The 243,793-nt window shown below is 40.3% G+C and overlaps 2 protein-coding genes and 1 pseudogene across 16 annotated transcripts; all 3 read right to left on the reverse strand.

Annotated features, from left to right (window-relative positions):
• Nucleotides 1–45,116: 45,116 nt before the first annotated feature.
• Nucleotides 45,117–237,518, reverse strand: adgrb1a (adhesion G protein-coupled receptor B1a). Of its 15 annotated transcripts, XM_085176681.1 has the most exons (33): nucleotides 236,917–237,518; nucleotides 189,069–189,972; nucleotides 143,308–143,466; nucleotides 142,496–142,600; nucleotides 140,318–140,485; nucleotides 139,767–139,931; nucleotides 138,218–138,382; nucleotides 136,941–137,105; nucleotides 136,716–136,817; nucleotides 136,498–136,604; nucleotides 136,073–136,267; nucleotides 133,335–133,403; nucleotides 129,500–129,608; nucleotides 117,078–117,221; nucleotides 110,613–110,688; nucleotides 107,510–107,612; nucleotides 107,374–107,417; nucleotides 94,193–94,319; nucleotides 82,564–82,667; nucleotides 77,291–77,393; nucleotides 76,929–77,079; nucleotides 76,531–76,600; nucleotides 76,214–76,280; nucleotides 72,834–72,919; nucleotides 69,787–69,846; nucleotides 63,716–63,814; nucleotides 57,483–57,654; nucleotides 56,165–56,260; nucleotides 55,373–55,412; nucleotides 52,859–53,520; nucleotides 50,833–50,868; nucleotides 50,534–50,692; nucleotides 45,117–45,734 (listed from the first exon to the last, which is right to left on the reverse strand). In XM_085176681.1, the coding sequence occupies exons 2-33, from the start codon at nucleotides 189,802–189,804 to the stop codon at nucleotides 45,540–45,542; spliced, it is 4,839 nt and encodes a 1,612-aa protein (XP_085032807.1). In that variant the 5' UTR covers nucleotides 189,805–189,972; nucleotides 236,917–237,518; the 3' UTR covers nucleotides 45,117–45,539. The 15 variants fall into 15 exon arrangements, with proteins under 15 accessions (XP_085032807.1, XP_085032799.1, XP_085032798.1 ...); XM_085176673.1 differs by lacking the exon at nucleotides 63,716–63,814; XM_085176672.1 differs by lacking the exon at nucleotides 63,716–63,814 and having other exon boundaries at nucleotides 139,767–139,946.
• Nucleotides 117,228–129,417, reverse strand: LOC146507538 (uncharacterized; annotated as a pseudogene).
• Nucleotides 175,509–189,062, reverse strand: LOC146507539 (uncharacterized). The gene is made up of 2 exons (XM_085177959.1): nucleotides 179,898–189,062; nucleotides 175,509–175,596 (listed from the first exon to the last, which is right to left on the reverse strand). The coding sequence occupies exons 1-2, from the start codon at nucleotides 180,614–180,616 to the stop codon at nucleotides 175,509–175,511; spliced, it is 807 nt and encodes a 268-aa protein (XP_085034085.1). The 5' UTR covers nucleotides 180,617–189,062.
• Nucleotides 237,519–243,793: the final 6,275 nt, after the last annotated feature.

Here is a 243,793-nt window from a genome sequence, read left to right on the forward strand (position 1 = left end):
CAAAGGTTTCGTTAGCAGAGTGAAAGCGATACACCCAGATGTTATTGTTACGCACTGTTTTCTGCACCGTGAGGCGCTTGTTGCCAAAACTTTACCAGCAGACCTAGCTCCTGTGTTGGATGATGTTGTGCGCATGGTAAAAACATGAAAAGAAAAGAAAACTAAAAACAGAAAGAGATGTTGAGGAAGAGCTTTGTGTATTCCTTTATTCAATTCCTGCCAGAATATCATCTTTGTGTTCATCTAGACAGGCCCAGGTTTCACACTGAGTGAGTATAAAAAAACTGAGAGACTAACTTGGCATTATATGTATCGTGTTTCCCGGACTACAAAGCGCACCTGAATATTAGCCGCACAAGCTAAAATCAGGGGAAAATCCTGTTTTGTACATACATTAGCCACACCTGACTAAAAGCCGCAGGTGTTTCAATGTTGACTTATCATATGTAAGAGAATATGCACAAAGGGAATTGTCAGGAAAGAGATGGCTGTTTGGAGACACATCACTTTTATTAATATTTTGAAAAACAAGTTATGGGTACATATTTGCATAACTTTTTAGGTATATGTACAAGTACCGGTAATTACAAGTACGAAACATGTACTGTGCTTCATAAATGAGTAACAAATGTAGTACATAACAATAATCTACAGCACACCAGAAAAATAGATTCGGACTACCTTTTAGGCTCAGGTGCAGTGACACGGCTTTAACAAGAAGAAATGTCAGTCATTCACCACCATCTTCCTGTGCACTAAAACCACCAAAGTCCTCTTCTCCAGTGTCGGATAAGAACAGGCTCAGGATGGCTACGTCATCCACTCTCCGCTTCTTTCCTTCATTGTCACTTTCAAAACCAAACAAATCCTCGTTGTCAGTGTCAGAGTCGAACACCCTCAGAAGGGCCGTGGCGGTGTCCTCCTCTCCATCATGCAGCAGTCCAGCCCTTCAAAATCCGTTGGTGATCATGGATGTTTTTATACTTTTCCACGCTGTCAGATTCCACTGGTGGAGTTGAGCATAACTTGTTTTTCGCAAGTTTATCGCCGCTTAACATCCACGCCTCTTGCTGAACGCGTAGTGCTCCTTTGAAGTTTGTTTTTCGCGCTACTTGTATGGCACTATGTGGCCTGGCGGATGGACATGTGACCAAGATACCACTCTTGAACCCCGACGTCTGATCACATGCCCTTGCCAGGCAACGTAGTGGCGTACAACAGCGGAACAAACAAAACAAATCATGGACAATCCATAGAAAAGCCGCACCTGACTAAAAGCCGCAGGGTTCAAAGCTTGTGCAAAAAGTAGCGGCTTATAGCCCGACAATTACGGTACTGTATTAGGCTACAATGTTTCATTTTGGAGCAGGTTTGGTTGGTGGTGTGCCACAAGATATTTTTAATCTATAAAATGTGCCACGAGTCAAAAAAGGTTGAAAAACACTGCTCTAAACTGTGAGTGAAGTTTTAAGATACCCCATTTTTCTGTCACAAACTATACTTTTAATATTGTTTTAGCTGAGAATGTAAGTGGCATAGTCTTCACATGTCTGGTCAGGTTGTCAACATAGAACATGTTTGCAAAAGTGCTCCGATGTTTTCGGAGATGTCGCTAGCTCTGCTAACAGTCAGCTGACAGAGTGCAGCAAGCTCACAGCCCCGGTGTTCCAGGTTAACTGATTGTTTTAGTTTAACAGATTTGATTTCATAGATTTGTTTACACATTCAACTCTGTGTTCCACATGTTGCACCCGCAGATTCTCATTTTCACTGAACGTCATCTCTTTCTGTTAGTGTGTCATCATGCAGTTTGCTGAGGACCTCAGCAAAAATGGTCGCCATCCTCTCCATCTCCTACAAATCCATACAAGCATCAATATTATCTCAAGATGACAATAGAATTATTTTCCTCACGGCACCACAGATCAATTCAAGGGACCCTCAGTTTACTTGCATACATCCTGCTCACCTGTCTGCTGTTTAACACCTGCTGCTGATTCAGGAAACACGCCCACGTGCATCGTTTGCAGTGGTGCCGAAACCCAGGCTTGGGGCACGAGAGAGCACGAGACTCTTGCACTTTTCAGTACACTTCTTTATTGCAGCTGTCGACTTACATACGCAGCTGCAGCTTTTCGGCTGCAGCCTACACACATCAGCAACAACAACAGGAACTAGTTCATTCTGTTTTAAGGCAGCAAGGCGTGATTGGTGATGCTGCTCAGGTGCGTCTGCCTCCCCCGCAGCCGCGCCGCAGACCACACCCCGCCACAGCTCTGCAGTCAAAAACAGGCTCACTGCAGCCACTAAGAGTGAATAGTATTAAACTCTCACTAGATTATATATTTTTCATCTCTGTTCACAAGTTTCTGGATTTCCTTTTTTTTATATAAGACTAAGACTGAACTTTATTTTTCCACGTTTGAAAATGTTCACATTCTGTTTAACTTGTTGCTTTTTTGAAGAAGTGGTGCAGACTAATGAAGCCGTCTAGTGACAAAAGTTACAAAAATTATACAATATACTTTTTATGTTTGTACAATATACCTTTCACGTTTGAACAATATAATATTTATATTGTACGAACGTGATAATTATGTATATTGTAATAACGTGATAGTATATTGTACAAACATTAAAAGTATATTGTTAGAACAATATACTTTTCATGTTATAACGTGATAAAGCTCTATTTTTCTTTTGCCTGGGTGGCAGCTCTACGCTTCCGTATCCGAGGCTTTTCAATGTGGCCTCACAAACTTATCACGACTACAACCATGAAAAGAGTTGGATGGACATTGCTGCTCAATCACAGCTGTCTGGTCAATGTTTTTCATTAGTAATTTAGCAAAGTTGATGGTGTGTGTGTGTGTCTGTGTAAGTAAAAGACGGAGAGAGAGAGAGCGAGGGACAGATTTTGGGCATGATAAGCTTCATGTTATGGACGCACAGTTTGAGCACTCAGGTCGCTTCAGAGTATCAGGCCCTCCCTTGAGACCTATGAACTTCTAACCCCTGAGATTCAATTGTACAGTTTGAGCAGGAGCGGAATAACGTGACTGAAAAAAATCGTACAGTGTTTGCCCAGCTTAATGCAGACTGTTTAAACTAAACAAGCTGCTGTTTCACATAACAAACCCTGTCACCCGCAGTATTGCCTTCTGTTTTAACAGTTAAAGCAGTAGAGACGAGCTGTTTGCATGTGCATTGAACTCTAGCGTCATTAACCAGGCTAGCTGTTAGCTTATAGCTCACGCTAGCTAACCAGCGAGCAGTAAACAGGACAGCCGAAGCTGCACAAAACACCCACAAACTTATCTCACTACAACGTAGCGCCGAAAATATGACTCGCAGCTCGGGCTCGACACAGCTGCTGTAACATAAGACTGACATCCAGCTAACCACAGCTAAAAAGATATTTAGAGAAAACTTACCGTTTCCTCAGGTCACACGAGTTGAGTTGTTTCACGCTGAAAAGTTGGTTTGTTTTCGCTCTCACTGAAGACACCGACACTGAAGACATAGCTGTTCTTTTGTACTGCTTTTAAGCGAAACATTCTTTGTATGTGAGGAAAATGCTGTTCATCCTCTTCAGCTCTAGCGTAGACTCTGCCATGTTTTCATGTTTCTTCTTTCCATGTGTCCGCTACTTTGAAACGCTTGGGCTGCTCTGCCCGCCACAGTTTCAAACTGGTCATGTGACTGCATGGCCACATCTCATTGGTAAAAACGTTACCAGAAACTCCACTGGCGGCATGTTATCTAATGTGTTAAACTAATTTTTTTTTTTTTTTTAAAGTAACAAGTCGAATTTTGCAAATGTAGCGGAGTAAAAGTACCGTTTCTTCTTCACAAATGTACTCAAGTAAAAGTAAAAAGTATCGTTTTTTTCAAAAACTTACTCAAGTAAATGTAACGGAGTAAATGTAACTCGTTACTACCCACCTCTGCCAATTTCTAAGAAAAAAGATAATGTACACAACTATAGTAACTACAGAGGGATACATTTAATGAGCCATACCGTGGGGATATGGAGAGGAGTTGATGAAGCTAGGTTAAGAGAGGTGATGATCAGTGAGCAACAGCATGGCTTCATGCAGCAAAAGAGCACTACAGATGCAATGTTTGCTTTAAGAGTGTTGATGGAGAAGTCAAAATGAGTTGCATTGCATCTTTATGGACCTAGAGAACATATATGCTAATGAGCTAAAGAAATACGGTACTGCAAGACCAATACAAAGAAAGGATTTTCAGAAATCTTGGCCAACTGAAAAGTATGAGCATGTACAGCACTCAATACTTAGTTGGGGCTCCTTTTGCCTGAATTACTGCAGCAATGCAGTGTGGCATGGATTCAATCAGTCTGTGGCACTGCTCAGGTGTTATGAGAGCCCAGGATACACTGATAGTGGACTTCAGCTCTTCTGCATTGTTGGATCTGGCATATCACATCTTCCTCTTCACAATACCCCATGGATTTTCTAGGGGGTTAAGGTCAGGCGAGTTTGCTGGCCAATTAAGAACAGGGATACCATGGTCCTTAAACCAGGTACTGGTAGCTTTGGCACTGTGTGCAGGTGCCAAGTCCTGTTGGAAAATGAAATCTGCATCTCCATAAAGTTGGTCAGCAGCAGGAAGCATGAAGTGCTCTAATACATCCTGGTATACAGCTGTGTTGACCTTGGACCTCAGAAAACACAGCAGAGCAACACCAGCAGATGACATGGCACCCCAAACCATCACTGACTGTGGATACTTTACACTCTCTCTTTCTCCAGACTCTGGGACCCTAATTTCCAAAGGAAATGCAGAATTTACTTTCATCAGAAAACACAACTTTGGACCACTCAGCGACCACTCAGCAGCAGTCCAGTCCTTTTTGTCTTTAGCCCAGGCGAGAAGCTTCTGACGCTGTCTGTTGTTCAAGAATGCCTTGACACAAGGAATGCGACAGCTGAAACCCATGTCTTGCAAACGCCTTTGTCATGGTCTGCAGTGGGTGGCTGGAATTTCCATAGGGCTCCTGAACCTACCTGGGATCCGCCCCTGGGCAGGGCCAGCTCCTGCACACCTGGAGCCTATTGCAGGCAATCAAGCCAGAGGGATTTAAGCCACACATTGATGTTCATTCACTGCCAGTTCGTCATCAACACATGTTGGTAACAGGCCTTATACTTCAAGTTCTTGCTGTGATTTATCTTGTTAACCAGACTCTCTTGTGCTGCAGTTGCTGTTTTCACCTTGGCTCACGCTCCACCTCCAGACTCAGGATACCAAGCAATCATTTTGAAAATCCCTCTGTGCCTCACCTGCCTGCCCTCCTGCCATCACACTCCATCTGAAGCCCCGGATCTCAGGTCAGCCTTTCTACGCCACTCAGCCCTCCCTGGATTCTCTTAATGGGGGTGGGGGGTGGCTGTAGCTCAGGTGGTAGAGCAGGTCATCTACTGATCGGAAGGTTGGTGGTTCGATTCCTGGCTTCCCTAGTCTGCATGCCAAATATCCTTGGGCAAGATACTAACCCCAAATTGCTCTCCGATGCATCCATCGGAGTATGAATGTGTGTGAATGTTATCTAGAAAGCACCTAGAGAAATGTGCTTGTGCGAATGGGTGTGAATGGGTGAATGCACAAGTTATGTAAAGCGCTTTGAGTGCTCAGAAGAGTAGAAAAGCGCTATATAAGAACCAGTCCATTTACCATCTTACCCCCCTCTCAACACTCCATGTCCCCTACTGCAAGTAAGAATTGCTACCCTTACAACTTGCCACTTCAGAGCTGCCTCCACTACCTCCCTAACTCCACTGTCTTCTCTCTTCAGTGTGACTGTTCCCTGCTCAGCTCCACTCTGCATCCCGTTCCCTCGCCCTAGCCACGTTTCCCAGGCCACGCCTCGTCAAACTCCACGTCTTATTGTTTTTTTTGTCTTTGCTACGTTTTTTTGCACTACGCCTAATAAATTGTCACATCATCTGCTGTCTCAGCTCTGGGTTTCTGCACCTGAGTCCTTTTCAGTACAGGCCACTCGGCCCTCGTGACAGCCTTTGCATAGTGGTTCTTGAAGCACTGACTCCAGCTGCAGTCCACTCTTTGTGAATCGACCCCACATTTTTGAATGGGTTTTTTTCACAATCTTCTCCAGAGTGCAGTTATCCTTATTGCTTGTACACTTTTTTTCTACCACATCTTTTCCTTCCCTTTGCCTTTCTATTAATGTGCTTGGACACAGAGCTCTGTGAACAGCCCGCCTCTTTTGCAATGAACTTTTGTGTCTTGCCCTCCTTGTGCAAGGTGTCAATGGTCATCTTTTGGACAACTGTCAAGTCAGCAGTCTTCTCCGAGATTGTGTAGCCTACAGAACTAGACTGAGAGACCATTTAAAGGCCTTTGCAGGTGAGTTAATCAGTTGATTCAATGTTGAACCTTTTCACAATATTCTAATTTTCTGAGACACTGAATTTGGGGTTTTCATTAGTTGCCAGTTATAATCATCAAAATTAAAAGAAATAAACTATTGTATGCATTATACAACTTTCACTTTTTGAATGAAATTAGTGAAATAAATCAACTTTTTGATGATATTCTAATTATATGACCAGCACCTGTACAATTGACTGGCAATCTGTCCCATGATCAGATAAAGCATGTTTCCTCATTATTCCATGAAGAATTAAGCAAATAAAAGCTTAGTAGCTGATTAAAAAGGGTGATCTTGTATTTGGTAGCTGTTACCTAGAACAGATATTTAATATCTTTGATATAAAATATTAAATGATATGATCGTGGCTCAAGAGTTGGGAGTTTGTCTTGTAATCGGAAGGTTGTCGGTTCGAGCCCCGGCTTGGACAGTCTTGGCCATTGTGTCCTTGGGCAAGACACTTCACCCGTTGCCTACTGGTGGTGGTCAGAGGGTCCGGTGGCGCCAGTGTCTGGCAGCCTCGCCTCTGTCAGTGCGCCCCAGGGTGGCTGTGGCTACAATGTAGCTTGCCATCACCAGTGTGTGAATGTGTGTGTGAATGGGTGGATGACTGGATGTGTAAAGTGCTTTGGGGTCCTTAGGAACTAGAAAAGCACTATACAAATACAGGCCATTTACCATATTTTTAATAGCCAAGTCCTGATCAGCCCAACAGGCCATGCTGTTCACTTATTAGACACAAAGCTGAAAGCTGAAATAAATTTTATGAATTAAACTTTATAAATAATGACCTCAACAGCATTTTCTGTAGTAGTAGTAGTGGCCATGTCCACACTAATACGTTTTCGTTTGAAAACACATCTTCGCTCCGTTTTGGCCTTCCATCCACACTGAGACGGCGTTTTCAGTCAAGGAAAACAGAGCGTTTTGAAAACTCTCTCCAAAGTGGATACATTTGAAAAGGCTGTTTTCGCGTCGTAGTGTGGACAGCGAACCCGGAGCCTTTTCAAAAACGATGACACATTTTAGTCATGTGATGCAGTCATGTGACCAATTAAACTAAGATAGCAGAGGGCATTATACAGCAGCAGTTTTGTTTGCTCTCAAATTCAACAGCCCTATTAAAGATTATTATCAGTTTGTACATGCTCCAGATAACTTTTCTTCAAGTTCTTTAATTCTCACTCGCTTTTGCAACTTTGTACTTTTGTGTTACTCGCAGCAACAACTCCACCTCGTTGTTAGTCCATTTAAAAAAACTCAATGCTTTTCCTCAACATTTTGTCGTAATGTTTCAAAGAGCCGGAAAGTAAATAAACGGCAGACAGAAATGAGGCAGGCCTTGCGTTTCACGCATGCGCAGTACTGAAACATAAGCGTTTTCAGACATTTCAATGTGGACGCACAACTCTGTGAAAACAACTGAAAACGATAGTATGAACGTGGATAAATTTGAAAACGGCGTTTTCAAATTTATCCGGGCTAGTCCGGGCTAGTGTAGCCTTTGGGAATAAGTAGCACTGGTAAGACTGTGAACAACTGCAAAAGAGGGTTATTTTAATAGGCTATTGAAGGCTGAGGCCTCTAGGGAGTACTAGTTGGGCTGTAACTTTTAGTTTTGCAAATGAGAGTAAGAGGACAACATATGCCAATATGTGTCTGTGTTTTGCTGTAGTGTTTGTGCAAAGTTTTCCCCTGCTTGAATTTCCATTAGAAGTCCCGTCTAATCGGTTTGCAGCTGGCGTTGCTCATAACTGCAGAACATGGGGCTTATAAAGTGGAAGCTGCAAAAACAGATGTCCTCATGAATTAGTGAGGCACCCATGAAAAATTAACAGACGACCTAGGACATAAAGCCAGGGGGCTTATGCTCATTTAATTCTCCCTTCAACATGCAATATGCTGCCTCCAGTCATTGTTTTCACTCTGTCCACATCCAGCTGCAGCAGGCCTGTTTTTAGATGTGATAAATTAATAATGACGGAAACATGTCTGTCAAATAACAACAGACTCTGGAATAACAGCCTCTATCAAGCTCACTGTTGAAAAGTGGTTTTGCTAGTACATATGGCATACACTGCAGTATCGCCTCATGCAATACATGATTTTGTAAGTTTGCCCACTAACAAACTAATGATCAGTCTATAATTTTACTGCTCGGTTTATTTAAACAATGAGAAACAGATCAATAACCAAAAAATCCAGAAAAATGCATTTCAAAAAAGGTTATCAATTAATTCACATTTTCATGAATGAAATAAGCAAGATTTCTGGCTCCCACGGGTATTTTGTACAGATATCGAGCTGACATTGGGAGCCTCCTCAACTCGTCACCTGTTCTATGGACAGTTACCTGCTGTCCATAGCGGTAATCAATCTATCCAGATGCCAAACTCTGGATAGATTTATAGACTCTATTAATCCCACACTGGGGAATGTCATTTGTTACAGCAGCAAAAGGATCAAAAAGAAAAAAATAAATTAGAAGTATATTAGAAAAATAGATAAAGAACACAGTGGATCTAACAATCTACAACTCAAGGAGCTGCTCAAGGCCTCCACAGTCTTGCGCAGGGGCTGAGAGGTGTTGTTCATAACGGACATCCTTAAGATCCTCCTCTACCCACCCTCTTTATCAGTAAATTAAGCCGTTTCTATCCTGCTCCAGCAGACAACTGCATAAAAGATTGCAGAAGTCATCACCATGTCAAAAAAGGTCCTCTGTAATGTCCTGCACACCCCCAAAGACCTCAGCATGCCCAGCGGATGAAGATGACTTTGGCCCTTCTTCTACAGAGCATGAGTGTTTTCTGACCAGTCCAGTTTACTGTTAAGGTAAATAACCAGGGATTTGTACCTGTCCACGACTTTGGACAGGTACTGTGTGATGGGTATTAATTTTCTCCAGACGTCAACCACCATCTCCCACTTCTTACTGTTGTTGATGTGCAGGTTGACTTCACACCAGAAGAGGAAGCCAGTGATGATTTTCCTATACTTTAAATCTTTCCCCTCAGATACACGTCCAACAATGGCTGTATCATCAGAGAACTTCTGGAGGTTATAGTGAGGTTGAATCGGGAGTCTGATGTTTGTAAAGAAGAAGGGAGAGAGCCCCTGTTTACACCATCAGACTTCTGGCTTTCCAACACACTTTTAGTCTGGCTGCAGAAATTCTCTCTAATTCAGTGATGCTACTGGTTAAAAAGCTCTAGATTGAAGTCAACCTACCATGTCGCCATTAGGATGCTGAATGTACTCTGAGTTTGTGTTTTTCAACACAAAACTGAACAACGCAGTTATTAAAGGTTTGACAAACTCTGATTGAACTTGATCCCCACCAAGTTTACGGAGTCTGCCACTCCCATCCTTCACTTAAAGGATTAAAGCTATTCACAAGAATCAGGCTTTATTCATGGTTCTTTGTAACAATGATTTGAACATTTTTTAATTTTAATTACTTTTAAGGGACACGTTGGCTTGGTCTTTGATTCTCCAATGTGATAATTTACCAGTATAATAATTGGTTTAAGTGCTGAATTTGGTGCTGATTCTTAAATTGGATGAAGTTTTGCTTCGATACTACTTCCTTTTCTTTTTTTGCTATTTGTTAAAAACAAACAAATGAAAATTGAAATGGAGTCTTTTGCCCCTGAAAAAAGAATTTCAAAGTTTTCAAATAAAGCCTTTTTTGTCACACTCTTGTTACATTTTAGTTATTTATTGTAGTAATATAAGTAAGTAATTACTTACTTAAGCAAAACAAGAATAAACAATAACCTTTTGCTTTATCTCCTAAATGCAGTTGGCTGTTATCATCTATCTAGTTTAGTGTAATTAGATGCACTTTTTGATTATAACACAACTTGCTTTCAATAAACAATGTATTCAAAAGTCTAAAACAACGCAGCAGAATATACAAAGCATATACTATTTTAGTTTTTCTGTGGTTGTTGTGTGTCCTTGGCAAATGCCCATTCAGAGGGTTAACATCTGTGCTGGCATTTTCATATAAAAGCAGGTATTGTAATAAACCAAAGAAGCCCGAATACCTTGTGTGAATGGGTTTATGTACAATTTCTAAAAAAACAAAACAAAAAAAACAAAACAACATTTTTGAAAAGTAGGCACCTTAATTTCACTGTGGTTATTTACCATCATTTTAGAGCTATAACAAAAACAAGATTTCCACATAATTTTTGTTCCCAATTGAGTCAGATGTGATCAGAGCCCATATTTTCCATGTTTCTGTTGAAACAATGGAGGTAGGTCATCTCTGTGTGTTACCTCATGCTCGCTTTTGGTGTAATGACACACTTAAAAAAAACAACAGATTTTCAGAATTTGCTGTTCCAGGACTGTATGCCTGGCTGCCAGCTGGCTGGAAGTATAATTTCAGTTTGACAGAGGAGACAAACTGACACTTTGAGTGAAAGAAAACAATGTTGTAGTTTTTTAGGGACAAAGATGTTATGTTAGCAAGTGACTCCCTGCTGTGGAAACTGCTGAATACATTTTAGTTAGAGTGTATTTACAGTGTTATTTACAAATGACTCTTTTACTGTGGGGGCGCTATCCTTTCTTTTTGTGTGTGCTTTCTTTTTGCCTTATCTCTGTTTGTTTATTATGTTGTGGCCAACCTTTACATGGAGGAAGTGGAAAGAAAGGCTCTTGTCTTTTTTAAAGGGAGAGTACCCAGCCACTGGTACAGATATGTAGACGACACCTGGGTCAAAATCAAAAGACAAGAAGTGGAATCCTTCACAGCACACATTAACGCTGTGGATAAAAACATCAAGTTCACCAGGGAAGACGCAAATGACAACTGTTTGCCTTTCCTGGACTGCGCTGTGTACATTGAAGAGAATGGCAACCTCAACATTGAGGTTTACCGGAAGCCCACACACACGGACCAGTACCTCCTCTTTGACTCCCATCACCCTCTGGAACACAAACTTGGGGTAATCAGGACCCTACACCACCGGGCAGAACATGTTCCCTCTAAGCTTGAAGTTTTCCCTTCAAGCTTAGAGGAAACATGTCCTGCCCGAACACACACATGTAAAGGAAGCACTTAAAACATGTGGTTATCCTAATTGGGCTTTTATAAAGTCAGCAAAGATGCACAGAAAAGAAGATCAGACACCAGCTAGGGAGGATAAGAAAGACAGACGCAACAAACTCAGGAGAGTTTTCTCTGAGCACAACATCCCAGTGTACTTCAGACCCAGCAACACACTCAGACAGAAACTGGTTCACCCGAAAAACAAAACTCCTAAACACAAACTTAACAGTGTGGTGTATGCCGTACAGTGCAGCGAGGAATGCCCAGACCTCTACATCGGAGAGACCAAACAGCCACTTCACAAGCGCATGGCACAACATAGAAGAGCCACCTCCACAGGACAAGACTCAGCAGTTCATCTGCATCTGAAGGACAAAGGTCACTCTTTCGAGGATGACACATTTTGGACAGAGAGGACAGATGGTTTGAATGAGGAATGAAAGAAGCCATTTACGCCCACTGTCAGCGACCATCTTTGAACAGAGGCGACACCAACTGTCTGCCATCTATAATCCAGTTTTGAGATCCCCTCCCAGATGCCTTAACGCCCACTCACATCCTGGGCCATCTGACCTCAGGAAATCACATGATAGGGTGGGGCCAGGTTTCACAATGAGCTCACCCAAAACCCTGGCTGATTGTGACCCACACCCGCTTTCACACCTTGGCTCATGTGATTAGGTAGAGGATCATCAGGGGGTCCTTTGTCCCTCTTTGAGGGGAAACTCCCAGTGAGTTTAAATCTGGGACTCTCCACCATTTGACCCTTAGAACTGAAGACGCTTCTTGGATGAGAGGTCAAACGTGTTCAAGCAACTCAAAGAAGTTCTTTCCAAGCTCCTTATTATGATTAGCATTTCAGTTTAGGAAAATAGTTTAGTAAATTTACCACCAAAACAAGTGAGAACAAATCAAACAAAAAGCTGAACAGAACTGGAAACCTTAGGTTCCTCTGAGGTCCTTGTAATGATAAAAGAAAAAAATGTACTAAAAGAGCTCCTGCGTCACTCCAGCTACTGTGTTATTAATCAGGATTATCTGACTCATATCCAGTCCAAGGCCTCCCATCCCAAATTGGTGTGATTGCACCTGAGGGTGGTGATCAAGGATGAAGATGGACTTGCACCATAAACCAAATGAAAAAATGTAATTAGCTAAACAGTTGGAAGGGACCAGTCTTTTTTATCTTGAATGAAGATAAGGATATGGCGAGTGTGCACGCACAACAGTCTGAGAAAATCAAGATTATTTGTTAATCATTAGTTAACCTGAAGGTGCTGGTGCCTTCATTTCCACCACTGCTTATTGCTGCACAGAGAGGGCTGCAGACTGTATATTTAAATTAAGACCATTATCATCTCCAATGCGTAACATACCACTGATTTGTCATGCACTATAACACAGTGTCTTCCAAAGTGATTCAACATCTGAAAGTGAACAGATTTAACACACATAATACTTTGTTAATTTGATTTTTGTGTCACATGTAGAGATTAATTCCGATCCGATCTCATGTCTCAGAACGCGTAACATGTTCTCATCCCAACGCGTAAGATACTGACCACTGTGACAAATCATTGGTATGTTTTTAGATTACATTGCAGCTGACACCTACAAACTATGCGTGAACAGAAGAGTCACGTGCATCAAAAAATAAAGAGTTCTGTGTGCAGTACGTTAGTAAATTCATTTACGAATTCATTTTGTAATTTCTTCATTTATTTTGACATTACTATAGTCAGTGTTGGGGAGTAACGGAATACATGTACCGTCGTTACGTATTTAAAATACAAAATATGAGTATTTTGTTACAGTTACCGTTTAAAAAAGATGTATTCAGAATACAGTTACTTTGTTGAAATAAAGGGATTACACGGCGGTCTTTTCCAATTTCATATGTTAGGCTATGCCCTCTCTATTTCTGGTAATTCCAGGAGCCCGACACGAACCCGACGTATTAGCCAGAGGTCCCTTTATTACGGTTCAGAGCCGCGGACCTGTTTTATATACGCGCAGAATAGTTTTCTATACGAGATCGCTGCAAAAAGTGCAGCCTTACATAATGTCCACCCTATTGTTACTCATTTTATATTAAGACTTAAAAATCTAGTTGGTGTTGGTATGGCGAGTATCCTTCAGTAATAGTAATAAATCACACAGCAATAGTACATTAATGTAGTTGTAAAAAGCATGATAATATATTAAGTAATCCAAAGTATTCAGAATACGTAGTCTCATTAAGTAACGTAACGGAATACGTTACAAACTAGATTTTGGGGCATGTATTCTGTAATCTGTGGTGGAATAAATTTTAAAAGTAACCTTCCCAACACTGACTATAGTCATTTATTATTTAGTAATGAAATATATAAAAAAAAAATCTCAATAGAAACCTAATTAAAAAAAAACATTGTTGAATTTCAAATTTAAAAAAGTATTTTCAATATCTTTTCTAAAATACAGTTCAACAAAAAAAATATAAGTAAATGGATCAAAAATGTATTTCTTAAAAATTATAATTCCACTCTTCATTTTCAAATCCATTGCCTTACTGCATTCCTTTTTCTTGTTAGCTCTCAGATTAGCTATAATATTATCAAATATATTAACTTTGAGATTAACTGTTTGATTAGCTATCCCATGTAGCATTTCTATGACTGCATGTAGTCCTGCTTTTTTAAGATCTAGCTTACTACCATTTTGGGGGTTAGAGTATTGGTAAATACTGCCCATAGGTTTGAATGTGAGTGTGAAATGCTGTCTGTGTCTACATGTTAGCTCTGCGACACACTGGCAACCTGTACAGGATGTACCCTGGCTCTCACCCTAAGACAGCTGGGATAGGCTCCACCCCCCTGCGAACTGAATTTGATAAGCGGAAGAGAATGGATGGATAGAAAGCTCAAACTGTAAGAACCAGCACTGAGCCCCATAACATTTATACACAGTGTCAGAGCAATACCTGCAATCCACACCCTTTAAAATCATGATTAAAATGCTGCCATAAACACATCAGCCTAGATGTTACTATACTACATAATTTCTAATACTTGAGTTAAAAGATTTGAAACAGGATGATTACCATGATAGCTGATATCATTCCTGATACTGCTGCCCTCTGCCAAGCCAACGAGTAGAGATGATACTACACACAAGCGTCACACCACATCTGGCATATATTGTTCTATTTTGTACAGTACACTGTTGAAAATTATAAACTATATAACACATTTATTTTTACTTAGCAGTAGTTTATCAATATATGTAAGTGACTGTCAGTGAATCTAACCAGGAGAAAACTGGAAAATACCAGATTTTCTGAGCAATTACCAATTCAATAAAACTTTATTGATCCTGAAGGTTGACCCTGAAGGAAATTGGGTTAAGGCTGCCGACCTTTGCCAGCACCATCTTACCCTTCTGACCATACATACATTGCACAAACATCACATGGGGAAGACAGGTCAGATAGGTATAACAATGGAAAATGCACAACATGAGGAAAGATAAGGAGAAAAAAATAACTCCCCCCTAACTGAGCTCCAACAGGGAGATCAGTTAGAGAACAGAAAAAAAACACCTCTGAACATAGCTCATGAAAAAAAAACTCTTAATACACCAAAGAAACACATTACAAGCAACAGGGGTGGGTAAAGTGTGAGAATCAGCCAATGTAGACAGCACATCCGGGCCTGCAGCATAAGCGCTCGTCTCCTTGATCCACCATCAGCATCGGAGGGGAATAAGCGTTGAAGGCGTTTGGAGGGGGAGGGGGGATGAGTGTACATCTGCATGTGTATATATGTCTGTGTGCGTGTGTGTGTATGTGTCCAGAGTTCAGCTGAGACAGTGTCCTTCGCCATGCCAGGCTAAGTAAACAGTCTTCCAGCCAACCCAGGTGGCCTTGCATAGAATGGGAAGAACAGTCTAAACACAGTCGTTATCAGGGAGTTTTTGTTCAGCTCCAGCCTTGAGACCGCAGCTGGCGCCGAAGGGGTATCCGCATGAATTGATGGTGGTTTTTACTTTAGTGCGAACAACTCATATGAATTTCAAAGCTGTTCTAACAGTCCAACACTGGTCTCTCAATCTCCCGTTGGAGAGCCGTAAGTTTCTCCATGATGCTATCAAACTTACGCTCCGTGATGTTGTCATTCTTGTGCTCCACGAGCCGATTCTGAGAACTCACGACTGCAGTGAGCTTCTCCAAGATGTGATCCAATTTGCGCTCAGAGGTCTTATTCTGAGTGTTCACGGCAGCCGTAAACTTCTCCAAGATCTTATCCATGCTACACTCAATGAGCCCATTTGAGAACTCACGCCTCGTCCCATTGTTTCAATCCCATCGGGCAGCCTTGTGGGGGTTTGAACAGCCGGTTCCGCTTTCTCAATTCTTCGATAAGTCAGGGCCAAGCCAGCTCCGATCAGCAAGAACCCTGTTATCATGGTTCAGAATAGGTCGCTATCTTCAGCACTCAGGCTCACCCGAGCCCAGACTTCTCGTTGAGAAAAGGGTGTCAATTGCATTCAGGGACCAGTCGATCAAATCCATAATTCCTCTTTTAGGTTTTAGAGAACAGACTGTGAGAGAGTGTTCCAGGGAAAAGTAATACAAAAAACACGAGACTAGACAAGGACATGAGGCTAAACAGGGAAGATAAGGGAGGAGAGGAGAAAAGTGCGACCGCCTTCATCAAGAGCAAGAGCAAAGTTCAAGAACAAGAGCAAAGAAGAGAGTAGCTCAAAGAGTGGAAATTTAAAGAAATGGTGAGCTTGGAAGGCCACTCCCTAAATAAGTAAATTCCTGAGTGCATTTGTCTTTGGCTGTGTTCCTGTCTGTTTGTCGATGGCTTAACCTCCCAGGGGTGTTTGTTGCCTATTTTACATTTATTTGCCCATGCCCTAAGAGTTTATTGTCTTTAAGTGCACAGTTTGTCTGCAGTTTGAAGCTGCATCTCCCCTGGTTTTTGAACGTTTTTGACTATACCAGCAATAGCTTGAAAATTTACACAACAAAATCAGTCATCACCAGCCAGGAGGCTATTGAGATATTTGTGCAAATAAGAAAGGGAGGAAATAATAGGCCATATATAATAGCTAAATAATAAGTTGACATTTGAAAAATCTAAATAGTAAGGAAGAGAAAAGGTGTAATCGAAATTTATGAATATCACTGGGAAAGCGAACTGAGTTGATCCTGAGACCTTACTGAAAAGCAGTCAGTTGGATCAAAGGATGTGTACATGTAAGCCTTAAGCATTTATAAGCAACTGAGCTCATAGAAAAAAGAAAACTTGCTAAATATCAGACTCACCTATCACCTCACTAATTCGCTATAAACACAAACTGAGCCACTAATAAGTGTGGCTAGGATCTAGAGATCTATGAGTATGCAAATATAAATATGACTGGAGGTTAGATAACAATGACCATATTTTAAAGTAGTTTTGATAGGTAAAGCTATAAACTGGAAAGAAAATAAACTAAGTCTGATGGTGATAACAGACACTTATAAAATAAACAGATTGGGTGTGTTTGTGAATAAAATATGCCAAGAGGCAGGTTATGAAATAACAATATAATTCTGAAATGATAAGTTACACACAATAAAGTAAACATATATAAACTAGACAAGTAACCAATTAAATTGAAAATAACATAACGTAATATCTGCATTGAAGAAGGAAGTAGCAGTGAAAGTGAAAGAATCGGACACTATAGAACACTATAGTGAGGAGGGAGCATTAGAAACTCAAAGAATAAGAACATGTGTTTTGTTAGACAACATAAAACATTGAAAACATATAAAAGCTCGTACGAAGGCCATAGGATACACAACTGATCAACTTGAAACTTTGGCAAATAATTATTTAAGAGAAGTACAAGAAGACATAGATGCAGTCTAGCCCTCCTACCATCCTTGGGGTCAATTTGACCCCATTCAATGTCTATCATTCAAAAAATGATAAAACTTAAGTTTTTGTTTTTTTTTGGCTTTATATTTCATCACATTTCCTAATTTAATGTGGAAAAGTGATTAAACATAAAATTTTACAGAAGACTTTTTTTCAATGAGCTGTACACATTTTCCATACATCGGTGTTCCTCTGGGGTCATATTGACCCCAAGTTGTTTTAGCTATGTAAAGCATATCTGTCTGTCTGTGTGACCTAAAATCTTTACCTGCAGGTGCAGAGATGGTCCTTTGAAGTTAATACAAGAAAAAAGGGTGGGGGAAACATTCCATTGAGAAAGTCTTGATGCATGCTCAATTATCCAGGTAAGTAAATCCCATAAGGTTGAATCTGTTCATCTGGACATCGCGTTTTCAGTGGGAGAAACGTTTCATCACTCATCCAAGTGACTTATTCAGTCTCAGCAGACTGCAGGTTTCTGCAACTTTATAAACAGTACATTTGCACAATGACTGAAACTAGCCCACTGAAGTGGGTTTCGGTGGGCTTCAGGGAGGGGTGGACAACCTGGAGAAGGTCAAAAAGCAAAGGGTCTAGGTTGGCAAAAATCAACAGGATTCATTCTCAAGGGCACTGATGTGCACCCAAAATTTTAAAAAAAAAAACATGGATGAAAGATTCTGAAGATTCACAAAATCTAAAATTGAAACTTTGACATGATGTTGGTGCTTGAGAAAAGGCCGTGTTGTGGCGACCCACTAGAGGGCTCCTCTTACACCCAAGCTAGGAGGAAGGGTTCTGCTGTGTTTGGGCGCAATATGCTCAGTTCATGTTTGGAGGTGAATAAAGTTGGAGTGAAAAACTAGAGCTGTGTCCGAATTCAGGGAAAGGATGCTTAAAATGCCATATTTGGATGCAATGATGTCACTGTGATGCGACGAAAGGTGTCCGAATTCAAAGAGCACTCAAAATGTGGCGACAAATGCGTCCTACCTCTCCGTGAATTTGAGGGTTAGTTGTGTCTGAATTCAGGGGAAGGATGCGCCAATGCCATATTTGGAGGCAATGACATCACGGCGACGCGACGAAGGCTGTCCAAATTCAAAGAGTACTCAAAATGTGGCGACAAATGCGTCCTACTTTGCCCCGAATTTTAAGGATGGGTCATGTCACTACCCGATCCGTACCGGAAACCTGATCGTAGACATTGAGGGCTAGCAGGAGGGGCTATGCGCTTACCTGCTGCTCTCTGGCAGGTAGCTCCATGCCCTCCTGGGTTTTAAATGCACCTTAGAACACACATGCATCAACACTACATATGAGCGGGCGGAGGGAGGTTTGGAGTCTTCACACACACCGTTCTCTGCGGCCTGCTGGAGCGGGGGGGCTAGGAGGAGAAGTTGGCCATCCGACAGGGGTTTTGAGTGTGGGACCTCCCTGCTGCTGCGGAGTCGGGGCGGTCTGCATCTCCCCACTCCAGGGAAAAGGGTTACACCACCTGGGTCTGGGTGCAGTTTCCCCCTCCAGGGGCAAGGGTACGCTTGGGGAGTGTGATTGTGTGTATAGTGTCTCTCTATGTCTGCCTCCACGTTGGGTGAGTGTTGAGTAATTGCATATGAGAGCATGAGGGTGGGAATGGATGTTTGTATCTGTGTGTGCCTGTTTGTCTGTGTCCATATGTCAGGTCGGGTATCAGACGCTACCTCTCTGTGGACATCCAAGGTATGGAGGCCTATCTCCCCCACCACTTCCCCTACCAGTGGCAGACGCCCTCCTTGGTGGCTGCTTATCGGGGCCTGGAGCCTGGGGCTCGCTCGGGCCACTTCGGGGGTGGGGCGCCCTCGGCCTCTTGACCTGGGGCTCGGTCACTCTGGCACAGCTGGCTGCCGGCGGATCTCACGGGCACGTCACTGCAACCCCTCCTGGCTTCTGCTCCGCGGCTGCTGAGTGACCCCTCATCTGGGACTCTCGTCAGCTCTTTCTGAGATAGTGGCGCAGCTGCCCCTCTGTTGGTCTTCCTTGGTCTCTTGTGTTCTGAGGGCCTCTGGATGTCTGGAGTTTTGATCTCCTCCATACCTGCTTCATGCCCTGGAGGACGGGGCTGTGGCTCCCCCACACCCTCTAGCAGATCATTACATGAAGGAACCTTTAAAAACTAGCGTGTTCATGCTCACAGGTGTACACACGGGTGCTCACACACACAAACTACACCCTTTTTGGCTCCTACCTCAAACCACACTGTGCGCTGTCGATCTTACGTGCTGCACAATAATGTTTAATATTTAGTATTTACAGTTATATTCCAATATATCATCGTAATGTTGTTTATTGTATTGCTCTCGTTTTCTTCTGCTTGTTTTCTTTTTTCATTCTCAACAGGTGAAATTAAAAAAGTATCTACTGTTATCTATTATTAGCTAGTTTATTGTGATGGTGTTGTTTTTATTGTGTTGCTCTTTTGTTGTTTGTTTTCTCTTCTGGTTGTTTATCTCCATACAGGTGATCCAGGTGTTTTGTTTGTTTTTCTTTTTTTTCTTCCCCCCTTTCTCATCATCTCTTCTCCCTTCTATTTTTCTTTCTCTCCCTCTCTTTCCTTCATTCTTTCTCCCTGTCCTATCCCCCAGTCATGTCTGTCCCGTCTTTAAAAAACGAAAATAAAATAAATACATAATTATAATAAAGGTCAGTCGAATGGACCAATATGGCAAGGCCATGATGATCCACTTGGTAAAGTAAATCCACTTGGCATCTTCCTTGGCCTTCAGACAACAATTCTGATGGCTAAAGATCCAAACGGGACAGGCAAAAAAATAAATAAAGGAAACCTGATCGGTACCACGCATGTGCGAAAGGTGTCTACTTCCAGTCGAATCATTTTACGATAGTTTACAACACGTACCTTCCCCACGTAACCCCCCTTGGTTACAAAGACGAGGCACTGTGTGTGTGTTATGTGAGTGTGTGTGTGTGTGTGTGTGTTAGACCTCCTGCTGACCAAAGGGTCGTAAACGCAGGAAGCTTGCATCAAAAGCACAAGGATGATAAAAGACTACAGCCCTACAGCCCCCCACCTAGAACCTCGAGAATCTGGGGAGGGGAGGACAGAAAGAATTCCTTTCACAGAATTAAAACAATGTACAAATGGCAAACATAAAAATTACAATATTTAACAACTCACCCTGACATTTCCCTCCTGTTTGTCATTTTTATGCCTCAAATTATTCCTATGTAGTACATTGTAGCCATGCACCTCATGCTTGACATTTTCAGCGCAGGCGTCATTTATACACAGGCTTCTGTCATGTCAGTAATTTCAGTCATGTCATATTGTTGCAAAAGTACATAATTAACAAATGTATTGGAAATCATCTTAGTCAGCAATTAAATGTTTTGCTTGTTTAACTCCCAGCTTCAACCTGTATCCTAGAAAACAAAGTCTTAAAGTTAAAACAACCTCACATTTGCAACCAACTGCAGCTCGTAAGTGTAATAAAGTATTCAGCATCACAGAGACAAGTATCATTGCAGGTTTATTCTAAACTCATTAAACTCCTACTTTTTCCCATAATTTGTTCCACATCATTGAACATCTCAATGTCATTCCACATTGTAATCAGTGACTTCCCTTAAGTTTGTCACTCACCATGAGCCCAAATAGTGGTCAGATAATGAGCCCCATGTAACTATTCTGTAACCACTGCACATCTGTTCAATTGTCACTTGTCTGTCTGCTGGATCCTTTAGCACTCTTAAGAAAAAACAAACATTAGCCAAACACACGGTTCATCCTGGTCAGATGTCGGCCATCCAGATTCCAGAGGAGCTGTGAAAAGTCATAAAGTTAACACTCGCTGTGGAAAAGTAACAATTGTCTCATCACAGTATGTCTCAAACTGTATTAATTTCTCCCCTGTAATTTTCACATTTTCTCCAACATTCTCTCAACAACACTGTAATTTCATCATCAACATATAGCCTGTTTCCTTCACACAAAATCTCAGTAATCCTGTGGTAGAAAAACATCATTAAGTTGTGTCCTGCTGTAAATCACATGATCAAATCACATGATTAACTATCTGCTGTAAAAAGAAATGTAAATGTTAGCGCTGCGCAGGTGTATACACTCTTTCTCACAGTGACCTCTGTGAGCAACATAAGGTAGTGAATAACACTCCGATGGTAAATTCACAGACACAAGAAATTTTAAACTAAAAAGGTTAAATTTGCAGAGGTCACATAGTCATGTGACCCAAGTTTCCTCCTGTGGTCTCCTTCTGCTCCTGCAACAGAGACACACACAGAGATACATCCACACCTTTGTCAGGTGGGGGTTAACTTCACACAATGGTGTTAAGTCAGTCAGTCTTGTCAGCTTCCCCATTTATTTTAAAATTCTCACTCAGTGATTCTTTGCAGATTGTGGAAATTATCGTCGCATTCGTTTCCACGCTCAGCAAATTGACGTCATTTCAAAAAGAAAAATAATTTAGACTGGATTTCCTCGTTGAATCCTTTTGGACGGGAACTTGTTTCCTAATTGTCCCAAATAAGTGGCTTTCTCCTGAGCCCATTTTAATTTTGGAGAAGCTCACTTTGCAACAGTATTCTCGACGACGCTTCGGTTCTAATCGTGCAGATCTGCTTAAACAGAGATCATTAAATAAAACTTTCAGTGCACCATGAAAGTAACAAAATAAAAGGAAATAAAGAAAATAAAGGAAAGGAAAGGAAAGAAAGGCCTTGTTTAAGTCATGACACGTGTTTTTCATGCCAGGGGGATAAATCGTAACAACCCAATTGGCAGGCTCAACTTAATAACAAAAGACAAATCAACAGCCAGTTTAATCTCAAACATTCATCCAATCAGCCATACACACAACATACAGCATAACCCTGTTGTCTTAGCACATGATAAGTTTCTTCTCATGTAACTAAATGTGTGCCATGTTAAAACTTCTTCACACACCAGAAACTCACAATCAGCTCACTCATTTAAAACCTCTCATCAGCATTCTGTTTTTCTCCTCTATGATGTAACCATCTGTCCTCCTATAATATTCAGTCCACTAGTCTATGTATCACTTTCATCTCACTAGTGACTTGGACAAGATGACAAACAGAATCTCATGCTTAAGGTGCTGTCTGGTCTTCATGAGTATCATTTATGTGTATGTGCATGTAGGGTTAGTATGATTAATGCATTTTCTGTATGTTTTTGTGTTCCTCTCTCATCACACTTTCATCACACTTTCCCATCTCATCACTTCTTAAAACATCACACATCTCTCTCTGTTTTTTTTTAAATATATATTGTGTCAGGGATGGATATGTGGTTGTAACGTTTGTGTTCACTAACTTTACTTTCTGTTTCCTGCCCTGCCTAGTCTGTCTTAGACTCGATGCTGCTCCTAATGCCTCTCCGTACTCAGCCTTTAATTTCTCCTCCACCTCTGCATCTGCTCTCTCACACTCTTCTCTGCCTGTCTTTCTGCTAACATTCTTGCTCTTTCTAATGCTTTTCTACGGTGTTGTTCTAAAGTAGTTGCAGTGGATTGAGCTGTGGTTTTATCCTCAGGTTTCACAACTACTGCTTGCAATATTGCTCTTTTAACATTCTGTGCTTCTCTTCTCTTTTGAGCCTGCTCCAGCCACAACTTAACAACTGCTAACTGCAATTCCTTCCTCTGCTTCACTTTCCCTGTTTTACCTGCTACACTTACAACTATTCTTTCTACAAGCACTTTACTCTTAACTTCCACTAATGTCCATTCAAATCCATATTTTTCACGCCAACAACCTACATACTGCGTGCTGCCCGGTAAAAATTTCTCCATAAATTTTACATCCCCTTCTAAGGCAGACTTACACATTTTATTCCCCATTATGACAATTCTTTTAAGTTTGCGGCAGGTAACACCTTACCCCAAAAATCCAGGCTCAACTCACCCTGACAGGCCAGTTTATGTCAGACACGTAGCGGCCTTTAAGGTGTCGCGGATAAATACAACCACATAAAATGATCTGACCAAGACAAAAACTGTGGTATTTTGTAAATATAATAATAAATGTGAATGTACTGTGTAATTGTGTAACTTAATTAGCAGCGTCCTCCTGAAAATCCGCTAACATTGAGAGTAACATCCTCTGCCGCTTAATTCTCTCTGGCTGCTATGGTAACGTGTAAATATTTCTTTCAAAATAAGACATACAACTACAACAAGGGAAAAGACCCAGGGAAACCGAGTTAACGATAAAAACCATGGGTTAACCATAAATTTCACACCGGAGCCTCAACTCTCATGGCCCGGTACCAAACGACTCATGGACCGCTGCTGTACAGAACCTGTGATGTCCAGACGGTGTTCCTCTGGTGTTCTGCTGTGAAAGCTTTTGGATTTAGGGATTAACATAGTTGCCATGGTTTCCTTTCTTCTCTTATTTGTTGTGTGTGATCAGGACAATTCTGGAGAAGATGGGCCTGCAGGGGAAAGTGACCCCCTTGCAGGCCAGGAGACATGGGATAACTTTAAAAAAATACAAAGTACGTATGTGTGTTATCAAGAAGATAATTCTTAAGAACACAAGTTAATAAATGTGCAATTACTAAGAGTTGTTGTGGTGTTTTTATTTGCCTGCTGTCATTTTTGATTTCCTCTGCCTTTAGGATTACAAGTATCCAGGCTCAGGAGAGGGAGTCAGTGGGAAGCCCACTGCTGCTACTTGGACCTGGTTTGCCCTCATGGATGAGGTGATAGGATAGATGCTTGATACTTGATGTTTCCTTGATTCCCTTTCATACTCCCGCACCAGTTGAAGGGTGTTCCTCCCAAAATGTACGGCAATATGTCTGTGAAGGTTCTCAGTCATCCAGGTCATCGTAGTCAAAGGAGTTTGCAAAGAAAAGCGTCTGGACTTCTTTAAGTTACTTGAAGACGTTTCACCTCTCATCCGAGAAGCTTCTTCAGTTCTAAGGTCAAATGGTGGGGATCATCAAATTCACCAGGGAAGACACAAAGGACGACTGTTTGCCTTTCCTGGACTGCGCTGTGCACATTGAAGAGAATGGCAACCTCAACATCGAAGTTTACCGGAAGCCCACACACACGGACCAGTACCTCCTGTTTGACTCCCATCACCCTCTGGAACACAAACTTGGAGTAATTAGGACCCTACACCACTGGGCAGAACATGTTCCCTCTAAGCCTGAAGGGAAAAAGAAGGAACACACACATGTAAAGGAAGCACTCAAAACATGCGGCTATCCTAAATGGGCGTTCTTAAAGTCAGCAAAGAGGCACAGAAAAGAAGATCAGACACCAGCGAGGGAGGATAAGAAGGACAGACACAACAAAATTGTCATCCCCTATGTAGCCGGTGTATCAGAAAAACTCAGGAGAGTTTTCTCCAAGCAAGACATCCCGGTGCATTTCAGACCTAGCAACACACTCAGACAAAAACTGGTTCACCCGAAAGACAAAACGCCAAAACACAGACTTAACAATGTGGTGTATGCCGTACAGTGCAGCGAGGAATGCCCAGACCTCTACATTGGAGAGACCAAACAGCCACTTCACAAGCGCATGGCACAACACAGAAGAGCCACCTCCACAGGACAAGATTCAGCTGTCCATCTGCATCTTAAGGATAAAGGTCACTCTTTCGAGGATGCCAATGTTCACATTTTGGACAGAGAGGACAGATGGTTTGAAAGAGGAGTGAAAGAAGCCATCTATGTCCACTGTGAGCGACCATCTTTGAACAGAGGCGGTGGTTTACGACACCAACCCTCTGCCATCTATAATCCAGTTTTGAGATCCCTTCCCAGACGCCTTAACGCCCACTCACATCCTGGGCCATCTGACCTCAGGAATTCGCATGATAAGGTGGGGCCAGGTTTCACAATGAACTCACCCAAAACTATTGTATATATAAAACCCCCTTTCTTTTTTTTTTTTTTTTTTTTTTTTCTTTTTCGCCTGTCCCATTTGGTTCTTTAGCCATCAGAATTGTTGTCTGAAGACCAACAAGGATACCCAATGGATTTATTTTGCCAAATGGATCATCATGGCATTGCCGTATTGGTCCATTTGATCGACCTTTGTTTTTATTATTTATTTTATTTTCAGTTGTTACAGACGGGACAGACATGAGTGAGGGATAGGAAAGGGAGAAAGAAAGAGGAAGGAAAAGAAAAACAGAAGGGGAGAGGGACAGTGAGAAAAGGGGGGAAGAAAAAATATCTCCGGGATCACCTGTTGAGAGAAAAAGAATAGAAAACAAGCAAAAAAAACAAAACAAAGCAACATACTATACACAACACCATCGCATTAATCTAGCTAAGTGTAAACAGCAGTAAATACTAAATATTGAATGTTGTTGTGCAGCACGCAGGACAGACAGCGCACAATGTGCTTTGAAGTAGCAGCCAAGAAAGGTGTGATTTAAGTCTGCGAACAGTGAACACCCATGTGCACACCTGTGTGGATCGGCGCGCTTGTATTCAAATGGTTTCCCCATGTAATGGTCTGCTAGAGGATGTAGAGAGCCATAGCCCCGTCCCCCAGGGCATGAAGCAGGCATGGAGGAGATCCAGGCCCCAGACATCCAGAGGCCCCAGAGTGCAAGAGCCCAAGGAGGACCACCGGAGGGGCATCCGTGCCACCTTCATGGGAAGGGCTGAGGATCCCCAGACGAGGGGTCACCCAGTAGCCACCGGGCAGAAGCTAGAGGGGGCTGCACCGGCGTGCCCGCCGGCTCCGCCGGCAGCCAGCTGTGCCAGAGTGAACCGAGCCGCAGGCACAGAGGCCGGAGGCCCGAGGGCCCCCCGCGCCCCGGAAGAGGCCTGACCGAGCAGCAGGCGCCAGGCCCCGCCAAGTAGCCACCGGGAGTGAGCTGGCACATGACCTGAGCGCCCAGCCCCAGACACCAAGAACCAACAATGCACCGACCCCTGAGGGCATCAGTCACCGGCAGGGAGTGTGGTGAGGGGAGATAGGCCTCCACACTTTGGAGGGCCTGGGAGTTCCCAGAGAGGTGGAGTCTAAGACCCGACCTGACATATAGACACAGACAAACAGGCACACACAGACACAGACATGCATTCCCACCCTCATGCACACATATACAAACACTCAGCACTCACCCAACGTAGGAATAAACGTAAATGGACATGTACACACAATCACACTCCCCAAACATACTCTATACCCCGGGTCCAGGTATCCTCACCCCCAGAGATGGAAACGGCACCCAGACGCAAGAGATGTTACCCTTCCCTCCGGGGTGGAGGCAAGCAGACCGCCCCAGGCTCCGCAGCAGCAGGGAGGCCAATCAGACAGCCAGCATCTCTTCCCAGCCCCCCCGCCCCGATGGCTAGCAGAGAACGGGGGTGTGTTAAGACCCCATACCTCCCTCCTCCCGCTCAAGTGTAGTGTTGCTGCGTGTTGCTCTAAAGTGTATTTAAAACAAGGGAGAGCATGGTGCTGCTGCCAGAGAGCAGCAGTTGTTAGCACGGCCCCTCCCGAGAACCCTCAATGTCTACATGCATTTAAAATTGAGAGGTGGGCACCGGCGCCAGAGGTAGGTTTGAATACACAGACCGTCTACTGGACGCCGTTAACGTGCCCACCCTCAAGGCCCTATATATATATATATATATATATATATATATATATATATATATATATATATGTGTGTGTGTGTGTGTGTGTTATGAGAGTGTAAGTAATGTGGATGTCTAAGTTGTGAGATAAAATTGAGGCACAGGTGGCCAGAAGAGGACAGAGGGGGGGGGGGGAATGTCTCCCCTGCACCCTGGTGACACACCCGCACCCCAAAGCCCTACCTGTGTGGGTGGGTGTGGTGGAGCGGGAAGAGGGAGGCAGCCGGGGATGGGGAGGAAAAGAAGGGAGGGGAGGGTGTCCCTCCCTAGGGCCAGCTCCCCCGCTGACCCCAATATGCACCCCCGTCCTCTGGTATCCACCAAGGCAAGGGAGCCCAGGCCCATCCAGACCGGGGCCTACGGCAGCAGCACCGCCAAGCCCCACAGGACCCGGGGCAGCCCACCCCACCCCACCGCAGAGGAAACTGTACCCACCCCAACATTCAATCATCTCCCAGACTACACAAGACACAGACACCCAGGTTAAGTTTATTCTCCATCTCTCCTATGTCTCTCCCCCACCTGCAGAGTGGACTCCTGCAAAGATGGAACAACCTCCCTGCCAGTTCAAGAGCCCCCCGGTTAGGCCGATGCACAAGAGGCCCCCTGCGCCAGGGCTGAGCCCCCGTGCACCCACCCGCCCACAACCTCGGCGACACACCGACGAGGACCGAAGCCCCCAAGGCCCAGCCAGAGCCCCAGCACGGAGGCGAAGCACCCCCGAACCCCAAACCCCCACGCCCGCCCCGGATCCACTCAGGGGCAGCCAGGCCACCAGGCCAGTATCCTACGTCCGCCAGCACAGACCATCCTCCAGCCCCGCTGCACGCGGCCACGAGGAGAACAACCTCTGAGAGCGACCAGAGCCACTAACCAGGTTATGAACACAACCCCCGGGTTAAGCCCTCCAGGGATAACGTCTCTAGGGGTCCTCCAGGTGCCCTAAGCCCATCCCAACCTCCACATCAACCACAATAGCCAAGGCGGGACCAAACCACGACCCCCTACCCCCGCTAGGTGATGGAGCCGATCAAAGGAGCCCAGAGGGATTGATCTAATGTGGTGGCAGAGGCTATATCGAGACTAATGTGATCTATTAGATAGTTTCTATATTGGCTAGAATTAAGATTATTTTTATTTTTCCAGTTCATGAGGACCGTTTTCTTGGCGATGCATAGGGCAATAAAAACCATGTGGACTGTATTAATTTCTGTAGTGACATCATCCAAATTTCCCAACAAGCATACTAAAGGGGAGGTTGGAATTTTACATTTCAGACACTTTGATAAGTCCTCACATATCTCGTGCCAAAACTTCTGCACTGGTGGACAGAACCAAAGAGCGTGGATGTAACTGTCTGGTGTATTGCCTTGACCTTCGCTTAAATCTGTTACAGGTTTAAGCGAACTTAAAACACCTGAGTTTCCTAATGTGTTTGCAGCTTGTTATAATTCTAGACAAAGAGGAGTAGCAATTTTAATACATAAAAATGTTAATTTTACAGTACTCGATACAGTTATAGATCCAGAGGGTAGATTTCTAATTATTAAACTATCAATATTGAACAAAAAACTATGTATTGTAAGTATATATGGTCCAAATGTTGATGAACCCTCATTCTTCCACGGATTTTTTAGTGCACTCTCTGAACACCTTGATTGCACACTCATTCTTGGAGGCGACCTCAACCTTGGACTAAATGAAGAAATGGATAGGCTCAACACAACAGGAACTCAGCGCAATTGGCAATCCACAAATATAATCAAACAGTATATGAGCGACTATGGCCTTTGCGATGCATGGCGCTCCCTTCACCCCAACAGTAAGGAATATACTTTCTTCTCACATGTTCATCACTCCTACTCTCGTCTGGATTATTTTTTGGTCAGCAGCTCACTGCTGAGTGACATTTCAGACACTGAGATTCACCCTATAGCTGTCAGCGATCATGCTCCTGTATCTTTAACACTAATACACAAGAATAATACTACGCCAAGTAAAAACTGGAGATTTAACACATCACTACTTAAAGATGAAGACTTTATTAAATATTTTAAAAAGGAATGGACTTCATATTTAGACTTTAATGACAATCCCGGAACATCTGCTTCTGTTCTATGGGAAGCAGGAAAAGCTGTGATGAGAGGTAAAATAATTTCTTTCTCATCACACAAAAAGAAAGAAGAAAACAAAAATATTCAGGAATTAGAAAAAACCATCAAATCCTTAGAAGAAGCCTACGCGTTCCACCAAGATCAAGAAATAATGAACAAAATATGCAAAACAAAACTAGAATTAAATGAAATTATTAATAGAAAAACACAATTCCTTGTACAAAGACTTCGCTTGCAGAATTTTGAACACAGTAACAAATCAGGTCGATTTCTAGCAAACCAGTTAAAAATAAATAAAGAAAAAACAACTATATGTGCTACTAAAGATTTATCGGGGAACACAATATATGACCCTGGAAGAATAAACAAGATTTTTAGGGATTTCTATGAAACTTTATATTCACCACAAATAAACCCGTCTAAAAATGAAATTGATTTGTTTCTTGACAACGTAACTCTTCCAAAATTACTAGACAGTCAAGCAATGGCACTGGATTCGCCACTGACGCCAGGTGAACTCCAGGAAGCCCTGATAAGTATGCCCAATAATAAGGCTCCAGGTCCAGACGGCTTTCCTGCAGAATTCTACAAAGAATTCTGGACAATTTTGGCACCAGTATTCCATGGAATGTTGCAGGAAATCAAGAAAAATGGCAGACTACCACCAAATATGAATTCTGCTAACATTAGTCTCCTGCTAAAACCAGGAAAAGACCCTTTATTTCCCTCAAGTTATCGTCCAATATCCCTTATAAATGTAGACCTTAAAATAATCTGCAAAGCTCTCTCAAAGAGATTAGAGAAAATAACCCCCCTCTTAATTCATCCTGACCAAACTGGTTTCATAAAAGGTCGGCACTCCTCAACAAACACTCGTAGATTACTTAATTTAATAGACTACTCATACAATAAAAACATTGAAACCATAATATTATCTCTAGATGCAGAAAAAGCATTTGACAGAGTTAACTGGAAATTGTTATTTGCAACTTTACACAAATTTGGTTTTGGAAACTCTTTCATAAACTGGCTAAGAATATTATACAATTCCCCAACAGCTCGTATCAGAACAAATGACCAGACATCCTCCAGCTTTTGTCTCCTGAGGGGCACCAGACAGGGATGCCCACTCTCCCCTTCACTTTTTGCAATTTTTATCGAACCTCTAGCAGCAGCACTTAGACAGGCTACAACAATTAAGGGCATAAAATGTAATAACGTAGAACATAAAATCAGTCTCTATGCGGATGATGTGTTGCTTTTTCTGCAAAACTCACAAATCAACCTCTCTGAGGTAATTACTCTAATAAACTGGTTTTCAAGAGTTTCAGATTATTCAATTAACTGGCCAAAATCTACAGTTCTTCCCATTAACTGCTCCTTCCATAATTCATCTTCTGCCCCACTACAATCTGGAAATATTAAATATTTAGGTATTAATGTTTCTCCTAAGCTTTCAGACTTAATTAAATTAAACCACATCCCACTTCTAAAGAAAGTAGAAGGCGATCTGACTAGATGGAAATCTCTACCCATATCACTCATGGGAAGGGTCGCCACTATAAAAATGATGATCTTGCCAAAAATAAATTACTTATTTTTAATGATCCCTAACAAACCATCACAAGATTGGTTCAGATCTATGGATTCACATATTTCTAAATTCCTTTGGAAAGATAAACCCCCGCGCATCAGCTTAAAAACGCTACAAAGAACCAAGGATAGAGGAGGATTAGATCTGCCTAATTTTCACCAATACTTCTTAGCCAACAGGCTTCAGTTCATCTCAGAATGGTTAAAATGTACCCTCTTAGATGAGCCCTGGCTAGATGTTGAACAGGCACTATGCAATGATCTAGAGATTTCAGACCTACCATTTATTAGCTCAAACATCAAAAGACATGAATGCTTTAAAAGCATCAACATCAGCTTTTCTCTGACAGCATGGTGGGAGTTTCTAAAAATAACGGAGTCTTCATTAATCCCATGCAAACGTACACCTATCTGGAATAACCCTGACATATTACAAAACAATAATATGATTAATTTCCCAGAATTGAGTTGTAAAGGAATTAAATACTTAGAACATATATTAGAGGGAACAGAATTTATTCCATTTGACAGACTAGTTACACAATATGGGATCAACAAGAAAAGATTTTTAGAATATCAACAAATTAAATCCATAGTAAAAAAGAAATTTAACCTCAGTCAAGTTGAATTACAAACACCACCAAGTGTGGTTCAATTTCTTACTCTTAAATCCCCCAAACTATTATCTAAAATATACAGAACACTTTCTAAAATAGATGAATCAATATCCCTTCCTATTGCAAAGTGGGAAGCAGATTTATCAGTCAGCTTAGACCAAAACGTCTGGTCTCAGATTTGCTTAAAAACCTTTAAATTGATTAAAAATCCCAATCTGCAATTAATACAATACAAAATACTGCATAGAGTGCACTATACAGGTCATCGAATGTTTAAGATGGGCTTTACATCCGCCAACCCCCTTTCTAAACCATGTTCACCGAAGTCTATTTACCAACATACATAAAGACATTACACGTATTACACACGGAAACATTGGAAATCAGTTTTGGCAGACGAACACTTTTTTGGCACAACGCTGGCAATAATTCAATTATCCGTGTAATTAGCTAAGTAATTCCTAAATGTGTGTAGATTAAAGGAAATTATTTTACCTGGATATGATTGTCTCTGATGATCCTAAGGTACAAACGTGCAGGCGACGACGATAAGGTTTTTCTAGCTCCTCGAGAATTAAAATTGTCCAAACAATGGAGCGACATTTTTGGGTCCATTTTAATGTTTCGCGCTGTGGCGATAGCGACCGGAAAAACACGCAAATAAGGGCGGAGTTGAAGGCTAGGAGGCTGTCCACAGCCCATCTGTTATATTGGATACTCATTGTTTGTTCAATAAAGTTTCTATGGAGAAAAAAAAGGGGCCGTGTGTCCTTATGAGCACAGCAAAAAGCTCCTGTGTCGTGTGTCACATGCCTCCATAGTGTCATCACCAAAAATTAATAGGGTTCATCCACCTGTCATCATTAATGTTGTCAGTAATTTTGAAAAGATTTGAATCCAAACTTTTCAAGATACATTTATTCCAAATTAATAGTTTGGCCTGATGGTGGCACTAGAGTTCCAATTTATGTATTCAATAAATAAGCAAAGTGCCTGTCACAAACATTTGGTCAACAATCGTATGTAAGCCATTTTCTGGAGGCAAACATCCCTTGGGGTGTAAAATGTGTTAGTAATATTTGAGGACAATAGGAGGGCTAGGAAAGAGCAATAACAGGGCACTGGGTGCCAAGAACCCTTCCTCTAGTGTTGGAGAATGAGATCAGCTAAAACTACAGTGCTACACTACTACTGTCCAGTGTATGAGTAACTACTGGAAAGAAAATCAAGAAGAAGACGTAAACAAAAAGCATCCGATCAACAAATTGACCCAACTGCAACTGCACCTGTTTTACAACCTAGACATGTGCATGTGAAGTAGTATGATAATGCCCGTCAACCACCTCATGGGAGAAGCTGACAACATGGAGGATGGAGAGGACATCAGTGCAGAAAAATCAATAGTCACATGTTTGTTTTTAATTAATTTACACCCCAGAAATTTGATGTAAAGAGATATATTATTTTGCCAACCAACATCATCTGGCTATTCCAGACGATAACCATCAAAAATTATGTTTGACAGAAATGGAGACTAATGGAACAAATCCCTAATCAGCCCATGTTAAAACAACAATGGCCAATGTGGAGTCCACAGTTAAGTGCTCAGGTAGGTAAAGCTAAGCACTTGCCCATGTTAATCTGCAGCTGCATTTGGTCTATGTATGATGAAATTATACATGATTATACATATACTCATATACTCATAAATAATTATTCATTGACTGTGACTTCTATTACAGATATTTACGGTAAATGATTAAATATTCAAATTATATCTTGAGGAACATTGTTCTGAAAATGTTCCTGTTTTTTTTTTTTCTTTTGTGTGTTTTTTTTACACAGCATCTCAGTTTTTTTTTATTTGGCTTCTGACCTCAACACATTCTTTCCTTTAACAATAAGGATACTTAGACACAATGGCAGATGCCCATCCTATACCTTTTGAGAGTACATTTGAAATACAAGTGTTTTAAGAATTTTTGTAGTATTTCCAATGACCATGTTGGCAGTGTTGAATGGTTCACAGAGCACTTAATGCCCTTTTGGAAAAACCATTTAGCAGAAGGACCGTACTACCTGCGTGAACGTTCAGGTTGGCAAACTCTGCAGCTGCTGGTCATCAGCATCCTGCTCTTCCTCCTCCATCATCAGTGATTGCGGAAACCTGTCAGATCAAGAGATCACCGGAATGTTATCAGAGTGTCAGTCCATTAATGCCCATTGTTTGGTCTTTGTAGGCTGAAACACTAGCAGAGGTTAATGCCTGTTGATAGTCTAATTAACAACGTGGAGTTGATGTGTCTGGATGTATACTAATGATGTTACAGGCCACTTCTTCCTCACACTAAATACCCACACCACTGAAAGCGATTCAGGCAAAAACTGAGTCTCTGAAGTGAAGGAAATCATAGTGAAGTCATTGCAGCTCAAACAGTTATTACACCATGAGTCAGAAGTTCACAGGCAGTAAGAGAAGATGTGGGTGTGCTTGACACAACTGTCATCACAGACATTACTGTTTCAAACAAAGCACTGCAAAATCTCTAAAGGTCAAACACCCTTCATTTCACAGCAGAGTCCAGCATTAATAGTTGGTGAAAAGATGATCAGTGTGTCAAATAAAAAAGTTGAGATGACATAATTTAATCATGATTCAAGATTATCTGAAAGCTGCATGGGAGTACTGACCAAAGTATTGATGTAAAGTAAAGTGTTTTGTGTTTTGTTACACAGTTTCGATTATTTGAAAATTGTATTTTGAAACACAGACGCAGGTGATCGCAAAGGTTGGTGTTTCTGGGCGGGATTCATCACATGTTCCCGTCCTTGACTGTGCACACCTGTCTTGAAGTGCCACCTGTTCCTGATCACCTGGTTGACAAAGACATTAGTTAAGGCAATGGCTGAGGCTCAATCTTCAGTGGGTTGTTGAACTGAAGCAGTTAGCAAAAGCATGGCATCATTTCTGTTGCATCTGTGTGGACTACCTGACCCTGTTTGTTTGTGCACAGGTATTTGGAATCCTGTGTGGTGAGTCTGATCCCGAGTTGGTGATTGTGAGCACTGTACATACTGGACACGTTGGACCCCCTTTCCCTTGGTGCACCTTTCCCTTGCACATTTTTGCATGGTTGTAAATACTTTATCACTGTAAATAAATGCATTGAACGGTTCTTTCTAGTTTGCGCTTGAGTCTTCTTGTCCATTAATCTTGACACTCTTCTGTTGCAGAGGCAGTTCCTTTCTCTTTTCCCACCTCTGCTGCCAGCGCACCTGGACTCACCTGTTGGTAATCAATATAAAGCACCTTGAGGCACTTGCTGTAGTGATCTTACACTATATAAATAAAACTAAGTTGAAAATAAAGTCCAAAAATGCTTTCAACTTGCCTTGAACTGCAGATGGAAATTACCCTGTATGGCTAAATCTGTATAATGAATTATGTGCTTTGTCCTTTTTTAAATAAACATTGTTCTTTGTGCATTCCTTGTACAAGGAATGCACATGTACATGCAACTCAGCCATGAGCAGGTACACCACGTAAAATCACAGAAGGTCAGCAGATGCTGGGGCACATAGTGTGCAGAGTGAATGGCTAGAATTCAATCTTATTTATATAGTGCCAATTGTGTGTGTTTAATCCTACTGTTCTGTCACCATGTAACCGTGTTCTGTTTAAATAGATTTTCCCTGAGAAAGTTGCTCTTTAGTGCCTCCTTCTGGCATGACCTGGTGTAACGTGCGCAAATCTGTCTCTGTTCTATGATGTCTCCCTTAAGATGGTCTTTAAGGGCATTGTCGGTATGTAATTCTGTTCCATCCTTACTAATGAACAAAATCTACTTGAAGAAATGTGATTGCAGTGTTTGCTTAATAGAAATGTTTGTAAAGAGAGGATTCGCTAACGCTTTTGGCTAAACAAGTCATTTGTACTGTTATTGTGTATTTGTCATCTATGATTTCTAAGAGCATTTCATGTTGTTTCACAGTTTTACCCTACTTCAACTGGCCTAAGTGAAGGGAGTGAAGTCAAACCCTCTTGTCTGCGTGGTCATTTTGAAGAGGAGTTTAGTCTGAATGTCGACTCTAGCAAGGCGTTACAGGCAGAGGACATTACACTTACTTCTTGGGGCTTAAAACACCATCACTAACACGTCACAGAGAGAAATGCAAATTCAATTCAATTCAATTCAATTCAATTCAATTCAATTTTATTTATATAGCGCCAAATCACAACAAAAGTCGCCTCAAGGCGCTTCATAGATACAGAGAAAAACCCAACAATCATATGACCCCCTATGAGCAAGCACTTTGGCGACAGTGGGACAGAAAAACTCCCTTTTAACAGGAAGAAACCTCCGGCAGAACCAGGCTCAGGGAGGGGCGGGGCCATCTGCTGCAACCGGTTGGGGTGAGAGAAGGAAGACAGGATAAAGACATGCTGTGGAAGAGAGACAGAGGTTAATAACAGATATGATTCAATGCAGAGAGGTCTGTTAATACATAGTGAGTGAGAAAGGTGACTGGAAAGGAAAAACTCAATGCATCATGGGAATCCCCTGGCAGCCTACGTCTATTGCAGCATAACTAAGGGAGGATTCAGGGTCACCTGGTCCAGCCCTAACTACAGTGGGGCAAAAAAGTATTTAGTCAGCCACCGATTGTGCAAGTTCCCCCACTTAAAATGATGACAGAGGTCAGTAATTTGCACCAGAGGTACACTTCAACTGTGAGAGACAGAATGTGAAAAAAAAATCCATGAATTCACATGGTAGGATTTGTAAAGAATTTATTCGTAAATCAGGGTGGAAAATAAGTATTTGGTCAATAACAAAAATACAACTCAATACTTTGTAACATAACCTTTGTTGGCAATAACAGAGGTCAAACGTTTACTATAGGTCTTTACCAGGTTTGCACACACAGTAGCTGGTATTTTGGCCCATTCCTCCATGCAGATCTTCTCAAGAGCAGTGATGTTTTGGGGCTGTCGCCGAGCAACACGGACTTTCAACTCCCGCCACAGATTTTCTATGGGGTTGAGGTCTGGAGACTGGCTAGGCCACTCCAGGACTTTCAAATGCTTCTCACGGAGCCACTCCTTTGTTGCCCGGGCGGTGTGTTTTGGATCATTGTCATGTTGGAAGACCCAGCCTCGTTTCATCTTCAAAGTTCTCACTGATGGAAGGAGGTTTTGGCTCAAAATCTCACGATACTTGGCCCCATTCATTCTGTCCTTAACACGGATCAGTCGTCCTGTCCCCTTGGCAGAAAAACAGCCCCATAGCATGATGTTTCCACCCCCATGCTTCACAGTAGGTATGGTGTTCTTGGGATGCAACTCAGTATTCTTCTTCCTCCAAACACGACGAGTTGAGTTTATACCAAAAAGTTCTACTTTGGTTTCATCTAGAGATGGACCGATCCGATATTACGTATCGGTATCGGTCCGATACTGACCCAAATTCCTGGATCGGATATCGGCAAGAAATAAAAAATGTAATCCGATCCATTAAATATCAAAAAAGCACCTCACAAAACTTGCTACACGGCGTAACCCGGCTCATAACCGTAGCACGTTGGAGCAGTGTGCCCACATGATAGAGCGGCTGTGTGCTACCAAACCAGCATTTCATCTACAAGGAAGTTTTCCCAGAGAGAAGTAAAGCAAGTGTGTAAGTTCATCTCTGAATGTTTGTAAAGCATTCCAGCGTTAAGCTTAACAACCGATATATGGAGCGACTGCCTCTCTCTCTCTCTCCTGCTCCTACTTCAAACGTGAAACTGATCAATGATCAGCTGATCGGCTTTTCTGTCGCTAGTCCGTCTCTCTTGTTTGTTTTTGGAACACTTCTCACCAGAAAGAGGAAACCAGCGGCTGAACAACAGCAGCACTATTAAGCTTGATAAGCTGTTGTTAGAATTTATTTAATATTACTTTCTACACCAGGATCTTTTTCTACGTAGCTGACGGCTGGTAACTGTGCAGGGGCGGATCTAGCAAAGTTTAGCCAGGGGGGCCGATAGGGCATGAACAGGGAAAAGGGGGCACAAAGACATTTCTTTCTTATTCTCATTTAAAATGTCGAGCTTTTAATAAATAATTATCTGACCCAAAGTTTTAATCTGATGTAAAATATATATATAAGTCCATTACTGTATATAGTAACTGTTAAGTCTAACATACCCTAGTAAGCTAGTACTTTTTCCTTTGGGAAGGTACCATCTGTGCAGTCTGCAATTTTGTTGAAGAAAGATGTTGAATCTATTTAATTATTCTTGAAAAATAATTTATTTCTTTGCATTTTCCTCCCTGCATCAAATTAAATTTGATTACATTGATTAAGCATCATGAGGTGGGGGGTGGGGGTGGTTCCCTATTTTTTTTTTGCTGGGAGTTTGCAACCCTATTAGTTAGGTTGCTTAATATTTCTGCTAAGTTCTCTTTAAAATACCAGAATAGGAAGGATGGAGCAGGTTTAAGTTTATTAGATTAGTATTGCTGAACTATGAAATATTTTGGGCGCAGTGTATTTTTTACATACAGGTATAACAGAATAGCTTTAGTGTTGTTATTTATTTAAACTTGAGTATAAACTTATACAAAATGCAGCAAGATATTAAAAAAACGTTTTATTGATTAAAAAACACACTATATCGGATTCATATCGGTATCGGCAGATATCCAAATTTATGATATCGGTATCGGTATCGGACATAAAAAAGTGGTATTGTGCCATCTCTAGTTTCATCTGACCACATGACATTCTCCCAATCCTCTGCTGTATCATCCATGTGCTCTCTGGCAAACTTCAGACGGGCCTGGACATGCACTGGCTTCAGCAGCGGAACACGTCTGGCACTGCGGGATTTGATTCCCTGCCGTTGTAGTGTGTTACTGATGGTGACCTTTGTTACTTTGGTCCCAGCTCTCTGCAGGTCATTCACCAGGTCCCCCCGTGTGGTTCTGGGATCTTTGCTCACCGTTCTCATGATCATTTTGACCCCACGGGATGAGATCTTGCGTGGAGCCCCAGATCGAGGGAGATTATCAGTGGTCTTGTATGTCTTCCATTTTCTGATGATTGCTCCCACAGTTGATTTTTTCACACCAAGCTGCTTGCCTATTGTAGATTCACTCTTCCCAGTCTGGTGCAGGTCTACAATTCTTTTCCTGGTGTCCTTCGAAAGCTCTTTGGTCTTGGCCATGGCGGAGTTTGGAGTCTGACTGGTTGAGGCTGTGGACAGGTGTCTTTTATACAGATGATGAGGTCAAACAGGTGCCATTCATACAAGTAACGAGTGGGGGACAGAAAAGCTTCTTACAGAAGACGTTACAGGTCTGTGAGAGCCAGGGATTTTCCTTGTTTGAGGTGACCAAATACTTATTTTCCACCCTGATTTACGAATAAATTCTTTACAAATCCTACCATGTGAATTCATGGATTTTTTTTTCACATTCTGTCTCTCACAGTTGAAGTGTACCTCTGGTGCAAATTACTGACCTCTGTCATCATTTTAAGTGGGGGAACTTGCACAATCGGTGGCTGACTAAATACTTTTTTGCCCCACTGTATATGCTTTAGCAAAAAGGAAAGTTTGAAGCCTAATCTTAAAAGTAGAGATAGTGTCTGTCTCCTGAATCCAAACTGGAAGCTGGTTCCACAGAAGAGGGGCCTGAAAACTGAAGGCTCTGCCTCCCATTCTACTTTTAAATACTCTAGGAACAACAAACAGAGCGAGAGCGAAGTGCTCTAATAGGGTGATATGGTACTACAAGGTCATTAAGATAAGATGGGGCCTGATTATTTAAGACCTTGTATGTGAGTAGCAGGATTTTGAATTCAATTCTGGATTTAACAGGAAGCCAATGAAGGGAAGCCAAAACAGGAGAAATATGCTCTCTCTTTCTAGTCCCTGTCAGGACTCTTGCTGCAGCATTTTGGATTAGCTGAAGGCTTTTCAGTGAGTTTTTTGGACATCCTGATAATAATGAATTGCAGTAGTCCAGCCTGGAAGTAATAAATGCATGAACTAGTTTTTCAGCGTCACTCTGAGATAGGATATTTCTAATTTTAGAGATGTTGCGCAAATGGAAGAACGCAGTCTTACATATTTGTTTAATATGTGCATCGAAGGACATATCCTGGTCAAAAATGACTCCAAGGTTCCTCACAGTGTTACTGGAGGCCAAGGTAATGCCATCCAGAGTAAGAATCTGGTTAGATACCATATTTCTAAGCTTTTCAGCGCCGAGTACAATAACCTCAGTTTTATCTGAGTTAAGAAGCAGAAAGTTAGCGGCCATCCAGGTCTTTATGTCTTTAAGACATTGCTGCAGTTTAACTATTTGGTGTGTGTTATCTGGCTTCATGGGCAGATAGAGCTGGGTGTCATCTGCATAGCAGTGAAAATGTATGCTATGTCTTCTAATGATACTGCCTAGGGGAAGCATGTATAGTGTAAACAGAATTGGTCCTAGCACTGAACCCTGTGGAACTCCATAATTAACCTCAGTGTGTGAAGAGGACTCTCCATTTACATGCACAAATTGTAGTCTATTAGATAGATATGATACAAACCACTGCAGTGCAGTACCTGTAATACCTACAGCATGTTCTAATTGCTCTAATAGGATATTATGGTCAACAGTATCGAATGCTGCACTAAGGTCTAGCAGGACAAGCACAGAGATGAGTCCACTGTCAGAGGCCATAAGTAGCTCATTTGTAACCTTCACTAAAGCTGTTTCTGTGCTGTGATGAACTCTGAAACCTGACTGAAACTCTTCAAATAAACCAATTCTGCAGGAGTAATGCAGTGCAGCTTGCGTTTTCTGCCTTAACTAGCTCACAGCGTTCAGTCCATGTCTTAAGGTAAGTATGAGCAGGAATGTGTATATGGACACATACAGAGGAGCTAAGTGATTAACAAAAAAAAAGTCTTTGAAGAGTTTAACGGAATCATAGTTAGGATGTTTAAGTAAACAGGCGAATATGACTGCATCACATGCTAAACTTAGAGGAACTCTCTGAAAACACTATAAAAATTAGAAATGACATGACACGAAATGGGAAGTTATTCTGGATTGCATATATTGTTTACTGTGTCCTTTCTACATTCTAAGCTGCACATTAGCTGCACTATACACTTTATAAGACATGACAGGCAGCACACCACAGTGTTCAGGAACACACCCATCTTGACTCCCCATGCAAACACACAGCCTCTGCAAATTTTGTGTTACAGCAGCCATAAAATGATATGTCACTGCAATAATCATGACCAATGCCACAGTTATGTCATCCCAATGCTGCAGTCATGATCACAGCTACAGCATGTTTTAACCTGTGTCAGTCATCTGAGTAACAAGCTTCATTCGGTACAGTAGCTACATGTAGAATAACAATGCTGTGAAAAATTGTTCATCCCCGTCCAGGTTTATAGTTTTTTACATATTTGTCACTCTATTTTTCACATCAGCAAACACATTATAATATTAGACAAAGATAACCCAAGTGAATACAAAATGAATAACATTTTTTAAATTTTTATTGTATTATACCAGCATTATACATATGATCTAATATTACACGTTGTATAAATAACAGCATTGAAGTGGCACTTATCCAGCCCCATACCATCAGAGATGTAGGCTTAAGTTACTACTGAGAGCAAGCTGGATGGTCCCTCTCCTTTTTAGTCAGAGGATATGCCCGAGGGTCAGTCAGTATTGATTTTCAGCCCTGTTTCTCCAGCACAGAGATGTCCTCTGTTTCCCAGAATCTGCTGATGATTATATAATGCAGATGATGAGCTATTTAACGTCTTGGGAATTTTATGTGCAGGAACACTGTTCTGAAAAAGTTACACAATTTCAAAATGCAGGAACCTGTGCCCATTTTTATTTTTGAGAAACTCAGCCTCCCTAAGAATATATATTTTTTATGCACAATCATGTTAATCTGACCTGAAAAATGTTTTTCCAGCCATTTCTTTTAAATATCACCTTGTTTTCCAACCTTTTGTTGCCCCATACGAATTTTTTTCAAACATGTTACTGCAATTCATAACACTTGACAAATAACCACTAATTACCCATATGGAAAGGATATATATAAATCTTATAAAGTTTGTGTCTGTCTGTGTGAAAACTTGTATGAAAAGCATACAAGACTGAAAACAGATATAAGATCCCTAGAAAAATTATGTAAATTAAACTTGTATGTTTTGGATACTTACTAAAACAATATATGAAAGTAATGAGAAAGTGGCCACTTTCATGAGTAAATCATATAAGCCTTATATGATTCACTATATGAAGTACGCCACATCTGATTCAAGTCTTTTAGAAGTTTTTTCTATTTCTTTTCCATATGGGTAAGTTTTTTGCCTGAATTAGCACTTTTTAACACATTTCTTTGTGATTTTAATTATTACTTGCCCAACTTAACAAATGCTGTGCTTTGATAAAGAAAAAACATATTCTGGTGATACCTGATTAGCTGAGTGATTAGGCGATGTTTCTGCAAGACATTATTTCACTACTACAGTATATACAACTAGCGAACATGTGGCAATATTACACAGTGGTATAAGGTAACATGAAAGGCCAAAAAAACTCTAGCTTACAAACTAACGTTTCACAAAATTGGCCTAAGGATAATTTCAAGTGTTGACTGTAAAACTGGCTAATTGCATACTGGCCACATCAGATAGCCACATCGCAGCACAGAGAGACATCTAATTGTCAAAGCTGGGTTGCAGTAGTGCAGATCACCCACAAAAAGTTCAACAAGGACACATTACAAGGTGTAAAAATAGCTTAAAAACTTCATATAGAACAAGACTGAATTTCCTGTGCTATTTTATTTTTTCTTAAATGTATCTTAAAGTAAATTTTTCTGAAGCCATCTTATGTCCCTGCTATAAGCTTGTGTACTAAAAGTGAACACACTGCATTTTCTTTGTAAAAAGAAGATGTTACAATGCTCACACAAACTGGTTTATATAGTATCAGTAAACGTGCAAATGAATCAACAATTCTAAAGAACTATTCGTTTTTTTTACTTGTACAGAACAAACAAATGTTTGTGAAGTTTGTTTTTATGCAATGTCTAAAAAAACGCATACAAAAATATTTTAAGGGAGTCTTGAGTGATTAATGAATGACTAATGAGTGGTAAGCTCAAAACAATACTCAGATGGAGAAGGTGTTAAAATACAATAAAGAAAACTTTATGAACATTCCTTGAGTTGAATAACTATCAATACTGCTACTATTCATAAAATTATTGTTACATCATATTGTCATCGATTTATCTTCTTCCGCTTATCCGGGGCTGGGTCGCGGGTGCAGCAGCCTAAGCAGAGAAGCCCAGACCTCCCTCTCCCCTGTCACCTCCTCCATCTTGTTTCGGAGAACACCCAGGCCAGCTGAGAGATGATCTCTAGCGTGTCCTGGGTCTGCCCCAGGGCCTTCTCCCAGTGGGACATGTCAGAAAACCTCACAAAGGACGCGGATACTACGATACCCACCCAAGCCCACAGTTTCTCACCAAGGGCAACACCAGACTGTGACAGAGTCCAGCCCCTCTCCAGGAGACTGGCACCATAGCCCAGTCAATGCACAGAATAGCAGTGCATTGATTCACTGCTATTCCCTATTCACTGCTCTCTTACTGTCTTACTCCTCTCCTGCACCCTCTTATTCTGTTGCATATCTTTTTTTAAATCTTTAGCTTGTCTATATTTTTCTACAACTACTTTTAAGTATTTGCTTTACAGGAATCACTTTTGATTTGTCATTTGTTTAGTTTAAATGTAAAGTTTAATATACAGTATGTGGCTCTCCTCAGCTCAGGAGGTAGAGCAGCTCCTCTACTAATCAGAAGGTTGGTGGTTCAGTCACCGTCTGCTCCTCTCTGTATCCCAAATATCCTGGGACAACATAGTTCACAACATAGTTCCTCTCCGATGCATCCATCAGAGTGTGAATGTCAGGGATGCCTCATTTAACTTAAGGGCTTTCTGAGTGCTCAGGTAGGGTAGAATAGCACTATGTAAGAACCAGTCCATTTACAATATCCATGCCACATTGTCAGTTCAGGTTTTATTTTCTGAATCAAACCAAGTGTTTTGCCCACACCTACACAAATTCAACATATAATGGCATCTTAGTACCACAGAAAATGGGAAACTAATGAACGCTGTGCAGGACTAAAACTGAAGTTTCAAGTTTGATGAGTAAATTGACTTACACCAAAACAAAAACAGCAAAACTTTCACCTTTGAAAGCGGGAATAATTTCACTTTAAGTTGATGGACTCAGATCAATAGCCATTAAAAATAGAAATGCATTTCTGTACAAATTGACATCCAAGAACACAAATAGATTAAATGTTGTATTTCACAAATGCTCACGAGAGACTGTTGGCAAAACAATAACAAAAACAAATCATTTTGTAAGATCACATGATGTATTATGATGAATGACTGTGTAAGAAAATAAGCAGACTTGTGTTATTTTATTATATAGATATGCTTTTATTAGAAATAAGACACATTCATTTTGTGCTCTGAAAACTGTACATTAACAAAAAGGCGACCCCAGTAAAATAAAAACAGGAGTGAGGGGAGATGGGAGGAGAGTGTGTGTGTGTGTGTGTATGTGCCAGGGTGGGGCGCAAATCAGAGGTCGGAGGAAGCAGGAGCTCAGAGGTCGGCAGTCAGGGTTTTTTTGACAAATACAGATCTGAGGGAGTGACCGGCGGTGATATCAAAACACACACTGTTACACTGTGATACAGAACACTCGTATAGTCCAATACCCTGAAAGGACAGGGGGAGGGGAAGGAAGGACTGGTATCAGAATAATCATGTTCATATTTATAATAATGATGACAACTATCCCCAAGCACAGTAAGAAAGATATTTATAGGCTAAAATCCATTCTGTAGAACTCTGTTGAAATAATTACAATGCTGTACATCAGGACTCCAAATGAGCCTTGTGCTTTCTCTGTGTGCAACCACCATCCTTTATATTACTCTACCTTGTACGTGTCATTATCTGTAATCATCATAACATATATATCGATAGATCTATGGGTTTACTCATCTTCCATTTTTTCAGTGCGCGCACACACACACATATACACACACAGTAATACCTTTTTTCCCTTAGCATCATGTTTGCATTAACTGTATCAAGCCTGCTTGTACATCAAGAAACTGACCCAACGAGCTCGTGTTTGCTGTACTCCTTTTGGACGTCCATGTTGTCCCTCTTTTAGGCGGCATTGAGGTTGAAAAGTGAACAGAGCGCAACGTCTGCCGGCATGCGCTCCACCATCTCTGAGGTGTCCGTCGATGAGAAGGCAACTTTCCATTTTGGCTCAACGTGATGTTTTTGATTTCTTTTTCTCACTCTCCCACGTTTTTTCCCTTGTCGCTGCAGGGCCAGCCTTGGCCTACTATCGTGAGGGGTGGGATAAGGCGTTAGAGATTGTTGGGGAACAGGGAGCGGCACTGAGGGGCACATATGGGTGTATGTTTGGCAGTCTGCCTCCTCAAATGCCGTGTGAATTTTTTCTTCCCAAGTCTTATGTTGAAAAAGAGAGAAATTCAGAGGCATGTTGAGCTGCATACAACATCAGAATTTGGTCAGGAATAAAGAGAGCAGAACAGCAATGCAACAATACTCTCAACAGTGAAAATAAAGAGACATAATCATGATTATTACATCGTAACCATTTAATACAGGGGTAAACATCGCGTGATTACCTTTGCTATGCTGTTTATTACATGACTTAATGATGCACATATAGCAGCTTCGTCTGCTACTTTGGCAATCTGTCTCCAGTGTAAGCCTGCAGATCATATACAGGAAGATGACCAGTAATTGGTGACTTCAAAAACATCAAATGAAACAGAGAATGGGACACCGTTATCTCATTCTCTCTTTAATTCGTTAACTTGATTTTCTGTAATCGTGACTCTTTTCCTTGCCCTCCTTGCCCCCTCACGGTCTTGGCTACATCCACCCTTTGAATAGAAGTACACAGTAGGGCAGTATGTGTGTCGTGTGTCTGCTTGGTTGTCTGAGAGCTCTGGAGCAAAAGTGGAATTGTGTAGTGTGAGCCAGAATCTGGGTCACACCTCTGTCTGCAGGTCCATGATCTCCTGGCCCACAAGAGGAATGGTTGCACTGGTCTTCTCCCACTCTACTGCCTGCAGCTCAAGAGGGGAGGCCGCCACTGTCTCCAGGTCCTTCCGCACCCAGGACGGGGGTGAGTTGGTCTTACGGATGCCTTCCCACGCCCTCTTGCTCGGGGTCTGCTGTTTGTCCTGAGGGGAAACGGACATAAGAAAAAAGTTGGTTTGTCTCATCTCTTAGAAACGCTGATGTACTTTAGCTTTTTTGGGGGCTCTTCCTCACCTTTTTCAGTCAATTTATTATACCCTTACAGAATCAGTCTAGCATTTCAAATTGTTAACGTTCAACCGGTCACCAGAGACCCATCTAGGGTTACTGGCAGAGTTATACAAACTTGGGTGTCCAAACTCCCTTCCCACCCACCCACCAGGGTGACGACAACACCCAATGTGCATTTGTAGGTAAAACCTTCAAACTCACAATTTTGTAAGCTGAACATCATAAACTGTAATAATTGTTATTTAAAGTGTACAACAAAGTTCTCAAATTTTACATGCAGATGGGTGACAAAGAAAAAACACAATATCAAGTCTCGTTAGGCCACTATACAGTGATAAAAACCACATGCTCTTTACTTCTGACCTCTAGTTGAAGTGTGGAACGCGAGTTCTTTAAAGCATATACTCTCATTTGGTGTTTGGATAACAATAATGGAGAGTGCTGTTTAACTTGGGTTGGGATATTTATTTTCTTTGTTAGTCAAGGCTTTGTGCTTCAACCGTGTGAGTGCTCATATAAAACAGTAATTGAAGCATTGTTTGGCTCGTCTTCCACTCAAATTGAACTGATTGATGCCCACCTACTTCAGACAGATCATGGAGAGATATAAAGAAAAAAATTATCACTGGATTCAAGTAAGGCAAGACAGCAAAGCTGTTGTAGATCAATAAGTTATTACTATATTAACAGCAGCCTATCATATTGTGCTGCCATTTGTTCTAATGTGATGGATGGACATCGGAGCCGTTCCATAATCTGTGTTTGATTTACTGAAATTCAGCATCATATAGACTTGGCAGCAAATCAAGAACAAACAGAATATTTAACCTATATATTTTCTGCATTACTTATTTACATACAGTCTGCACTGCTGTAACTGTACTGCACTGCTTTGTTTGTTAAAGTACAACGTATACTTCATTGAGTTTGCATGTATTCTCTCTGAGAATCAACTAATAAAAGGAATCAATACAGAAACATCACCGCTTGCTTACAAAGCCATGAGCAAATATTATGTGCATAAGTTGCCATAGTCATTTATAAAAGAAATTTATGACATGAAAACTCTTACATGTGTCATAGTACGTTACTCTGGTAACTTAAGGTCAGAGTATATGATTCACATCAATGGCATGCTATTCTAACCATTCAGTAGGTTTACTGAATGGTTTGAATGATGAAACACTGTTCAGTGAGTTATTCTGGAAGAGACCCCTCCCACCAGGACAGAAAGAAATGTTTCATCATATGATAAAGGAGACTACTCAGGACAAGTGTGTATTGACTTGGTCCCCTCTATCAGGACAAGTGCACCCAAATCCACCCCACAGCATAACAGACCTAACAGATGTTGATGCTTCAAATTGTTCTTAGAATTTGCCACACACCTATAGTTTATTAGTTGGAAATAATTCTGAGAGAGTCATTTGTAAACAAACTGTAAATGCCAGAGTCCTCATGTGAGCCTTCACTGTCAAAGGGGTCAGTCGATACAGTACACAAACAGAATCTGTCAATTCTGTTTATGTGGGAAGTTATGAGACAGAATTACCTCTGTGCTTGATTCCAGTGGCAAACTTGCCCCTCATAGTTTCATTCTTTATGCAAAGCTAAGCTAATCACCTCTCAGCTCCAGCATCAATGTGAGACAATGCCACATGAGAGTTCTTATCCAAACTTCATTAGCAGAAGCAAATATATTATTCGCCTACTTCCCAAAACAATACCTATACTTATAACTCTAATGACCACAGAATGGACATAGATTGTTGATTCAATCTATACTGAGTAGATGCAAAATGTTTAATTACAGTTGTGTTCAAAAGTTATTATGGTCATGATTATCATGGTAAATTAGGACTTTTAATGATTTCTCTTAACTGTTCTTTTTCAGGGTGGAATGACTATACAGCACACATTTTTTAATGACTTTAAAAAAACCAAAAATTTGATGTTTCAAAAGCATAAATATAGGTCAAATATATACATAAACACCCACTAATATTTAATTAAATGTCCATTAGCAAGTTCCACCTCGACCAGATGATTTGGTAGCCATCAACTAGCTTTTGGCATAATTCTGATATTTCTTGGAAGAACTGGTAGAGTTATTTAAATCAGGGGTGTCAAACTCATTTTACATTGCGGCCCACACTGGAAAACGCTGCTGTGACAAAGAAAGAAATCTGTCAGCATGACTCTTTTGACTTAAATTCTAAGAAATAAATGTGCAAAATTATGGAAAAAAAATCTGGTAGCTCATTGCCCAGACTGTCCAGCTTTTTGTTTGTTTTAACTGTTCAGGTTGTAAAAAATCTGAATGACCATCAAGGAGGTTTTCATCTGTAGGAAAAACTGCAGTTAAAAGTCCAAAATTTCTTCTTGTGCTTGTTTGTGGTGAGTAGCAGGTCAAACAAGTTAAGAATTATAAATTGAGTCAGGCCTGTGAGACTATGAAGAACACACATGAGGTTTAAGGCCTGGACAAGTCTGAAACCTTTTGACTTCCACACTGCAAAATGGCTGAAAATAAAAACAGGTTTCACTTTTATAAATTCTGTACTCAGCTTTGCAGTCTTGTTTTGTCTCTGGAACATCTGCACCCCATCCTTCTTTCACATAATGGTATGATCCCGGTCTGTCTTTGCATGAGATTGGCCGCATGGTGTGCGGCCCTCCCCTGCCTTGTATGGATCTCAGCAGGGCTGAAGATTGGACTTTCACATAAAGATGAGCCACTAAAAACTGATATATGAAATTATATTGCAGACTGGATCCCGAGCCAGATATTGCTCCGGGCTATAGGTTTGACACCCCTAATTTAATTTTGATGGCTTTACTGAACCTGGCTTTTAAGCCTAGTCCACAAATTTCCAATAAGGTTCATGTTTTGACGCTTTGGGAAGGCCATTAGCCAAGCTTAAGGTTAGCCTGCTTTAAAAATGGAGAATGGGAGGTAGTCGTCCTTCTTCATTATTCAATTCAAAATGCAATATACCAGTACCACTGTAAGCACTATGCTACCATCACCATGCTTGACAGTTTTACAATCGTCTGATCAAATTTACTCTTCCAAACATTAAGACCATCAAAAAGGCAGTCGCTACCCTTTCTATCACAGCTCATGCTTTACTGAAGCAAGAACGATGGTCAGGGCCATGGGACAGTCATACAATTCCTAAAAAAATAAACAGCCTCTGTGGGAAGCATTTTATTACACAATCAAGGTTGTGATGGCTGGGTCAACTTTATTATCAGTTAAAGAATTGAAACCCATTTAACCGAAATTCAACATGTTGTGACTAAAATCTGATGTGTCGCTATCTGCTGCAGCAACAAGTGGCATTGTTGTCTAAATGTGTCAGCTCGTTATCCATAAAAACGGGGCATTTATTATCAACCATACATGCAACAATTAGGGATGCTCCTAGCACCATATTTCCAAGCTTATCAGAAGTTTACAAGTAACATTACACCCAGAGTGTGGCCTTATGAAAGGAGCCAGCTGAAGCCGACCTTTCTTTTCTTATGTTCTCATGCCTGTGGGTGCACAATATTTAAGACAAGCTAAAGTATCAAAGTACTTTAAACAAATCATCTGTCCCATTTAAATGTTTCACATCTTTGCATTAGTATGGAGGGAGGCGGGGGTTTCCAGGGTTGCATGCAGATCCTGCACCACCATTCTACATATTTTTTTTGTTATTTTCAGAATCTATATATAAGCTACATTTACTACCAGAACTTTGATGTGGTACCTACATTTCAGTTTCATAGCATCAATTTCAATTTTATAATTCTATTTCTGTCACAAATATTTACATATGAAACTGACTGCTTGGAAAGAGATGCTGCATCTAAAATTGCATACATACTAAAATTCAGTATTTTGTTTGCATGGACATCTACAACTTTTATGAGCATAAATGGTATACTTCAAACAGGAACATGTCTCTTCCTTAGCGACTGCCTTGGCCAAGCAGCAAAAACAGAAAACACCAAAGAATTTTCAGCTAGTAGAAGAAGGATTCATTGAAACGCTGCTATCTAGGTAGCTCGGTGCAACCTTTGGTGTTATAATTTCATGTTATTGTTGATAAATTGTCTTTACTGCATAAGTCCTTGGTATATGCAGTCAGAGACTCAACAAATTGCAAATTCCACAGGTAAGAAGAAAATTAGTGTCAAATCCTGTGTCATTTTTTGTCAAGTGAACTAATTGCTGCACTCATTAGTTTAAACTCATGCACAACACAATTAAGCACGTTGTTCACACAGTGTACGACATAGATATGTATCTCAGAGGTATCTGAATTGGGCAATATTATGTGTATCCGGTTTGGTTTGTAGTTGGAGATTATATGGCCATACACAAATAATGCCTATGCATAAGTTAACACTGTAACAGGGGTGCGCAGTGAATTTTACCAAGGGTCCATCCACATGAGAAACCAATACAGAATTCAGTACAGCACATTAATCATTTGACCTCTTTTTACGCTTATTGGAGTGGCCCTCCCAGTTTCTCATGTGGCTCCTTTGGGAAAATTAATAGCACACCCCTGCAATAGAAAAAGATGACAATTTTGAAAACGGCTGCACTTACAAATCAACAAGCAAGTGTGGTAATTTTTGCTAATTATAGAAGGAAAGGGGAACATTAGATATTAGGGAGGGAAGGGGCAGAACAGAATAAATTTAAACTCTTTACACTCATGTTGGTCTTGTCGCTGCTGGCAGAGGACACACTCCATCTTTTGGCAGCTTTGGCGTCAACAGGTGGAGATTCTCTATCCTTGTCTGCACTGTGAATCTTCCTGTTCAGGTCCTGAAACATGTCCTGGTGGCGTTTCCGGGTGTGCATTATTTTCTACACAGGGACATTGCACGTTATGTACAAAGTAAACAGCACAGGTGACCATCACTCCTACTTTAAAAATAAATGTATGCAAAAATGTTGTGCTTTGAAGTCTAAACAGCTCTGTAGGAATCAAAGAGACTGAAAATTACCTCAAAGTCAAGCTCTGCATAGCGTGATTTTCGTCTCTGGAGGGAGATGAGACAGAGAGATTAAAGATGTGTCTTGATATTGTGTGTTTTTTGAGTAGCAAGTGTTTCTCGGCAGTTTTTACTGCGTATGTGAACATGAGGTAGTTAGTAAAGGGCGTCTCTGGGACTCAGAGAAGAGCAGTGAGTCATGAGGGAGGAAACGAGGTTTGCTACTGGTCATTTTGATCCTGCTGGCACAAGTTTGCAGTAAACAGATTGTGACCGAATGACCTTTCGGTGCTCAGTCACAGAGTGGTAAAGGAAGACCTGACCTTCAGGCTGCCTGGTTGCCGTGGCAGCTCGCACCAAATTATAGAAGTGTGTTTTACCCCCAAGTGAAAAGACACCAGCAAGCAGAAGCCTGACTGCTCTGTGGCGATCTTATCCCGCCACTTCTGTCTGCAGTAGGAGCTCTATGAAAACTAACCTTTTCAAAGATGCCGCCATCACACGGGTGACAAAATGTTGAGATACTTCTTGTGATGTGAATTGGAAATTATAATGGCACTGACAGATATGTGGGATGGTGCATCTCTGTTGAGACCTAATTAATGTTGTTTTTTTTATTAGTCCACCAAGACAAGAAGAATCAATGCTGGCCATCTGTTTGCAAGCAAAATTACTCAAAAACTACACAGCCCAATTTCATTGAAGCTGAAGTGGTGAAGCTCAGGGAAAAGGACAACTTGTTTTCTGTTGAATTGTGAGATGCAGCTGAAGGACTACACAGACCAGTGTTCCTCTTCTGTTTGTCGGCAACACATTTTACTGAAGAGCTGGAATCCAGAGAGCCTTCTGACCTCCTTTCTTATGTGGATGAGGATCCCTTTGTTTAAATTTTGGGAGAATGTACTGTCTGAGTTTTAGCTTCGTCTCAAAAAAAGATAAACCAAAAACTACCAGCCCGAAACTTGGACTATAGAGAACAACGTATACAAACAAGTTTTTCTGCAGCCAAGTTTTTCTTTAAATTCAAAATCTTCCTTTTTTGCCCCTAGGCGATCCTCCTAACTCGACCACTCGAGCATCACTGATGCTGTAGTGGTCATACATCACCACATGTGGCACGCACCATGCCACGTAAATAATTCCAGAAAGCAAATACAAAAAATGTCACTGGTTTCCCAATTTTTCTATATGAATGGCTGCAGACCATGCAAAATAACATAGTAGTGTAGCAGTCAGAATGTTTGGCGTCATTCGCTAATAGGAAAAAGCTACAGCACCTTTAGAGTTTGATAGCCCTTTAGTGAGAAAGTTATAATAAATCAATGTGATAAAAATGAAAGTGACATTCACCACAGTGATGCAACCCTAAATTCTCAAACAGGCAATAAGAAGAACATTGAGACTTGTGAATTATAATATCACACATGATAAATTCTGCATGACGTCCATTTCCACATCACTAAACCCATCAAAGCAACAACAAAGTCATGTACCCACCACCCTGCTGTTTGAGAAGCACTCTCAATAATTCATTCCAAATGTGTTTTTATGCTCTTTCTCTACAACTGTTTACAAAAAGTCCCCATGTCCTGGGGCTGTTTCACATTACAACCCTTCCAGAAAAGAAAGGGATTTTTGTGTATGAGCTACAGAACTCGAAGGCCTTGCAGAGTTGTATTGACAGAAACCTAGCAGTGGTAGACGAGATGGCAAATGCTTTGCTTGAAAAGAAGAGAGTGGTTTGTCTGTTGTTATTCTGATGGGAATACTGAGAAAATAGCAAAATTGTTTGATTGTTAAATTCATATTATCGAAACTATCAATACCAAATCATATTAGCAGATTAGCAAACTCACTCAAATATGTGAGCATTCACCAAATAATCATAATAAAATGCCAGTCTCTGATACAGCCTACATCTGGTTGTTCATTTGAGAATTTATGATAAGCACAAAACACAACTCAGCATGCATGTATTATGTTAAATATGAAGTATGAGGCTGATAATTCAATAGATTAAGAGGTTTTTCCATCTTACCTCCAGCGAGCTCATGGACAGTGTGGAGACAGTCTCACTCTTGGACACCACTCCAGAATTTCCAGACTCTCCTCCGTCACACATGTTGTTGGCCACCTTGGAGTCTCTGGGCATATTCTGCAGGTTGTGCACAGGTGAGTCTCTGTCAGAGCATGACACACTGACCTGGTCAGCAGGCAGGCTTTTCAGCCCAAAGCCAGGCACTGGCTCTCCACTGACAGGGTTAGCCAGGTGGATGAGCCTGGTCTGAGGCAGCTGCTCAATGCTGATGTTATACTTGGCTGCCTGCTCCTCTTTCCCCTTGGACGGTTTCAGGGTGCCCGTGTTGTTTGTCGGCAGAATGACATATCCCGGGCCTTTGCCAGCCCCCTCAGAGCTGCTGCCTTCACCGTTCCCTCGAGGCAGATCTCCATCCAGCTGCTTGAAGAGTTCGCCATCGCAGATGTAGATGGATTTGGCACCCGGCAGCTCGGTACTGATTCCTTTTGTGGCGCCTTTCTCCCTCCGCATCGTCAAAGTGTGGCTCGTATAGTCGGCCACATTCTGGAGGTGAACCTTGGCCATGCTGGCCGGCATGGTGTTAAAATTAGAACCTTTTTGAAGAGTGAGGGTCCCAGAGGAGGCCTTCTCCTCCCCCTGGAGGGATGAGCGCTTCATGGTGCCTAAAGAGACCAGAAAGAGAGAAAAGCTGTGTGAGATGCAATTTCTCTACCTGGGAATCCCGGGAAGAAACCAGCAGCGGAATGTGTGTAAATAATAAACACATTACTTTTGCACTGTGTGAAACAATTATTAAATCACTGAAATTATAAGATTCTTCCCTCTACGTCTGACAACCAATACAATCCTGGATGAGTCTCTTATTTTACTGCTGGACTGCATTTCAGAGCAACACACCTTGCTCTGGTTGAGCACCTGAACCTGATCTCTAACTGCTGCAGGCTGTGATCACAGTGGGTGATCACAGCCTGAGCAAAGAGAAAAAACAAAACAAACAAACAAAAAAAAAAAACTCCAGTGCTGACAGATTCTCTCTGGGGAAGCAGAAAATCATATCCCGGCCAGCCCCCTAGCTGGTAGGAAAAATACAAGATGGAAGGACAAGGTTAGCAACTAATAAACTTCCAAACTAAGAGTGATGGGATTTTTTCAATTGTGGATGACACTAAAGACAAAAGAAAGAATAATGCTACACTGACTTGTAAATGGACTGGTTCTTACATAGAGCTTTTAAACTCCACGAGCACTCAAAGTGCTTTACACAGCCATTCAAACAACTTTTTTCTATACTCTTCTATCTAACATTTGTACACATTCATACTCCAACGGATGCATCGGAGAGAAACTTGGGGTCAGTATCTTGCCCAAGGACATTTGGCGTGCAGACTGGAGCAGAAGGGGATCGAGTACTGTTGATGACTTGTCAAAAATACCTGTGTTGCCTGTCTGCATAAAGTCCTGGCCTGTGACTTCAGTTTTGCCTTCATTACTACATTGAATAACTGCTAAACACATCCAGAAATCCTGGAGCGAGAGAACTGGAGTGAAGAAAGTCAAACAAAGCCTCACAGTATAGTATTTTTTCTCCACGTGAGGACATACAAGTGCTTGCAGTTCTTTCAATATGCTCTTGTCATCTAAAAGGTATTGCTTTAGTGCACAAAGAACCTCCAGACCTCTGTGTCGCTTTCCGGTGTAAAGTCCTGGAATTTCTTCACTAGATTTTCATTGAAAAATGCTTCCTGCAGCAAAAGGTTGTAACCAGTTTTGACATGAGTAACGTAACATTCAGCTGGGTACGGCATGACCTTGTGGCCCAAGCTTTTTCACAATAACAGCATTTGGCATATGGCAGCAAACATATCCTGCACCAGGTCGAGGCTGCTGAACAACATCAGACAATGCTCCGTACTAAACATCCCCTGATCGTTTTCTGCCATTCCTGCTCCCTCTTGACAAACAATAAACATCTCTCCTTTCTCTCTGCTCTTTTCTGTCTTCCTTTGCTTGCGCCTGTCTGCTTCTGAATAGCTTTTCTCTTCCAGACACTTTTCTTGATATCTTGTCTCAAGAGGTAATCAGATTTTCACTCCCAGTGGATTTTAGAGCATCAACCAGTATCTGATGCAGCGCTGTTGGGAGGGACTTAATTACACAGCATCAGTGTAGGAGAGGCTCAGACAGCCATATTTATCTGCATATAACTGCTCAGCACACATTCATCCCACTCCCGTCAGCCTGGGATGAACGGAGTTAGGCAGCAGTGATGTGCTGCATCTCTTGTCAAAACAGCTCCTTGGTGTAGGGAGGCTGCTGTGATGTTGACTGTACGGCACAAGCGCAAAAATGAGAGGGAACACGGCTCACATCTGTTCCAACAACAACGAGGAATTTGACGCAGTCAAAATACAGAGAAGGAGGCACAAAGAGACATCTGTAGCATCTGAGAAACAGTCCCCAAAGTCACATCAAATGCAAACACACAAACTCAAACACGCTCAACCTGGAGCTTACCTGATCTGCAAGCCATATCCACATCTTTCTCAAAGTCAGTCTGAGGACAGAAAACAATAAATATTAGATTAAGTGTGGAGACGTGGGAAAAATATCATATGGGGGGATTTTAAGCCTTTATTTGGCGACTGCAGTGAAGACAGGAAATGGGGAAAAGACACCAGGCAAATGGTCCAGCCTGCATCAATCAATGGAATACCTGCTCAGGGCACATGCACACTAACTTTTAGCTATCAAGTCAATGTGATGGTATATTTTTAAAGCAAAGGCAGATAAACATTGAGAAAATGAAGACTAATCAACAAAACTTAGATTCATTAATAATCAGTTTTATTATATATATTTTTATTTGGATACAAGCTGAAGAGAAAAAGCTTTGGGTTTTGTAGAATTTCTTCTTGTAAGTCACTCTGACCTCTTCCTAAATTGTTTCATTCTAATCATGATTCTAACACGATGCCATTTCCTAAACAATGCTTTGACTTCATTATTTTTAATAAATTTCTATTAGGTTAGTTATCTTGAGGGGTTTTTATAAATATTTTCAAGATCAGAATTTAAGAAAAAATATATATGTATATTTTCCATAAAATTAAACGTATGCTTTAGATGAGAAGATCAGAATTTGGAGGACACAGGTCTTGAACCTTTTCAAGCTGCTTTAAAGTCAAAATTTCAACAATGGAGCAAAAAGTGCGTACCCCTTTTTGCGCTTTATTATTCCATAGAGTTAGTTATTTTAAATATTCTCTCACATCATATCAAATTTCTCCAAATTTTAGCTCTTCATACCATTAGCTGAGCATGGCCATTCTGAAATGAACCTCCTGAATCTCCATTGGCGTCTTCCTGTCGGTCCACCACACGACACTTCACTGCCTCCTGAACCTGAGGCAAATCACCAGGGCATAGATCACGATCTTAATACAGACACAGTAATAGGACATACAGTCCTGTGCAAAAGTTTTAAGGAGGTGTGGAAAAAAAATGCTGTAAACAAAGAATGCTTTCAGAAATATAAATGATTGTTTATTGGCTCCAAATGTATTCTGCAGCAGGATGACGACCCCAAACACACAGCCAAAGTCATTAAGAACTATCTTCAGCATGAAGAAGAACAAGAAGTACTGGAAGCGATGGTACGGCAGACAGAGCCGTGATCTCAAGATCATGGAGTGTGTCTGGGATTACATGAAGAGACAGAAGGAAGTGAGGAAGCCTGCATCCACAGAACATCTGTGCTTAGTTCTCCAAGATGTTTGGAATAACCACCAGCTGAGTTCCTTCAAAAACTGTGTGCAAGTGTGCCTAGAAGAAGTCACCCCAAATATCAATTTGATTTAGATTTCTCTCTTGTTCACTCTCTGCATTCTGTTGATTGATGAAATCAAATGATTAACACTTCTATTTTTGAAAGCATTGTGTGATAACATCATTTTTTCTCACCTGCCTAAAACTTTTGTCTTTTAAACATATACAGTACTGTGCAGAGGCTTTTAATGAATAAAGACGACAGGCTAGAGCGGATCTGACTCCACATTGGCTTAAGTGGGGTCAGTTTAGGATTCCCAGATAATAAAGTATACATCATACAGTTTGTCACATTTCAGCTATCAAACACTCTTTGATAAACTCTCCGTGAGAGATGCCTTACAGGTTTTTCATTTTGTGGGAAATGACAATATAACTTACCTGCTTTTATTATGAAAGGGATAATTTTTTACACATTTCATACGTACGTTTGTATAAAAGCGAATGACGCTTTACTCTAAATGAGTCGAAACCAACATTTATGAGTCCATGTCTTGTTAAATAATCTAAATTCATCTTTCGGGGCTAGCATGGTCACATCTCTTAAATGTTCACTATCCGATGGCAAAATTTAAGTCAATGAGACTCAAGCAGACCCTAGTGGACTTGGAAAGTATCACCACGCCTGACTGAGATGACATCCAGAATTGTATAATATGGTAGCTTGCTGTAGCTCAACATATTAAAATAACACATCACCCACTACAGTGTTAGAAGTCAGCAAAGAATCTCAGCTGGAAGTGCTAGACAGGACGCACAGCTATAAACAAAACAATAGGGTAGCGTTCCTATAATATACCTCTCTGCGAAGGATGCAGTGAACCATGACAATGACAAAGCCTTCCAGTGAATCAAACACAGCAAAAAGGATCTGGAAGAGCGCAGAACGCCGGTCGGTGATGGCCAGGACAGCTGACATCCACGTGAGAGCCAAGAGTGGCAATACCACACAGGAGCTCCACAGTGACGCCCTACAGAATGGGAGGGGAACTGTAGTCAAGAACAGTACAACCCAAACTTTGTGAAGGCAGGACTACAGTGATTCCTAGCCATTGCATTCTAAGATAGTTAGAATTATTAGCTGATTTTATATTCAATGCCCTATAAAACACACACACACACACACACGCGCGCACACACACACACACACACACGCACACACAAGGTTAAACTGATTTCTTTTGCTCAACTGGACCTGTTCACCCTGTTAGCATAGTGTTAGCCTACAACTCTAAACATGCACTAATACAGAACATCAAACAAATAATTATGTTACCAACGCAAACAAAAACATACATCCATTATTTGCTGATATATATGTTTTTAACTCACATATATTACATGCATGTATGTTTAAGATGATTCAGTCAAACCATAAAGGATCTAGTGCCACAGGAAAGAGAGGGAGGGAGGTGAGCAGTGGGGAAAAAAACAAGTGTAATGAGGCTGAAACAGAATGCAGACAAACAGAAGAGGCAGAGCAGAGGAGGACAGACACAGAAAGAGAGAGAGAGTCTGAAGAAGTGTTATCCCCTGACTCTTTCCATTTTTCTAATGCAAATACTGATAATAAACTAGCACAATAACTACCGGGAACGACTGTACCCGCAATGAATGTGGTGAAACAGTCTTTCATTCAGATCCTCCAAATGAAGATAATTAGCAGGCTAACTTTTAATTACAAACTATCCCAGAGGTGGAAAAAAAAGCACTGAAGACTAAGTCAAACTAAACTAAACGTCTGCTCCAAGTTGCAATTCACACCCACTTTCTCTTTGCTCTCTTTTTAAATTATTTTTAAGCTGTTGTCAACAATGCTTCATATATTGTAGATCTTTCACATTCAATTGATATCCAGAGACTGAGCTTACAGTAAACATTACTGAATAAAATGAATAAAAAATATTTTCAACTTGTTCTGATATTGATTACTGATGTGTGTGAGACTTATTTTAAATAGACGTATTAACATGTATTTAAAAAAAATACCTGATTTCGCTGCAGTTAATACCACTAGCTAATCTCTCCCATAGCCACCTGGTAGATCTGGTTAGGGTGTAATATTTACACCTTTGGCATACCAAATGTCCTATAACAGAAAAACTAGAGCAAAAATGTGTGATTTGAAAGATTAACTCTTCTAGCTTGCGAAACTATGTTTTATTAGCATGTGGCTGAAATGCAACTAAGTAGGTTTTTTTTCTGACAGATTTTTACTTTTACACCCTACATTTTAAACAAATATCTACACCCCACATAGCAAGGAGGTCTGGCCCGGATCTGGTATCAAGCTGGCACTGCTGGCTGACTTCTGGCATGACAAGACATATGTCATCCAGATATGGGCCAGGCCTGGCATAGATGGCACTGTCTATGTGATGTGATGGCATGCAATATCTGGCTCGATTGCGGTTTGGTTTATGTGGCCATGCCCATAGAAAACAGGTCTGGCCCGGATCTGGCATCAAGATGGTACTTCTGACTGACCGCTGTCATGGCAGGGTGTATGTCAACCAGATGTGGGCCAGGTCTGGCAATGATGGCACTATTTATGTTCCTATTTTCCTATTTTAGCTAGAAGACCCAAATGCGATGTTGCAATACTATACTGCTATGGTAGCCAACGTTTCAAATGCAGGTTTGATAGGTTTGTGAGTGTACACTTTATCCAAAACCTAGTGACGGTTTACTCATCTTTGCCAGTGGGTAGCTGTAGCTCAGGAGGTAGAGCAGGTCACCTTCTGATCGCAAGCTTAGTGGTTTGATCCCTGGCTCCTCCAGTTTGCATGTCAAGAGTGTGAATGTGTATGAATGTAATTAGGAAGCACTCAGTTTAGAGAAAGTGTGGGATTGGGTGAATGTGGCATGTTTTGTCATGTTACTTTTGCACTATTATGTTCCAGCATATATTGTCATTACATGGCTTGATTAAGGTACACATTAGGCTGACATCTGGGGCCAGAACTGAAACTGTTCTGGGCCAGCACACGGCCAGCAGTGTGTCTACAACTGGCCCTTGGCTCCACACAACTTACACATGGCCCACATACCGCAAAGAATGACGGCCCTTTGGTGGCCACACATGGGCCAGCACAGGACCACCAGTATGTCTGCAACTGGCCTTGTGCTGGCCCATGTGTGGGCCACCTCTGGCAAACCAAATCTGGGCCACCAAAGGGCCATCATTCTTTTTGGTAAGCGGGCCATGTGTAAGCACATTGTGTGGGCGAGATCCAGGCCATACCAATTTTGCTATGTGGGACTTTCCACTCCTTACAGTTTCAAAACAGTATTATTGTACAGTCAACCTTACAATGTAAAGTGCCTTGAAACAACTGTTGTGATTTGCTGCTGCATAAATAAAATACTTTTGCTTTAACGCATTTGAAAGTAAAATGTTGTGGCAGGTAACTCCAAATTCAACGTTTCTATTAGCTGAACAAACATCAGATAAAAAACCAGCTGTTTGTGTGCAGTTTATCTCACAGTGTGTTGCTAGCTAAAGGTCCACCTGCTGTATTTCATAGGGAGAGAAAAGAAAGAGAGCTAAGAGGTTAGATGTAAAAGTAGAGACTGCTCCGTTGCATTTGACAAACTGGAAATTTAAAGCTTACATGTAAGTCCTCGTGTTTTTAAACCAAATACTGGGCCTGTACATGTGACAATATGTTTTTTTCACATTGTGAGACATGCTGCAAAACAAGTGTCACTGTTTCATTTAAAGGTTGCATGAAAGTCCTTAGTTTGCTGTACTGTGATGGGTTTAGAACAGCTGATCACAGCCTGTACATTAAGAGTTATGATTCTTCTTTATGCTGAACCATTTCAACATCCCCCATTTGCTGAATCCCACTTTAACCTCCTCCCTACTCACTTCCTGTTTAATGTAAGCAACGGAAAACAGCGATTTTTTATTTCCTTTCTTTTTCTCTGCTCATGTTCTGCTTAACAAATTCAAGATGAGAATATTTATTAGAATTTTAATTCTAATAAATATTCAGGCTAATATAAAGTTTGTATTCCCATCTACTTATATTATTTTATTATTACATTAACATAGTACAAGGTTCAGTTAGCTTTGCTAACAGCTAGTAGAAACATCATCCAAAGAGCTACTTTTTACTTTCTTACTTCAGAGTACACTTCAGAGCTGGAACGTTTTCACTTTTACTAGACTAAGAAATTGAACCAGTACTTCAACGTTACTGAAGTTTTATTTTTTAACACTGGTATCTGTACTTCTACTTAAGTGTCTGTACCTTTGCCACCTTTGACCTCTACCCTTAAATGGTGTGCCAGTGACAAACAAAATAACATTCAAGGCAGATGCACATTTCCTCCAAGTCATGACTAATCAATTCATTTTTACACAATCACTACAAATCATGACCAAGAGTGGAATCAAGTCTCTGGTAATTTTCATTATTTACCACATATCTAAATTCTCACTAGCCACACAGTGGGTTTATTTAAAATGTTCAGTATGATCATTTTATCTCAGGATAAAATATTCCCTATTTGTCAAATGTTTTTTTGGTCAACCATTCATATTTTCTACACTTGATATTTTGCAAAATGAAACCTGGCATCCATATTTAGAACGTAGAAAACAAAAACAAAGTACAATGATGGGAAACCCATAAATAACTGAAAAAGCATAGCTAATTTCCACCTCTGGTAATAACCTGGGCTTTGTTAAAAGCATATCACACGTTTCTTTTGTCCCATTGTGCGGAGACTTTTCCACCCTGCGAGCAGTAAACCCCTGTGCATCATCACTGTACCACGTCAGTGTCCGCACAAAGGCGCTTTACACTTTAAAAGAGTTCTTCTTCCCCACTGTCACCAATTGCTTGCTCAGAGCAAATACATAATATTTTAAATATTACTAATGATGTGATTTTGCATTCTATAAAATAACTATGCTATTGTGTTAATATATTTATAGACTATAAACTATCAGCTTTACTTAAGACCTAATGCTTACTTTTTTCTCTACAACAATCCAATGATAATTTACACACAGAAGTTATGAGACATTTGGTGACCAAGCAGCTGTCATTTGTAATATCCTGAAAGCAAACACTGTTTGCCTCAATGGCAGCTTTACACAATGCTGGTAATAATAATAATAATAACCAGCTCAAGCAGGTAGTCACCTGGAATAATTTTCAGTTAGCATGGAATATTTTGGTCAAACGTTAATGGACAAATTCCTGCACCTGTGATTACAGCCCAGGCCCGAGTTTAAGTAAAGCATCTCAAAATCAGCACAGAGGCAAAAATACACATCTGGGCACTATAAGAACTTTCTGATCAAGAAAATGAAGTGCTGCATTTAATCGCCTACTAGGGCTGGGCAATATGGCCTAAAATTCATATCGCAATATAATTTGAAGCATGTGCTGTAATGATATATATATCGATATATTATTTTCTTCTGTATAATGTATTTTCCACACTATAAGGCACACTTAAAATCCTTTAATTTTCTCAAAAATCGAGAGTGTGCCTTATGTATGAATTCTGGTTGTGCTTACTGACCTCGAACCGATTTGGGCGTGCAGAAATTTGTTAAAAAAATGTTTTTAGGGACAAATGCAATCGCATAGCAGGATGCTATACACGGGCCAAACTTCAGTCAGGAGAACAACTGAGATTATTCATCCACAATACGAGGTTAGTTATTAATATATTCCAACAACATGGGAATAGAGCAGCTGTGATAGAATACAGCATTAATGAATCAATGTTACGGAAGTGAAGGAAGCGCAGTTTTTGGCTTTCCCCATATTTCAAAAGTGCTTCATCTCTTTGCTATGACTGTCGCCCGCCATAATTTGCAGATTATAATGGTTTTAGCCGCTGCGATGCTTTCAACCAAAACAGGCGCAGCTTAACGACATCATCAACATGCGCTATCGCGATATAGTCAAAATCTCTATCGTTGGCCAAATTTATATCATTTCTATCGTATATCGTTTATATCGCCCACCCCTATCACCTGCCCTCCAAATTGACAACCCAAGCCCAACAGAAATTTTTAGGAGTAGAATAAAGCAAAACCAGCCAATAACTGCTCAGCATAGAAGCTGGAAGTACGCACTGTCTTTTAGACTACAGGAAATGCGAATGGAGCTGGTTGAGGGAGTAAAAAATGTCCTCGTTAGCTTTGTTTAAAGTTTAGGCGGACGACTTTGTTTCAAAATCAGAATAGGCAGGTCTGTGCAAATGTATAATAATAGTTCAGTGCAAATCCCACCAGAGTACTGAACACATGCTATTTTGTAATATAATGTCTCTGTCCCAATAACTAGCTGCTCAAACCTTCTCTGGGCAGCAAACCATTTAGAAGAAAGTTTGCTTAAACTTGAAGAACAAAACGGGTGGCCCTGAGGTCCAGTATAACATAGATGAGGATTGTGTTGAACTGTAAATGTAGCAGTGTCCAAGAAATGTAGAATATAGAGCAGTAAATGAGCAAAATGGGTTTACCTTAAGCCTGTGGCTATTGGTCGTATTTCTGGATTTTAGAAAAGTGTAACAGACATACTGCAAAAAAAGAGGACAACTACCTTCCCTTTTTCTAATCAGATTCTATCAGCACAGTCTCTAAAAGCAGAAAACTATTGCCCAGGCAATAGTTACATAATGGTCAACCTAAGAACTTACAGATGACAGCAAGGCTCATCCGCCCACCCACACAGACAGACAATAAATATAAGTATATGCTAATACCTCTTCAATATCTGCTTCTTTATCTCCTATTAGACAAACACACAAACACACTTTCTCATTCTCATTCAATCGATCACATGTGCAAAACTATTTACATGGGTACAGCTAACACAAGTTTGCTTTGAATAAGAGCACATAACCCTCAAAAACAAAATCCTCCCTGCTAGTGCACGAGGGAGAAAAAAATGACAGAAGGATAAAGGACAGAGAACCAATCAAGTGAGGGAGAAGAAGGCAGGTAGAGGAGAGAACAGAGGTAAGAGGAGTTAAGGAAAAATAATTAGCAGGACTAACATGGCGTTACTGGTAGCTGTGGTGGAAACGTCAGCCGAAGAGATAACTCCGCACTTGGCACATTTGAGCGTCATATTGTACAGTGGCACTGTCATCTGACTGCAAAGTCAAATTAACACGCTGTAACATACACAAACAGATACAGATGCACCTGCACACAGACTCGCACAGATGCACGTGAGCACACATACAGCCACGCACGCACAGTGAGTCACAGTGTTCTCGCACAGTGTTCTCGCACAGTCTCTCTCTCAGGGCTATTGTACAGTTGTTGGATGGTTTTGGGTTTACCCGTGTTTGGCTGAGGGGCAGGGGAGGTGGGGCAAAGATTGCTCAATTATTGAGCATTTCCTATTAAACATAATGTCTGATTTTCCTCACAAATAACCAGTCGGTGGCCTGAAGGAGTTGGCGCTCACTGGCACGCTCTTATTGTAATCCATAAAGCTTCAGTCAAATGCCCGATCCTGAACAGGACTGACATCACTGCCGCTCAGACCATGATCACGTGCTGGTTTTGTGCTTGGTTTTGAGTAAACGCCAAGCCTGTATGCAAAGATGCTCTCTCTCTCTCTCTCCCTCTCTCACACACACGCACAGACACACTCAAACGCACCTGGCTCCATACAATCCCTGATACAATGCATTCAGTATATAACAATGATTTAAGTCAACAAAAAGCTGTCTCTGTTCTCGTGGCAACCCAGCCAAAATCAGAGCTACAAAGTCATGTCTATTTCACATTTTTACATAGTGACATTTTCTTCAAAGTCTTTTATCTGAGACTGTCTGAAAATATCTCTAATGGTGTTCTCACTCAGCAATTTGCTGAGATATTAGCATATCCTAACTTTAAGTATCATGTAAGCTTACATTTGGCACGAATGCCATGGTAATTTGGGGCATTTAATGATTTCTTTGAGATGTTCTTTTTCCTGGGTGGAATGATTTGTACAGCATAGATGTTTAATATTTGAAAAATACAGAACTGGATGCACAAATATATACATACACCCAACTAGTATCTGATTAAATGTTCTTTAACAAGTTGCACCTTGTATTTAGAAATACCAAATCCAGTTCTAAGATTTCAAGTCTTACACATGTATGTTGACCATTTCCATCAAGTTGGAGGAAACCTGTTCAGGGCTAGGCTTAAAAACACATCACTTTGCGCACATGGATTTCATAACAGAATGCATGAAACAGCGTTGATGTAAAATGTTATCATTTAGTTACTGAAGGTGATAACCTAAATGGTTTGGTGGTGAATGTTAGAGGTTTTGATGTTCGCCAAAGTCTTTGTCTGTCTGCAGGTTTTGTCAAACACAAAACTCTTGTTTTTGACTCAAATGTTTGGCCTCTAGACTGTCAGTGTCAAGTAAAGAAATGATTGTGTATACAGGGCTCTGAAACCAAAACCAAATGTTTACCATTGATTTTCTGGATCATTGAAGCATTGCTTGTCTTACATTTCCATTACAGCAAGTAGATATTTCTCAGTGGGCCTCCACATTGTTTGTGCCAGAGTTATTCTCAAAAGTATCAAATGGACCAGTGGTGGTCAAACGTGATGTTTGGGTGGATTTGTTTTAATTAGTTCACTTAAAGCTAGGGATGGGAATCGAGAACTGGTCCTTGTTCCCAGTAGTCAAATGCCTGCCTATTGATCCCGTTTATCAGTTCTTTGGCTGATTTCAGTGTCAAAGGAACAAAATAGCGACGCAGTCTAGAGCATGGATATGGACATTTATTTTTATTGCACAAAAGGACGAAATGGTAAAGTGGAAAACTGCATCCAACTGCATTATGCTGCTAACACAGCTTCGGTTGCCTTGATGCATGCTCAATCATCCAGGTAAGAAATTCCCCAAAAAGTCGATTCTGTTCATCTGGACGTAGCGTTTTAAGCGGGAGAAACGTTTCATCACTCATCAAGTGACTTCTTCAGTCACTTCTTTGAAAGCATCTGCACAGACAGCATGCTAATGCTAAGCTAGCCGAGAACCCCAGCAGCCTAACATCAACTGGTAACAAGCAGCCAGACTGCAGCCTCCTTTTCTACCTGTTCATGTTTCTAATCATAAAATCTGAATCACTAGTGACCGCTTTTTTATGCTGGTTGTCATCTTTGCTTTGTGCGGTCAGCTTTGTATTCTACTAACAGAAAGATCTTAGGCTACGATCACACTGCAGGTCTTAATGCTCAATACCGATTTTTTGATCAAATCCAATTTTTTTGTCTGCTTGTTCACACTACAAATAAAATGCGACAGCAAACGCGCTCTAGTGTGAACGCTCAAAGCGGCCCGCATGCGCAAAAGAAGACGTCACACACAACACGCTCTGTTTAGACCCAGAGCAAACAGTATTGTTTGACTGATGGCCCTTAATATAAAGACTTCGGATTTTACGTTTCCCAATTTGTGTTATTTACATAATAATGTAAATAACCTAATAATGATCCTTATTGCTGTTTTAGAGAGGAGCGGTGCTTCAAAGGATAGTTGCAGATTTCTGTCAGAATCTGCAGATTATACAGAACAAATAAAATGTTCACGTTGTCTTCCCAACAGTTTCACTGACATCTACACGGGATGGCCAGGAAGCATTCACGATGTCTTTGCGGGCGCTTCTCTGGCGCTGATAATTAGCGTCTGTCTTGTGCCAGTGACGTAAAAGACGGATTTAATGCGACATGACCGTTCAAACAGCAGTCGCTTTCTAAAACATCGGATATGTATCGGATTCAGTACCACATATGAAAGTGACCCAGATCGGATTTGAAAATATCAGATTTGTGCTGTTCACACTGTCACACCATGATCGGATATGGGTCGCATAGGGTCAAAAAAATCGGATTTGATGCGCTTTTGCCTGCAGTGTGAACGTAGCCTTAGAGATGCGTGTCCTTATTAGGGATTTGTGCATGGGGTTGTAGCCTCGGATTTATATTGTTAAACGGTGATTATTCAATTCAATTCAATTCAATTTTATTTATATAGCGCCAAATCACAACAAATGTCGCCTCAAGGCGCTTCATTATTATGATTGTGAGACCGTATGTTTCAGCTATTTACTAACATGAAAGCAATGTAACGCGTAGTATAACACATTACATTATTTTCATGAGAGTAATTAAGTAACGTACTGCATTCCTTTGAGGAAAGTGTTCTGTGCAACATTGAGTAACGACAACAACACTGGTAACAATAAAGCAGAGAAACAGCATACATGCACAAACCTTTGACCCGAAGCATGCAATTAATTTATTAAAAAATAAAAGTTTTTTTTATTGCTGCTTAACCATGGTGTTGAGTCTCGTAAGTGAATCAATCTGTGATATCGATAATGGAATCGGACTCACTAAAATCGTATCGATTCCCATCCCTACTTAAAGATTTTGACTCTCTACATGTATTTCTATAATTTTGCACTCAAAAAGTAAGCAAACAAATAAACAAAACAAATTTAGATGATTTGCAGGTGTGATCACCATGAAAATACATCGCTTTGCTTTCGTCCCAGAATTCTTCTGTTTCTCCCACCGCTGCTGTTGCTAGACAAAGACTGACTACAATGCTTGCAATATTGACAAGTAATAACAAACTAATCTGTTGCCATATGGCCTTCTGCTAAACAACAATTAGAGCAGAGGAGCTGAGGGAATCGATTTTTGTAGCCTATGGATGCCAGGATTAAAAATCACATAATGGAAGAAATTCAATTTCAAGTTAAAGGGCAATACAGGCACTAAATGTACACTGCAGGCAGTGATATTAAAAAGCAATCAACACTTTGTGAAATACACCATTTCCCTGGTCTTAAGGATTGAGAGGCAAAAGGTGGCCATTTGGCAGGTGGGGTGACATGCAGTAAGCTCAGTAAATAAATAATGTGCAGCTCACAGACAAATATTACATTAATCAGGTGGAAGGTAATCCTTTGGTCAAACATAAACCTGTCTATAGACTTTATAAGATTTCAGAGCAAATGGTAAGCTCTCAAAGCTAAATGTTCGATTAACCCTCTATTACAACCTGTAAATATACGGCCTGATGACTGAAACCATTTAGTGTTCGTTAAGGAGGAAAGGAGCTCTAGCACTGATTTGATTTGGCCTTTCTTGTCTGTTGTAATTTTCTAATTGAATTACCCTTTAATTTTCAGGGGAAAGTGGCGAGGCCTATCTGACGTTCAGGCTGACCTGTTTGGTGGGGACCCTGCTGTGCAATTAATCATTCTACATATTTAATTAACTTCATTAAACATGTTTTGGATTGGATGCTTGAGAAGAGTCATGTGATGGAAATGAGATTAGAACATTAGACATCCTTCTTTACTATTTTGTTCTACTCTACCAAGCAAAGAACTACAAATTTCAGAGTCACAGAATGAAAAGTTCACAAAGTAAATCATCTGGCAATGTATGATTTGACATCTACACTGGACACAGCCTTGAATAAAGCAGTCCCTATAGACTCTATGCTAAAATATTCAACCACTTTTATAACCTGGTAATAAAGAGGTGAAAAAGACTTTCTTTCTTGATCTCTGTAAACACTTTGGCCCCGAGTTCATTGTCTCAGTCATATTTGTATAATACAAAATAAAAAATGATGGAAAAAGGAAGTTTAGCCATGCTATTGCTCATTAGCTAACAACCTGTCACTCACAAGCGATTAGCCAATGAACAAGCAATTTCAGTCAGGCCTGCAACTTCTCATAATATCAAGTTTCTTTCATACCAAGATGGCAAAATTAGAAATGTTTATCTTGAAACTCTAAAATGCAAGTTCAGAACACAGCCACACATAAGGTCACACTAGCTACGTCCATCTTTTCTCCAAAAATTTAAAATAGATAGAAAAAACCCAAAATAATTTACCTGTTAAGTAACAAACTTTTATGAATAAATGATGTGACATTTTTGATTGTCCAATCCAGTTCTGGTCAATATAGCTATTCTTAAAAAAATAACACATAAAGCCAATTTTTTAAGAAGATGGAGCCCTTACAATTAGTGCCACCTCTTGTCATGTAAGTATTTGGGTTACATGAAGACTGTTATTGTGGTTCAAGATACTCACGGTAAGTTACAAATATAATAGATTAGTACTTCAATTTCAACAGGGTAGAGTTTTCTCGAATTGAACACTTAATTTTGTCAACATCTGCAAAACTGTTACAGCACTAAACACCACAACATGTCTACTGTCAATGCCCGCCAACAGACGTGGTTCTCATCTCTGATGATCTACAACCACTGAGGGAGAGAAGCGTAACACTGCCGTATTTCTTGTGCACATCATGTAGCCATACTTGTCTGACTGTATTTATGCACTCAAGTAAAGTGCAAGTATGGAAGCACACAATATGAGCCATGTCTTGGAGCATGCTGATGAAAGCTCAATAGCAAAGCAAGCAAGACTAAAATTAAAATGACTCATTCCAAGGTCAAAAACGTCTGTGCTATCAAGTTTAATTCAAACATGAAATAATAACATAAATTTCTTCTACTTCTGTGATTTTGTTAGGCCACAACTAAATAGCTTAGCAAAATAGCCTGAGCGATCACTCTGAACAGATGTTACCAGATATTCATTTCTGACATTTATATTCCCAATTAAGTTCTAATAAATTCAAGACACAATCTCACCAGTTCATGCTGTCAGTCAGGCTATGCGTTCCGCCATCGGTTACGGAATACAAAAACAGAGATAAAATCCTGACAACCCTTTTAACTTGGTACACACACACATTCTCATACTATTCAAGCATACAGAAAAGATTAATATTACCGCTATGCATTTAGCACGAGTTATTGGAAAAAAGACATTTTCTATAAAAAGCATTACAGAAACTGTCAGACTCTAAGGCACTGTGTTATTCTACCCGGCTAATGGGAGGCAGGATCAATTGGAAAATCAATAGTGAGGTGAATAGGCAGGAAATAATAGTAAGCCAATCAGAGGAGCTTGCTAGAGGATTCTGCGGGTTTGGCAATTGATAGGGCTGGTAAACCATACACTACAGAGAGGGTGGAATGGGCAGTTATTTATTTTTTTTACCCAATCACCGATGACAAGGGAGGGGGCTTCTGAGACTGATGTGTCCCTGATTGGAGAGCCCTGAGTGAGAGAGAGGGGATTCTGTGCAAACTCAAACATGACATTTCAGACAGAATAAAAACAAGTACAGTTGAACAGAGAGATCATTGAAGAAAGCAAACATGTTTTTCAGAGAGAGAAATAAAATAACATCTGAATGCACCAACATGGCCAATGGGGACAGAACAGCCTGCGAGGTAAAGGGCAGCAGGGCACATGTCTGCTCTGTGCTCTGACCAATTTTTAGAAGCCACACCATCAGTCTACTGACATTTGCCGTCACTACCTACCTAGGCAAATATACTTTTTAAGTATTCATATCTTTTAAAGAAACTAAATTGTAACATTTATGTATATAACAAGATTTTTCTAAGCAGGTTTTCTGGGTTGTGGCTCTGATGCACTAAGAAACAGTCTAACATCCTGAAAAGCATGCTTATTTGCTTTAGACTGGATATAAAAGAAAGACATATTCTCTTGGTCAGAGAAACATTGCCAATGCTAAAGTACGTTAAACCTATGTTTCTGTATGTAGCTTCAGTCTTCACTATCCAGCAGGTAGTGTCAAAGGTATTACGCCCATCTATCAGATGCAGCCTATTTTGTCAATTGACAAACCAATAGTCAGGTGATGGGACTGATATAATGCATGAATTAAAAGCAGCATTAAACATGTTAGACAACTGTACAAATGCGCCTTCCAGCAACTCCAAAGCTATCATATTAACACACCGTGTCCAGCTGGACACAAAACTAGTTTGCAGTGTTTTGAAAAAGTATTTTCCTCATTTCTGATTTCTTAGTTTTTGACACCTAAATATGTCACAAATGGAGGAAACTGCAGGGAACCTTGCCATGAGTGCCTGGCCTACAAAAATTACTGTGAGAGTGATCAAGCACTCATCCTGGAGCCCAGAACAACATCTGAAGAACTGCAGGCCTCTCTTAAGGTCAGTGCTGATGACCGGACAAAATTTTGTTTGATCATCTGAAACATGTAAGTATGACAAATATGCAGAAAAGAAACCCCTTCAAAACCAGGAAGATGGCACATATTTTCTTTCACAGCACTGTAAACCCAAGAGTTGAGTGGTGTTTGCTGAAATAAGAGTTCAAATGCATTCCAAAACCCACAGTAACTGCTATACACACTCAGCCAAGTAACGGTTAAGAAACACAAAATCTCATCCAGTGCCCATCATTCAAATTTGCACTGAAGTTTGACCTCGTCCTCTGCCTTTTGTTTGTCCTTATTAGCTGTAAGTCCACAGTCAAGTCTAATTTATATAAGTCTTCTAATTTGCATTTGAAGTTTTAGCCAGTAGCCCTGCGCCTTCCCTCCAGTATTCTTCATTGCAACATTGTAAGACATAGTGGGCTGTGTCACATCATTGAATACACATCAAATAAACGTGATACTGATGTGACAGACCATGAACCAGTTAAGGTCCAGTTACCAGAACTGGTCCATGCGAAGACGATCTCTGACACATGACACAAACAACTGTGAAGTTGCTGGAAGGTGTATTGCCCCCAGATTCCCAGAATTCCCATCCTTATGTTGGCAGTCCACACACCTAAGGTTTCTCAACAATTGCTAAAGTATATTTCCCAAAATGCTGCACTGTGTCTTTATGAACAATATCAGATGCATTTATCTGCTTATTCTACTAATTCTAATAATAATAATATTAATAAAAAATACTATATCTACTTCAAGTTATTGTAAATTTAAAATACATTTATGGTTTATTACTACTAGGTTTCATATCTTTTGCTTTGGCCAAGGGGTTTATGAGTAATGATAACAATATACACATAAAGTGTGAATGAAACACGTCTCATTGTATTTTTCCCGAAGCAAAATAAAATGAGACCAGTTTTCCATGAATTTTTCTGGCAGCTGGAAAACTCCCATGAATTGTTGGAAACTGCCACTGAGTTTGAAATCTGGCAATTGAGAAGCTTGGCATTTCACTTCATCCCTGTAAATAAAAAGCTATATCTATGCTAATCATGATAGCAGGGTGCAACCACTGCTCTATTTGAAGTTATTCTATTAAGTTCTAAGGAGATAAAATTCAATATTATGATTTCCATGTATTGTTTTATTGGGTTCATTCAATTAAATTCAATTTTATTTATATAGCGCCAAATCACAACAAAAGTCGCCTCAACGCGCTTCATAGATACAGAGAAAAACCCAACAATCATATGACCCCCTATGAACAAGCACTTTGGCGACAGTGGGAAGGAAAAACTCCCTTTTAACAGGAAGAAACCTCCGGCAGAACCAGGCTCAGGGAGGGGCGGCCATCTGCTGCGACCGGTTGGGGTGAGAGAAGGAAGACAGTGACTTGAATTGTCTTCACTGTTCACATTTCCATTCTTTCCAAAACTTTGATTAAAATGCCATTATCACAAACAGAAATTGTGGCCAGAGCTAGAAATACAACCCCAGTCGTAATAAGCCAGCTTTCCCTTTACAGTGAGGTCTCGCTGCTTAAAGGCCCTGCTTCCCTTTACCAGAAACAACCAAACGGGTGAAAAAAAGACATGGATGGGTTTATAGAACTTCACATTAAGAGCAACACCTGCAAAGAAAGAGCAGCTGGAGGAAAATGTGACACATTTGAAACTTAAAAGGAAAGCAATGAAATGAGACATCATCTTGCTCAGTCTGTGCAGGACCAATAACCAGACAGCCTCCACATTTTATTTGTCTTCTGTCTGCAGTCTCACGTGACTCACACATGTGTGAAAACAAACAGTATATTTTCTTTTGCTTGTTCATTTAACATAATTTCAGCCAGATTTCTGAATCTTCTTTTTATTTCATCTTCTTCGGATTAAAAATGTTGTTCTCTTCAACCAATTTGCCAATGACATAATGGCCCGGGACAATTTCAGACTAGAATCTGATAACTGCACCGGTCTCAGCCACTACCTAGAGCAATGAGGCTGGTTATAGGTCACTGTGTAAAATGGATGTGTGGTATAAGGCATACCCCGCCCTCTCCTTTAGTTTCATATCAGTAATTCCGTCTTTGGACACCAGTTTGTTAAAAACGAGAATCCCAATAACCATGTTAACCTGCCGAAGAGAAGAGGTACAAGATTAAAGCACAGCAAAGACACTTTCATTACTTTCACTGCATGCAGCACTGCTCTGGTGATGGCAGTAATGGAAAGCAATGGTGGTGATGTTCATCATAATGAGACGATGGCAGCAGTATGCATATAAATTAGTCACATCGCACATTAGCTGTACTTACTGTAGGTTTAGCAGTGCAAATACTAAATGGTACCAGGCCAAATATTAGTGTCACAAAATGAAGAATGAACGTTAAAAGAAAACTAACACAGACATTATTTTTAATTGAAATGGTACGCTAAGAAAAATACATAAAATGTGAGCTCTGCAAAATCAAAGGTGGTGGTTTTTTAATTCATACAGTCTTACTGCCTTGAACATTCGCCCTCTATAAAACTCTCTGGTACAATCCACTCCGATAGTGTTCCGGCGTGTCTGCATATTGCAGAAGTAGCTCTTTATTAGAGAAGCAGCTTGTGGAAAATAAGGACACCCAAACAAGCTTACTTGTGGTGAGGAGAGGCAAATTGGGAAGTGAATCGCCGAAACTGTAGCTAATAGATTTGATTATCAAAACAAGGACGGTGTCACTGCAGTGCACTTTCTGCTGAAGTTTGTCTGTGATTTGATTCTGGTTTGGGCCAAACACTACAGGGGGGTTAATATAGGTCAGTACAACAACAGCTGTGAGAAGCTGGAAGTTTAACATCTTATACGAATTCTACATATATACCTGATATAGCATATGAATATGATTATTAAAACTGCTATTTCTGATGCTAGTAAAACTTGGCTAATTACAGTGAACTTTTCCACATTTTGTCACATTACAGCCACAAACAAGAATCAATTTTATTGGAATTCCACATGAAAGACCAACACAAAGTGGTGTACATGTGAGAAGTGGAACAAAAATCATACATGATTCCAAACATTTTTTACAAATAAATAACTGAAAAGTGGGTTGTGCGTAATTATTCAGCCCCCTGAGTCAATACTTTGTGGAACCAGCTTTTGCTGCAATTACAGCTGCCAGTCTTTTAGGGTCTGTCTCTACCAGCTTTGCTGGAGAGACTGAAATTCTTGCCCATTCTTCTTTGTAAAACAGCTCCAGCTCAGTCAGATTAGATGGACAGCGTTTGTGAACAGCAGTTTTCAGATCTTGCCACAGATTCTCGATTGGATTTAGACACCAGACAGGTCAGGGATAAAGTTATTGAGAAATTTAAAGCAGGCTTAGGCTACAAGAAGATTTCCCAAGCCTTGAACATCCCACGGAGCACTGTTCAAGCCATCATTCAGAAATGGAAGGAGTATGGCACAACTGTAAACCTACCAAGACAAGGCCGTCCACCTAAACTCACAGGCCGAACAAGGAGAGCGCTGATCAGAAATGCAGCCAAGAGGCCCATGGTGACTCTGGACGAGCTGCAGAGATCTACAGCTCAGGTGGGGGAATCTGTCCACAGGACAACTATTAGTCGTGCACTGCACAAAGTTGGCCTTTATGGAAGAGTGGCAAGAAGAAAACCATTGTTACAGAAAACCATAAGACGTCCCGTTTGCAGTTTGCCACAAGCCATGTGGGGGACACAGCAAACATGTGGAAGAAGCTGCTCTGGTCAGATGAGACCAAAATGCAAAACGCTATGTGTGGTGGAAAACTAACACTGCACATGACTCTGAACACACCATCCCCACTGTCAAATATGGTGGTGGCAGCATCATGCTCTGGGGGTGCTTCTCTTCAGCAGGGACAGGGAAGCTGGTCAGAGTTGATGGGAAGATGGATGGAGCCAAATACAGGGCAATCTTGGAAGAAAACCTCTTGGAGTCTGCAAAAGACTTGAGACTGGGGCGGAGGTTCACCTTCCAGCAGGACAATGACCCTAAACTTAAAGCCAGGGCAACAATGGGATGGTTTAAAACCAAACATATCCATGTGTTAGAACGGCCCAGTCAAAGTCCAGATCTAAATCCAAGAGAATCTGTGGCAAGATCTGAAAACTGCTGTTCACAAACGCTGTCCATCTAATCTGACTGAGCTGGAGCTGTTTTGCAAAGAAGAATGGGCAAAGATTTCAGTCTCACCCAGATTTTACTGGAATTACCTGTAAATTATTATTGTTCTAATGATAAATGTGTATGTGCTGTAAACTAGAAAAAGGCTATTAAGTTAGGTGGCAGTATTTAGAAAACCATGAATGAAGTAAAGGGAATGATAAAAGGAAAAGGTGGAGAAGAACATACTGTGAATATGGACAAAGAAAAATTATGAGAGTAACAGAGGAGGTAAATGACGAAGTAGGAAAGAAAGAAAGAAAAGACAGCAGGAAGCATAAATAACATGAGGTAAAAATATAGAAAGCAGGAAAGGCAAGAAGCAAATGAGGCATAGACAATGAAGCAGAATAAAATTAATAGGAAAATTAATAAACATCAGAGATTATTATGGCAAATAAACAGCCTAGAAAAAAGAAGAGGTAGAAAAGAGACAAATCAATACAAGGAAAAAAAATCCAGGAGGATTAAAGGTGGAAAACAAGAAGATGAAAAAGGGATGAAAAGAAAAAAGGGATAAAAACTTCATGGAAATATGACAAATGTCAAGGGAGTAAAGAAGGAAGTAAGATAAGAATGGAAGGTAGCAAAAGACAACAAAGAAGACAGGAACTAAAGAGGATGGATTAAAGGCAGGAAAGTGCCTCGGATGACACAGAGGAGGAAAGAAAGACTAAAGAGAAAATAAAGACGTGGGGCAGAAAAAGATGAAAAGGAAGCACATTGACAGGGAAATGGAAGAAAAAAAGGAGGGAAGGAAAAAAGGTAAATAATATTAGGGAAGAGCAGGAAAAGGAGGAGGAAGTAAGCATGATAAGAGGAGACAGAAAAAATGAAAGATCAGGGAAAGGGAATATCCAATTGTGCAATGTTTTCAATGTTTTATTTTATGTTACACTGAGATTCCAGCACTAGTCATTGTCCAAAGGTCTAAATGGTGATGTATAGTAATGCTTAAACGCAATAATAATATTATAATATTATTGTCCTGGGTCAATATTTCAATTTTAATTCTGAGTTTCTTTTAATCCTGCACTTTTATCATCTGTTTACAGCACCAGTACCAAGACTGTTAGAATGATTAAAATGTATAGCAACTACTATAATGACTACTAGGTTTAATAAATCATTAAGCAGATACACACATGAAATTGGCACATGATGGGAGCTATAGCTACAGGTTAAACTAATGCACTGAATACAAACATAGACTAAAAAGGGGAGAAGAAATACCAAGACTACGGCTGCAGCAGGTCCCACAAATGCATAGAGAAGACCTCCTTCCAGAGACAGCCAGCAGCTACAAGAAAGAAGCAGGAAAACATGGAGGTTGAGAGAGGGAATTAATGTGGGAGAGATTTGAAGAGAAAGTGCAGGAACGTGAAGGGTTTGAATGAGGTGAAAAAGAAGTGAATGATCGATGAGACAGGAAAAAAGAGAGAGGTCAATAACACAGAGCAAACAAACCTTCAGCCATGTGCAATACTCTGCCATTAATAGTTAAAGAAGAGGTAGCATACAATGACAGATCTATAGGACAACTTGCTTACTAGCTCGATGTTCCATAACCCTTTGCCTTGGTGAATCCCACTGAGATCGCCACTACTAGAGCAGGGAGACCTGGGAGGAAATAAAAATGGACTTTAACATAGAGATTATGAGGTAGATGACAAGACACATATAAGGAAGAAAAGAATAAACAGGTAATGAAAGGTAAAACAGCAGGAAGGAAGGCATAAAGTAGGCAAGAAAAGGACAGTAACCTGGAAGAGTAAGAAAAAAAAGATATAGGAGGAACTGATGTGAACAATGAGGGAAAAAGGGAAAGGGGATAAAAAAGAAGAGAAGAACAAAGCAGGAAGCAAATAAGGAAGAAAAACAGGATGAAGAAGGTGAATAAGCACAAGAAGAAAGAAAGTAAATAAAATTGGTGAGAGAGAAAGCCCACCCCAGCCGAGACACAGGAAACGCTTGCGTATGATGCGATTCCTGAGGCGGCCTGTCACTGCCATGTAGGACTGCCATGCCTCTGTCAGAACCCAGCAGAATGAAGACAAGAAGAAGAAATGAAGCAACGCAGCAATCAGGGTGCATAAGATCTGAAACAACAGGTGAAGACAGGAAACAAGTATGAAGAGACTTTATTCATTAATACATACTCTGGCAAAGAACATGACTGCAGTTATATGAGTGACTCTCACTCATATGGCTGCATACAGTAGAATGTAATTTAAAACCTGTCTTGTCATTACACTACCTTTAATTGGCCCCACTGGCTACTACCATTCACTAGGAAAGAGTTTGGCTTACCTTATTCCGTGTCTGCGTCTGTCCAATGAGAATAAGAGCATTGGACGAGATAATGGAGAGGCAGAAGTTAATAAGGATGACTGAACGCTCAGACCGGATGTACCTGCAGGAGGATGAAAGAGACACCTATGAGTGAAACTAGCAGTCAGACCTACGGAAAAGATCAGGGCATCAACTTCAAGGCTTTCTCCAGATGCTGTGGTATTTTCCTACCACAGCACCAAATACTAATTCAGGATGTTCAATAGTGCCAGTTTATTAACATCTTTGGATTGTGGGAGGAAACACATGCAGACAGAGAGAGAGCAGACAAACTCCACACAGAAGAAACACAGCTGACTAGCAGGACTCGAACCCAGATACTCTCACTGAGACATAACAGTGCTAGCCCGAAATCTGTTACAGTGTCACTGTATTGTTCCAACAACAGAACATATTAAGAGGGATGCAAAGATTCTACACATATAATGGTAAATGGACTGGTTCTTATATAGCGCTTTTCTACTCTGTCCGAGCACTCAAAGCGCTTTATACAGCTAATTCATTCACCCAATCACACCCATTCACACAAGCACTTCTAACCTCAAGTGCTAAATATCTAACATTCATACACATTCACACTCCGATGGATGCATCGGAGAGCAACATGGGGTTAGTATCTTGCCCAAGGATATTTGGCATGCAGACTGGAGCAGCCTGGGATTGAACCACCGACCTTCTGGTTAGTGGCTGATCCGCTCTGCCACCTGAGCTACAGCCACCCCACATATAGTGATCTTCAAAATAACAATCTGGTACCAAGTGCAAAGACTTTTTTTCGTATATTCTGTTTTTAGCTGCCCTTTTTATCCCCTGGGGGACACAAGTAAGTAATAATAATTCTGAAATATATATCAGGTGTTAATACATATCTGTCACTGATATGTAAATGATGTTTTATTTGCTCATATACTGATAACAGTCAATAAGGCCAATATCAGCCGATACCAATATTGAGGTAATATGTCAGTGCATCTCTAACTCTTACGTAAGAGGCGATTCTTAATGCTGACTTTTTCAAACCAAGTTTGAAGCAAACTGTAAAACTCTCCTCAGCGTATGACTGAAGGCCTATTTGACAGAGTTTGTTCAAATTATCTTTAATTATTATTTAATTTTATTATTATTTTTAGCGTGCACGCATGAAACGTTTTTCATACTATAATAGGATATTTCAGCAGTGTAAAACCAGTCTGACATATACATACATACATATACAGTGGGGCAAAAAAGTATTTAGTCAGCCACCGATTGTGCAAGTTCCCCCACTTAAAATGATGACAGAGGTCAGTAATTTGCACCAGAGGTACACTTCAACTGTGAGAGACAGAATGTGAAAAAAAAATCCATGAATTCACATGGTAGGATTTGTAAAGAATTTATTCGTAAATCAGGGTGGAAAATAAGTATTTGGTCAATAACAAAAATACAACTCAATACTTTGTAACATAACCTTTGTTGGCAATAACAGAGGTCAAACGTTTACTATAGGTCTTTACCAGGTTTGCACACACAGTAGCTGGTATTTTGGCCCATTCCTCCATGCAGATCTTCTCAAGAGCAGTGATGTTTTGGGGCTGTCGCCGAGCAACACGGACTTTCAACTCCCGCCACAGATTTTCTATGGGGTTGAGGTCTGGAGACTGGCTAGGCCACTCCAGGACTTTCAAATGCTTCTTACGGAGCCACTCCTTTGTTGCCCGGGCGGTGTGTTTTGGATCATTGTCATGTTGGAAGACCCAGCCTCGTTTCGTCTTCAAAGTTCTCACTGATGGAAGGAGGTTTTGGCTCAAAATCTCACGATACTTGGCCCCATTCATTCTGTCCTTAACACGGATCAGTCGTCCTGTCCCCTTGGCAGAAAAACAGCCCCATAGCATGATGTTTCCACCCCCATGCTTCACAGTAGGTATGGTGTTCTTGGGATGCAACTCAGTATTCTTCTTCCTCCAAACACGACAAGTTGAGTTTATACCAAAAAGTTCTACTTTGGTTTCATCTGACCACATGACATTCTCCCAATCCTCTGCTGTATCATCCATGTGCTCTCTGGCAAACTTCAGACGGGCCTGGACATGCACTGGCTTCAGCAGCGGAACACGTCTGGCACTGCGGGATTTGATTCCCTGCCGTTGTAGTGTGTTACTGATGGTGACCTTTGTTACTTTGGTCCCAGCTCTCTGCAGGTCATTCACCAGGTCCCCCCGTGTGGTTCTGGGATCTTTGCTCACCGTTCTCATGATCATTTTGACCCCACGGGATGAGATCTTGCATGGAGCCCCAGATCGAGGGAGATTATCAGTGGTCTTGTATGTCTTCCATTTTCTGATGATTGCTCCCACAGTTGATTTTTTCACACCAAGCTGCTTGCCTATTGTAGATTCAGTCTTCCCAGTCTGGTGCAGGTCTACAATTCTTTTCCTGGTGTCCTTCGAAAGCTCTTTGGTCTTGGCCATGGCGGAGTTTGGAGTCTGACTGGTTGAGGCTGTGGACAGGTGTCTTTTATACAGATGATGAGGTCAAACAGGTGCCATTCATACAGGTAACGAGTGGGGGACAGAAAAGCTTCTTACAGAAGACGTTACAGGCCTGTGAGAGCCAGGGATTTTCCTTGTTTGAGGTGACCAAATACTTATTTTCCACCCTGATTTACGAATAAATTCTTTACAAATCCTACCATGTGAATTCATGGATTTTTTTTCACATTCTGTCTCTCACAGTTGAAGTGTACCTCTGGTGCAAATTACTGACCTCTGTCATCATTTTAAGTGGGGGAACTTGCACAATCGGTGGCTGACTAAATACTTTTTTGCCCCACTGTATATATATATATATGTATATGTATGTGTGTGTGTATACATATAGTGTATATTTTGGGTTAAATTCATTCTACAATTGACATTAATTTTCCAGAATACACTGAACATGCTTTTTGTGCAAGATTCACTGAGGTAAGAAAACTTTTATTTTTCATGCTGCATACAGTAGAATGTCATTTAAAACCAGTCTTGTCATTACACTACCTGTAATTGGCCCAACTGGTAATCAGCATGCGAAATAGGTTGCAAAGAGGTATACACAGTGCTTCACTGAAAAAGGGTGCTTTAGTTGCTAACAGATTGCCATGGTTACCTGTCCTTTGCTTGGAAGACTCTGACTTGTCTGCAAACATTCACAAACTACTCATCGAGCGGTAGCGGAAAGAAAGAGAGCAAAAAGTGCGATGCAAACCAAAAATAGTTGGGTTTTTTTGTTCAGCTGTAGTCAAAACAATCGCAGAGCAGAGAGGTGTTTGGTGCAGCAGCCTCTGGTTTCACTTGCATACAGTCAGCCTCCAGCAAAAAAATGACCAGCTGCTTGGAGAATACACTTTTTCCCTAGAGGACTTCAAAAAGTCAGTATGGATAAAAAAAAAAAAACTAGAATTTGGTGTTATATCACATTTCAGCTAATTAGTCCTTAGTACATGATAGCAAAGCTCTCGTTTTTTCAGTTTCTAAACTTCAAAAGGGGAAAACTAGAACTCTTTGTTGTTCTATACCTCCACCAACTGGTTCAGGTACAGTTTACATCCATTTCTGTCCAGACTCATAGATCAAGAGACTTAAGGATTTGATAGGATGGCACCATTACTCTCCCCATTCAGTATCTAAACAAATGTGAAATATAGGCTCGGATTTAATGAGACGCTCTCTTTAGGCTTGGGTATCGTCAACCTGATTCAATGTGATCCCCGATTTCGCTTCGATTCAATTTAATTCAATTTTGTATTTTCAATTTAATAATATTATAATTATGATCATTTATCAGTACATATCCATATTTTTATATCTAAGTATAAAAAACAAAACCGACACTTGTGAGACTTCATCAGAGGTTTAAACATCACAGCAGATGCTTTTGTGTCAAAGTAACAGAGGATGAAACAGAAAAATATGAAGGAAATTTTCTTGGCCTGGCTTTTTATAGCAGATAACCGCCTTAAAAATATTCTGCAGTAGATCAAAAACTGAAAAAAACCCCCATTAAACGACATATGAACATGCTGCTGAGGTGAAGCAGAGCAAAGTTCAAGAGGTTTTAATTACACAGCAACGTGTTTTGCAGTTTGGCATAATTTATAAAAGTTTAAATTTCTTCTGAATAGCAGCAATTAGGTTTTCTTGCGGGAAGACAAGAAAAAGACTGTGGGCGATAACACTGTACACTATGGTAGTTTGGTGCTTAGTAAGCAAGCAATTAATAGCGATAGAGATAGAAAATAGAGATTCTTGATGGTAAACTGGTCTTGAAGTATACTGAGAGAAAGAGCTGTGAAACAAGAGTGATTTTATTATTATTTATTAAGTAAGAGGGCACTTTTTTACTATGCCTTCCAAACGTGAAGCGTAGTTTTGGTCTTCTTTTGTTGCTGATTCAGTGAATTTTGGTTGGAGATTGATGAAAAACCTGCAGCTTCAGAATCTGTGAGATGATGGCATGTCCGCGTATGTGCCGTGGATCTCGTTTGGTGTTTACATGTTTGAGCGGAATCCGTGTACCTGCTATTTTGGCTTTTTGGTGGTTGTTGAAATAGTTTTGTGAGCTTTACGCTGGGATTCTGGAGTTTCTGACATAATACATTTATATTTAAAAACCAAATCAGGATTTAATGAATGGATATTGCATTATTCAAACTAAAATAAATTTGAATCAGGAAAAAGCCACCCCTAGTTCTCACGACTCATCGAGTGATGCTACTAACCTGCCAATCGGTGGCATGCAGTCTGACGACGTCACATTTTAGGACGTGCTCGGATTGCTTTGAACCCTGGGCGAGCAGGTACTAAAAAATACCTGGTATCAGGTGCTATGACCTGATGGAAAACTCTGAAAACTGTGGCGATCCAAGTACAGTAGTTGCTAATGGAAAAGGTACTGTCGGTACAGCTTTGGAAAGTAGAAGATTTTACATTCTCAATCTACACTGTTACATTAGATTTTTGCTCCACTGCTTATTTAAGAGCTTTTAATGATTTTGTAGGCTTTTTAATAAAATGAAACACAATCTTTGAAAATCTTAAAACCAGCAGAAAGCATGCTTTTAGTAGCACTGTCCTTTTGTCCTTGATAGATTTAAGTCAGATGGTTCGTATCCTCCCACCTGATGAGCTGCTAGTCTGTTGTTAACACTTCCTCCTCACATTAATCACAGCCCTGTGCTAATATTTTTAATGCAAGCTGTAATATCTCACCTCCAGACAGACACATAGATGATGATGAGTAGCAGCAATGTCAGTGAAGACACTCCACAGCCTACAATCAGTGTCACAGACGGGAGTTGTGTCTTATCCATGTTCTGCAAATAAAAGGAAGGAGGACAGAAAAGAAAAATGTGAAATACAATCAAGATCTATTCCACTTTATCTGATAAAGTGAAAGGTGAATAATGAAAAAACCCATTGCTGCAAACAAAGTCCGAGGGACTCGTCAGTGGGGTCTTGCAGATCCGTTGTGTGCACAGAATTTGACAAGAGCTGACAGCAGAAAAGAAAAATCCATGTTGGCTTGATTTGTTGAGTTTTCACCTCCTAACTGGGTCATCCATGGTTCAAATTCAGTGGAGTCCCTTTTCCTGTTGTTAGGTAAATGTGTAAGCCAATACATTAAAGAGCCACTATCTATATTAAATTTATATGTAATATGGATGGATTCAGTTTTTATCATTAGTAACTTTAGCTAATAAAGCACCAGCACACAAAAAAACATTAAACTAGGACTGTGCGATATGAAGAAATATATCGGATGACGAAAATAAAACATCTACCGTTTAATATTATGTGCTATTATTTGTTTGGTGGTGTCACAAAATCCACTGTTTATGGAAATATTTTTTCATCATTTCAGAGAATACCAGCATGACCAGTGAAGGTGAGGTAGAACCAGGCAGCTTGAAACAGAAAGACCAGTCAAAACAAACTGAGGACCTTATTCCTAAACGAGGGGCTACCTCTGTAGCATGGATCTGGTTTGGTTATGAAAAGTCTGACATAGACAAGAAAACTTTACTATGCAAACTATGCCGCAAACAGGTCCCCACAACAGACTCCAACACAACAAACCTCTTCTACCATCTACGCAAGAATCACGTGAAAGAGTATGGAGAGAGTTTACGGATGAGGAGCAAAAAAGAGCGCTGATAATAATCCTGAGACTCAAACATTAGAACCGGCTTTTCCCCGCACCACGCCGTGTAATAAATACTCATATATAGTTTCATGCATCAGTCAAAACACTCGACTCCAGGTACACGAGGCCCAGCTGAAAACACTTCACACAAGTCAAGTTGCCTGAGATTCACAGAATTTACAGAAAATGCTCTATTTTGTGATTTATATTGTTATCAGGATGAGATTTTGGTCACATCGCACCGCCCTACTTTGAGCCTGGTTCAATGGCTGCACAGGATAAGATTAGTAGAGGTGTAGAGTAGGTAGTTACTAGAGGTGTAAAGGTTAGCAGGATGTCTCTCTCTCTCTCTCTCTCTCTCTTTCTCTCTCACTCGCTCTCTCTCTCTCTCTCACACACACACACACGTAGAGATTCTGAAAGTATGCTCCTGCTTCTTTTCTGCTTTCAGTTTGACAGTAAGGTGACTTCAAGGTGATTTAGGAAGAAACCACAATACTTCCAATCAGCAGAAATGCACACACACCACCCACACACACACACGGACAATGTATGCATACAAAGTCAATTTCCATATTGAACAGACAAATTAAAATAAAGGAAAATGAAGACGTGGCACCTTCGCGATTTTCATTCCCAAAACCTTGTCCGCCACTGTCTTGGTCACCATAGCAACCATGTAACCATGTACCATCTGCAGCAGCTGTATAGAAATAACTAGGTTTAGAACTATGTGTCTAAACCTCTAGTGTTCTTATTTCATATCACGTATGTTTTAATACAGGAACAATAATTACATATACCTTTTAACTGAGTTTAGCAAATGTATGATCCACATTTCACTTTTATTCATTTTTATGTATACACTTTTAACCATTGACAAGGGCTAAAGAGCTATGTGAAAACATCTACAGAGCTAACAAACAAACAATTCATCACAGAAAATGAAAACCAACAAAAATGGCTATGGCGAGTCAGAGTCGACCAAACATCTATCGGAAACAGTTATTTTATTTGTGCGTGCCGGGGCCAAAGTAAAACCTTGTAAAAGAAGCATCGTCTCCACCAGGGGTAAGTTGTTTCACAAGTTATGTCTGTGTGAGGCATGTCAGGCAATCTGTTGTTGACTCGGCTTTCACTGCTCTGAGTTCAATTATGATCTGTGCTTTGTATGGAAACACAGCTAGCATTAGCAAGTACATGAGGTTCAGTGACAATGCCTGGTCTAATAAAACAAGCAAGTTGACCAGGTTCAGACTTAGCAGCAGATCTATGAGATCTATGGATGCAGTTTTCCACTTCACTATTTATCTTGTCCTATCCATGCTCTAGACTGCGCTGCTATTTTCCTCCTCTGACATGTGAACCAAAATCAGTTGATTCTACTGAAAGTGCAAGAACCAATAAGCGGGACTGATAGGCAGGCAGATTAACAATTCCAAGGAATTGGACTACTGGGAACTAGTTTTCTGCAAAACCGGTTCTCTATCCCCTTCCCTAGTTGTAAGCCAAAATGCTTTGGCCTGATCAAAGCACATCAGGCGATAAGGTTAGCCCATTACAGTAATATCTATAGCAGGGGTGAGGGAAGTTTTCCTTGGAGTGTATTTAATCTACTGGGCAATCGTGGCTCAAGAGTTGGGAGTTCGCTTTGTAATTGGAAGGTTGCCGGTTCGAGCCCCGGCTTGGACAGTCTCGGTCGTTGTGTCCTTGGGCAAGACACTTCACCTGTTGCCTACTGGTGGTGGTCAGAGGGCCCGGTGGCGCCAGTGTCCGGCAGCCTCGCCTCTGTCAGTGCGCCCCAGGGTGGCTGTGGTTACATTGTAGCTTACCATCACCAGTGTGTGAATGTGTGCGTGAATGGGTGGATGACTGGATATGTAAAGCGCTTTGGGGTCCTTAGGGACTAGTAAAGCGCTATATAAATACAGGCCATTTACCATTACCATTTACTGCTAATACCACAGCAGAATAGACAGTTCTCAACATGTGAGCTGGTTCTCAGGATACACCAAGATATGTAAGTTGTGGTTTACATATTCGCTTGGCAAGTTAAAGTTTTGTGGTTTGATTGGAGCTAGACCCCCTAAGCCTTTTATGGCTGTGTCGGCAAGTGCATCCGATGTAACTCCACTCTGACAAATAAGAGGAGCTACCATCAGTGGCAATCCCTTGTGACAAGGGAGGAGCTGAAATTTTTTTTTAGAACTGGCTCCACAAAAAAACCAATATGACGTATCACTAAAGAGTGTAGGATTCTCATTTCAGGAAACATAAATGTCAATCTAACAGGACTGCATTGTTGAGAGAGATCAAACTGGACCAAAGCAATTGGGAGACACAGCAAGATTACCATCATTAAAGCCAAGAAGTTCAGTTAAAAACAAAAGACATTTTAATGACATTTCCCACTGAAATGCGCCTATATTTAGTCGGTATAAACCAAAAGCTCTGGGAAGAAGAGACATTTACAGCAAAGAGTCAATACACACCGACGTTATTATGATTGCACTAAAATTCCAAATTTGATTCAACAGAAATGAAGTGAAACAATTGTACACCCATTTCGTCATGGTAGGCGGTCTCTTCAGTGAATATGCAGGGGAATGCGTTTTAATAACAGATACAAAGTTATTTGCTGGAGTAATCATCCAAACCTAATGTGGCTGGATCAGTAGCTGGAACAGCTCATCGCTAATGCTGTGCTGTGTTCGGGTGAAGAAGATTAAGGTGAGACGAGGGTGCAGTAGTAGCAGTGTAAAAAGGCTTTGCAGTTGCTCACAGATGGAGGATGGCTGGACCTGAGGGGACCGGGACGCGAGGGGTTTCCGACCCCATCACATTTACCCCCACCCCTCTAGCAGAAGATAATTGGCTGAGTTTATAGCCTGTCTTGTCTCCAGGTTTGATGTGTGTGCCGGGGCCAAGTTAATTAAATCCCTCTGATTAATCTGCACTGCAGTGAGTTCCTTCTCTAAAAGCAAAGTGGGAGAAAAAAAGATTACAAGTGCAGTGAAACAGAAAGGCGTCTGCTGAGACAGACAAACTTTTTAGTTCTTCCTCAGCTAACGACAGAACTTGCCTCGTACCGAAGCTCACACAGAGTCCAGATGAGAGCATTCCTGTCCACAAGAAAATGGCCAGACCACATAATTCCACATGAGCAGACTTTAAACACACCACTGACAAGTATGCAAAAAGCTATTTCACTGCACTGCACACATGCTACTTTATCTTCATGCTGGAAATAGATAATAAACCTGCACATACTTGGCTAGAAAACCAATCACAAAGAAGTGGCTTAGTCAAAAAACTGAAAACACATAAGGTTTCTCTTTCACCGATCATAAGATCATTTGCTTTCCATTTATTTATTTTTATGTTTTCATATGACCACAAGACATCTTGATGTGCAAATCAGAGTACAGCTATGACTCCCATAACTGTAGTTCCACTTGATAGATAAGACATCAACAGATGCTGCCTCTCTAACAGCCTACAATCCCGCAGACCTCAGACTATCTACCTATTTGTTACTCCTACAATGGGCTAATTGGCGTGAGGCTTGTCACTGCGACTAGAGGCCGGGCTTATAGCATCCAGTTGATACCAGCACAAGCACATTCATTCATCCTCTCTCCCTACACTGCACACGGGTCTACCAATGGTAGCACACTGGGTTCAGAGGGCTTTGCCTTTGACTGCAGTGCATTTTTTCCCTGTTTTTCCTTCTAAAAGTCTGCAGTGAAGCTGGACTGAGCAAAACGGACACGAGAGGTGGCAGCTAGAGAGTAAATGATGTAGTAAGCAGAGGGAGAGAGGCAGAACTACAATGTGATGCGACATCAGAGAATGAAAAATGGTGGGATGAAATGACTGAGGGGTAGAGAAGAAAGAGATGGAAGTATGGGAGGAGCAAGGGGGGGCAGAGGGAAAAAAAGAGGTTGGGGTATTTGTCATGCTGAGGCTGTAGAAGGCTAGCTGCAGACAGAGGCTGGGCCATTTAGAAGCTGCTATGTGTTGCATCAGGAATAATTTGAATGGCGGCTGTGGCTGTCTCGCAAAATAATAGAACATAGGGAAAAAGGGAAAAAAGAAGGGCATGAGAAACGAAAAAAAGCTGAAATTTCTGGAAAAAGCACAAGCGGGAATTTAGCTTTCCTTAGGAGACACAATGCTTTCCGGTAACAACAGAATTCAAACAGCCTGTCATCTGCACAGGTGGTGGCAGGCTGCAGGGAGGCTGCAGCACGTTGAAGATACGCCAATATTAGTTTACTGGTAATTATTAGCTTAATTCATTATGTCACACATGTGAACAGAGCAAAACTAAAGGCCAAATTAGCATTAGACAGCAACAGGGGAAATGTACCAACAGGAGAAGAAAGCTCTTTAGGTGATCTACTTTATATTTGCCGATTAATGAACACAGACAAAGCCAATAATGAGCAACATGGTCCATAATACTAAGAGCAGTACAAATGATCAAATCGCAAACAGAGTGTAAGTCATCTACTACCAACACAACCACAACATGTTCCTTGTATTGTGACAAACATAATACGAACATAAAGCTTTATCCTCTCTCAGGAAACAGTATAGCAGTTCAGACCATCCTGTAGTACAACTGGAAGTGTGGAACACCCCAGCTGACTAGGGATGGGTACCAGTATCCGGTGCCATTATGGCACTGGTTCTGACATAAACCGTAGTAACCAGACCGAAAAGCAGCGCACATTTCGGTGCTTTATTTTTTTTTCCCTGAGATGTCATACACTTTGTATTCTAGCCAATCATTTTACCTTTGCAAGGATAGTAGGCGGGCCCAGGTACGTACGTTCTTTTAGAGCAGAGCTACAGATTAAAAGTGCCCAAGGCAAAGCGGTCAAAAGTCTGGCTGTACTTCACAGCAAAAGATGCAAACTCAGCAGCCTGCAGCCTCGAATCTGACGACAAACCTGGCGATGCACAGCGTTTTTTTAAAAGCCGAGAAATGCACCGATATAGCAACATTCCCCAAGAACCCAAAGAGTAGAGTCCTGGCCCCTAGCCCTGCCAGTGTAGCAGAAATGATGACGGGTGATGATGGCAGCAGCCGTTCTTCTCTGCCTAAGTAGCTTAATGTTGTTCGTGTGTAATTTACGTTGAGTAGGCTAACCACGTTATTAAATTTATGCATGTAAGGTGAACTAGCAAACACCGTTGTAGTTACATGCGGTTGTCTTCTTGTTTGATGGCAGATACTCCCTTCACTCTGGCCAAAAAGGCCAAAATTACCGAAGAAAAAGTGGAAAACAGTTAAACATGAGAGGTTTTTGGATAAAGTTTGTGTCTTTTCCATTGTTTAACCACTTCTTCCAGCCAAGAGTGATGCCATATATGCCCTATAGCTGCAGAAAAGGCTAACATTGTTATCGTTTTACAAAAAAACAGCAGAACATGAGAGGTCTTTGAACAAAGTTTGTGTTCTCCATTTTTTAAGCACCGGTTCAAGCACCGTTTAAGCACCAGCACCGTTTCAAAAGTACCGGTTTAGCACCGGTATTGGATAAAACCTAAACGATACCCATCCTTACAGCTGACATACGGTGAGAGACAACCACATACTCTCAATTGACCTAACAAGCATGTCTGAACCCACAGGAAATACAGAAAGCACACAAAATCCCTACCTGCTAGGAACCCAGCTAGCAGGTAAAAACCAAGAACTTTCCAGCTATGAGGCAACAATGATAACTCTGGCACCATTGCGCCTCCCTTCAAGTTTGCAAATGGGACATCTGCAGATACAGGGACTGGAGAGAAGACTGGGAAAAGTTGAAAAAAGAAGCCACAATTATAGGTGAACGTATCATTAACGAGCTATTTAACCTGTCTTTGGTAGGCTTTAAAAAAAAAAACACACCAGCAGCAACCCAGGGGAAACACTATGCACTAGGGTTGGGCGATTGGACGAATATATCGACTATCAACAATAGCCAGCACGATAGCCTATCGCCGATAGTTTTTACAAGGGCAATTTAATTATTTATTTGCCCATGAATAAGTTTGCTATTAATGATGGAGCTAATAGAAGCAGTCAACAGGAAAAATATATGTATAATGCTCGCATTATACATCTGCACAAGTGACACACCGCTTTGGTTACATCCTTAGGTTTACCCCTTTCATCTGGTTTAAAGCCAAAGAAATCCCAAATTGGCGACTCTATTAGGGCTGCCACAAACAATTATTTTTTTTGGTAGTCGACTAGTCACTGATTATTTTTGCGATTAGTCAACTAATCAGATCATGCGTCCATTGGACTATATAACTATCATTAGCTTACAGCTTTAAGTGTTTAAGGTATGTGCTAACTAAAAACCAAGACAAGATATTAGTTTATAAAATTTTAATGAAATTTGCAGATTGTTTCGGCAGAGTTTAATAAACTCAGCTGTCTGCTCCTTGCTATCTAAAATATAACAGGACACCGGAGTATATTCTCGAGCATCTCACACTTCTGATAATCAGCTGTCTGCTTGACGTTTATTCAGCTGTGTAAAAACTATAACTTTAATCTCAGCCAAACCGATTTACTCAGGAACAAATAAAATACTGAAAAAAGCCAAACAATAACATTTTTAAGTTATCTAAGTGACTTATATATCATGTTTAACCTGAGTAGCGAAAGACGGTGGTGGGTTTGAAAACGATTTGCCGGGAGTCCGGTGTTCTCACTGGCTCTAGTGAGCCTTGAACCCCAGCGAGCTATCGAGCTAGTGGCTAACAGACGTCTCAGAAAACGTCGGAGCACTTTTGAAAATAAGTGGTGTCTTGATAAACTGAGCAGATATTTGAAATTTACACAGCTACATTATTGCCTGAAAATATCTTAAACGTGTGTTTTGCCAGCATTTTATCAGCTTATTAAAGGGAGCAACATTTAGCAGTGCAAACTAGCAGTGTAACTCTGAAGAGTTACTGTCATTGATCACGGACTGCTTAATTGAAAGAGTGAATCTATTGCTTTAAGGTGCCAGAAGAAGCAGCAGCAGAATTATAGAGCAATAATAGCTTTATACCAAATGTAAACACAAAAGTAGTTGTAGTAGTTTCCTGTGAATTTATTACATATTAATTATTAAATATTGCAACTTATTAGTAACTAACGCTACATGACTGCTTAACACTTAAAGTAAATTATATATGAAAAGTAAATTATCTTTATCTGGTAACTTTTCAGGAGAGTGCGCAATATACAATATCATACTGTATAATAGGGTGGAGTGTTTTAACTAGCTGCTTATAGCCCTCCTTTACCGGCATGCATCAGTGATTTCCATCCACTGTTTGCACTTCCTGTCATACGCAAGGCAACTAGTGAGTACTTCAGTGATGCTTAGCTGAGATATTTGTTTAGTTTTGGGCCACACATCATCAGCTGCGTTTATTTCATTCTTGCATTTGACTGAATTGTCAGAGATGTTTGTTGTTTCCACCTTTAAGAACTGTTCTTATTTTGAAAAGCACTATGCTTGATTGGAAGTTGCTGAAGTAGCTCCATTTTCAGATGCTAGATTGTCATCAAAAGCTCCCCAACGTTTCCGAGCTTGCCTCGTGGTTGTCGCTGCACGATGTCGTTGCAGCACTGATATCCAGAAATGTAAGTTTTGTAAGTTTTACATCACATAATAATTATACCTGTGTTATAACAGACAATATTATATGGCATAGCACTGAGAAAAGTGTTAAAAGATGACCTATAAATCCAGAGACAGAAAGCTAATATCTACAGTACATGTGGTAGCATTGTAGTTTAATGGCTTGAGTTAAGAAACTTGCCTCACTACTAGAGCCATGTCATATGTGAAATGGAGTTAAGATCGACACTGAGAGCGAGGCTCTCTGCAGATGGCCGTCAGCTTTCAAATTTATGTGTCCACAAAATTCTCAGGATTTTACAGGCTTTTAGTTTTTAATGCACCAACTACCCATGTGCCATTCAAGCAAACAAGCAAAGAACTAGAACAAGAATGACTACCAGTCCACAGCCATCATAATTCAAGGTATAAATGAAGGACTAAAGCAATGACCTCAGATTCTCAGTGTCATTACTATTCTTCACCCCTATAATTTCTGCCTGCTGATGCCACTAAGGGAAAAAATAAAACAACAAAATGATTAACTGTCTTTGCCTCGCTGATTTGAAAAGAAATATGTTGGGGTAAAGAACTGTCTATTGGCTAAAAGGAGAGCTCTTGGCCCAATTTCTAATTATAGCTGTAATTGTTTAGTAACTAACAGTTAATTATTTGAAAAAATATTACCAGATTAATCATAAAAATCTCCAGCTGAATATTTATGCATAAAAGATGAATTTCAATTACCTCTCCTATACACCGTTGAAAACATTTAAACAGGGTGTGCTATTTTTACGTACGCAAACACAGGGAGATTATTTTATCTATAAAAAGTTAAAAAGACATAACTATCTCACAAATTTAACAAATTTTCTCACATTTTTATATATATTTTATATTATTCAGAGATAGCACATTTCTAATGACAAAGTAGCAAATTCTCAAATTTGATAAGTTGGACAGTGAATATTTGGCATGTTGATCAACTAAATGTTTTAAATTATTAACTGATTTTTAAACTATTTGGCCTTTTTTCAGGACTAAATTAATAAAATGGAAGCTCATTTTTACAATGTGTTTAATTCAGATAATACATATTAAACAGCAATTTTTTACATGTCTCCACAGACACACTTGGATGTCAAAAAAACAATCGACTCTTAAGGCCTTTCTGTTGTTCTACTGTTTCTTCCTAAGCAAGACGGTTTGCTCCATACTTGCACTGTGCCCAGTGTGTCAGCTTGTAGCTTATCAAGGTGTGACCTCCTGCTTTCTCCTCCTCTCCTCCCTCAGCCAAGGTCCTGTCCAGATAACTGAACGGCTCATCTGGAGGTGGAGAGGAGCGAATAGATTGTCCTCATTTTTGATCCCTGTACTGATCAAGTTACAATATAACATGAATCATTAAGCCTACAAAATAAGAAAAGCAATTTCATCATATTATATTAAAATATAGCAGTGTCAAACATTTCTACTGAACACAAAGGATTCAACTGATTTAAAAGACATTATCAAAAACTTGCGATTTAATGGATGTTCCAGTGTGAAAATTCTACCTGGTCAACAACACCGTGCATCTCTATCATTACTGGACTGGCTGTGATGCATCAGAAAAATGCAGTCAATGTCTAAGTACCAAAAACTGGACTTCTTCCATTGGATACATGACCCTTGCATCAAAAGTCCTGGCATCAAGGGTCAGTCCTTGTAAAAGAAATGGTTTCCCTTTTCACAACAGCTCTATAAAAGATAGGTTTTAATTACTCATCCATATAGATACCAGTAAGATAAGATACCAGTAAGGTGTAAAGTCACTAGGACTCTCCTGCTTATTCTCGCCTTTGAACTACACGTCTCAAGCAGTGCTTAATTATTAGTCTGTTAGTTAGCAAGTATCCATGCCCAATCATGCCCAGTGGGCACCACTACTTTTTCAAAATCTCTTTCACACATGAACCAAGTCCCAAACCAAGGTACCTACCAATATGACTTTTGTTTACTATTACAATTTTAAATATCAATAAGCTATGATAAACTAACCACAACCACACTCAGCACCTTTCATCCCAGCTCTTCCCAGTTCAATCAAAACCTGAATTAACTTATACGTGGTGGCTGCGTTATAGCCAGTCTGGGTTTTTTTTTCAGCTCTTCCCCTTGGCTTAGCCTCTTTCTCTAAGTCGTTCAGGCAGCATGACGGGCAGCCTGCTGCCTCCTGTATCTTTAAGAAAGCCTCCGTGCCCATGTTGTTACCAGGGCAACTAGTGAACAAACTGCTTCTGAGGCAATTTCCAGTCTAATAATAACTAATCGGTCTAAATGAAAAATTGCCACAAAGACACAGCCCTGTGCCCACAGAAACTGGGCCACGTTTGAGTCACTGGGATTCGGCTGTGATTTCTACAGACACATAGCTGACTGCTGAGCCCAGCTGCAGCCACAATGGAAGGGCATTGTGTTCTGTGTCCTGCTTTACCTCCAAGTCTGGGTAAAATGTGTCCTGCTGCTTGTTGTTGTAGTACAGATTATGGAATTGCCATGCAGCACCTTCTCCACTGGGCCTGTGATAACCATGGAGACACAACTGACAGGCTATTATGGGAAAATATGCTAATGTGAACACCAATTGTTGGCGTTTACCTAAAATAAGAAAATTAAGGAGGGGTGTGGAATTTGAGGGGCATGCAGTTATGATCATCAGCTCTAACATGATTTGAAATCCTACTTATGGTGTCATGTGTGTGAATATCTGAGAGCAGAGACCACAGGTTAGCACGGTGCTGCTCCTCCGCTTGGAAGAGATAAACAGCCACATAAGTAAAGACACCCCCTAAATAAAATCCGTTTTTTGGCAAGCCTTTAATAACCTTTTGCAGCATGGCTTTGGCATGTCGAGACATAGAAAAGGAAGGAGGGGGAAAGAGGGAGGATCTGTTGATATGTAATGACAATGACGCCCTTTAGAGAGAGAGAGAGAAAAAAAGAAACAGCTGATGCATTCTCAAAGAACCCCACAAAAACACATCCCGTCTCCGATACCTTTATGGAAGTCATGGGAGGTTGTCGGACTTACCATTTCGGGATTTAGCCGTGCTAAAATGGCGAAGGTGGACAGTCTGTCACAAGAGCATTTGGTTCTGAATGAGTCGACAAGCACGGTTTTGCAGCCCCTGGCAGACCAGGATCCCAGCAGAGAGGAGCTGCACGAGAGAAACACGCGCGCGCGCACACACACGTACACAGAGAGAGAGAGACACACACACACAAGCACAAAGAGAAAAGCGATGCGGTGAATATAAGAGAGCCCCGGCAAATTAAAGAAAGCAAAGAAAAAAGAAAAAACGGCGGTTCAAATCCCACCGCGTTATCCCGGCTCTTTAATCCACTTTACATCTCTGCCGCTGCAGCAGGCACGCGCACACAGCGGACTGGAGGCGACGATGAGGCGCTACAAGGCGGCGTGCTGCAGCTCTCAGCCCGCACACATTACAGAAACACACTGCCAACACTCACATCTGAACCACTCGGGATCATTATCATTATTATTATCGTTGTCATTATTATTATCATTAGTATTATTAAAAATAATAATATTAATAGTGACGTGTTGTTTCAAGTGAGCTAAATATTAGCCATTACAATATTGTGCTATATGTACTATGCACAATGTATATACAGTAGAGTTCTTTATTTAATGTAAATTTTTTTATCATAATGTTAAAATTCCCATGCATGCCTCATATAAAAAAGAGGCAGCAAATTATGCAATTTCTGATGGGAAACTGGTGCATGCTGGGAAAGCAGCGCTGCAAACATGGACACATTGCGTGTTGATCAAGATCTGTTAATTAATACAGCGATCAGTGCCCTATGACGGTGGATCAGTGGCAAGTTTGGAAACAACTGGAATTATTTTAATACCTAATGTGAAATACGTTTGTATTAAGTTATATTGCGGCTCATTCCTGTCTACAGTGAATGCCTGCTGCGTTAATGGTTTTTTTTCTTTTTTCTGGCCCTATTGTTGAACGATAATCCAATTTGAAAGCCTGTTATTAAAAAGTACACCAAAGCATGAGCAGAAAGCAGTGCCACTATCATGGAAATCTGGCCCAGTGATCAATACCACTGCATCTTTTCTCCCAGTAACATTAATGAGTCACAGCTGTTCACAGTTGACAGCGGATCAAAGCAGAAAGAAAAAGAAAGAAAGAAAACTGACCACTACATGTATATCAGTTACACCTGCTTATTTCCTGCCATGGCTGTTCAGAATGCCTGCTGTGGAAAAGGGCCAGTAAAGTAGTAGCGACAAAGTATTTTAATGTGAAATAGCTGATATAAAGTACACTGGGCACACCAAGAGTAATTTTTTTACACTAGCATAAAAACAGAAATGTATATGTTATTTTATTATACTGCAAAAATATGCAGAGTGGCATTGGTATAAATGTTGGGAATAAATTTATTCTAAATGTGAACTTAAAATATATCAGTTATTTTTTTAGCAGCTTGTTTGTGTGTTGCTCTGCCATCCTTTTTAATCCTGTAATGGTTCTTGGGTTGCTCAGCAGTATGGTTTGGGTCACAATTCACAATTTGAAGCACCAAGCCTGAGAGTCACATTAGCAGTAAAAGTTAGGGACTTTTATCCAACAGCAACCATAAAATGGCCATGGCATAATGTTACCTGCACCTTGTTTGACAGAATATATGGTATGCTTCAGATCATGAGCTGTTCCTCTCCCCCATATTTTTCTCCTCCTATCATTCTGTTACAAATAATTCTTGGTTTAATATATAAGAGATTTGCTCTTCAGAGCTCTTTTAGATGTTTTGAGGTGAAGTCTAATATGCACCTCTGTATTTACATTCCTGAAAGGATGAAAGTGTCTTAACTAAATACTTTGATGACACACTTACCTCTTCAAGAGTGGACTTGACTTGGTTAAATGTTGTGGGAGGGGTTATTTTAACTTGGAAAGAATTCTGTGATCATCCACTTTAGTTTTCTCGTGTCTGGGCCTTTTAGTGTTGCTGAGTTGGCCAGTTAATTCCATCTTTTTAAGACTGTATCAGATTATTGATTTGTTGACATCTAAAGTTTCTTCTACTGCAAACACTGTTTCTAACGGTTATTCTCTTGGTTCTGTATGATGCCACAGGGAAGGATAGGGCAACACGTTCTCACTCGTGTTGGATAGGGAGGCACACAAGCTCCACCCACTTATTTTTCATTTTGAACATGCTAGTAGTGTCAAAAGGCTGATGTTTTGCTGGTCAAATCAAAGCAGTATGACACACTCTAGCTTCACGGTTTCATAATTTGACATCTCTGGTAATTAGATAGCAAAACTCCATCTGACCAGGCTCCTGACAAAGCCCAGCCTTATGTTACTCTGCTTCAGTGCACACAGAAATTTAGACACAGTCAAACTGATGAAAAAGCAGCTGAATGTTAAGAATGATGAACGGAAACCAAGCACCAAACTACAGCTGTTAATTGGCAGAAAATAAATTGAGACCAATATCAATAATTATTGATCGTTTAAGTTATTTTTCTTTTCTTTTTTTACCTCTTAACATTCCATGTAGCATTTCTGTAAAGAAAGGCCAAAATCCCTCCTGAAAACCTGGTGACCAACTACAAGAAACATCTTACTGCTGCACTTGCCAACTAAGTCATGTTTTCCTTGAGGATTAAATACTAATTTCACTCAATAGCATACAAATCAATTTAGAACTTACATGTAATGTGTTTTTTTTATTTTACTTTGAGTTGATATTCTTTCCCCAATGAAATCAAAGTACCATAAATATTAGAAACTGTTCATTTCTTTGTATTTAAATTTTAAAATTTAAAGTGAATGTCCTCATATGTGGATGTCATTTTTATCAGAAACAAAGATCAGGTAAAAAAAATAAAATCAGGTAATTCTTTGTTTTTACATTCATCAGGTCCCAATCAGCCCAAATATCAAAGAAAAATAATAAATGCACGCCATGAAAGAGTTCGTGTCTTGGGAGGTTAAAGCTGGATTTTAAAAAATAAGTGTTTTAAGTTACAGTTATTAGAGCACAAGTAGCACCATTTTGTGTGAGTACAGAATATGATATCACTGGGTTGGTTAGTGGCAACTAAATGGCAAACAAGGAAGTTGATATTAAACAGGAGTTTGTGGGGATCACTTTGGTGTTGCAGCAAAAAGTTTTTATGTTAAAAACTGAGGAAAGATTGTTCAGTTTCACTTTTTTTCTCCCAATCAAAAAGTGGTTCTTCAGTGTTGCCTAGCTCCTCTGAAAGGGGAAAAGCCACTAGTTAGCAGTAATGTTTTTGTTTGCAGAGAACTTTATAAATGGGGACCGTGTAGAGGAGAGTGTTTGAGTCAGGTTCACTGGTGGTTCACCAGGATGATTAGCTGACTGTCACTGTCCCCCGTGTTTGTTTTCTTTCCTTGTCAGATCCGGTGTACAGACAGAGGCACAATAAGGCACAATAGCTGGCACAGCATGTGTCCACAAAATGTGATCAGGACTACTTTCAATGTGTGACTTAACACCCAGTTATATAATAAATGTATTTTTTCCTGAGAAGATGCTGATGGATGTTGATTGTGCTTAGGTAAATTGTGGTTTAATGTGATAACCTGTTAATTTGTTGCATTGCTTAGGAAAAGATGGTCTTAATCGCAGTATAACTGGGAGTTAAATTAGTCCTAAATAATGCTGATCTCATCTTTTCGACACATGTTCTGACAGATGATTGCGTAGCTGAAAAGTTCCCATAGATATAAGTTGCTTATCCCTCATACTGAAACTGGGTTTTTGTCACTTGGTGGTAGCTCTCCCTTTCCTTGTGAAATAGAATTCCCAAAACCATGGCTTCTGTTGTGTGTACAAGCTTATGTAGACTCAATCTGAATGTACTGTGCTTCTATGGTTGCTATTACTCCTTTAGGCCAGAGATGCCACTGTGAAACAGGCAAATGAGGAGGTTAGAGAAGAAGTGGAAGAGTGTGATGTAATCACTTTAACATTAAAGTGTGCCTAACAACGACCCATTGTGTTTATATACAAACACAACACCTTCCTCATTCAGTAATAATGAAAACAAACATACAATTGTGAGGCAAACCAAATGTTATCATCATCATCATCATCATATTTTCACTGTTTGTCATGTACCCCCACGTGCATTCAGCTGCATTCAGTAGAACTAAAATAACCCTTACACTAGACCTAATTACTGCAACCCTTAAATACTTGCAACACCATTAGGTCTGGTGTTCAGGCACCTACTTTAGGGCATAAATAAAGTAATATTATTCGTCATGTAGACATTTTAAAAATGTAGCTATTTGCTGAACTGTCCAGAACCAAATTTTGCTCCTCCATAGATCATCCTTGTAAAAACACACTATATTTTCTTAATGCTGGCATTCACCTTACTATCCATGTGGCCAGTTCTTGGCAGAGGACACTGTTCCATGCAGGGCTGCTGGACCAGCACCTAAATTATCCAATTAGACAGTGGGGGCAAAACTGTCCGCAGGCCATGGTGTGGCTCACAGAAAGACTTAATCACATCATCTGCACAAAGAAACTGCACTCATTCCTAATATATTGGATTTCTGTTAGCAGTTATGTGCTAATGTCAGCACTGAGTCACCTCCTGAAGCTAACACATAAACAAACAAATACACACACACACACACACACACACACACACACACTTTCTCTCTCTCTCTCTTTCACACTCTCATTTGTCCTTTCACTTTATTTGAATTTATTCAGCATACCTATTTGCCTTACAATAACAGACACACTGTAAGCCACAAATGTCTGCGAGAGAGTTTATTTCTGATTTTAAACATCTCTCTTTAACTGTGCGCATTTAGCATGTGGCCAAAATGCAGCCTTGTTTCTCTCTCTTTTTTTTGTGGAATATTTATTGTACAGTTGACTCATTAAAGAAAGACAAATCTGTGATTGTCACAGATACCAGATCTCAGTCCATACTAGATTCCATTTCATTCTATGCAAAATTAAGCTGTTCTGGAGGCTAATGTGCGAGCAACACAAGACAGTAGATGAATGAGGGTTTCCAAAGTTGTGTACAACCTGGAAACAATTTGCTTGTCATGGATCACTTTGAAGGTGCCAGCTGGTCATTCGCAGACATTCCTGGCTCCAGTTCAGCCAGGTGACCTTCTAATGTATCTACTAGCTAGTCATATGTAAGTTAATGGTGTTCTTCACTCTCACTGCTTTGCTACATTAAATTAAATTAACCTGTGATTTACTACATTATTTGGAGAGCTGAGTTCAATTTCATTGACAGTTGACTATAGTTGACTATGCTTGACTATAGTTCTTGTTGCTCACAAGAACCATCAACAACCAGTTGATAGGTAAAAGGGCAGTTACTTTTTCACACTGCATCAGATAGCTTCAAATAGCTATTTTCCCTTGATGAATAAAATAATTAGAAAATTACGTTTTGTACATACTCAGGTTGTATTTGTCTAATATTAAAATTTGTTTGATGAGTTGAAACACGTGTGTGTGACAACTATGGAACACAATAAGAAATTAAGAAAGGTAGGGCATTTTTCACAGCAGTGGATACATTAGCTTAAACCTCTGAGGACTAAGCTATCATAGGCTGTAACCGTTCCATATTATTTTCTTTGTTCCCTGATTGCCAAGACAATAGAGATTGTCAGCCACCAGGAACAAATTAGACTTCTTGGTTGCAATGCCAATCAAACTCTCACTACAATTGCAGTGGGACTGGAAATAACTAAAACCAACTAAAGCTAAGTATAAACTACAGGCACTTATAGCACACAACTGTGCCCCATGCTATATTCGGGGCATACTGGCTGTGAACGGAGAAACAAACAGTTGTTACCTTGCTGTATTTGTTTCAGTACCAAAGGTAACAATAACATTTCAAGGAGGTTGTCCAGCAGAGTATTAGACAGTCACATAAGTTTTCCTCACTCCCAGGAGGTCATTGGTGATTGGATTAGGGCTAACAATGTAGCAGCATCAACTCTCCTTTTCATGTGTGGCGTAACCAGGGTACACCCCAACTGTCTCAGGTAGATCTGGTGGTGTTTCCAATGTTCTGATAACTTCCAGGCTGGGACGTTCCACATCACCATGATGAATGCAGCAATGGAGACATTCTTCAAAATAACTGACAGCGTGTCCTTACCCCTAGTGACACTGCATAATACTTTAACTGAGGGGCCATGGCAAAAATTAAAAAATTAAATACTTCCATTTATTAAAAGTGACTAGGCAAAACTGGATACTTCTGACTGGACTAACAGTCAGAAACAGAAAACAATAACGTGACATTATGAAGAATAACAAGGTTTTAAAAACTGAATAATAGGGAAAAAACATTTGTGATATATGACAAAAAAAATACAACTCTGGGATCTGCACAGAGGGCAGTGTCATTGCTAATGTTTATACCTGTACAGCCACGTTGACACAATGTGCATTTACATTTCTTGGGAGCTGCATATCAGATAGCAGCGCAGATTACAACACAGAGCTTCAAAATGGTTTAGGTTACATCTGTGTCTTCAGGCTACTTCTTGTTGATATGTTCACATAACACCTGGATCTGGTGTCAATAACATTTGTGGTTGTACCTTGTTGTGGTGTCTTAAGTGGCCAATTAATAAAAATTTAAGAAGTAAATGATCTAATCTGAAACTTCTCTGTTGCAGCGCCGATGCTTTGGAATAACCTTCCTCTCCATATTAGACAGGCTACATCAGTGCCAGTTTTTAAGTCTTTATTAAAAACCTATTTTTATTCCCTGGCTTTTAACTCTGTGGGTAACTAACGTTTTTTTTTTCTTTTTTCTTTTTTATTGTTATGGTTGGTTTTATTACTATGTGCATATTAGTATTGTAGAGCACTTTGGTCTACCAGGTGTGTTTTTAAAGTGCTATATAAATAAATGATGATGATAATCTATACAGACCATAAACATGCCATACACAGGCTGGCATGCTTAGAACACGCTTGATTAGCATGTTCTGACTATAAACACAACAGTGTGTTCCCTGTAATGCAGTCTCTTTCTATTCAGAGACACATGTAAATAAATATGCCCCTACCCCTATCTATTAATCTTCACCTTCCCTTGTATTACAGTAATTGATGAAAACTCCAGCCCAACATCTCTGATGAATTGAGGCAGCTGCTCAACATCAGCATCAACTCTGCAAATTAAGTGAGACGGCAAGGTTGATTTGTATGGTCAAAAGCAAGGTTAGTGTTTATTGGCTAGAGTCTGGTAAACAATGTTTAGCCAACACACTAAAAGCTCTTTCCTCTGATTTAAAACAGAAAAAGAAAAAAAATCTTTTCTCCTGTGTTGCTGTGAATGTTTGAAGGTAAAGCTAAAGTTTTTTGGTTTTTTGTTTTGTTTTGTGTTTTGGATATATTGCACAATTCAAACATAAAATGCTCTTTCATTCCAAAAATCTTCAGACTATTAGCTGTTTTTTTTAAAACATTAATTTTTTTTTTTTTTTTTAATTTTATTGCTATGTCTGGTTTTATTACTATGTGCATATTAGTACATATTAGTACAGCACTTTGGTCTACCAGGTGTGTTTTCACAGTGCTATAAAGTGCTATATAAATAAATAATTGATGATGATGATGATGTTTAGTATTTTTTCAGTTCCAGTCTGGTCAGATATAGGCACCAGTCTAGTTTCTGGTTACATTTTCTTTTCAGCACAGAAAATAATTTCCATATTTTATGGAGAAATGGAGAATGTGTTAGCGGAGAAATAATAACTACTGGACAAATAATCTAGCTAGACTATAGACTATATAGACTACTAGACACATATTTTTTTTCCAACCTATTTCCCTCTCAGGCAAAACTTCTGTGAAAAGACACTGAAAGACTGTTGACTTCTCAAAGCAAAAGTTGAGATTTGGTGGGAAATTGAAAGCTGCCTTCACAGGTCATTGCAAAGATATCTTGAAAAAGATGTTTCCTCTAAATCTGGTTGACAGTGAAAAGACACTTTTCTCACTCAACACCTCTGCAAACTTCTAACAAGCCAATTGAAACCCACAACATTCACATGTGGGATGAAGTTCTGACTGTCAGAAAACGGAAATAAGCTTACTGTGTGGCACACAATAACACACAACCCATATGGAAAAGATATATATAAATCTTATAAAGTTTGTATCTGTCTTGTATGAAACTTGTATGAAAAGCATACCAGAGTGAAAACACATATAAGATCCCTTGAAAAATTATATAATGAAACTTGTATGTTTTGGATACTTACTAAAAAAAAAAAAATGAAAGTAATGAGAAAGTGGCCACTTTCATGAGTAAATCATATATGTTTTTACTATTTCTTTTCCATACGGGATAACCCTACAAAAGACAGTTTCCTTGTAGATAAATCTCTCTCTCTCTCTGTCCCCTGTGCACTGCCTGGATTGACTAAAAAAAGCCTATGACTCATGCAATGCCTAGAATTATAAAAGATCAACATAACCCTAAGAGCTTTTATCAAGAAGTCATGGGGATGTGGCAAAAAACACTAAAGGCCAACTTTGGCCAGTTGCAAAAGTCACTATCAAGTGCAGATCTACCAAAAAGATGCTCTGTTCCCATTGCTTTTCTATAATGGCCTGAAGCCCCTCAGTGAAATCACTGACAAGCCTGGCTATGGATACCAACTGCGGAATAGAGCAATCATCAGTCACCTTCACTGATCCACTAGGATCTACAGAAGGGAATATCACTGGGACTGAAGAAGTGTAGTTGTATGGTAACAAAGAGAGGGAAGGTAGTCAGAACTGAGGGGATTGCAATACCCGAAGGAAACCCTGGAGACATTAATGACAGCTACAGATACCTGGGAATCCCATAGGCAAATGGGAACCATGAAGAGGTCGGTGATGAGATACCCTGCTGGGATAATAAGCTGGCCAAAGGAAGAGATAGGAAGCCACTTACATCAAGACAATGTACTTAATGAATATCTCAGGCAGCAGAAACCAAAAAGAGAAGAGGAACCATCATAGAAGGACTGGCCCCTGCACAGTATTTAGCACCGGCAGACAGAAGAAGTGGCTGATATTGAGAAATCCTACTAGTGACTAGACAAAGGTGGACTGAAATATAGCTGAGCCACTAATCATGCATCAAAGGAACAAGCTCTGAGCACAAAAATCATAGAGGCTGGGATCTACCACACCAGAACCCCAGGTGAATGCTGTGCAGAGATGCCCCTGGGACAATCTCACACATAACGATAAGACGCAAGTTTAGAGCAGGCGGGCCATAAATGGACTGCCATAACCAAGCGTCTGGCATAGTAGAGTATGAGTATGGCTGGAAGTGCTGAGATCAAAATGGGATATGCTCGTTAGATTGGTAGAGAATGCCCGAGCTAAGATCCTGTGTTTCAGATACAGACAGACAAACTTGTATCTTCCTCAATACCTTTTTTGTACGCTTCCAGTTGACCAGCCTATTCAACCCTCTGAGGTCCAACAACCTTTTAACTCTTATCCTTCCCCTAGAAAATAACACTATAACAATAAGCATGGCGATATTGCAATAAGAGAATAAGTAATGCCTTTTCATTTTTTAATTAAATGCTCTCCAGGGTCTTGAAAGCCAAAGAACAAAGAAAATAATAATTTTAATTGAAAAAGAAGATGCTTAGTTTTTTTTTGAAAGTCCACCTGCCCCACTCCCCTTTATAGAAAAGTTATACAGTGAACAGTGTGTATCACTGGCAGAGTGTCTGAGCTGCCATTCATGGCAATATTAGTCTGATGCCAATTAATATTTAGTATTTATAGCACATCAGTAAGCAGTATTAATGCCAACATGTGTGAGACAGGGAGACAGAGACTGCTGATGTTCTTGTTATTGATTCCAGGAGATTGAAGCGTGATGCAAGTGAAGGCCCAGGCAGCTTCAACGCTCTTATCAACATGACAAGGACGTCTCCTCATATTCCAATTTCTCTCCCAAATATTAAGTCATTAATCATAGCTCCTGTCCTAGATAGATTTTAATTTCGCATAGAACGTCTCTTCCCCCAACCCCGCACCCAAACACCACAAGATTGGATTCTTTTGTCCTTTCTGTGTTCCTGCTTTTGTCGCTGTCGTCATTTAAGCTTGCTGAATAGGGCGATATCTATGAGGTGATTATGATCAGTTTGGTCAAAATAAAACTCTTATAGATGCTGGTTTTGAGTAGATATTAGACAGATAAAAATGTACCACTATTTATCACATTAAAGCTTGCATTCATAACATAAGAATTTGGTCTAAACAAATTTAGTTTCAGGGCTGTGTGAAAACTGGGAACAGAAATTCTGCACAGGAGGCACTGACTTTCGTGCATAAAAATACAATTATTTAGAGAAAGAAGCAGGATTATTTTAATGAGAAAAGTTGTTTCCATGAATTGAAAATGTCTTTTTTTGGCAGCGGAAATAATCAATTTAAGAAGCTGTTCAGAAAATTATTGCAAAATACTGTCATATTAACATGTATCCTTTCCTTTAAAATCGGTTTGGGAATAAGACTATGCAAAATAATCTGTGTGTGCTTTCGTGTTTATTTTGCCCCAGGTTTCTACACACCAAACTAAAATTCTTTTTATCCCTTGACTGAGGCGATGAATGTTCTGCTTTCTGTCTCTGTAACACAAGTTTATACACCCATCTAAATGCAAATATCCAAACCTGCATTGCAATAAGGCTACAAAATGTTCGACTCTTTCCTCCTCCCTGTCCGCATTCGTCTTTCAGTGCTCACATAGTTTCTTTGTATTTTCCAGTCTTAAACAAATAGGGCATTTAAGACAAGGAACAAATGAGGACTGCTTTGAATCTGCCTGTAGAGGCTGTAAAACCGAACTGTTCAATACGTATCTTTTATTCGTTCTCTTTCCTCCACACTCTCTCCTCTCTCAGTAGACTCTGAGCTGCTCACTATCGTTCATGTTGATAACTGTGCGTGGGTTGCGAGAGGGAGGAAAGCAGTGAGCGACACTTTTAATTTTCCACACGCTACATCAGTGTCGTAGCAGTGATAGCACTGGGTTAATGTTGTCCCAGACAAGAGCAACCAAGCTGTCCAGCATACTCAGCACCTTCCATTGGGGAGCAGCTCACTGACTTTGTCAAGATTAAAAACACTGTGCCTAGCCAAAGAACTTCAGAGGGAGCATGGCGTCTCTAATGACTTGACTTAGGTGCCATGTATTACTATGCATGTGGGTCTGATTTTAATACATGGCATAGCTTGTAACTGGGTGATGCAGTTTGTTTTTTCAATTATTTTTGAATAATAATAATATGCAAACAATGCGCGACGTTCACATTCTGGGCTCTAAATCCTTCACCAAAGCCTACGTTTCCCAGATATGGATTAAAAGTTGGAGTATATTTTTTTTCAGTAATAATATAATCTGCAGGGCTCAGCCAGACAATACACATTTTTTTAGGGATATCATTTAACAGGGAGAAAAAAAATGGCCAAACTCAAGTTTCCCAGTTAATCTAAATAAAAATCTAAATAACTTGTCACTGTTAGCTGTGGTAAAATGTGTCAAAGAAATGGAAACAAAGGGTCCATGTGGTTAGTGTAAAGACCTGAGCAATCACAGAAAAAAAAAAAAAAAAAAACCTTAGTAAATAATGACATAATTGTTAATTTTGGTCATTATTTCCCCAGAGTACCTCCCTTGGGTGAGGGAGGGGGGGGGGGGGGGATGGATGGATATTTACATATGTGCATGCATACTAACTTGCCAGTTAATTTTCATTAATATACTGGATTACAGACTGTATATCCAGACATCAATTGTCTTGCATGGAGCAAGCTCCAGACATTCTAAAATAATTTTGCAATAATTTGCTTCTTTAGCTTCAGATTATCTTAAAGCTTCACCATAAAATATATTCACATATATAGGTGTATACATACAATAACCAGCCAATGTGTTAAGTACACCTGTTCAGCTGCTTCTTTACTCAAGTATCTCATAGGGGTAGGGGAAAAAGAATCCTGACATTCCTTCACTGTCCAAATGTGTTTAACTTTTTTTTTGGCAGCAATAAACATGACAGTTTACTTATTTTAATTTAAGACATGTTTTATTTTAATTAAGTTTAAAACTTTTTTATTTAATGTAAAATTATATTTTGTTTTAATTTACTTTCAAATTCTTCACTTGCTGAATGGGCTGCATAGTTTTCATAAATTGCATAGTTCAGAATAGCTATAATTGTACCAGATGGTTGTTCAGTTAAGTTGGACTAGACTGTAATACAAACCGTTCAGTTTGTCAACAATAAAACTGAAATGAGAGAAAGACTGAGTGTGAGACTTTGATATTAGATAAAATGAATATTGATAAAGTTTACCTTTATGTACAGAACCTGAATATCGCAAAATATTTTTAAAAAATCGCAATAATATCGTGCGTTAAGTATTGTGATAATATCGTATCGTGGGATGTATGGTGATTCCCACCTCTAGTATCTCAGAGCATGGACTCTGAATTTAGGCCTATAGATCTGTGGGAGTTCAAAGAAGGGTGATTCAGGTGACATTGAATATGGTATGGTTGTTGGTGCCAGAGGGCTGGTCTGATTATTTCAGAAACTGCTTATCTACTGGGATAGTATCCAATGAGTGTTAGTTTCTGCTGAAAAATGGCTTTTTGATGTCAGAGATCAAATCAGAAGGGACAGACTTCTTTGAGCTGGAAAGAAGGCAATAATAACCACTCATTACAACAAAGATATAGAGCATCTCTGATGCATGTAAAACCCTGAAGCAGATGAGCAACACCAGATGCCACGAAGCAAACTGAGGCTACAAAGCTAAATCGTCTCAAACTGGTTTCTTGAACACAACGGTGAGTTCACTGTTCTCAAATAGCCTCGGCAGTAACTAGATCATAGAGCATCTTTGGTTGTGGTGGAGTGCATCATGGACGTGCAGCTGAAAATCTTCAGCAACTGCCTAATGCTCTAATTTCAATATGGCCCCAAATCTCTCAGGAATTAAATTGCATGACATCTGAAATGTCCTACACGCCGCTGAATCCATGCCACAAAGAATTAATTAATATTTAATCATTATTTGATTAATATGAATTAATAAGTCTGTGTGTGCTGTCAAATGTCATATCAGAAATATCATGGGCCTTACCTGTCACTCTCATCCCAGGATATACAGGTGTGGTTGGTGGTGCCCTACATAAATGGAGAACAGAGAAACCACATGGTTATGAAAGAGGATCAGTTGCAGCAGCTTTATAACTGTAAAAAGTTTATTTTTTACTCACGTTATAAAGGTGAGAGAACTCAACCACAAATGGAACAGTGAGGGAAGCAGGGGTGGGCTTGATGGTCACTGACAATACCTTGGAATTGAGGACTGTGCTGTTTCTACAAGAAGAGAAAAGGCAACACTGTCACCTTTAACTGACAATCTATACTGCAGTGGAAATGCACCAAAATTTCAACATACTCAGATGTAGATGAAAGCACACCAATGTTTTGTCTGAAGTATCTAATATATAAAATGGATTCTTCTATAAAAATATTTCATTATAAAAGTGGTAAACTGACAACTAATTTAATATACACCACAATAAAACAAAACAAAACCCTGGAAATTAAAGCTAATACAACTGGGAGATGCTACACATGAATTCATCTAATTCATCCCAAAGTGGGTGTGACAGAGGGCAGAAGATTCCTCGGAATGTCTGGACAAACAAAATATAAATAGATGTATGGAGGAAACATAGCCCTACAAGCACAGAAGTGCATTTCAACACTGAAAATTGAAAAAACTAATTTAGCATAGACAAACGGATGAATTGCTATCTGGAAGATCACTGGTCTTACTGACTCCAGTTCTTTGATTTCATTGAACATCAAATGACACTTGACTTTAAGCTAGCTAAAATGACGTCCTTGATCCTGATTAAGTTCACAGTCCTGATATCTTTAAGGCCACTTGGGGAATATGCTGCCAATAATGGCATCCACAGATGACAAAGTCATACTGAAGGCTGTTGTTCAAATGAAATCTGAAAGGACATATTGACATTGTCCTTAGTTTAGCAAATATTATGTAGCTGCCACAAAAAGCTAGGCCACTTAGAGTTCATTTAAATACTGATAGTTTGTGTTCAGTTGTATTTTTTATGCGATCCAGACCAGTCATGATTTCTTAATCAGCAGGATGATAAGTACCACATTTCTGCTTCAGTCGTTTTACAGCCACTTGCCAGAATCTTTGTGCTCTACTTCAGAACAAATGGATCCAGTAATCCTTCTTTTCCAGTAACTGAAGCACATTGTCTATCAGTATCTTATAACATTTGAGACATTTTATTTTAAATTCTGTATCCCTGCTTAGTATGCATTGCTATTTCTGTTTTTCCATAGCTACTATCAATCATGTGGGATCAGACAATCAGAAAGAAGTGAATAGCTACTGGTAGAACTGACATCGAAAGCTTCCAGTTGGCCAATCATGTTCAACAGCCCGTGCTCTGTTTCCTGATTATTCACATCATCACTGTATCCACAACACACAATCACCCTCTCACCATTTGAAAACACAATCACTCATCTTAAACTTTTGTGTCACCTAGTCTCTCGCTTCAAACTTCTCTCATTTTCTTTTAGAGAGGCATCAAAAACAGAAAAGGAGTAGAGAAAAAGATAAAATTGGGAGAAAAAGAAGAGAAAAAGATCTCAGATGGTGAGGGTCTGCTTGATTTTTCTCTTATTTTATCAATTCATGTGTTTTTAGCGTATTATCATAATACATTACTCCTTCTCAACGTTACTGCAGGCTGTTTCTATTAAAACAAATGTAAATCATCATACTACCAGCAACTGCAACTTCCCCCCAAGATATGCCTTTACCCCAAAAACAAGACGTACATGGGGCCACCCACTGCGAGAATAGTACTCCTACATTTATTCCTTGCATTCATTTAGCTAGAAGTGCTTACTGTTGCAGCTGATGCTAAAAGGCCTGGCAGCACAGTTTTGCTGCATTGAAACATTGTTGTTAAATGGTGTGTGTGCTCTGCGTGGCTATAATACTAAAGCAGTTGGATTAATTCAGAATACCTTTCTACACTTTTGATAACTTAAGCTTTACTGGCCATCGCTGACCAGAGGAATTCTTGATAGGGAGTTCTAGCAACATATACTAGGAGAGTTTATCTTATAACTTTTGAAGACTGGACTAACTCTATTAAGGACAGAACTGACTTCAGACAAATGTTTAATTCCACTTGATTCTGTTGTTACCTTACCTCTCAGTGCATGACACCTGAGATAAATTAACCATTTATCTTCCACACTGTTGCAGTGTTTAGTGGCCAGAGAAGCTATTATTCTTTACTGGCAAATTTCCCTTCAGGGAATTTGGCCACGTGGGTAACCTGTGTCAAGGATGTTTCACTGAAATAGCTATGTGTTTGCATCACAGTATGAAAAAAAATTATGGTGTAATTAATGCAATGAGTGTCTTTCTGCCTCTTCCATACCAGAGTAACTCTGCAGAGCCCATTTTAGCTGGAATATTACAGGATTTGATTTGTGCCTTAACAGGTAGAAACTGAGAAAAATTATCATGCACAGAGTCCAATCTCCATCACTGCTAATAACCTGACCCTTTTCTGTTAAGCCTATGTGGTCTTAACACCTTAACCCAAACCCTAAATCTATATGTTGAAGAATGAAAAAAACAAACAGAAGATTGCTGAGAATTTTTAACTTTAAATGTTTTTTTTTTTAACATGAATTTGGATATGTCTTTAGTCTATGACAAAGTGGTGAACAGACAAACACACTTAACACCCCTAGAAACACTAGTAGTATAACAAAAAAAAATTGGATACAAAGTCCAGTGCATGTCTTCAAGTGACTTCACTGACAGACTCATTTAAATCAAATGTAAGTGTTCCCTAAAGAAAAAACAAAATCCTATAGTAATGCGCATGGAGACCCATTCTGACCCTAAACTAAATAAGCATTTTTCATTAACTGATAATTATTATTTATTAATAATCATTATTTTCTGCCTTCATGATAACTACAAAATGAATATGCTGAACAAAACCATTACATACAACCAAAAACTCCAGGAATAAGAACAGACAGATGAAACAAAAAAAAAAGAAATTCTGAGATGAATGGATTTCATGAGAACTTCTGTACCACAACTTCTGTGTCACCACAACCTCTATCACAAAGTCATATCTATACTGACACATGGGAAGTCTTTTTTTTGTGAAACCCAGTAGCCCTGGTTCGTTGGTATAAAACATTCTGTTGCATTCATGCAAACCCATTATCAAATTCCCTGTCTGAAATCCAAATCCCCCTTCTTTCAGAAGCAGCCTTGAGAAGTCTTACCTCTGCAGATTGAGAATGCTGCCCAGGTTTCTGTACAAAGCAATGCCAGTTACGAATGTCGAGGCATCATCTGGATCTGCATTAGGAAAGAAACAGAGGTACAGACAAGGATTAACATGGGATTTGGCATATGGGAGGAACTCTAAGAACAAACTTAGGGACCTCCAACGGTGTAGCAGTAAACAATCTTGATGCATGCTCAATCATCCAGATATGGAAAAAAAGTTGATTCTGTTCATCTGGATGTAGCACTTAAAACGTGCAGGGATCCAGCACCTCCTGTTAGTGAGCAATTCAATCTCTTAGGCAGGTTAATCCATATGACTGTTGAATGGGTTAAATATGTAAGACGTATAAAAGGTCAAATTTGGTGAGAGAATCAATTCTGTATCATCATCTTTACTTTTAGTTTAAATCAATGTCTGCTCCCCCTTGAAGTAGCCTAACATAAATGTTACATTTTGTGCCGTACAGTCCAACAATATGCATCACTGTAAACTGCACCACACTACTGCAAACCAACCAATTTAGCCTACAATAAACTGTCTATCACATCTTTTCATACAACCTTTGAATGACACAAAAGTATAGTATACTTATTATATTATACTTAGAGTATAGCATACAAAGTATACTTACTATACTTCACTTGTACATTTAGCTAGTGGACACATTTTGTGATGAACCGTATAAAAATTGTTTGCATGTCTTTTAATTTATTGAGCTGTTTGGAAAGTTGCTACTGAAATGACCCATCACTTAAAAAATATAATTTATGTTCAGCTCTGTATCTCCAGCAAGACACCAAAGTACCTTGAATGCAAGTTTACATCTTTACCTTGAGTGCATCACAGGGTTAAGCAGGAAAAATGATTTTTCGAGGTTGTAAGTGAGCTCTTTGTTATGCTCTTATTATTGAGCAAGTATCTCAATGCCATCACTGAAAGAAACACCAGGCTGCAGCACATGAAGATTTACCCATTCAGACAGACAGTAATATGGATTAACCTGCCTAACAGATTTAATGCTCACTAACTGGAGGTGCTGGATCCCTGTTCTGGATTGTTCCACCCCACTTTAGTCCAGGCCAATGAGACAGGCTGAATGTCTCAGTCTCTGCTGGCACAATGGCTTTTTCTACAGAATGCAGGTCAGCCACGCTGCCTCCACTCCTCCAGCCCCCAGAGCACTTACAGTGGGGCTGGCCTACATGACTACTCAGCTATGAACTCTGTCTCTCACACTGTTAGACACACACCCACAGATACATGCAAACACAACTGTGCACACAATCATGCACATGCATGACAGATATGTAAAGTTGAAACCAATGCTAATTTTCTGTTAAGAAGTGCAACACACACCCACACGCACACACACACACACACACCCACACGCACACACACACACACACACTATAGCAGAGACTATAGCAACATTAGCGACACAGTCATCACTCTGGGAAAAATAATAACATTTGCTATTTTCAACATTAATTACAACAATTATTGTGATTTCATTCTTTCTATATTTGCACCTGAAACTAAACTGGAAAGTGTGTCTTCCAAATGAACTGGCTGCTTGGTGTGTAGGGTTGTTCACAGCTCAGGTTGCCAGGCTTATAGTCTTTGAGGTTGAATCCTTCCTTTGCAGTAATTTTACATTTCAGTTTCACTGGATTTCATTCAACATTTGGTTAAACTTAGGAAAAGATCAGTTGCAAGTTGCAGCACCAGCAGAGGGACACATTTTTTTTCAAGCCAACATGAAAATAATCAGGGGATTATTTCAAGCGACAACAAGCGTTTGAAAGCGTTTTCTTACCAAATGACAGCCTCAACATGGCATTTAATCTGTTATTAGACTCAATTGGCTTTTCTCAAAATGTAAAAGAACCCACCCACCACTTTAATCACACTCTAGATCTTGTTTTAACATATGGCATAGAAACTGAACATTTAACAGTGTTTCCTGAAAACCCTCTCCTGTCTGATCATTTCCTGATAACATTTACATTTACAATAATTGATTACACAGCAGTGGGGAGTGGACTTTATCAAAGTAGATGTCTTTCTGAAAGCGCTGTAACTAAGTTTAAGAATATAATCCACCCACTGTTATCATCTTCAATGCCCTGTACCAACATAGAGCAGAGCAGCTATCTGAACGCTACTCCAACAGAGGTCGATTATCTTGTTAATAATTTCACCTCCTCACTACGTACGACTCTGGATACTGTAGCTCCTGTGAAAACTAAGGTCTCTAATCAGAAGTACCTGACCCCGTGGTATAATTCTCAAACACGTAGCCTAAAGTAGATGACTCGTAATCTGGAGAGGAAATGGCGTGTCACTAATTTAGAGGATCATCATTTAGCCTGAAGAAATAGTTTGTTGCTTTATAAGAAAGCCCTCCGCAAAGCCAGAACATCTTACTACTCATCACTGATTGAAGAAAATAAGAACAACCCCAGGTTTCTCTTTAGCACTGTAGCCAGGCTGACAAAAAGTCAGAGCTCTGTTGAGCCAACCATCCCTTTAACATTAACAAGTAATGACTTCATGAACTTCACAAATAAAATTTTAATCTGAAAGCCAGATTAAGCTGAAAGATTTTAGCATTCTTGTGAGTTCACTGGAAGCCACACTGTAGACACCACAGATCTGATAAACTTGAATGTTGATGAGCATGTCAGCTTTACTTGTTTCATTAAGTTGTAAAAGCAGTCATGTTGGCAGGCTATCTCAATTACTGTATGAACCTTTCTCACAGTTTTTTGTTTTTGAACCACAACCAAAGCTACCATCTATTTATGTTGGTTATCCTTCCCAAATCTCAAAAATATACAGTGGATAAATAAGAACAAACAAATGTCTGGTTCAGGAACACCAAGTTATACTTTTGTTTCCATCTTTATTGATCTGTAAAATCTGTGGCTGCAGCTTTCTGTGGGTGAACCCCAACTGCTGAAGAGTAGTGCCAACATGTGAGGAGACTCAATTACTGGAGAACATGAAGTCACAGGCAGACCTGAGGGAAGGAAATGCTTTCTTTATCTGGCAGCTGTGTCAAAGGCAAAATAACATTACAAATAATAGTAAAAATATTAATAATAATTAAAACACACACACAAACATGCACTCTCTCTCACATATAACTCCATCTGCTGGGACATTTGCTGGGACTTCTGCTCCAGCACACTACATGGCAGCCCGAGAGAACACAGACGTGTGCCAGGCAGCAGGCAAAGGCTTTAGCTCCCAGGCAACAGCTGAGCTCCCATGGGCATCAGGGGGTAACCGAAAAAGACACGTGCGAGTTGTGAGGGGGTTGAAGTATTATTTGTCCTACTCATACACACTTTGGCTGGCCTAACCAATAGGCTAGTCAGACTGTGTGTGCTCAGTAAGAACTAGCCTGGAGGGACAATAGTTTATAAGTTATGTGTGTGTAAGAACGGAAACAGTTAAATATCTGCTAAACAGCTAAATCTCTGCTCATGCACACACACACACACACACACGCACACACACACACACACACACACACACACACACACACACACACACACACACACACAATATGGCTCCAGTTTTAGAGCCATATTGTGGACTGTTCAGAATCTGAACCTGTTAGTGGTGAGAGGAACTGGACTAGAAAACCCATTAATAACGAATGTGTGCTTGTGCTTATCTAATAAGCTCCATTATCTCTTTACAGAAGCACACATGCCGATCTCTGCCGAGTACAGAATATGCAAATTCCATGTGTCCGATAATATTTTGAGCATGTAAAATGAATTTTTGCTACTTTAGTTACCAGTTACACCAGCTACCTACAAATAGAGTGGAGCCTTGAACACACCTTTAAATTAACCTGTACTTGAGTTTAGGTTGTCACGATTATTTACTATGTCAAACAGAAAGTTGCATTCAGAGGGAAGTAAATGAATTTACAATAATTATTTTTCTATTTTAGCAGTTTTTCACAATTTAACAATTAAATTAACTTTTAAAAGCAGAGTAAAATTAACATAAACATCAGAACCTGATAAAATTGTTTCATGTTTGAAATTACAGGTGAGTGTTGTGCTGTTTTGTGCTTACACATTGCAAAGAGGAGAAACATCTTGCCTGTGGACCCTAACTCTATTCACACTCCTCTCGGTTTTTCTGTAACTCACAAAGCATGTAATTTGTAGTTTCCTTTGTATAAAAAATAAAGCTTATTTCAGAACATTTTGGAGCTGTGTGAAGGGACCAATCAATCAGCACAAACAAGGGATCAGAGAGCTGTTTTAATCAATGTAAGCAAGTCCACGCTCTAAGCATAAAGAAGGCTGGCTGCTGGTGTGACATTGCCGTTGGGAGGCACTTCTAGCTGCAGAGAAAATTACCTCTAATTAGTCCTGATTGGCTCCTGTTGACTCCTGATTAGGAACAATGGCCTCACTGGCATGCTAGCAGTATAGTACTGTCTTTAATTGTTGTAAACTTTGTGGCTGTCAAATAGCCCTGCTGTGATTGAAAGCCGTGCACCTAGCACCTGACTACAGACAAAAGTCAAGCCCAGCTGGTTTTGTCCCCATTAACTGTTAGAATGGCACAGGGTGAGAAGTCTCTCTTCTTCTCTTTCCTCTGACCAGCAAAATAATACAGACATGCCTAGGATTTTCTACCTTTTCCAACAGATACTCTGCTGGTCTTTTTGACTTTTTTATGAAGTTTTTATATATAGCTTTGAAATATCTGAATCCACTACTTTATAAGCAGAACACATACACTGAAAAAAAGTTACATTTGGTGACATTTTGAATTCAGGGTGCAATCCAAACAGGTTGGTACAATGTCCACAGGTCGAGTTGACTGCTCAGAAACTCATTAAATTCATCCTACATCAACCAAACTTTTGACTGGTCACCTTTGTGACATCACAAAGGTTAACACCAAATAAGCCAGCTGAGATACTGGTACTTGCAGATACTTTGTCCACCTGGGAGGGTTTCCCTGGGTAGACTCTGGCAAGATTTTACTGTACTGTGCATTCAGTTTGGCCAAGGGAACATCTTTGAACTCCACCAATGAATTACCACTCATCTCTGTGGAAGAGTCTCAGCATTAAAAGAAGTCCATGGCTAAATACTCATCTTGAGAAGATGTGCTGAATCTGTGCTAGTTTTTGTAGCACATAGATAATATTTAGTCTCAGCTGCAATCATGAAACACCTCTGGGCGGTTATTTTCTAAATTATCGAACTTTTTTTCCCACAAAGATATACAAACTGGAAACTCCAAAGAATCAACAGAAAAATATGATTAAAAGCTTAAAATGTTTTTTTAAAAAATGGACTGGTATTTTTGCTTTTTTACTATTTGAGCGCTCAAAGTGCTTTTTACTACAATCCTCATTCACCCATTCACAGACATTCATACAGCTCTTTTATTCTAAGCCTAAAAGCTTTGACAAGGCAAATCAGGGTTTAGTATCTTGATACTCTAAAATATTGATGGATTGTCTTACAAATAGCAGGCAATACGGCTACTTCCTGAACCACAGTCACCATAGTGTTGATTTATGTCCTTTATGTCTCTGGTGTCTCCTATTTTTTTCCAGATGGAAACCCTTACGAACATTATTTCTAAAGGCTAAGGATCACTATTTTCCTCTCTGTTTGCTTGGCAGCTGAGTTTTGGTGTCAGAGGTCATGGAACTACAACTTCACAAGCTCCGTTTGCTTTGGGATACTGCAAACGTTGACTGAAGTGAAGAAAATATTGCTAAATTAAGCTCTAGTTGTGGGTTATATGGCACTAGGCCCCATATTGATTAATCATTTTCATAAATGTTAATGACCTATTTTACAATTTAAGATAAAATGACTCAAGGCAAATATCTATCATATAAACACATTACATATTTCAGACACACATAATTTGCTCATTTTCTTTGTCACGGTGCCTCCCTCCTCCAAAACCAGTGTTGTGTAATTCCCTTTTACTATAAGACACAAGTCAGTATGTAAATGCTCCTGCTTGTGATTCAGTGCCATCACATTGTTAAAGCAGATGGGCTCTGTATTAACATTTTATGAAACTTACTCAGGCCTTATTGAAGACAATGTGACTTTTTGTTGTACAGCTGTAAAACTGATTTTATTCTCCTGCATGTTTTATTTGCGACATTAAATACGAGCATCTCCGCATGCATTTGTCTGAGCAGGGTGCTTTGCTTTGCAGATTAATGGCAGTAAACACGGTTTTATAAATCAACTGCCGTTCCCCATTTCGCCTTTGTATCTTGACAGCTCCTGCCCAACCAAACAAACAAACACAAACATTCACAGATTCAAGCGTGTGCTCCTGAATTGTCAGTCAGAAGCCAAGCTCCGTGCAATCAGTATTTGGTGATTATGTTTAGAATGTTATTTTCATACTTCTGCTAACTTCTTATTCTGACAGCTCTCACCTGGCTTGCCAGTAGACAGGATGTTGTTAGAAATGTTGACCTTGTTCTCAGGGCTGAGAGCCCAGTCCACCATGCACTTCCAGCTCTTCATAGGAAAGCTGATGCCTCCATGACCCCTTACTGGACGCTTATGGATGCTGAGAACTGTAAAAGAAAGAAAAAAAATTTGTGAACTTGAAAATGGGAGAAAGTGAGAGATTAAAAAAAGAGCAGTTTAATATCAGTACTTATTTAGCCAAGGAGCTCATTTTAAACCAAAGCTGGCGATGCAGCCAGCCTTAGTAGTTTATATTTCTATATTATTATTATTATTATTATATATGTGTGAGCATTACATTTTTCTCCTGTAAATTACTTTTCCGAAAATGTAAAATTTAATTATATATATATTTTTTAAATACCCCCAGTACACAACAAAAAGCACTCTCAAGGGACTTTATATTAAGAGATAAAGATTCAAAAAGATTAGACAGAGAATCCCAATGATCAGATAGTGCCTTACAATAAAATACATGGTGACAGTGAGTTGGAAGAACTCATTTTTAGGAAGAAGAGACATCTGCAATAATCGGTTGGTTGTGAGGGGAAAGAAATACAAACTACAGAAGAGATTAGGCAACAGTTAATAATATGAAACTGTGGCTCAGTGCATCATAGGAAGTTCCTCAGTAGTAGTAGTATACCTATTGGGATTATATGGGTGTCTGCTGTTGTTAAGATATGATGGGACCTGATCATTCAGGACTGAGAAGAAGGATTTTAATTCAGGATTTAACAAAGAGACAAAAAAGACAAGCTAACTCAGCATACATATGTTCTCTCAGAACTATAGAAGGTGGTGAGGCGAGGGGGATAAGAGGTGAAACATCTTCAAGAACCAGAGGTTCAGTCCATCCATCATTTTAGGCATATCAGCATTTACCAGAACCTAAATTCATAAGACAGACAAGTCACTCTTAATAATAAACCAAGTAGTTTTAATCATCTGGCTCTGTGCTGTATAACAAGTACAAATCTACGTTTCCTGTGTTTGGGGACATTTCTTTATACTGAAGGTATTTGGTTCTACCCCAAATTGTAACCCTGGCATGATCTCTAAAGCTAGATGTTTCACCAGTGACGTGGTGGACTTGGTGTGATTTCATTTAATTTCTTCTTCTTCTTTAAAAAATAAGATAAGATGCTCCAAAGTTTCGTGCAGTTAGGCCAGCAAAAAAACGACATATGCAGGTGATTTATGCAGTCTTCATAGTCTAATTCTCCAAGGAGAATAATGAAAGAAAATAGACTAGCTAAATTGTCAAAGCAGTTTAAAAAGAATTGCAATTCAAATTTGGCACAATTCTGCATTCTAACTTCACTACTTTTACAAGTTTAGAAGAAGAATGTCTGCTCAAACTCTGTGCTGGAGGTGGATGGTAGATTTCCCTCCATGACTTTGCTCCCATTTGAGGAGTGGGAGCAGAGAGAAGGTCAGCCGCTTAGGGGAAGGATGCAGCGCTTGTGTAGGCAGCTATTTGGCTGCAGACAGAGAGGCAGCATCGCTATAAACGGGACCTCTCATCTGCCCTCAATTCCCACGTACTCTCCCCTGATTCAACAAACACACTTTGCCTCGTTTTTATCCGGAGGTCACAGAGAGATTCAGAGCCTTTGTGATGACTACACTATGTGTTTTTCCTACGTTTGAAGAAAGTTGAGTTAACAGTTACGGCAATGGAGGGAAGCAGCAGGTGGTTTTAAATGTGTAGATGTGTCATGAGACACATCTAAAGACTTTCAGCCCTGAGGAGTGCTAATAATGAGCCTTAGTTATTCCCTTCATGTAAGAAGAAGGCAAACAGAAACAGAAGGCTAGGATGAGGGCTGTGCTGTTCCTTGATGCGACAAGGTTCACAGTTAAGGAAAAACAGGAATTTGCAGAACAAAGGGTGGTGGCAAGGGCATCAGGGTGAAGCAGAGGTTAGCACTGTCGCCTCACAGCGAGAAAGCCCTGAGTTTGAATCCACCATCTGACTTTTCTGTGTGGGTTCTCTCTGGGTACTCCGGAGCCTTTGTGAGCCTACTTTCACTGGGGTTAGGTTAATAGAGATCGACAGACCACATGACTTTCGCGCATTGCATTGTAGGTACGAGTGGCAGCAAAATCAAAACACTGCATAAATCGCTAGCATTTCCAGCACCGGTAATCATTAATTCTGCGGTTTTAATCCCTACTTGAATTGTATTTGCCCCAAAAACAGTTATGTACAAAACGAAGGAGAACACAGCAGGTCCGTACAAAGACAGACGTGACGAAATGGCAAAAAAAAAAGTATGAGGAAAAAAAATCAAAGGAGTGAAAGGGTTAGACCCATACGAGCATACAGAGTGGACTAAAGACGTTAGCGTGCTGCCCAACTTGCATCACGCACATATTTATTATTATATGGTCCTAAGTGTGAGTGCATACACTCACAAAATGTTTGTGAGTGTATGCAACAAGCCCAGGTCCAGTTTACTTTGGTAATTTGGACTATTCCATTTCACTGCTGTTGTTAATTTTCAGATCCAATACAGATTGAAAATGTGACGTCATTTCCGGGGTAAAACCGCAAAGGATTGTAGGTACGAGTGGCAAGCGGTTTTTATCGGATTCTGTTGTGGAAGAGAAATTGTTCAAACCATGTTTCCGAAGTAACAAAGAGGCGATGGATGGCCTGGATTGCAGCCATTCGAAGACCAAATATAACGTTCCAGCTCACTCCAGCTCACATGTTAGTCTGCTAAAATAAGTGTTTTATAATTCATTACATTTATTGTCTTTATTTATAACTGGCATTATTGTTTCGTTCTATTATAGGATCTTACAAGAAAGATGCAAAATTGTATTCCATTATGCTTTATTAGCTGCTTCAGTGAAAAACAAATCAACAATGCAAAAAAACCAAACAAACAAAAATAATCATTTCAAAACAACATACTGGAAAACAGTTATTCATCACTTGATTGCTTCAATAGAAAATTTGGGCACATATATGCAGGACTTTTTGTGGCTGTTTTGATATCGCTCTCTGTTAACCGATCAAATCTCGCTGTGGTAGCAGCTTTAAACTCGGTATGTCCCAGGTTGATAGAGGGTGCCCAGTCTGGATCGCATTCCAGCATTTTGTAGGCTGGTTTTCCTGCAAAACACATCAAGCATTAGCCCGCAAAGCCACAGTGAACAAAGCAGCATAGCACAACGAATTCAATTCAAATCAATAGAAGACTTATTTGTAACCTACATCAAAAATTATTCAAATCCAAATCCATCAAATTTCCAAAGTTTGCCCAAAGTGCTGTACAGAAACACAGGGTAAAACACAAGATACAACCACTGACACTCACATAAAACATAATAAAACACATAAAAACCATATCAACTCAAGCCAGTCTGAACGCTATCAAAAAAAGGTGTGTTTTCAAAAGCATTTTAAAAACAGAAAATGAAGATGCCTGACTAATATTTAAAGGCAGCGTATTCCAAAGTTTTGGGGCCATAACTGAAAAGGCTCATTGTCCTCCAAGATCCATTCCATACATTCGTCGTTGTCGTTGTGTCCTTGGGCAAGACACTTCACCTACCGCCTACTGGTGATGGCCAGAGGGGCTGATGGCGCGATATGGCAGCCTCGCTTCTGTCAGTCTGCCCCAGGGCAGCTGTGGCTACAACTGTAGCTGCCTCCACCAGTGTGTGAATGTGAGAGTGAATGAATAATGGAATTGTAAAGCGCTTTGGGTGCCTTGAAAGGTGCTATATAAATCCAATCCAAGAGAGACACGGAGAGAGAATAAAAAGTTTGCTTTAACACCCATCATGCACCATCCCTATTATCACTGTGTTCAGGATATGAAAAAATGCATATTTCACTGGCCAGAAACATAAAATCACACTGTCTAAAACAATTCACGTTTAATAATTACTTTAAATTTTCCACAGTATCACGTGTCTACCACTGTTATTCTTGTTGTTGAGTATTTTTGATAAACTCTGTTTTTCTGACTGTCACTGTGTGGTGCTTTTGGGTAACATGTTGAGGCAAGAGAAATGTGTTCTTTTACTGATATGAGATTTTTTTAATTTTTAATATTTAATAGGAAGAGCTGCAGCAAGTTGCACATATGTGGAACACCCACATAATACGCAGAAGCAGAAATGCAGTTGCTCCAAGTGGACGTCCAATTCTCATGTACACCATCCCTCATCTCTTTGGAGGACAGGATCATTTGAAAGAGGTTTCTCGAATGCCAACATAGAGGACCTTATACCCAGAGATGGGCAGTAACGCGTTACAAGTAATCCGATTACTTTTTTCAAGTAACGAGTAAAGTAAGGGATTACTATTGCAAAAACGGTAATTAGATTACCGTTACTTTCCCGTAGGAACGCTGCGTTACTGCGTTACTAAAACCATGATTTTTTTGCGAGAATGTCTCATGACAGTGACGTAAGCGAGTGCAACGTTTGTGACAACAGCTGTGTGCAGATCAACAATGGATAATATATCGAGTGCAGAGAGAGTATGAGCGTGCAGCGTTTAAAGTGTGGAAGTACTGACCTTACTTTGAGTTTGATTCCATAAAAAGTGACAAAAACATTAGTGTCCGTTGTGCGTGGGAAGAAAACTTCTTTTTACAGCGAAAAAAACCCCTAAACTTCCGAGCAAGCACCGAGTGCGCAACAACGTAATGGGAAACTCACAGAGAAACTCGCGGATTCTTCCACTGACCGCTGCACACCTGCACCAGGGTAAACCTCGCCTACCCCACTCCTGCTTTACAGGTGAAAATAGAGCAACAGGACCGCTAGTCTTTGACTTTATTTATTTTCTGCTGTGTTTTACTTGCATCTATTTGAAAGACTGAGTGTAAATACACAAAAAAATTATTTTATGTGCTGGAATGTGCAGAAAATAGGTTTAAATATTAAACAAATTTCTTCCAGTCAGAGAATGTTGCATATAATTAAATCTTTGCTTGATGCATAAAGTTAAAAGATTAAAACTAATAAAACAAGTTTTAAAAAGAGACTTTTCCATTTGATTACATTTTGTATGATGGATTATGCAGAAAAAGTAGAATTGGGCTGAAAGATCTATCACTTTATCACCTATTCAGGTTGTAAATCGTGTTTTTAAAAAGTAACTAAGTAACTAAGTAATTAATTACTTTTGAAAATAAGTAATCAGTAAAGTAATGGGATTACTTTTTGGGGGAAGTAATCAGTAATTAGTTACTGATTACTTTTTCAAAAAACTTTACCAACACTGGTTATACCTGTGATGAAACCGTTTTCAGCTTGTGTTGCCTCATAATGTCAGAGAACTTCTTACTTCCACCAAGCACAGCAGATGAATCCATTGAACTGTATCTCTTCCTGAGAGCCTATATACTGAAGGACTTATAAACCTAAATATAATTGGGCTTTGGGAATTTTTACGCACATATTTTTTGGTACAATGTTTTATTTGTGCAATAAACAATAGAAAAGACAATCATTATTTTGTTTGGATTTTCGGTTCAAGATAGCCTGTCTAAATATATTTAACCAAATCTGTGTACTCCAGTGAAGAGTAAAGCAGGTCCTTGTATTAGTATTGCTTTTCTTTTTTTAATATTTTGACTGAGACATTTATGCAAAAAACAGGTGTTTGCTTCCCATCTAAAGAAAACATTTGACACCTGTTTATTAATTGAAATGAGAACATTGAAGTAAATGCTTGAATACGCAAAATGTTTTAAAAATAAATCAGTAGAAAGACGTGCATTGAATAATCTCAACCTTTTGGCATTTCCAATTATTTTTTAACTGAATTTCTATTATATCTGATTTCTGTTTTAAGACTGTCGAAAAAACATTTTTGCTGATCCCATACATTCTCATTCATGAAATATTGTTTTCAATTTTACTGAAACATTGTGCAACTGTTATTCACCCACAAACAGTTTTTTGTAAACTGGCAAATATAAAAATTCTGCATTATTTAATAATTAACAAACACTGTTAGATGTTAGCCCCTTTTCATTTGTGTTCAAGGAAAAGAAAACACAGACTCCTGATAAACACTACAAAACAAAACTTATGTGCCAATTTTCTGTGTCTTTTATTCCAGTCAACTATTGCATCAAACACATTGCCTTCCAAAGTTATTCCCTTAAAATATGTTCTAAACAAATGACTGGTGGAAAGGTAAAAAAAAAAAAGATACTTGAAAATAATTAATATTAAATCTTTTGAATTATTACTAAACAAAAATCCCCTCTAGTAGACATCTTGTATCCTACAAAACTGTACCACAGACCTGTGGAAACGACCTTGACACATGATAAGAACTAATAATAAGCATAGTTCACCTCTTGCTGCTAACCATATGAACTTATTAAACGTAATTAGTTAAAATTTTTACTAGTTTAATTGTTAAGTATGAAAATTTAAACTGAAATTTACATGTTTCATGGTGGAAACAAATTGATGTTATCCACAATTTTTGAAAATAAATTCAAATATGAAAAAAATAAAATAAAATTGGGGGGGGGGGGGGGGGGGATTACTAATAAAACACTTCCCTGAAATTTAAGCTCTTTCTTCTTTTATACAATGATGTGTTCCCTGTTTGTGGGTTTAACAAACTTTTTAGCTTCATAGCCCGTCATTGTTAGTGCAAACCTTTCATTCTTGGTTTAAACATGATGGACTTTAATCAAGCTATGCTGAACTCATGAGAGCTTTTAGCAGCCAAAACATTGTCCAGTTCGTTTCGTAGTTCTGGGTAGGACGTGTATGTCCATGGTAGTTCCAGAAGAGGGCTGCGTGTGTGTGCCACAGGTCGTCGTGCCAGTCCATCCACAGGCGTGAACAGTACCTCAACCCTGTCAACACAGATGACATCTGACCCAGTAAGAAACCTGAACATCCTTCTGAGCCCTGTATCTTCAAGTCCTCTGATGTACTGGTGCAGAAATCTGAAGCTCTGCTTCTCTGCTTGAGTGGTGGGAGAGGCAGTAAGCAACTTCAAAAGCTTTCTCGTTGTTGGCTTTTTATCTTCATACATTAGTAGGACATCTTGCGGGCTTTGAAAAGCTTTTAGGAAGTGGCTTGCAACTAAGGACATTTTCTCTGCGTCATATGCTGGTTTTTGGATTAATTGTTTGTGTGCGACTTTCAGAAGGCCTTTTAAGTTCTCTTTGGTTGGAAGCACTGATACATCCAGGCGATCCATGAGATCCAGCATTTCATCCCTGTCTTCATCTGAAAGATCTTCTTTTAGTGCCCTTTTTATCAGATCTCTATCTGATTGACTTAGGTAAAAGAGAAGACTTTCAAACAGCAGATCATCTGATACTTGATTCTCACCAAAGATAAGTGCCACTGTGAAAACAGGAGCAAGGCGACAAGGGAAATATCCATGGTCTTGAAATCCCTTCAGTAAAATTCTACCCATGGATTTCCACTCTTCTTCCTTTCATTTAGGAGACAGTGATGGCACTCTGAACTCCTCTCCTTCAGCTGTGTTGTCCACAAACTCTGACCAAAATGCAGCATACACATCTCTTGATACACCGTCTGCATCAGCTCCTTTTTCATCAATGTAGGTGTATTTTAGAGGGTGTATGAGGAGTGCTGGATCTTTGAACTGGCTGATCATCTCCTCCAGAATAGTAACCCTGTGAAGTTTGATGGTAACGCAGACAACATCATATGATCCTGCATTGCTTATAGATGTATCTGGACTACTGACTGCTGTGTTTGTTGGAGGAAGTGTAATGGATGTGATGACCAGATCATCTTCCTCAAACTGCAGGAATGGTTCATCTATTACAGTGTCATCAAGTTAACAAGGCAGAGGCTCTCCAAGGTAGGGTCCAATCATTACCGCAGATGTGTCTAATAAAACATCTTCATCAGCATTCCTAGATTCTGATGATGAGACCACAACAGTGTGAGAAGCTTCTTCATCTCCTTGATGTGAGTCAGTCAGTTGTGTAACATTGTTTACATGTGTTTTCCCTCTATCATAAACTTCTTCATCATCTTCATCATTGGAAAATCTTCTTGTGCACAAGTAAAATCTCAACATTCCCATTTTAAGTGCTGAGTAGAGTTCACCAACTGTGACATCTCCATCATTTACAGCCTCTTCCTGATAGTCTAATATGTCATGACTGAACACCTCCCATCTTCCAAATTTGCTTTTTCCACTTGGAAAGAAAAGATCTTTAGCATACTGTAATATGTCAGCTTTTTTGGAGTCTTTGGGCACATCAAAGGTCCTTGCTCCTCCTCCTCTGCGCTTTCTCACTTGCTTACCTTCATGGATCCACCCTAACTCAATTCTTCGAATCTTTTTCTCAGCCCATTTGTTGATTTTTGCATATGTTCTTTTTCTCTTAAAAACAAATGCCTCCTCATGATCAGGTTTCTTCTCATTTTCATTGATTCCCATCTTTTCCTTCAATTTTTCAAGCAATGAGTTTTTTCTTGATTCCTTAGTACTTGCACCACTGTTTTCCAAGCAGAACCGTCTGGCAGCTATCCGATCACCATATGTTGGGATGTAACCAGACAGGGTCTTGTCTTCCATGAAATCAATCACTGTGGGATCAATCTGTAATAACAGAGATATTTATTAGTATACAGAAGTACAAGGTATACCTGCTGCCACACCACATGAGGTACCTCACTAAAGAAATGTATGTAAATTTCACATGTGTTTTGATAATTGTCTGTTATTATTTTAGTGGCAGCCATCAATATTTAGCATTTATTCTTTTCCTCTCTTTATGCCAGCAACATTAATCAGATTCTCTAACATGTCATTAATAGAAATATTACAGTATATACAATGCCCACTTTTGAAAAAGTAAATTAGTATTCACGTATCTTTCAGTTGCACAGTGCACAAAGGGTTTAACTCAATGTTTTTTTTTTTTAAATTGAAGCCAAATATCAATATAAACACAGTTTAATTCATTTGTTTTTATATAAACAAGGAAACATTGTGCATCACATTATTATGTGATGCACAATGTTTCCTTGTTTATATTTAAGAAACCTGGAATCTGCATAGGGTTAATTAGTAACAATTAATAACCGTTGTCATAACAACGACCCAGTTTTATACAGCGGGTTAATTTGTTTTACATTCTCGATTCCATATAGATCCACACCAATGCAGCCTACCGTTACGTCCTTACGCAGTCAAAGCGAGAGAAGCGAAAACGGCTGTGGTTGCTAACTTAGCAATATGTCACATTTTTAGATGCTGTAACTTCGTAAAAAGCGAGTTTTACAAATTTCCCCCTCAAGAGAGCACTTACGCGTTCTTGTAGCATTCGTAAGAGACAGTCCTCAGGTACACCAGGATTCCGAAGAAATCTCAGAAGTGGGCTATCAGTGTTTGTGTCTATGTTGAAAGCAGGGCATTGAAAGTTAAGTGAGCTCTCCATATCTACCATGGATTTGGGTTTCCGAACGCAACGCGTTTTACGTTCTTACAATAAAAAATGTTATTCTAATGGTGTCTTTTTTTACGTTTGTACAATATATGATCATGTTTGTACAATATGATAATTATATTGTAATAACGTGATATTATGTTGTTCAAACGTGAAAAGTATCTTGTTAGAACAATAAACTTTTCACGTTATAACGTGATATACTTCTATTTTTCTTTTGCCTGGGTTGCAGCTCTACGCTTCCGTAGAAGAGAGCAGCAGTGGAAGAATTAAATATTCGACAGCACCTGGGTGGAGCACGAGCTTTAAACCCATGCACAAGAGAAATGTCAAATAAAACAGATTTGTGATCAGAAAACACGGAATCCCCAATTTCCAAATTAAAAACAGATAAACCGCATGATAACACCAGGTCAAGAGTGTGCCCCTGCTGGTGTGTAGGGCCTTGTACAGACTGTACAAAGTTAAAAGACTGAATAAGATTTAAAAACTCCTGAGCAAGCAGTCCATCAGAGCAACAGACATGAATATTAAAATCACCAACTATTAAAATCCGATCATATTTAGGCACAATGTCAGCCTAGAAACATAAAAAGTCATTTAAAAAGTCTTTGTTAAACTTCGGTGGTTGGTAGATTACTGCACACACAACCGGTTGAAAACAGCCCAGTTCAAACATCAAAAGTTCAAAACTGGAGGGGGGAACCGGTACATGGAGTTGCTTGCAATTAAAGTTATTTTTAAAAACTGTCAATATTCCTCCTCCTCTACCTGATATCCTTGGAGCATTTAAAAATGAGCAGTCGGAGGGCAATATTTCAGAAATGAAGCTAGACTCACCCATTTTCATCCATGTCTCAGTCACAAAAAGGAGATCCAATCCATTTGAAGGAAAGAAATCGTTATGCTATGGACCGTGCATTTATTAAAACCCATCCTCGTTGGAGCTGGAGTCTGAGCAGAAGTTGTCTGTGAAGCCCAAATTAATGGGCGCAAATTTACAAAGTTTATTCCACGACGTCCAAGACGTGAAAAACACCGGCGAGCAGGCTCACGTCCACTCGAGCCTACGACAGGAACCAGACAAGGAGCAACATGATCCAGGAGACGCCTTGGATGGAACAGACTATAATCCACTGGAGCAGCTGCTAGAGAAAAAGTAAGGCAAGCTTACTAGCCGCACGTTTACCGCGGCGTCTGCGACGATACGTTGGAGCAGGAGGAAGCGCTCCGCGTAGCAGGTAAGCAGGAACATCAGCCAGGGATAGGGGACACCCTGTTGTTTGTCCTTGCTGATTTGTCAGAAAACATTAAAGATCCAAAAAACTTTAGCGTTCATATACCAGTCGCGAGTTGATTTGGGTGGCATAAATTGTAAAAAACAAAACAAACAAAAACAAAATTGACAGAGACAGACGGCAAGCCACACACACCGGCGCCAATTATGTTATGATAAATTACGTAATAACTACAACAGAAGACTTACCTTTGTGGAAATGCTTGGAGCAGACTAACGTGTGAGCTGGAGTGTTCTGGGACGTTATATTTGGTCTTCGAATGGCTGCAATCCAGACCATCCGTCGCCTCTTTGTTACTTTGGAAACATGGCTTGAAGAATTTCTCTTCCACAACAGAATTCGATAAAAAAAAACAAAAAAAAACGATCTCTTTACCAGTCGGCTTCCCGTGGCTGTCATGCGACCGGCTATTGCGGTTAATAATTCAACAGCTTCTTGCCATTTTTTGTGTTTCTTTTTATCGCTGCGTGACTGTTTTCTTGTGAAAGCCTGCGTGCGCTTGTACCACTTGCTCTATTAGTGATTCTAAATTGACACTGTAGGTGTGAGCGGTTGTCAAGTCTCTGTGTTGGCCTTGTGACAGACCGGCAACCTGTCCAGGGTGTGCCCCACCTTTCAGCCTATGGTAGCGGGATAGGCTCCAGCAAACTGTGAAATGAATAAGTGAAAGAGAACAAATGGATGGACTAAAGCTTCATAAGATGCAAGCCTAGGACATCTCTGTCTCACGTGTTTTGTTTCCAACACCAACCTTCACCCCCGAGTGAAAGTAATAAGCCCAGTTTTACAAAAGTGCAATGTTAAATCACTGAAAACTGGAGCTACATAGCTATCCAATTAAATAAAATAGCTTGTGAATTGAATTAATATTTGACATTTAAAAAACTTTACCACTGGGGATACCAGCTATAGCTACCAATTTATTCCTAATGTACTACTTCATTTTCTGTTAGTTCTATCTATAGCTGTTTTCACATATGCGCTGTAGAGCTGAACTTTTGCAGACATTACCAGGAGGAACTGAATGTGACAATGCAAATGTCCAGGTCAGCTGGAATGTGTGCTGCCTTCTTTGTACTCTACTGTACATGCAGTATAGTGTATGTTCCTTAACAAAGACTAGTTAAAATAAATTCATTGCAGGCTGGTTAGCACTATTGTCTTATCAGAGGAGATTGTGGTATAGATTTGAGCACGTCTGCTTGACTTTTTGCTTGATGGTGTATTCCAGGGATAGGCTGCAGAAATAATACCGTGTCTTGTCCATTTGATTTTTGTCCAGAAAAATCAAATGCATCGAAAATTATTGACATTTTTTTCAAAAAAGAAAAAAAGCATAGTAATGTTCTTTATTTTCTGAAATATGTCTTTTATCTCTGCAGTTTCCTGTTACTTATTGGCCTCTATCAAAAACTGATATGGGCTAAAATCTGACAGGGCATATAGCCATTGGTTGATGGAGCTTTTTTTAGACTGAACCCAAAGGAAATGTCTTTAACCATCAGGCTGCCATCCTGTGTCCTCACTTTTAGTGGTTGCTATTTGCAGTTATGAAGATTTATCTTCAGAGAAGATAGGTGTGATAGGAGAATTTCTTTGATAAAAAGGGAGAGGTGTGGAGATCTCCTAGATGGAGATAAGACTGACCTAGGTTATCGGAGACTTCACACATGTCTTGAATGTCTTTCATCCTCAGGCCAATGACATCCACAAAGTCCTCCACCAGACGGAAAAGCTCTTTGATGTTTGGCCCCAGCTGAGAAAACAGGGACACATGAGAGCAGAATAAAAGAAAAAGGATTATGGATTTGAGGCGAATGTTCTGAAATGCTGTGCGAGCACTTGACACACAAAAGGCCTTTTATAGGAAATCTGGATTTTGAGACAAGAATTGCCATAGCTTCCTGTTTCAGTTCAGTGTCACAATGTCTTATAGCCCACACTACTATAACCAACATGAACATTTACAGTTTGTATCACCGTTTTTTCTTTTTGATGACAGGAAATACACTGCAGCTAAATTCTTATTTTCAATACTGGAGAAAAAGACGGCACACAGTTCTACTGAATGCAGGTGATGAGAAATAAATGGCTGTGATAAAGGCCTCAAGGCTAAAAGCTTGACTTTTTGATTAAATACATTTCAGTGATGCAACATCTGCTATTACATCAAATCACATTTTTTTAAAATGGCAAAATAAGTTAGAAAACCTTACATTTCTAAGCAGGGCTGCCACGGTTGGAGTTACAGTTTTTTCTGATTGCTTACAGTTTTTTCTGAATGCTTAAACCCTAACTGTGATTCTTATAGCACAATTCCTAAAACTATTAACACTTATAGCAAAACCACTTACTGAGTTTGCAAAACTAAAAGCACAAACACTGCTTTGCACTCAGTTTGCAATTTTGTAACACACACTTTGCAAAACGGTAGGCACAACTCACTGCTTACACTCAATTACCAAATTTCCAACACACTCCTAGCAAAATTATACACATGTATGGCTATCATTAACACTATTTTGCCAACTGTCTGGCACACTTTCAGATGTGAAAACTGTTTTAGATAATTAGTCCACTTTGCAATCAGCCTAAGCACTATAAACAGGCCACAGGTAAGCTGTCTATGTGGAGTACAATGGAAGGAGCAGTAAGAGTGAGAAGAGTGAGAATCAGAGGAGGCCGAGGGAGAGGACGTGGAGGTGAAGAAGTTGGAGGAAGAGGACGTGGAGGTGAAGAAGCAAGAGGGTTAGAGGAAGTTAGAGGAAGAGGACAAAGAGGAGCAAGAAGAGGACGAGGAGGGGAAAGAGGAAGGGTAAGAAGAGTAAGAAACAGAATAACTGATGACATCAGGGCTACAATAGTGGACCATGTCATCAACCATGGGATGACCCTGAGGGAAGCTGGCCAACGGGTTCAGCCTAAACTGAGCCGCTACACTGTGGCAAGCATCATTAGGACATTTCAAAATGAGAATCGGTAAGTACTTTGTAGCACTGCCATACTCTAATGAGAAACACAACAGTACCATACATGCAAAAATACTGAAATTGTTACTTTACAGAATTGCTAGACGTCCAGATGTTGGGGGCAGAGGCAGAATGTTCAATTGACATCTGTACACAGAGAAAGCAAAAGCCAGATGTGTTTTGTATTCATACCATCAGTGTGCAGTTGGCGCATTGTGTGCTTAGTAGATGATGGCTTGTGTGTACTGTTTGATACGAAAACACCATTTTTACGAAGGTGTGAAGAGTTAATCTAGCTGTGTTCGCTTTTGCAAGAGAACTACAATGTTTTGATAATTGGGTGACAGGTTTTCTTATTTGTGTGTAGAGTTTTGCAAAAATAGCCAATAGTTACAAAAAATGTGCTTAAGCAATCAGAAAAAACTGTAAGCACATTTTTTGTAACTATTGGCTATTTTTGCAAAACTCTACACACAAATAAGAAAACCTGTCACCCAATTATCAAAACATTGTAGTTCTCTTGCAGAAGCGAACACAGCTAGATTAACTCTTCACACCTTCGTAAAAATGGTGTTTTCGTATCAAACAGTACACACAAGCCATCATCTACTAAGCACACAATGCGCCAACTGCACACTGATGGTATGAATACAAAACACATCTGGCTTTTGCTTTCTCTGTGCACAAGCTAGGCCATGTCAGTTTGAGCTCATACTTTTGTCATAGGTCTGTAAACATGGAGGGATCCAAACTTCAAGTACTGGTGTTTATTTACACACATCAAAACAAACACAAGTGTTTATTTCCAAGTATAGGATTATTTGCAATCGCCATATTGACTATATGGGTTTCTTGGTCTGCAGTGAACAGGCTTCCTCTGCCCCCAGCATCTGGTCGTCTAGCAATTCTGTAAAGTAACAATTTCAGTATTTTTACATCTATGGTATTGTTGTGTTTCTCATTAGCATATGGCAGTGCTACAAATCTTAGTGCAAAGTGACTGTACTAACCGATTCTCATTTCAAAATGTCCTTATGATGCTTGCTACAGTGTAGCGGCTCGAGTTAGGCTGGACCCGTTGGCCAGCTTCCCTCAGGGTCATTCCACAGTTGATTACATGGTCCACTATTGTAGCTCTGATGTCATCAGCAATTCTATTTCTTACTCTTCTTACCCTTCCTCTGCCCCCTCCTCGTCCTCTTCCCCCCTCCTCGTCCTCCTCTCCCCCCTCCTCGTCCTCCTCTTGTTCCTCCTTGTCCTTGTCGTCCTCTTCATCCTACTTCTTCACCTCCACGTCCTCTTCCTCGGCCTCCTCTACTTCTCACTCTTCCTGCTCCCTCCATTGTACTCCACACACAGAGCTTACCTGTATTATAGTGCTTGGGCTGATTGCAAAGTGAACTAATTATCTAAAAATGTTTTTACATGTGACAGTGTGCCAGACAGTTGGCAAAATAGTGTAAATAATAGCCATAAATGTGTATAGTTTTGCTAGGAGTGTGTTGATCATTTGGAAATTGAGTGTAAAGCAGTGAGTTGTGTTTACAGTTCTGCAAAAAGAGTGCTGTGCAGTGGATTGTAGCTACAGGTTTTCAAAGTGTGTGTTACAAAATGGCAAACTGAGTGCAAAGCAGTGTTTGTGCTTTTAGTTTTGCAAACTCAGTGAGTGGTTTTGCTATAAGTATTAATAGTTTTAGAAAATGTGCTATAAGAATCACAGTTAGGGTTTAAGCATTCAGAAAAAACTGTAATCAGCTCTGACAGAAATGGCTGTGCTACTGTAAAGCTAGTTAAGTCAGAGGCCAAAAGTAGTTCAAACTAAAAAGGTCTCTGAACGTTTGCGAGTGCCTTCGCCACAGCCTAGATCAAAGAGGGGCTTCAATAATATGAAAGAATCTGGACCCCATATTGCTTGTAGTATTAAATGGCACAAAAATTATTTTAAAAAGTGCAAATATGAATGAACTATCAGCATGAAATCTTTTTTAGTTTAATCAGATGCGATTCACTACTCCCCAATGTTGAAGACAATAACGATAGTAAAGTAAAGTGGTTGAAATGCTAATGCTCGCTCTCCTTCGTGTATTCAGACCATGCTGGGGGAACACAGAGTGTGCCATTTCCATTTTAAGATATCTGAAGCAGTTGGAGTAGAGCAGCTTGTTTTATTTAGCATTATTTTTCTGTCTGCATGCTGAAATTCCTGAGAGCAGGCGGATGCTGGACAGCTTGTTGGAGGCACAGAGTGAATAAGTGCAGCAGATGGATGAGTGGGTGTTTGCATCATTATCTGTAGTTATTTCTGTCTTTCAGCAATTCTCGCATTCCCCTTTCACTTCTCCTCTGTCTGTAAAGACACAGGTGGGCTGTTTGTCCACCTGTGTCTTTGTCATCTCTGCTGCCATCAGTATTTCTCCTTGATTGTTGAAGTTATTATTGCTCACAAAGTTCAAAAGGAGCTGCAATTACAGACAAGGACAGGTTCTCTTTTAGAAAGAGAGGCTGATACTAACCAGTTGTGCTTCCTCCCATCTCTCCCTGTTTTCTTCCATCAACAGATTGCTGACTGATTGCACAAAGTTCTGGAAAGGAAAAAAAGGATTTGCATTCAGTTTTTTGAAATCCTTCTAGTCCTACTTAGTGGCTGCCAACTTGGTTATGTAGCAGAATCTGAAGGACAAATATTTGGACAGTTTTTAGCCAGAAATTACAAGTTTGTTGCTATTCAGACAAGAAGAGACTAAAGGATCTTTAAAATCTCACAAAGGACAAAATAGGATTTACAACTTCATCAGTAAGAAGTAAAAACAGCAAAAAAAATGTAACTACATATTTTACAATATACTTTTACTAATGTGTGCTTTTTATTAAGACACAAACTATAAAATTCCAGGATCTGGTGAAGTTTAAAACAGTGAAAATAATATATAGGGCAAGGAAAGGGATGCTCCCAATCGAAATCCTAGAAAGAGAAGGGAGGTATAATTTTAGAGGGAAGTAGAATTTAAAATTACAAAGAGTAAGAACAACATTGAAAAGGATGTCTATTTCAATAGCAGGAGTTAAATTCTGGAATGAGTTAAAATAAGGAATAAAAGGTCAGTAGTGATATAAACCAGTTTAAAATAAAACTCAAAAAAGAAATTTTAAATAAGTATAAGAATGAAGAAAATGCGATTAACCCAAGACAGCAGTCAAACTGATGTTTATTTTCTTCTGCAAATTAGCACAACCACAACCACCTACACACACACACACACACACAATGGACAACGGACAATGGACAACCGTACCCTCAAAACACACAATAATAACATGGACTGAACCACCACTCACAACCACTAGCACTTTATATACCTCTGTAGAAATTATCCACATATCTCACTTATCTTAACTGCACTACTGTATAATTCTGTGTAAATAATCATTCTGTACATACAATAATTTTTAATCCTACAACTGTTTATAACTTGCTTAGTTCACATTTCTGTATATCTCAGATTTCTGTATAGTTTTTTATTTCATATTTATATCCTGTTCCTAGCCTGTACATAGCTTGTACTCACTACAGCCTGTACATACTTATGGTTATATAATATTCATAACATACTTCATACCGTGTACATTATAACATACCATAATAGACCCATTTCTGTAATATACTTACATATCTATATAATTGCTAATATATATTGTAATATATCTATATCCCGGCTAAAGCACTTCTGGATGGATGCAAACTGCATTTCGTTGCCCTGTACCTGTGCATGTGCAATGACAATAAAGTTGAATTCTATTCTATTCTATTCTATTCAAATCTAAATATAGTTTTAGTTGAATATGAGAAAATATTTTTTGTAATGTTATGTTCAAAGTTAAAGGCGTTGTATACGTTTTTGTTGTTCAAATTTAGATGATGAGGATGTAAACCTGAGGGGGTAGGGCTAAATAAGTATATACTTCTGCCTACTCCTTTTCAAACAACTGCATGGAAAGATTTTATGAAATGTTGGTGAATGTATATGTTTGAAATAAAAATGAACTGAACTGAACTTTGTAGCCTAGATTGCACGTTGAAATAGAATATCCATTCATCCATCTTTTTTATTCCTCTTATTCAATACATTTGTAGTATAAAACATAGGTTCTATATAGGAAACAGTCAATTTACATTGTTAGATGGGTAGGGGAACACAGCCTTTCCCAGCTGGAGAGCAGAAGGCATCAACTGAATATCAACATGTATAAATTTGTCATCCTGTGTCTTTCACCTCTACCAGGTCACCAGCGACCTGTCCAGGGTCTAGGTTAGGACTGGAATTTTTTTATTATGACTCGTTAGCCAGTGACTCGTTAGCCGGTGATTGCTCAGATTTATTTTTTCAAGTTTTCAAGTAGTTGCAGCCATCATCAACACAATCAACCACTGGGCAACAAATTTTAATCGCAGGGAGATTGCACAGGGTCGGAGGAAACCCGTGTCCAAAAAACATCATGGTGTAACTCAAATGGTGTGCAAATAACTGCTGTCTAACTTAGAAAGATAGACAGATTGCCAGTGTATTGCAGTCAGTCTGCATGCAAGTCTGAAAGCAACCACGTCTCTTTGGATTAGTGGACTTAACTTTGCTGGTTCTATTCTGTTTATACTTCTGCATGAAAACAAGGTTGCCTTAGTTGCCCAAGTCATTTTGCAGGGACATGGCTATCCTCCAGCCAAGAGGTTGTTTGTAATTACCAACCTGCTCAATCCACAGTTTCCAACCAGTGTTTCGCATTATATGTAGCCATTGTAGGTTTTTTTTTCTGTTTAATACTTTTTTATTTGGGTATTCTAAAAGGGCAAAAACTCTATAAAAGGAATATTCAATTCAATTCGATTTTATTTATACAGCGCCAAATCACAACAACAGTCATCTCAAGGCGCTTTATATTGTAAGGTAGACCCTTACAATACATAGAGAGAAAAACACAAAAGTCATATGACCCTTTATGAGCAGCACTTTGGCGACAATGGGAAGGAAAAACTCCTATTTAACAGGAAGAAACCTCCAGCAGAGCCAGGCTCAGGGAGGAGCCGTGACAGGTTGGTGTGAGAGAAGGAGGCACAAAAGAGTTAGACAACAAGACAAAAATCCTAGCTCTAACCCGGTGACCTTTTGGATCTTAAGAGATTACCTGTAAGGGAAGAAGACACTTTCACACTGTATTACACGCTGCAGCACAGTGGTAAAACCGTGTACCAGCTCACCCTCGTGTCCTCATTGCTGGGGCTGTAATATGTCCTCCTGAAGATCTCTGTCATGTTCTTCAGCACATCTACAATGGCCAGCAAATCACCACTATAGCTGGTTCCATCACTGGATATTTCCCTCAGCTTTGTCATTACTTCTGATACTCCATCTCCCACAAGGCCACGCTGCGCTTTGGACAGATGCTCCCGAGTCTAGCAGAGAAAGTGGCTTCTGTTAGTTTTCACAGTTAGTGGTCAACACAGCAGCAGTATCCATGTCTTTTTTTCAAAAGTGATAACACAGCATAATAACAGTTCAATGTAACTTAAACTTAATGAAAAAAAAATTAACATGTATGCCATGTGACATACATTTTTACCCAGACACAGCTAAAACATTGCAATATCTTCATATGCACTTTTTGCAAGTTATTTAGACTCACTAAAGTCTGTATACTGCGATAGTCATTAGAAATGCACTTCATATAAGTGGGATTCTCCCAGTAGGCAATGCCCTCGTCATCCAGGGTGCAGCGGCGAAGGATAAGCCCTGTATGGGGAAACACATGAGGATTACCTTCAATTATTTGGTGAGCCCTTGTTACATGATGCTTTTACAGGACATGCAAATGTAATCTTTCTACACGCAGGAAGAGCTCACCCATGGCATTGGGAGGACAGCGTACTGCTGCTGTATCTCCAGCTGGAGTCATCTTCCACACAACATTAGAGTAGTTGTCTTCTCCACATATTTCATGTGGTTCTGTTACCAGAGAAACATCAAAGTGTGTCATGCAACTGTATTAATCACATAACCAGGAGATAGACTAAGTAGTGCACTTTTCAGTCTTTGATGTAGTGGAGCAAACTGCGCCCACCCACTGACCTGGGCATCTCTTTTTGTTACAGCTGCGGACCTCTTCCCGCTCTCCAGGACAAGGTTGTCCTCCAAAAAAGGGCCCATAACAAATCCGGTTTCTCTGCTGACTCCCCCCTCCGCAGGTTTTAGAACAACCCGACCACAAGGACCAGGTCTGCCACTTGCCATCCACTAAGAGAATGAGTGAATAATAATAATGAAATACAACAGGAACATGTAAAATTTACACGTTTGCTATCAATGAAGTGAATTTAACCATTATGCGGACCATGTATGTTTTATGTTTTTATATTTATGAAATCTCATTTAGCACAGTTGGCTGAAAAAGAGATCACCATGGTGGATTGTCCATCTCTATGGGGTGGCTGTAGCTCAGGTGGCAGAGCAGGTCAGCCACTAATCAGAAGGTCGGTGGTTCGATCCCAGGCTGCCTCCTGGCTGCATGCCAAATATCCTTGGGCAAGATACTAACCCCATGTTTGCCTACTGGTGGTGGTCAGTGCGCCCCAGGGCAGCTGTGGCTACAATGTAGCTGCCATCACCAATGTGTGTGTGAATGGGTGAATGACTGAATGTAGTGTGAAGCGCTTTGGGGTCCTTAGGGACTAGAAAAGCACTATACAAATGCAGGCCATTTACCATCTCCATCTCGCCCTGTCCCTAGCATCCTCATCTGTCCCACTGATCCCTCTGCAGGTCCTCTCTCACTACATCCATGAATCTTCTCAGTGGTCTTCCTCTTGCCTGGGAGCTCCATATTCAACATATTTTATATTCCCTTCTCTCCACATGTCCAAACAATCTCAGCCTTGCTTCACCAATTATGTCTCAAAAGCACTTAACCTGAGCTGTATCTCTGATGTCCTCACTCTAACCCTGTGCATCTGGATCACTCCCAATACAAATCTGGGTATCTTCAGCTCTGCCACTTCCAGCTTATCCTCATGTATTTTTGTTAGTTCTACCATCTCCAAACTGTACATCACAGCAGGTCACACTGCTGTCTTGTCAATCTTTACTTTCACTCATGCTGTTGTTCCTCTGTCACAATGACAACCTAGTATAGCCTCATAATAAAAACATGGAGTTGAAAATAAGCTCTCCAATAAAAAAACCCCCGAAATTTTATGAAAGAAGTGAGAAAAGGAAATCAAATATTCTGAATTTAGGTCATTACGAAATACTAAAAAATGCAATGCTAGTAATCTGAAGGTCTGTGTAATTTGTAGTAAATGTGGAGTTAAGTAACTATCTTTCTTCAACTTAGCATCTGGCTCTCTTACCTGGACACTCTCCAAGGAAGCAGTCGACAGTCTCCAGCCACTCGCCTCTGCACTCAGCACCCCCATATGAGGGGCCATTACACTCCCTGGTTCTCTGCATGGTCCCATTAGAACAGGAGGCAGAGCAGGAGCTCCAGCTGGACCACTCATTCCAGACGCCATCCACTGAGAGAGGCCAAGATCACCACAGCAACAAGTAAACAGAGCAAAGGAGAACGCTATCTGTTTGAAATACTATAACACTCAAAATACAACAAACACATTTTATAAATAGAGTTGTACTGTTCCAATTCTTGAGCAGACTTTTCACATTAACATGATTTTTTCTACTGGAGCATCTTATAGCTGCTTGAATAGACAAACTACAGGTTCAGTATGTTTTAGGTAAACTAGTTTTGTGTTTCCAGGGCATGCCCAGTAGCGTTCATAGTCGCAGACTTTTGAAACAGTCAGACCTTTGTGCACATGTAAGATAATGTCATGTTCACACTCACAAAGATGCAGATACAGCAACTACATTTTTTGCTTAAGGAATAAAGATAACCTGAATTCTTCTTATTCTTCACCTCCCCACACTTTGCTTACTGCTGTGTGAGGTGGGAGTGATTGTTAAATTTGTATGTTTTATGCCCCACCTGTACATAAGTGCGAGTGGGTGGGGGTTTGGCATGATGTTAAATAATCTAATAAGTGGACTAAATCATTATTAACATTAGAGCTGCATGATTAAACATTAGAAAATCGCGATCTCGATTCATACTTATGTGCGATCTCATTTCCAAATGACAACGATTAAAAAAAAAAGAAAAAAAAAGACGATGACGATTGTACCGCATTTTGATCCAGGACGTAATCTGCATGAAAACAAGCGCTCACTCTTCCTGCTCAAAAAATGACAAGGGCGGAGCCTTATACCACGTGATACAGAAGCTGTGCCGTGTGATGCTAAAATTAGCAGGGAAAAAACAACGGAGAGCACGTCACGTGACAGGAGAAAATCCGTCCCGGTCAACCACCCAAACATCAATAACGGGAACCTTATACAGCGCTTCCCTATACACGTCGAACTCCCACAGGCACATAGAAATTACGGAGGCTGTTACTTATCACCTGACCAAAGATATGGCTCCATCAACACTGTGCAAAACGAGGGATTTAGGAAAATGATCAACACCCTAGACAAACGCTACACAGTGCCGTCCCACAACTATTTTTCTATTGTTGCACTACCTGCTCTATACACGCAGTGTCGAGCAACGGTGGAGACGCAATTTCAAGCAGTACAACATTTTGCGGCAACGACAAAACGTGAGACATTTGTTGTTTTTATGTTTATTTATTGTTTTTATGTTCAGTCTCAACTGTTACGAAGTTGATGTGCAGTTAATAAGTGCAATAAATATTTATATTGGAAAAGAAAATCGTGAGAGAATCGTGATCTCAATTCTAAGCCAAAAAATCGTGATTCTCATTTTATGCAAAATCGTGCAGCCCTAATTAACATTACCATGAAAATCTTCAGAAATCAAATCAAATCTGAGGTCCTTACCCGGACAGACCGCTATATTGCAGAATTTGGTCTGTTTCTCTGGCCCTTCACATGGATCTCCCCCAAACTGCGGAGGGGTGCAGGTTCGTGTTCGAGACCTGTAACCTCGGCCACAGGTGGATGAACACAGACTCCATGGTGACCATTCGTCCCACGCACCGTGCACTGCAATCAGAGCAGCTAGCGTATGATTTATAGACAGACAAACACCAAGACAACACAATGCCTTCACTGCCACAGTGAACCGTGGGCAGTTATCTGGGATAATCTGTGCTAATTCAATGTGGTCACTGTACTTTCAAAGTTGAGGAGTCTCCCAGTATGTCTGCTCTGCTTGTATGAGAGTGTGAGAATATCCTAAAGTCTCTAAAACCGCAAACCCAGTCATGCTTGTGAGGTGAGGGTGTACGTTGTCCCATAGGCCACAGACTTGCTGCAACTGTGGCGCTGAATCATGTGGGTCTCGTAAGGGTGAGGCAGGGTCCTGGAGAGGGCTGGGTGAGCACAGGGAGGCAGCAGGAGGGATTTTGGGGTGGGGGGTGGGAGCTTACCTGGACAAACAGCAGAGTTGTTGCAAGGTCTCTGCTCTCTCAGTGGCCCACTACACTGGGTGCTGTAGGAGGAGGACACACAGAAACGAGTGCGACTCTGCCAGCCCTCCCCACATGTGGCAGAACACACACTCCACGATGACCACTCCTCACCTGAAGCTGAGTCTACTGAGGAGGAAGGGATGGGTAAAGGAGGATAGGGGAAAAAAGAGGAGCGAAAGGAAAGGAGAGGACCATAACTAATTATCATGCAGGATCTAGCCTCTGTGGCCAAAAGAGGAAGGGTTGTGCTCTGATAAAGGGTACATTCTCGCTGTGCTGCATTTAAGGGCTGCCTCCATTAAAGGCGTAATTTTTCCTGACTAGTATATGAATCTGTTCCAAAGGTGTTGATAAATGTCTGTTCTTTAGCAGACAAGGATAATGGTGCCTAGTCAGTCTTCAAATCCACTACAGAATACAGACAAGAAAGTGAAATTTTCCTGTCCAAGTTAAATTTCTAACGCTCTACACAAGTTCCCAAATGTTGTCCTTCAGTGGTGGCAGCCCCTGAAATGGGCCCCAGCTTTTGGTCTGCTGCTGGTCTTTTCCTTCGCTGAGTTTCTGATGTCATATCCTTGGCATCGACTTCCAGTGGAAATTAATGCCCATGACTCTGGATATGTCAGCAATCTTTTCACTGCCCACGACTGCCTCTTCAGTGGGTCACTTTACCAATAAGGGAAAAGTGGGCAGTCTCAGGTGGGAAGCAGGGAAAGAAGTAAACAGGAAGTGGGGAATCAATTAGCAAATAAAAGTAATACTCCACTCAAAACCTATCTTTGCTGTAAATTTTACCCCCATATCTTCAACAGATCTCAGTGGCTTTGTATGTTGTCTTGTTTTCCAAAGACCAATAGCTGTGGTCCAGGGTGTGCCATGTCTTTTGCCCTGTGACAGCTGGGTCAGGGTTCAACAACCCCAGCCACAGGTGGACTCTGGAGGTGATTAGCCCAGGTTAGCAGTGAGAGTTGAGATCCAGTTAAATCTAAACATTTGTTATGTTCCAGAGCAGCTTCCAGGAATGCAGGAACTTTCTGAAGGTTTGTGGTTACAATATCATATTAATGTCACCGTGTATGTTTGGAATTCGTGGGGAAATACTTCCACCATAGTAATTAAATACTGTGTGTTTGCCACTGACTTCTAATTTTATAAGCTATGCTACAGTGGTGGGTGTATAACTATGACAAAGTAGGATTACGCATTGTTCAAATAAGCAACCAATTAAATATATTATTTTTTAATATATAGTAAATAAATATGTTACAGTGTTTCCTTGTTCGCTGTTGCCCCATTATGTGGGAGGAAGAAATGAAAACTGACTATCCAATGAAATAAAGTCATTACACCAGGAGGAAAATGTAAACCATAATATAACAGACGGGCTTTTAAATGTCAATAATCTTGTAATGCAACCTGCTATTTTTGCGTGGAACTCTATCCAACACTGCTCAGCTAGGCTACCCTCCAGCTCTATATTTTAACCCTTTCACGCATAGTGGTCACTACAGTGGACAGCTATTCAAAGGCTGTTTTGTTGTATTTGTGTCAGTGTTGATGGTATACTTGCACATAAACACAACACACAGCGTATATTGTTCATTCGTTTGTCAAATTCATAAGTCAAAACGTATGTTGTCGACCTAAGTGGACATGTACAAAACTTTTTGAAAAGTACATGTTTTAAAAATATTTTTTTCATGCCTAAAGAGGAATAAAAATACTTAAGAAAAAAATCCTGATTGAGGTTGTCATAATTCGTGCATGAAAGGGTTAAGGACAGAAATGAAATTTGTCTTCCTCACAAATAAAGCATGAATAAGATCCACATTTGTTGAACTTTTGGGTGGAGTATCACTTAGAAGGAAGACTTCATTTGATGTGTTGTTTTACAGACAGGGGACCATGTCCTGCCATAATTTCACAAGAATACAATTTTACCATGTTCAGGCAGGGTCCATGTTGGAATTAGTCCATTGCGGACGAGGCACTACTGTGGGAGATTTTGATAGATGTGCTGTAAGTGAATGCAACTCTCTCTATCGTGGGTGTCATGTTTTTTGTGTGATATGCTGCTATCACCCAAGCTGCCGCAGTGACTGATGCATGGGTTCCCTCTGCGTCCCGTTGTCTTACCTGTCTGAGAACTCTGCTGTCCGCTGCGGGGCTTGTCTACGTCATCACGCTTGCGGCTGTCCACCGAGCGAAGCGATTGGCTGCGAGAGAGATGGCGACCTTTGCCTAAAGGGGGGTGAGGCAAGGCCGGGGGAAGGAGGGGCGGGGGTTAGCAACCAGAGCTCCTTCATTAATGCCTTATATTTGGGACACAACCGTGACGTGATTGGTCACCCAGAACAGCATCAGCCAAACTTGGGACTTGTGTTGTGCTGTCTGTGTTAGTGTGCTGTGTGTGTGCGCAGTAGTCTCTTTATATTGTCAGCTGTTGTATAATGTTCCTTGTGATGGCATAACCAAATAGAAAAGACATGCAATAACATCAACAGTAATGAGTGTAATCTGATTTTTTAGCTATCTGTCAGTCATGCACCGCCAGCTCTGTACAAATAAAGAAAGCTCTAACCAGTGAAACATTGCAGCGAAAGCACTTATTGGTAAATGGCTTCAATAAAACAGAACTCTGATGTTGTTTTCATGTCCCTTTAGTCATTTGTGGTCATGTTGACATACTGCCTAAAAACATGACCATGTCATTCTTATTTTTCATCGATCAAAGTCCCCTTTCCAACATGCACTCTTTAAGTCACAACTCTGACTTACAGAGAATGGATACATAAGCACATGAACAAGATGTTAAGAAAGGAAAGGTAAAGAAAAAGTAGTTGTAAAAGCACAGTTTGGACACACCACATACTTGTATTTACCCGCAGAGCTTAAAGCACCCTCACTGACAGGCATAGAAAAATGAACACGAAGAATAAGAAGCTCACCAGTGCAGGACTGCGAGTTGCAGGGCCGACCCTCCTCCACTATGCCCTCACACAGGTACGACTCCTCCGGAGGTGACCGACAGGTCCGAATCCGGGTTTGGATCCCTCCACCACACTCGCTGCTGCACTGTGCCCATTGGCCCCACACACTCCAGCCACCTGGAGACACACAGACAGTAGTGGTTACTTATAAAGAGCTGAATTACTGTTAACCCTTGTTCTGAGATACAAGTTTTCTTCTTAGCAGCAGTGTTTTTCACTTGTAATGCCAGGTGTTGTTGGGCTCATCTAATGTCGAGTGATCTTCAAATCCTACAATCCTCTGTGCAAAGCTTCAGTTTTGAAGAGCTGCCAAGGCAGATAGTGTGTAGGAAGAAACACAGCTTGGAGCTGAACATCTCCAATCTTAAAAAAATGACAAATAAAAACAGATGCAAAATGTATGCCATAATGATGCTAACACAGCCCCACCTCATACTGGGAAGCCTACATTCCAAGAGTTAGGTCAGTCAAGCATACTGTGGTGACAAGGTTTGCATGTATGTAGAATTTTGACGCCGTGTGATTTAGAGAAAGGTTTGGTTTTCTGTCATAAACTGTGCGGCAGGCAGGAATGGAGGACCCAGATGCAGAGTCCAGGATGTGAAAAGTAACTCAAAAAGCAGCTTTAATGCTGAACACTAGGAAAAACTCTACTAAACTTGAAGATACAAAAAAGGCTTGGCAGACAGAACACACAGACAGGTATGAGGAAGATCGCAACGCTGGACAGAAGAAAAGAAAAAGGCTTAAATACACAGGGTTCACATGAGACAGGGTACCTTCAAAATAAGAGAAACAAAGCAAAACAAGGTGCACACAGACAGGAGACTACCAAAGTAAAACAGGAAGTAATGGGAACACACAGAGTTGCAGATAGACAGAGACATGACTGGGCATTGATATCATGACAGGCAGGGGAACACCAAATGAAACACAAGGGAGACACAAGAACTCACAATAAAGATAATCACAGCCACACAGAGGACGACACAGAGGGCAAAGAGACAAGGGGGAATCCTAAATAATCAAAATCTAAACAGGAACAACCTAGACACTAGAGAATCAACTTAAGACTACCAAAAAGGACTTAAACATGAAACATAATACAAAATGACATCAAGACACGGGAAAATGAGCTAGGATCGAGACGGGCGCTGTTAGAATCAGCAGTGAACCTTGTTACATTTCTACACAGTGTTAAGGTGGTTACTATAACCTTTAGCTTTTAAAGTAATTTCTAAAATTCTGTCTATTTCTAATACTTAAGAGTTCATAGAGTTGCAACAGCGATTACCTGTCAGAATAGTTATCCTTTGTATTACTGCTGCTTTTCAAGCCACTTAAAGAAGTCCAGACACTTTTCTTTCCAAGCTCCTTAGACTACAATAACCTGGATGACTGAGAACCTTCACAGACAGGTTCTGAGAGGCTGAGGTTCTGCAGACACAACAACAGTTCAAAATGCTAGCACTAACCAGGGAATAATGCTCAGCTGACATAAACAAGAACTATATCCAATGCAAAAAGAATATATTTCAGGACGCTCCAAAGGCCCATTGCCCAAATCAGAGCTTTTCTGCAAACTCCAACTGCTGACAATACTTCACCTCAACCTCCAACCACAACTTCTACTGAAGCCTTCACCACCTCCTTTGCAGGATGCTTGGTCCCCAAGAAATTTTCCCTTCTCCAGGGAGCAGTAGTGGTAAAGACCGTTCACTTTGTTGCAACTTGACCAGTCAAACAAAAAAGAGCACACCCATCAGAAACTGTAGCTGTACTGACAGGCAGAGCTAAGGCAAATCCCCCACCAAGTTTACAGTTACTAGCAACCGTTTGTTTTGGTCAAAACATGCAAGCCCTGCAGGCTCTAATTGATTCTGGAGCAGAGCAAAGGTTTTTCTATCATTAATTGATTAACAATTAGGGATTAATGTGAAATGTCTGAAAGAACCTGCTGTTCTGCCTGCTGTTAGATAGATTCCTGTAACCTCTAGCCTAGCCCCTAGGAAAGTATTTGGTTCGGTTGCTAGAAGGAGTGACAGTGATCAGGATCCCGATTGTCATCTTTCATTACAGTGGTTTCTTCCATCTACCTTCGCCAGATTGTTAAGTTGCAGTTGTAATGTTAAGCTTCACTCTCTAGTTTTATGTTCACTTCATGACTAAATTGCCGTCTCTGTCTTCAGGAATTTTCCAGTGTGACTTTTTGTGGACTTGCTACTCAATACTGGACTGCACTTGGTCATTAATTAACCTTCTTGCCCACTCAAGAGTTTGCCTACCTGTTATTCATGTAACTCATTATTCATGTAAAGCTCAAACTCTTGTGCCTGGGTCCATCCACCTTGAGTTCACTATGACAAATGAACTTCTCCAACTAGCAACGTGGACTTTATGTAGAAGAGAGCAAGGTCTGATCCTCTACTTTACCTCCTAACCTTTGTTTCCCTTCAACTCACAGCAAGAACAAAACATGTTATTAATTAATACTGAAACAGCTGACAGTGTTCTTTCATTTATCTATATATTTGTATGTGTAATATGAGCAGCACTGTAGGTTGTTGAGAACAGATAAAATCACTACTAGGCCTCTAGGTAGGAGTATAATGAAGGTGTAAACAGAGCACTCACTTCCTCTCTTCTTTTTATTAAAAATAACAGCACACCTGATGTTTCTTGAACAAAGCCATCCATTCTCTGGCTCGGTTGGCTTTTCCTTATTTTAATGGTGCTTAAAGGAAAAAGAAATGTATAGAGACAAAACTGCTATTACTGCTACTATTGTGAAGGAGCAGATTTTACTGAAACAACAACCATTCCCCAGATCTAACCAAGTTTTGTACCTAAAGTTGGAAGGCTCTTGAAGGCACCAAACAGGGCCATCATTTTGTCTGATATAGGGAGATACAGGCAACATCTGACAAAACAACATTAACTGACATCCTGGGATACGATTGCACAAAACACATAAACTACTGACGTCCAAGCATCTTCAGGATATTGCAGCACACCAAGTTGGACAACCAACTGAAAAACAATCCTCCCTGGAAAGTTCCAGGGTCCAAGTTTCATAAGCCAGGTTCACAAAGGTGACAGGCAAAATAATCTTTTGTGAAGATCTCCCCAGGTCTCAATTTGTTTTTTTGTTTTTTATCTCAACTGTAAGGTGAGTTGAAGCAGCTACCAATAGGAACAAAGTATGACTGATGCAGGTTAGGATTTTACATTACAGGGTCGTTACACAAAAGAAGCCTGGACTGGCCACTGCAGACGACATGTGTTGACAAGGCTATGTCGTACAGGACACACACGTTTGGGCAATGTTTTGCCTGCCTGAAGTACTCCTGCACTGCAAGTCTGTGTGGATCTCTTTTGGACACTGTGCCTTGGCATTCATCAGACATATGGGGAGAACAAATAGCAGGCAGGTGTAGATACACGTCCTCCATCATTAGACCACAGTGCAATGGAAATAAGAGTCACTGTCACCATCTGTCAAGGGTCTGATGTCCAAGAATTAGTTACCAAACTATCCATATACACATGAAGTTTATCCAAAAGGGGCCACAGCATTAAAACACACAATTTAGCACACAAAAAAGTAACCTGTATCACACTGATGATATCTAGCAGCTAAGGAGGATCTGAGGGGAGATTTTTCCTCTAAAACAGAGATATGATGAATGCCATTGTCACTCTGAAATTCCCTGTTTGGCCATTCTGATTTAATGTGCTCCATTAAGATGTGTGCTGATATGAGGAGGAGCAGGCAGAGCACTGTCAGAATGTCTCTGTCTCTCTTTCTCTCACTGTGTGTGTCCTGCATGCTCATAAATGTTTAACGGCACAGACAGATGCCTTTCAGCCCCCTCAGGCGATGGCAAATATGTATTAATCTGCATGAATAGAACATGAAGTTGGCCAACATCCAGACACACACGTTTTTAATTACTTGCAAATCAGTTTCCTTTAGGGTGAGGCCCTGAATGAGGGAGGGCACTGTGGAGAGCGCTTGATTCAGTCGAAAGAGTCAAATATACACACACACATGCACGCACACCTCGATTCCTCTACAGCTGTGTGTCATCTCACCATGACTGTGTTATGAGTCAAACTTTATGGATTGAAGGAGACAAATTGCAGTGAAAAAAGTGTAAATGATTTCCTTTCCCTTCAGAGATGAAATTAGCAGCACCAGCGATCACAGTCAATATCTGTTTGCTGTCAGCAGACTGACCTGGTGGGGTCCAAGTGTTCACTTATGGCTGTGAAACTGGATTTGATCATGTGACTGCACTCATTCAGTGGATAACCAGTTCAGTGCAGTTCACAGTATGTACTGGAACACAACTTAAAACAACTCAACTCAGCGCAGCCTCCCTCTCCCCAGTCACCTCCTCCAGCTTGTCCGGGGGAACACCAAAGTGTTACCAGGCGGGCCAGCATTTCCTGGGTCGGCCCCAGGGCCTTAACCCAGTGGGACATTCCCGGAACACCTCATCCAGGAGGTCCCCTTGTCAGATGCCCGAACCAACTCAACTGACTCATTTCAACGTGGAGGAGCAGCGGCTCTACTCTGGCTGAACTCCTCACCCGTTTTCTAAGGGAGAGACACCTTTGGATGAAGCCCATTTTCGCCGCTTGTATCGATGATCTTGTTCTTTCAGTCACTACCCACAGCTTGTGACCATAGGTGAGAGTAGGGACGTAGGTCGACCAGTAAATTGAGAGTTTCACTTTTACACTCAGCTCTCTCTTCACCACGACGGACTGGTCCAGCAACCGCATCACTGCCACTGCAGCACCAGTCCATCTGTCGATCTCCTGCTCCGTTCTCCTGTCACTCATGAACAAGACACAGAGGTACTTGAACTCCTCCACTGTGGGCAGGAACTCATCCCTGACCTGAAGTGGGCACTCCACCCTTTCCCTGCTGAGGACCATGGCCTAAGATTTGGAGTGCAGCCAATCAGTAATAAAGTCATTCCAACTCCCTGAGCCAACATGCTGATTCTTCTATGCATGTTAACATGCTACATTTACCCCCCTTCAGGTTATTTGAGTGGGAGTTGTGTGACACATGAAATAATACACGTTACAAGCAGGGCTACCATTCTGTTACTATGGTAAACATTAATTCATGTATATGAGCCACAATGACAAACTGCAAGGCAAACTGAGCATAGCCACTTAAAGCAGTGATCTGGACTCCACATGACATGCCTCAGCTCATTTAAGAAGCAATCCCACAAGTGCTGCTTTGCTTAGAGTCTTTGAGGTTGCTGTGACAACCTGCATGGAGCAGATTAGCTAGCCAGGAAATCAGACCAGGAATGCACACAGCACTCAGTCAATTTCCAAAATAAGACACCGTGTGGAGACTGCATCTCTGATACCCACATCAATATGACTGGTGACACCAGACCAGAACTTAACCAGTTAGAGGGATTCATCTTGAAGAACACAAAGTGTAATGTGACACAAAGGTGATTCTCAATAGAAAGGAAAAAGAGAAGATTTTAACTCATACTGGGATGCATCTGAGTACTGGGGACAAAAGGATCTGCATCTACGTGATATGGGGTTGTGTGAAGGATGAAAAACAATTACAATACAAAAACAATACATAACTAATGCAGCTTTTCTTTAAATTGCCAAGCCTACATAAATAGCACGTCATTTTCATTCTATTATTTATAGTTTATAAATAAAGAGTTGGGTTAAAAGTTGCTGTCTTTATGATTCTTATGTATCATACGTTTTCTTAACTACTTTTGGAAAGCTGCACTGCTTTGGAATGAGTTTGTTTGTCAAGCAATGATAAAGTTGAGTCACACAATTCACGTTTCATTAGAGCAGAAAAATGAAGTTAGTTTGCTTTTTAGCTTCAAGCTCATCACTCTGTAAATATGATATATACAGAAACTGGGGTGTGATGAGCAAACATCCCTGAAGGCTACAGGTGGATGCTCGGGTGGTGGAGGGGTTGAGACAGCGTGGAGCAATGCAGGTCAACCATGACATTAATATGTCAGAAGAAGTGATGGAAAATTTGAAGCATAAATAGGACTCCAAATTAGAAGGGGGTGTTTGGTGACATGATGTGAGGAGAGTGAAGCATGTTTGTGTGTAGCTCCAGATCTGCCCAAACTAGCTCAAAGGCTTTTCTCCATTTAAACTGACTAAACTCTCAATTGAGTTAATTCAGAAATGGTCCGGTGGACCATTAGAAACTCTCCATCCGGTTAATAAATTTAACAGAATACTACTACTACGACTACTTAGGTAACTAAACAGCAGTTCTGGATACCATCCATCCATCTTCATCCGCTTTATCCGAGGCCGGGTCGCGGGGGCAGCAGCCTAAGCAAAGAGGCCCAGACCTCCCTCTCCCCAGCCACCTCCTCCAGCTTATCCGGGGGAACACCAAGGCGTACCCAGGCCAGCCGAGAGATATAATCTCTCCAGCGTGTCCTGGGTCTGCCGCGGGGCCTCCTCCCGGTGGGACATGCCCGGAACACCTCACCCAGGAGGCGCCCAGGAGGCATCCTTATCAGATGCCCGAACCACCTCAGCTGGCTCCTTTCGATGTGGAGCAGCAGCGGCTCTACTCTGAGCCCCTCCCGGATGGCCGAACTTCTCACCCTTTCTCTAAGGGAGAGGCCAGCCACCCTTCGGAGGAAGCTCATTTCTGCCGCTTGTATCCGCGATCTCGTTCTTTTGGTCACTACCCACAGCTCGTAGCCATAGGTGAGGGTAGGGACGTAGATCGACCGGTAAATTGAGAGCTTCATTCTGGATACATATAGTCATAAGTGTATGTGCACTTTAACAAGAGCAGAAACATTAAAGGCCTTAGAAAAAGAAGGAATAAAAATACATAAACTTGTCTGAGCACATGAGCACAATCAGATACTGATGTTTTTGTGTAACAACTTCAGAGTGATTAGGACCCAAACACAGGACACAGGTGACCAGGGTTCAGCTCCAGTGTGTAAATCTGTAGTGCAATGAGCTAAAGGTGATTCCAGCAAGGTCCAAAAAAGGGCAAAAGGTCACAAGAACTAGACTAGGAACACAACAAAATAACAATATTCAAAGACATCCCAAACAGGAATAGAAAATGCTAGAAAATGACCAAAGCACAGAATTGCAGAAAATGGCCAGAGGGTTTGTGTGGAACAGAGGAGTATTTCTACTGGGCTGAGTAATTAACTCACAGGACACAGGTTAGCTAAAAATTTGATGGCAACCTATTAAAGCAGGGATTACACGGTATAACAGGAAATGGCAGAACAGACATCCCAAATCATGACACTTGATGACATTCCACAGGACGAGCTAACATGGCATTTTGTCCACTCGAACACGTAATGCTCTCTGTTGGCTTCGGCTGACCCCTTTCATGTGATGACATGCAATCAGTTTAAGTGTGTTCTGTGGAGGTTTTTAGTGCACTTCTGTGTAAAGTAGGTGGCAAATGCTGCAAAAAGGCTAGACTAAGAGAGCTGCCATTGTGTGTTTGTGCCAGTCCGGTCACCAGAAGGGGAATGTCATTACCATGACAACGAGATGTTGCCGTCATCTAGGGCTGTTATCGCATGAACACCTGAGACAACATGTGATATTTGAAGTAAGGAAAGAAAAAGAAGTAATGAAGAAAACAAGAATTCAAAGAGGAATAAAAGCGAGATGCAGAGTGAGCCTGACTCATACAGCATGCTGTCCTACTCAAGGATAACATTCTGTAGTTTTCTTATCGCCAACAAAAGTAATCAAAGGAGCCAAAGCAACAATGAATTTATCTACTAACAAGTACTGCATATATATCAAATCCCGATACATAATTTTATTTCTCTGTGTCACAGAGCTCCACAGTATTGTGTAAGCCACACTGCACTTCACTGTGCATTAATCTGTGTCTCAAAACACTCCCCAGTAAATTGATCAATTCCTGCCCTTTTAGCAACCTTGAGCTTTGGTTTTTAAAGAATAAAACTACATATTTGTTATTTTTTTGATAGATCATCTCAGGAGACAATCTATTAACCTTTATTTGTGTCTCCAAGTTCTTTTTACACTGGAGCAAACCTCTGACCTCATATAAAATTCATATGAGCACCTCGTAGCTCTCTGAAATTCTGTTCCCTGACCTTGCTATTTGATCCCCCTAAATAAGTTAAAGTCATTATTTTTTCATTTTTATTTGCCGGTACATTTACACCAAATCTAACAAGAGTACCGACTCAATGATTGATCTACCAGGTGACCAACAAACCACACAGGATTAGGAAAATATACATATTTGACTAAAAACTACAAGTGCACTCGAAGGCTTCATTGATACGCTCCCTAACGCTTCCCAAACCTTTTCTAATGGATGACTTTTGGCTTTTAATTGTGCTAAAAATTCTTTGTTATTAGTTGCTAAATGAAAGAAATAACGCTGACAGAGCTTGGGTATTTAGACATCTGGTATGTGTCCCTGCTGAACAAAGAGTAGATATACACGAGAACCAAACGCTCACTTTTTTTCCTCAAAGTCCTTTTTGGGGGACTAAAGCCAGCCTTGTGAAACATAATAACCTTCAGCTACTCTCCTGAATCATTTTGGGTTTATTGTGAACAAATATGCTTCATGAATACAGAGAAACGTGAACTGCATTTTGGAGCAGGGGACCAGCGCGTTTTTTCTGTCGAATGAAGGCTTTGTCAAGGCAAGAGAAAAAGAGGGGGGTGGGTCCATTTACAGATAAGATTCATTCTTTTGCAGGGGGAAAAATGGAAGAAATGACAAGACTGTGAACTTTCTTTTCTTTTTCCCTTTTCTTCCCAGTAATCAGAGTCAGAAAGGGTGAGGAGGGGGTGGGGTGCGGTTGGGGATGTGGGTTCGATGGGAGGAGAGTAATGCAGTGTTGTCTTTCTCCCTCTGCAAGGACATTTCATTATATTCTCAATAATTCAGATGGGGTCTTTTGTCAGCACGCTCCCTGGTAGCAGGACTGATTGCAGACTCACCTCCGTATTCCTTAAACTCGCCCCTCCTTCCAAAACATTCTCTTTATTTTGACCTTCACTTGTCTCCAAAAACACACACGTTCCCCTTCATTGCACCCGTGTGTGTGTGTGTTGGGGGGTATCGGTGGCCGTGCAGTTTCGTGCATGTGAATCATGCGCTTTTGCTGGGTCTATAATGAACTTCCTGAAAGTCACCTTCACCTCCTATTTGGAGTGATGGGATAAGTAGATGGGCATCTCCTGTTACAGCTCCAGTTTCTGCACCTTTGAAATCATCAATAGCTGCCACTAACCACACACACACACACACACACACACACACACACACCTACACACACACACACACACACACACACACACCAAGCTCTTATGGCTACAGTTACTGCAGACTTATAGATTGAGTAAGTATGTGCATGTGTGCACAGAGCTGTGATGGAAAGGAAAAAAATAGAAATATGTTGACAGCTGTTGAGGAAACAAGTAGGCAGCTGCAGGGTGGGGGTCAGGGAGCGGGAGTGAAAATGTTAAGAAAGACAGAGACAAGAGGACAGGAGGCAATAATCAGGAAAACATGAAACTCGGGCAGAAAAATGTGGTGACGGGTTCACACAAAGCTGTGTGGCTGAATGAAGGATAAGGCGAATGCTGACACCCAGAGGACAGAAGCAGTCAACTGCATGGCAGAGATAACAGGCGGTGAAAGGGGGGAGCGGAGGGGGGAGGAGAGACGGAGATGAAGGCAGACAGGAACAGAAAGAGGGGGAAAAATGTTCGGACAGATAAGACGAAAGAAGGGAAATGAAAGGAGTGGAGAGAATGGTAGGCTGCTGTCAGCGTGTGGGAATCCTACGAGAATAAAAATGTGCATGCGAAAGCGTTCTCATAAAACAGGGAATTACGCTCCCACATTTATTTTTATTGACTGTGTCTTCATTTGCAGCAGCAGGAGATTATAAATTTCATTATGTTATATTTCTTAGAGACAATATGCTGTTAAATTCAGCAGACTGACGCTCTGCTCTGACTGGCTGTAATGCATTACCAACGTGAACTACATCTTATAATCGACTGCATATTGCAATAATTAAAAGAGGCTTTCTAAATGAATAGGATGGCGTTTGCCAAAGTAAATGGTTCTCACATGGCCTGTGAAAGGGAGAACAAAGGGCTTGTATCGCAGTGTCAAAGGAGCATTTCTAAACCTTCGCATTGCGAAATTAAAGCTCTGATTGTGTATTTTATCAAACTTGAACTGTAACGCAGGTCTTAAGAATCATCCAGGTACAAATGTGCACCTCATAATAACCACCATGGCATTAGCAAACCATTAAGGTTGGGGTGTTTTTAGCCACTTTCTAAATAGGCAACTTTTCCAAAACTAGAATATGTCATACATCTATTTTGGTATTACAGGTTTTCTGCTGAAAGCTTTTGTGTTTGGGTGTAATCCTGCCCCTAAACCTACTGTAGATGTGTCGCTGGTGGTCTGGTGTCTGTTCAGATGCCAAAGATTGTAAACATTATACTAATTTCCAGTTCGATCTTTTTGCCACTAAAGTAGCTTTGCACGAGCAACATTAATAGTTCCAAATAATCCTTATGTTGCACTGAGCATTGATGCAGCTCCTCAGTTTATCCTCTGTCTGAAACGAGCACTTCCTCTCGTCCCCCAACATGCCAACTGCTCCTTCAGCAAGTTGGTGGAGCTACTTTTCTCACAAGTGATGCGCCCCTGAGATGCTACATTAGGAATTCTGGATGGATCCTGAACTCTTGTCTTCTGGGGATTACCTGTTACCTCATGATTTGAATCTTTGACTGTATTTAATATGAGCATGAACTATTGTAACTGTATACATGCAACAGCAAATAGATTCCCTGTGAAAAAATTATTTCTGCCTCATCTAAATGGGATGGCAGCAGCTCACACACACTTATCCACAGAGTCACTAGACTTGGACTAGTGTGATGTTTTTGTTGTTATTCTTCATTATTATTTTATATGACATTTCCTTATTAAGAGCAATAAAGATTTAGCAATCGATTATTATTAAATAGTTTTTATTATTAAATAGGTTTTTTTTTTCTCTTAACACAACTGCATGTTAAGACATTTATCACTCTCTCTCTGTAGAGTGAGGAGTTTAACCTGTTAGTGAACCAGGCACTGAACCCCAACCCCCAGCACCCAGTCAGCTCCCCATGCCAGTCGCAGGTCTCTGGTGACTTTGAGCAAGCAGTAACCTACATGGCACTTCAATTCAATTCAATTCAATTCAATTTTATTTATATAGCGCCAAATCACAACAAAAGTCGCCTCAAGGCGCTTCATAGATACAGAGAAAAACCCAACAATCACATGACCCCCTATGAACAAGCACTTTGGCAACAGTGGGAAGGAAAAACTCCCTTTTAACAGGAAGAAACCTCCGGCAGAACCAGGCTCAGGGAGGGGCGGGGCCATCTGCTGCGACTGGTTGGGGTGAGAGAAGGAAGACAGGATAAAGACATGCTGTGGAAGAGAGACAGAGATTAATAACAGATATGGCAAGTCAGCAGCATTCTGCTCCGAGTCCTGGTTTCAGGTGTAAGCCTTTAAAAAAGCAAAAGCAAAAGTTTGAAGTTTGGTCTTGTTTGTTTGTTTTAGAAAAGAAGGACCTCTAACCTCTGTAGCAAATGTTAATCAAAAAAGAAATGTCTCAGTGTATGTAGGTACTGGTTTTTAGAGGTTTTGAACAGCAATAGAGATCTTGGGTCTAGAGCCAGCTGTCATTTCATGAATGCAAGGCTGTGGAAATGATGTCTTTGACACTGCAAGAAGAGATCGGACTATGGTTGGAAATGAGGATTATTTTCTGTCGTTACTGGCAAGGACTTGTTAGGCTTCATAGGCATTTAAATAAATGAATAAAAGCAAAAAGTAAAATCTTTAGCTTCCTGTTCTAACACATCAAAGACCCGGGATGTATATTTGCTTGAAATACTGTCTACAGCGGTTAATCAAATCAAACACAACAGAGTAATTGTTGCAGACGAGTAAAGACACTATTTAACCATTCATTGTGAAGGAAACAAACCTCAACCATCACGTTTTGACGTCATCGCGTCATCGTGTTTTGAGCAGCAACAGAAGTGAGTTTTGCAAAATTGTTCCCAAAATATAGCAACATCAAAAAAAGGCTGCGATAAGCTTGGTAATGCCGATGGATTTAACTATTTTGGAATCAAAAAGCAGTTTAAACTGACCAAGATTTATACAGGCCTAACAGACAATTTTGTTGTTTTGGCTGTAGAATGAACAAAAAGTTCTCATCACACAGGACTCATTTGAACTTTCTCATACTGGTTGAGAAGTACAGTGATTTGAAGTGCACATGGTAACATGAAGGCAGAGCTGATTTTTTCTGTCCATGTTCAGACAGCAGTACTTTGTGGATGCCTTGTGCTGCAATGATACTCCAAATATGCCTGCAAAGCTCACATTCTCCTGTTTGAATTTTGTCTCTTGCCCAAATTGTTATGGAGTTATCATTTAAAATTGGGCCCTTTAAATAAAGGGTTCAATGACACCAGTTCTCAACTCTCATCTCTGCTGATAACTTTCTGTTTCTTCATTACTGTAAGTGACATTTTGCACTGTCAGCCAGCTTTAACAAAAATAACTGTCGCAACCTGTAATAATCATATCTACAGTCTTAATCACCTAACAAGAAGTGAAAATGCTTCAAACACTCACAGGGACAAGAACTTCTCACCTGGCTTCCTCCACTCTTTCAGAGATAAAGGGCCTTTGAAACAGCATTTGGAGAATCATGGGACACTAACTTTTTCATTGAAAGCTAAAATTGTTTTAGGTGTGTTAACAGTTCCTCGAGGTATCTTTGATTGCTGGTTTTACACAATTTCCTCCCACCACACTGAGCCATTTCTTGCCAGCTATGTTCAAATGATATCCAAACACAGTAACTATTGCAGAGTTGAGGAGGAACACTAGCCGAATATTAAAACATAGATTTTTTTTAATCACAGTAAAGTAAAGTAAACGTGACAGGGAAGACATATCAAGAGCCACAATGCTCACACTGGCACTGGACAATAAAGCAGTGGTGTGTGATATATGACATGTATGCGGTTTCAGCCATGATAGAAACAAATACAATGCTGGGACATTTTTCCCTTTCGGGAACATATTTGTCCCTCATGTGTTTCCACTCTCCCCCAGGGATTTGCTGACATCTGTGAGTCATTATTTTAAGACAATGATTATTATTCTTTACATTGAGACAGTGATTGTTAATCTCTCACTGGTAAATTCAATAGGTGGCAGGAAATGCGTTGGAGGAATCAACAGTACTGAACAGGCCAATCAGAGTAGTTGCTGGCCGCATCGACGTGACAGTGCAGTTACAAGAGATCCATGTCAGGTTATGACATCAGCTGTGTAATACTACATATCAATAAAGAGGACAATAATACAATGGTAACACTGAGCAGGTCGCAAACATAATAAGGTAATAAGCAAATAAGAAAGCAAATTACTGCTAGGACAATTTTAGTTTGTCTCAGAAAAGTCGATTTGTGAAGAAGAAAGTAAACCCTCTTTCAATTCTAAGGATAGTTAAGGATAATTTTAAAAAATATTTTAAAGTCATCTGGTCCTTAGGAGACCTAAAAATAAGGTGAAAACCATTTTAAAATAAACAGCATATTACAAGTTGCCATTTTCCCACCACAGGAATCTCAAATATTCTTGTTTGATATGAAACTAGTGGAAGATTGTCTCAGTGTCGCTGAAACTGAAGCTGAAAGTGTCAAAGGACAGCCACCGATGTGTTTGTAAACACTGGACCAGTGAGTAGATGGTTGTTGAGAGACATTTACCGAAAGACGTTACTAAGCAGAGCAGTCAGATATCACATGTTCCCTGGGTGATAAACCCCATGATGTGAAATATAGCAAGCCAAGCTGTTGTCATTTTCTCTCAGGGACCTCTTCTGTATCACCACGTGAAATATGTCTATCATGAAGTTTGTGTCCTCCGTAATACCTAGATAGGTACTAGATATCCTTATGTTAGGTAATGTCAGTCTTGGATCAACTTGTAGATAATTTACTCTTATATGTGTAGTTCTTGAGACTTAAAACTTCTGCTATTTCTTGTGCTAGTTGTGCTGTGAATGAATGCAGGACTGAAATTATTGCAGTTATTTGTGTTTTAGCTCCATGATAAGTTACTGTCTTTAAAGTAACATTTGTAGGTGTTTATTGATGTTCAGTTGATTGTACTCTTTCTTAAGTCTGATTTTGCTTGGTTTGTGGTGATTTTTGTTTGCCTCTGGTTTGTTCTTCACACAACACGTGGCACATATTAGGAAACACTCCTAATGTTGCAGATCTTTGAGTGGTGGCCATGCTTGAAACAACCTAAGCACAACCTTTCTGCTTGAATGAATCTGATTCTGTCAGCAAGTGCTTTCTCTATCAACTTCCTACATTTGGAGAAGGTATGCTCAGTCATTTTACAAAAAATACATACAATAGCTGCAGTGTTTTTTTCACTGAAACTTCCCGAGTATCTTTGCTGAAAAGCTCAAATGTCTTGAAGGTTTGTATCTTTAAGTCTAACCTTGTTTCAGTGGTTGCAGCAGTATAAGAGGGTTGCAAGCAATTTTCACCTCTCTCAGCAAAAACCTCACAGATTGGCTGTAGGAGGAAAATTGGTTAGTCAATTTCAACAATTTGTCTGTTCCACGTTGCGTTTAGCCAATCAGGGAACTTTGACAGAATGTTTCTATTCCTTTACAGTCATTCAAGATTTCCAGTACCTTATGGACCATGGCAGCCTCACAGCTGCACATGAGTCAACAAACTCCTGAAGTTCAAAGCTGATCTTGGAGCCTGAGTTGGGCCATGCTTGGAGTTGGTCTCTATCTTCCATGCTGTAAATCAGTTGTGATATGGACACCTTAGGTGACCATATCTTCATATCTTGATTGCAGTAACATAAGCTGATTCAGCTAAAGGAGGATATAGCCAGTAATTGCTTTCTTGGCTTATCCACTCCCATATCTGTAAAGTGAATAGATTTTGTCTTTGTCTTGAATGTTTTCTGGTCAATCAGCATCTCAAAAGGAGTTTCCAGACACTGTATTTCAGTGGATCTCCACTGAATATTGTAGCTTCAGGAACTGGAATTCTGTTGGCACTAAAAGCTTCTGCCAGCACTTAAACAAGTTCTGCAGACTTTTCTTTGAAGAAGTGGCCACAACTTGTGGCACAGAAGAAAGAGGGGCAAAGAGCCTGTAGGAGCATGCACTTCATCATCCACAGAAATCTCAAGTTGCATTATGTCCTCTTGCATGACATTCACTTGGTCAGACTCCAGCATTCTCGCACGTGCTGCAGTGAGATCTTTAACTACCTCCAAGGATGCTCTTCCTCTATTTCAGCCATGATTTTAGCTTTCTCTTCCTCTCTTTCTCTTCTTCATTTCATTGCATCTCTTCTGCTTCTCTTTCCCTACCAACATTTTACTTTCTGACCCCTGTTGAGCTATCTTTTTTAACTTCTGCTTGAACATACTAAGTTTCTATCTATTCGTTAACAACATTTAGAACAGCCTGACTTGCAGCAACCTCAGCAGCAGCATCTTGCTATTTTACAGAAGACCTGCTTGAATATTCTGAGATCCCTTTCAAAAAAGAAGTGACAGCTTGATTTAGACCTGCTCTTCCTTTTCTGGAATCCTTCCATTCAGTCTGCCTGAGGCTTTGGATAAAACAAATGTAAAAATCTCATTCTTTGACACATAACCTGGTCTGAACTAGGGATGGGTATCGTTTAGGTTTTATCTGATACCAGTACCAAACTTTTGGAACGGTGCCGGTGCTTAAACGGTGCTCAAACCGGTGCTTAAAGAATGGAGAACACAAACTTTGTCCAAAAACCTCTCATGTTCAGCTGTTTTTTTGTAAAAAGATAACAATGTTAGCCTTTTCTGCAGCTATTGGGCATATATGGTATCACTCTTGGCTGGAAGCAGTGCTTAAACAATGGAAAAAAACACAAACTTTATCCAAAAACCTCTCATGTTTAACTGTTTCCCACTTTTTCTTTGGTCATTTTAGCCTTTTTGTCCAGGGTGAAGGGAGTATCTGCCATCAAACAAGAAGACAGCCGCATGTAACTATGATGATGTTTGCTAGTTCACCTTACATGCATTAATGTAATAACGTGGTTAGCCTACTCAACATAAATTACACACGAACAACATTAAGCGGCTCACCCAGAGAAGAACGGCTGCTGCTGCATCATCATCCGTCATCATTTCTGCTACACTGGCAGGGCTAGGGGCCAGGACTCTCCTCTTCGGGTTCTTGGGGGATGTTGCTAACTCCGGGTCCGATAACAGGCATAACACACCCGCAGTAGATGTGCACAATCAAATCAAATACGGTGCATTTCACGGGTTTAAAAAAAACCCGCTATGCGTCACCAGGTGTTTCATCAGATTCGAGGTGTTACCTCCTTTGACAGTATCACAGTATCACCTTAAAGCACTTGTTGCAGGCTGCTGAGTTTGCATCTTTTGCTGTGAAGTACAGCCAGACTTTTGACCGCTTCGCCGTGGGCATTTTTAATCTATAACTCTGCTCTAAAAGAACATACCTACCTGGACCCGCCTATTATCCTTGGAAAGGTTAAATGATTGGCTAGAATTCAAAGTGTATCACATCTTAGGAAAAAAAAAGCACCGAAATAAAGCACCGAAATGTGCGCTGCTTTTCGGTCTGGTTACTACCGTTTATGTCAGAACCGGTGCCATTATACCGGTACCCATCCCTAGTCTGGACATCTACAGAAAGACCTATGACATCACCTATAATATTATTAAATAGAACTTTTGATAATGTCTCTGTTGTCACTTGCCTTTGAGATTAAACTGTGTTTTCTGTTAGTCTTATATGCCATTAAACCCCGGCCAAAGCGCTTTGATTTTTGTTGCATGGGGCTTTCCATTTTAAAGTTCTGGCATTTTGATTCTGTTTCAATCATGTTGTGCCCCATATCACATTAGCAGGTATACAAATGAAGTAAAAGAAAATAAACTTGAAGTTTGAATGTGTAACGTGAGTGAAAAGAGAGCAGTGAACTTATGTGTGTGTGACACAGACGACTGACGTAAAGATGGACTACGTAACACATCCTGGAACTGTCACGCACAAAGCATCGTTGTTTGAAACGCTGCCAAAGTTTTCAATAATGAGGTCAGAGTGTGTCCGACTAATCACTGTGAACTGAAAGGCTTGCTCCAAGGAAAGACTTCATGTGTTTCAGGATTTTGCGCTCTTACCCCTCATTCATTTTGAATGGGTTGACATCAAGCATTGTCAAAGTGAATCAATCAAATTTTGTCTGTTTAAATGCTCCTTTGCTGCTGTTAGCCAATCAAAGCACATTATGAAAATATCACGACAGAGTAAGTTTGTTTGTGGGGCATCCCATTCAGTATCAAAATAAAAAGGACATTTATCATTGTGGAGAGGAAGCACCTTGTTGTATGAAGTTAGTAACCAGCAGGTAGCTTCCTTCATGAGTGATTTATCACTATGACAGACATACTAGCAAACATTCCCCTCACATGCCAAGTAAACTCACTGTCAAGTGTTGAGCTCTCCGTATCACAATCCTTCCTAAACATTCTATTTCAGACCGTTTTACTCACATTCTCTGTAACATCACAGTGGTCATCTCAAGCACAAAGGTGTGGTTGCGAGTAGAGATGGCACAATGCCACTTTTTTATGTCCGATACCAATACCGATATTATAAATTTGGATATCTGCTGATACCGATATGAATCCAATATAATAATAATAATAATATAATAAAAATAATAATAATCCGACTCCCAGCAAAAAAAGAAAAAAGAAGAAGAAGAAATAGGGAACCACCCTTCACCTCATGATGCTTAATCGACGTAATCAACTTTCATTTGATGCATTGTGGGAAAAAAATGCACAGAAATCAATTATTTTTCAAGAAATATTAAATAGATTCAACATCTTTCTTTAACAGAACTGCAGACTGCACAGATGGTATCTTCCCAAAGGAAAAAGTACTATAGCTTACTAGAGTATATTAGACTTAATAGTTACTATATACAGTAATGGACTTCTATTCATTTTACATCAAATTAAAACTTTGAGTGTCAGATAATTATTTAATAAAAGCTAGACATTTTAAATGAGAATAAGAAAGAAAAGTATTTCTTTGTGCCCCCTTGTCCCTGTTAATGCCCTACCTGCCCCCCTGGCTAAACTTTGCTAGATCCGCCCCTGCACAGTTACCAGCCGTCAGCAGCTAGAAAACGATCCTGGTGTAGAAAGTAATATTAAATAAATTCTAACAACAGCTTATCAAGCTTAAACGTGCTGCTGTTGTTTATCTGCTGGTTTCCTCTTACTGGTGCAAAGTGGGCCAAAAACAAACAAGAGAGACGGACTCGCGACAGAAAAGCCGATCAGCTGATCATTAAGCAGTTTCATGATTGAAGTAGCAACAGGAGAGAGAGAGAAGAGGCAGTCGCTTCATAAATCGGCTGTTAAGCTTAAACGTGGGAATGCTTTACAAACATTCAGAGATGGACTTACACACTTGCTTTACTTCTCTCGGGGATAACTTTGTCGGGTTGGTAGCGAAGCTCCAAATGCTCAACCAGACCACCTATGCCTACTGCTCCGACTGCTAAGGTTATGAGGCGAGTTACGGCGTGTCGCAAGTTTTGTGAGGTGCTTGAGGTTGTGGTGCTTGTGATATTTAATGGATCGGATGACATTTTTTATTTCTCTCCGATATCTGATCCAGTAATTTAGGTCAGTATCGGACTCATACCGATACGTAATATCGGATCGGTCCATCTCTAGTTGTGAACCCAGCCTTGTGCTGTTTAAACTGTCTGTTCATAAAGGAGCCCCTTAACATACTCCAGATAACCAGCAAACCACTGATGATTAGGGTTAGATTGCACCTTTTGGCCACATGTTAAACAGTGTGAAACACTAGAAGAGGAATAGAATTTTTTTTAAATCATCTGTCTTACATGCATTTGGACTTTTGTTAGAAGATCTCTATTTAAGGTTAAATAGCATAATACTATGTATGAGGAGTTTTGAACCTTATTTTAACCAGATCAATGCCAACCTGATGAATATCAAGAGGTTAAAGGAGATGGCTTTAAAGAGAGCAAAGCTAAAACAGCTCATCACAGAGCCTGAATAAAACTGCACAACGGTCCAGTATAAGGTAAAGAAAGATTAGTTTGGACTTTGATAATACAAAGCTACTTTATTTGAGTCAAAAAGGTGATTTAAAAGTGCAATAATATAACTTAGATATACACTGAGGCATAATATTATAGTACCTCCTTAATATCGTGTTAGTCCTCTTTTGCTGCCAAAACACTCTTAACCCATAAAGAAATGGATTCCACTAGACATGTAAAGGTGTGCTGTGGTATCTGCACCAAGATGTTAGTAACAGATAGGTATGGGTATCGAGAACCGGTTCTTGTTGAGAACCGGTTCCCACTGTTTCAATTCCTTGGAATTGTTTGCCATTTGTGTTGCAAAGCGTCATTTACCTGGCAGGAAACATGTCGCCTAAGCGGCTCAAAGGCTCAAAAGTTTGGTTATACTTTACGAGAACGGAAGACAACAGGGCAACTTGCAATACTTGTAAAGTAGATATTTCATTTAAGGGAGGAAACACTACGAATATGCAAAAGCATTTGCTCACAAAACACGCGATGACCTTAAATGAATGTCGTGTTTTTAATTCCGCTCCGGACTCGTGAATCTCAACCCAGCAGCAGCGGTAACGTTTGCACGTCCTCTCCCGTTAATGCGGCAGGTAAATAATCAACTAACAGTGCATATTATGTTAGCGCGATCTGCCTTATTACAAAACCTGCTATTACTGTGCATTTAGGTGACCATGATGAGAGAGACAGAGTCTGGCTCAGATGTTCTCGCTGCAGCCTTTCCTTTCAGGCCAGGATAGACGAATGTCACCGAGCAGTGAAGTTTGTGGTCAAAGGGACATTACTGGATATTCTTGTGTAATTGCTACAGAATAATTTATGTTATACTTTGTTATTGCTACAGAAGAATATTTATTTTATTATTTTACATTTACAATTATTTTTTCCTGGGGACCCCATTGAAGAGCCGTAGGCTGTGGATCTCTTAAGATGTCACTGTTGGGTTTGTAAGGCCATGTTACTCCTAAATTTCTATCTTGTTCAAAGAGAAGATATAAAACAAAGTTCTAAGCTAATCGACCTCAGTGTTCTCCTATTTTAAAAAGAATCGATAAGAGAATCGATAAAGAATCGAATCATTAAACAGAATCGAAAATGGAATCGGAATCATGAAAATCTTATCAATACCCATCCCTAGTAACAGATCCTTTAAGATGTGAGGTGGGTGACTCCATGGATCAGTTCGTCCAGCACACCCCTCAGATGCTCGACATGCATCCTGGTGCCAGGTATTCTTGAGGTAAGCAGTGCAGATACATCTGGCCATCCACCTGATGTAAAAAACACTCTCTTCCCTTACTCCGTGGTCCAGTTCTGATGTTCTCATGTCCATTGTTGGGTCAGCATAGGCACCCTGACTGCTCTCTGGCTATGCAGGCCATACGCAACAAACTGTGTAGAGCTGTGTATTCTGACACCTTTCTATTAGAACCAGCATGAACTTTTTTGGGCAGTTTGAGCTACAATAGCTTGTCATTTGGATCAGGCCACACAGGCCAACCTTCAAACTCCACGTGTCTCAATGAGGTGCTGATGACCCTGTCACTGGGTCTCCACTGTTCTTTCCTTTGACCCCTTTGACAGATACTCATCAGTGCAGAATGGGAACATACTCTCACCCAGTGGTCTAGCAATCACAGCCCAGCCCTTGTCCCACTCACTCAAATCTTTTCAGTTGCCCATTTTTCCAGGTTCTAACACATCATCTTAGGAAGATGGGAGGAAGTTCATCTTTTTCACTTGCTCCCTAATATATCCCACAGGTACCATGCTGTGTTATTCTCTCCACCTGTCAATGGTCAGAATGTTTACAGATTGGTATATATCATAATGTTTTTTTTCCTGATAATTTGTGGGGATTCAGAAGAAGTTGAGCGGTACTAGAAGTGTATCAGAGATGTTCAGTGTCCAGCCTACTCAGATGCAGTTTTGTCAGAATGTGACTCAGACTTTTATTCAAATATAAGACCAATGTGTGAAACTGCCAGCACAGTTCAGTGATGTGCGTCAGAAAACAGCGAGTACCTCATGTGTTAGTCAGGTTTTACTCTGCTCCCACTGTAAATTTACTCACAAACCAATTAGACTGTTAATCCCTCACACTTTAACAGATCCGAATCAGCATAAGCCTTTGCTATCTCCTTTACCGAGGAGCTCAAGCCATTACACCCCTTGACTTTGCAGCGTCGCCATCCCCGAAACTCTCCTCTCAAACCCCATGTCTATAAATACATATCATGAGGACTGCTCTTTGGTTTCAGGTGCAGGTCAGCCAACCAGACATTTCAATTCCGAAGATGGATGCCCCATTTCAGAGGGAACGATAAGAAAAGCCTCAAAAGGTCTTTCACCACAGGGATCAGATGGTTTTTGTTACTTTTCCTCCAGTCTGACAGACGTCTCAGTGAAATAAGGCTTTTAAATGTATTTATTTTTCTACTCGACATACATCCATCTTTGCCAGAGACGACTGCTGATAGAGCCTCGATGGCACTTGTGCGACTCCTCGTGATTTTGCCTGTCGGACAGCTCAGTGTAATTATTTTAGAAGTCTCCACCAGCAGAGCTGCAAGTTCAGCCATGTTTGTGTGTGTGTCTGATTGATTTCCACAACAGTTAAAGAACTGCTGAGTGCTGTTGAAAAGTACTTTGACTGTTTACAGGTTGTCTTCCTCCCAGTCCCCTAACGTGTCGAGCATCAGGCTAAAGTGCTCCTGTGGGAACTGCCATGAGCCTCCGGATTTATTTCCTCCCCAGACTTGAGTGGATTCCCCACCTCCTCAACCTTCCCCCACATGACTATTAAGGCTGAAAATCGCCCCCGCTGTGTTGCTCTGCTGTGTCCTCGGCTCTCTGCAGCTTCGTAGTTCCCTCCGCAGCTGATGAATGCCTCATTGTTTTTCTTCACAGTGTTTCTCCAAGTTACTTTGGGAATGCATTAAACTGCTCCATTTAAAGCCCGTACGGCATGCTCTGGTATATGAAACATATTCAGATGTGTCCAGGGATCACTAACCTGTAAGATCCGCTGGCACATACACAAAGAGAAGCAAACACGCACACACAAATCTCTGAGCAATGCGATTTATTCTTCCCACGCTTTCTACCACTCTCATACATCAGAAGCCCTTGTCTCCCCACACAGTGTGGGATGGTGACTGCATTGTGACTCAGAGACAGAGACACAGAGTGGGAGAAAAAGAAACAGAGATGGATGAGTAGGTTCACGCTGATGGAAGAGCCTCACAGGTCACTGTGGGTCATACATATGTATGGAAATGGAACTCCCCCCACTACGCCCCCACCAACCCCCACTTAGGTAGGCATAGATGTGAACTACCTTTTATCATATTTACACATGCTAAGGACATGCTGACATCCTTTAACAAATTCTCGAGTATACAATACGCTCTAAAGTCCAAGAGCACTTTTAAAACTCTAGCATGCCTTTATCGTGCTCATATCAACCTGGAAATGATCAGAAAGGGGTTTTGACATGTAAAATATTTCAGTTTCAAACTGAAGCTGATCTGTGATATTGCCCAAGTTTTGTTTAATCATTTTTGCACAAAGAGTTCAGCTGAATCCTTTCATTGATCGAACATGTGTCAAAGTCAAGGGCTCTTCAAAAATGTTAAAAGCGATCCATACATAGTTTTAGGTTCTAAACACATTTCTGCCCATCCACGCAGAAAGCTACACAGTCCACATCACCACCAAGCTAATAAACTAGTTAACAGAGATTGATGGCATTACATCCTCACCAGGTGCAAAGTAAAGAGCTATTTGGATCATGTTTCAAGCTAATTTACAGTGTTGAGCATTTCTTAACAATTCTATGACCTCTCTTTGTCAGCAGCACTGCACTGACAGCAGGAGACAGAACAGCAACAGCTGCTTAATTTATTTTGATTCTGGTAATTGTTTTATTGATACATTTCTATTCAGTAATTTTACTCTTTTTTGCGTTTAGAGTAATTATGTTGCCTTCACCATAAAAGAAAGATTTCCTCTGCTATCTTGTAAGAATTAGACAAGGTTGGATCTGCACATCCCTCGTGTGTAGAGCGTCTCGTCTATCCATCTGAAAACAGAAATAGTCTCGTAAAGGCAGCTGTATGATACGGGTAAACTACACGACCAAAGCTCTTTAAACGATTACGACTTCTGGCTTTTTAAAATGAAAACACCAAGAATAAATGTAAAGACTAATCGCTTTGGTTAAACATCAGGATGTATTTGGTTTACTAAATATCTGGTAGTAGCTGTTATATTCAGGCTTGTGAAACTGGTTGTTGTGAATTGGCTGTGTGGTAGTCTTCTTGTAGGCATGTAATGTTAAAATTTATTGGTAAATTTGATAAAGGGTAATAAACCTTTCTTGTTCTCTGGTTAAAACTGATGGGGACCAAACTGCATGTGGGCCATGTGATATAGGAATTCTTCGTGATATAGGAACTATGTATGTCTGGGCCTTGATGTGATTCTCAGCTCCCAGTGTGGCCCAGAGTTAAACTCAGTCTGACAAGTCAGCATCTGGGACTTATTCTTATTCAAGTAAATCAAACTGCAGCCACTTTTCACTTGTTTAAAATGAGACGGAGCCTGCAGTCTTCCCAAGCAACACTGTAAGAGTGGAAAACATGGCTTCAGTACTCCGTTATTCTGAATAAAGATGGGCTTTCTCAGCATCCGTTCAGCCAGATTCAAGGGTTCTGTGGTGCCAGAGCATTGACCTCTTAAACATTTGACAAATTATCATAGCAGAGTCATGCAGACAAAAACCAAGCACACCATCAGCACATCAATATATCAAGCTTTGTTCACTCAGAGAGGAAACAACAATTTTAACGCAGATGCAAAATTTGTTAAATAACGAACAACCGGAGATGCTGGGAGAACATGCAAACTCCAGCAGGCCTCAGCCAGGAAGACTCAAACCCTGATCCTTCTTGCTGACTGCTATATTGAACAGGAGAGGCAACCATTGTTTGTGTTTTCTACCAGAGTCATAATTACGCTTTAACGTCAAACAAACTTGTGTTTTTTTTGTAAGATTGGCATTTCTCGATTAGTACAACTGAAGCTCCCAAACTCCATCTCCTCTGTTCTGTTGTAGGCAACATTCATTTGTATGAAAAAATAATTCAAGAGTAACATGGAAGTCTGAAAAACTGTGACAGAAACAGAAAAAAAGTTTGACAGTTAGCTAGTAAAGAAGAAGCTCATGACTAAAATGCTATGTGAGAACACAGAAATGGCTCACATTAGTAAAAAATGGGACTCTTCTCATACAGACCTCTAGGCAGGTGCTTGAATGGAGTTGTTTGTTTTAACTTAGAATAAAAGCTGGTTTTACTTCACAGCATTTTTCTTTTTTCCTTTTTGCACATCAACATCTTTTATCGGTGACGAACTGAATGTGTTCAACAGGTTAATTGCCAGACTCCTGATAGCATGAACACCTGTTTTTGTATGATATCAGTCTCTCAGAAATAATAAGTGAATGTCCCTAGAATTCAACAGAGTCTCTACATGAAGCTATATAATGACTATTGCTCATTGACTGGTTGAATGCAGTGTGTGGGAAAGAGAGCTCCATTGAAGAAGTTTAAAGAAAAAAAAGGTGAGATGATCTCAAAATCAAAATCAACAACTACATACAACAAAGCATTAGTTAAGGAGACTGGCAGCACAGCTCCAGCATGAATTTTACAGATCAACAAACCCCCGCTGACGTTGACGCGGAATTACTCAAAGCCCAACAAATGCAGACATCGTCATTACAAGGGAACTCGCTGAACTTGGTGAGTCAACTCCAGCTCATATGATGGGACATGTGAGGTGATGCACAAGCACTTGTGACCCAGACACAAGAGCTGACAGCAGAGGTTTCCAGTTTGGCAATATCAGTCAATGACTTTACCATAGCCTCATAAACAGACCATGGATATTTTGCCACAACGTTGGTTATAATGTTTGTGAATTTGTAAACCACTTGCACATTAATTGAGTGTGAGTGCTTCCTTTTGTGGAAAACATGATCCGTCGCTAGGATGTCTGGGTCGTTGACCCAGGGTTGTTGAGTTTATTATATTATTTATCATTTCTAGTCTTTGGTTTCTTTGAGTTCTGTCTTATGGTTTATGTCTCTGTGTTCTCTAGTTGCTCTGTCTCCCCTGTCTGCGGTATCCCCTTGTCAAGTTCGCGTCTCTGTGTTATGTTTCCTGTTTTATGTCTGTGAAGGTTCTCAGTCATCCAGGTCATCGTAGTCAAAGGAGCAGAGGCGGTGGTTTACGACACCAACTCTCTGCCATCTATAATCCAGTTTTGAGATCCCTTCCCAGACGCCTTAACGCCCACTCACATCCTGGGCCATCTGACCTCAGGAATTCGCATGATAAGGTGGGGCCAGATTTAATAATGAACTCACCCGAAACTCTGGCTGATTGGGACCCACACCCAGTTCCACACCTTGGCTCAGGCGATTAGAGGATCATCAGGGGGTCCTTTTGTCCCTCTGTGAGGGGAAACTCCCACCAGGTTTATATCTGGGACTCTCCACCATTTGACCTTAGAACTGAAGGGACCTTAGTTCTAAGGTCAAAGGTCAAAGGGCGTCTGGACGCCCTTTGACCTTTGACCTTAGAAGTCCAGACGCTTTTCTTTGCAAGCTCCTTTGTTTCCTGTTTTACTTTGAAAGTCCGTGTCTCATGTAAATGCGTCTGGTTTTGCTTCCTTTGTCTCGTTAGGCCTGATTTGCCCCAGCTGTGTTTCCCTCCTGTTACCCATTCCCTGATCTACCATTTACTATGCTCTGTGTTCTGTCTGCTTGCCTGAGTTTATTTGGAGTCTCAGTTTTGTTACCTTTTTTGAGTTCAGCATTAAAGCTGTGTTGAGTTCACGTCTGTCTCCGGAGTCGGCACTTTGGGTCCTTTTCCTGCCTGCACACAGCCGTTCCATAACATCCGTTTCAGATGCCAGGGATTGATAATAAATGTTTCATCAATTGTTCCCAGGATGTTTGGAAATCCTGCAATGATTTGAGTTCAGTGAGATCACGACCTAGGGTGAGGCTAATGAAAATGCAGGCTATGAAATTCCTGCCACAGGCTGACTCCTTTTGGTTGGAGGCTTCATCTAGTATCCCACAATTGGTGGGATACTAGATACAGCAATTGACACTCTTCTATTATATCATTTTAAAGCCAAACCTTTCTTTAACCCTTCTTCTTCTGATTTCCACAAAAGTGAGTGGGACATCTGTACTCACAGCCAGAGCAGTGTGCCTGAGATTACCATATAAAGGATGTTTGCTCTCTTTGCCATCCTACAGAGCCAAAAATAGAGAAAAAAGAACTGCCTGAAACAGAGTTTTTCAAGCAGTATAAAGCTTCAGCTTTTAACTCACAAAGACTGCTTGTACAAATTGTCAACTTTTTTATTTAAAGCTTTCACTCAAACTTACATTCACACTTGTAAAATTAAGAATTCATTTAAATTATATTCAATGTTATGAAGTTTAAGGAGCATTTAAAGCAGATTAATTGCTGGATTCTGGTATTTAAACGTCTTGTATTATACCAATGTTAGAGATGTTTTATAATCAATAGAGAAATAAAAGAAATTGAGACAGTTTGCTCTTTTTTTATATTCTCCACCTCTCTAGAAAAACCACAGAAACCCAGTTATGTTAAAAGAAAACCGCAGAGTGGACTTTCCCTTTGCAGCTTTATTGCTATCTACCAAATGAAACCTCAGCGGGAAGCACTAGGTGGACATTAGTTTACACATTTTAGCAGTATGAAATCTTGCAAAAGGTTTTTGAGTTTTCATTTTGACTGTGTGTGTGTGTGTGTGTGTGTGTGTGTAGGTGATGTTACTAAGTTAGACAGGTGACATTACAACTCACTCAGCAAATCCATAAAAGATCATTTTCTCTAATGACTAAAGGTGATGAATCTTTTCTACAATGAAGCAGGTTGCATGTACACTAATACAGGAATAAAGTTTTTTTTCTATTTTAATTAATTGTTTTTTAAACTTTTCCTGGTATTGTCTGATCAAAACATATTTTCAGTATTATACTGAAAGACAGGTTAGTGTTAGCACTTTTGCCTGAGGCCCTGGCAATTCAGATAAAGTTATTTCACATCTGCAGCAAGACAAAGAAAATGTTATACAAATGGTATAAAAATGGTCCATTTTCTGGTGTGAATACAACCCAGGTGGCTACACCCCTCAAGCGTCTGTCAATCAGAGTACAAAAGTCCTTCAGCTACAGTCATACCTCCTATTTCAAAGACAGATATTGCCACACACCCCAAAGCTGCCCTCACATGAAGACAAAGAGCCACACCCTTTATAGCTGCTGTCAAACACAGACCCGTGCTCTTAAAGCTGCTGTTAATCAAAGAAAAAGAGAGCCACGCCCACTAAAACTTCTGTTGATGCACAGAGCTCACCACGCCTCTCAGCTTCTTTCAGATGCAGAGGACCACACCCTTCCAATCAAATTTAGATATTGACACACCCCTCCACCTGCAACACATATCAGTATCACAAGTCTGTAACTCCACACATCCATCCCACTCTGACTATTTTCAAACATAACAAGAGCACGCCTCTTTTGCTGTCAATCAAATGGAAAGTGCGACTTGTACTCCCCACTAATATGTCAACATATATCATATTTTAGCAGCGTCCATCACTTATGAAGAAGCTGGCTTTGCACTTGTGTGCACTGCTATGTTAGATCAGGGAACACAAACTCAAACTGTTGCTACAAACTATGAAAAAGTGAACTGGCTTCCTTAAATAATGACATTTTAATATCAGTGTCAGCTGCTGTCTCAGGCGCATAGCTTACCCTTCTTTTCACTGATCTTCTTCAGTAAATTGTGGTTAGCACAGGTGATGGATGATGGCTGATGACAGCAATCACAGAGCTGCGTCCAAAGAGTTTGTAACCTTCAACAATCAAACTATCAAAGCATTAGAACCACATTTATCACATAAATTGAAAGCAGAAGCAGAAGCGCGACGCAACACTCTTAACAGCAGAGATAAAGATAATTCATTAGTGATCTTTCTGCCACACTGCACTGAGAGAAGAGAAGAGCTACAATCTGCAGGGGAGAGAGAATTTGATTTAGCCGAAGCAGACTAAAAATGATTTACTCTGAGTTGAGCCTCTGGGCACCCGAGCTGAAATAACTATGTGTTTCTCAGTGTTTTCAGAATGTCCAAAAATAATTAATTGACATTTTTGTTTGAGATTAGATTGAGCAATATAATCTTTTGCGGATATGAAAGTAATGAAAAGATAAGAAGTCTATCAAGCACTTAAACTGAAAAGGCACACCCTAATCATGTTGTGATGAGAAATAAGGTGGTAAACAAATCAATATAAACTGAGGAGAAATGACAAACACCTCTTAAAAGTTGACCATAAATTCACTGCATTACAGAAAGTGATACATAAGAAGAATACTTCCTATGACCGTTATCTTGTCTGGTAGTACAAAAAAGAGCCGAGTACAACATTGTATTCGATGTTTGGTACTAACCAGGGACCTTTGATACGTGCGCTTCTTTTTTGAATCATATTCAAGATTCAAAGTGTTTATTGTCATGTGTCCAAAGAAAAAAGGCATTTCAGTAAGAAGTAACTGTAAGTAAGAAAAACGTAATCAGTAAGAAGAACTGGTTATCTACTAATTACAGACTGGCAGTTTGATACCCAGCTTCTCTTTTCCTTGGTCAAGTTACTTAACCCCAAGTTGCTACCAATGCATCCATCTGTTTTTATATGATATTTAAAGTTTAGTTAAAGCTCTGCATACATATAGTAAAAGTCGTTGAATGTATCTTGTAGTGTAATAAGTCCTATATAAGACCACAAATCATCATCATCTTTGTTCCTCGATCTGAATTGCTGTTATCTGGACTGTATGTTTTGAGGATTTGAACAGCCTAATAAAAATAACCCATAAAAACTAGAATGGCTGCCCCAAAGCACTTGGAGAAAGCTGTTACAGGTAGAGGCACAAATCAGGTCCTCACAGTAATTGCCAAATTCACAGACTTCCACAGGGTCAAAGCCAATAAACATCAGGCTTCAATAATTGGAGCTATAAGGTTTCAAAGGGATGTAGACAAAGGCAAGAACAACAGCCAAAAACTTTCCTTCTAAGTTGGATTGAGCTTCCGACTGGGAGATGCAAGTCTTTGAGAGAAGCTTGTCTTCGTAAAAGAAACAGCAGCAACCACGCTCTATCCAGACATGATTCTCTTGTCTAGGTACACGAAAACCATCTTTGAAGTTAACCACACTGTGCCCTGGAAGCACAGGCTATCAAAACTGAAGAAAGCCAACTACCAAGACCTGACTGATGAGGTGATTGTGAAAGGTTGGTATGCAGCCTCATTTTCCATTCAAGTTGGCTGCCATGGATTTCTGGCAACATCAGTGCATCATTTGTTTCAGAAAATTGGCTGGTCAGAGTTCAAAGGTCCCAAGAGGGGAACTAAAATATTAATGAAAGAATTAAAGTGGTGCTTTGGCAAACAGGTGGCTGAACTGTGCGCATTTTATCCAACCCAGTGATTTCTCGAAGACACTAATCTGAAAGTGCCAGCAGAGCTTGCGCCCTTCTTCTACTTCCCTGTTTTTTATGAAACCAGATCTGAAGACCATTATTAAGGTTTTTCTTGTTAATGTGTTAAACAAACTATTAATTTTCACACTGCACTCCATCTTCTCTAAATCACATGCTAGCCAAGGTGATTGCAAGAGAAAACCTATATGTTACAATGATAAATCACAGAAGCACATCTATTTGTTAATGGTGGCTCTGTTTTCATAAATAGTGTGGCTTGTAACTGATTTCAGAGAGACAGTGTCAGCTGTCTAGCATGCTAATTTCCCATTTATCCACAGTCTGCTTGCACAAACAAGCTGGGCTTTCAACTTGGCAAGTTCCATCCATTTTTAATGGGAAATAGACACACCTGTGAAATGGAGACATACTACAGTTTCCAATTGAATCCAAGGCAAGCCTGCTTGTAGTGACAATAGCCAATTGTGGCCACAAGATGGCAGTGATGTAAAGCAGGGGGGCAAACAGGAGAGAAGCTTTGTGACAGATTGCTATTGAAAGATGACGTGGTAAGATTTCTTTCCCCTTGGTATATATATATTGATGTTTATTTTTATAGTTGACTAGGCTTTGCTTGTCCTGACAGAATGCCACTGGTGCAGTTTAATGTTGCACTCAATGTAATGCTACACACATGCTGTAATACTAATCGGTAATTGCACAGTGGCACAGAAACCAAGTGGAGTTGCATGTGTGCACTCTGAACACAGGAGGACAGGAGGACAGAGGAGGGAGACAGACGGGACTTTAGTTCCTACTTCCATAACAACATTTGATCTTCAGAAACAAATGCTTTTGTTTGGCTTAATTATTCTCCATATATGGATGGATATCAGTTTACAATCAGTCAAACAATATATTTTGTTACCATTTGCATGGTTTTAAATTTCTTTTATAGCTACTTTATTTTTTTCAAGTTATTGCATATGTGTAAAACAGTTAAATGGGAAGAGTGGGCTCATAAAAAAACATTACCTAACTGTCTACAGAGACGGGCTTGGAATGCACTGAAACAATCCCATCACCAGTCCAAACCCACTTGAAGCAGTGACATTGAATAGAAGCTTCTTTTCAGTGATGGACACCAATCCTGTGTTAGTCAATGTCTGCCGTCATTTTTTGGGGGAAATTATTTTAAAAATAACATTATTGTATACATAAAATTGAATGGAAAATTGAATTAAAATCCACCTTGTAGCTGTATAGAAAACACCTCAAAGAAGTCACACACTTTATGCCAAAAACAAGAACAAGGAGCTAGGTGAACTGCAAGACAAACACCTAATCCCAAATGGTTGATTCTGTTCATCTGGACGTTTTCAGTGGGAGAAATGTTTCGTCACTCATCGAAGTGACTTCTTCAGTCTCCGCTGACTGCTGGTTTCCCCAACCTTACAAACAGTACATTTGCACAATGACTGAAAATAGCACCACTGAATGAACAATGGGCTGTGAGGTCAGTTCCTGTGATTGCAGCCATTCCCCAACTCTCTGTGAATGGTACTCGATTGTTGATCAATGCTCATGACAATTTGCATATTAATGATCAAGGAACTGACTTCTCAGCTCAATGGTCATTCAGTGGTGCTAGTTTCAGTCATTATGCAATAAACTGTTTATAAGATTGGAGAAACCTGCCGTCAGCTGAGACTGAAAAAGTCACTTGGATGAGTGACGAAACATTTCTCCCACTGAAAACTCTACATCCAGATGAAGAGAATCAACATTTTGGGATTTATTTACCTGGATAACTGAGCATGCATCAAGACATAAACATCTAACAGCTAATTGTAAAAGTACAAACATGATTTTAGATGAAGCTTTGCTTTAAACACCATGATCCCCAACATGTGTCTTGGAGTATGTCCGTGTCTGTTTGTGGAACATGTCTGCACTAATGAGATCTTTTCCTGGACCTGGCAGGCGTTATCCAAGGTCTTCTGTATGTATTGAAGGTGTGTGTCTCTGTGTGTGTATGTGTGCCCCACGTCTTGTGTGGGTGTGTTCTGACAGTGTCACCTCTGGGTGTCATTCCAGGCGATACCGCCAAGGAGAGCAGCCTTTACAGCCATCCCGCAGAGCCACCGCCTGCTATTAACAAGGACACAAAGGCACACTGATGAATCAACACATGCGCACGCACACACACACACAGATTCATCCAGCTCTGGTGCACAGGAGCAGTAAACCCGTACACTGCAGCGAGATCCGAGGTAATTCATCTTCATTGTCCAAGTTATCAAATCTGAAGAACGACAGCAAGACAGTTAGACTAGCATTAAATGTCCTCACAGCCAAGGAGACTGGCAACATGAAGACACACTCTAATTCTCTATTTTCTACCTCATTCACACACACACACACACATATACACACACACACAATTTCACCCTTTGAAGATACAACACAGTCTCTCAATAATAGAGTACTTTGCTGAGGCAGAAAAGGGGTTTCAAATGTAATGGACTAACGGATTTCTAAAAAAAAAAGAAAGAAGAAAAAAAGTGAGATGAAGTGTAAAATAGAGAAGAGAAAATAGAGAAAGAGTAGCTGTGGCTATGTGCTGCCTGTCAGAATAGACAGGGATCCCTATCACTTCCTAACATCACCCGCCCACTATTCCCACTCAGTCACACATGGCTGTTGGGGCAAATGAAAAAAGTTCAGCTTGTCTTTTCTCTAATCCTCACAATTTTCCATATGGCAGGAAATTAATGGCCTTACCAGGACAATTTTTTTGTGCACACACACACACGTACACACACACACACACGCACACACAGCTCCATCCTGGAGCAGAGCTTTTATCATCACCCCATAAGTATCAGCGGTAAAATTGCTTAATTAAAGCATGAATGTTTAATAAACCCTCGGGCTTTGTGAAGACAGACCTGAGACAGGACATCCACTGATGAGGAGCCCCGAGGAAAGAGACAGACAATTCTTCAAGTTGCTTCATGCTGAATTTAAGGGCAAGTGAGTCCTTTGATAAAGAATAGGTGGAGCTGGTAAAGGCCAGAAACTTCACGAGCAGCTGGGTTACTGCCCTGAACTTTAAAAACTGCTACTTTAGTAATGGCTGGGGGAGTGTCAGCTTCTGAGCTAAATCTGTAACCACAAGTATAGACATGGATTTCGTTTAATTTGTATACATGCCTACTCACTATATCACTTAAGAAGCAGACTGTAGTTCATGTCCTGTATGGGAATTACTTCCACTTAGATTCTCCTTACACTGTTTACCTTCAGTTTTAATCAGTGTTTATAGGGTTAAGCATCAGAACTCTTTGGTGATATTTAAGAAAAAATACTCAGAGTATCTAATGAGTACTGATCCAACACCAGTGTTAAATCAATAGTTTTAATTCTACATTGTGAAGAAAACATTCAGAATAATTCTTTCATATGTCAGGCGACATTAAGTATATCATGAGCACTGCTTTTCTAACTTTGTAATATACAATTTTACAGATACTGTGAAGTATATGACCCTAATAAAAAAAAGTCTAAATGAAAACAACTAGATCGTGATCAAATATTTTTCTTAAAATGGTCTATGCTTTTCTCGCTTTAAACATTTGATATGTCTTCTATGTTCATTGCATTTTTTATTTACATTATTTATATTTTGGCCTATTGGGCTTGTGCATTTACTGAATGGATATGAGTCAGTATTAAAATAATTTAAAACTGAACAAAGGAAAATAGAGACAGCCTTAGCCTTCTAATAGATGCATGTGTGGGATAAATATGAGAGTCAGAATTGTACTCATATGATTTTAGCTTAGTGTGAATCCTCATTGCCTTTTATAGGCAAGGAAAAGAGTACCTGTTTAGTTAGCGCTCTCTCCACAAGAGAGAAGGAGAGAAACCAACAGGGAAAGTGATTTGGTTTGAGCTTTTCATCAGTGTCTTATTTGACTTATTTGACAGTTTCGAGTTACAGTAAAAAAAATACTGCAAACATGTGTAAAAAAAAAAAAAAAAAAAAAAAAAAAGATGTTGCAAACAGGTTTATCACTATATGATAGCACCAGAGCAAAAGGCAGGAAGATCACAGAATCATCCAATCATCCTCTGGGCAACAGGGATAGCCAAAGTGAAATGGCAATCAGTCCAGTAGTTCCATCCATCCAACTCGGGGTTGCGGCGGGACCAGAGCCCATCTCAAGCATCAGTGGATGAGAGGCTACCACGGACAGATTGCTCGTCTATCACAGGCTGTAACATAGAGGCCAGAAGGTTTGAACCTGGAACTCTCTTGCTGAGAACTGGCCATAGGTATGAACATTGTCTGTCTGTGATGGCACTGCCACAGGCTGTCAACCTATCTCATCCAATCACAGATAGGCACCATGTGGCCCTGAAATGGATAAGTGATTAAGAAAATGAACAATCGACTATCTGTTCAGATAATTATTAACTTGCTATACTAAGGTTAGAATCTCTGTATAGAGTTAGTCTAAAAATCGCTTATTTTTAAGGATTTTATTACTTCTTGTTCTTTCTCTCGGTTTCTTTTGTATGAGTCAGAATTTTGCAGTCCAATCTGAGAACACTTTAAGTGGTGACCCTTGAAGGAAAGTTCTTCAGCTCACAGGAACTGACAGCAAAAACTGACATCGGCTGATGTTTTAGATCCAATTAAAAGTCCCAAACCCAATTTAACTCCTTTGCAGCTATGTTGGATAATTTTTTTTTAAACTACCTCAGATTTCTCACTGTCTTCAATATAATGAGAGCTACTATAATTATAAAAATGACCTATTGTATTAGCTATTATATCAGTAAAAGATATAGATGAATAGTTAATGAAATGAAGTGCATAGTTTTGAAGTGAAGGCTGAGAGGAGCACAGATTTACAGGAAAGATATCTGATGTACTCACTGTACTGATGCTAATGATCTCACTGTGGTGAATCTCATGTGTCCTACTCTGATCAGTTTCAAGGGGACGAGCTTCGGCTTTTCACTCTAAATTCATCAGTTAGGCTAAATTATTAAACACCCCTCAAAAGTTAAAAAACAAAAAGGATGCACAGTCAGAATATCATCCACTATTGAATTAAGTCTTTATTCAGCAAAAGGACTATAGTGTTGATTATTCTGTGGTTTACATTAGAATCAGAATCAGAAGACTTTATTTATCCCCAAGGGGCAATTAACAAACAACAGAGCAGCATAACGTTGAAGATAAGAACAGGCAATAAGAGTGAACCGAAATACCGAAATGAAACAAACACACGGAGCCAGAGACAAAAAAAATACAGGGAGCAAAACCCCAAAACAGAACAAAACAACAGCACTGCGGCCCAGCAACAGTCCAAAAGAAAACAGACAAAAAGCCCATGAAAGGCGCAGAGGCCCCGGTACCAGTCTCGAAAAGGTACAGGAGGCCGGCCCAGAGGCTGACGGCACAACAGTCCAAACCCGGGCAGTTCAGGGGGGCGGCCCGGAGGCAGGTGGCCCAAGAGCCAAAAGGACAGTTCAGGGGGCCGGGCAGGCGGGAGGCACCGGCGGCGACCGAGCAGGTCAGGAGGCCGGCCGGGCGGGAGGCACCGGCGGCGACCGAGCAGGTCAGGAGGCCGGCCGGGCGGGAGGCACCGGCGGCGACGTAGGTCAGGGGGCCGTCCGTAACGGCAATGATGTCCAGTCATCAGCCCGGAAAGTGGCCGAACAGGCCGGACAGGACGAGCAGGACGTGCAGGACGTGCAGGCCGGGCAGGCCGGACAGGACCAGACGGCATGGGGACCTCAGGCGCAGACGAAGATAGATGGAGCGAGGCAGGACCAGGCGACGCCGAAGGCGAAGACACGGAGGCAGGACCAGGCGACGCCGAAGGCGAAGACACGGAGGCCGGACCAGGCGAGGGCGAAGACACGGAGGCCGGACCAGGCGAGGGCGAAGACACGGAGGCCGGACCAGGCGAGGGCGAAGACACGGAGGCCGGACCAGGCGAGGGCGAAGACACGGAGGCCGGACCAGGCGAGGGCGAAGACACGGAGGCCGGACCAGGCGAGGGCGAAGACACGGAGGCCGGACCAGGCGAGGGCGAAGACACGGAGGCCGGACCAGGCGAGGGCGGAGACACGGAGGCCGGACCAGGCGAGGGCGGAGACTCGGAGGCCGGACCAGGCGAGGGCGGAGACTCGGAGGCCGGACCAGGCGAGGGCGGAGACTCGGAGGCCGGACCAGGCGAGGGCGGAGACTCGGAGGCCGGACCAGGCGAGGGCGAAGCTGCAGGGAACGGCGTGGGAGCCGCAGGTGGTGGCGCTGCAGGCGACGCAGGTCGCTGGACGGGCCCCTCGGACCCTCCAGCGGGAACAGGAGGCTGGACGGGCCCCTCGGACCCTCCAGCGGGAACAGGCGGCTGAAGCGGTCCCTCGGACCCTTCAGCGGGAACAGGCGGCTGAAGCGGTCCCTCGGACCCTCCAGCGGGAACAGGCGGCTGAAGCGGTCCCTCGGACCCTCCAGCGGGAACAGGAGGCTGGACGGGCCCCTCGGACCCTCCAGTGGGAACAGGCAGCTGAAGCGGTCCCTCGGACCCTCCAGCGGAGACAGAAAGCTGAACGGGCCACTCAGCCCCTCCAGTGGAGACTGAGGACGGCTGGAGCGGTTCTCCAGAATCCCCAGCGGGACCAACAGATGAAGTGGGTGTGATGTTAGAATGTCCAGAGTCAGAATGCTCAAATGGAGCATGCAATAAACAGTCACCGTCTTCCCCGACAGGAGATTGCTCAACCGTCCTGGAGTGGCGGCGGCCTGAGCGCAGTTTCCTTCGGGATGAGGAAACAGGAACCGGTGGAGAAAAGGAGACCTCCTCCTCATCCTCTGACCACATAGCCGCCAGGAAGAAGGCAGGCGAACGAGGACCCGGCTGGTGTGGGGAGGGAGAGGAAGTCCGTGGCAGTATTGAGACGGGTGGAGAGTGTGTGTTGTCCTGGGGCAGCGGTTGGGAAGATGTAGTGAGTGAGAGAGCAAGCTCACCAGCCTTGACTTGCTCTCTCCAGGCAGTAATGGTGTCATCCAACTTAGTGTCCTTCGCAAACTGAGAGAGCTGAGGGTTATGACGAATGAGGGCATCTACTGCACTTAGCCCGACTGCCATAGTCCGTAAATCCTGTGCCTGGGCAATGCGGTCGAGCAGACTCACCATCCGCCTCATCTCGCCGTTGAACTCCGAGGGAAAAGAGTCTGCGGGGTCCATGTTCTGGTCGCGATCTTCTGTTATGTGGAGGCTGTGTGCACGCCGGGGTGGTGACATGAAGGACCCAAAATGCAGACTCAGGAAACCAAAGGTGAACTTAAATACAACTTTAATGTTAAACTAAAAAAACAACAAAACTGAGTAACCAAAACTAAACTTACACGAACAGACTGAAAAAACACACAGCTAAATAAACGGTAGATCGCGACAATGACAAACTGAAACACAGGGCTTAAATACATAGAGGGAGCAATCAGGGAATGGACAACAGGAGGGAAACACAGCTGGGGCAAATCAGAACTGACGAGACAAGGAAGCGTAAACTGAACACACTGAGATAAGACAGAAACCTTCAAAGTAAAACAGGAAACACATAACACAGACTGAACAAAAGACACAGACTCACATGCAGGCACTACAACAGAGGGAACAGAAATGTGGGACCAGGACAGACACAGACACCGACTGGACACGGGGATATAGCAGACAGGGGAGACAGCAACTAAGGATTACACAGAGACAAACCGTAAGACATGACTCTAATGAAAACCCAAAGACTAGAAATTATAAATAATATAATAAACTCAAAACCCCTGGGTCAACGACCCAGGCATCCTAACACCTTTATGTGTTTGCTTTAGACTTTCAGCACTGGGAGCTACAGAGCTGAACTCATATTCAAATAAAGAGATAACGAGTCTTTATCCTGCTAATAATCAGAGGTCATGTTTGCTAACCAACATGTTTATAAAATAAGTGTTGTGGTCACAGACATGGGAGGTTTAAAGGCCAGATATTTAATTAATCCAGGTTACCCACAATTTCAATGTACATGCCAATAAAGGGCAGTTCTATTCTATTCTATTCTCTACAGTTACATATTTTGTGATGGCTCCAGCATTTCTGCTGGCCTGTTTCATACTGTCACCATCCCTGCAGCAGCAGTATATGATGATCTAGCAGCTCTTTAACAGAAAGCAAAGCAGTAAAGCTGCAATCATACCAGATACTCAACACTCCTCAATCTTTCCAACTTGATGAATTCCAGATGTTATAACACTTCAACATACTTTGGTTAGAATTGTCAACCAAACTGACCAGACTTGACATCTTCACACTGAACTATTTAGGCCTTCAGTATGATTAGGTTAGATTTTTTTCACCTGCAGTGCTTAACAGCTTGTTAGGCCATTTATAGTAAAAACAACTAAACTCAAACATTTTTGGCTCAAAATAAAAATTTGTTGTTATTTATTAGGTAAATAAATTCAAGTCACAGTTTTATTCCCAAATATTAGCCGTCACACTGGACTCCAGTGAGAAGATGGAAATGAATCAAGCATAAGATTCAAACAGCAAAAATATTTATTTATTATTTGTTCAGTAATGAAAGTAATTAAATGTATTTTGGCACCCTAATCAAAAAATTATAATGTGCTTTACTATTTTTCTGTTTTTTTCTGAATAACAACAATAATTATATTTTAGAATGAGAACTATAACTTTGATTCACTGGTGGGTCAACCATTACAGAAACATAACAAAATATTCGGGTAATTATCAGGCCTACTGTGTCATAAACCTATACTGGGTGGTGGGCTAATAAATCTGTTAAGCATTATATTTGCATACCTATTTGGAAATCTTACAGCAGAAAGGATAATACTTCATTACTGGCAGAATTCCTTTGAAATCTTGTAGTTTCTGAAACTTGCTTGTTTAGCTTGTTGCTAAACTAAAATGCAATGTAATCCTACTGCAAAGTAGTTTGTTGATGAATATTAAACCGTTCAGAAATAAATGTGGTGACCAACCCCTTGCACTGCACCACTGTCCTTATACCTGGTATTAAAGAAGTGAAAACATTGTCAACACGTTTGTCTAATCACGTTCCCTTCCCACAGTCCATAAGAAAACACTCTCAAAACAACCTGGGGCTTTCTGCAGGTAGAACAACCTCTACACCAGAACACAGCATCTCTCTGCCATCTCGTTTCAGTTTATTCCTACCCACACGGCGCCCCTGTAGTGAACACCACACCTCATTCTCCACTCATTGTCACACAGATACACAAAATCACCATTACCCTCTGTCGCAGTCAGCCACCCACACCCAGTCACAAGGAGCCATTTTCTGGCGAGACGTTTCACCATGAATGTGTGTTTGCATGCTTTATGCAGCGCACGAGTGCATGCACAGACGTATGCATTAATGAATATGGGTGTAAAGAAGAGTTAATGCATTATCTCTGCTTTAGAATTCCTCGCTGCTGCTATGGAGGTGGGCTGGAAATCCCTTAGTTTAGCAACAATGTGCTTCAGCCACGCAGAGCAGAGGCAAAGACACAGCGCTTACATTCATCTTCCTAAGCCACAGCCGGCCTGCCAGCAACAGAAGAAAAAAGTGCCAAGCAGGAGGCTCCAAAGGTATTTCTTCTTCACTTTGTGTCCACACGTTGTCACTTTTTTTTAGACATTCTGGCCTTTTATTATTTCTTTAGCATCCATCACATCAATACACCAGACAGCAGTGATTAGGGTCTGATAAGAGTTGTGGAATTGATGAGTTGGTGATTCTGGCAGTTGAAGCAGTAAACTTAAAAAAAGGAAAGGGCAAAAATGAAAAAAAATGAAAAAAGTTTCAAGTCTGATTTCACTTCTGTCAACTTGTTATATGAATGCAGTAATCTTTCTTACTGTCTTTGGACGTCAGCTGTTAACCCACCTGATCTCTAGCTGGTAGGGATCAGCTACCAATGGATTTATCAGGCCAATGTATTATATAAACCATACAAGTTTATTACAGCTACTCACGCTTGGTATTTTTCCATATACAAATACCCTACACTTCAACTGAAAGAAAATACAATTATCTGGAAAATACTCCTGGTTAAAAGTGGTAAGCACCTCTCAGTCCACCCAGAGACAGCAAGGAGAGATAAAACAGAGTCGTCACTGATAACGACATTTATGAGTTTTTTGTAACTAATTTTTCCCACTGACAGACTGACAAACCTTTCTGGGTTGTAGTCTGCATCTGACTGTATGACAGCTGAAATCGGCTCAAGGCCATCTGTGTCCCTAAGCTGAGTAAATGATTTATGAGGAGTGTTTCATTATTGGAGACAACCCCCATCCCCAATCTTGGAGAACATCAAACAGGACTTTTTTGGGGGGGGAACAAAATGTAAACAGTTAATTTTATGGATATTTATGCAGCTGAAGGTTTTAGTCCAGAGAAGAAGACAGACCGATAAAGCTGACAAATGCACAAATCCACTTACTAATCCTTAGTAAAATGTCCCTCACGTTTCACCAGTGCAACCAACATTAGTAATTACTATGGTATTACCCAGTAGTGAGGAAGGACAGATTGATTTATTTAACATTTGTTTAACATGATCAAGTGCACAAGTGACTGCAAGAGAGTTCGAGTTGCAATAGTTACATCAGTACACACTTGCATTGTAACAAAACACGTGCCTTGAAACAGATCCATCCACAGTAATGGTTTTTGATGAATTCTAAGAAGAAATGCAACTTTTGAATAATTCATTTGCAGATCTAGCGTAACATTGCGTGGATAAATTGATGAATTTTGTATTAAGATGTTCTGTAATATTGATTTCAGACCTGCACATTTTCAGTTGGGTTACACTGTGACTGAGCCACCTCCCTGTGTCTTGGTGCAGAGTGCTTTCCATCTGTGACACCGTGTCCTTGTTTGGTTATTTTTCAAGCCTTTCTGCTTTATTAAATATTTCACGCTTGAAAATTGAAAAGCTGAAAGTGAGAGTGCATGATGTGCAACCAAGGTCACGACTCAGATGATCACATGGCATCACAGAGGACTTGCCTTTGTTGTCCTTCCCTACAGTTAACTTTATTGGGCACTTCTGGCACTTTCTCAAATGTGTCTCTTTTGTTCAAATTGAGTCATGTGCTTTCTCATCTCTTCACATCGCTCCAATACATCCTTTAATCACTCACTGCCTCCCCTGCTGTCCACTGAGGGCTAACAAATGAATCCTTTCACACTGCCACCACACATGCACAACCACTTATTGGAGTTCTACCAAAATGGAATTTCAGGGACAATATCACTGCAGTGAAGCTACCGACAGGCATCATTTTTGTTGCAAAACCTTTAACTTTGACCGTTTGAATATTACAACATTCCAAAAAATAGCCCTGAAGTCATCAGTCCTCTCATCTTAAAGGTTGAGGATTTCTCACATAGTGCAGAAGCAACAAGTTTCCTATGTGTAAAACACAGACTCCTAACTGTTCCTGTGTTAAGACATTTAGATTTCAGAATAACATTTTCTCTCTAAACTGAGGAAGCTCATACCTCACACCAATATTCATGGTCACAGGGAAAGTGAGACTCTCTCAGATTGACATCCTTTCTACTCTAGATCAAAAGGTCACATCCCAGTCACTACAGTTTAAGAGCTTTCTATTAAAGATAGTGTTGACATAGTAAAGTGATTGCTAGAGGTCAGCCACACTCATTTGTCATCGAGTTTGAACAGAAGGAACTATCGATGAGTTGAATGCACAAATAAAAGGAGGCATCAATAGCACTCGCTTCTGCAATTTCCTTGTTAATCTTTTCCTTAAACATCTTTAAAACGATCATTAATCACACCCTTTTTTTTATTATAGCCTCTTTCAAATGAGACCAACAGCATTACATATGACAAAAAACAAAACAGTCCCAGTGAAAGCCCAGTTCAGTTGGATGGGCGGCTCACAGTCCATTAATCTCACAGTTCCTGCATCTGATCCACACCATAGAGGGTGGCGTCAAGATGACAAAAACATTCATTAATGCATCTTTTCATTTTGAAACCACTGAATTACAGCCCACATCTGGAGCAGATTTGGTGATTTATGGTTGTTTCCCCCTGTTCAAATGTAGTCAACCAAACCAAGCTTTGAATGCAGGACAAAGGCTAGGACGATGAACGATAAGGAGAGAAAAATGGCCACATACACATCCACAAAAAGAACCTGGATAAGAATGACTACATAAACGATTTTGGAAATGGCGTAGAGAAAGTTTCCAGATTAAAACTAACATCGTTATAGTCTGCGGTGATGCAATAATATGTATTTGGTGGCATTGCTTTGTTCTGATAATGCCCCACCTTCTCATATGCATACACAGAAAGCCAATGTCAGGGAGGGAACAGCAACGCAGAGCAGAGCAGCCATCAGTAACACCAGACACAATGACAGATACAGCATGAAAGGTGAGCGAAGTAGCAAAGTGACTTCATAAGCAGCTGCTTAGAAAGGGTGTCCTATATAAAACTTGATGTGTAGAAAGGTGACCGCTGAGCCACCTTTTCCTAAATAAAAGTCTTACACACCTGCCAAATAAAACGTCAATTCCAAAAAAGTTAGGGCTGTATGCAAAATGTAAATCGAAGTAGAGTGTAGAGTTTGCACATCTCAGAAACCCATGTTTTATTCAACACATATACAGCAGATTGGGCTGAAGGGAAACATTTTGCCCTGTTGTTTAGCTCATTTTGGCGCCTGGACTCTTCTGCTATGAATCAGTGATGCAGACTTTTGAATTGAGCACTGAAAACAACACAGGATCTATGTTTTCTAAAAATAAGATTTAAAATTCGATTTGTCCTTAGCGCACAGAGATTCCTCCAGATTTTCATAATCAAAGTCATCACAAGTTTACATTACTGTTAGTATGAACAGAATTATGAAATTGTTCCACAAACTGTTTTAGATACAGTTTGTTGAAATTCATTGCAACAAACTGCACGTGTTCAACTGTAGTGAAATATCTATTCAATTGAATTTGTTGTCTTTACTGCAGAGAAACTCTCCCTCTCAGAGATGCTCTTTTTGCTATTGACCTGTTGCTAGTTAACCTAATTGACAAGAAGAACTTCCATCAGCTTTTTTCTTTTTAATAGCACTTATTTTTCCAGTCTTTTGTGCCAACTATTTTCAGACAGGTTGCTGTCATATTTTTCAAGACAGTTAAATATCCCAATTTAAACATTTCATATTTTTTGTATTTTCTATTGTGATGATAACATGGGTTTATAAGCTATGCTGATTGTTGCATTATCTTTTGGTTTATATTTCAAACCCAAATTTTTAGGAATCGCTGTTGTGTGAAGATCAATAACTACTTTTTTTTTTACTGGCAAATCTGTGAAATGCAGATATGTAACAATTAAGGTGTGAGACTTGTGTTTTTTATTGTACCGTTGTGTTTTAATAAGAGTTTGCTGCTTCCAGGGCAGTAAGGGTTAAAAGTGGGGTAAGATTATTCTTACTTATACTAAATTTAACTTCAAGGCAATCATCATTTGCATTTGTATCGGAATACAAACCTCCCCTGATGAAAATCTAATGAATTACACACCCACCTTCTGCCTTCTGCTTAACTACACAATAAATAAGCTATTTCCTGCAGTACCACTAAACAGTAACTCTGCGAGGTAAAATGCAATGTGCAATGTGGGATTATGTTTTGACTGTGAACAGCACACACTGAGATTGTACAGCTACCCATAGGAGGCAGCAGATAACAGCTCTCAAACATTGCAAAGAGTGGCCTTTGCATAAACTTTTAATTTACAAGAATTAAAGGATTACAAGCGACCAGGACAATCAGATAAGTTCCCTTTTTCTTTGTAGTTTTACTTTGGTGACCTTTTATGCTTATGGCTGTATGAGGACAAGGAAATGCTTCAGAACCCTCTATAAGAAGCCAAACTCCTCATCTAGGATCCATCCTCTAGACATGAGCAGAGCTTGTGTGCTGCTGGACAGGACCTTCCACACACCTGCAGAGAGGGAGTGAAGGAAGCTGGAAGATTATAATCTAGGAAGTCTTTGGTTACTGAAGGTCCTGAGACTACAAAGGTCTAGCTGCAAACAACATTTATCCTAATCAAGCCTCGTCCATCTCAAATATCTCACCTCTCAGCTCACCTGTCAGCCTCTATACTTTCCTTTATCCTCCCCTAACCCCTCTCTCTCTCATCTCTATGTCTATTGTCTTTCCTTCATCCATCATTCACAGCCATCACCCCTCTGGTCCCCTCTTTGCTGCGCAGTTGGCCATAACCATCTGACAGTCCGACCTTTTCACACAGAATCTATTACATCTCCCCAGCCACTCTTTATCTTCATCTTCCAATTCACTCTACCAGTCACCAATCTAACCAAATATTCACAGACTGCTTGCCTCCTCCATTTGAGGTCTCACACGGTTCCAATGTCACTCTTTCACTCTGAACATATCATCTATGAGATGCTTTGCCAGGATGGGCTGAAGCAAACAGGGAGAAAAGCCGTAATGTGTCCTTCTTTATCGCCACAGAAGCCAACAGTGGATGTTATATTTCTTTTTTTATTTTTCACACCTTAAGGCACAAACAGCCCACACCCCACTGATGAGCACCATAAGCAGGATTATATAAGGATGATAACTAGCGAAGAGGAGGCTGGAGCGGCAAGGGGATATTAGCTGCTTCGGAGACTGGAGGAGGATAAGGCACGAGATACCCACCACAACATCTTCTCTGCTTGGTTGGCTTCCCACGACTGGCTCAGTATCAGCCCACTATCAGCCTGGGGAGGGAAAGATGGGGAGGCAGCAATGGTGGCTCAGAGGAGAAGTGGGAGGAGGAGGGCCAAGGAAATAAGGCCACAGGCTGATTAGGGAAAGTAAGTGAGGGAACAGAGAAAAAAGAGAGATAGATGGAGGAAAGGTTAGGGGGTTGAAATGGAGGGGGTGAGAAATGTTCCATCCCTCTGGCCATAGTCCTGATGAAGCCAGGATAGAGATGTCAGGCCACATCCTATCTGCTGGGGGAAGGGGGGGGGGGGACTGGGTTCAAGCAGCAGACAATTACACTTCAAGCCACAGGCCCTCAGCCAGCCCGATGCATTTTTGTGTTTCTCTCCATCTCTCTTCCTCTTTGCTCCCCCTCCCCCCAGCTCTGAGTATCCTCAAAGCTATCCAGTATCAGCACCACTTGATTCTCCTCTGTTCCCGAAAGCTTCCCAGAGGCCGATCAAATGTCTCTTTCTGGACCGCAGAAGGATGAAATATGGTGCAAGGTCACAGGTCTTGCTTACGTCAGATGACACCTTAAACCTTCCATTTGCCTCTTTCTCCCTTCTATAGCCAGTGCCCTCGAGGACAATTGTTCTCACTTTTTACAAATAATACATATTTTCTCCACCTTGATTGCCACTGAAGATGTCATTTTGATGTCATTCTCCATTACTTTGGAGGAAGCACCATGTTGAACACCACCGATGACCTACTGAGGTTCAGCCATAACACAGACCAATCTAGTGCAAATAGTTTCTTGAAAGCATTCCTTGTTTCTCCTCATTTTACAGGAAGGCAGGGATTTTTTGGGAAGAGATGCAGTTGATATTTTAACAGTGTATCAACAGCAATCAAATAGTTTTAGCAAAGTTAAACAACCGTGAACGCATTTCTACTTACCATTTATCTCAACATCTTTTCCACTCTCTTTCACACTGGGTAAACAGTTTTCAAGATAAACTCCATTGTGATAGCAGCTATCACCCTCACTCAGTAGGGGTGGCTGGTCCCAGCATAAACATGGAGTCTGCATGATGCCACAGGGTCTGTTGGATGTACTGGAGGTTAAACAGTCCTCAAGCCACTGGCACAGCATCTGACAGGCTGCCATGCTAGGGTTGCGCTTCCCCACCACCAGATACTCTGTCTTGAAATCTCCATTTCCCTCTGTGATTGCCATACCAGCCCTAGGATGTCCTTTCCTCATTTGTAGGAACTGTTTCCCAGCCTCCAGGAAGGCCACAGGCGCAGATGTGTCACAAAGCCTCACAACTTCATCAAAACTCTCCATGCCCAGGTAGGTGCGTGTAGTCTCCAGGAAGGAATCATACTGGAATGTGCGAAGCTGCTGCGCCATACAGTGCTGAGTGGGTTTAGTCACTTTGATGAAGATTGTGTAGCGTCGTGGATCGGGGTTCTGTAGGGTCCAGGAGCAAGGCACGGCGGGAAACACTGAAGAAGACAGGAAAAAGCCAAAAAAGCGGCTTTGGACTACTGTGGAACACAAATCAGACTCTGGGCCAGAGGGGGCTGCATGACAACAACCCCTCATCAGCAGAAAAAGGGCAATGTGCAAGAATAGCACTGGGAGTGGCCACCTTGCCTGGCCAGGAACCAGGAGAAGAATGCTTGTCATGGTGTGTGGATGGATAGAAGGAGACACCTCTCTCTGACTGTGGATGAGTCAACTTCCAGCACAGTGTGGTGAGGAAAGAAGAAGGAAGAGGAGGGGGAGTATAGATTCTTTCAAAAACGCAGTAACTGGCCCATGGCTGCGTCAGTCAACCCTGAGAGTCACAGGAACCTGCAAAAAGAGAAAAGACAAGATATAAATCTGATCACACAATGGTACTGGATTATATGTATTCTGTTTATCTGCATGATGAGTAAATCTCACTCAGCTATTATTGTTTATGCTGCAAAATGAGAACGACTGTGGTGACTCGGGCTCTGTAGAGAAACAAGAAGACGAACAGCAGCAGATGGAAGGAGGGAAGCTGTGATTTAGTTTAAGTTTTTCTTCATTATGTGAGTTCAAATTGGTCTCCTCCTGAGAGACAACTGTTTTCCTCACATGTCTGCTCCCATATTTCATCCGGCAGCACATTAATTTGTCCAATTATAAGACTATTAATTACAAAAAAGGCAACACCTGCAGTCATTCATTAATCCACTTTATCAGGGCCCAGCAACAGACACAAATGCTATGATCACTACTTGTACTTGTGTTTGCTTATTAAAGCCAGAACAATTACCTTATGTATTGCTGTCTGAGACACTTTGGAGTGTATTTCACTTTTGACCCATTTCTTCTTTTAAACTCTTCTCTCTCTCTCTCTCTCTCTCTCTCTTTTACATTATATGAAGGACTGCGTTTCACTGAGTAGCTTTGCTGCTTTTAGTAGTTAAAGATCAGTACTATCATATTGAAATGCTGTGATGTGGAAAACAGCTTTAGAATGGTAAACAGCATCATTCAAATTTACATTGCTTTATTCCTCTTGTAGTGAAAATTAAATCGTTTCAGCTGAGTGAACAAATTAACTTCAAATGGGTGCTTTATAGGAAATTGTTGAATCCATTGTTTAAGGTGTTCTATGAAAAACAAAAGGCAGAATGTTCAAGGGAGATCTGAACAAAGAAACAACACAATAACGTGAAGACTTGACGAAAACAGGTTCAACTGATAGAAGTTTGAAGAAAGTGATAGAAATGTGTTCGGCAACCTTCAAGTGTAAGTTGCAAAAACGTTCATATACATTTCACGGTATTTTGTATTCTAGTAGTCAAAAGGAAAGCAGTTGCTGTTTGTCATAAACCCCCAGACTGACCCAGTTGTCAGCAAATATTCAAAATTTTATTATAAAAATTATAAAAAGAAAAGGCAACACTATTGGCAATTGTCTGCTTTCTGAAACACAATGAATATAAACCTATTGTGGTATTTTTGTGGCTATAGTTTGGATCCTTTTCTTACATTTTATTTTGCCTCTATATCACCAAAGTGGATTTTAAATCAAATGTCAATATGCAATTAAACAGCAAAGCTTCAACTTTAATTCAAGGGGTTTAACAAAAGGCATGTCTTAAGGGTTTTGGAATTAAAGCTATTTTTAAAGATGGTCCTCCATTTTCAGAGCTTCAACAGTAACTGGACAAATGAACATCGATTTGCATGTAAGGATTGGTTTAAATGGATGAAAATCCTTGGCAATGACTGCCTGAAGTCTGGAAATCACGGACATCACCAAATGCTGTTTCCTCCCTTGAAATGTTCTGCCAGGTCCTTACTGAAGCCGCTTTTAGTTGCTGCTGCTGCTTGTTTTTGGGTTTCAGTTTTGTCATCAGTAACTGAAATGCACACTACGCTCGACTGAGATCGTGTGACTGAGAAACTCTTGGGTTGCTTTTGTAGTTTTCTTTGGGTCGTAATCCATTTGCACTATAAAATGCCATCTGATTTGTCTGAACTTCAGCAGAAAGTGTAACCCTGTACACTTCAGAATTTATCCCACTACTTCTATCAGCAGTTGCATAGCACTGTTCCATTGGCAGCCATGAATGCCCATAAGATTACCTGTTAAACATGGTGGAGGTAATGTGTAATGCTTTGACTCAATATGTGTTCTTTTCCTTCTCCATACTTTTCTCTATCATTCTGGCACAAGTGCATCTTGGTTTTATCTGTTCAAACATTTTATTTCTAAGCTGGGTGACTCCGTTCAGATGTTTTGTGCCAAAATCTGCGCTGGCCCTGGTGTTCTGCGCCTTGTCTGGATGCATACATAGCAGTTGCAAAATCACAGACTTAAGATAATGAGACTGATGCAGAGTGTGAAAAAAATGTATTTTAAAAGCCAAATAATACCAAAATAAAGAACATTATTAAAACCAATTTCTCAGATGTAAATTCAAACAACAACAAGGTAAATATGGCACAACTGGATCTCTGTCGTGGACCTCAACATGGATTTCACATAGAGAGATCCTGACAGCAATTTTGTTTAGTGTAGCCAAGGAAACTAGCACAATGTGAAACCTGTGCCTGATTAATCAAAATGACCTGTGTGTGTCTGTGTTTGTCTATAGGGAGGCTTGAAGTGGGATAGCATTGAAGATACAGTGAGCTGTTGGGACTCAATAAAGATGAGCTATTATAACAAATGAAACACAATCTAAACAGAAAATTTAGAAAGCGCTCTGTAGTGTCTCTACAGAATGGAGTTTCATTTCCAAGCAATGTTAATTAAGCAAACCATAATCAAACTATACAGCTGGCATTGTCAAACAAGAGCATTTTTTCTTTGACGATAAAAATGAAGCCACTCCAAACAGCTTTGGAACTTCACAGATCTCAGATCACTGTAGTAAATACATGATGAAGATGATGATTTGTACAGAAGAAAAATAAATGCTTTTATATTTCATGGTGTATTTTAAATGCTTTGCGTAGCAACTTTATAGCTGCCCATTAAATTAGGAGAGATACCATGAGCTGATTTAACCACACAAAATGACCACACATAGCATATGAACACCCTTAAAAGCTTTATGTTGGTAATCATTGTTCATCCGTGGCTACTGCAATCTGTATTCTTGGATTGTCACTCATGACATACCGGACTTTCCTACATTTGTCAGCATTCCTTTGAACAGAACATTTGAGATAAGTTTTTTCAAAGTTGAGTTCAACGGTGTAAATTAAAAAAAAAAAACCCTCTGATATGGCAAAATATCAATCTTTAAAATTACTGAAGATTTACTATTAGTAATTGGGGTTCTTTTTTAACCTTTTTATGGATGTTAAAAGCTTTATAACTAAATGGTGCTCCTCTGGTGCAGTGATTCTTCTAGTCTCCTTTCATCTTGCCATTGCTCACACCTTGTCCTGTTTCACCTTGTTTTTTCCCATCTCAGCCTGGTGGCTCTCTAATTTCACCAACCTCTTTCACTAGACAAACCTGACATGAGTGAATTAAATCAACGTTTAATGGAGAATAAAGACCTGGTATTGACAGCTCCACCTCTTCTTTCTCCAACCCCTCTTTCACCCACACATATTTCCAACTCCTGCTGCTCTTAACTTGCGATGAACAAATCTTATTACCCAATGCACAGCTGCCTGTTCATGTCAAAACTCCCCTCATTACTAGGGATGGGTATTGATAAGATTTTCACGATTCCGATTCCATTTTCGATCCTGTTTAACGATTTGATTCTTTATCGATTCTCTTATTGATTAGTTTTAAAAAACACTAAGGTCGATTAGCTTAGAACTTTGTTTTATATCTTCTCTTTGAACAAGATAGAAATTTAGGAGTAACATGGCCTTACAAACCCAACAGTGAGATCTTAAGAGATCCAGCCTACGGCTCTTCAATGGGGTGTCACAAGGTCCCCAGGAAAAAAAATGTAAATGTAAAATAATAAAATAAATATTCTTCTGTAGCAATAACAAAGTATAACATAAATTATTCTGTAGCAATTACACAAGAATATCCAGTAATGTCCCTGCCTACAATTAAACACATTCACTTACTGAAAATCATCTGCTGTGGCAAATGGGTGCAAGCCTTTGACCACAAACTGAGTCACTGCTCGGTGACATTCGTCTATCCTGCCTGAAAGGAGACGCTAACGGTAGACTGCAGTGAGAACTGCCAGCATCTGAGCCAGACTCTGTCTGTCTCTCTCATCATGGTCACCTAAATGCACAGTAATGGCAGGTTTTGTAATAAGGCAGAACGCGCTAACATAATATGCACTGTTAGTTGCACTGTTAGTTATTATTTACCTGCTGCATTAACGGGAGAGGACATGCAAACGATTGAGATTCACGAGTCCGGAGCAAATTAAAAACATGACATTCATTTAAGGTCATCGCGTGTTTTGTGAGCAAATGCTTTTGCATATTCGTAGTGTTTCCTCCCTTCAATGAAATATCTACTTTGCAAATATTGCAAGTTGCCCAGTTGTCATCCGTTCTTGTAAAGTATAATCAAACTTTTGAGCCGCCATGTTTTCTGCCAGTTAAATGACGCTCTGCAACATGGGGATGTCATTCGGGGCGACTGGAATCAATAAGGGAATCGTTTGCAAAAACCCCAGCACTGGCACACACACAGACCCCATACTGTCACACATCGATCTTTGTGTTTGAAAAACTTGCAGACCCAGAGCAGCTATTAACACACTTTCAACTACTGCTGTAAAGAAGAATAAGATATGGCAGTGAAAGAAATCAGAGTTAAAGATTAATCTCATTGTTTCCTGTCAATTAATCAATACACCCCTTTGAATCTCTTCTTTTACATGCTGCATTGTGGACAGGGAGTGTTTTATCTTCCCACAGAATAACAGAACAAGATACGGACACTGGTTTTCTTAGGCATTCTCTAAATTCGCAAACTTTAGCAATGGTGTCACAGAAAATGGAGTATTTAAATAATTTATGTATTTTTAAAGCTTGTTTCTTCGTTTGGTAGAAGTAATAATACAGTCAATGAAAAGTGGTCCAGTGTGTAATGGTTAAGCCCATTTTCCTTCTTATGTCTTATGTATGAGCATGAAAAGCACACAGATATGGCAGAATAGAACCAAAACATAAAGATTCATGACTTGACATGATATTCAAATCTACAGTGGTGTGAAAAGTGTTTGCCCGCTTCCTGCATCCTATTTGTTGTATGTTCGTCACACTTAAATGTTCAGATCATTACATTAACTGTGGTGTATTACATCTTTGAAAAGCTGAGTTTAATTTCTCTAGCCACACCCAGGTCTGATTACTGCCACACCTGTTCTCTATCAAGAACTCACTTAAAAGGACGCGCCTGACAATGTGGAGTAGACCAAAAGACCCTCAAAAATCAGACATCATGGTGTGGCCCAAGGAAATTCAGGAACAAATGAGAAACAAAGTCATTGCAATCAGCTGGTCTGGAAAAGGTTATAAAGCCATTTCTAAAGCTGTGGGACTCCAGCGAACCACAGTGACAGCCATTATCCACAAATGGTGAAAACATGGAAAAGTGATGAACCTTCCCAGGAGAGTTCAGCTGACCAAATTTACTCCAATAGCGCAGTGACGACTCATTCAAGATGTCACAAAGCCCCAGAACAACATGCCAAAGACTGCAGACCTCACTTGCCTCAGTTAAGGTTCATGACATCGTCATAAGAAAGAGAGAAAGAGCAAAAAATGGCCTGCATGCCAAAGTTCCAAGACCAAAATCACTGCTCAGCAAAAGGAACATAAAGGCTCATCTCAGTTTTTCCAAAAACATCATGATGATCCCCAAGAATTTCGGAAAAATACTTTATTGCGAGACAAACGTTTACACACAGCATTTCAGAAAATAAGTGTCCAGCTATCTGTTTGTGACCTCAAGAAAAACAAAATGAAGGACTTTGATGTGGCTTAGTCAATGTTCTGACCTGAATCCGATTGAGAAGCTGTGGCATGACCTTAAAAAGGCGGTTCATGCTCGAACCTCCCTTACAACAATTCTGGAAAGATGAGTGGGCCAAAATTCCTCCACAGAGCTGTAAAACACTCACTGCCAGTTATTGCAAGTGCTTGACTGCAGTTCTTGCTGCTAAAGGTGGCCCAACTAGTTATTAGGTTTAGGACGCAATCACTTTTTCACACAGGGCTATGTGGGTTTGGATTTATTTCCCCTTAATAATAGACACCCTCATTTAGAAACTGCATCTTGTTTGTGTTATCTTTTTCTAATATTTAAATTAGAGGGTTACATACAAAAAAAAATTGGGAAGGGGCCAAACTGTTTTTCACACCACTGTATGTCTATTGGACAGATGTAAAACATTTGGGTGATTCTTCAGTCTTTTATTAGTGTTTTATTTTTATTTATTGTCTGATGTTATTTTGACTGTTTTTTATGTCTTTGTATCTGTCTGTCTACCACATTTAACAGGACCAGTCATTTGTCATTACTTGTCTAACACATAAATCTTAGGCTTGTCCTCAGATATGTGAAGCTCCAAAAATGATTAAAAGTAAACGGGACTTTTTATATACACCTTATGTAGTGTATATATATAGCCCTAAATTACCAATATTGGTAATAATGATAATCATATTTTTATGTATCGTCTCTCTTTTATGTAATGGTTATTCTACCAGTATGTGCAAGCTGTAAGATAATTAAAAAGGTTAAATTATATTTTTAATCCTACAATATAAATATGGTTGTTATCTATAATTTTAAAATGTAGTGTTTTACAAAAAGCCCCAGAAAAAAACATCAAAGCATATTGTTGTTTTGTTATTAAGATGCCAATTGCTGGTCGCCAGTTTAGCTCACTGGGACGAGCAGATGACCACATACCACTTTGTATAAAGCATCTGGCCTGGTTTCAATCTGATGCCCCCCGGCTTTTCTGTCACTCTTCACTGCACTCTGTAATAAATCTGATAAAGACCAACAAAGTAAAGGTACCAGGTACAGATAATTACTTGCATTCCTGAACAGAAAAATTACTTGTTTAAAAGTCAGTAATGGTTGAATGTTGTGCTAGATTAATTTCTGACTTCCACTCAGCAGTCCAATATGCCGGTTTAAATTTGGGTATTAAAAAAAAGTCAAGTCATGTTGCCTAATAAATAACAATATAATTTTAGTTTTAGGGTTTTGACCTATTTAGAAATTACTTGTCTTTTATTGTTTTTATGACAGGTGGTCTAATAAATTTGTTAAGCACTGTATGCTGACCTTAACACTTTGAAACTTTACTGTCGTATTATGACAGAAAAGCCCCTCTAACAGCACATTTTCTAATTATTCACAGTTTCTGTTTAATATCTTGGCTTCTGGAGGTAATTTTTTGCCATCAGCATCAAACTCCCACCAAATCTGGCAGATATTTCAATTCACAGTGAAAGCTGCCAGTTCTTTAAGTGACACTCATATGTTTAGCAAATGCCCAAAGGAACACTGAAGGATTTATTTCCTTTTTTTTTTTTCACTTTTCCAAAAACAGAAGTTGCAAATTGATGACAATGCCTGTACAAGTATAGATTCAGTCCTGTACACCGCTAAAAGAGTATATCTGTGTTCAGAGCAAAAAATGCTTTACTGGGTACAGAATTTAGTATTCTGTAGTGTGGAATTATTCATTCCTTTCAGCCTGTGGCTAGCACAGCAAGCAATTAAAAGAACAAAGTTGTTGCATTAGCCAGGAACCTAGGAGCATGAATCCATGTAAACATGCCCAACAGGCTGACTCTGTGAGCGAGTCAGAACAATGGCTCAATCAAAGGGAAGCCACAGTCCCTCAGACAGAAATGCATAGAGACAGAGAGAATGATGGAGACAGACAAAGAGAGCACTGATGAGAAAATGATAGAGTCGCGTGGAGCATCAGTTCTCACATCAGCAGCACAGGGATTACAGGCTGATTAGCAGAGTACCTCTGGGACCTGCTGCCACACTGCCATTTAAACTACAAGGCAGAAAGCCACTGGCAGCTTTCCTCTTCTCTGTAGCAAAAATTGAGTAAAATTGCTCTTCTGTGTCAGCAAATTCTTTCACATGCAAAATATGTCAGCAGGGACAACATTTCTCTGTCTTTATTTGGTGGATACAAATCACCAAGGCTGTTCATTTCATGTATACAAGGCTCTTGTGAGCAATCACACACAGAAGAAATGGGGAAGGTGGGAATCATAGAAAGGTAAGGCTAAAACAAGATGCTGAGGAGTCACCTACAGTAAAGCAACTAGGGAAAATCCAAAATGAATTCAAACTTGTGCACCCAGTTACTGTTTTTTAAGCCATTAAAGATCTATGCTCTACAATCATTCTATCACAGAAAAAGGATAGAAATCATAGAAATGAAAGAAATCATTAAACGCCTAAAACTGCCTTCATGCACATGATGAGCACAACTGTGCATACATGAGAGGCAGTTTGTTCCGTGGTTAGACTTCCCTGACTGATACATTGTGAAGTCACGGGGTTGCAAAGAGATACTCTCCAGTAGCTACACTCATTTTGTGTAGTCAGTGGAGAGTGTGACGGTCTGTTTCCCAGATGAAGTGTCTGCCTAGAAGATAGTACTTCAATGACTCCACAGTCCATATCATTGGAAGACACTCCACTTTCTAGAGTGGAATATCTTTACTCTCTGTCCCACAGCTTTCTTCTGAAGAAAATAACTTAAATGTCTTCCTCCATCCACCTCCTACAGCAGTACCGTCCCTATGCCCACTCCAGAGGCATCTGTCTGGATCAATAATGTATACTTTATTGATCCACGTGGGGAATTCCTCTCTGCATTTAACCCATTCACTCAGTGAAGCAGTGGGCAGCCATTGGGCGCCAGGGGAGCAGTATGTAGGGACGGTACTTTGCTCAGGGATACCTCAGGGCAGCCGTTCAGTCGATTCGGACCTTTCGATCATGGGGCCACCACTCTACCTACTGAGCTATCCCTGTCCCTGAAAGGCCTTGTGAAATCCAGAGTGTGAAGAACTGAGTTGCCTGGGATGGCTGACTTCAGCTCAATGGAAACCCTGTCACGCATTCGTTAAGTCAGTGAGGGCTGTTGCCGTCTTTGCAAAGTGAGTGAAATTGTACAGAAACATACACCTCCCTGTATGTGTTAGGGACTGGATAATCATGGATAGCGGAAAATGGAAAGCGGAGGAACGCTTTCCTCAGCTGAGTTTTGACTTGATACTCCACCAGCTTTTTTGCCGGTAGGGTGAAGTGAGCCACATGCTCTGCCCAGGTCTGGCTAGCTACCACCACGTCATCAAAGTACACTGCAGAAAACTCTTGTTTAGGTCAAGAGTGGTGATAAATTGCTTCTCCCATTGGATAGGAATCTGACTTGGAGACAGAGTTGAGATATCTTTAGTCAATGCAGAACCTCAGTGAGCCATCTACACCATAATTCGGTTGATGCTTCAAGTATCTGAATTGCCAACAGTAGGTCAATCTCCTTGTTTAGCTGTGGCAACAGGCATTCAGAAATTCTGTAGAACTTTGTGCAGGGTAGAGTTTTGCCCCTCGGGGAGACTTCAACAGAGTTATAAAAGTAACTTTTCTTATAACAATAGTGGATCAAGGTCTTATATCTTCCTACTGGGAAGGCTGGGCATGAGTAAGAGTTACTGAATCTTGCTCTGCTTTGCTTGTAGGAAATAATTATTTTCCCTGTACTTCATACTTTAATTAAAATACTTGATGGGTTTTTCTTTCTTCCCATCAGATATGTAATATTATTTGACATTACCAAGGCATTTTGGTACTCTGTAAGGCCCAGCCCATTTGGCCAGCAGCTTGCTGTCACTTGCATTGAGCAACAACAACACCTGCTGTCCTGGTTGGAAAGCCATTCCTTTGGCATTCTTGTTGTACCAGGTTTTCTGAGCTACTTTCATGTTCTGCTGTGCCAGTGTGGTCATTTTCTCCAGTCTGTCATTTGTTTTCTGCACATAAGCCACAATATCCTCTCCATCTGCTCCTGGATGTTCTTATAATAAAAAGATAGCTCTTTCAGTGGGTCCCCTCTGAGCTCTCGTGGTAACCAAACTTGAAACTGCAAATTCTGAGTGTATCTACAGACTCATTTCCTAATTTGAAGCAGCATTCAGATCTCCTTGATTTTCAATGTGTATCAGTGGAATCCTACCATATAACACTGTAGGAAAATCTAGACCTAAAACAGGGCAGCTTGTTTGCTAAACCCACTGACAAGAGGAATGTCTGGCTACCTAGAGTCAAACAAACATCGGCCATGGAGTAATCCTTCTCATCACCACGGAAACAGCTTAGCCCTTTATAACTGGAACCCGTGTCTAAGAGTGTTTTCTTATGCTGGTCATTTACTAGTACAGGTGCTATGGTTACAGGTTCTGAGGACTGAATACAAAAGGGATGCCTTTCTCGGTGTAGTTCCCAGGCAGTCTAAGAAGCTTGGAAAGTGTCTGGACTTCTTCGAGTTTCTTAAAGATGTTTCACCTGACATCTGAGAAGCTTCTTCAGTTCTAAGAGCAATTGGTGGAGAGTCCCTGATTTTTAAGTCCCCAAGAGGGTCATGGACACAGATGGCTTCTTTCACTGTGAGAAATCCATACATGGATTCTTCCAATGTATCTGTCTATCTTTGAACAGAGGGGGTGGCTTGCGACACCAACTGTCTGGGATCTATAATCCACTTTTGAAATCTCTTCCCAGATGCCTTAATGCCCACTTACATCTTGGGTCATTTGACCTCAGTATGTCACATGATAGGGTGGGGCAAGGTCTCACAATGGGTTCTGATTGTGACCCACACCCGTTTCCATGCCTTGGCTCATGTGATTAGACAGAGGATCTATAGGGGTTCCACAACCCTCTTAGGGACACTCCCAATAGAGCTTAAAAATCTGGGACTCTTCACCTATTGCTCTTAGAACTGAAGAAGCTTCTCAAATGAGAGGTGAAATGTCTTCAAGGAACTTAAAGAAGTCCAGACGCTTTTCTTTCCAAGCTTCTTAGACTACAATGACCCGGATGGCTGAAAACCTTCAAGACATAGAATGTTATAATGAGTATGACTTACTTGATTGCAGTAGTAACACCTGACGTCTGATTCTGAGAAAACTTGTACAAGTTTATCTTTCAAATCTTTAATCTCTCAAATTCATCATTCATAAATATTCATTTTTGTTCCTACAGCTACTAACTCCTGCTGACTCCAAACCACTTAATTCATCTGCAGCTCATTTAGATAGTGTTATCCAGCCAGAAATTGCAATGCACAAAATTGTTATTGAAAAATCTATTTTGTTTTATAGGAATGTATTTTTCATGCCATTGAGAAGTTTTAACTTTGAAGTGAACAGAAATAAAAGAGGTGTAATAACATTCAAACAATTACATATCTTAACTCAGGATGAAGGAAACAGTTTTACCTTTAAGGATTTAAAGCACAATTTAACAAATGCAGTGTTGCAGGAAGAAAGAAGTTTGAATGTGTACCATAGTAACAGTAAAATTATACAGCTGTGCCATAGTTAACTACAAAGAATACCCCAAATCTGTAAGGTTTAAAGCTTGCATTTACAACAGCAGATCATGCAGAAAGTTTGAGTGCATTTAAAAGCATTATTGATGGCTGAAGTACACTTGTATATTATACTATAAATGTATAGTATTCAGTAACATTTTGTGGATCCTTCATTGCACATCTCTTTTGCATGACATCTGTCTTCAATCTGCCCATTTTCTGCACTTCCACAATACATTCCTGTCCTTAGCTATGAAAGTTAATAGACGAATAAGCTAGGGGAGAACTCAACAAACTGCTGCTGTTTCTGTGCAGCTGCACCCTGACGACTGCTATAACAAAACCTGCGACATCTTCTGAGGCTCCAAAATTAAACAGATAATCATCTGTCTCTGTTGATGAATGTGTTTACTGCGGTAAATGTCAAAACCTTTCTAATAAGCAGAGGAAAGATATGTCACACACACACACACACACACACACACACACACACACACACACACACACACACACACACACACACACACTCGTTCACCATCATTCAGGTGCATGTTTCATTTCAGCTCCCGCAGAGCTCAACAGAATGTTTTACAGTTAAGGCGGGGTATGTTTAATTGATAAAAAGTGGTGTAGAATATAGTCACTGTGCAGGCAGTACTGGATTGCAAAAAAGGGATAAACAATTAATGAAACGATGTGCATATATGCTTATCATACTGGCATTGCGTGCACTGTTTTGTTCAACATTCTAGAAATTCTGCTATGCAACCTGTTTGTCTTTTTTTTCTACTAAGAATGGGGCTAAAGGGACAGCCTGCAGTGGCACCAGTTCTCCTGAAAATGTGCATGAAAAGGACTTTGTCCTGCTTTAGATTGCATTGCATTAACACCATTACCACAGCATTTAATCTTGTGCTTTGGTGCTGTCGACATGCTGTTATGTGGCTGCAGCATCTCCTAATAGGTGTTTATGAAGGCAGAAGCTCTACAAATAAATTAGAACTTGCATTAGCCAACTTTTAAGTGGTCTGGTGTGTTATTTACTTCTGACAGAAATTTATGACTCTCCTGTGTGTGTGTGTGTTTCATGCAAGAACAGTAAAACTGCATTCAGCAAGAACCCGCGGAATAAAATAAAAGCTAATATCTCTTTCCGCTGGCTTCTGTTATGCAAATATATTGTGGAAATTTACTGAAATATATTGTAGTATGATCTCAGTAGTTGTTTTAAAATAAGGAAAAGAGGATACAACAATTTTGAAAATAAGGCTAGAGTTTGGGTATATCCACTATCTCTCTTCACATGTCCAAATGATCTCATCCTCATTCTCTTCAGTGTGTACCTCCACCTCTCCGGGCTTTCTTTAACCTACTCCCTGCTCTAACTACAGGTCACTGTAATGTCCGGAAGCATCTCAGCCAATAGAGAGACCTGCCTGACCTCATCAGTCAACCTGTCCAATACCATTACAAACAAAAAGGGTCTCAGCGCAGATCTCTGATTCAATCCTACCCCTATCCTAATGAACCCATACTGCACACCTCACGTCTTTGTCCTCATGCATGTTCTGCACCAGCTTCACATCACATTCCTGACTTCCTCATGCAGTCCAGTTGACACCATTTTAATTTTTTTTTACCAACCTTTGATTTGAAGATTTACATTACATTATTTAAAGAAAGGTTTTAGATGTGAATCTAGCTCTAAACAAGTTACTGGTAACCTGGCAAAACTAATGGGAACCAAAGTGCAAGTTAGTGACAATCCTATAAGACGTCTGTGTTGTTGAGAAATATCTTGTTCCAAACTGAGGCATTCAATAGACAGACCAGCTGAGTAAACTGACAGCGATCCTCATGCCAGGCTGTCAATGTCAGTCAGACGTCATAATGTAGAGTACAGACATTAAACAGATGTCAGTATTGTTCATAACACTGTAACACTTAACAAAGCATGAGGCTAATATAACAGGTTTAATATTAGATTTACTTTACAGACTGTTTGTACTGTAGGTGTTGAATGCTGCTCTGTCCTTGAATGTGAAATGAAATAAGGAGACAAAGAGAAGAGACAACTAGCAGTTATTCCAAAAACACAAGACAGTGGCTGTGTTGTTCATCCAGAGTTAAACACAGATTTAATTGGATTTTACAGAGACGAGACTTTATGACATGTGTAACCCCAGATTACACTCTTGTAACATATAGAGCAAACAGCATCAGTGTTTTTTAAGCAAATTAATGGGTTTAAAATGATAACTGATCCTCAGCTTTGCTGGGATTCTCTCATAGCTGCAGTCACAGTGGTGCTCTGCCCACAGCCAGAAGAGAAAGCAATGCAAGATTAGAGACATGATGCATGTGACTGTTATCTCTTACTCCTAATACCCATACTCAGTAGGGATGTTACTGATGGCAATGTGATGGTCCTTTTTTCAACTAGCACCATAAGTCTCTGTATAATGGTTGCTTTGTTCTACAACATAATCGCATTAATATGAAAGGCAATTGCTTTGGATAGCAAGCCAGATTGCATTGAAATGAAAATGAGTTAATCAGAAAAGCTATGTGTTTGCACAAAGTGAAAGGGATTAAAACTGAAAGAGAACATCATATGCAACTCACTTCTTTCAAATGTCATTTCAGCTGTGTTACATGCAGCTATAAATGCATTAGAGCTTTGAAAGTCTACAAAAGAAATGTGAAATCACTGTGATCAATCAGCTAGATCTAAGAGACCTGCTTTATTCCTTCTTTGAATATTAAAAATATGCACCTACACGGGTTCCTGAAATGACATTTGAAGAATTTGTTAGGGCTGATTTTTTTTATTGGAGCTCTTCAGAGATCAATTTTTTAAGTATCTTCCTCCAGCAGTCCATATATTAAGCCTGACAAAACCTTCAGTTTGCATTAATTGACGGTTCTTATCAAATGTTGTCATATGGATGTAACAGAAGTCATTAGAAATGACCACAGATGAAATCTGCATATAGTTTAGAGAGAAAACCAGTGACTTTTAATAATAATTAAACCACCCAAGTTCCAGCTTAGCAGTCAGTTCTGAGGACTCAAGATTTAAGTTGTAAATCAAGTGGAAAACCAGGACAAGTAACAACTTAATGCCACCTAAATGAAGTCCTATTGTAAGTCAGGTCATCACTCAAAAACAGCAAATTTTGAATGAGTTTGTCATGATTATTCACTAGGTTCTGCTATGTGGAATTTCAATACCGGCAAGTGGAACTGACTCAAATTATCGTCTCTACTGAAGGTCACGTAATAAAAGTCCTCAATACTGAAATTATTCAAATTGTTGCTGGTCATTTTACTTAAATAAGAGCATACATCTATATTTTCAATTACTGTGAAAAACATTAACTCTTCCCAGCAGCCACTACTTGAGCTGTTATATTTACTGATAATGATAAAGCTTAAATGTCACATCCTAATGACTGACTGGAGAAAAGAAATGACTAATGCACAAAATGCCAGGTGGCATAATCAAGTAAGAAGATGCTGATATATGTCGCTGGGTGGAACAAGTGAGCTACATGCTGTAAGGCTTAAGCAGAGGCTCAGGTTCAAATCTGCACTGAGTGTCTTTCTCCAAGCCACTGTCTCCGGTTCTTCCACGGAGCACTGGAGTTCTTCTAAAACCTCATGGTAGCCCAGCACCAAGTTGAATAAGAACATTTAGTGAGATGATGTGACGTTTGGCATCTATAGTGCAGTCTTACTAACCACTGAAAGCAAATCTTACACAGGATTTGATCTGAGTTGCAACACATTGAGAGCCCAATGTCCATGTAATCGGTATGAAACAGCATCACAGTAACTATTTATCTTGATGATTGATGATGTTGAGTCAATTGTATTTCTGTTAACAACACTTAAATGCATCATGTCTTTGACATTGCACTCATGCTTGCAGTAAGGGGGCATCTAAATGTTGAAAACGCTCCAGTGAGTACTCAAGTAAAACCCTTGGGAGCAATGAACAGGAGCTTGGCTGCCCATTACAACTCTTTCAGCTAAACTATTGACTTTTCTAATACCTTTAACAAAAAGATTCTCAACTCGTGTGGTTTTTAGTACAATTTTGCGGATTTCATGCATCTTTTCTAATTCACTTTTAGACCTGCTTAGTTTCACACCCATCTAAGGTAATGTGTCTTTTTCATGCTGCTTCTACATCAATCGAGTGCAGATTCCTGATCAGCTGCAGGTTAAGTGCTGTCAAGCGGAGGAGCAGCATGAAAATTATTCTGCCCATTACACCATCATTAGTGATGTATGGGAGCAGAATTACATGATGAGCCTGTTGTGCCAAACACATATTATTATTCACACCCAAATGCAGACATATGCAAAATTATACATTGACACATACACACAGAGATACATATTTTCATGTCCAAAGCAATTTTGTCTGTTTTGGGGTGTGCATAATGCATCCATACATGCACACACACACACACACAGGCAAATGGCACCAATGACTCAGCATGATAGCACAATAGCCAATTGTGAAAGCGACTTTAGAAGATGTCGAGGAAACACACTGACCACGCATGCCCTCGCAGTCTGAAAAAAGTTCACACAGATGCCTGTATGTATCTTACAAGAGCTCTGCAATGCTGAATTCTACACCAATGTCTCTGGAACTTAGTCGTGATATTGTCTCCTTTAAATAGAATTCAGCGTTGCCATTCATTTTACCTGTATCGGCGGATGTTTCTTCAAAATTAGTATGTCCATGGGTTTTCGACTGTTGGATAGACATTAACTTGGGCTCTGTGCATTGTTCAGCACTTTTGACTTTCTATGAAATTTTATTCACACTGAGACTTGTCCCAGTTTTCACTTATAGAGTGAAGACCTATTCAAACGCATTTGCTTAGAGTTTGGTTTTTTTTCTTGAAAAATCAAAAACCACTAGATAAATTGTCATGACATTTGGTCCTGACAGTCAGGAAATGACTTGTAATGAATTTAACCTGATGAGGTTACCTATGCTTAGTTTATTGAGGCAATTGTCGTTGTGATCTATACAACAAAAAATAATAAATTGAACTGAATTGAATTTTGACATAATGCATTAACACAATGGACCTAAAAATCACACACATGCAAAAACAAAGCAAACAAACAAAAAACTGGATTACACACTAACTATATACTCCAAATGTCACAAATCTTTCACATCTCAAAATTTGCTATAAATATCGATCTTGCTCACTCTTACTGCAGTCACTCCTACAAAATTCCCCTCTTCCCATGCAACCAAATGTCGCGTGTTGCCATGTAGTTTTCCTTGGCTGACATTTTTCCACCAGTAGGAAAGGGCGAGGGGTTTCAATCCAGTGTTTACTGTTTCTTCTTGCACTGAACATGTCAACAGTATTCAGGAGTGGTGGCTGGAGCTTAGGAGGTAGAGCAAGTCATCTACTGAGTGGAAGGGTAGTGGTTCGATCCCTGGCTGCTCCAGTCTGTTATGTAAAATATCCAAATACGCTGCTCAAGATGCATCCATTGGAGTATTTACGAGGAGGCAGACACTATCTCTACTTTTAAGATTAGGCTTCAAACTTTCCTTTTTGCTAAAGCATATAGTTAGGGCTGGACCAGGTGACCCTGAATCCTCCCTTAGTTATGCTGAAATAGACGTAGGCTGCCGGGGGATTCCCATGATGCATTGAGTTTTTCCTTTCCAGTCACCTTTCTCACTCACTATGTATTAATAGACCTCTCTGCATTGAATCATATCTGTTATTAACCTCTGTCTCTCTTGAATTGAATTGTATGAAAAAAGAAAGTACTTGTATGATGAGTGTGTGAGTTTTTGTATGAGGTCAGAGTCACTGAGATTCTAACGTCACTTTTAGTAAACACAGCTATGCTATAAATGTGAAAATCCCGCGTAATTCCAGGTTTCCTTCTTGATCTATCACATTCACAAGATTTTCATAAAACTTGACGTCTGACCGTTAAGTCAAGGTCAGTGAGATTTGTACTCCTCTGGCATTTTTAGTAGATATATCTATGGTAGCTACACCTACACCTAGTAGATAGATACACCTATGGTATCATTTAGGTGTCCATGCTGTATGCCTGCCCGCCTGACAATATCCCATCAAACCTTTTACAAGTGAGGGACAAAAAGCATGGTCTAAATCAGCAGTCCCAACATTTTTTGCGCGTTCATTTGTCAGTTTATGTGTATCTCATGTTTTATGTCATTTTCAAAGGTGGTCTTCAGTTCTTAAGAGTGTCATTTAAAAATCACGTGTGTCAATATGGACTTCAAAAACATTCCATGTGAATTTTTCTATCAAGACCAAAAAGTATAGTCAGTGACAATGTGAGAATAGTTGAATTAGGAGACAGTATGTGAGAAAGCAAAATGTGACATCACACCATTACACGTCAAATAGCTCATGGCACTTTGAAAAAGCAAGCGAGAACAAAACTGCATGTTGAACAAGCAGACATGCTGGCTAAATTCCTCAGACTATTTCAGACACTGAAAGAAGATTTCACAGATTGTGTTCCTGGGGTTTTCTAATGCGCCTGTCTATTTTGGGAACGACTGAATCACTGTAATTCCCCTGCAGATGAAGGAGGAAGACTGAAACACAATCAGCAAATAAAACGGCTGGGAATTAAGGTTTCTGGCTGTTCGTTGACACGTGAAGACAAACTCACAGAGAAACGTCCTTGTCCTAGTAGACTTGTGACTACACCAATGCATTTCCAGTGTATTACCCAGTCAGTCTTATGATTGGTATAAATCTAAACATTCAGCTAAAAAGTTAAATCAGGGATGAAGTCTTACCCATCTACTCATTTTCTGCTGCTTATACAGGGCTGGATCACAGGGGCAGCAGTCAATGCAACTCTCCAGCCAGTTAATTTGGGGGAACACCAAGGTGTTCCTAACACCAAGAGATGTAACCTCTGCAATTTGACCTGTGTTTACCCCAGGGTCTCCTCCCAGTAGGACACGCCTGGGAACCTCAACTAGGAGGCACCCAGAAGGAACAGGTGCCTGAACTGCCTTGACTGTGTCTACATCTACATGGAGAAACCAGCAAGCCCGTTTTTACTTCTCCAGTGCCTTCAGCACCACCAGACTGGTTCTACTGGGTGATAAGCTGGCGGCAATGCAGGTGGATACCTCTCTAGCAACCTGGATAGCTGACTACCTGACTGGGAGACAATATATGTGCCTCACTAGCCGCTACCACGGGTTTAAGCTGCTGCACAGAGACCTGCCACCTTTACTTTAAGTTTTCTGATGGCTCTGCAAAATTCTGTTGGCTGGTCCGAGCTAAACCATCTGCAGCTTAACCTGAGAACGACAAAATGAACCGGTTCTATACATGAGAAGGACAAGAACACTGAACTCCTATTTCAGTTCATGCATGAGGTGGAGATTAAAAATGCTGCACACTGACAATAAAGTGGACTTTCATTTTCGGAGAAGACTGAGGTCCTTTAACATGTGGCAGATGATGCTCGGGATATTTTATGAGTAGTGGTGGCCACTGCCATCCACTATCTTGTAGTGTGCTTGGCCAACATACTGCAGGGGATAACAACAGACTCCATAAACTGATTTCCAAAACCACTGTAATTGTGGGGACAGAGGGATCAAAAAGGATGATATTGTCAAATTTACGATCAGTGTTGGGCAGCCTCTTACGCCCTCTTCCATCTCGTGATTGACAACGACATCATGTGTAACAAATGACTCATTTAACTCTGATGCATCACAAAAAGCCACAGGAAATGATTCCTACCTATATGCCTACATTTGGTTTTGAATCCAGCTCTAAAACAGTTGAGAGGAGTTTCCACTCACTAACTGATACATTATTTTGTTCTCAGCAACTCAACACAATGTATGTCAAAGCCAAAAGCTGATGTTTGATTTAGGTTTTTCCCTTAATTGTATTTATTTATTTATTTATTACTTTTTTTTCGATCGGCATTGATTATTATGTATCAGATCACTGCACTGTTGCCCACTTAGTAAGTGTTGCTGGATTTAGCCACTTCATTAACCTTTTTGCTTTGTGTTTGCCTTATTAAAGGCTTTTATTAAAGAGTTTAAGAAAAGTGCACTGCCTTCTCCGGCACAGGAAGAAGTGTCCAGTGAGTGAGGAAGCAGCAAGGCAAGACTGACAGAGAAAAAAGTCAGACATCTTCTGTTGCTTGCGGCACTCTGAGGAATCATTTTACATGTCAACGGAGCCAAAATCTAGCAAGGTTATTTTCTTTAACACTCAGTTAAAAGCAACTGTCACAAGTTCAAATCTTTACTACCATAAATCTTTGATCGTCCTGAGTACTTGTGAAGCGCTTTGACATGAATGACTGCAAATATGTGTTGCTGTACTGGTACAAATGAGGAATATGGCAGGTCAAAGAAGTCTCCTTTAGATTCTACTTACCCTCTTTTATTTGAAACACATTTTCAATTATAAACTTTGAAATTAGGGGGCTGCTTTCCACACATGAAATGTACATTTTAAATTCCAACTTTACAGTTCTGCCAAGATTTTAAAATGTTCATATCTAAAATTCCAATCATAAATTCAGAATAATGACACATATTTCACACACTTCATCGCTCCCTTTGTGTATTCCGTTATTGATGGAACCAGCGTCAGACAGGATATCAGGATCTGTTCAACCGACATACACCACAGATTTACTGCGAATGCTGTGATGCATCTGTGTGTTGTTGTGTGTATGAGTTCAGGAGGAATGACACTTATTCTGCTCAAGCACAGTGATAAAGAGTCTGGATCTAGGCTATTACTGTAAGACCAAACACAGAGTCTGTGTAGTGGAGCTTGAGAAAAGAGCAACGATGTGCTTGTGAGACTTGTAGGGCCACAGCAGGGTGAAAAACCAAATGAAAGACATTTTACATGGGTAAAATAAGAAGAATGACATCTAGAAATTAACTGTTCAAGAATTTTTTTCCCTCTTTTCTTTGTAGCTGTACATGCAGGTGAGACAAGCAATTAAAAGAAAGCCCTGAGAAACATCTTTTCTTGCTACCAGTATGCACTGCACATGCTCCTGTGCTTACAGGTTATCATTATGTTTGCTTTGATCTACCAACTACAGCACATTCATTCTCTGCCTGGAAATATTAGTCACAGTTGAAGAGAAAAGATCTAAGTAAGCCTAGCTCTTTCTACAGCTCTGCACCCATATGATGTTGCTTCATTATTAAAAACACAGTGTCTGTGTTTTTCTTAAGGTCACAATAAAAAATGATTTCTTCCAACGTGTACATGCAGAAGGGATTACTCACATATACAGGCTTTTATGTGTAGTGTAATGCACTCCAACATCTGATGTTTTTGTCCACTTGTATTAACAGTATTGCAATTCAGCTTATAAGCAATTTAAATGTGTTATAGCACAGCTGTTCAACCAACATGATGGCAGAGAGAATGGTCTTTACATTTTTGTAGTATTCACATTATTTTGCTCAGGTTGATAACTGCGCTTGAGACTGACTTGTTTTGAAGAAGCAATGGCGAGCGGAAAACAGTTTGACAACACTGGCAGTGAGGCTCTAAGTGGGGATAAGGATGCCAGTGTTACGGCGCCAAAACCAAAATGGCTAGCTTTTAGCTAAAGCTGCTTGTGGTTGTGTAGTGGAGGAAATGCCACTAACATTAACTCATTATGTAATGTGTTAAAGACATTACCCAAACTGGCTAAAGTAAATAACAAGCACAATGTGTTACTTTTCTCAGATTAAACCATTATGCTAGTGATCTTGAATTCAAAAGCATTTCAAAAAGAGCATCATAACTTATATGATCAAATCTGTGTAAGGAAAAGCTAAGCATGGCAAGACTTGAGAGGATTGCTACACTGTTAATGGAAAAATGATGACAGTGAGGAAAATTAAATTAGTTACACTTGAGAAGTTTGCAGCATTGTCAGTTAATGTTCAGTGTCCTGCTGACTTGTGCATATACTGATACACTGCTACCAATAACACTGTGTGGGTGCAAATGATTATCAGCTGAGATGGCATGCCAATATGTGTATGTGTGAGAGAGAGAGAAATATTATAGAAACCAACAAGCAATGTAGCATTACAGTCATAGACAGACAACATAAAAGTTGCACTGAGTATTTTGAGACTTGTTTATATGTGTCTCAGTGTGTCTGTGGAGACAATCTGGAAGCATTGCAGCTATGGAAGACGCAGTAGCAAACCCTCAAAGCCCAAGTTTGAGGCTAAGGGACAACTGGCTGGAAGCAGTTTACTCAATCCTTCTACTTGTCACTGTGTTTGTTGCTTTTCTGTATTTTCCTCTGTTACACAAACCTACAACATTTATCTGCCACCACAGCACTGCAAGTATTATTTCAACCATATTTTATGCATATGGAGGATGTGCATGTGTATGTGTGTAGCTAACATTTGACTAAATGTACACTCTCAGATAGGCATGCCATCATGGCACCGGTTCTGTCATAAACGGTAGTAACCAGACCGAAAAGCAGCGCACATTTTGGTGCTTTTTTTTTTCCCTGAGCTGTGATACGCTTTAGATTCTAGCCAATCATTTTATGTTTCCAAGGATAGTAGGCGGGTCCAGGTACATATGTTCTTTTAGAGCAGAGCTACAGATTAAAAATGCCCAAGGCGAAGCGGTCAAAAGTCTGGCTGTACTTCACAGCAAAATATGCAAACTCAGCAGCCTGCAACAAGTGCTTTAAGCTGATACAAAGGAGTTAACTCCTCAAATCCGATGAAACACCTGGCGTTTTTTTTAAAGCCGAGAAATGCGCCGTATTTGATAGCTTGCTGCGAGACCTCACACCGAGCACATCTACTGCAGGTGTGGTGCCTGTTCTCGGACCCGGAGTTAGCAACATCCCCCAAAAACCCGAAGAGGAGAGTCCTGGCCCCTAGCCCTGCCAGTGTAGCAGAAATGATGAGGATGATGATGCAGCAGCAGCCGTTCTTCTCTGCGTGAGTAGCTTAATGTTGTTCGTGTTTAATTTACGTTGAGTAGGCTAACCACGTTATTACATTAATGCAGTAAGGTGAACTAGCAAACATCATCATAGCTACATGCGGCTGTCTTCTTGTTTGATGGCAGATACTCCCTTCACCCTGGACAAAAAGGCTAAAATGACCAAAGAAAAAGTGGGAAACAGTTAAACATGAGAGGTTTTTGGACAAAGTTTGTGTTTTTTCCATTGTTTAAGCACTGCTTCCAGCCAAGAGTGATACCATATATGCCCCATAGCTGCAGAAAAGGCTAACATTGTTATCTTTTTACAAAAAAACAGCTGAACATGAGAGGTTTTTGGACCAATTTTGTGTTCTCCATTCTTTAAGCACTGGTTTGAGCACCGTTTAAGCACCGGCACCGTTTCAAAAGTACCGGTTTGGCACCGGTATCGGATAAAACCTAAACGATAACCATCCCCATCCCTCATCTAGAATGAATGAAGCGTCTGGGGCTAATTCTTGTGTTTGTTCTCTGAAAAGACACTTATAACTTTCCAGCAAAAAATATACATATTTAAAGTATTTGACCAAACAGAACAAGAAGAAGTAAAAGTTTTTACTATTTTCTTAATTAAATCAAAAATATTCAATTCATTCAACAGTTTCAGTTTCGCTGTGTCTATACCCACACTGTGTTTGAATGTTCCTGGGCCTCTACCTCAGTTACTGATGAATTATCTCCAGGTTATCTAGTCTCCTCTCATAGACTAAAGACATGCACCCTAGTGCAGATGTGAGACAAATGAATCTTGTTCAATGATAAGTAAGATCAGAAAGTACAACAGAAATGTTGTTCCAGTTCAAAGGTTTGTGTGTATGAATACGAAATAAAATACATTAATGGGTAACCTTGGACCTAATTTTAAAAAGACACATTTTTTGTGGAATTAAAGTGAGGTCCAAAATACAAGTGGCTATCCAGTGTTAGGCACAAAGGCAGTACTTTAGAGCAGTCTCCAACCTCTTTTGCGCCACGGACCGGTTTATGCCCGACAATATTTTCATGGACCGGCCTTTAAGGTGTCGCGGATAAATACAACAAAATAAAACTAGTACCGGAACCGAAAAAAAAAGAAAATGTATTCATAACACACTTAAAAGACCCAGGAAAACCGAGTAAACGATAAAAACGCTAACAAAATAACGCTGAAAACCAATAAAAACCCTGAAAACTATACATTTCAAACCTGAGCCTCAACTCTCGCGGCCCGGTACCAAACGACTCACGGACCAGTACCGGTCCAAGGCCCAGAGGTTGGGGACCGCTGCTTTAGAGGTTACTGCCCCACGGACAAAGTATCTCCTAAATGTGTATGGTTACAGTAACCAAGACGGTGTGAACCCATTGCAAGTTGTTCCCTATTTCCCTCCAAGTATCATGCAACCAATGTAGATTAAGTTGAAAAGAAAAATGCTACTAACTTGACAACTACAATTTTTTAGAAAGAAATTGAAATGAATAAAAAAAGCCTCAAACAGCACACACTAACCTGTTTCCAGATGAACACATAAAAACATAAAAGTTTTAGCTTTCTATCAAACATCACTGACTTAGTAGCTTCATTATTTGTGGCATGTGCATCCTTTTTTTGCACCCACAGAAACATTTTGCCACTGTGAGTTGTGTTATTTACACACTTTTTGTATAAAACACAACCATGTCTTACGACACAGCCTGTGTCATAAGATTAGCAAGATTGGTACTTTTTCTTAATTTGTTTTTGTTCTGCATGTGTTATTTGATGGTGCGGTGTGTTGGTCTCTCTGGGCCATTGTAGATAAGCTTTTACTGACCTGTGTGCCAAATTTTATCTGACTCTGATAATTGTTTGGCATAAAATCTGTAGCACAGCTACAGATTTTATGCTGTATTAAATTAAAACATGCAACACAAATAAAAAGGGGAAAAAACTAAATTAGAAACAAATCTTTGATCAAATTCTATTAATCTCTGTGTTCAAACCAAGAAAGTTCCAAGGCTCTGTGTGCACTGGTGATCTTTCATTATGCCTGGTCTTAACAAAGGAAAAACCTCAACTTGGTCTTTGCTGACAAAGTTCCTAAACCATCCATCCCTTAATTTTTTATTGCTTATCCAGTCTAAGGTGACTAGACCTCACTTTCTTTACTAAAGCACTACTGGCCACAAAAGTATTATACTTTAAATAAATAGAATAAGGATCTGCAAACAGCACACTGGTGCAGTGATTAACACTGTTGCCTCAAAACAAAAAGGTTGGGATCCTAAATTGCCCATAGGTGTGAATATGAGAATATGGTTGTCTGTCTCTCTGTGTTAGCCCTGCAACACGCTGCTGAGTTGTCCAGGGTGTAGCCTCTCCCCCTGTGGTAGCTGCGATATGCTCCAGCCCCCCCGTGACTCTGAGTTGGATGAGCAGAAGAGAATGGATGGAAGTCAGAGCCAGAGAGGCCTCTTTTGTTATCCAGGCCTTTGTAGTTCAGTGGATTAATCCCCATCAGTGATGACCCCCAACCCTAATGTTTTTTTCATGTTTTCCTAAGTGTTTCGTAAGAAAAAAAAACACACAATAAATAAAAAAAAAACCCAAAATAAATCAATCATTCCAAGTGAAAAAAACAGTGCTAGGGAGTAACGGAGTACATGTACATGTTACAATACGTAACGTAGCAGTACATGCAGTAGCAGTCGCTGCTTTATTGCTAGGTACTGATCTGTGAGCAATCAGGTTGGTTAAGATGCGTCTGCCATCCGTCCCCCTAAGCCACGCCGATGGCCTGTGTGCATCGCACTGACACGTTCACATTCCCTCCACATAAATATGGCTGCATTCAACATGTTGGAGGGAAGATGGAAAAAAAGGGAAAGTTGAAAGAACGTGAACGTGAGTACTGAGCTTGGCTCACTACACAGACTAAAGGTTTTGAAGGTGCTCGACTTCTCCATCATGACAATACCACTCAGGATTTATGAAAATGGGATACTATAAGCAGTGTTGGGGAGTAACAGAATACATTTTAAATACGTACCGCCGTTACGTATTTAAAATACAAAACATGAGTAACTGTATTCTGTTACAGTTACCTTTTAAAAGGTGGTATTTAGAATACAGTTACTTTGCTGAAATGAGTGGATTACATGGCGGTCTTTTCCTGTTTCATATGTTTGGCTATGCTCTCTCTATCTTTGGTAATTCCACGCCGGTGGAAACCCAAACAAAACACGCATTAAGAGGCTCTAATGCCCGTGTCTCAATCTCGCGACCCATGTCACCTCTACTTGCGCATAATGACGTGAAGAAATATTTTTAAAAATTATTCAAAAAATGATTTAATATGAAGGCAATAGGCAGAGTGTTACAGGCATCGTCCTAAAGAATGTAGCCTGATGGGCAGTGTAGTCCGTGCTGCAGGGAGAATGGACTGCCATACCCGTGATGTCTCTGTGAGTGCGAGGGAGGGAGGGAGAAAAGGGAGAGTCGAAAAGTATGAGTTGTCACTGATCAGAAACGGGAGCTGGAAGCATGTAAATATAATAATAACCACTGCAGCCTGACGAGCCCAGTTGTAAGTAAGCTATTAAGACTCGACTGTACGCTTTGTTCCTGTTTTCCTCCGAAACAATAAGTTCGGTTGGAGCAGCCTTTCAACCCCTCTCTCTGTCTCTCGCTAGCAAAGTTGACCCAGACAACAAAGTAAAGCTAGTTTTCGAACCCAACGTATTAGCCAGAGGTCCCTTTACTACGGTTCGGAGCCGCGGACCTGTTTTATATACGAATAGTTTTCTATACGAGATTGCTGCAAAAAGTGCAGCCTTGCCTAATGTCCACCTACTGTTACTCATTTATATTAAGATTTAAACATCTAGTTGGTGTTGGTATGGAGAGTAACCTTCAGTAATACTAATAGATCACACAGAAATAGTACATTCATGTAGTTGTAAACAGCATGATAGTATATTAAGTAATCCTAAATATTCAGAATATGTTACTCTCATTGAGTAACGTAACGGAATACGTTATAAAATACATTTTAGGGCATGTAATCTGTAATCTGTAGTGGAATACATTTTAAAAGTAACCTTCCCAACACTGGAAACAAATCAGAAATTATTTACATTTAGTAGTTTTCGGATTTCTCTAGAACACTTGTGATTAGGGCTTGGATGTAGGGATGGGGTCATCATTGACGATGACTTAGACCTCAGAGGGTTACTAAGAACATATTTGTGTCATTGTTGTGTCTGATTATTAGGCTCTGACTGAGGGAATACAGACTTGCACTGTCCTGTGATCCCCACTCAGCTGGTGTGTGTGTGTGTCTCTGTGTGTGGAGGTTTCCCAGGGTTGAAGGGCTCCATTGAGACGGGCTTGCCTCCTTTCCTCTCATTGCCATGCAAAGGGGACCAGCTGCCTACTCTCGGCTGTGACGGCTGAAATATTTACCACTCTGTTTGACAGGGACGTCCTGACTGACAGACCCACCCCCCCATCCCTTCTCTTTTCCTAAAACTTCACCCCCCCACCCCCACCCCCGCCCTGCTGCTCCTTTTTCTCCTTCTTCCTTCGCTCCTCTGACTGAGCTTCCTATCAGCGCTGGCTCTGTGTGTCTTATGCTGGTTCTGTCGATAATAGACTCTTTGAGTGACACGTTTTAATCCAGTCTCATTTGAATGATATTTGTGCCTCCCCTCCCACAAGTATGTCACCCACTATCAAAATGTCACAGACAGATTTACAACTGCACAGGCTGCCAAACAAAGCTTATTTTAGGCTGGGGCTTTACGGCTGAGAAAAAAATCCATATGTACTACAAATCAGTGGAGTTGAATTTATAGCTGGCACCTGTGGAAGCAAGAGTCCAAACGAAGTGGATATGCACAGAGGAATAAATGACTTGGTGGATTTGATCTGTAGCTGTGTGCTTCATTCATTCTGTCATTCTGTGAGGACGCTGCAGTGTTTCATTGTTACATTTCTTTGCATGATCAAAATCAGCAGGTTTGCTTTAAAGACAGTGGGATGTGCATGACTGGCTGTTTTACCTTTATGGGGACTATGTTGCCATTGGTCATTGGCCCTGCTTAATCTAAGTCCTAATAATTAGGGGACAAATTAAGTTATTATAACACATTAACAGTGAACATTGGGCCTTTGTCACCTCTTCTGAAATGGGAAGAGGACACATCAACTTTTATTTCCTGAATAAAAACTGGTGAAACAACATTCACCCCTTGTGTAAAATTAAATGCAATCAACATACGTCATTAAATGTCAATTAAGCAAAACATATACTATATGTTTCAGGCAAAAAATGAATAAATAAATAAATAAAAAAGTGGATAATTTTATTTGAATAGTTTAAAATCTGAGGAAAAATGCAACCACTAAAGTTAATGCAAAAGCAAATGAACTGAATTTATATCGCATTTTTTAAATTAACTAGCAAGCTTGTTGTATACGGCAGCTATAAAAGTATTGTGGGCTGAGTTCACTGCCCAGGAACTTGAACTAAATGCTGTGCAATGCCACAACAGTGTGTCACCACTGTAGCTTTTATACCAGGGTGTATTACTATTGGATATTCTTTTGCTCAGGGGCCCAGGAGCCAGAATCAGTCGTCGAAGGAAGGGTATCCCTTCCTTTTGGACTTTTAACTGTGTTTTCATGAGTTTTATTGCTTTTCCTTTAAGTAGAGACATCTCCCACAGTTATTCATAGCACAACAAAGTAGATAATTAATACATTAAATTACAGAAAAGTTCCTGTTTTTTCACTATTTTATCTTTTTATCTATTAAAAAAACAATCTGCTGTACTATTAAAAAGTTTCCGTTTTAAAATTACAGGACAGTCTGGACAATGAGCTAACAGAACTGTTTATGTAATTTTGCTTATTTCCTATAATGTCATGCTGATAGAGTTCTTTCATTAGCTACAGCAGAATTTATTTATCTATCATGTCTCTTTCCCTATAAGATTGCCAGGATTAAATGTTCAAATAAACATCTGTAGACTGAGAAAAAGGTAACTTTTACTGATCTAGCCCACTTAATATCAAAGTAGGGTTTACTATATGTAGCCCACAATAAAAATAGAGTTGGGACAGCCCTGTTCTATACGTTATTTTTGGCTTTTAACCCTCATCATTGTTTACAGTCTCAAATTTGACCCTAACCTTAGGCAGTGTTAAATTATTTTCCCAATGTCTTTCCCCTCAAGAAGGTCTGTTTTACCCCTACCTTTCTCTACAGTATGATGACCTATATCTCAGAAGGGACCATGTGAAAGACATCTACCATCTCATTTCAATGCATGGAATCTGTGTTATAATAACCATCACACTTGTTCATCATTAGTGACTTTTCAGACTCATTACACTCAAAACACTGCTAACAGAGCTCCCCACACAAAAGCTATAGAGTACCTGAGAGAAAAAAGGAAGATCTTCTGTTGCTTCTACCTTTTAAAAAAAAAAAAAAATCTGTAATCAATTGACATATAAATATAACTAGAGTCACATTCAAGCCATTTTCTGTTGCTGTTACAAAATTAGACACAAGCATGTTGTCTGAGGTTCTTTGTGTCTTTGTTTAAGGTAATTACAGGCTGTGCATTTGTTAAATATGAAAAGTATTTCAGCTTGTCCCTCTAATTCCCAGCTGTGATAGTCATATTTCAGTTGACCTCATTGTTGTAAACCTAGTGACCTTTTCAATTCAATTCAATTCAATTTTATTTATATAGCGCCAAATCACAACAAATGTCGCCTCAAGGCGACATTTGTTGTGATTTGACAACATTTATTTAGTTTTTATATGCCTTTTACGGCTTTAAAAAAAAGTACTTAATGAAAAATGTATTTGTAATCTTGCTGTAGCTTGGAGTGAAAGCACAGGCTCTGACCATTGGATGCTGGTTTACAAGAAGTCACTTCTAATGAGACAAATAATACATTTAGCTTGAAAAAAGATATCTCCCAGCACAAATAGAGCTACAGATCTGGAAAAGTGACACTGGTTACCTGTTTGACTTGAAATAAACTAATCCTAAATATTTGTTCATACATTTGATTAGTAGTTGAAACTTGTTGTCACATTGCCTTTCAGTGTAGTCAGTGGAAAAAAAACAATTTCTGCTCTTTTTCAGTTTTTTTCTGATTTACTCAGTCGTCTCTTAAAAACATTTAAGCTGGACAGAAATTTCAAAAACTGTAGCACAGATTTCCACATTTGATAATGTAATACTTAATGCAATAATGTTATGTTTTCATCTTTAAAGTATATTTGTCCTTAACCTTTAGAATATACACCTAAACATATACACATAAGCACATAAACAGGGCATTAATAGCTTTGTCTGTATCTCTGTGTGGAGCATGTGATGAACTGCTGAGCTGTACAAGATGTAACAGCTGTCATAGGTGCCACCTATGACAGTTGGGATACAGCCCAGTCCCACCTTAACCCCCGACTGCGAAGTGGTTATGCTTAGTTAGGTGGATGGACATATTATGAATTCCCTATCACCTCCCAAGAGGTGGTATGCTTTATGCTCCTTGAACTTGAGTCCTCCTCCACAGACCTTGGAGTTTGAAAGTTCTGAGAATTATTTTATTTGTTCCAAGGACTTTGATTGTGTCTAAAATATGCTGGAGCCACTCTTCCAGTTTGGGTGTTTTAAAGCTAAGACTGCCATATCCCGGCTCATAGCTTATGGTAACTGCTGTCTGGGCCTGATTTGGCCAGATTTCACAACACAGCTAACAACTGGCAATATAACATGGACCTGTAAGGCAGCCACACTTACTCCGAATCAGCACCGCCAGTCAAGGTCAAAGATGGTCTACAGCAGTGGTCCCCCGGCCACGGACTGGGACTGGTTCGTGAGACGTTTGGTACCGAGCCGCGAGAGTTGAGGCTCGGGTGTGAAATTTATGGTTTTCAGATTTTTTATTGTTTTTTATTGTTATCGTTTTAATTGTTTTTATCATTAACTCGGTTTCCCTGAGTCTTTTCCCGTGTGTTATGAATAAATCTTCTTTTTAGTGGTATCAGTACTGCTTTTATTTTGTTGTATTTATCCACAACACCTTAAAGGCCATGAAAAAATTGTTGGAGAAGTGTCCACAGGGTAATGACACCCTGTGACTGTGTTTGCACATCTTCATTGTTGATAACAGCAGACATCAGGACACCTCAATCCCCACATGTCCTCCCTGTAATTACCACTAGGAGGCTGAAATGAATGCATCACCCCAGCTGACAACTGAGTTTCACTGGAAACCTGTCACACGATTCTCAGCACCGCTTTCCTTTCTGTCTTTGTCATCTCTTTTTCTTCTGCCTCTATCTATCCCCCTGCAGTCGCTCTCTATGCTGCGCTCATTTTAAACGCCTGCGGGCTGTTGGTGTGATTCTTCAGCGCAGAAGTAAGTAAATAAATAAATAAAATAAAATAAAAAAATAAAATACCACGACACGCCTTTAGGGCACAATTACCCAATGCCAGCTACTATTTGTGGAGTTTTTCCACAATCATTTCCTGAGGGAAGGGGATAGAAAGTCCACACAGCACATCCCTCCCCCAAGTAATGGGTTTATGATACCCTCTCAACCTTCCATATGGACCCTTTGGCTAAATATACATAAACAACTCACACATACCCCCCTGAGCACCTCCTGACTGATTTAACCAAACATGTCCCACAACATACATGCATTTCACACAGGGTCATGCACACCTTTAATATTCAGTATATAACACTGACTGCATTCATATAAAATCTACATTTACTTGACACTGTATGAGATTTGTTGCCTTCTAACATCTCACAAGTCTGTAATTTATTTTGTGATATTTTGTGTTGCACTGTTAACTTCCCATGTCTGCCTCTATTAATAGTAACTTATCTTCTGCCTGAAGCATATTGTGAATTCTTACTGTAGTCCTTTGGCTCTTTCTACTCATATATCTGAGCGTGAAAGTCTAATCTTGATCTTAATGATAGTTGCTTAAAAAAGATACTCCAGGGCTTTGTCACTCTTCAAGTAGGACATTTTTTTCTTGACATTTGATTTTGCAGAAGCCTGTGGCTCACACCACCGACACCTCTGAGCAGAGGAGCAAGTAAGTCTTGAGAAAGTATGTGAAGCACTGGAACTGACAACTGGCTGAAATATCACTCACTTTTACTGAAAAAATGTTAAACACTGTTAATAAAGAGATTTATTTCTTGCAGCTATGCAATCATTTACCCCTACATAACAAATATATGGCGTAGGTTTTTTTTTTAGCTCTTCCCCTATAGGTATGGCTGCTTTCATTGACAGGTACTAAATCAGTTGCACATGGCATTTTTATTTCATATAAAAAAATTTAAAAAGTGAAAATGAGTTGGCATAGGCAGTTTAAAATCAGTGACATATCTTCAGGTTCTAAAAACTGATGCCAATATGAAAGCATTTAAACATGCATTCTTTCCACTGGCCAGCAGGGGCAACCCAGAAACAAATAGAGGTTGGAGGGGAGAGCATTCTCATTCCCAATGTGTAACATACCTACGATTTGTCACGTCCCGAGGCGTCCCATAGGAACGCGAAAGGTGACACTCCCGGCGGTAACACGGATCCAGGCGTGTATTCCAGCCCTAACCCTAACCACAACCTTAACCCTATCAGATAGTTCTTTCCAAAGTGATTCATGATGAGAAAGTAAAATAAATGTAGGGTGTACAATTAGATGTACATGTGTAGATTCATTCCAAACAGTTCTCATGTTTCCATATGCGTAACATACAGACGGGTTGTCACATAGCGTTGGTATGTTATGTTTTGGGATGAGAACATGTTGTGGAGGGAAGGCAGCCTCTGTGCTCTGTAACCTTGGTAAATACTTTATGGGCTTTATGTGCTGTCCGTGATATGGTCACTGGCTGCATCCATAGCTGACACGCTAGTTGGATCCACCAAAACGGAACTGTGGAAATGTTCAGACTTCATAACACAACATCAGTAATCAATTAGTATTGGTTACCAATTGGTGGGTTAGCCATCTTTTTGTACTGTCTGTGTGAATTGGTAAATATATTTGAGTGGACATACCCAAATAAAGTCTATGAAATCTGGGAATAGACGAGTTATGGAGCAAGAAAGCTCAAACCTGGGCTCCTACAGGCTTCGGGGCACTTTTCCCTGCTGGTAATAAGGCCTCGCCGATGCTTAATATCTACAGTGAATTAATGGATCTTGAGTGAGAATTTGTGCATGGCTTTCTGTGTGTGTGTGTGTGTGTGTGTAGGTGTGTGTGTGTGTGTGTGTGTGCTATATCACTCTGTGATTGTGTGTCCCTGATGGCTGGCCAGGGTGTACATGGCTGATTACACACATTGACAGGCCCACTTCATCAATGTATAGTGAGCCTGTGGCAGCTACCTGCACCCTTCTTTTACTCACAAAGCACTTTCTTTTTACAGTGAGCTGCGTCTCTGTTTCCTGCACCAAACTTTCAGTTTCTCCGTTTTCACAAAACCCTTATTTTGGTCCGCATGTTATTTCTGCTACGTGGCCCTACATTAAAGTAATGGGCTGTGGTATTTTCATTGAAATTACAGTCTGTTTTGCTGCTCTTATGCTGATGGAAAGTATAGCTAGCTCATAAAACTTTTAACATTTGGTGTTCTGAAAATGGTTCTTTCACTAAGAAAAATCATTGAGTGTGCAGCAAGTGAGGCATGTTGTTTCCCATTTCTTTGGCAGAAATGAAAGACTTGGGTAGTTAGCATGAGCAGTGGCTGAACAGACAGTGAAAACAGTGCCAGCTGCAGAAACTCAAACTTCATCAACATTAAAAAAAAATCTAATCTGCTCATTCAGCACAGGCAGAGATGAAGCATTCAGAGACTACTCCAGAGAGGGCAGATGGTGGAGAGGGTAAATTAAAGGCCAACAACAAAAATCACTTCCAACACATTCAGTCTTCATTAGACACCAGAGAAGGGGGAAGCGGGACAACAGATTCTTAATTTGGTGCCTTTTGTCACTTTTTGCCCACACGGTGCTCTCTTTGACCCGGAGTCATGCTCACGACTGCAATATGATATTTTGCTCCACAGAAGGTTGGTGTCTAAAACTCTGGGGGGCCAACAGAGCTGTCACTACTGTAGCTGAGATCAGAGGCACACTGTTTACAACACTGATCAAAAAAGAAGGCTCTTCTCAATATTGTTCACCTGTAAATGCAAATGTGCAGCATATTTAGCGCTTCAGATTAAAAGCTGTGTTTGAGTCTAGTCAATTTGATTGGATAGACCAGTGTTGTATGGCAACATTTCAAACAGGTAACATCCCCGGTGAAACAAGACTTTAAAGATACTCTTGGCTACTGAGGCATTGAAAGCTGTAAATGTCCTCAAGGGAGAAAAGTGGGCAGCCAACAATTTTCTGGAGCAGTGAAAATGACCCTCTGGAGTGTCTCCTGTCTACTGAGGAGCAGCTGGTGAACCATGCTGAGAAGTAATAGCTCAGCAGATCCTCAGTGGAATAGCAGACACGAGCAGTTTTTTAGCCAAGATGTTCTTTCAGAGAAACAGAGGAGTCGCTGTTGACTACCATTTTTCTATGTGTATTTTCAATTTACGCTTAGATTTCAAGGTTGATTTCTTTCTCTTCTTTCTTGAGTGTGTCTCTTTCACTACATAAAAGCTACCAGCCACACTAGCCAACATGACCCAAAGGAGTCTATCTCATATAGCCCCCAATGCTAATTATCTGTTATTCCATGTTGACAAAGATAACTGATTGATTTATTTTTTGATGAGCAAAGTTCAGGAAAAGGACATGATTTACAGAGGATTTAGAATCGAACCACCAAGCTAGGTTCCTTCTGGTTAGTGAACACAAAAAACTGTGAGCTAACTAACATAAATATGGCCTGGGTTTTACTAAGTATCTGTATTTTGCTGAGAATATTTATAAAATGAACATTTAATATACTTGACCTTTATTTTACTCTTAATATCTTTTTTAGATAATCCAGTATGGTAAAATATAGCTACTAATTATAGCACGCTAATACAATATTACTAAATAATATTAAATGTTACAAAAATTTAAAAGCAATTAATAAATTTGAATCTTTAATGAAGTCTTTTCTGTTTCTAGCAACCAAAATATTTAGTTTATGAGATGTTTTTTGTATAATTACTTTCTCATTATCATGACGCCACATGAATCCTCAATAACATACGTATACAATAATATGTAATACACCAAGCTGTTCTGGATGATGCTAGCTACCACAGGTGCACTTTACTTGCAGGTGCCATCTACAGTTTTACAGATATTTATGCAGAGAGCCTTTAATTTAGGACTGAGATTTTTATTTACAGATGATCTAAATCACATCCACCTGAAGTCTAGGGTTATTAAAACACAGTGACTAACTAGTCACTGAACACGACAACAGCTAAGACCGCCAGTTTTACACGTGCTAAAGGAAAACTGAAAACTGTGTGAAGTGTTGCAGGGCACAAAACAATAACTCTATAAGAGCTTTAACAGTTACTTTTTGTTGATTGTTTTGGTTTTAAGCCTGCTCTCATTAACCTCACGTCAAATGGCAGATGGCTCTGAGAGAATTCTCTTAAAAGATGTTGCATCAAACATCAGCAACATTAGAGACGAGCTGCTAAAACTAACAGAGTTCACCAGCAAGCTGGTAAAGACCAAACACACACACACAAAGAAAATAGTAAATTTGCGTCTTCAAGATGAATAGATGAATTCTATTCACATTACATAAATTCCAGTCATTTGTTAATGGCCTTACATGAACTATTTGCAGTTCTGTTACCCCAGGAATGTGTCCAGGAAATCATGACTGTGTCTTTTTTCAGATCAGTAGCTGTAACAAAATCATATACATACACATACTATTTTCATCACTACTTTTTCATATTCACAGTCACCACATGCCCTAAACTTGAAAGCATTTGGCCTCATATCTACAGGCAAGAAAGGCAAGATGGTTAAGAAGAGTCAGGGTGACCTTTTGGCTCCATTGCTGACAGCCACTATTATGGACAGGATTAGTAGGGAGTATATCAGAGGGGCAGCTCAGGTTGGATGGTTAAGGGCTAAAGTAGGAGAGACTGAGCTGGTTTGGACATGTGCGGCGGAGAGAGACTGGGTATACTGGGAGAAAGATGTTAGCTGTTCAGTTTGACAATGCTGTGTACTTTATTTTACGTATTTTTGTTGAGGTAAAATGAAATTACACATTTTCTGGTTCTTACAGTTGTTCACATTTGCAGCTGTGGTGAACTTACTCTTTAAGAATTATTTTTTATTTTTTAGGTCGCCAGTGTTACTAAATTTTATTAAGTTGGATTTAATCTCTGTATTCCTTATTTTAAGCCAACAAAATAAATAGAGTAGATTTAATATTTCTGGTGTTGGTAATTAAAGTTAACCTTATGAAACCCTTCAATATGTCTACAAGCATAATTTCACAAATTGCCTGGGTTTATTTTAAAACAATCTTACCAGTTTTTTCTCAAATTTGCATTTTTTCTGAAAGACTGTGGTCTTGTTGGACGCACTGGAGTTAATGTGAATTGTTCAGGGAAAATAGGAAAGAGCTGCAGCGAGCAGCTTTTACTGTAACAGAAGCCGAGTCTATAGCCACTGGCTGTACCATCCCTCAGGATTAAATCTCCCGTTTCTTTGGGACGGAAGTGAGACAGTAGCAAATAACACTCTTCTTCCACTTCTCTTAAGTCAATGACCTGAAAAGACCTACGATAAAGTTGTGGAGGGAAAGAGGGAAAACACTGAGGGCCACAGACACTGAACAGTTGACAGAGGCTATCACTGTCAGAGGATACATGCTGACCCACACCATCCATCACACAGGGAGGAGAGGAGAGGAGGGGAGAGAAGAAGAGCTGGAAGAAGATGAAAGGGCAAGGGAGGACGAGAAAGCAGCATTAAGAGCAATGGCTCTCAGAAGAAAAGAGCACAGATGATCAAAATTTGAGAAGAGAAAACTTGTGAGGTTGAAGAGGGAGATGATGAAAAAGGAGGAGAGCTAAATCAAGCACTATAGATCTAAGAGAAAAATGAGGAAGAGGGAAAAAAAGAAGTAAGACAAAGGACAAGAGAAATTTAAGAAGACAATAGAGGAGAGCAAAGAAAATGAGATATTTGTACAAAAAAAGATTTGTGGGGGAAAAGGACAAAGTGATTTATAAGAAATGAAATAAGGGAAAATAAAAAATGTGAAATAAGAAATGTCAGTTATTCTGATCTAGCTTGTTTTCTTAATTGTCTTACTTAGCCCACTGTTAGCTCCACATGAAGGGGCATAACAGCAAATTAACAAGTGCTCAAGTAGACAAAATATGCCGAGCTCAGTATCCAACTGCAGCATCGTGTAAGTGCAATAAAACAACATCGTAGATGTAATGAGGTGAAACGTGGAGGGGTCACAAATAAATGCTTCACTTCAGCAGAGCTGTTGTACAGCACAGCTGACAATGGCAGATTGGAAAGTCAGCGCTTTAAGGCCACATGTTTTCCATTTCGGAAAAGACAAAAAAAATTTCCAAAGATGACAAATTGCTGCCAGATGACCTCTAAATGTATGCTAGGAGAACAAAAATATGTAATTTCACAATATTAGTTGATACTGTATATATAAATATGTGAATTTTGATGCAATGAGAAAAAGATATCAGTAAATATAGTTTCTATGATTTTACATAAATGTATTTAATTGTTTTCACCATAAAAAAGCGTACAGCATTTACATGAATTAATACACTGTTCAAATAATTACTATAATTTCACAGAGTTTTTTAAAGCATCTTTTTAAATTATTGACAAAAATTGGTAAAATTAGAGAAAAGTCAAACTAATAGAAATGCCTATTCTCTATAGATTTATTCTTAAGACATTTTAAAAAGATACAATAAATATTAAATGCATGGATAATTTCATATAAGTTAACACATATGTTTCTAATTTTCCAAAATCTTTTCATACATTGCAGTTCTGGGCAAAAGGATGCTGGGCCTTTGTCAGAAACAGACTCCACGAGGATGGCATCGTTTGGTCAGAATAGAGCGGGATAGCTGGGGTATCATTTTATTGTATTGAACTATTAATATTGATTAAATGAACAAGATTCACATGAAATGACATCACAAAACCGGAGCATAAATCTAGTGTAAATCTAAAGCTTTAGATATGAGAGGTGGACACAAATGTAAAGATGATATTTTTCTAACACGAGAGCTGACTTTAAGCATACACTAACATATCCCACACATGAGCTGGGACACTCTCTGATCGTCCTTTATGTAAAACCCTTTGATCACGAGGATTCGTCGAAGAGACCTGAGTAAATTGAATCCAACTTGAAACTTGTGAGCTGCCTTAAGCAATCATGTAACTTGAATTTGCCTACTTTGATGCTGTGGACTCTTGCTAAATATCCTTACATTAGTTCACATCTAAATTACACTTTGGAAGCCATCCTTTCCTCTCGGTTTGTTAGGATTCCTTACCCCTAAACACAAATAACACTGGCACGAGCTACAAAGAAAAGAAGAACCATCACTCGAGGTCAGACCTTAAAGTTCGACTTAAAGGAGGTTTTAAAACAGAGCAAATCTTCACTGAAGGTAAAACTACTCTACAATGAACTCTCGGATCAGATGTCAGATGTTTTAAATAGAAATATAAACGTTCAAACAAGGTAGGAAGAACATATTTTAGAAATCGTCTACCTCTTTGTTTGTTTTCTTATCGGCCCGACTGTTCAGCAAATAGGCAATGCGCTGTACAGCATCAACATGAAAAACAATATCGCTGCTATTCAGTCCTGCGTAGCGGATCCTACATCTGGAGAAGTGTGCCGTTCAGTGGGGAGAGTGGTAATAACCCTGATTAGTTCCAGTGTTGATGGCTGCTCGTGGAGCTTCCAGGGGAGAGTTGAATAGAGATGGAAATCAGGGCTTAGCTACGGATGATTATCTAGCCACTCCAGATCAAAGATTTCCCTCTGTCTCATCACAAAGGATGAAGAAAAGATCATTTCATCCCATGCTGTGAAACTACCTGTGCCTGTTTTCTTGAAATATGCTGAAAAAGATCAGCAGAGCTGTCTGCATTTAAGCAAACAGACATCAGACACACGCATATGTGCAGACATATGATCATTATTTCATATGTGGCTATACAAAATGAGCCAGAGAGGTGATTTATCAAACAAAACGCTTATGAAAATGCTTCTGAGACTACGCATGGAGCTATGATTATTTAATGAATTAATTAATGAAGTGCCAGGAGTTTGGAAAGTGCAGAAATTGCAGCATAATGTGTTGATAAGAACTCATATTTTTAGCCAATAGGAGGGTCACACTACTGCTGAGAAATCTGTGGAGGAAGCAGAGTGAACCATCTGTGAATTCACAAGCAAGGTGTCTGTGTGCAGTATGTGCGTGGGGGGGAAATGCCATGAACAGGCCTACGTGCATGTGGCTCATTTCTGTGGCATTTCTTTAACTCGCAGCACGACAGAGGGAAAGAGATGCCGTGGTCGTGAAGATAAGTTGGGCTTCTTTTGAAAGCTTGGTCTGTTCAGTTATAATGAAACCTTTGAACATTCAGCTAATACCTGCAGATTTTTGCCAGAAGCTTTTCTTCACATTTTTGTGATTTCCTTTTGAATGAAAAAAGGCACGCATTGATTAAAACACTGAAAACAGACATTTTAAGAATGAGCCACATATGTCTGAATTCCCGACTAACCAAGAGGTTCAACCAAAGAAATAAGGTTGATAAAAACAGAGAAATATTGAAGAAACCGATGTTCTGATTTCACAACGTCCCAAAGTCTCAGAGTGCAAACAGAAGCCTCACATTATAAAATAATATTCAAACCCCAGCTTAATGTCTGAGCAGCTGAAAATCCAGTTTCAAATCAAACTGTGACACACAAAAAGCATGTCCCATTGTTGTACTTACTTTTCACATGTGGGATGCTACATTTTTTGCATGTATGTTGATGCAGTTGGGTAACAATCTCAGTATGTCCAAAGTCCACTTTCTCCATTGGTCCATTCTGATGTTTTGTGTTGCCTATTTAAGGCATCTGTTTGTTTTTTGTTCTTTTCTTTAATTAGTGGAAATAAAATGTCCAAAATACAAATTTACCTTAATATATTTGTTGGATATTTGTGCAAATTAGTAACTACGCAGCCATTTAATCATTTCTAATTTGCATATTTAAAATATTATAAAATAACTCTTTTTATGTGAGAAATCAACTGTGATATCAACAAATTCTTTTCTTTTTTTTTTTTTTTTTAGTAAAAATCTACAACACTTACTTCCAGAAATTGCATTTTTATTCCTGTGTGTGTTTTTACAGAGTGGGTGGAAGTCTGATTTACAGAACATGTTGCTAAAGCCATGACTTGCTGACAGTATTTATCATTTTTATGATTCTAATGTCAAGAATAAAATTGAACCTGAGTAATGTTAACGTTTCTGCTCCAGAACACACACATTTGCACACTTGGATAATACCTCATTAGCATACTTAAACATAGAAATTCAGAAAAAATGATGACTTTAACACAAGTTATCAAGCAGCTCTGACCTGAAATGACTAAACAGAAAAAACTCTCATGCTAAGCCTTTAATATTAATATTTTTTTTATTTTTACACTATCTATGTATGTGTGTGTGTGTGTGTGTGTGTGTGTATTAAACAGAGTCTGCTGGGTCTTTTTGTCATCACGGGTTTTCCAAGAAGCAGACTGAGGTGTGAAGGTGTTTCCTCTGCTTCTCTTACACACTTTCTAACGTGAAGATAAAAATAGCAATCAACCAAGAGAATCGTGCTAATAGAAGACCTTAGCTCACAGCCATGCAGTGCAGATCCAACATACTGTAACTGCTACTACACAAGGGTTCCACCAATATGGGCTGCTAACCAGAAGTCAAATTGAATCCTTTTAATGCCTAAAACAAACAAGGTCTAGGGCGTAGCACTGGTCTGACTTTACCCCCAGTGTATGAAAAAAACTGCCCATCTTTCTAAAACAGCTCCTGTATTCATGAGCAGCATGTCCTTTAGGACAGAGACACTGAAAGTCACCTCAAGGCTACACCTTTTCCAGAGAGCTGCCTAAATGTTTAAAGAGCATGAAGCCTAAAAATGGAAAAAGTCTACTAAGTTCCCAGAACTCATTTAAAGGAGAGGCCTGCCAAAGGAAGCAAGAAGAACAAACACTGACAGGACAGAATGCTACCATGCAGCTCAGCAATATCTGCAAAACAACAACAACCCAAAACTGTTCTGGTCTGACAGATAAGAGAAGTCTTTTAATCTTAAATCACACTGAACTGAAACAGACACATAATTAGACAACTCCAGCATGGCCTTATAAATAACTGGTAGGGGGTGAACCTATTACTGCATATAAGGAGATGTCCAACCAGTGTATATTAGTGGCAGTGCTGTGTTAAACATTTGCTACCAGTGTTGAATCTGCGTGGCACTTTTCCAAAATGCACCTGAAGATTTCACCCTGTGAAAAAATATGTTTTTAATGTGTTTGGATGAGAGGGGAAACATCTTCAAAAAAAACCTAAAAAGTAGTCCAGTCGCTTTAATGCAAGTTCATTTGAATTTTTAAGTGTTTAAGAAAGCATGCAGCAGCAGCTGGTTTGGCTTGCAATGTTAAAATCTACCAGTTATTCAGCCTTTTGTATATCCTGAGAGCTGCACTTAAGTTTCTTTTGACTGGATTCAAGGACAGACTGAACTTGTTCTTGTCTAACTGTAGCAACTGAGGAAGTGCCTCCAATTACAGAGGATGTGCAGTGTATAATCATGTCATCATTAACATTCCCAATAAAATAAATCGAACCACGTACAGGTCCCTGTGGTTGTTTTATTTTACTTAAATATAGTTCATCGTTTCAGTTGCCTAACCTAATCGGTCTTCAGGTCTTCAAGTTCTGATTCTGCAAAAGTGAGGGGTTTTTTTTCTTTACATTTCATTTTCACTTAATTCATTTTGCTTTTGTTTATTGTTTGGTTGGATTTACGCACAAAAAAGAATTCACAGTTTACTCAGAAAGTCCTCATCAATTTTGTTGGTGGCTTCCATAGTCGTGAGTCTCTCCCCATCAATTATATAACTAATGACCTAAAAATAAAGAACACCAGGACAGTCATCTTTGTGTTTCACTTAGACTGAAGCCTCAGGTGCCCTTAATCTGTTTCAACAACACTATCCTCAATGTGAAAGGCAGTGGTAAAATCATGTTGTTGCTTATTCAGATAGCTCAATACTCTGAAGCCTTCTTTCTTTGGAATGGTGAGCAAATGCCTTGGATAAATCAATAAACCAGTACTGCAAAACATGCTTTCCTAACCAAAGACTTAATTATACCACTGACCACCTTTAAGTCTGTGGTACCAGTACTAATCTGTTTTCTTCTCACTTTAGTTCATTGCTTATCCTCTCTGGTTATTGGAGTTTAGGTATCTGCCATTTGCCCTTGACTGGGCATAGTATTCCTACTACTATTATTATTGTTAGTAGTAGTAATCATAATACTAATAATATCACTAATATTAGTAGTATCATTGTGTCATTTCAACACGCAGTTTTAAAAAAACTCAGGAAATCTACAAATTTGGTGACCAGTGCACCGATGCTGACCTTCGTGGTATACAGAGTGAAGTTTAGTTAAGTTCAGTTTAGTTAAGTTCAGTTTTGCTCCTCTGTTCTTCAGACACTTGTTTACAGACAACAGATACCTTTTCCTGCTTTTACACCTCAGCACAGGAATGATTAAGTGATTACAACACGCTGCCTTTGCTTTAAAGATGGCTGTCATTCTGTCTGTAAACGAGCAGAGAAATAAACAGGGGTACAGTGAATAAACACTCGTCACTTAAAAAGCAGGACTTTTCTCACCCTGAAAACAATATCCAATCACAGATTGACAGGCTGTGATGTTAAAACACTTTGCACAGCAGCAACAATTATGACCACAGACACAAATGTGAAACAAAACCAGCATAAAAAAGTGATTCTGCTTTAGACTCATGAATAGAGGCTGTAGCAGGAGACTGCTTCAACAGGATTGTTACCTGTTAAAGTTCAGGGTCTGGCTACTTGGCTAGTTTAGGATTAGCATGCTGCCTGTGCAAAGAACCAAAGTTGGGTTAGCAGCAATGTGGTTGTTTGTGTTCTGGATGCAGTTAAAAAAATAAATGTTTGTTTAATTGCAGCAGTGCAAGAACCAATAAGCAGGATCGATAGGCAGACAGGCTGACAATTCCAAGGAATTGGACTACTGGTTTTCTGTAAGAAGCGGTTCTCGATTCCCATCACAAACCATGCTGTTGTTTTGTTTTTCTCTCATCATTTCAATAAAAGCTTTGCAGAAACAGTGCAAATATCTATCAAAATAATATTTTACAGCGTCCTTTTATGGTTTATATCCAATTTATATTTTGGTGCTAAATTTAGGTGCAAAAAGTAAGGTGATTATCTCCCTTAGAACAGGCAGACCCCACCACATTAAACGGAGTCTGTGACTGCATACCCACTGCTTGTCAAAAGTCATACACTGAGTATATGCCTGCTCTAAGTTTTTATTTAGTGTGCTTGTTTTTGTCAGGAGTCATGTACAAAAAAACATTGTGTCTGAGAAAGGTGTCAGTGCCAGCATTTGGCCTCAAACTAATCATCAGACCACAACGCACACTGCCATGACCTCCAAGCTACAGCTACACCTACCTCTAAGTCAGCCAACTATTTTCATAAGCCCTGCTTCACACGTTGTGTTAAGTCAGTGTGGCGGTTACATGGTTGTCAGCCAGTTCCCCCTTCACTCTCACACTTGCACGCGCACACACATACACATTGGCCAAGGCTCATTAAGCTCCTTCCCAAGCTCCTCATTTTGTCCCTAATTAGGGGAACCAATGGTTTTGCAGGATCTGGTCAACCTCTAAGTCACTCCAAGCAAAGATATCCTCCCCACAGTACTGTTGAGAAGCCATTAGAAACTTTCAGGACATTGGATGCTGACATGTTTCACCTTTAAAGCGCTGTGTGACTAGCCTGTCATTGCTGACTGATTGCTGTGTATTTACTCCAAAACGTAATGGGTGTCACACAAAAAGTGATCTGTGGAGCTCCGAGGCAGCAGAAAGGCACTGTGTGTCTACGTCACACAGCTCTCTGTCTCTAGCTCGCCTTTAATGCATCTTCTATCGTCCCACAGACTGTCTCCTCGTCACCCATCTATTCATCTCCCCTCTCAATGGCTCCCTCTGTTCCCCTCGACTCACTATTTCCTCTTCATCCCTCTGATGTCACAAATTCAGATATGAGCTTCTCTGATAGAACACACACCCTTGGACACTGCAGCTTTGTTTGAAAAGACAGCGATCAGTGGATGCAAAGAACTAGGGAAGGGGAACAAGTCGACAGTGCGGTTGTTTTCCAAAGCTGCAGGAGACTGTAAAATGCAGAAACAAAGGGAGACATGTAGGCTAAAAAAACATGCATGAATGCTTCTGAAAAGGCCCGCGTTGTGTTGCTGCCTTGTCTCATCCCTGTGGCTCGGAGCCAGCCGTGCCTGCCAGGGCACTACTGTTGAGTCTATTTCTGTTATCTGCTCTCTTTCCCGCGAAGAAGAAACAGCTGACCGCTAATATCGCTACCTGGGAGGGGGTGAGACAAGACTTTTCAGACCTGGCGCTGTCTCAGAAATACATATGCTTACAAAGGATCACACACTTGGCTCTCGGCTGAGTTTTGTGGCACCCGTTGGAAGGATTTGTTGGCACAGTCGCATAAACAAGTACTTGTCTTTCAATGACAAAACCAAAAGAAAAACACAGTCAGTGTTTGGAAGGTCTAAACAACCATTTTGTTTCTTTTGTAGTTAAACTGTTTAGTAGAATTAATTCTGTGTTGACATATGACCCTCAATTCTGCTTCTTTGCCCCTGTAGTGTACGGAGGCCTTTTCCTGTTAAAAGGTAGTTCTTCCTCTCCACAGTCACAAAGTGCTTGCTTTGTTACTAACCCGTTTTTTCTTCCAAATCACAACTTATAATGATTCTAACTGACCCCTTTAAAAAAAATCCAAAGAGTATATTTTGCTTTTATCCGACAGTTGTGGCTGTGGTTGGCAGTCGTGATATAGACCTCCCAGGGTTATTAACCTGAGCTAACAAATTTAAGTCATCTGAACATCCATCCATCCATCCATTCGCTTCCGCTTCTCCTTTTCAGGGTCGTGGGGGGCGCTGGAGCCTATCCCAGCTGTCATAGGGCGAGAGGCGGGGTACACCCTGGACAGGTCGCCAGTCTGTCGCAGAGCTAACACACAGGGACAGACAACCATTCGCGCTCTCATTCACTCGCACATTCACACCTAGTGACAATTTGGATTATCCAATTAACCTATGCCCACAAGCATGTCATCTGAACATTGAACTTAAAAATCCAGAATAAGAAGAGGTCAAAATGTGTTAAAACAACAACCATGAGATTTTGGAGAATGGAACATGTCTTAAACAGAGATAGTTTCATGGGTTCAAAGTAAGGTTCGGTGAGCTTGGAGGGGTGATCGGCTGAATTAAAGTCCCTGACAGTGATGGGGATTTTACATGTGTTAAATGCATCAATAAAGGAGAGCAGAGAGTTGAGTTTAAAATGATAATGCACAGACGACACTTGCAATCAACGCGGCAAGGGTGTATTTAATATAACGTGACCTTTTCAAGCCTTCTGTTTGCATCTGACCTGGAATGCATACACAGCATCGGGCTTTTCAAAGCCAACAAGAACTTCATTATTTTGAGTTCCAATGGTGTTTTATTGCTTTAGGGCTTTTACACAATATCTTGTTGAACAGTTATTGATTCAAGCGCAGAAATGTTGATACAAATCTTTCATATTAATCACTGAGTTCTGATATTTTCATGGGTTGAAACAACATTTCAGTATAAAACATATGAAGGTGCAAAGCCTTCAAGAATTCCCAGTATCAACAGTTTTTTGGCTGTTTTTCAATAACGTCATTCAACCTTAGATCACTTGTTGAGATGCCAAACTTTTTTTAAAATTAAAATATACAGTACAGTTTTTCAGGGACAGGGAACTTAAAGGGTGGGGGTTATATGCTCCCTGTCGTGTGGTTCATGACTTAAGTCTTATCCGAGGATGGGCTGTGTTTTAGAGCGCCCCCCATTAGTATGATGTGAAAAATTAACATGTCAGAGTTTAATATTTTGATATGCAGAGAAGAGCAATTATCTCTTTAACTATTTTTAAAGTAAAGGAAATCCAATGATAATGGTTATAATAATAATAATAATGCAATTTTTGAAGTTTTACAGAAACAGCATCGACCATTCATGCTGCATATCCACGACTGGACATTGCAGCAGTAGCAGAGATGAGGGAGGCTCCTTGCACCAGAAGGGGACAGTGAATGACAACCCATTTTGTTGGCAAATAGGACTGCTGGCGGTCAGTGAGTGATAGCAGACTGACTGTCACAGAGATGGGCTCAAAGCGCTCATGTGCCTGCTCCGTCTCTGCTTTCACCTCTGCTAGAATTTCACCCTGCTTTATCATCACCTATTACTAAACACAGTTTGAGCACATATGCTGTGTTTTACTGCAAGTAAAATCCATAAAGCATAAAAAAGATTCATTATTATATCCAGGATTAAAATGGGCTCGAGGAAACAAATAGGCTAGATGATGTCAAAAAGGGGACAAGATGATTAGACCGGTTGTGTCTTTATTCATACCATAATGTTAAAATAAGGCAGACTCCAGTAAGCACTGTGGATAGGTACAGGGGATTTGTTTCTGTTTGTTTGTTTAAAAACATTAATGTCAAACTCAAATCAGAATAAGTGCGTGTAAATGTAACCCTCTCTCCCTGACAAAGCTTCACACTGCTTTGAAAATGCATAAGATTTGTATTTCAGCTGGTGGTTCTAATATCGCAGTATCTAGAAATGCATAAAAAATAACACTGAGAATACGTGTTTAATAACGCGCGTGTGCAACGAGACAAGTAAAGTTAAGCATATTTACAAAAAAAAAATAATAATTTTGCTGATCGTCAGAATAAGAGTTGTCCTTACTCATTCTCGGGATTCCCTAAATGACGCTCTGGCTCCAGTTTAACCTCTGTGAATGAGCGACCAGTTGTTAAATTACACGGAGTTAAGTGGCGGTTTCTCCCTAGAGGAACGCGCCTTCTTCCATCCTCTGGGGCTCACCAACTAGCTCAGACAGCGACTGTCCACAGCGGTGCGACTGACTGAGCGCAGCACGGTTGGGTGTGACTTGAGCATACAGCGCTACCCTCAACTACACTGGACAGTACAGGGGGTTGCAACACACAATAAATCTACAGGTATTTTGCGAGTTCGGTCATTTTTTTCTCTTTTATTGTGGCAACAAAAAAGGGGAAAAAACGCCTAATGTGAATTCACAAAACAAAACAAGAAGCGCACACACGTCGAAACTAGCTGTGCTGATGACATATGTGTGCCTTAAACTTCATAGTTAGCAGCAAGAGTTATATTTTTTTAAAGGATAGAGAAAGAATTTACCTTGAGCAAGTTACCAGTCCTTCTGATGCATAATGACAATGGTCAGAGCTCGGTGCGTTCACGGGGGATTCGACAATTCCAAAAGACGGTAAGTCCTAAGATAAGTCCACAAAACGTATGATAATGAACGGAAATCTCTTCCTATAATGAGCCCAATACATGTGACATTACTAGGATGAAGAGGAGGTTAAAACTCAGACAGGAGTTCTGGATGTCTGCTAGTTCCGACTGCGCGCCCAATGCAAGAAACAGGTTCAAAAAATCCCGACTGCCGCTGTTATTTTCTTACATTGTTCCCACAGATAACATTCCCCGCTCTTCATTAACTGTGAAAATAAAATCCTCTTTTTAAGACAGTAATATTTTATTTAGTTAAATTCCACAAATTCTATGATTTCCTCTGAGAAAAAGTTATTCTCCAAATCTGAAATTCTCTCTCGTCCGCAGATCGCGCAGCCTTCCAGGTGAATGTGATCGCTGAATGGAGCGACGCATCAAAGAGGGCTCGCGAGTGTCTCGGGAACCGCCGTCCCCAGCTCGCGGCTCTGGAGCGTCCTTGCCTGCCTGTGTGTCCGCGCGCAGCAACAGCCGGATTCCTTATTTGGAAGCCCGGGGCTCGCGCTGCAGTCAATGGTTTGAAATTGTACCAACATGACTTCCAGGCAAGTGTTTCAAAATAAAGTAGATAAATAGACGGGAAAACGTTGATTGGAGTAATGCACACACACACACGTGTGTGCGCGCGTTGGTGATGGATGTTTCCGATGTATGTGTGTATGATATATGTATTCTTAAGTACACTCAAAAAACTACTTTACTGACTTTACTCAAAAAGTCACAATTATTTTCACATTCCCAAATTGCATTTTCAATACTGAAATCCCAAAACACATCTTGTTTCTGTTGCACACTACAGCTGTACCTTTATTTAAAAAATAAAACATTAAAAAATTAAATCCTACAATAAACTGAGGTTTCCCCATGGGAGTGCTTTTATATTGAAGGCAAAAGCATCCACTTTCCTGCCAGATTCTGTCTGTACTGTGTTCAAAGCTGAGGGGAAAGGGGTGAGGGGAGGGGGGTGGGTTCACTCAGTAGAAAATTCACCCATCAGCCCCCTCTTCTGGAGTCAAAGAGCCTCAATTGGATGTTGTGTCAGGGCAGTGGCATCACCTACATTAACACACAGAGAGGGAATGTTAATAAATGGCCATACATGTCTTTTTTTTTAACAGGTTATATATATTCAATAACTATACTCACATCACACACAGACACACTCTATCTACAGCTACTATTAGTCTCTGGGAAAATCTCAGTTTCTGCCCCTTTGAAATTATGTCTTTAACCTCTTAATATCAACACACTTAACAACTGGATCAGGGGTATTGTTTGTGTTTGGCTATGCTTTCCATAGAATTTTCACCTGTTTGGAATACTTACATTGAAATTACATTTGAGACAAAAAAAACCCTGTAATGTCAACAATTATGGGATGTCATTAGAAATTTAAAATACTAGTTTCTAAAAATATGCATATTAAACTTGTGGCTACAATAAACCCAACCATAATCCATAACCTTAATGGGTTGCTGGTGACCTGGCAGATGGTAACAGGTTTATTACCAAGAGACACGACTTTAGTTTTTCTTTGCAGTGAACTCATAAACAACGAGTGCTATAGTGCTGCAATATTAAGAAAATGAACTGGTTCCTTGTGTGATCTTTACTTTCTTTTATCTTAATATTTTTATAATGCGCTCGAGTGCCACATATACCGTACTACGTAAAAATTAACCAAGTTAATAACTGGAATTATTAAAAAAAACATTATTTTAGTTCATGTTCCTAGTTGCAGTTTGCTTTTGTAATAGCACCACATGGCTTCTGGGATACCATGGAGTTGTGCCCCCAGTGTGTTGATAATCCAGCCATGAGAATGAGTCAGTTATTTCAAAGATAAATATCAAAGCAGTGATTTTTCTCTTTATTTTCACTATTAATCTGTCTTATGTTCTGAATACATGGAATACAACGTAATTACAGACATTAATTAGACAGCCTGTTTTGGTCAGTTTTACTGTGCAAAACAAAACGTGATATGTGCAGCTATGTTTCCATAGAGGAAATACGTTTGTGTGCATTTCTGCAAGATACTGTGTTGACCTACATTGGATAATTTGAAAGAGTTCTGACCCACGCAATTTCAAGGCCTTGAGCTGAATGTGAACCCATCAGCTGAAATGCACAATGACAACAGTAACTCACCCATATATAAACTGAGACACAAACAACAATTAGTGGCAACAGTGTGCTAAAAATCGCTGACAGAAAGAAATTCTAACATGATAAAATGAGGAAATCCATTCCTGATCAGTGACAACCCCAACCCAAGTGAGTATATTTTGGGATAGCTGTACAACATCTCCAAAAAACGTTCTATGGATGCCTGGTCAGATGCCCCAAACACCTCCAATAACTGCTTTCAACTGAAAAAAGCTGTTGTATTCTAAGCTTTTCTTGGATGTCTGAGCAGGTGTCAGTAAGCCTAGTTTTTTTTTCAATTCCATTTCAGTTTCAATTAAATTTTACTTATACAGCACCAAATCACAACAACAGTCACCTCAAGGCGCTTTATATTGTAAGGTAGACGCTACAATAATACATACAGAGAAATACCCAACAATCATATGACTCCCTATGAGCAAGCACTTTGGCGACAGTGGAAAGGAAAAACTCCCTTTTAACAGGAAGAAACCTCCAACAGAAACAGGCTCAGGGAGGGGCGGAGACATCTGCTGCGACTGGTTGGGGTGAGAGAAGGAAGACAGGATAAAAGACATTGTGTGGAAGAGAGCCATTGATGCTGATAATCTCAGTTTTCAGTCATTACAAAAGTTTACAGCCTTAGATTAAGATCGGAGCATTCGTTGACTGTTAAAGTTAAAAGTTTTGGTTTCTACGTCTTGAACACAGCAGCTTGGTATAATGTCTGCATTACTTCTGATGGGGCCTAATGCTCCCATTTGTTAAAATGTCCATGCGACACAAATGTATTTAACTGGAGGGAACAATGGATCTTGGGGGCAGGGAGCATAGCTACAGGCTCAGAGATGCAGACTCTTTATACTGAACTGCAAACAGCTTGTGATGAAGCCACAAACACGTCAACCTCAAAATTAAGATATTCTGAGAACTCAAGAATTTATGGAGCTGGAGTCTTTGAATTTTAGCTTAAGCCTCTCCACCCTTTGATGAACCCTGAAATCCTGTCAGTAAAATGTAATAGCCATGATAAAATGCAATATATGTAACAGACTGTGTATGTGTATGTGACTTGAAATGCCTGATCCTTGACAGTCTCTTATGTTATTGACGCCTCCATGCATTGTCGAGCAACCTGTTGATACCCATTTTATATAACCAGTGTAATTTTGACCACATGCTGAAGTCATTTCACCGTATTGGGATAGAGTGGAGTGTAAATAATATGCAGTGATTTGAATCTCACCTTGAACAGAAGTGTGATCACTGACATAAGAGGCAGTCCTCAGCATTACATTAAGCTTTGCCACATGGAGGTGAAAATGGTACACTCACATTACTGTGCAGCGCTCTTCGCTGGGAAAAGCCCTGCTCTTTCAACACCGCTACAGTTTTGAGGGCACAGTTACAGCTGATAGTGGATAAAATTCTATTTTAATTGAATCATGGAGCTATAGTCAACTGCTGTCTGGCTGGAGAACATGAAAGAGACGTCTCTAAGTTGTGCTGTCTTTGATTTTTAGAGCATTTCTAAAGAAACTACAGTATGTACCTCACTGTAGGCCATATCTTTTTCTGTCACTGACCATCCAAGAAGTCTGTGCTTCATTTTTGGCCATCTCAGTCTCTCACTAATTGGATGAGCTTTGCACCAATATAGCGTTTGCATACAGCTTGCCAGCCAATCTTGCTAGCACAGGCAGATAACTTTGCATATTAGCTTGGTCCAAACATGGTCAGGTCTGGCTTAGAAAAAACATCATGAGGCTTCAAGCATTGAAAAAAAGAGCATTTAAAAGCAACACCCCCTGTCCTAATGCCTCATAGTGACATGGAGACATTAACAAGAACTTCATTAATGTTCAATTAATACAAATGCCAGGATGTAAATGTTTCCTGTCACCTGGCTTTTCAATGCTGGAATTCTGGGAGCATCGACTTTTGACTGGGCACAGCACGGTGGCGTGGCGGTTAGCACCGTTGCCTCGCAGCAAGAAGTTCTGAGTTATGTATTATGTTGGCATCTGAATTATCCAAAGTTACATTAGTAAAGACTAAGATTAAAAGTATGGAGCCGGAAATGAGCAGAATGGGTTACCTTTAAGTAAGTGCATCATGCTTCAACATACTCTGTTTTTATAGATTGGCTTCAACCACTCACTGGCAGGATCCCACTCGTCTATGATTCACTCCTCTAATTTAACAAATCTGAATATGCTGAGAGAAACTTTCCACTTCAACAGTTACAGACTGGCATAGTTGGAAGGCTTCTATCAGTTTATATGTGAGGACAGTCAGTCGGGAACAGGGTCGAGTCTGGGTCAAATTCTAAAAGTGTTTTTTGTGTGTGTGTGTGTGTTTTTAAATGAATGATCATATTTTGATTAACCGATTAGTGCTGTTGTGTTTGGAACTATCAGTTAATAGACTATTCAAGGGCTTTGCAGTGTTGCAGTGCTGATTTCCAGTCTCCTACCTATTTAACTTCAACACCCAGTGAGAGAGAAGTTTTAATTAAGACTAACCTGAGTAAGTCCTGTGGAAGCTTTCAGGTTCATTTTGGACCACAAGCCCAGACATTTATCCCGACTCATAATACTCATGTCTTCAGCCAAGAGGAGAACAGGACATGTCATTTTGGTTTAACATTTTGGTTTAAAGGCATTTTATGACAACATTCTCAGTCCAGGACTGCATATCTGAGGCAATGAAAGAAAAGGTTAAGAATCAGGCAAGTGAATGGCCAGGACTGCAGTGCTCTAGAAAGAACAGCCAGTATAACTTGAGAGCTGCAGACAGCCATAGATCAGGACCAAAGGAGAGCTCCATTGTGTGCCACCTTTATTCCCTTTCATTTCAGCACCTCCCTGTTTTTCACTAACCCCGTGTTTCCAAAAGAACTTGTCACCTGCCTCGCAGTCCATTTCCCATCATTCTGTCATGTCCTCTCAAAAAGCTCAAGTTGGGCACATATGTACGCTGTCTCTCTGCCTGTTACTGAACGTAGTCTACCTTTTCTTTAAGAAATTAGAATTTATTTTGCCTGTTAAACCTTCACAATCTTGAAGCAAAAATGATTTTTCTCCGTTGCCAGTAGATGATCTCAGGACTTCTCAGTTGCGTATGAGTACCTCATTCATAACACTTTACAACAGCTGTTGTTATTCTCATGTGTATATGTACAGTGGTTTGGTGATCACATACTAACACTAGGACACATTTCCCTGTAGTGGTATGTCTGTGTTCTCTCCAACATCTGACAGCTCCTTAATCCCTAAGCCTGACGCTATCAGAATATGATTTCTGGCTTTTGAAAACTGACCTAGCGGGGTGGCTGTTGCTCAGGAGGTAGAGCAGGGCATCTGCTGATCGGAAGGATGGTGGTTTGATTCTTGGCTCCCCTAGTCTGCATACCAAATATCCTTAGGCAAGATATTAACCCCCACTTGCTCTCTGATGCATCCATTGGAGTTTGAATGAGTCTGTTAGTTAGAAAGCACTGAGTACATGGGTGAATGCAGCATGTTGTATAGAGTGCTTTGAGTACTCCAGGAGAATAGAAAAGCGCTATACAAGAATCAGTCCATTTACCCCCCAAATCTTGTCAAACGGTGGAAGAAAAAAAAGGTAACATTTTTCTTCTTCAACTTTTTTGTTTTCTTCTTTCAACAAAAATGAAATCTAATCTTATCTCTGAAAGCTATAATACCATTCTCTAGTCAAAAGAAAATGACTCAGTGGTTAATCATGAATTGGTGAATCATTGAAACGCTCTGTATAAACCTGAAAAGACAACTTTTTACTTTTGATCACTATGGAAACAAATGCTGATATAAAGTGACGTCTTTTGGAAGGCAGTGACTGGCTGACTAGCTCACAAAAACACCTTCCATGGACATCATGCACTTGGAGGGATTGCCGTCAGATGACCTTTTTTGGCGTACACATTTATTCGCTTAACATCCGCTAGGCCGATGGCAAAGTTTTCTTAAGGTATATGGGCCTTACCGTTCTTCTGTTGTGGGATTTCGGTATGCTGAATAGCTGAAAATGGGTAGAAGTGAAATTAACACTAAACAGATCACTGACAACCTGGCTGGTTTTTAAAGGCTGAATATTCTGGTACAGTTGTCACCAGAGCCGCAAATAAAAGGACCAGCTCAGTGTTGTTGTTTTTTTAATTATTATTCTTTTTTTGCTTAAATTATGGTCATCTAAGGTTAATTTGTTTAGAATTTAGGGGAAAAAAGAAAATAATATGTAGAAAAATGTGGGGCCCTTTATGAATTATCTAGTTCATTTAGGCAAAGACTATTTCAAAGAGTTGCTACCATTACTGTTACTGCCGAATTACTTTTACTATAAAAAAACTGATAATGGGAAACTGTGGCCTGATGAAGGTATCAGATCAAACCCATTGAGTCATGAAATTCATTATGAAACATCCTTTGGGGAACATCTCATCTGAGAACCAAAAACAATCTAACATTGTTATTAAAATCACAGCCAACCCAGCAAATACACAAAGAATCCTTCAAGTGAGTTTCAGCTGTCTGAAGATGCAGTCTATATACATCTCTGGATCTCAGCCAGTGTGTGTTAGCGGTAGATG

This window comes from Neolamprologus multifasciatus, chromosome 11 (genome assembly GCF_963576455.1).
Source record: "Neolamprologus multifasciatus chromosome 11, fNeoMul1.2, whole genome shotgun sequence".
In the NCBI taxonomy this organism is placed as follows: Eukaryota; Metazoa; Chordata; class Actinopteri; order Cichliformes; family Cichlidae; genus Neolamprologus; species Neolamprologus multifasciatus.

Bases quoted from the DNA above. Each gene is read 5' to 3' on its own strand.
- adgrb1a (XM_085176681.1), bottom strand. From the start codon at position 189,804: ATGACAAGCATTCTTCTCCTGGTTCCTGGCCAGGCAAGGTGGCCACTC. The intron at 107,613-110,612 runs GTAAGACTTCTC...CTCTTCTTGTAG, and splicing joins AGCATTCTCAATCTGCAGAG to AAACAGCACAGTCCTCAATT. The intron at 82,668-94,192 runs GTAAGTCCGACA...TTTTATTTGCAG, and splicing joins CACGGCTAAATCCCGAAATG to AACATGGATAAGACACAACT.
- LOC146507539 (XM_085177959.1), bottom strand. From the start codon at position 180,616: ATGTCACCACCCCGGCGTGCACACAGCCTCCACATAACAGAAGATCGC. The intron at 175,597-179,897 runs GTCCGAGGGACC...GTCGTTCTTCAG, and splicing joins CTTTCTGTCTCCGCTGGAGG to ATTTGATAACTTGGACAATG.